Source organism: Pongo pygmaeus, chromosome 10, assembly GCF_028885625.2.
Source record: "Pongo pygmaeus isolate AG05252 chromosome 10, NHGRI_mPonPyg2-v2.0_pri, whole genome shotgun sequence".
NCBI classification, from domain to species: domain Eukaryota; kingdom Metazoa; phylum Chordata; class Mammalia; order Primates; family Hominidae; genus Pongo; species Pongo pygmaeus.
In genome coordinates, this window is record NC_072383.2 from 55495895 (window position 1) to 55776073 (window position 280179).

Sequence of the window (280179 nt, forward strand, 5' to 3'; positions counted from 1 at the left end):
TATTTTTACTTAAATTCCAGAAAACATTAATGTTGTTGTTTTATTACTTTCTTTTTTCTTTCTTTTTTTTTTTTAGTAGAGACAGGGTCTCCCTAGGTAGCCCAGGCTGGTCTCAAACTCCTGGCCTCAAGTGATCCTCTCCTCTTGGCCTTCCAATGTTCTGGGATTACAGGCATGAGCCACCACACCTGGCTATCCTCATTATTGAAATGTATTTACACTAGTCATAAAATTTCTAGTGGAAGTTGTTTTCTTTCTTCACATTAAAGATATCAACTATTGACTTCTGTCTTTCATTGTTGCCATAAGAAGTTAGTTTTCAGTCTAAACTGCTGCTCCTTTGAAGGGAAGCTGTTTCTCTAGCTGCTTTTAATTTAATTTTTTACTCTGGTAAAAGTTGCATGCAGTGAAATGCAGAGACCTTACCTGTATAAGGGCAGTGAATTTTGACAAATGCATACACCCATATATCCCACAATCTGGCTGCTTTTAAGATCTGCTGTTTTCCTTTAATGTTATTCGGTTTCACCATCCTATGTTTATGTGTGGACTTCTTTTTATCTATCCTGTCTGAAATTTGTTGGGCCTCTTGAATCTGTGTTGATTTGTATCTTTCATTAGTTCTGAAAAATGCCCAATCATTAGGTTTGCACCATGCTCTCTTCTCATTCCAGAACTCCAATTAGTTTTTTTTTTTTTTTTTTTTTTTAGACAGAGTTTCCCTCTCTTGCCAGGCTGGAGTACGGTGGTGCGATCTTGGCCCACTGCAACCTCCATCTCCCAGGTTCAAGTGATTCTCCTGCCTCAGCCTTTTGAGTAGCTGGGACTAGGCACGCACCACCACACCCAGCTAATTTTTGTATTTTTAGTAGAGACAGGATTTCACCATGTTGGCCAGGATGGTCTTGATTTCTTGACCTCGTGATCCACCTGCCTTGGTCTCCCAAAGTGCTGGGATTACAGGCATGAGCCACGGTGCTCAGCCTAGTTAGATTTTTACTCTGCTCTTCATATATCTTTCTCTTTCATACTCTCTTTTTTGTTGCTCTGCATTTTATTCTGGATAAGTTATTCTCATCTATCTTCCAGTTCATTAATCCTATCTTCAGCTAAATCTAAACTGGTCTTTGGGTTACTAAAAAGAAATTTTAAATGGAAAATTTCAAACACAATCAAAAGTATAATGAATCCCTCTGTACCTATCATCTTGCTGCAACAATTACAAAATATATTTAATTTTGTTTCATCTGTATCCCACCAATTTCCCCTGGACTCCCACAGGATTATTTTAATGCAAATCCCAGACATTATGCCATTCCATTAATAAATACATGAGTATGTATCACTAAGAGTTAAGGACCATTTTAAAAACCATACCAAAATACCATGATTACATCTAACAAAATTAACAAATTTTTTTTTTTTGAGGCAAAGTCTTATTCCATCCTACCCAGGGTGGAGTGCAGAGGCAAGATCTCAGCTCACTGCAAACTCCACCTCCCCAGCTCAAGAGATTCTCATGCCTCAGCCTCCCAAGTAGCTGGGATTACAGGTGCCCGCCACCACGCCTGCTAATTTTTTGGTATTTTTATTTTTACTTTATTTATTTTTTTTTGAGACAGAGTTTCACTCTTGTTGCCCAGGCTGGAGTGCAATGGCGTGATCTCAGCTCACTGCCACCTCTGCCTCCCAGGTTCAAGCAACTCTCCTGCCTCAGCTGGTCTCAAACTTCTGACCTCAAGTGATCCACCTGCCTTGGCCTCCCAAAGTGCTGGGATTACAGGCCTGAGCCACTGTGCTCAGCCAACAATATCTTAATATCACATAATATCCAGTGTCCATAATTGACTAATAAAAGTTTTTTTATAGATAGTTTGATTCAGGATCCAAATAAGATCTATGCATTACATTTGGTTGCTATGTCTCCTAGATCTCTTTTACTCTATAACAGTTCTCATTCCCCACCTTTTTCCTCTTGCAGTGTACTTTGTTGAAGAAACTGGAGCTTTGATTGTTTGCTCCTGATTACATTCCTGTGGTGTCATTTAACATATTCTCTGATTTCTCATATTTCCTGTAAACTGTTGGTTATATTTAGAATCTTCTTTGGGCTGGGCATGGTGGCTCATGCCTGTAATCCCAGCACTTTGGGAGGCCAAGGCAGGCAGACCACCTGAGGTCAGGAATTCAAGACAAGCCAGGCCAACATGGTGAAACCCCGTCTCTGCTAAAAATACAAAAATTAGCCAGGCATGGTGGCACGCGCCTGTAATCCCAGCTACTCGGGAGGCTGAGGCAGGAGAATCGCTTGAACCCAGGAGGCAGAGGTTGCAGTGAGCTGAGATCATGCCACGGTACTCCAGCCTGGGTGACAGAGCCACACTATGTCTTAAAAAAAAAAAAAAAAGTCTTCTTTGGAGAGCAAGAATCCTTCATAGATAATGCTCTGTGTTTCCTATTGTATCACATCAAGAAGCCCTGGTTGTTCCTCCTTTTGTGATGTTAGATTTTGTCAGTGTATTCACTTGGTGTCCGTTTGATTCACCCACGAGCCACGTAACTAATGTTTTGGAGGTCATTGGTGACTGTTGACTAGATTATTTATTTCATTGGGACTGTAAAAAGATGGCAGCATATCATTCTTTCTGCACTTATTAGCTGAAATTATTCTATAAAGAAGAATTCTTAAGTTATTTAATTATGTTATCCATTCATTTTAAAATTTATTTTTTATTTTTAAATTTATATTTATATTTTTAAAATTTATTTTTGAGATGGAGTCTCGCTCTTGTTGCTCAGGCTGGAGTGCAATGGCGTGATCTCGGCTAACTGCAACCTCCACTCCCCCGGTTCAAGCGATTCTCCTGCCTCAGCCTTCAGAGTAGCCGGGACTATAGGCACATGCCACCATGCCCAGCTAATTTTTGTATTTTTAGTAGAGAAGGGGTTTCACCATGTTGGCCAGGCTGGTCTCAAACTCCTGATCTCAAATTCCTGATCTCAAGTGATCCTCCTGCCTCAGCCTCCCAAAGTGCTGGGATTACAGGCGTGAGCCACCATGCCCGCCTATTTTTATTTTTTATTTCAATAGTTTTTGGAGTACAGGTGGTTTTGGGTTACATGGATAAGTTCTTTGGTGGTGATTTCAGAAATTTTGGTGCACCTGTCACCCAAGCAGTGTACACTGTACCCAACATGTAGTCTTTTATCACTCATCCCCCCTCCCATTCCACCTCCAAGTCCCCGAACTCCATTATGTCATCTTTATGTCTTTGTATCCTCACAGCTTAGCTCCCACTTATAAGTGAGAACATATGGTATTTGGTTTTCCATTCCTGAGTTACTTCACTTAGAATAATGGCCCCTAGCTCCATTCAAGTTGCTGTAGAAGACATTATTTTATTCTTTTTTATGGCTGAATAGTATTCCGTGTGTATATATACCCCATTTTCTTCAACCACTAATTGGTTGATGGGTACTTAGGTTGGTTTCATATTTTTGCAACTGCAAATTGTACTGCTATAAGCTTATAATGACTTCTTTTTCCTTTGGGTAGATACCCAGCAGTGGGATTGTTGGATTGAATGGTAGTTCTATTTTTAGTTTTTAAAGGATCTCCATACTGTTTTCCATAGTGGTTGTATTAGTTTACATTCCCACTAGCAGTGTAAAAGTGTTCCATTTTTACCACATCCACACCAACATCTATTATTTTTTGACTTTTTTATTATGGCCGTTCTTGCAGAAGTAAGGTGGTATATCATTGTGGTTGTAATTTGCATTTCCCTGATAATTAGTGATGTTGAGCATTTTTTCAAATGTTTGTTGGCTGTTTGTATATTCTTGTCCTTTGTCAACTTTTTGATGGGATTGTTTGCTTTTTGATGGGGTTGTTTTTTTGATGGGATTGTTTGTTTGTTTTCTTGCTGGTTTGTCTGAGTTCCTTTTAGATTCTGGATATTAGTCCCTTGGCAGATACATAGTTTGTGAATATTTTCTCCCACTCTGCGGATTGTCTGTTTACTCTGCTGATTATTTATATTGCTGTGCAGAAGCTTTTTAGTTTAATTAGGTCTCTTTGTTGTTGTTGTTGTTGTTGTTGTTGCATTTACTTTTGGGGTCTTAGTCATGAATTCTTTGCCTAAGCCAATGTCTAGAAGAGTTTTTCTGATGCTATCTTCTAGAATTTTTATAGTTTCAGGTCTTAGATTTAAGTCTTTGATCCATCTTGAGTTGATTTTTGTATAAGGTGAGATATGAGGATTCAGTTTCATTCTTCTACATGTGGCCTGCCAGTTTTCCCAGCACCATTTATTGTATAGGGTGTCCTTTCCCCGATTTATGTTTTTGCTTGCTTTGTCAAAGATCAGTTGGCTGCAAGTATTTGGCTTTGTTTCTGGATTCTCTATTTCTGTTCCATTGGTCTATGTGCCTATTTTTATAGCAGTACCACGCTGTTTTGGTAATTATAGCCTTGTAGTACGGTTTGAAGTCAGGTAATGTGATGCTTCTAGATTTGTTCTTTTTGCTTAGTCTTGCTTTGGCTGTGTGGGCTCTTCTGTGGTTCCACATGAATTTTAGGATTGTTTTTTCTAGTTCTGTGAAGAATGACGATGGTATTTTGATGGGAACTGCATTGAATCTGTACATTGCTTTGGACAGTGTAGTCATTTTCACAATTGAATTTACCTATCTGTAAGCATGGGATATAGTTCCATTTGTTTGTGTCATCTATGATTTTGATTTCTTTCAGCAGTATTTCGTAGTTTTCCTTGTAGAGATCTCTCACCTCCTTGGTTAAATATATTCCTAAGTATTTTATATTTTTGCAGCTGTTGTAAAGGGATTGAGTTCTTGATTTGATTCTCAGCTTGGTTGTTGGTGTGGTGTATGGATAGGATCACATACCTAGAAAACCCTAACGACTCATCCAGAAGACTCCTAGATCTGATAAATGAATTCAGTAAAGTCTCATTTTTTAATTTAGAACTTTATACCTTTTACTTCTGGAGCCTCTATTTTTAAATATACTACATTATTATTTATTTATTCCTTATTTCTTTCGTTTTCTGTTTTTCAATATATTCTTGTTTCTCTTTTATTTCTTTAAACAGAATAAGTATAATTATTTTAGAATCTGTATCATAATTACAATATCTAAAGTCTTTTGGGCTCAGTTTTTGCTGTTGTTATTTCTTCTGGTTCTTATTTATGAGGTCTCCGTGTGTGTGTGTGTGTGTGCGCGCGCTACTAATTTTCCTTGGAAAATGACTTGCAGGCATTCTTTGGTGCTAGGATGAAAAGACATTTTTCTAGTGTAGATTTGGATTTGTTTCTGCCACATGTTTGGGCACATTATACTCACCTCTTCAGGACTATATCAAACTAAATGTACAAATTAAGCAGATTTTTTTGTTTGTCTGTTTTTAAACTACCTGAATCTGAAATTACACTGAAAATTTCTGTAAGGGCCCACTTGTGGTCACAAATTCCTCTGCTCTGACACCAAGGCAGCTTTTGTTGCAGTTGCCTGAGAATGGGGAGGTAAGGGAAAGTTCAATACATTGGGGAATCTCCTCTCAGACTCTCCACCCTGGTGAGTCTTCCGTCCCTTCCTCTAGAAAACAAAGCTCAAGTCTGCATATGCGGTAGATGCCCTCCAAGCAAATGTGACTGCTCTTTTGAATACTTCTTTAGGTTTCTGACCCCCTTTATATTTTGGCCTGTTGATTCTTTACTGTCTTCTTGGCTCTACCATGCTTTTAAGAAGATATTTCCATTTTCCCCAGCATTTTTTAGTGGTTTTTTTTGGGTGTGGGGGAGTATCAATTGAATACCTAACCTACTATATTGAAGAAAACAGAAATCTGTTTAGCTTTTCTAGCACAACCTTTTATTTTTATAGAATTAATAATTGTCCTTTATCCTTCTTAGCTTTCTACCAACTTGCCCCTAATATATCTGCAAACTCTTCTCATGCAAATCTCTTCTCCCTAAGTTCAAATGCATCAGGTAGTCTATGTATTTCTTAAAGAAATCACTCTCAAACCCTTTTGAACTGCTCTAATTTTGATGAATTGATCTCTAGTCCTGCTATACAACTTGGCATCTCCCTTCACCATTGCCCTGGAGATTACTTTTGTCTCTTTTGTGCTGGATCCCATTTCTTGGACTTCAAGCATTTCTCTCTCTCTCTTTTTTTTTTCGACTGACTAATTTGTCTTGGCATAATAAATTCTCTATCTTTCTGAAAAGCAGTGCATGGAATAGCAATAATTTGAGAACTTGCATGTCTGAAACAGTTTTTATTCTGGATTCACAATTCAATTATAGTTTGATTCAACATAGTACTGGAAGTACTAGCCAGAGCAATCAGGCAAGAGAGAAAGAAATAAAAGGTATCCAGACTGGAAAAGAGGAAGTCAAGTTATCCCTGTTCACTGATGATATGATCTTTTTTTTTTTTTGAGACGGAGTTTCGCTCTTGTTGCCCATACTGGAGTGCAATGGCACCACCTTGGCTCACTGCAACCTCTGCCTCTCAGGTTCAAGCGATTCTCCTGCCTCAGCCTCCCAAGTAGCTGGGATTACAGGCATGCGCCACCATGCCCGGCTTGTTTTGTATTTTTAGTGGAGACGGGGTTTCTCCATGTTGGTCAGGCTGGTCTTGAACTCCCGACCTCAGGTGATCTGCCTGCCTTGGCCTCCCAAAGTGCTGGGATTACAGGTATTGAGTCACTGTGCCTGGCAATATGATCTTATATCTACAAAATCTTGAAGACTCCACCAAAAAAACTCTTAGATTTGATCAATTAATTCAGTAAAGTTTCAGGATACAAAATAAATGTACAAAAATCAAGAGTGTTTGTATTCACTAATAATGTTCTAGCTGCAAATGAAATCAAGAAGGCAATCTCATTTACAATAGCTACCAAAAAATAAAATATCTAGGAATATATTAACCAAGGAGGTGAAAGGATTCTATAAGAAAAACTACAAAACATTGATGAAAGAAATTGTAGGTGACACAAACATCCCATGCTCATTCATTGGAAGAGTTAATATTGTTAAAATGACCATACTATCTAAAGCAATCTACAGATTCAGTGCAATCCCTTCAAAATATCAAGGTTATTTTTCACAGAATTAGAAAAAAAATCCTAAAAAATTCATAGAGAAAGAAAAAAGAGCCCAAATAGCCAGAACATTCCTAAGCAAAATAAACAAAGCTAGAGGCATCACATTATCTGATTTAAAATTATACTACAAGGCTATAGTAAACAAAACAGCATGATATTCATTTAAAAATAGACACATAGATCAATGGAACAGACTACAGAACCCAGAAATAGATGCACATATTTAGAGTCAAAAAAAAATTTTTTTTTGAGTCAGGGTCTCACTCTGTTGCTCAGGCTGCAGTGCAGTGGTGTGATCATGACTCCTTGCAGCCTGGACCTCTTGGGCTGAAGCAATGCTCCTGCTTCACCTTTAGAGTAGCTCAGGACTATAGGCACACACCACCATACACAGCTAATTTTTTTAATTTTATTTTTTGTAGAGTCAGGGTGGGTCTCACTATGTTGCCCAGGCAGGTCTCAAACTCCTGGCCTCAAGTGATTCTTCTGCCTTAACCTCCCAAAGTGTTGGAATTATAGGGATGAGCCACCATGCCTGGCCTGATCTTTGACACAGTCGACAAGAACACACACTGGGCCAACCTGGCCAATATAGTGAGGCTCCATCTCTACAAAAAATTAATTTAAAAAATTATCCAGGAGTGGTGGCATGTGCCTGTAGTCCCAGCTACTCGGGAGACTGAGGTGGGGGAATAGCTTGAGCCCAGGAAGGCAAAGCCACAGTGAGCCATGATTGTGCCACTGCCCTCTAGCCTGGGCGACAATGCGAGACCCTGTCTCAAAAAATCAATAAATACACACAGGCACACACACACAGGAAGGAATATCCTTTTCAACAAATGGTATAAACAGTGCTGGGGAAATTGGATTGCCATGTGCAGAAGAATGAAACTGGACCCTTATCTTTTACTACATGCAAAAATCAACTCAAGGTGGACTAAAGACTTAAATGTAACATGTGAAACTATAAAAATACTAGCCAAAAACCTAGGGAAAACTCTTCTGGACATTGGCTTAGGAAAATAATTCATAACTAAGACCTCAAAAGCACAGGCAACAAAAAACAAAAATAGGCAAATGGGACTTAATTAAACTACAAAGCCTCTGCCTAGCAAAAGAAATAGTCAACAGAATGAACAGACAACGTGCAGAATGGGAGAAACTATTTGCAAAATACACATCCAACAAGGGTCTAATATCAGAATATAAAAGGAACTAAAATTCGACAAAAATCTCAGATAACCCCATTAAAAGTGAGCAAAGGATATGAATAGACATTTTTTCCAAAAATACATACAAATGGCCAAGAAACATATGAAAAAATGCTCAACATCACTAATCATCAGAGAAATGCAAATTAAAACCACAGTGAGATACCGTCTTACAACAGTCAGAATGGCTATTACTGAAAAGTCAAAAAATAACAGACGTTGGTGAGGATATGAAGAAAAGAGAACACTTAAACACTGTTGGTGGGAATGTAAATTAGTACAACTTCTGTGGAAAACAGTATGGAGATTTCTCAAAGAACTAAAAAATAAAACTACCACTTGATTCCGCAATCCCATTACTGGGTATCTACCCAAGGAAAAGAAATTACTATATCAAAAAGATACTGGCATTTGTATGTTTACTGCAATACTATTCACAATAGCAAAGATATGGAATCAACCTAAGTGTATATCAATGGACGACTGGTTAAAGAAAATGTGGTCTATATATACAATGAAATACTATTCAGCCATAAAAAAGAATGAAATCTGTCTTTTGCATAAACATGGATGGAATGGGAGACCATTGTCTTAAGTGAAACAAGTCAGAAACAGAAAGACAAATGTTGCATGTTCTCACTTATAAGTGGGAGCTAAACAATGTGTACACATGGACATACAGTATGGAATAATAGACAATGGAGACTCAGAAGGATGGTGGAGTTTGAGGGGGCTGGATGATGAGAAATTACTTAATGGGTACAATGCATATTATTTGGGTAATGGATACCCTAAAAGCCCTGACTTCACCACTACACAATCTATGCATCTAACAAAATTGCACTTGTATTTCACAAATTTATACAAAAATAATGTTGAATCAAAAAACATTATAGTTTGGTGGAGCATAGAATTATAGGTTGGAAATAATTTCCCTAAAAAATTTGAAGATATTTTATATTATTTTCTAGCTCCCAATGTATTTTTTCTTTTTTAAGAGACAGGGTCTCACTCTGTCACCCAGGCTGGTGTGCAGTGGCGTGATCATGGCTGACTGCAGCCTTGACCTCCTTGGCTCAAGCAATACTCCCACCTCAGCCTCCCAAGAAGCTGGGATCACAGGCACTCGCTACCATGCCCTGCTATTTTTTTTTTTTTGTAAAGATGCAGTCTCCCTATGTTGCCCTGGCTGGTCTCAAACTCTTGGGCTCAAGTGATCCTCCCATCTTGGCCTCCCAAAGTGCTGGGATTAGAGGAGTGAGCCACTACACCCAGCCCTCCCAATGTTGATGAGTTTGTAAGCCCAATGCTGTTCTGATAAGGAATCAATTAAATACAATTAAAAATTGTATTTTTGTGTGGGCACACAGTGGTGTATATATGTATATATTTATGGGGTACATGAGATACTTTGATACAGACATGCAATAAGTAATAATCACATCCTGAAAAATGGAGTATCCATCCCCTCAAGAATTTATCCTTTGTGTTACAAACAATCCGATTATACTCTTTTAGTTATTTTAAAATGTACAATTAAATTATTATTGACTATAGTCACCCTGTTATGCTATCACATACTAGGTCTTTTTCATTATTTCTATGTTTTGTACCCATTAGCCATCCCCACTTCTCCCCAACCCCACACTACTCTTCCCAGCCTTTGGTAACCATCCTTCTACTGTCTATCTCTGTGAGTTCAACTGCTTTGGTTTTTAGCTCTCACAAATAAGTGAGGACTTGCTAAGTTTGTCTTTCTGTGCCTGGCTTATTTCATTTGACATAATGACCTCCAGCTTCATCCATGTTGTTGCAAGTTACAGGATCTCATTCTTTTTCATGGCTGAATAGTAAGTACTCCTATGTGTATATGTACTACATTTTTTTTAAATCCATCTATTGATGGACACTTAGGTGGCTTCCAAATCTTAGCTATTGTGAATGGTGCTGCAACAAAAATGGGAGTACAGATATCATTTCGATATACTGATTTCCTTTCTTTTGGGTATATACCCATCAGTGGGATTGCTGGATTGTATGGTAGCTCTATTTTTAGTTTTTTGAAGAAACTCCAAACTGTTCTCCATAGTGATTGTACTAATTTACATTCACACCAACAGTGTACGAGGGTTCCATTTTCTCCACATCCTCTCCAACATTAGTTATTGCCTGTCTTTTGGATAAAAGCCATTTAAACTGGGGTGAGATGATATCTCATTGTAGTTTTGATTTGCATTTCTCTGATGATCAGTGATGTTGAGTACCTTTTCATACACTTGTTTGCCATTTGTATGTCTTCTTTTGAGAAATGTCTATTCTGATCTTTTGCCCATTTTTAAATCAGATTAGATTTTTTTTTCTTTTGTTTGTGCTCCCTATATATTCTGGTTATTACTCCCTTGTCAGACAAGTAGTTTGCAAGTATTTTCTCCCATTCTGTGTGTTGTCTCTTCACTTTATTGTTTTCTTTGCTGTGCAGAAGCTTTTTAACTTGATGTGATCCTGTTTGTCCATTTTTGCTTTGGTTACCTGTGCTTGTGGGGTATCTCAAGAAATTTTTGCCCAGGCCAATGTCCTGGAGAGGCTGCTCAATGTTTTCTTGTAGTAGTTTAATAGTTTCAGGTCATAGATTTAAGTCCTTTTTTTTTTTTTTTTTGAGACAGAGTCTCACTCTGTCGTCCAGGCTGGGGTGCAGTGGTGCGATCTCGGCTCACCGCAAGCTTGGCCTCCTGGGTTCATGCCATTCTCCTGCCTCAGCCTCCCGAGTAGCTGGGACTACAGGTGCCTGCCACCACGCCTACCTAATGTTTTGTATTTTTAGTAGAGACAGGGTTTCACCGTGTTAGCCAGGATGGTCTCGATCTTCTGACCTCGTGATCCACCCGCCTTGGCCTCCCAAAGTGCTGGGATTACAGGCATGAGCCATTGCGCCCAGCCAGATTTAAGTCTTTAAGCCATTTTGATTTGATTTTTATATATGGCAAGAGATAGGGGTCAAGTTTTATTCTTCTTCATAGGGATATCCAGTTTTCCCTGTATCATTTATTGAAGAAACTGTCTTTCCCCCAGTGTCTGTTCTTGGCACCTTTGTCAAAAATAAGTTCAATACAGATATACGGATTAGTTTCTTGATTCTGGATTCCGTTCCATTGGTCTGTGTCTGTTTTTATGCCAGTACCATGCTGTTTGGGTTATTATAGCTCTGCAGTATAATTTGAAGTCAGGAAATGTGATTCCTCCAGTTTTGTTCTTTTTGCTCAAGATAGCTTTGGCTATTCTAGGTCTTTTGTGGTTCCATTCTAGGTCTCTTAGGGTTGTTTTTTCTATTTCTGTTAAGAATGTCATTGGTATTTTGATAGGGATTGCATTGAATCTATAGATTGCTTTGGGTAGCAATGGTGTTCTGATTCTTAATCCTAATGTTGTTCTGATTTTTAAAAAATTTATTAACAAAGCAACAACATGAAGTCACATGTTCTGATTTTTTGTCTGTATATGCAACTTGTTCTTTCTCTCTGGAAGCTTTTAGAATTTTTTTCTCTGTGTCCAGTACTCTGAGATTCTATAATGATGTGTCTTGGTGTAGGTTTGATTTGTTGTTGTGGATACTTAGGGTGCCCGTTCAATTTGGAGACTGTTCTTCAGTTTGGGATAGTCCTTTTAAATAATTTTTTTGATGATCTCTTCTGATTCTCTGTTCTCTTTCTGGAACTCTAATTTAGAACTCTTATTTAGTCCAGACCTTCTGGACTGATCCTTTAATTTTTATGTTTTCTCCTAAAGTAGAACAAATTTGATCTTCTTTAACTTTATCCTCCAGTCTTTTTATAGAATTTTTATTTCTATAACATGGTTTTAGTTTCCAAGAGCTCTTTTTGCTTATCCGAATAGTAGTTACTCTCAAGTAGTTTCCTGTTGTTATTTTATGAATGCACTATAATATCTCTTTGAGAAGTCTGATGATGGATTATTTTTAAATGCTTTGTTGTTTTAGACGGAGTCTAGCTCTGTGGCCCAGGCTGGAATGCAGTGCCGCAACCTCAGCTCACTGCAACTTCCGCCTCCCAGGTTCAATCAATTCTTCTGCCTCAGCCTCCTGAGTAGCTGGAACTATAGGCGTGTGCCACCATGCCCAGCTAATTTTCGTATTTTTAGTAGATACGGGGTTTCACCACGTTAGCCAGGCTGGTCTTGAGCTCCCGACCTCAAGTGATCCGCCCACCAGGCCTCCCAAAGTTTTGGGATTACAGGCGTGAGCCACCGTGCCCGACCTATTTTTAAATGTTTTATTTTTAGTGTTTTTTTTTCCCTCCCTTGCAATTTATGTTTCCTCTCATTGGCTTTTTCCTTCTTGTTTGTTTTTGTTTCTTACTTGTATATTAAAGTCCTTCCTTAAATGTCTAATGATCTCTGGCTATTTATTTTGAAGAGTAAGAACACTAAAAAGCTGATTGGAAAGTGGAATGAGGGCTGGGGCACGTAGGCCAAAGTCTTACATGTGGAATTCATTCTAATTATCTATATCATTAAGAGAACTCTGATGAGGCTATCTTTGGGATTTTTCGTTGGGGCTGGTGAGATTCCCCAGAGAGGGTTTTCCAAAGGTATAATCAGCCTCTTGTTTACCTTTGTTTCGTAATAAATATTCTCAAGTTTGCTAAACAAGTTACCATTCTTCTGTTTGATTTCCAGCTTCCAAAATGTTGCTGTTGTCTCCTTTCCCTTTCATATGGCCTGTAGAGTAATACATAATTTCACCTTTAACTGGAAGCCCCTGTATGTATGTATATATGTATGTATGTACGTACTTATTTGAGACGGGGTTTCGCTGTGTTGCGCAGGCTGCACTTGAACTCCTGGGAGATCAAGTTGAACTTGAACTCAGGAGATTCTCCTGCCTCAGCCTCCGGAGTAGCTGATACCACAGGTGCGTGCCACCGCGTCTGGCTGCCCGTATTATTTCTCTAGGATTTTTACTGGAGGTCATTTTACTGGAGGTCAACTGCAGGATCGTATAGGAAGGTTTTGACAAAATTTTCTGATTGCCCCAAAGCAATATGTATATATGAAAAGAGGTAAGCGTCTGTATAATAATTGTTGGTTTTGCAACAATCATTTAATAACTTTCACGGGCACTGCGCACGCTACCTATCTGCCTCAATACTCCGCCCGGCGGTGGGCAGGATATAATGCAAGAGACGTCTGAAAAAGCAATGAGATGCGCATGACTGCTGGGCGAAGACAGAGGGCAAACTTAAAAGGACCAAGCGCATAGACCACGCCTCTGAAATTGGGGAAGGTGAGAGGGGTTTGATCTTGTCGATGATTGGCTGGTCTCTGACCAATCACGGACAGCGATTGATATTTCTAATCGTCGTGATCCACCTCCCCGGGGCCTTGGAACCACGTTTACAAATAGGAATAGGGTAGGTGGGAGGGATAGAAAGTACAGCCAATAAAATCATGTGGCGCCGATGGGCGTGTTGAGGCCGCTGCCTGGCTTAGGGCGGAAACAGAGTCTGGATAAGAAGGGGAACGAAAGATGGCGGCGGAAACGCTGCTGTCCAGTTTGTCAGGACTGCTGCTTCTGGGACTCCTGTTACCCGCAAGTCTGACCGGCGGTGTCGGGAGCCTGAACCTGGAGGAGCTGAGTGAGATGCGTTATGGGATCGAGATCCTGCCATTGCCTGTCATGGGAGGGCAGGTGAGAGGCGTATAAGGGGCGAGGGTCCGGGCAGAAGAGGAAGCGGGTAAGAGATAGAGGAAGAAGGGCAGCTCAGGAGTCTGGGGCTGGAGCCTACGGGGAATCGGGAAGAGTAGGTATTGCTTTTAACGGTGACCCCTGGGGGTCGCAGACTGAGACCCATTATCTGGGGGCCAGGAATTGGGAGAGGTGGGACTTCCCTCTGTCAACCTTCAGGTCTCAGTTTATGATCAAAACACCCGGACTCCGCCCCCGTGGAGAAATGGGAGCACCGTCTCCCCTCACCCACTAAATACAGCTGGAGGGCTTGTAGCTTATTCTGTCTTCGACTGAGCTCTTCCCTAGGGTTTGAAGAGGGATTTCGTTGTTCTCCCTGATCTCAGCCTTTCTTTGCTTCCTTGCCCCCCGACCCTCCCTTCTTTCCCAGAGCCAATCTTCGGACGTGGTGATTGTCTCCTCTAAGTACAAACAGCGCTATGAGTGTCGCCTGCCAGCTGGAGCTATTCACTTCCAGCGTGAAAGGGAGGAGGAGACACCTGCTTACCAAGGGCCTGGGATCCCTGAGTTGTTGAGCCCAATGAGAGATGCTCCCTGCTTGCTGAAGGTGAAAGGGACTGGGTTAGATAGAATGAGGGCTTGGAAACTAGCAGTTCATCCGAGAACTGGAATCCAGTGAATGAGGCAGGATCTAGGGGACCTGTAGTGGTTAAGAAGACCACTGGAGGAGTAGACAGATTACATGGACAGGAAAGAAGCAAAGAATCCTGCAACCACTGATGACACTTTGCTGAATGTAGGAGCAGGTTAGGATAGAAGATCTCAGAAAAGGGCTAAAGCAAGATTGAGGGTCTGTGTGGGGTAGGAGGAGTACTTCCTTAAGCCTACCTGCTAAAGTCACCCCCTGCCCTATCACTCTGCTCCAGTATCCTATTTTATTTTCATCGTAGCACTTTTCATGATCTGAAATCATATTTACTGAATCGGTTTATTTATTTTCGGTCTGATTCCCCGCATTAGAATGTAAACTCCATGAGGTCAAAGAATTAATCTTGTTCACAGTTGTATTCCCAGTGGCCAGAACAGTGCAAGCAATGTTCAAGAAGTTCAATTAATATTTAATTTTGGGTTCTTCTATGTTTCTCTAATATGATTGCTTCAGGGATACCATAATTTCTTATCTTTATGGAGGGCACATAAGGATTTAAAAAATCTTTTAAAAGGGAGGAATGGAAAGACCACAAGTGGAAAACAGACTTTAGAGATATCTCTCCAAGTCACAGAAGGAAAGCAGCCCTCCCTCCTTACTGAAAGTCTGGAGAATTGACAGTGGAAGTGAAGGGAAGAGAATTGAGTGTGTAAGTAGATGAGAGGTTATGTGTCTTGGAGCCAGGAGACTCTGGTTCCAAGAAAAGACATCTGCACTCCATCCCCCTGATTGTTTATTTTTTAATTGTCAGACAAAGGACTGGTGGACATATGAATTCTGTTATGGACGCCACATCCAGCAATACCACATGGAAGGTAACTCACTCCTATATTTTCCTTAAGCCCTTAGCGTCATATCATGGAAGGTAACCTGCCTCCCCAGTTCCCTCCTCCTCCTCTTAAGAGTAACAGTGCTTCCCTGTGGCTTCTCTTGCAGATTCAGAGATCAAAGGTGAAGTCCTCTATCTTGGCTACTACCAATCGGCCTTCGACTGGGATGATGAAACAGCCAAGGTGGCAAGAGTGTGGGATTCGGGGAGAAAGGGTTCTGGCCACCGGCTAGAGCCCTGACAAGAAGGGGAGGGTCAAAATTAGCTGATCTGTTTCTTGGGGCTTGGTGGCCATTAGGACAAAGTTTCCTGGAGCCTGGGGGCACAGGCCATTCTTTTGTCTCTTTGGGGACGCAGTGCCATCCTTCCTCTTTGCTATCTTTCTCATGTCCCCCATTCCTGCCTCATGTCTTCTCCAGGCCTCCAAGCAGCATCGTCTTAAACGCTACCACAGCCAGACCTACGGCAATGGGTCCAAGTGCGACCTCAATGGGAGGCCCCGGGAGGCCGAGGTTCGGGTGAGTCTTGAGAGAGGGAAGTTGACACTCCCACAGGGACAGTTCAGATTCTAAGGGAAGAGGGTTGCATCTTATAGTCAGGGGGGTCCCTCCCAGACCCTAAATCCAAAGTTTAAAACATATTTCCAGCCGGACGCAGTCGCTCACACCTGTAATCCCAGCACTTTGGGAGGCCGAGGCAGGCAGATCACCTGAGGTCAGGAGTTCGAGACCAGCCTGACCAATATGGTGAAACCCCGTCTCTACTAAAAATACAAAAATTAGCCGGGCGTGGTAGCGGGTGCCTGTAGTCCCAGCTACTCGGGAGGCTGAGACAGGAGAATTGCTTGAACCCAGGAGGCGGACGTTGCAGTTAGCCGAGGTCGTGCCACTGTGCTCCAACCTGGGTGACAGAGCGAGACTCTCTCAAAAAAGATTTCCAGGCCGGGCATGGTGGCTCATGCCTGTAATCCCAGCACTAGATATCTCTCAAAACTCTCCTATGCTTTCCTATGGTCGGTACCTTCACTCTCGCCTGCATCCCTGTGAACAGCTTCTTTACAAGTGCTTCTCATCTAGTGGTCCTCAGCTGAGTGGAGGCAGGCAAATATAGAATGCAAAAAGTTCCTTAGGTGATTCTCATGTATTCACAAATATACACACCTGTAAAGAATTACATGACACCTGCCAGAGTTATCTTTCCGTAATGCAGATTTGTATCTGCAGTTGTGTGCTGGTAAGTGTTAGACCCCCAGATCTCTATGGATGTGGGAGGGAAGCCCTGATTTGTAATGTTTGCCAATGTCTGTGGTATAAATACTCCCATGATGCGCAAGTCAAATGATGTCAACTGTCTTGCAACGTTCTCCAAAACTTACCAGTTGGCTCCAACACACCTGTAAGTCTGCATCACTTCTCTGTTCAGTCCTGAAAAACCTTCAATGTTTCTGCCTTGCACAAAGGCTAAGATCCAAATGTTTCAGCACAGACCAGGGTGGTGGCAGTGGAGGTGATGGGAAGTAGTTGGATTCTGGATATATTTTGAAGGTAGAGCCAATGAGATTTGTTGATGGTTTGGATGTGGGATAAAATCATGGATTACTTCAAGATTTTTGGCTTGAGCAACTGGAATGATGGAATTGTAATTTACTGAAGTGCGAAGGAACAGGTTTGGGGGAAGAAATTAGGTTGGTTTTGGATATTGAAGGTTGAGGTACCTTTAGACATCCTAATGGTGATGTCCAGTTGACAGTTGGCTCTGTGGTTCTGGAATTCAGGGACAAGGTCTGGGATAGAGATACAAGTACTCATTGTATTTCTGCCACACTGGCCTTTTTCTGTCCTTCGAACCAGCGGGTCTCATTGTTCCCTCTGCCTGGAGCAGTCTCCTGCAGATCTTTGAATGATTGGCCCCATCCCCTCATTCAGGTTATATTCAAGTGACAACTCCCAGGGAACCTAACATAAGCAAACAGACACACACACACACACACATGCATGCACGCACACACGCACCCTGTTGCTCCTGTCCTGGTAAGCATCCACAGTGTTTTGCATTCTTTAAAGCATGTGTCATTACTTGAAATTATTGTATTTGTTTAAGTTTAATTTCTGTCTTCCCTCACTAAGATAAGCTCTGGGAAGGTGGGGATGATGTCTGTCTTGTTTTCTGCTGTATCCACAGCTCCTGGAACAGTGCTTCGCTCAAATAGGTACCTAGAAATTATTCATTGAATGAATGAAATGACTGACAAGCCAGTTCTAATGTCACCTTTCTTGATTAACCCAGAAAATTAGTTAGTTGTGTTCCTTCAGCACTTAATAATACAAGCATCCACATTCCTATATACCCACAAGCATCCACACACATATATAATCCGTTATAGCACTTACTTCATTGTATTCGTTATTCCTTTGGGTGTTTGTATCTTCAGTAGGCCAAGAACTGAGGTCAAGACTGCATAGCTTCCTCATATCTGGTGAACATATGCCTTGTGCCAAGCACTAATAGAAACTAGGAACAAAAAGGTGGATGAGACCTAGTCCTGCTCTCAGGAGATACGTTAAATGAACAGCCCCAACAAGCAGGATAAATGCTATGAGCAGTGAAATGCAGCCCGCAGGGGAGCACACAGTCGGGACAGAGTCCAGGGTGAAAAGGAGGCCTCTTGGGAAAAGTGACCTTTGGACTGACATTGGAGGATGAGGAGTTAGGCTAGCAGATGGAGAGGATGGTGGGGGGAATGAGAGGGCATTCCAAATGGAAGGTGCGCTGAGTGCAAAAGGCCTGGAGACGAGGCAATGGCTTATCCCAGGAACTGACAGATACTCACAGGGACTGAGGGGATAATCATGGGAAGAGGAGTGTAGGAGATGAGTCTGGGTGGTTGGTAGGGGACAGGTCATGAAGGGCTCTGTAGCTATGATGAGGAGTTTAGACAATCCAAGAGACAGTGGTTGGGGGAGGCAATGAGGTATTTGAAGCAGAATGATGACATATTCAGGTTTGGAATTGAAGGCCCACTCTAGCTGCTGGAGTATAGCAAAGATTGAGAGCTCACTTAGGCAGCTGCGGTAATCCAGGTATGAAATAAAAGTGGCCTGGGGATGAAGAAATGTGAATATTTAGAGAGAGATTTAGGGGGCAAAATCAACAGAGTAAGAAGGAGTCAAGAATGATTTCCAGGCTTTTGGCTTGTGCAGTTAGATAGAGGGTGATTCGTGTTCCTGAGATAGGTATAATGGGAAGAGGAGTAGGTATGGTGAAGGAAAATGGTGAGTCTGGCTTTGAATATGATTTTAGTGGCTGCTAGGCATTCAAGTAGAGATTTCCAAGGGGGCTGTGGATCTCTGGGTCTGGAGTTCAGCAGAGAGATCTGAATTGAACCCAGAGGTGGGGAGTCGTCCTTGTATCAGCCATAACTGAAGCCAAGGTATGGATGAAATCCCCCAAAGAAAACAGTATCTAATGAGAAAAGTGGGACGGAACTTCAAGGAAGCCATCACTAAGAGCATGGGAAGAAGAGGGTTTTGCCAGAAGAAAGGGCCAGAGAGGAGGCTGTGGTGACATGGAAACGAGGAAGGACATATTTGAAGGAGAAATTGGTCCATGGTGTTGGCTGTGCCTGAACCTTCAAGGAAGAGGAGGATTAAAAACTGCTTATAGGCAATCATAGTCATTATTACTTTAATAAAAGCAAAACATGTACATGGAAATAAAAAATTCAGACAGTAGAGAAGAAGAGAGCCAGATGGAAAGTATAAATTCTCTACTTCCAGGCACCCCTGACCAGTCCTTTGGTTGGACTTAATGATAGAGGTCATTGGTGATCTTTGCTGGGGCAATTTGAGCAGAGTGGTGAAGATGAGGTGTTGAGAAAAGTGGTGAAAAAGTGGAACTCTGCTGGGTGCGGTGGCTCATGCCTGTAATCCCAGCACTTTGGGAGGCCAAGGCAGGCAAATCACTTGAGGTCAGGAGTTCAAGAACACCCTGGCCAATATGGTGAAACCCCATGTCTACTAAAAATACAAAATTAGCTGGGTGTGGTGGTGGGCGCCTGTAATCCCAGCTACTCGGGAGGCGGAGGCAGGAGAATTGCTTGAACCCGGGAGGCGGAGGTCGCAGTGAGCTAATATCGTGCCATTGCACTCCAGCCTGGGTGACAGAGTGAGACTGTCTCAAAAAAAAAAAAAAGAAAAAAAAAGAAAAGAAAAGAAAAAAAAAAGAAAGTGGAAATCTTTGAAGAAGTTTGGATATGAAGGGGAGATAAAAGGTAAGCATTAGTGAGAGGTGCTGGGGGGTTGAGAGAGGGGGCATTCTGTGGTTGGTGTGTGTTTTAAGATGGAACAGACTAGAACATGTTGAAGGCTGTTGGGTGAATGTTAGTGGAGAGGAGGAGAGGGAGGTCAAGGTATAGTAGAGAGAATGTGAAAAGAATGTGGACAGGGCTGGGATGCAGAACCCTGGGAGAGCAATTTGCCTCAAAAGGAAGGTCTAGGGTCGTAACTGGAATGGTGTATTTGCTAGTGAGTCTGGAGGTTTTGGTGGCAGAAAGTTGAGGCCATTCCTGTCTGGTTGCTTCTAGTTTTCAGTTCTTATGCCACTTGCCTAGGTGATCAGGTAAAGCCCCTACTCCAGGGCAGGCACTGTGATGTGTTGCTGGCCTGATGCCTCCTAAATAGGAACAGCGTGCATGTTGTTTGTTAAAAGTGCAGTCTCTGTGGGGCTAGGGAACAACTGGTTAGCTATATGGAATTAAATAAATTCCTATTTATTGGTGTGTGTTTTAAGATGGAACAGACTAGAACATGTTGAAGGCTGTTGGGTGGATGTTAGTGGAGAGGAGGAGAGGGAGGTCAAGGTACAGTAGAAAAAGTGAGAAAAAAATGCAGACAGGGCTGGGATGCAGAACCCTGGGAGAACAATTTGCCTCAAAAGGAAAGTCTAGGGTAGTAGACCAACTCAGTTCTTATAAAGTAAGATTCTAGAGATACCAAAGATTTTTTTAAGTTATAAAACATACAATTATACAAAAAAATATGTCATAGAGACCCATAAATTCACTGCCAAGTTAAACAGATATTAATGTTTTGCCTGATTTGCTTCAGATCTCTGGTTTAAAAAAAGGAATAAAATGCTTGTGCTAATAGCTAAAGCTCACCTTCATATTTAGTCACTCTCCCTCCTCGCCAGAAACAACCACAACCCTCACTATGCTTGTTTTGTATTTTTATTACTGATATATATATTACAGACAATAGATAGTGTTTTGTGTTTTAAAATTATACATCAGGAGTATCAACTTGTTTTTTTCACTGATCAGTGTGTTTGCCATTCAATGGCATGACATGGAGCTCTGGCTGAGTGATTTTTTTTTTTTTTTTTTTTTTGAGACAGAGTCTCGCTCTGTCACCCAGGCTGGAGTACAGTAGTGCAATCTAGGCTCACTGCAACTTCGGCCTCCTGGGTTCAAGCAATTCTGCTGCCTCAGCCTCCTGACTGAGGACTATAGGCGCCCACCACCATGCCCAGCTAATTTTTGTATTTTTAGTAGGGAGGGGTTTCACCATGTTGGCCAGGCTGGTCTTGAACTCCTGACCTCAAGTGATCCACCCAACTCGGCCTCCCAAAGTGCTGGGATTACAGGTGTGAGCCACCGTGCCTGGCCTGGTTGAGTGATTTTAATGTCTGTATTGTGTTTCATTGCTTACTTACCCATTCCTCTGTTGATAAACAGTTGGGTTTCAACTCTAATGCCCTTATACACAGCACTGCAATGTAGGTCTTATTGTGAGTGTACAAGAATTTCTCCAGGGAAATACCTAGAAAGTAGAATCACTGGGTTACAGGAGTGTATGTTATTGGTGAATTCAATTTTTTGTTTGTTTTGTTTTGTTTTTTGAGATAGAGTTTCACTCTTGTTGCCCAGGCTGGAGTGCAATGGCGTGATCTTGGCTCACTGCAACCTCCACCTCCCAGGATCAAGTGATTGTCCTGCCTCAGCCTCCCGAGTAGCTGGGACTACAGACGCCCACCGCCATGTCCAGCTAATTTTTGTATTTTTAGTGGAGACGGGGTTTCACCATGTTGGCCAGGCTGGTCTGAAACTCCTTACGTTGTGATCCGTCTGCCTCGGCCTCCCAAAGTGCTGGGATTACAGGTGTGAGCCACCACGCCTGGCCCTCAATTTTTTTAATGATTGAAAAAATATATGACCTAAAAGTTATCATTCTAACAGTCTTTAAGTGTACAATTCAGTGGAAACATTCACAATGTTCTATCACCATCACTACTATTTCCAAAACTTTTTTCATCATCCCAAACAAAAATAACTCCTATTTCTCCGTCTCCCAGACTCTGTTCTACTTTCTGTCTGTATGAGTTTCCTGTTCTAGGTACTTCATATGAGTGCAATCATACAAGATTTGTCCTTTTGTGTCTGGCTTATTTCACTTAGCATGGTGTTTTCAAGGTTCATCCATGTTGTAGCATATATCAGAATTTTATTTCTTTTTATGGCTTAATCATGTTCCATTGTCTGTATATACATTTTGTTTACCTATTTGTCGATGGATGGACACTTGGGTTGTTTTCATCTTTTGGTTATTGTGAATAATCCTGCGATGAACATTGGTGTACAAGTATCTGTTTGAGTCCTGTTTTCAATTATTTTGGGTCTGTACCTAGGAGTAGAATGTGCCTTATGGTAATTCTAGGTTTAGTTTTTTGAGGAACTGCCAAACTGTTTTCCATAGCAGCTGCATCATTTTACTCTCCTAGTAGCAGTGCACAGGGTTCCAGTTTCTCCACACTACCTCCACCACTTATTTTCCTTTCTTTTGTTTTCTTTTTCTTTTTTTTTTCAGTAATAGCCATCTTAATCGATGTGAAGTAGTATCTCCTAGTGGTTTTTGATTTGCATTTCCCTCGTGATTAATGATGTTGAACATCTTTTCGTGTGCTTGGTGACCATTTGTATATCTTTTTTGGAGAAATGTCTATTCAAATCCTCTGCCCATTTTTGAATTGAGTTGGTTTTTGTTGGTGAGTTGTGAGAGTTCTTTATGTAATAAATTCTGAATATTAATCCCTTATCGGATCTATGATTTGTAAGTATTTTCTCCCATCCTGTGGTTGCCTTTTTACTATCTTTTGTTTGCTTTGTTTTTTGGAGACAGAGTTTCACTCTTGTTGCCCAGGCTGGAGTGCAATGGCGCGATCTCAGGTCACTGCAACCTCCGCCTCCCAGGTTCAAGCGATTCTCCTGCCTCAGCAGTGTCCTTTGGTGCACAAAAGCTTTTAATTTTGATTTCCAAGAGTTTTATAGTTTTAGCTCCTAAATTTAGGTCTTTGATTCATTTGAGATTAATTTTTTTTTCTTAGAGATGGGGGTCTCGTTATGTTGCCCAGGCTAGCCTCAAACTCCTGGGCTCAGGTAAGCTTCCTACTTCAGCTTCTGAGTAGCTGGGATTATAGGGGTGTGCCATTGTGCCCAGCTGCTGATTTTGAGTTAATTTTTGTATATGGTGTAATTTTTGCATATGGTCCAACTTCATTGTTTTGAATATGGATATCCAGTTTCCCTGGCACCATTTGTTGAAAAGACTGTCCTTTCCCCATGGAATATTCTTGGTATCCTTACTAAAAATCAATTGACCATATATATGAGGGTTTATTTCTGGCCTCTCTATTCTATTCCATTGGTAAATATGTCTGTCTTTTTGCCAGTATCACACTGTTTTGATTATAGTAGCTTTGTACTAAGATTTAAGTCAGGAAATGTGAGTCCTCTAACTTTGTTCTTTTTTTAAGATTGTTATGGATACTTGGGATCCCTGGAGATTCCATGTGAATTTTAAGATTTTTTTTTCTATAAAAAACACCATTGGATGCCTTTCATTTCTTTTTCATTCCTAATCACTCTAAAACTTCCAGTACTATGTTGAATAGAAATGAAAAGAATGGCTATCCTTGTCTTGTTCCTAATCTTAAGGGGGAAGCTTTCAATGTTTCACCATTGAGTATGACGTTAGCTGTGGGTTTTTCTTATATGGACTTTATCAATAACTGAAGACATTCCCTCCTATTCCTAGTTGATTGTTGTTTTACATGAAAAGGTTATTGAATTTATCAAGTCCGTTTTCTGCATCAGTTGAGATGATCATATGGGTTTTTCCCCTTCATTCTATTAATGTAGTGTATGACATTGATTTACCTATGTTGAACCATCCTTGCATTCTTGGAGTGAATCCAACATAAATCATGATGTATAATGCTTTTAATATGCTGCTGAATTTGGTTTGCTACCATTTAGTTGAGGAATTTTGCATCTGTATGTATAAAAGATATTAGTCACCGGGAGTGGTGGCTCACACCTGAAATCCCAGCACTTTGGGAGGCCAAGGCAGGTGGATCATCTGAGGTCAGGAGTTCGAGACCAGCCTGGCCAACATGGTGAAGCCTCATCTCTACTGAAAATACAAAAATTAAAAAAAAAAAAAATAATATATATATATATATATATTAGTCTATTGTTTTCTTGTAGTATTTTGTAGTAGTATTGTCTAGCTTTGATATTATGGTAATGCCAGCCTCACAGAATAAGTTAGGAAGGCATTCTTTATAAATTTCAGATTTAATTATTTGTCACCTACATTCTATCTATACTTTGTCCTCTTGTTTTGTTTATAGTGTCTTAAATGAATTTTAATTTAAAAAATTTAAATTCCAATATAGTCAAACTTATCGGTCTTTTTCTTTATACTTTGTACATCTTATGTCTTTTATTTAATCCTTTCTTATTTGCTATTCATCTATTTTTTCAGGTTTCTAAAAAAGTAGAAAAGTGTGAATAGAGTTTCTATACTTTGGACTACAATTCAGTAAAAATTTATCTTAATGTATGTTATAAGGTTAGGACCTAGATACACCTATTTTCCACAGTTGCCCCAGCACTGTTTATTGAATAGTCCATACATTCCTCTCTGATTTGTAATGCCTCCTCAGTTATTTACCAAGTTCTCAAATAAATGTGCATTTTCTTCTTGGCTTCTCTTTTGTTCCAGTAGTCTATCTATTCCTATGTCATTACCACATTGTTTTAATTACTATAGCTTTTTCATAAATCTTGGTATCTGGTAGGATATACTCCCCTTTATTCTTCAAAACTGTTGGGGCTATCATTGGCCGAGTTCTATTAAAACTCCTTTTGGGGATTTTGGTTGGAATTTAATTTTAGACTGATTTGGAGATAATTGATACTTTATAATATGAAGTCTTCACACACTGTGAACATGTTTGTTTCCATTTACTTGTTGTCCTATATTTTAGTAAAGTTTTAATTTTCTCTAAAAATTCTTCTACATCTTAGGTGAAATTAGTCTTAGATACCTTATTGTTTTTATTTTTGTCTTGTTTGTGTATGCATATATTTCAAACATACAGGACCTTATAGTTTTAGATGCTATTTTAAGTGGCATCTTTTACAAATTTCATTTTCTTTATTATTATTATTTTTTGAGATGGGGTCTTGCTCTGTCATCAAGGCTGGGGTGCAATCTTGGCTCACTGCAGCCTCTGCCTCCCAGGTTCAAGTGATTCTCTGCCTCAACCTCCTGAGTAGCTGGGATTACAGGTGCGTACCACCACGCCCAGCTAATTATTGTAATTTTTGTAGAGAGGGGGTTTCATCATATTGGCCAGGCTAGTCTCAAACTCCTGGCCTCATGTGATCCACCGTCGGCCTACTAAAGTGCTGGGATTACAGGCATGAGCCACTGTGCCTGGCCAAAAATTCCGTTTTCTGATTGTTGCTGGTACATGGTCACATTATTGGTTTTACATATTGATCTTATACTCAGCAACTTTTTTTTGAACTCTTTCATTTTTAGTAGTTCACAAATTCTTGTGGATTTTCTGTATAGATAATTATGTCATCTGCAAGAGAAACAGTTTTGGTTTCTTCCTTTCTAAATCTTATACATTTCATTTTTCTTATACCTCGAGTGCAACAGAAGTGGCAATGATGGGCATCCTTGACTTGTTTCTGACTTTAAAGGGGATGCTCCTGAAGTTTCACTGTTAGCATGATGTTTTCCTGCAGGCTTTTTGCAGATACCTTTTATCAGGTATGTGAAGTTCCATTCTGTACCTAGACTGCTGGATAGTTTCACCATGTATAGGTGTGGAAGTTTAACATATGCTTATTCTGTGTCTATTGAGATAGTCATATGGTTTTTTTAATATTAAAAGTGTTAAATTAATTTATTTTCTAGGTTTTTTTATTTTCATTTCTGGGATAATCCATAGTCATGAAATTTTTTTTTTTTATACATTGCTATATTCAGTATCCTGATAGTATAATTAACTTTTATAACTATTTTCATAAGTGAATTGGTCTATAATTTTCTGTTCTTGTACTTACCTTGTTTTTGTATAAAGTTGCATTCACTTCACAAAATATCTTGAGGAGCTTCCCTCTTTTTCTGCTCTGTGGAGCAGTTTGCTAAGATAGAGATTATTCTTCAAAGGTTAGGTAGGGTCAGGTGTGGTGGCTCATGCCTGTAATCCCAACACTTTGGGAGGCCAAGGCAGGAAGATTGCTTGAGCCTAGGAGCCCAGCCTGAGCAACATAGTGGGACTCCTGCCTCTCAAAAAAAAACGTTTTAAATTAGCCTGATGTGGTGGTGTACACCTGTAGTCCCAGTTACTTGGGAGGCTAAAGCAGGAGGATTGCTTGAGTTGGAGAGGTTGAGGCTGTTAGGAGCTGTTATCACACCACTGGACTCCAGCCTGGGTGACAGAGCATGACTCTCTGAAAAAAAATAAAATAAAATAAGGTTAGATAAAATAAATCCTCCCCATCCCCACAATATGCTACAAAACCGGTATATTGTGGGGATGGTTGTTGCTACTGATTTAATTTATTTAAAGATTGTAAGGTTTTTTCGGTTTGCTGCATCATGAAGCTTTAATAAAGTATAATTTCATGGGCCATTATTCTTTTGTCTAAATTTTCAAATGTATTAGTATAAAATTACAGGGTTTTTTTGTTTTTTAATAACCTCTTTTTGTAAATATGTCCTCTTTTGCATTCCTAATATTGACTTTGCCTTTTCTCTTTTTTCTTGATCTATGTTGCCAGAGGCTTGTCTACTTTATTAGTCCAATAACCACCTTTTGGTTTTGTTTATCCTCTCTGTTGTCCATTTAGTATTTCACTAACATCGTATTAGTCCATTCTCACATTGTTATAAAGAAATACCTGTGACTGGGCAATTTATAAAGAAAAGAGGTTTAATTGTCTCACAGTTGTGCTGGCCATACAGGAAGCATAGCAGCCTCTACTGCTGGGGAGGATTTGGGAAGCTTCCAATCATGGTGAAAGGCAAGTGGGGAGCCAGAGTCTCACATGGCAGAAGCAGGAGCAAAAGAGAGAGGGGGGACATGCCAAAACCAGATCTCTTGAGAACTCACTCACTGTCACGAGAAAGCACCAAGGGGATGGTGCTTTATGTGCCACTATGCCTGGCTAATTTTTGTATTTTTAGTAGAGACGGGGTTTCTTCATGTTGGTCAGGCTGGTCTCGAACTCCTGACCTCAGGTGATCCGCCTGCCTCGGCTTCCCAAAGTGCTGGGATTACAGGCGTGAGCCACCGTGTCCTGCCACATGTTTGTTATTTTATCTTTGTTATTTCCTTCATTTTCCTTTCTTTGTGTTATTCTGATTCAACTTGAATTTTTTTTAACATTAAAAAATTCTGGCCAGGCATGGTAGCTCATGCCCTATAATCCTAGCATTTTGGGAGGCCAAGGTGGGAGGATCACTTGAGGCTAGGAGTTTGAGACCAGCCTAGGCAACACAGTGAGACCCTGTCTCTATGGGGAAAAAAAAAGAATTAGCCAGGTGTGGTGGCATGTGCCTGTGGTCCCAGCTACTTGGGAGGCTGAGTTGGGAGGATCTCTTCAACCCAGGAGGTCAAGGCTACAATGAGCTATGAACACACCACTGCACTCCAGCTTGGTGACAGAGCAAGACATCATCTCAAATTTTTTAAATAAAAAATTCTATATTAAATCTTCTGAATAGGCATCATCACATTCACATAACTCAACTATAGAAATGCTTAAAAGGTATAAGAAAAGTATTAACACATCTTGTCCCTCATTAGCCTCTTTCCATCCTTAAAGAAAGGTAACCATTGTTAATTTCTTTATATACTCTGAGATTTTTTTAAATGCACATATAAGCATATATCTTTGCACTCTTTCCAAATCAATATATATATAAAACCTTACTTGGGCCAGGTGTGGTGGCTCATGCCTGTAATCCTAGCACTTTGGGAAGTGGAGGCAGGAGGATTGCTTGAGGCCAGTAGTTTGAGACCAGCCTAGCCAACGTAGTGAGATCCCATCTCTACAAAAAAATATTTAGCCAGGTGTGGTAGTGTGTGCCTGTGGTCCCAGCTGCTCAGGAGGCTGATAAGGGAGGATCTTTTCAGCCCAGGAGGTCAAGGTTGCAGTGAGCTGTTGTCATACCATTGCACTCCAGCCTGAGCAACAGAGTGACACTGTCTCAAAAAAAAAAAAAAAAGTCATCCTTATTCCTGCATATAGTTTCTGTTATTCTGTTATATAGCTGTATCATTGTTTATCTAAATAGTTCCCTGTTGATAGACATTTAGCTTGCTTTAAATCTTTTATTAACACACAAGTGCTGCAGTGAATAATCTTGTACTTAGAGAGGATGTGTAAATTGAGTTCCTGGAAGTAAGTTTGTGTAGTTTTGCTATGTGCTGCAGTAAGTTTGTGTAATTTTGCTATGTGCTGCCAAATCACTCTGCTTAGGTAAATTACTTTCCCTCCAACAATGTATGGGAATGCTGATTTCCCTATAGCTATGCCAACCCGGTATATTTTTAAACTTTTGGATTTTGGCCAATCATCAGCTAGGCATCAGAGAAAGAATGATTTCTTAGTGTGGTTTTAATTTGCATTTCTCTTAAGAAAAAAAATGTCTAATTTTACTCATTTAAGGGTTGTCTCTACTCCCTTCTTTACTCTTTTCTTTCAGCTATCCAAATTCTTTGCTCATTTTCCTAATGGCTTGCTGGTCTTTTTCTTGTCAATTTATAAGAACTCTATATAGTAGAGATATGATCCTTTTGTCTGTGATGTGAGTTGCAAATATTTTCATAACTTCTTCAGCGAAATGCTTTTCAATCTGTCTTCTCTCTTAATTACACACTTAAAGCTCTACATTTCACTCTGAGTACTATTTTGGTTGCATCCCTCAAATTTTAATATGTGGTGTTTTCATTTTCATTATGGTTTCTACGTGCTTCTGAACTTATTTAGAATTATGCTTAATATATTTCTAAACAAATGTGTTTTGCTTTGTTGTTTTTATATGATTGCTATTGGTTTCTAATTTTATGCCATTGTGTCAGTGATTCTTTTGGTGATTGTTGAGACTTTCTTTTTGATGAATTTTTAAAAAATTGTATGTTTGTGCTTGAAAGCATGTCCTTTCTCCAATTAAGCAATTCAAGATGCTCACTGTGTTGTTCAGATTTTCTACAATTTTATGTTGAGTTGACTAGTGATCGTATAAAGAACTCTGTTAATATTCCCACTGTGATGGTGGATTTGGCAATTTTGTTAATTTTTTATTTATATGTTTTAAGGCTATGTTTAATTTTGAAATTAAATAATTTATAGGTTTTCTAATGTTGCACCAACTTTGCATTCCTGAAATGAACCGAATGTGGTCATATATATTATCCCTGACGATCCCTTTTTTTTTTATTATTGTTATTACTTTGTTTTTAAGACAGAGTCTCACTGTGTCACCCAGGCTGGAGTGCAGTGGCATGATCTCGGCTCACTGCAACCTCCGCCTCCCAGGTTCAAGAGATTCTCGTGCGTCAGCCTCCCAAGTAGCTGGAATTACAGGCGTGCGCCACCATGCCCAGCTAATTTTTGTATTTTTAGTAGAGATGGGGTTTCGCCATGTTGGCCAGGCTGGTCTCAAACTCCTGACCTCAAGTGATCCACTCGCCTTGGCCTTCTGAAGTGCTGGGATTACAGGCGTGAGCCACCCGCACCTGGCTGCGGGTAGATTTTTAACTACTGATTCATTTTCTGAAGTAGTTTTAGGAATATTCAAAGTTTTCTATTTCTACTTGGGACAGTTTAAGTAAGTTTTCTTTTCAGGAGTTCATTTCATCTGACTTTTAAGATTTATTGGCATAAAGTTCATTGTATTCTTCTATCTTTTTAATCTCTGTGGCATCTGTAATTAGGTTCCTCTTTTCATTCCTCATGGGTTATTTTTGCATCACTCATTCGTTACTGGTCAGTCACATCAAAGGTTAGTCAGTTTTACTAGTTTTTTCAAAGAAACAACTTTTGGCTCTGTTGAGCTTCTCTATTGTATTTGTTTTGTATTAATTTCTACTCTAATCTTTATTTTCCTTCCTTCTACTTTTCTGGGTTTATTTTGCTGTTTGTTCAACTTCTTGAAATGAATGCCTAGCTCATTCATTTTCAGCTTTTCCTCTTTTATATCTCATAAATTTGTCTCCAACTATCTATATATCTCTCACAAGTTTTTAATGGCTATTTTAAATTCCTTATCTAATTATTAAATAGATAATACTTTCCCATGATACAAAACCCAGAAAGTATTATTTAAAAGGTATGTAATGAAATATTTCCTGGCTGGGCATGGTGGCTCATGCCTGTAATCCCAGCACTTTGGGAGGCCGAGGCAGGCGGACCACCTGAGGTCAGGAGTTCAAGACCAGCTTGGCCAACATGGTGAAACCCTGTCTGTACTAAAAATACAAAAATTACGGGGTGTGGTAGGGCATGTCTGTAGTCCCAGCTACTCAGGAGGCTGAGGCAGGAGAATCGCTTGAATCCGGGAGGCAGAGGTTGCAGTGAGCCGAGATCACGCCACTATGCTCCAGTCTGGGCGACTGAGCAAGACTCTATCTCAAAAAAAAAAAAAAAAAGAGAGAAATATTTCCCTCCCATACTTGTTTCTCATCTGCTCATTTCCCATTCTCTCCCCGCCATCCCTCCTCCAGCCCCACAGGTTATCCCTGGTCTTAGTTTTGCATGTATCCTTCCAGCCTTTTTGTGTGATTACAAACAATTATTAATGGAGATTCTTATTTCCTTTCCCCTTTATTTATAAACAATATATAGTAAATTAAACACACTGTTCTATACCTTGCTTTTATTTCCCTTGACAATAAACCTTAGAGATCTTTCAATGGCAGTACATCTTTTTTTTTTTTTTTTTTTTTTTTTTGAGACGGAGTCTTGCTCTGTTACCCAGGCTGGAGTGCAGTGGCACGATCTCTGCTCACTGCAACCTCCACCTCCTGGGTTCAAGGGATTCACCTGCCTCAGCCTCCCAAGTAGCTGGGACTACAGGTATGCGCCACCACACCCAGCTAATTTTTGTATTGTTAGTAGAGACGGAGTTTCACCATGTTGACCAGGATGGCCTTGATCTCTTGACCTCGTGATCTACCCACCTTGGCCTCCCAAAGTGCTAGGATTACAGACATGAGCCACCATGCCTGGCCCTTTTTTGTTTTTATAGCTGCATAAAATTCCATTGTGTGTTCCATCGTTTTATCACCATTATTCTACTGGTTGAAATAGTTCCCCCCCCCAATTCTTTTGTTATCACAAATGATTATTACATTGTACATATATGCATGTGTAAATATATCTTACATATAATTGGGCTGGGCACAGTGGCTAATGCCAATATTCCCAACACTTTGGGAGGCTGAGGAGAGAGGATCACTTGAGCCCAGGAGTTTGAGACCAGCCTGGGCAACAGAGCAAGACCCTGCATCTATTAAAAAAGAAAAAAAAGAAAGTAAGCAAAAAAAGCATAATTGCCAGGTGCAAGTTATGGATATTTAAAGATTGTCTTTTTTGAAACTTTTTATTACAGAAACTTAAAAACATATATAAACTTCCTACAAAGGTGTATCTGTGGTTCCCTGTCTTTGGACACATAGGATGGTATTCCTGTTCTCTATTTCATTTATTTTTGTCCTAGTCTATATTCTTTCCCTCTGCTGGCTCTTGGTTTAGTGTGTTCTTCTTTTTCTAGTTTCTTAAGATAGAAGGGTAGATTATGGAGTCAAGATTTTGTTTTTAAAAAATTGATGTTTATAGCTATGAATTTCCCCCTAAGCACTACTTCAGCTGCATCCTATAAGTTTGGATATGTTATGTCTTCATTTTCATTCATTTTTGAGGTATTTTATAGTTTTCTTTTGTTTTTTTCCTTTAACTCATTGGTTACTTAATGAGTATCCTTGTTTAATTTCTACATATTTCTGAATTTCCAAATTTTTTTCCTTATTCATTTCTAATTTTATTCCATATGGTCAGAGAACACACTTTGTGTGACTTAAATTCTTAATTCTTTGAACATATTTATTAATATAACAGCTACTTTTAAGTCTTTGTGAGATCCAACATCTGGGACCTCTCACGGGTGGTTTCTGTTGCCTACATATTTTCCTATATATGTTTCATACTTTACTGTTTCTGCGTGTTTCATAATTGTTGTCGAAAACCAGACATTTTAGATAGTATGTTGTAGTAACTCCAGATAGAAATTCCTGCCCTCCACCCTATGGCTTTTGTTTGTTCATTTGTTCAGTGACTTGGCTGGACTACTTGCATTCAGTCTCTTTCCCTCACAACATGAAGCCTCTAGTGTCTCTTCTCAGAGTGCACGGTCTTGGCCCTGCACACAGCCACACTAGATGACAGTGGTTTCAGCAGGCTTTTTGACTGTTTCTTTCATAAATTTGTTAAGCCATCTGCCTCTGCTGGTATCACCCCCAGCTGTTAGGCTCCATTCATTGCCAACTAATTGCTTTATTGTTTTTGACATGTGGGGCATAAGTTGTTCCATAGTTTAGTCCAGTTAATTGTGGGCCCCTTTGTCGGGCTAGTTTTTGAGGGCAATATGTAGGTTTTTTCTGAGTCCAGGACGGCTCTCAGTTGCCCTTTCCCTGGTTCTCTCTGTTAAACTAGCTGTCCGAAGGTTTAGCCTGTTGCTATCATGGAGCGATCAGCCTTTTAATTGCCTCCTGCCAAAATCTCTACATTTTTGAAGTGCCTATAGGCTTGAATTTCCCCATACTCTGTTTCATATTAAGTCAGGTCCTTTGGAGAATGTTTTGGAGCTCTATATTCTTACAGACTGCCTCTCCCCCTGGGCAAAATCCCCGAGGCCCTGCTCTGGAGCTGGGGTCAGGAACAATGGCTTGCTTCACTTGGAAGGACATTCCTGCTTTATGAGCAGGGAGCTAGGCAGGGATGACGGCCTCTCCTCTCTCGGTTTGCATCTCCTTTTGTGAAACCTCCACTCTCTGAGCAAGCTTCAGTGAGGGCAATCAGGGCCCCGATACTTTTGTCCCACTGCACTTGAGGTAAAGCCTCTGCCCTGTGGGTGGGGCTGAGTGGAGGAAGGGAGCCCTTGATCTTTTTCAGGAATTTAGTTGCTGTATCTTGGAGCTGGTGGCCCTCCTGGTAAAATACCATATACCATATCTCATGACTGGATGTTGAGAGAATAGGAAGTCCCTCCCCCTCCACCGCCCCACCTCACTTGTTTTTTTTTTTTTTTAACTACGCTCACCTGCTGGAGTGGAGCTTTTGTCTAACTGAGCTGTGGGGTAGGGGTTTGGGGCATAGATTGAGGGAGCAGGTCATGGTTCAAGTGCTGCAAATTCTCACTATTCAAGATTTAGTAGCTGGGCATGGTGGCTCACACCTGTAATCCCAGCACTTTAGGTGGGCGGATTGCTTGAGCCCTGGAAAGCCTGGACAACATAGCAGGACCCTGTCTAAAAAATTTGTAAAAATTAGTTGGATATGGTGGCACACACCTGTAGTCCTACCTTGGGAGGTTGAAGTGGGAAGATTGCTTGAACCTAGGAGGTTGAGGCTTCAGTGAGCTGTGATCATGCCACTGCACTCCAGCCTGGGTGACACAGTGAGACCCTGTCTGAAAAAAAAAAGATTTAGTAGATTTTCTTGAGTAAACATTTCCTTATTTGTTATATGTCCTTAGGAAAATTTCCAAAGAGTTTAAATGCTTTGTGTATTTTTGTTTGTTTGTTTGTTTGTTTGTATTGAGACAGTTTTGCTCTTGTTGCCCAGGCTGGAGTGCAATGGCATGATCTCGGCTCACCGCAACCTCGGCCTCCCAGGTTCAAGCGATTCTGCCTCAGCCTCCCGAGTAGCTGGGATTACGGGCATGCGCCACAAGGCTGGCTAATTTTGTATTTTTAGTAGAGACGGGGTTTCTCCATGTTGGTCAGGCTGGTCTCGAATTCCTGACCTCAGGTGATCCACCTGCCTTGGCCACCCAAAGTGCTGGGATTACAGGTGTGAGCCACTGCGCCCAGCCATGCTTTGTGTTTTTAAATTTTCATCAGTAACGGAGTTTCCCTGTGGAGTGTGCGAAGTCCCTCATGCTGCCATTTCAGAAGTAGGACCTCTCCCACTTTTTGTTTGTTTTTGAGACAAGGTCTTGCTTTCCACACAGGTTGGAATACAGTGGCATGATCATAGCTCACTGTAACTTTGAACTCCTGGGCTTAAGGGATCTTCCTGCCTCAGTCTCCCAAGTCACTAAGACTACAGGTGCACACCACCACACCTGGCTAATTTTTAAAAATTTTTTGTGGAGATGAGTCTCACTATGTTGCCAAAGCTGGTCTTGAATTTTTGGCATCAAGCCATCCTCCTGCCTTGGCCTCCCAAAGTGTTGGGATTACAGGTGTGAACCACCAGCCTCTCTTACTTTTAATAGTTATTTTAGAAATTAGAATATTGCATGCTTAATTTATCAAAGGCCAGTCAATATCTTTACCCTCTTTCTGAATAATATAAGAATCTTAGAATTGTTTGAAGTTTTTTACCATATGCACATATATAAAAAATACATATTTATACACAAATATATATACACTTTTAAAAAAATACAGGCCAGGCCTCGTGGCTCATGCCTGTAACCCCAGCACTTTGGGAGGCCAAGGTGGGTGGATCACCTGAGGTCAGGAGTTCAAGACCAGCTGGGCTAACATGGTGAAACCCCATTTCTACAAAAATACAAAAATTAGCCAGGCATGATGGCAGGTGCCTGTAATCCCAGCTACTCGGGAGGCTGAGGCCGGAGAATCGCTTGAACCCAGGAGGCGGAGGTTGCAGTGAGCTGAGATCATGCCATTGCACTCCAGCCTGGATGAGACTCCATCTCAAAAAAAAAAAAAAATAATAATAATAATAATACATATATAAAGCAAATAAAAGTATATATATACACACACAATATTTATACAAAACAAGAATATGAAACACAAATTGGTTACCTACAGTTAAGCTGCCTGAATTCAGTTCCTGTTTTTACCACTTAAAAGCTGGTCAGCCTGAACAAGTGCCTTGACTGCATCACACCTGTTTCTTGAGGCACGAAGTTGAGATACCAATATTGCCTCACTGGGTCTTTGTGATAAGTGAGCCAATTCATGTAAAGTGCCATATGCACAGTGCATGCACAATGCTTGACAGATAATCAGTGCTTAGTAAAAGACACCTGCTCTAATAACTAAAGCAAATTATTGTTGGTGATTAAGTGTATTCACCCTTTCTGTCCTGGCAGTTCCTCTGTGACGAGGGTACAGGTATCTCTGGGGACTACATCGATCGTGTGGACGAGCCCTTGTCCTGTTCTTATGTGCTGACCATTCGCACTCCTCGGCTCTGCCCCCACCCTCTCCTCCGGCCCCCACCCAGTGCTGCACCCCAGGCCATCCTCTGTCACCCTTCCCTACAGCCTGAGGAGTACATGGCCTATGTTCAGAGGCAAGCCGGTGAGTAATTAGAGAAGGAGGAGAAGACGGGGAGATACGGGGGCAGGGGGTGGCAAAAGATCAAGTATTGAATAGTCAGAGGAATGTGTTCCTGGCCTGCTTGCATGCTGTTTCTCAGTAGACTCAAAGCAGTATGGAGATAAAATCATAGAGGAGCTGCAAGATCTAGGCCCCCAAGTGTGGAGTGAGACCAAGTCTGGGGTGGCACCCCAAAAGATGGCAGGTAGGACCTTGTTTCACCTGTTCCGTGAAACTCACTTCCATTTCTTCCCTTCCCCTGATGTTACTGTCCTGACTGGTGGGGTGGGGTGGGGTGGAAAAGTACCATGGGCCCTCCTCCCTTGGTGATAGAGGAGGGGAAGGGACCCCATCCTATTTGCTTCCTTCTGTCTCACCCCTCCTGTCAGATCAATCTCTCCCTGTTCTCTGTACCCTAGGTGCAAGCCTGACCAAGGATGACAGTAAGGACTCAGATTTCTGGAAGATGCTTAATGAGCCAGAGGACCAGGCCCCAGGAGGGGAGGAGGTGCAGGCTGAGGTGAGACCAGCTGCCTCAGAGGAGCAGGATGGGGATGGGGAGGGTCACTGCAGCTGGGGCCATTGTGAGGCGACCTACATCTACCTAGGGATGCAAGGATATCCCCAGAACCTTTGCCTTCATAGTATGGAGAGCATGAACAGGCTTTCATACTTGACTCTCACCTTTTCTCCTCGTCAGGAACAGGACCCAAGCCCTGAGGCAGCAGATTCAGCTTCAGGTGCTCCCAATGGTGAGTGAACCTTCCACGTCTCCTTTACTGAATATATTTTAGGATTGGCAGGGGTAGGGATGGAGGGGAGACCTAAGCACTGGGAGGGAGGTTGGGTAGCCAGGCCAGCAGCAAATTCATTTTTATAGGAGTTAATACTCTTTGTAGACAGCACTGCTATTTTAGCAAGGTGGCAGAACACAGTGGCTCCACCACTTGGTGACTTTGTAATTCACTTAACCTCAATTTTCTTACCCATAAAATGAGGGTAATAACCCCTACCTTAGAGAGTTGCACGGGATTAAATGAGAATGCATCCATAATTCATAGTAGAAGGCCTGGAACTGAATAAACTAAATGGTTAATATTTGTGGAAAGAGGAGAAGGGTTCCAGGGAAGACAAGCCTTTAGCCCCGGGATCTCCTCTGTAGTCCTAAAAGCTAGAGTGACTGCCAGAAGGGCCTCAGAAGTGCATGGAAGAGTGGGGACTTAGCAGCTTGTTAGCATCCATCTCTCCTACCAGAGAGTCCACCTTAGGACGGTGCTCTCTGCAGGCAAATGTTTGCCCTTGTCTCACTGTCAAGCAGGTAAATCCTAGAGGCAGGGACCATGTCCTTCCTTGGTCTCTCATTACCTGTCCTTAGGAATCCAGAGAGAATTTAGGAGTGCAGTAGCGCACACCTGTAATCCTAGTTACTTGGAAGGCTGATGCAGAAAGATTGCTTGAGCCCAGGAGTTCAAGATCATCTTGGGCAACAGTAACACACCATGTTGAAAAAGAGCTGGGCATGGTGGCTCATGCCTATAATACCAGCACTTTGGGAGGCTGAGGCAGGTGGATCACCTGAGGTCAAGAGTTCAAGACAAACCTGGCCAACATGGTGAAACCCCATCTCTACTAAAAATACAAAAATTAGCTGGGCATGGTGGCAGGTGCCTGTAATCCCAGCTACTTGGGAGGCTGAGGCAGGAGAATCTCTTGAACCCGGGAGGCAGAGGTTGCAGTGAGCAGAGATTGCACCACTGCGCTCCAGCTTGGGTGACAGTGCAAGACTCCATCTCAAAAAAAAAAAAAAAAAAAGAATTTAAACACAACAGAACAGGTTCATGATTATTATTCTTTCATCTCAGATTTTCAGAACAATGTGCAGGTCAAAGTCATTCGAAGCCCTGCGGATTTGATTCGATTCATAGAGGAGCTGAAAGGTGGAACAAAAAAGGTATAGGCCGTGCTTAGGGAATGGGTAGAACCCACCTCCCAACTGCTAGCATTTGAAAAACTACCCTGACCTGGGACTCAACTCCTGGGTCCCCCAGTACCACACACCTGCTACTGTTTGTCTGCCCCCGACCATGTGTCTCTGTTGAAACCCCAACTGTCTTTCTCCCCACCCCCTACCCACCCAGGGGAAGCCAAATATAGGCCAAGAGGAGCAGCCTGTGGATGATGCCGCAGAAGTCCCTCAGAGGGAACCAGAGGAGAAGGAAAGGGGTGATCCAGAACGGCAGAGAGAGATGGAAGAAGAGGAGGAGGAGGATGAGGATGAAGATGAAGATGAGGATGAACGGCAGTTACTGGGAGAATTTGAGAAGGAACTGGAAGGGATCCTGCTTCCGTCAGACCGAGACCGGCTCCGTTCGGAGGTGAAGGCTGGCATGGAGCGGGAACTGGAGAACATCATCCAGGAGGCAAGCCCAGCTCTTCCTCCTGTTGCTTCCACAGCCACCTGGTCCCGTGGAGCAGGACAGGCTGACGGGCTAAAAGAAACAGAGGGCACAGCACAGGGCAAGGACGGGGCACTTGGAAGTGGTAGCTGTTTCCCTAATTAATCGGGGCTGTTGGGGAAGGGGGACCAGAGAGAGGGGCAAGACTTAAATATCAGACTCTCTGGCCAGGCGCGGTGGCTCATGCCTGTAATCCCAGCACTCTTGGAGGCTGAGGCGAGTGGATCACCTGAGGTCAGTAGTTCAAGACTAGCCTGGCCAACATGGTGAAACCCTCTCTACTAAAAATGCAAAAAAATTGGCCAGGCGTGGCAGTGGGCACTTGTAATCCCAGCTCCTCGGAAGGCTGAGGCAAGAGAATCGCTTGAACCCGGGAGGCGGAGGTTGCAGTAAGCCGAGATGGCACCACTGTACTCCAGCCTGGGTGATAAGCAAAACTCCATTTCAAAATATCAGACTCTCCTACAGAGCCCAGCCCGCTGGCTGCCTCCACGCCCCAGACCCTTGACTCACTCTCTTCTCTTGGGTATTCCAGACAGAGAAAGAGCTGGACCCAGATGGGCTGAAGAAGGAGTCAGAGCGGGATCGGGCAATGCTGGCTCTGACATCCACTCTCAACAAACTCATCAAAAGACTGGAGGAAAAACAGAGTCCAGAGCTGGTGAAGAAGCACAAGAAAAAGACGGTTGTCCCCAAAAAACCTCCCCCATCACCCCAACCTACAGGTGAGAGCAGTCAGACAAGAAGAGTAGCCCAGTCCGTTGTTTTCATCCCTCAGCTGGTCCTGTTCCCAGAGGGGACCCTGTTCCTTCCCTTCTGAGGGTGCTCATTCTCTCCCCACTTTCTGGAACACTGTCCTCACTTGCGCCTGCTTCCCACCACCGTCATCCCTTTGTGTGCTTACCTCCTATTCATCCCTCTGGGAAGCAGCGTTTAGAGCATATCTGCTTGTTTTCTGGTTTGCTCCTGTACACCCAGTGCCTATCACTCTGCCTGGCACACAATGGATGATCAGTAGGTAGTAATTGAATGCTTGTGAGTCTATATGCTGAAAACCACTTTAGGACTTTGCACCGAGAGAGGCCCCAGCTGTCAGGGCATGAATAGGAGAGCCCAGCTGCACATGAGCCAATAGCCTGGATAGACTTTAAATTATTTCTTCTTCTTGCATCCCCTTGTGTCCATTTCATAGGGTCCTATGGGTGTGGACATCAGATATTCTAAACGGAATGTTCCAGTTTCAAACCTTCCATTCCCACTCTCTATAAACATTGAAATGTCTTTAAAGTCCCAACATACGGAGGAGGAGACCACACTTTTCCAACCTGCTTCTTCAAACAAAACTTTGTTGGTGCAGGTGGCCTGCTTTTGGCTTCAGAAAACATTTGTTTTCCTTTAGGTGATGGGCAGAATTATTGGGTAGGATGGGAAGATGGAAGGCTGCAATTGGTGGAGGGAGCTCTACAGGCTGAATTTGGTGGGGGCGGGGCACACATTTTTTTGAGCCCTGGCTCATATACATGTTGAGATGGAAGAGCTGCCAAAGCCAATTGATGTTTTAGGGGGAGATGACCCCCACACCCCTAACCCTGGAGTCACGCCTCTGCTTTGTGTTTCCCTGTGTGTCTCCCCCTCTAAGAGGAGGATCCTGAGCACAGAGTCCGGGTCCGGGTCACCAAGCTCCGTCTCGGAGGCCCTAATCAGGATCTGACTGTCCTCGAGATGAAACGGGAAAACCCACAGCTGAAACAAATCGAGGGGCTGGTGAAGGAGCTGCTGGAGAGGGAGGGACTCACAGCTGCAGGTGGGCCCTGGAGGGCGGCTGGACCCAGCGCTGTCGGAAGGGCAAGCTGCCGGAAGTGGAGGGGCTGGGACCAGTGGGGCAGGGGTCCTGCCCTGAGGCTCCCAGCCATCCTCTCCTCTCACTGCATACTGCTCCTTTCCAGGGAAAATTGAGATCAAAATTGTCCGCCCATGGGCTGAAGGGACTGAAGAGGGTGCACGTTGGCTAACTGATGAGGACACGAGAAACCTCAAGGAGATCTTCTTCAATATCTTGGTAAGAGGCTTCTACCCCCGAGTCCTGGCCCCCAGCCCTCCTGTCCCCAGCCCACCTGGAGTGGAGGTGCAGGCTTGCCCCAGCCACGCCATTGCTGAGCTTCCATTTCCTGATCTGTAAGACAAGGCTGGGGTTCCAGTGGCTCAGAGTGCTGCCATGCAGGAAGAGCCCCTCAGGACATGGGTGTCCTCATTCCCTGCCTTCCCCCAGCTGCCTGGCCCAGGACTTCCCTGGGCTCAACGGCCAGTAGCTCCAGCCCACCTCTACCCTCTCCTACCAGGTGCCGGGAGCCGAAGAGGCCCAGAAGGAACGCCAGCGGCAGAAAGAGCTGGAAAGCAATTACCGCCGGGTGTGGGGCTCTCCAGGTGGGGAGGGCACAGGGGACCTGGACGAATTTGACTTCTGAGACCAACACTGCACTTGATCCTTCACGGAATCCAGACTCTTCCTGGACTGGCCTGCCTCCTCCCCACCTCCCCACCCTGGAACCCCTGAGGGCCAAACAGCAGAGTGGAGCTGAGCTGTGGACCTCTCTCGGGCAACTCTGGGGGTGTGGGGGCCCTGGGTGAATGCTGCTGCCCCTGTTGGCAGCCACCTTGAGACCTCACCGGGCCTGTGATGTTTGCTCTCCTGAACTCTCACTCAATTCTCTTCCTCTCCTCTGGGGGCTTTTCCTGTTATTGTCCCCTAACGGTAGGATATTCCCTGCTGCCTACCTGGAGATTTGGTAGGATCTTTTGAGTGGAGGTGGGTAGAGAGAGAAAGGAGGGCAGGACACTTAGCAAGCAGGCCCCCACCTGCCCTTAGTGCTGTCTGGACTCGCTTTACCCTCTTCTATTGAATTGCCTTGGGATTTCCTTCTCCCTTTCCCTGCCCACCCTGTCCCCTACAATTTGTGCTTCTGGTTTGAGGAGGCTTCACCTCTGTTGCTGAGGAATTGATAGAATGCTGCCCATCACCTCCAGCACAATCCCAGTGAAAAAGGTCTGAAGCACCCACCATGTTCTTGAACAATCAGGTTTCTAAATAAAGAACTGGACCATCAATCCATCAACCTTTTTTGTGGGGTGGGGGTTCCAGCAGGGAGGAGGCTCAGTGTTCTTTTCAGATCATGCTCTGATCCTGTTCTTTGCTCCCCATTCCCCAGGTACTATAAATGGGGGCTGGGGTATGCAGGAAGAGACCAGGGTAGCTAAGCGAAGCCTGGCCTGGCAAGGATTGAAAGAAACACTTGCAATACTGTCATCTTCCTTTTCTCATCTGTCTGTTTCTGTTCCTTCCCTTCTTTTGCACCAAGTCTTTCCCTATTGTTTCCCCCTTTATACCCTGAAAGCCAAAATGCACACCATGGAGTTCCCACCAGCGGGGATCTTCCTTCTGCTACGGTCTCTCCCATAGCATGCTCCAGATTCCATTTGTCACCCACACTTCTACCCACCTGTCCTTTCAACATTTTCCAAAAAGACCTCCACCTTTGGGCATGCCCAGAGAGAGGGCTGCTGCCCACACATGCCAGTTTCTTAGTATGCCAAGGGTACGTGGGCCTGGTGTCTCCTTCTCTTCTTCACTATCACGTGCAGGCACGGGTCCCCCCACATGCCTCCTCCCAGTGCAGAGGACTCTGATTTTTTGTTTGTTTGTTTTGTTTTGTTTTGTTTCGAGGCAAGAGTCTCACTCTGTTGCCCAGGCTGGAGTGCAGTGGCCCGATCTCAGCTCACTGCAACCTGTGCGTCCCAGGTTCAAGCAATTCTGCCTCAGCCTCCCAGTGACTGGAATTACAGGCATGCACCACCATGCTCTGCTAATTTTGAGTGCAGAGGACTCTGAGGTAGAGTCCTGTAATCCCAGTACTTTGGGAGGCTGAGGCGGGCGGATCACTTGAGGCCAGGAGTTCGAGACCAGCCTGGCCAACATGGTGAAACCCCATCTCTACTAAAAATACAAAAAATTAGCTGAGTGTGGTGGTGGGCGCCCATAATCCCAGCTACATGGGAGGCTGAGGCAGGAGAATCGCTTGAACCCGGGAGGCAGAGGTTGCGGTGAGCTGAGATCACGCCACTGCACTCCAACCTGGGTGACAGAGTGAGACTGTCTCAAATAAAAAAAGGGATAGAGGGCCCAGAACTCCCACGTGTCTATAAATGGAGAGTGAAGGATTCAACTGTTGAAGGAAGCTCTTGCTGAATGTGGACTAGTGCTTACTGTGCATGCTATGCTTAACGTTTTGTTTTGAAGTGTAAATAGGTAGACTTAGAAAACCCTGCTTCCTCTGGTCCATCTGTGCCCCCTGAGGGAGGGATGCTCCAGCTGGACAAGAGCTTAGACACTGCCTTGAGGGCAGCAGTAGTCAGAATGCTGCTCCCAGACCGCACCCCTCATCTCCCACCAGCGTACCCTTGAACAAGTCACTTAACTTTCTAAATGCTGTTTCCTCATTGGTAAATTGTGGACAACAGTACTGGCTTTTTAAGATGGTTGTGAGGATTGAATGAGATAGAGATATAGTGTATGTCCTGCTTTTAGCACAGAACCTGGCCGGCCCCAAGTAAGTGCTCACTAGCTTTCTGAAAAGACTGGGTTACTTGGAGGCAAGAGTCTCAGAAGGAGTCCCCAAAGCTGATCAGAAGCTTAGAATGGGAAGGGGCTGGGGCAGGAGGGCTGTGCTTTGATTTGCTGGGGATGGAGTCTCAGCATCACCAGAAAGCAGAGTTCTGGAAATCTCACTGTTAATCATTTTGTACTTTCAATCAAAATTCCTTTCCTTTGGCTTTTGGCAGCACTCCCATGGTGAAGGTCGGTCTGCCCCAGCTGTGCTAAGACAAACAAAAGGAGAGGAGCAGGCTGTGGCAGATGGCAGCCAGCAGGGCTGCAGGGAGGGCTGGCGGATGGCAACAGGGCATCCTGCATGGCAGGGCATCCAAGCAAGGCAGCCCAGGGCGAGCGGCGAAGGGGGCATGGGCACAAAGGGGCAGCAGCTCTCCTTCACCCACCCAGGGAGTCCCCTTCTGGGCTCCTATTTTGTCATAACCTGGAGGGCTTGATATTTTGTCATTCCATCCACTACTGCCCTTTACATCTCCCCCACAAGACCAAAGATACTCCCCATTAAGACAAGAGGCAAGTGGATTACTTGGTGTTGGGATTTGTTGTGAGGTTTGCTGACACCTTGACCATTTTTCACTGGCTGGAAATGAAAGGAACTTCCCACTTGCTCTTTGCAGGCAATTTCATTCTCTCCAGGGTCCTTATTTCCTCACCATATTCTCTCACACTCCCAAACTTCTGAAGAAGGGAGCAAACTTTGGTCACGAGGAAGGAGTGGAGCTGAAATAAGAGAGTCCAGGGTCTTGGAGGTGAAGGGGGAATGGCCAGGTCCTCCAGTCCAATCTTCTTTGCTACCTCCCGCCTCTTCTTGCTTTGCCCAGACCACACACCTGCTTCTGTACTTGTCACTGCACCTGCACTGTTGAATCCACCTTTCCTGGGTCACGCCGCTGTGCTGGGTGGTCACAGCCTAGGACCCTGCAGAGCCGCAGCCTCCATGTGAACTGGATTCAGGTCTGGTGCTATGTCCTCAGTTCAGTGGCACACTTGCAGCTGAACATCTTGGGGCTGGTGGGCACCAAGGGTCAGAAGCAATTCTACCCAAAGATGCTACCAACTAACTCCTCAAGGTAGACAACAACACGTGGCTGTGCCCAACCTGCAATGGCTGCTGACCCAACCCTACCCTGTCCAGCCCCTCTACCTGAGTAAACACTTTCAGCTGCCCTCGAGAAATGGTAAGATTGGCTATGTGCTGAACCTAGCGGCACTGCAGCTCGTGGAGGCAGCACTGGCTTCAGGCCACTGTGGCCTTGGTGGTCCCTTTGATGGCACGGAGGTGGATAAATGCCTGCATCAGCTGACACTGAGTTTGTGGACACCAGGGACCTCTGCAGCTAGCTGGGAAATCTTTCCCAGGTCTCCCACCCCTTCCCTCTGGAACACCCCGACGGGGCGAGGGGAGGAACCCTTACTCTATGTTCTACTCTGGTACCTAGTGCTCATGGGGAGCAGGCTGGCCCGGGGCCGCCCTCCTCAGAGCTGGAGCGCCTTTCAGGTGCCCTCTGAACAGATACTGTTCAGAATACAGATAAACAGATGCCACCAAGGTCCCCTAGCTGTGCAGTGGAGGGGCAGGTTTCAAAATCAGATCTGTCTCCAAAGTTCCTGCTCTTAACCAAAGCTGTCCCATCTTCTCACCCCTCTCCATGGGCCTGTCCTCTCCTCTAAGTACCATATCCCAACTCTCCCAGGACTGGCATCATCTTAAGAGTCAGTGCCTTCTCTGCTCTCAGGGTCCCAACTGACTCCAACCTGCCCACGTCCTCCACTACATGAACCCAGAACTGTTGTACATGACGGAACCACCTCCATGCCCATGGGTACTGTCCTGCCACCAGCCCCAGTGGGAGGCACCTCTGCTTGTCCCTGTCCCACCCCAGTACCCCATCTTGACCAAGGCCATGCCCTGACCTGCCTCCAAGAACAGACCAGCAGCTCACCCCCTAGACAAAATCACTTCCTCTTTAATTGCTGTTGAAGAAGATTCACACCACTGCCTCCAAGGAGATGGGGGGGCATTTCCCCCTTGCCCCCACCTCTCTCCCCTCCCCAATTACCTGGTCCTTTGCAAACTATTTTAGCCAGAAAAAAAAAAAAAGACCGGAAACCACTGACACAGACAGCCCAAGGGCTGGGTTGGCTGAGGGAGGCAGGGCTGGGCCAGGTAAGCCCGCCCTATCACCCACTTTGTGGGGAAGGGGCAGGGGGCCTGGAAACCCTCCCAGCCACCTCGAATCCTCTCAGCCCTGACTGGGAGAGGTCACGGGGGTGAGGAATGGCTCTGGAGCTGCTCCAGTGGGAGGGAGGGGCTGGACAGAAAGAATAATGGGGGAGGGGTCCCACTGTAGGGGTGCCCCCTACCCCAGATCACCACGGGCGCTGCACAGTCACAGGTACGCAGTCACGGTCACAGACACTCACAACCCGAGAGCACCCCCGCCCCACCCCACCCCCTGCCCACCCTGGGCTTCCCCTACCCCAAAACGCCCTCCCCACGCCCCTGCCCGCCCCCACCCCCATGTTGGGGAACAAAGCAATAAATTACAAGGCCCCCGCAGCCCTCTTAGCCCGCTCCTGCTCCATCCCTTCTCCCTCCCAAGATAGTAGTAGGAGGGACCCAGGCTCTTGGTTCCCCCCCGGACTCTATCCACCCATGGGTAGGTGTAGGGGACGTCCTGGTTTCCACTACTCACGGTCCCTTTCACGGAAAGGGTTGGGAACCCCCCACCCCCATGAGCAGCAGGGGTCCTGCCCCTCGCTGCCCTTGCCCCCTTCACTGGGCAGTGAGATGAGCGTGGAAGGGGTAGGGTTTCCGTATTGGCCCCAAGTCCCGGGGCTAGCCCTCCCACGTACTAAACCCTCCCTCTGGCGTGGCGTCGCCCCAGGAGCCAGCCTGGGTATGGGCTCCCGCCCTGGGATTGTTGAGCTCGGGCAGGACCGGGTCTTCTTTCCGCCCCTAGGGGGCACAAGCGGGCATGTCCAAGCGCCTAGGAGCCCGTACCGCGGAGGGCGTCCCCTTCCGCGAACCCCGAGCGGGTAGACCCAGAGCAATCCAAGTGTGGAAACAGTGGAGAGGGGGGGTGTTGAGCTGGGGTCTCCATGCCTCGTTGGGGAGAGGGAGGTGAGTTTGTGTCTTCTGGAAGGCGTGGGGGCTGTGCCCTCGTAGGGGTAGGAAGTGCTCCCGTGGGGCGGGGTGCGGATCGGAGAGGTGAGTGGGTGCGTCTGTCCAGCGGTCCGCCCGGTGTGGTCGTGCCCGGCCCGCGTGGGGATGGGGGTGTCTCTCCAGCTGGGCAACTATACCAGCGCAACCGGGGCGTCGGCGCGGCCCACGCTAGCGGCGCTGCTCCGGCGGCGGGGGCTGGGCGTGGCGGTGATGCTGGGCGTGGTGGCCGCGCTGGGCGTGGTGGCCGCGCTGCCGCCCTCACCTGGGCAGCCGTGCTGGAGAAGGATGTCGGCGCACAGCTGGCTTCCAGCCTGGCGGGCGTAGAACAGCGCCGTGCGGCCCTGGGCGTCACGGGCCGCCACGTCCGCGCCGTACTAGAGGGCGGAAACGGCCGCGTGACCGCGCGTCCCCAGGGCGCCCACACCCAGCGCCGCCTCCCCCACATGGCCAAGCCTACTTCCGGGGTCCCTCTGGGAATTTCGGGCTTTCCCGCGCCAGGCGTTTTCCGAGATAAAGCCTCAAAGACCCCCTTTCCTCCCCCCCCAGCTCACGTACCCACAGCAGCAGTTGCGTGATGACGACGTGGGCGAGCTCGGCCGCCAGGTGGAGTGGGGAGCGCAGCTGTGGGTCCTCTACGCTGGTGTCGAGCGGCCCGTGTCGCGCATGGGCCAAAAGCAGAAGAACACTGGCCACGTCCTGGGCCTGCACGGCGGCCCACAGCTGGCGGCCCAGCGGCTCCTCCGTGGTGCTCAGCGGCGCCAGGAACAGCAGCTGCTCGTACTTGGAGCGAATCCACGACTCGCGCTCCTCCCTGCAAGACCAGGGATCAACGGAAAAGGCTCTAGGGACTCCCAGCCAGGACCTCTGCCCCTACCCACGGGACTGTCTCAGGTTCGCACACCCTCAGCAACCCTCCCCTCCCTCTGTTCCCTCACGCTTACCGCGAAGAGTCCCGCGTAGGCTTGGCACGGCCTCGCGTGTCGCTTTCCCACACGCGGTTGGCCGTGTCGTTGCCAATAGCTGTCAGCACCAGGGTCAGCTCCCGTGGCCAGTCGTCCAAGTCCAGCGAGCGGACGCGGGACAGGTGTGTGCCCAGGTTGCGGTGGATGCCAGAACACTCGATGCAGATGAGGGCGCCCAGGTTCAAGCTAGCCCACGTGGGGTCTGCGGACGGAGCGTAGAGGTCGGCTCCCAGCCGGGCAGCACAGGCACCCCGGCATTCACCACACTCCCTAGCCCCTTCGCTGCCTCCTGGCACTCACTGGGGGCCCCGCAGTCCACGCAGATTGAATTCCCCTTGGCGTTCCGGATCGCCTGGATGGCCACGGCCTCGCTTTGGCTGTCTGTGCGCAGCTGCAGAGAGGGTTTGGGTTGGCACTGACTCTGCCTCCAAGCCCCACCTCCTTCTCAGACACCTCTGCTCTCCTCTTACACGACTTCGGCGGGCCGTGTCGTTGCCAATGGCCGTCAGCACCAGGGTCAGTTCCTGCGGCCAGTCCTCCACCCCACCTCAGACTCTTACCTTGACCTTGCTGCTCTCACAGCATTGAAGACTGGCTAGGATCTGACTCTCGATGGCCTGGACCCAGGCATCCCGCTCCTCAAAACTGGCTGCCTCAAAGTGCCACGTCTGACCCGTGCTGGACACGATCAGGAACTCAAAGTTTTCCTCTGAGTGGGGGATGGGATGGGGTCATTAAGGGACAGAGTTCAAGCAGGGGCTGCCTTCCCCAAGTCCGTCCTCCCTGATGTCCATCCGGAGCCCCTGGGAGTGGGGCAGTGGGGGTAGGGGAAGCAGAGGGTGGGGGGCAGCAGGAAGCCCGAGCACATGCAGGGGAAGGTGGGGGCACCCCCACCCTTCTGCACCCCAGCTGAGCACCCCTCCCGGCTCCCCACTTGTTACCTGCTTTATAAATATTTCTTAAACTACCAAAGGATTTTAGTTTCCACATTTTGCGCTTGGCTGGTTTCCCGAAGCAAAGAAGATAGATAGAATGGAGAGCAGAACAGAGAAAGAGAGACCAAGAAAGAAGGAGAAAAAGACAGGTAGATGGAGAGATGGAGAGAGAGAGTGACAGAGTGCCAGAGACAAAGCAGGACAGACAGATGGGGAGAGAAAGCAGAACTAAAGTCAGTGGCCCCAGAGCAGAGTGGAGCAGAAGCCAAGAGCCATGAGAGTAGGCAGATCTGGAACCTGGGTCTGAGCACCCGGCAGAGAGCAGGGGCAGCAGGGATGGGTTATCAAGACCAGCCAGGAGCTGGGCCTCTGGGAGAAGAAGGGAGGGTCAGGATCTGAGTGAACACGGGGGAAGGGGACAGAAGCTGGGGCGCAGGGCTGAGATGAGAGGGCCCTGGGACTGGTGGCGGTGGGGGTGCGGGGAATCACTGAGGGACAAGAATGGGGATCACTAAGGTCAAGGGCTGTTGGGGAGCACTTGGCAATAGAAAGTTATCGGGAGAAGGCCGGGCATGGTGACTCACGCCTGTAATCCCCACCGCCTGTAATCCCAGCACTTTGGGAGGCCGAGGCGGGCAGATCACGAGGTCAGGAGATCAAGACCATCCTGGCTAACACGGTGAAACCCCGTCTCTACTAAAAAATACAAAAAATTAGCTGGGCATGGTGACGAGTGCCTGTAGTCCCAGCTACTTGGAAGGCTGAGGCAGGAGAATGGCGTGAACCCGGGAGGCAGAGCTTGCAGTGAGCCGAGATCGCACCACTGTACTCCAGCCTGGGTGACAGAGTGAGACTCCATCTCAAAAAAAAAAAAAAGAAAAAAAGAAAAAAAGAAAGAGAGAAAGTTATTGGGAGAACGGGCTGGGTGGTCACAGAATCCAGGATCTGGGGGATCAGTGGGAGATGCAGAGATAAGGGGCTGAGTCACTGGGGATCGGGGGGGCTGCCGGGTTTAGGGGCTGGGGTGGTAAGTGGAGTTGAGGGAAGGAAGAGGAACTAGAACGTCATTAGGAGAGGGAGCAGGAACTATAAACATGGACATCGTTGAGAACAGGGGCTGGGGAACGGAATTAGCTGGGGAACAAGGAAAGAAGGACAGGGGCTGGGGGATGTCCATCCACTCTTTCACTAAGTTGTATGCAGTGGTAATGGTAGTCAAGCACTCAGCTGAGGCACTTTTCCTCCTGCTGCAGGAGTTAGGCCGGGGAGCTGATGTTGGGGATGAGGGTTCTGGGTGGGAGTGGAAGTGCCTGCCAGAGCCTCACCTTCAGCCTGCCCAGCCGAGCCTTCAGTCTTGGATGGCGTTGTCAATTTTTTCCTCCTCTGCTTCTTCACCATGGGAGAAGGAGGGGGTTCCCGACTCAGGGGGCTCAGGTCTCCAGATGGGGTACAGTCTTAGGGAGGAAGACACAGCTGCCTCAGTAGCCCCCTCCACAATTTCCTGATTTCTTGATAGCCTGTCTCATTCCCTGAACTAGCTTTGGCATTTTAGGGCACCCCTCCCCAACTGTCCCTCTCCAGGAATTCCCCCTTGATCATTCCTGGGGATGCAGGGAGATGAGAGGTTTAGAGTCAGTCCTGCACTCAGATCCTGGTTCTGCCACTTACTGGCCTTAAGACCTTGAGCAAGGCACTTAATCGTCTGAGCCTCAGTTTCTTTATCTCTGAAATAGGGATAATAATCTTGACCTGACAAAACTGTTGTGAGGATCATTTGTTTACAATGTTATTTGCATACTATATATATATATTTTTTTTTTCAAACATGTCAAACATGGCTGACTATGTACTAGACAATATTCTCAGTTTGAACCTCAAAGCAACCCTCTGAGGTAGAAACTATTATCTCCAGGTTACAGATGAGGAAACTGAGGCATGGAGAGGTCAAGTAACTTGCCCATGTGGCAAGCCAGGATTCAAGCTCAGGCAGTAGACGTTAGAGTCCACTTGTCTTAACCATTATGATAGACATGGTATGATTGAACTTATTCATGTGTGGGGCTCCATGTGTTCACTCATGCATTTATTCCAGCCTCCAAGCCTTCACCCCATATTCATTTCCCACACCCATCCTATTTGGGTGTGGAAGACAGCAGATGGAAGGTCATCCCCACTGACCCGTGCTGAGGGCTCGGGCCAAATTCCGGTCTGGCTTCAGCAGGTGTTTGGATGTCTGATCTGGTGGTGGCTGCAGGGAACTGGGGCTGGGGCTAGGGCTTGGCATGGGAGTAGTGGCTTCTGTCGGAAGAAGATGAAACCTCAGTGAGCCTCTCTTTCTTCTGGCCCCATTCCTTATGTGGTCCCTCTTTATCACCCAGCTTCCTACTCGCCCAGTGCCAGCCCCCTCTTCCCTCTTACTCCTCCTTTTCCCCATACCTGGTCCCTCTCCTGCTCCTATGTCATAAACCTTACTCACCCAGGCCTTCACCCATCTGGACAGTGCTCATGTCCTTTACGAGCCCATTGATGCTGGCTGAGGGGCCAAAGGCAGAGATGGCCCTCGGGGGCCGCTTGCCCGGGACTTTGACTGTTGTTCGCAGCAAGTCCATCTCCTTGCCATGGGTACTGTGGATGTAATCCTGGAGGGGTACAGGGCGGAGAATGTAGGGAAGGTTGGGGTCCTTGGTATGCTGGGAAGCAGTCAATATGGTACAGAATAGAGAGGGACTGGGGAGGGGGTCTTGGGGGCCAAATGGGTTGTGATGAGCATCTAGGGGATGGGCCCATCAGACTTGGCCCAGCATTGTCTCCTCCAGAAAGCGTTCCCTTCCTGGGTGCTCTCCCACTAGACTGCAAGTTCCTGGGGCAATGTATTTACCTTTACATTCCTGGCATGGGCACATGGTGGGCTCTTAACACATGCCTGCTAAACTTAAGAGAACGGGACTAGCACTTCCTAGAAATGAGGTTAGTGCTTTGTCAGAGGCACAGACAGGTAGAGCTTGAGGGAAATCCAAAGCTGGCCAACGTGGCCCAGTCTCTGCCACTCACGTTAATACTGGGGTGGTAGAGTAGAAAGCCATTACTGGACAGGGTTACATATTTCTTCTTCCATTCTTTGTTCAAGGAATTGCCACTTCGTTTTAGTAGGAAGCTCTGGAGAAAGGGGAAAGACACATGTGGGCAAAAAGCCAACTAAGACCAGCTGCCCCCAGCCTGCCCCAGCCCCTGGATCACTCACCTGTTTGATGGGGATGGCTCGCCCACTCCCTGTTGTCTCTCCCCGACTATCCAAGCTCCGTTTCTCGGAGTCACTACCCCGACGATTCTGGAATGGTTATTGGAATCAGTTTGAGGATGGATAGAGGGATACACTGATGTGACGATAGGGAAGATAGATGAAGAAGGGCCCAACAGAGTCATCTAGGGACTAGGGAAGATGGGCAGGTCATGGGGGACAGGAGGATGGGGGTCAGCATGTCCATGTCCAATACCGCGAAAAGGCTGGTCCTGCGCTTGGCTGCCCGGTGCAGGGACCCTGGGGTGCTCAATCCAGCCACTGCAGCTGCCTCAGCTCGGAGCTCCCGGTGACCAACGTTCGGTGAGGACGGGAGGGAAGAAGAGTAGTCGCTAGTGTGGCCCCCGTTACTAGCCTGGGCGCATATGGAAGAGTCAGCAGAGCTGACATGCCCCCTACTCCACCAAGCTACACTCATATCTCGTTATGGGGAATTTGAGACATTCCTTGATCACCTCACCATTTATTTATGTTGTCATTAATAATTTTTAAGATCCTCACTAACATTGTGACAATGCTTTAAATGTTGTAAAGGTTGATTCACAAGTATTGTGTCATACAATCTTCCTGATAGCCTTGGGAGGTTAGGTGAGTTGCTTAAGGACACTGCAAATGATGTCTCAAATCTGGTTGATTTCCAGTCCAATGCACTTTCTGCCAATAGTTTCACTGCCATTTCCATCTGTTTCCCCACTCCCCGAACCTCCTTGGGTACTCTGTACCTGTCCTAGGATCCCCAGCCCCTCTGCATCTTACCGGCCCCTCTGCAGACTCTGAAACCCCAACTCACCTGGCCAGCTACCGGAGTGGATGCAGCTGAGTGGCTTGGGGAGCTGGGCAGGGACTTGCAGGCAGCCAGAAGCTGTTGCTGCTTGCGCAAGGTCACCACCTTCTGGGCCACTGAGGGGAGTTGAGGGAAGGAGGTGTGAGCAGGCCAGATACCCAAGACCATCCTTCCATGCCCAGCTTTGAGAAATTCCCAGTAGACAACACAGGACCCAACTTCCTTGTCACTGTGGCCTCCATGCCACCTGTGGCCTTGCCAGCTCCTCCAGCCCAGAAAGACCTTGCGACTATTAAGCAAACCTGCTCTGGCCTCCCTGATCTCTCCTCCCTCCCACAAAGGCTAATTTCCTGTCACTCACAGAGAGAGGCCTGGATGCCTGACCTCTGAGTACATCCCAGGCCCCTTGCTCTGGCTTCCCACATATGCTGGAGATCACTACACTCACCCTCCTGGAAGACCCGATCCACATTGAGCCCATAGGTTGCACAAGTCTCATAGTAGCTGCAGCGTTTCATGTCCGCACACAGAGCTCTGGCACGAGCATCTCCCACCACCCGAGGGGAGGAAGCACTGATCCTGTCTGAGGGGACAGGAAAGGGGCAGGATTGAACAAGGAGCCCCACCTTGTTCGATTTTTCACAATTCCCTTATCCTTGCGCTGGGCCCTCAGGCTGGGTCCACTGGGGATGGGGTGTGAGAGATCATCTTTTCTGTGACCAGGTGCAATGGGAGTACCTAAGCCCTTTCTGAGTACTGGGCCCAGTTCACACACCTAGCTGTGTATGAATAGGCTGGGTGAGGTGTGTGTGTGTGTGTGTGTGTGTGTGTGTGTGTGTGTGTGTGTGTGTGTGTGTGTGTGTGTGTGTGTGTGTGTGTGTGTGTGTGTGTGTGTGTGTGTGTGTGTGTGTGTGTGTGTGTGTGTGTGTGTGTGTGTGTGTGTGTGTGTGTGTGTGTGTGTGTGTGTGTGTGTGTGTGTGTGTGTGTGTGTGTGTGTGTGTGTGTGTGTGTGTGTGTGTCCTCAAAGAATACTCCAGAGCTGCTGAGTGGTGCTTCCTGACAAGGTCTACATAGCTGAGACCCAGGCGCGAGCGATAACCACCCTGCCCTGCAAATCCATCGAACCCTGAACTGGTGGGAGGACACTGGCTTGTGAACTAGGAAAAGGTTGGGTGCCCATGGGTCATGGCTGGACTGCCCACTCTGCAGCAAGAAACCAGGATGCAAGCAACAGGTGGAGATAGGCACCAGCAGAACAGGCATCCAGACCAAGTCCCACCAGCTCGACACAGGGGAGTGCAGAAAAGCATTTTCTGGCCCTGGCAGAGTCTAGGAGCCTCTGAGTCACTTCTTTGAGAACTAAAAGGTTTTCTGCTCTCTTCTTTTCATCATCATTTCCTTTGTGTTTTCACTTTGTTTTTGGATAAGTTCCTTTAAAAGGTGTCAGCCTGACCCAGCTGTCGCAAAAAGGAAGATGGAAAAGGTTTCCTATCCACACTAGGACTTGAGATTTTCTGTGTCCTATGATGGTGGCACTGGGAAATGGCAGTGTCAGAACACAAGGTAGGTGACATTTCAGGAGAGGCAAGGAGATGGCTACTATAGCTGTCCTTTCCTCCCTGGAGAGCCCCTGTTCTCTGCTCAGACCTTGGGAAGTTATTGTTTGGTTTCATGACTCCCTTATTTGGAGACCAGGCTCCCTCCAGAAGGGTACTGTAATCCAAGTGGCCACTTCCACACCTTACCAAGTTCTCACCCATGTTGGGCAATATCCCAGTAGCCTCCTCAGGGCCTCCCTTGAAAGCAGTGCTTTCCTAACCCCTCCTTACCTTGTGTCCCCACCAGTGCCAAGGCCAGGCCTCCTCGTCCCTCCCCCCGAAGGGAACTCAGCTGCCCATGGAGACGGCTCACAGCCTGGAAACTGTTCTCATCCTCCAGGCTGAAGACGAAGATCACAGCATCTGCCCAGCCTGAGAACTTGCGGGGAGTGAGGGAGCAAATGGAAAGTCAGACAGGTCTACTCCTCTGGACCCAATCCAGATGGAGACCTGGGAAACCAGAGCCCTCTCCTTTGGCCAGTGCTGACCCCAGCCGGCCTGTCCCCCACCACCTCCACCCTCACCTTGGCATCAGGTGCCCCAGCTTCCTCTCGGATTAGCACCAGATGTGTCTGCCCATCCACCAACATCTCTTTCTTGTACTGCTCACCTGTCCAGAAGAGTTGGAACGGGTAACAGGTCAGAGGTGACAGGTCACCAAACCTCCCCATGCTCCCAGTGCTTTTGCTATTATGGCCTCATCCTTCCCCGCTGGTCTCCATACCTGCCTCATCATTGATCTCACTCCTGGATCCCTGACCCCAATGGTTAGCTTACTATGGCTCTTGAGAACTCACTCTCTGTCTTCTCCAGCACCTGGTATGAGCCAGTCAGGAATCGGTGGATGAGCGATGACTTCCCACTCCTGGCGTCGCCCAGCACACCCTGAGGGCAAGGTTGTGGAGCAGAAATTGTGCGATATAAGAGAAGGCAGGATGCATGGGTCTGGACACTCCAGAAAACCCAGAGATAAGTCATCCAAGCAGGACCCTACAGGGCCTGGATGACAGTCATTCCAGAGAGAGCAGTTGGGAGGATCAGAGCAGCTGGAGGAATCGGAGCAGTTGGGAGGATCGGGGCATGAGTGTGGTAAGAAATGATCCCAAGCTCAAAGTGGAGCACGAGCTGAAGAATGTCAGCAATTCAGTACCAGCTTTTTTTTGTGTTGGGTTGTTTAGAAAACATACTAGATATGTTGTGTGTGTGTGTGTCTCTGTGTGTGTGTGTTTGTAGCATGTCACAGCTCTAGGCACTAGTTGGAAAACTTTACCCAATTCTAGGCAATACAACATGGAGGCCAAAGGGTAGATACCAGAAATGAGAAGCCTGGAGGAGGACCATGGACAAACAGGAAAAAGGGGATGGGTGCGTAAGGACTAGATAGGAAAAACTTGTGAGGAGGATGTAGAAAACCCCATGTTCGTGCTATGAAGGTAGGCTCTCACGAGAACTGGAAAACGATTCCCTATTCCCAAAGAGAGAGCGAGAGAGAGAAGGAGAGGTGAAGGGAGAGAGCTAAGAGTGCAGTGGGTGGGAGGTCAGCCTTCCCTATAGCAAGGGGACTGGGTTACCTACCAGGCGCAGTTCAGGAATGGAGCGGCTCAAAGTCCATTCCTGGCTATTGATCACAGCCTCTGTAACGGGAGAAGGGCAGTTAAGAGGGGAGGCTCTTGGCTCAGGAGGACCCCCAACACTGAGCCACCCCTCCTCCCTCTGCAGCTTTCCAAACCCCCCGAACCCTGCCTGCACTGGAGAGGTGTGTGGAACAGACAGGTTTGAGGGTGGTCCCCAGGCCTCCCATCCCAGCCGCTCTCCCCCAGCTGTTGCTGCCGCTCAGTGGTTGCTTAGCAACGGAGCTAGCAAGACAAAAATACTTCAGTTGGCATCTCCCTTAAAGCACATCCCCAAACGCGGGTCCCGGCCCCAGACAGGGAGACCACGGCTCTGACAGTGGCGGGTTCTTCCCTCTGGAAAAAGGATAGAAGAGGAGCTCCTCCCTAACCCACTGGTTCCCAGGGCAGACCCCGGGAGGAGGTGCTGAAACATAGAAGAGAGTGTGTCTTCCCCAACCTCCATTCCACAGGAGAGAAACTGAGGTGAGGGGTGTCCCTCCCCTTCTTCAAGGTCAACGGTACCGTGGCCCTGGACCCCTCCCCACAGCCCAAGGGAAAGAGCTAGGATTTTCCTATGCCTCCCTCTCCCACACTCTCCCGACAAACGCCCTCCAAAAGAACTGTGGGGAAGGGCTCCATCGCCTGGCCGAGAGAAGCCACAGGCCTGGGGGAAAGGATGCTCCTTCCGCCCGCCGGGTCCAGCCCCCGCGCCTGACACCGGCCGGACGTTCCCGGGGCGCCGCAGCTGCGGCGGGAACTCTGGGATCCGGAGCCATCTGCTCCCACCCGCTCCGGAGCCAAACCCCGGGGGCCGCCTCCGCTCCCGGACCCGCCTCCTCTCCCGGGAGTGTGAGCCGAACCAAGAGTCTCCTGCCTATCTCCTCCAGTAGGAAAATAGTAATAATAATAGACACCCTGCCCCCGTAAAAAACACTACCTTCCCCGTACCGCCTCCCAAATCTCCCGGGGTACGGATTGCCTTTACAGCAGTTCCGCCCCACCTGACTCACTCCAGGGTCAGCCCCGGGTGGGTTTCAATGCGGCTCTGGGGAGGGGGTGGGCAGTGGGGGAAGTGAGGCTTCCTATCCGCCCCCTCTCACTTCACATTTAAATATTCTGCACGTTCCGGCCCCCGCGCACTCGCGTACCGCCCAATCCGCCTTCACCGCACGAAAAACATCACTAGCCTGCTCTCAGCCCAGGGGACGAGTGGTCCCTGGCGAGAAGCTGCCTGCAAGGTCACAGTCATGCCACCTGTCCCAAGTGCTCAGGGGAAACTGAGGCTTCCTCATCCCCTTCACCTTCAACATCGCTCTAAACACGGCAAAGCCCCGTTTCCATGCTCCCAGAGTTCAGCTGAGGCTGGAAGTGGGGTCCTGGGCTTCTCTGGGAGCAATTTTCTAGTCACACTGATCAAGGACATTATTTTCCCAGAAAGCTCTGAGGCTCTCTGAGTCCCTCCGAAATCAAGTCATTTCTCCTGTCGCACAATGTAGCTACTCACCCCGCTTCAGGACTCCTATTCTTTGCCTCAATCCTTGGCAGAGGAGTGAGCTTGGTTCATCCGCCCACCCCAGAGAAAAGCTTCCCCAGTTTCCTGGACCTCGCTCCTCCACCCCAAGCTGAACATTGCAGGTACCCTTCCCTCCCTGTTCTCAAGCCCTGACTCAACTCACTAGGGGAAGCGCGGAGCTCGGCGCCCAGCAGCTCCCTGGACCCGCTGCCAGAAGACAGGCTGGGGGGTCCGGGAAGGGGCCCGGAGCCAGGAGGCCCTCCTGTGCTCTTGGTGAAGATGCCGCTGATAAACTTGAGCATCTTGCGGTCACGAGTGGATGCTCGGCCCCCCTCCCGGCCCCGTTTCAGCCCCGGAGCTGGAGGCTCCAGAGTGATTGGAGGTGCAGGCCCGGGGGGCTGCGCGGAAGCAGCGGTGACAGCAGCGGCTGGAGTCGGAGTTGGTGGGAGGGTTAGCGGAGGAGGAGAGCCGGCAGGCGGTCCCGGATGCAAGTCACTGTTGTCCAAGGTCTTACTCTTGCCTTTCCGAGGGGACAACTTTCCTCGGGCTCCAGCCCCAGCCCCGACCCCACCAGAGGTCGAAGCTGTAGCGCCCCCTCCCCCGGCGGCGGCGGCGGTGGCGGCGGCAGAGGCCGAAGCTCCAGTCCCGGCGCTGCTCTTTGACCCCTTGACCCTGGGCTTGCCCTCGCTTTCGGGCCATGACAGGCGGCTACCCGCGCCCTTGCCCCCGCCGGCTTTGGCTCCACTCGTGGTCACGGTCTTGCAAGGCTTGGGAGCCGGCGGAGGAGGCGCCACCTTGAGCCTCCGACTGCCGGTGCCAGGGTGCGGAGAGGATGAGCCAGGGATGCCGCCGCCCGCCCTGCCTTCGGGCTCCGGGCCGCCCCAGCTCGGGCTGCTGAGTAGGGGGCGCCGGGAGGAGGTGGGGGCGCCCCCAGGCTTGGGGTCGGGGCTCAGTCCCCCGGAGAGCGGGGGTCCCGGAGGGACGGCCCAGAGGGAGAGGCGGCGGCCGGGAGCGGGGGAGACTGGGCGGGCCGGACTGGCCGGAGCCGGGGACAGGGCTGGGGGCTCCGCGCCCCCGGTGCCCGCGCTGCTCGTGCTGATCCACAGCGCATCCTGCCGGTGGAAGAGACGTTCGTGCCGCTTCTTGCCCGGCTCCTCCGCGCCTCGGGGGCTGCCAGGATCCCCAGTCTCGGAGCCTCTGGAACCGGTGGCGCCGGCCGCGGCCGCAGACGGAGAAGGCGGCGGCGGAGGCACCGACTCGAGCTTAACCAGGGTCAGCGAGATGAGGTAGGTCGTTGTCCGGCGCTGAAGCGCGCCCGCGCCCCGGCTCATGGGGCCCGGAGACCCCCGAGCTGGGGAGGGGAGGGGACTCCCCCGGACTGCCTCAGGGGGGCCCGGCCATGGGGCCGCCCTGCTCGCTGCCCCCAGCCCCCGGACCCCGCTGAGCCCCCGGCCCGGCTCCGCTGTCGCCGCCGCCTCCGCCGCCTCCGCTTGCGCCCCCCTCCCATCACATGGGGCGCCCCCTCCCCATGCTCCCCGCCCTGCGCCCCCACCCTCTTGGAGCCCCGGGACCTTGGTGCTGCTCCAGGGAGGCGCGCCGGACCGTCCACCCCGGCCTGGGTGGGGGCGCTGAGATGGGTGGGGGAGGGCGGGGAGGACAGTAGTGGGGGCAAATGGGGGAGAGAGAGGAAAAGGGGGCAGCAAAGGGGACCGGAGGCTAGAGGAAACGAACCAGTGCGGGGGAGGCAGGGGCGGGGAATTGGGACTCAAGGGACAGAGGCCGCGGATGCGGTCGGAGAGAGGGTCTTGAGGAGGGTGGGAAGCTAGTGGGGCTGGCCGTGCGGGGGATTCGCAGGGGCGCGGGGAGGATGCTGGGGATGGAGATACAGGAGGCGGCGGGGGAGGAAAGAGGGAACGGGAGGTGGGTGGGAACCCACGGGTCTGGGGTCTGGGAGGGGAGGGGCGTGAGATCCGGGCGAAGAGTCTGGGGGCCTCGCCCGGGCTCGGCTTGGTCCGGATGCGCGCTGTGTCCGGGCGCTCCCCTCACATTGAGGAGGAGGCGGCCCCCAGGCCCCCCAACCCTATCTCCCCCCCACCTTTTCTCCACCAGCACCGATGTCTGCGAGGGCGGTGCAAAATCCAGGACTGGATTTCTCTCCCAAATCCTGGGCTGGATTTCCTGGGACTTGGACTCACCTCCTCCAACAACCTAGCCCCCTCCTCTCTCGCGCACCAAGGTTAGGAAGCGCGATTGTGAGGTATGGCATTTAGGGATAAGGGTGAAAATCGATCTATTGGGTGGACAGGCCGCGGTAAACAGAGCAAACCCAGGATCACTGCCGTTCTGTGGAAGATGAAGTGGGAAAGCGGGGACCCTGAAATCCCTTCCCCCAGGATCTCTTGTCTCCCCCAGGTACCTGGACGCATTCCCTTTCTCATGACCCAGCTCCCTTTCCCACTCACACCCCCACATTTAATACTTTGACGGGGCCAAGACTTGAGCTCGACTGTCCCAAAGTGAACTTGGAAAATGTTCCCCAGGGATGGGGACAAACATGGAACTTAGCAGGGTAGGAGAGAGGGGAGAGATGTGAGTGCTGGAGGAGCCCAGGCCACAGGGTAAGTCAAAGGCTCCAGCTCTAGGAGGAGGGAGAAGGATGTGTCTTAGACTGATACCCCCCCCCATGCCAAAATGCATCCAGTCTCCATAGCAACCGTAGCTCCAAGAGTGCCTCAGAAACAGCGGGCAGAAGCAGAGAGGAATCTGTGTGTATGGTAGGTGGGGGACCAACTGGGGGATGCTGAATTAGTGGAGGCACTGCCCTGACACCTGGTTACCCACAGGTGGAGGATTTCACTCCCCAAGTATAAGGACCCTTCAGTTGAGGCAGTGAGAGCTGGCCTCTTCAGGGTTCCCTTTCAGTCTCCTGAGGTTTGCTGAGTGGGATTCTTTCACAAGATTAAAGAGGAGGCAGGCAAAGTGAATGGAAACCGTCTGCTCCATGTCCCCCCACCCCTCTAGGGGTCTTGGAGTTCAAGGCTGTCTATCCTCCAGCCAGGTGAGAATCCTAAAGTGGTTAGGCCAAAGTGGAAAAGAGGTTGAGACCCCTTGGGGGTGGGGTAAGATGGGCGAAGGAAGGTCTCTATGCAGCCTTGGAGACCCCTTCCTGGGACTTGGGGAGTCACAGCGGTCCCCTGATTTGGCGTCCCACCCTCCTGACGCAGCTGAGACTATAATAAGTGCTGCCGTGGGCGGCTCTTGGAGGCAGGAGCCCGCAGCGTGCTTGGCCTGGTGGGGGGCTGAGGGTGGGGGGGCTGAGCCAGGATGCCAGGAGCCCTTTGTTCTCCCAGAGGCCTGTACCCAATCCCTCCAATGTTCTGTCCTGGGGCTCAGCAGCTTCTCCCTCCCTCCCTACAGAACCAGGATGACACCATCCCCAGGACAGGAGACCCTTCAGTAGTGTTTTTTGATGGAGACGGTGAAGGAGAATTGTTGGCTCTGGCTTAAACTTCCCTCCTTTGATGGCCTCAGTTTTCCTTTATGTTCAATGGGAACAGAATACTAATTCTTAGAGAAGGAGTAAAACAAATCACTTATGAGGAGTGAAGCTTTCTCAGGGATTTCCGCCTCCACCCCTCCTCACCCTCCTCTCTCTCCAGAGCTAAGCACAGCTTTTCTGCCTGGCCTAAACCACTCTTCTCCGTTATTATTATTATCATTATTATTTTTGAGAGGGGTGGGGCTTAGAGTTTCTCCCTAGGAGGCCCCATGGCCCACTCCCCCTTGGTCTGCCTTTCCAAACACTAAGGCTGTCAGGGGAGGCTTCAGGTGTAGTTCCTGGCAAAGGGTGTGGGACAGGAGGTGAGAGGGGCACTAGCCTCCGAAGAACAATGGGAAGGGGGTCATCAGCCCGTCCCACTAGGCATCCAAAGCAAGCTGTTCCTTCCCCAAGTTATACTCTGGTGTACCCGCAGAGAGGTCTGGCAGGAGGTGTCCTTGAGGGAAGGAATGATCTCTTGACCCCCACCCAGGTAGGTGGGTAACAATGGAGAGGACTGAAATGGCTGGAAGAGATCAGGATATGATGGAGGAAGTGCTTCCACCAGATACCTTTCACGAGCAAAGAAGGCTGCTTTTGTTAGCTCTTTGCCACATCAGAGGTGAATGAAATGACAGTGAGCTGGAAAAACCTCCAGTTCCACCAGTTCCTCAGTGGTAGGGCCTTGTGGATGGAGAGAAGCTGTTCCTGCCAGGGCTCCACCACAGGATTGAAGCCTGGGGTGGGCAGGAGGATGTGGCGGATGGTGTTGCCATGGCAGCACTTCCTCCCTGTGTTGTCATCACTTGCTCTAATGGCACTAAGGAGGTAGAGCGGAAGGTGTGTGGGGGGAAGACAGGAACAGGAGCAAGGGGAGGAGAAGGGACCAAGAAGAGTTCTGGGGACCTATCTGCACTTTGGCTCTGCAGAGCATGGTGTGTGAGAGTTAGTATGCGCTTTCGAGCCTGAGATTCTCTGCATGGTGTACTTCAATGTGCATGCGTGTGTGTGTGTACGTCTGTGCATGTGTTTCTCTCTACAGCTGGAGAACAAGAGGTCACTGATCCTTAGTGGGTCCTGGGAATGAACTCATTATCCAGTCCCAGAACCTGCTGCCCCAGACTGCTTCCTGCTCTGGACTCCCCAGGCAGGGACCAAGTCTACCACGAGTCTGTCACAGCCTATCTTCCCCATGCTCACACATTTCTTCATTGCCAAGAAGGTCAGCTCAACAGGGACCTGTATTTTGATCTCCTGGGAGAAGGATCAGAGCAGGGAAAGAGAAAGAATGATACCTCCCATGTCTTTTTCCATCCTCCCTAAATGTATTCTTCCCCAGAGTCCCATCTTGGGGACTAGGAAGTAGCTGACTGGGAAGTGATATATGATACAGCTAACCCTTCTGTGCACCTGCTAGTCCCCGATACACCCAAGTTGAGGGCTGACCTTTCTCTTACCTCGAATGCTGTCCAATGAGGCTTGGATGCTGTCCTGGAGTTCGGGGTCGTCCACCCTCTCTGCCAGCTTCCTGAGGCGGTTTAGAGCCTGCTTGGCCACCTCATGTCGTCTGACTTCTGCTCTCACTGCAGCTACAACAAACTGCCTCTGGGCATGCATGTTGCCCAGACCTGTCTTGCCAGGCTAACAACCACCTCTGGCCCTGAGGCCCATGGCCCTACAGCCCCTAAACCTCAGAAGGCCCCTTCTGCTGTGCCCAGAACTCCCCGCCCCTGCCCGCCCTTCCGTCTGTCGACCTCACTTCCTGACTGGTGAGTTTCAAACCCACAGCCTGGGACAGCACTACCTACTGCACCTCCCACCCCCTCTAGTGTTGGCCCATCAACCCTGCCAGCCAGTCCCTGCTATGATTTCCCAGCCAGGTGGATGGAGAGATCTTAACAGTGTCCCAGGGCCTCCTGTGGGAGGTGGCTAATTAAGATGGGTGTTGGTTCTGGGAGAATATGGCAAGCTAGGTCCCAGGTGCAATCCTAAACTCTTGATGACCTGCAGATTTCAAACTCTCACAGGAATTCATGCACACTTGGTCTGTTACCCTCACAGCCCTGCATTCTAGCATACACTTGTACCCATCGCCCTCTCTACACATCCCAATGAACCCTGTATCCTTATGTCTTACAATGTAACCCTTTTTCAGTCAGCTACCCACTGAGGCCACCTCCTGTTTAAAAGGGCCAAGTGAGGCCAGGCGTGGTGCCTCATGCCTGTAATCCCAGCACCTTGGGAGGCTGAGGCAGGAGAATCACTTGAACCCAGGAGGTGGAGGGTGCAGGGAGCCAAGATCACACCACTGCACTCCAGCCTGGGTGACTCAGCGAAACTCCATGTCAAAAATAAATAAATAAATAAATAGGCCAAGTGATTATGGGGAAAATGAGTTATGAAGGAGGAAAGTAACCTATAAAAAGGCAAAAACTACCCTGTTCCATGTTCAATCGTTTTCATAATAATTAACATGTCTAGAACACAATAGTTTACAACATACTTTCATATATGCTATCCTCATGACAGCCCTGAGGAGTAGGATTATTTATCCCTATTTGCATAAAAGGAAACTAAGGCTCAGAGAAGCCATTAAGAGGTGAAACAAAGACATGGATTTAGGTCTTCTGATTTTATTTTTACATTTTTATTTCTATTTTTTACCAAGCATATAAAGCCCAGATTGGTTATAATTTTGATACACCTTTCACTACACCACACAACCAAAATGCTTGTCAACCAGTTCCCCTTCTAATATCATTGTCTTGCCCTTGATTTAGGACCTGAAAGAAAAGAAGGTAGATGAGGAACCGAAGGAGACAATGAAGATGGGAGTTGGGGTAGGAAGGGGATGGAGGTGGGGAGTGAGGGGGTGGGAGGTGGGAGGTAGTGGGTAGTTTGACCTAATTACTTTGTTTCCACCGGACGCCTGTAATCATAGCACTTTGGGAGGCTGAGGTGGGCAGATCACCTAAGGTCAGGAGTTCGCCACCAGCCTGGCCAACATGGCAAAACCCCATCTCTACTAAAAATACAAAAAACTTAGCTGGGTGTGGTGGTGGGCACCTGTAATCCCAGCTACTCGGGAGGCTGAGCCAGGCAGGAGAATTGTTTGAACCTGGAAGGTGAAGGTTGCAGTGAAATGAGACCGCGCCACTGCACTCCAGCCTGGGCGACAGAGGGAGACTCTGTCTCAAAACAATAATAATGATAATAACTTAATTACCTTGTTTCAAGACCCAAACACCTCTCTGGCCCTGTCAAACATCTATTTTCCTGCATACCTTTTTGGTATTAATTTCTGAAAGAGTTTATATAAATACTGTGTAGTTAAAGATCAGGGAATTGAGGTTGGAATTGCCCACAGGAACCTGTAAAATGACCTGAGAAGTAATAACTAACATTGAGTGTTTACTGTGTGCCAGGTACTGTTCTAAGTATTCTACATATATTAACTCATTTAATTCTCACAACCCAAGAGGTAGGGTGTGTTGTTATTTATTCCCATTTTACAGATGAGGAAACACGCACAGACAGTTTCTAAGTGCCTGGCCAAAGGTTACACAGCTAGGAAGTGGCAATCTGTGGCAGTAAGACTATAGAATCTAAGTACACACAAACTTAAATCATTCTGTTGAGTTGATTGGAGGGTTTTCTTTTTTGTTCCTACTGTTTCTTTCTCCTGGGGAGAGAAGGATTATGCCTTTCCCCACCCCCGTGAAAAGGACGGTTTGTCAAAGCACTTACTAGATAATAAAGTTATTGATCAGCCTACCCCCAAGTGAAAAGGTGGAGGCTCCTTCTACTTATATTTATTTAAATCCGAGACTCTTCCTCTTGCCTGTCGTTTTTTGCAAGCCCTAGATCAGGCGTGTACTCTGAAAATGCTGAGCACACCCGTCTGTGCACTTGTGGCAATGCCACACACAGGAATGCGCTGGTCCGAGGCCGCTATTTCTACGCTGAATTTCTGGTATATTCACACCCTTTTAGGAGGAGACATGGAACAGGACATGGGTACTAGCGGACACACAAACGTGTGATGATTTGCTGGGTGTTGCTGTGTCCAACCCGCGGACTCTGTGGCCGGGCTAAATAAGCTCAATATGTGGCTCCTTTGGGTGTTCCCGAGCGTGACGCAATAACAAAACAACGACCTGGCGTCATCGTGAGGTCACTGCAGAACAGGGGGAAGGGGGCGGGAAAGGGCCCTCCTTCTACGGGCGGAGCCCTTTCTGCCCAGCTCTCAGAGCGGCCCCCTACCCGCCGCTCCCGCCGTCTCCCCTTCACCTAAGTTCCTCCAGAGCCGTCTCCCTCGAATTAGCCCTCTCCCAACTCCGACCACAGAAAGCTCAGCTTTCAACCCAAGCTTTTGGAGTTTAGGCTGTAGTCCCTAAGAGAATCTCTAGAAACCCTGCCCCTAGTTTTAAGTTTCGCCCAATGAAAAAACAAAAGGAGGGGGACAGAAGGCGGGTCGGTGACGTAATGCGGGCTGATTCGCATGCAGGCCTTGGACGTCCAGGATTAGCCACGCATTTCGCCAATCCAGAGGCAGGGGAGGGACGGTGCAGGCGCAGAGAATTGGGTTTGGCTGGCCTCGATTTAAAGAGACAGAAGCTGTCAGGGTCCTGGAAGACGGTCCCCAATACCCTCCCCCCAAGTCCTTGGGACCACTTGGGTCCCCAGAGCTGGGGAGATGGTTTGCGGCGGCTTTGCCTGCTCCAAGAATGCGCTTTGCGCTCTCAACGTGGTCTACATGGTGAGGTTTTGGAGGCGGGGGAAGCTTCAGGGCAGAAAGGCCCCGTAGGGAGAATCTCTAGGGTACTTCCGCTGGGGAGAGGGGTGTATGGGGGTTCCGGGAAGATTCCCAGGAACTTCCGGCTAAGAGGGAATTCCTGGGGACTTCCGTGGGAGAGGGGAGACTTCCGGTTAAGGGGGTTTGTCTGGGGGTGGGGGAATGAACTGAAGGCCGTGGGCATAAGTTCCATACCTCCCTCCTGTGAACCTCAGTTTCTCCCAAAGTGGAAGTGATAGGATGATCCTGAGGGTTCAGCTTTTGCATTCATACTACCATCCCTGCCACCCCCTCCCCCCCATCCCAGCCATCTAACCTTTGGGAGTACCTAGGGATGCTCCTGGTGCGGATAGCACCACCCCCAGCTCCCATTCACACACCATTCCATTATTCCTTTCCCCCGCCCCGCTCCCAAGTCCTCTTGTAATGGCCTTGGGCTGTGCTGCATGCTAGAATTCTTGAGATGTATCCTGCTCTTTCTTCGTAGCTGGTGAGCTTGTTGCTCATTGGAGTGGCTGCTTGGGGCAAGGGCCTGGGTCTGGTGTCCAGCATCCACATCATCGGCGGAGTCATTGCTGTGGGAGTCTTCCTTCTCCTTATTGCAGTGGCTGGACTGGTGGGTGCTGTCAACCACCACCAAGTCCTGCTGTTCTTTGTATCCTGACCTGAAGTGATGGGGGCAACCGGGCGCTTGGGAGGGCTGTCATCTAAGGAAGATGTTAGAAGGGTAGGGGACCTCAGAGATCTTGGACACATCTCCTTGCCCTGCCCTGTCCCATAATCTACGAAACAAGAGCTGATTTTATTGCTTTCAGTTTGACATGGTGGTGTAAGTTCTATGAACAGATGAGACCAGACAGTTATTATAGATGAAACATAAAGGAATCTAGGACCTTTTTCCATAACCTTTCCTCTCAGTACATGATCATCCTTGGTTTGGTCTTCATCTTCCAATTTGTAATCTCTTGCTCATGTCTGGCTATTAACCGAAGCAAACAGGTAAGACAGTACCCTTTCAAGTACTTACTTGCTTTTTAAAATTTTCCTCTTAACCTCGAACTCCTTCCTTAGTCTGGCCCCAACTACCCAAAGATCATCCTTAGGTGCACTGCCTCTGGCCTCCTGGGCTATTTGCGTCCTCTGGGATGTCTGGTTAATTTTCCATGAGGATGATCTAGAGAACCTGAAAAGGTAGATATTTATCGTGTTTATAATTGTTGCACACTGTTATGCTTCTGTTTGACTTCCTTTGCTGGACTAGGGAAATTGAGGCACTTGAACTGAAACCAGGATGTAGGGAGACTTAATTTCCCTCTACCCATATCTTCCAGGCAGATGTCATCAATGCTTCTTGGTGGGTCATGAGCAACAAGACTCGGGATGAACTGGAAAGAAGTTTTGATTGTTGTGGCTTATTCAACCTCACAACCCTGTATCAACAAGATTATGATTTCTGCACTGCAGTGAGTGTGTTGGGGGTGGTGCAGCAGCCAGGGGAGGTAGGAAACTGGGGAAGGACAATGCCCAAGTTGGCAAATTTAGTTTGAATGTCATTGTTTCTCTACAAGTCCTCTTGTATTGGGGATGTGTGTTGGTGTGAGGTGGGGGTGGATAGAGGCTGGGGAATTAGCCAAGTGGGATTTTAGTTTGTAGGACACTGGTCAGATAACAGTAAAGTTTCTAGGGACATTCGACAGAGGTATTGGTGACTAGCAACTTTACATTCACAACTTTGCATTCTTCACACACGTTTTATCCTCAGATCTGCAAGAGCCAGAGCCCCACATGCCAGATGTGTGGAGAAAAGTTTCTTAAGTATTCAGATGAAGCCCTGAAAATCCTAGGGGGTGTTGGACTCTTCTTTAGCTTTACAGAGGTAACATTCTCCAGTTCCCTCACGCACATCCTTTTTAACTTGAGACTGAGAATTGATTGATACTTATCTCTCTCCCTTTGTTCCTACAGATCCTTGGTGTTTGGCTAGCAATGAGATTTCGGAATCTGAAGGATCCTAGAGCCAACCCCAGTGCCTTTCTATGAGACTTTGGATCCTTCTGACTTCTCTTCTGCTCTCTCTAAGCTTTCTCTTCCTCCCGTAGGGAATGTCTAGGGTCTGTAACCGTTTTGGTTTGAGAAAAAGGAAAGGCCCCTTGTCACATCCTCTAAAATTGATGGAATAGCAAGATTTTATGCCTTGACATATTTTACTGGGAGCCAGACTATAAGGAATAAAAGGAAAAACTTTCTCCCTCTCTCTCCAAGAGGATATGGGAAGCTTCTAGGAGTGCATAGGATGGGGGCTGGAGTCATTCTTAGCTGTTTTCCCTCCTCCTCCGTCCATATGCTGGATCATCTCAACATACCCTGGTGTGGCACTAAGGGTAAATCAGGGATAGAGCCAAGGAGAAAACAACCAAGAACTCTTTCCTGTAATAAGCAGGACCCAGTTTGAGAAAGTTCAGCGAATATAAAAGTAAAAGCCATTTGAAAATCTGTATTCTTTTTTTTTTTTTTGACACACAGTCTTGCTTTGTCACCCAGGCTGGAGTGCAATGGCATGATTTCGGCTCACTGCAACCTCTGCCTCCCGGGTTCAAGCGATTCTCCTGCCTCAGTCTCCCAAGTAGCTGGGAGTAGCTTGGGTGGTGTGCACCACCACACCCGGCTAATTTTGTATTTTTAGTAGAGACAGGGTTTCCACCATGTTAGTCAGGCTGGTCTCGAACTCCTGACCTCAGGTGATCCACCCGTGTTGGCCTCCCAAAGTGCTGGGATTATAGGCGTGAGCCACCGCGCCCCGCCTAAAATCCATATTCAAAGAAGCAATTTCAGTTCCTTTCTAAGCTTTGTCAGTCAAGGGGCTCCACTGACTTCCTAGGCCCTGTAACTTAACCAGTCTTTAAGGTTTTGCAGGAAAGTCCCTCCTTCCAAGTGGTTTTTCCAAATCGCACAATGGCAAAGCCAAACAGAGGAAGAAACATTAAAAAAAAAAAAAGACCATTATTTCTTTGTTTTGTTTTTCCTGTATAAAAAAGGACCCCAAATATAAAGGTAGGGAAAGGGACAAGAGGGAACATACCCCTTAGTGTAGAGAAATAGGGGGGCAAGAGAAGGAGAAGCCTCAAAAGGAGAGGTAGGAGGGGAATGTCATTAAGGCAGCAAAGTAATCTCTGTAGAAAGATGGAGGAGGAGCCTCCATAGCCTCAGAGATAAAGGCAAAGATTGCCCTCTCAGTGTCCAGAAGGGAAATGGCAGCTTTTCTTCCTTCCATGGCAGCCACTCCATTGCTCACTCCGGATTACCTTCATCCTTATGTAGATAAGAGTGCTGCAGAGCTCGAAAGGCAGAGATTCGCTTGTGTGGGTTAAAAGTCAGCATTTCCTGAGGGGAGAGGCAAAGGTCAGAAAACCATGAAGAAAACAGAGAGACTTCTGCCCACCCACAACAATACCTGGGATGAGCTCTCTTCTTTTTTCTTCTTCTTTTTTTTTTTTTTTTTTTTTTTTTTTTGAGATGGAGTCTCGCTCTGTCACCCAGGCTGGAGTGCAATGGTATGATCTCAGCTCACTGCAACCTCCGCCTCCTGAGTTCAAGTGATTCTCCTACCTCAGCCTCCCAAGTAGCTGAGATTACAGGCGTGTGCCACCACACCCGGCTTATTTTTGTATTTTTAGTAGAGACGAAGTTTCACCATGTTGGCCAGGCTGGTCTCGAACTCCTGACCTCAGGTGATATGCCCACCTTGACCTCCCAAAGTGCTGGGATTACAGGCGTGAGCCACCGTGCCCGGCCAGGATGGGTTCTCTTCTACATCTTTCTCTGTGGGTGGCCATTTGCAGCTGTAATAAAAACTACAGCCCATCTACCAACCAAGTTTCATTAACCACAGTGGCCAGGGCCCTGCATACTGCTCTATTTTTTTCCCCAGTCTCTCCCTATGCCCACAGCCATCTCCAGTACCAGCAGCAGCTGCGCTCCCGACTCCTCCATCTCAGGTACCACCGACTGCACTGGGCGGGGCCCTCTGGGGGGAAAGGCTCCACGGGGCAGGGATACATCTCGAGGCCAGTCATCCTCTGGAGGCAGCCCAATCAGGCTGTGGGGAACAGGAGAACTCTGGTCAGGAGGGTCCTCCAGTTCCCATCCCCATGGGCAGAGCCAGTTGCCATCCTGGGCTCAGCAGAAAGAGGACTCGGAATAGAAAATCTTTTTCTCCCATATTGGTCACTTACTCAAAGATTTTGCCCAACTGGTCGGCTTCAGAGTTTCCACAGAAGAGAGGCCTAAGGTGAGAAGGGACATAAGGTAGCAGTCATTTTCAAAGATATCTTAGTTGAATGGTTACTGCTTAGTGGCTCAAAATAGAAAGTATAGGGAATAAAGGCCAATAATTCCAGCACTTTGGGATGCTGAGGTGAGAGGACTGCTTGAACCCAGCAGTTCTAGATCAGCCTGGGCAAGACCTTGTCTCTTAAAAAAAAAAAAAAGAAAAAAAAAAAGAAATGCCAGGCGCAGTGGCTCACGCCTGAATCCCAGCACTTTGGGAGTCTGAGGCGGGCGGATCATGAGGTCAAGAGATCAACACCATCCTGGCCAACACAGTGAAACCCCATCATTACTAAAAATACAAAAATTAGCTGAGCGTGGTGGCGCACACCTGTAGTCCCAGCTACTCGGGAGGCTGAGTCAGGAGAATTGCTTGAATCTGGGAGGTGGAGGTTGCAGTGAGCAGAGATCGCACCACTGCACTCCAGCCTGGCGACAGAGCAAGACTCTATCTAAAAAAAAAAAAAAAAAAAAAAGCCAGTCATGGTGGCGTGCACCTGTAGTCTCGGCTACTCAAGAGGCTGAGACGGGAGGATTGCTTTAGCCCAGGAGGTAGAGGCTACAGTGAGCTGTAATTGGGCCACTGCACTCCAGCCTGGGTGACAGAGTGAAACCTTATCTCAAAAAATAAATAAATAAATAAAAAATAAAGAGAATAAAGGGATATGAAGTTCCTAATTCCAGAACATTTCAGAGCTTTCTGCTACGGGCAAGGTAGCAGTACGCAAGTAAAAGAATGGGGCCAGATGCAGTAGCTTATGCTACTTTGGGAGGTAGGGGTGGGAGGATTGCTTGAGTGCAAGAGCTCAAGACCAGCCTGGGCAATATACTGAGACCCCATCTCTACAAAAATATTAACAAACTAGCCAAGCATGGAGGTGCGTGCCTGTAGTGTCAGCTACTTGGGAAGCTGAGATGGGAGAATCACTCGAGCCCAGGAGGTTGAAGCTGCAGTGAGCTGTGATCAAGCCATTGCAATCCAGCCTGGGCAACACAGCAAGCCCCGGTCTCAAAAAAAAAGGAATGGGCAGGGTATGGATGTGGTTTATGAACAAGCGATCTGGGGAATTCACGGTAGTCCAGGGTATGTGGGTCCCATACTTTCGACGAAACATCTCTGCAAAGATACAGCCAACACTCCACATGTCCACAGGTGTTGCATATGTGGACTGCAGAAGAACTTCGGGAGCTCGGTACCAGAGTGTAACAACCTAAAGGGAATAGGAAGAATGGATGGGGACCCCATGGGTTACCACGAAACACAACTTGCTTGACTGAACACTTGAAGCACATGACTTCTCAATTGCTACGGGCAATCACTCTCCTACTCCCAACCAGAACCCATTTTGGTACCATCTTTCTACTGACCACGGGTGTAAGTGCCATCTGGTAGCTGTAGATTCTGGCCAGGCCAAAGTCAGCCAGCTTGACTGTTCCACCACTTGTCACCAGAATGTTCTCTGGCTTCAGATCTCGGTGAACGATGCAATTGGCATGAAGGAAATCTAGGCCTCTTAGAAACTGGCGCATCAGATCCTAGTTTCAAAGGGGAGGTACAGATGCACTGGAAACTAGGCACCATACCTGAAATCCCAGAAGGTTCTACTACAAAGGTCCCAATCCACCTCTCAATGTCTACCAACCCCACTCACCTTGATGGTTTCGGCTGGCAAGCCTGGTGGGGGTGCCTTGTCCAGATACGTCCTTAGGTCCTGGTCTACATGCTCAAACACCAGGGTTACCTTGATCTCCCGGTCAGTTCGGGATGTGGCACAGACGTCCATCAGCCTGACCAGAGTAAATGCTCACTTTTCAATCCCCTTTAACCCAACATGGCCTCTCATTATTTCCTCAGGGTCCCCACTTCTTTACAGATCATCACACCCCACCTATAGGCTGTATTTTCCCTTTACTCCCCACGCCCAACCCTCCACCACCTTCTCACCGGACAACATTGGGATGCTCAAAAGCCTCCAGTCGCCTCAGTAAAGCCACCTCACGAACTGTGCTGATGGGAAGGCCTCCTCCAGCTCCTCCTCCATTGGGGACTCTCACACTCTTGAGGGCCACAAAGTGGCCACTGTGGGGATCACGGGCCTTGTACACTGTCCCATAGGCACCGACACCAATTTCAGCCACTGGCTCATATCGAGAGGTAGCCATTCTCAGATCAAGGGAGACCCTACAATCACAGACTCCTATCACCAAAAGTCCCTTACAGAGTTAGGATGGTATGAGCTTGCAGCAACAAAGGGACTCCCCAAAAAAATCACAAAGAACAACACCAGCATCCCATCCCCCGCTCCCAGTCTTCCTTGGGGCCGGCCCCAGAGGTAACACAATGACTCAATACCAACCCCTCCAGCCACGTGAGGCCCTGCAATAAAAAACGCTTTTTCCTTTGGGACAATCGCGCCCCGCACAAAGATCACACATGACACATGCCTTGCATCGAAGATCCTACACCTCAGTCCCTAAAATTATACCTTCCCATGACCACAAAGGCCCCACTTCCCGCCCTTGAGCGACCCTTCCATAACCAGCTCGCGAAACGAACGCATGGAAAGCTGTGAGGGGGGCGGGCACTGGTTCTCATTCCTGGGAAGGGACTGCACTTACCTCACGCCAGGCCGGGGTGCTGCGGGGGCGGCCCGTTATCGGGGCCCCGGAGCCGGTTCCTACGGCCCCATACACCTGAGCTCGGTCCGGAGCAGCTGGACGCAGAGGGCCCGACCATAGACACAGGCCGCAAGCTAGAGAGGCCCCCTCACCCCCACCCTCACCATGTGACCAGCTGCCAAAGAGGCGCGCGGAAACTGGGAGGGCGGGGCGAACGCCGGACGTTCTGGGCACGTGACCGCCACCCATGTGCTGAGGGGCGGCCAGGAGCCGCTTCGACTGGGAGGAGGGCGAAGAGTGTAAGGGGGCGGAGGGGCAATGGCAGCCACGTGATCTGTTGCTATCACACGTGACCGCTTGACATCGCTCTGAGGAGCAGAGGTGTGGTTACGCGGCGGGCACGTGACTGGCTGCCACAACCCCCGCTGCGGCGGGGGGAGTGGTGAGGGGGACAAGAGAGGGTGGAGCCCGAGGCGGTGCCATGGCAACCTAGGCCACCCAGAGCCCAACTCCGGGCTGAAGGATTGTCTCACTACCGGTCTGAAGGCTGAACTCGTCTCACTACCGGTCTTTCAGCCTGTCTACATTGGGGAGCGGATGGGAGTTGGGGTACCAGAGGTGATACTGTCACCTTTTCACTCCACCATGAGAAAACATACTCTCATTTGTGTCCTTGTTTCATTCATTAATTCTACAACATTTTACTAGTGCTTGCTTCCAGTGTGTATGTGGGTTTTTATTTTGTTTTTCGTGTCTGTCACTGGCCCTTTAAAGTAGTGGTACGACTATCTATAAAGATGTAGCCAACAATGGGGTCTTCTAAAATAGGGAGTAAACAATGCCCATTTGAAGGCAAAACTACGATTAAAGGATGACGGAAGGCAGATTAATACAGTAATCCAACAGGCTCAGTGACAAGGTAATCCTCTCACTTTTCCAACTTCCAAACCTCCCTGGGAGTGTTAATGCAAAGACCTGAGGCCATCTGGCAGAGAAGTTATTGATGAGCAGGAGACAGGAATACTTGACCTTTAAGTTTTTTTTTTTTTTTTTCCAGTAGGAAGGTTCTATGATTATGTGATATTTGTATGTGTGTATATATACTTCTATGTATATATGTATGTATATGATATTATTTATCACATGTCATATATAAGATGGATACAGGATTGCACATGTGCAAGAAAGTTACCACCACACCCCCTGCACCCTCCAGACCACCACAATGAATGACAATGACATGTCCCCTTCTGCAAACCTTGTGACTGCTCATTTGGAGTCATTGTGCTTCCCTCTTTTTCCCTAGTGCCGCTTTCTTGGCACTTAGCACTGTCCAGAACACACTTGTTCCCAAATGGCCTCTGCCCAGACACCTAGGTAGACACAAGTAGATTTCTCCTACTTTCTTTGTTTTATTGGCTCCAAGGTCTTTATCTCCCAGCCCTTTGTGGGTATGGGAGTAAAGGAGGAAAGCGGTTAGTGTCTCATTTGTGAGAATTTGTCTAAAATCTAAAGCCATTTTATTACCCTATTTGCCACTCCTTCCACTCTAACTTCTGTTTTCCTTAACCATCTGGCGAGAATATAAGAGTTCAAACTAGAAGATGAATATAAACCATGATTTAGAACAAAATGGAATACATATTAATACAGATGCCTCCTCTTTCCATCCTGATACTTGTAGCCTGGTCCCCTCCTGGCAAGGGCAGCTGGAACACTAGTAAGAAAAACCTCAAGGACTGAACTGACCAAAGGGCTCAAGAGGTGAATGTTTTATTGGCTACCTTGCTAGGGGTGGGTGCTTTGTAAGCCTTCTGGAAGGCTAAGATAAGTGTCTGTGAGTTTTTCAAACTCCCTTCCCACATCAGCATTCCCCACTTCAGCCTCACCTTCCACATAAGACCTTCACAGCTTACTGTCTTTGCAACAGAAGAAGTAGTCTCTGTCTGCTTGGGTCCCAGCCCCTTTTTCTGATTCATTCATTAGTCCATCCAAAACATTTGAATACTTCATGGGAACATTACTGTCTCTCCATCACTTTCTATTGAGGAATCTTAATTTGGCAGTCTGTCCCAGGCTCTGTCCCCTCCCTTCTTGTGTTAATTACTCTTTCACTAATTAAATTTTTTCCCAGTGTGTTTGACCCAATGAGCTCCCCTGGAATCCCTTTTCCCTCAGCTTTGCAAAGGGGAGGAGAGGGAGAATGTAAGTGTAAGGCAGAAAAAAATGTGATGGGGGTAGAACTTGTTCTCAGAGTGAAGGCGCCATAAAAGCAAAGGGGTAAGTGTGTGTATTGTTCACTTCAATGTAGTGGAGGTGAGGGCAGGAGAGTACCAGGAAAGACACTCCCATCCCTTTAGAACGCCTACCTCCCCTGCTCCCTCACCTCCCTCACACATTACAATCACAGGCTTCTGTTTCTCAGACAATCCGATTCCATTCCTTACACACCTCTCTTTCCCAGTCCCCATGGAGCACACTTTTCAGCCTTTTGGGTAAAGTGTATATTGCTTGAGTCCCACCCCTGCCCATGTACCTCCTTCACACCTCCGACCCTTGCACAGCTCTTTCTTTGCACATTCCCATTTTGCACAAGCCTCTCCCTCCCTGGTACACCTGCGTCATTTGACCACTCACCTTCCATGCTCACCCGCTCATCCCCCACTCCCAGACACACAGCTAGTCAACTCGTGTGCACACTCCCCTTCCTTGGCCACTCCCCTTCCTCCACCCTCCTCGGGCTCCCACACTTGCCCCCGCCCCTGGGGACACCTGCTCGTGCAGGGCAGGGCGGGGATGCGCAGCCGCGGCCCCTTCTCCTCTCCCCCTCCCCGCCCCACCCCTCCCTCCATCCTTCACCCGCTCCCCGGCGCCCGCCCCGCCCGCCCCGCCCGCCCGCCACTCCGGGGGGGTCTCCGCCGCCGCCGCCGCCGGAAGGAGCCGCCATTTGCCACTGCCGAGCGCTCGGGCCGAGCCAAGCCTGATCCCGGAGCCGGAGGGAGACTGGAACCGAGAGAACGGCGATGGGGGGCGGCCCCGCCGCAGGAGGACCCGGGCGCGTAACCCCGGGGGCCCGGCCCGCTCCGGACCCAGACCCGCGGGGTGCGGCACCCTGAGCCCCCCTCCCCGCCCCCTGCCCTGGCCATGGCCGCCCACCCCGCCGCCCCCGGGCCGCCAGCCCGCTCGGTCCCGCAAGCACCGGAGCCCCGGCGGTGGCAGCAGTGAACGGCTGTCGCAGGCCCCGAAGACCCCGGCCCGGCTCGGCTCTGTAGAGCGCGCCCCCTTCCTGGCCTTGTCCTCTCCCCTCCCCCCGCCGCTAGCGAGCCCCCCTTGCACGCCGCCCCCCGCCCCCGGTGTCCGGACGATGCTCAAGTCTCGGCTCCGCATGTTTCTGAACGAGCTGAAGCTGCTGGTGCTGACAGGCGGGGGGCGGCCCCGGGCCGAGCCGCAGCCCCGGGGGGGCGGGGGAGGCGGCTGCGGCTGGGCGCCCTTTGCTGGCTGCTCCACCCGGGACGGCGACGGCGACGAGGAGGAGTACTACGGGTCGGAGCCGCGGGCCCGGGGCCTGGCCGGCGACAAGGAGACGCGGGCCGGACCCCTGCCGCCGCCCGCGCCGCCGCTGCCGCCCCCGGGCGCGCTGGACGCCCTGTCGCTCAGCAGCAGCCTGGACAGCGGACTCCGAACCCCTCAGTGCCGGATCTGCTTCCAGGGCCCGGAGCAGGTCAGGCCTGGGCACCTGGCTGGGCGCGGAGGGTGGGGGCGCGCACCTCGGGTGTCAGCGGAGACCGCGAGCAGGGGCGGCGCCTAAGGAGGCTGGGCGGGCCCCAGGACCCAGAGTGGGAATGGAGTGAGGCCGAGGGGCTGGCAGGGGACTCCTGGAGCGCTTGTTTGTGTTGGAGGGTCAAGGGTCCTCAGGAAGGGGTGGGGCTTTCTCCCCGGAGAGCGCAAAATCCCTCTCACCCATTAACAGGGACTGCTGTTCTCTCCTATTTCCCTCGCCCCAGGGTCTCCGTAAGCTAAGGGGACCTGTTCTCTTGCAGGTGGGCAGAAAGGAGAGTGCTTCTGTGGCCCCCTTGAAGGGAGGGGCCCAGCCAGCGCCCTTGCGTAGCTCAGTATTTCTCCCCGTGGGGCACTTTTTTTCACTTCCCATTCTGCAACTTTCTATCTCATTCTAAAGAGTATTCTTTGTTAAAATTTTATGGGCAAAGTTGTCCCAGAATAGTGCCAGGGGGTGTCTCTGTGTAGTGAGAATTGATTCCTTGATTAAAGGGAAACACCCTTCACTCCCACCTCCGCGATTTCTCCCCTTTTTAATACGTGGAAACCGAGGACCATAACCCATCCCAGTTTGCACCAGATCTGTGAAGTAACTTTACAATGATGGGGTGGGGGAAGGAAAGCATGGCTCAGAAGCTCTAACACTCCCCTCCCTCCAGATCCTAAGAGGAAGCCTTTCTTTTGAGAAGTCTTAAAGACTACCCATCCCAAATTCTAGGAAAAGAAGACCCAGTCCTTCCCCCCTCTAATCCCCCCATCCCTTTCCATCCCTCATCTCTTTGGTATGGGAAGTTTCCCTTGATCTCCAAGGGAAACTTCTTTTCTGTTGCAGCCTTACTTAGCCTCTTGCCCTGTCTTGGGTGAAAGGCCTGAGTTATTTAAGGTGGGAAAGTGACCTGAAGAGGAGGTTTCCCTGTCGGGGAGCGCGGCTGAGTGGGGTCGGGGTGGTGATGGCTGACAGGGCCCCTCCTCACTCTTCCTCCAGGGGGAGCTCTTGAGCCCCTGCCGCTGCGACGGCTCAGTGCGCTGCACGCATCAGCCCTGCCTCATCCGCTGGATCAGCGAGAGGGGCTCCTGGAGCTGCGAGCTCTGCTACTTCAAGTACCAGGTCCTGGCGATTAGCACCAAGAACCCACTGCAGGTGAGGTGCAAGGAGAGGACTCGGAGATTGGGCGAGGACCTTTTAGCTATTGGAATCAGGGACCCTCCAGGAGGCCTATTTCATTTATTATTTTCCCAAAGCCACCCTTCCCCGCCAATTACCACAGTCTCCTGTGTGTCTGTATATCCTTCCTAAGCCCTTAATTTATTCACAGAGATATTTATTGGGTGCCACTTATATTCCAGGCACTCTTCTAGGCACTGGGACAATCACCACTCCTCACCCGCCACAAAAAAAAAAAAAAAAGAAAAGAAAAAAAAATGCTGGGCGCGGTGGCTCACGCCTGTAATCCCAGCACTTTGGGAGGCCGAGGCGGGCGGATCACAAGGTCAAGAGTTTGAGACCAGCCTGGCCAACATGGTGAAACCCCGTCTCTACTAAGAATACAAAAATTAGCCGGGCGTGATGGCACGTGCCTGTAAGCTACTCGCGAGGCTGAGGCAGGAGAATCCTTGAACCCGGGAGGCAGAGGTTGCAGTGAGCCGAGATCACAGCCACTGCACTCCAGCCTGGGCAACAGAGCAAGACTCCGTCTCGAAGGAAAAAAAAAAAAAAAGAAAAAATGATGTTGATGGTGATAGCAAATATGTAGTGTTTTCTGTGTCAAGTTTTGGTGTGTATTAACTCTTAATCTTCACAATAATCTTATTAGTTAGATACTATTATTATCCCCTTTTACAAGCGAGGACGCTGATGCACATGGATTTGAAAACTTACCCAAGGTTACTTAGCCAGTAAGTGATGGAGTCAAGATTTAGGATTCAAATCTAGATGTTTTGGTTTCAGAGCACTTGCCCAATCCTGCCTTTCTAAAATAAGACAGACAAATGGTGTCAGACAAGTGCCACATTCTAGATTTAATCAAGGCACAGGGAAGACAGATGTTGATCCTGCCTGAAGGTTTTAGGGAAGGTTCCTGGAGCACCCTGCTCTTCAGGGCCACCCATCACCTGGCCCTCCATCCCTTTCTGGGACTCTTTGGAGCCCTTTCTCCCACACAGTGGCAGGCCATCTCCCTGACCGTCATCGAGAAGGTTCAGATTGCTGCCATAGTCCTGGGCTCGCTTTTCCTGGTTGCCAGCATCTCCTGGCTCATCTGGTCCTCACTCAGCCCTTCAGCCAAGTGGCAACGACAGGATCTGCTCTTTCAGATCTGCTACGGCATGTATGGCTTCATGGATGTCGTCTGCATAGGTGAGGGCACCTCTCCTTTACCTGCTCTGTATCTTCCTCTTACACACCTAACTCCCCTGCCCATCCCCTCAGTTTCATGGCCTTATTTTCTGCCACTGGGGGCCTTTAGTGCTATCCTGGTGCCCCCTCAACCCACTTCCCTGCTTCTCCAGGGCCCTTTGCAACTGTATCTTCTCACTCTGAAGAAATGCTTGCTTAAGTACCTCTGGCCTAGAATTTAGGCCACAGTTAACCCTGGATTTCTTATCCCTATTGCTCAGGCCTCATCATCCATGAAGGCTCCTCTGTCTACCGCATCTTCAAGCGCTGGCAGGCAGTGAACCAGCAGTGGAAGGTCCTAAATTATGACAAGACCAAGGACATAGGAGGAGATGCAGGGGGAGGGACGGCAGGGAAGCCGGGCCCCAGGACCTCACGGACGGGCCCCACCTCTGGGGCCACCAGCCGCCCCCCAGCTGCCCAGCGCATACGGACGCTCTTGCCTCAGCGCTGCGGTTATACAATCTTGCACCTCCTTGGGCAGCTGCGGCCACCAGTTGCCCGTTCCAGCTCCCATTCTGGCCGAGAGGTTGTCATGAGGGTCACTACAGTCTGAACTGGACTCCAGGAGCAGGGATCTTGAGTCAATGCATCCGTCAGAGAAGAGCTTTCATGGCTTCTGGAGGTACCAGCTGGACAAGGTGTTTGGGGCATGCTGCCCCCGTCACCTGTGTGGGTGGCCTCAAGCTGGAGACATTGTCTGGCCTCACTGCCCACTGGGTAGAGACACCTGGATGACATTTCAGTACCCGCTGGCAGCTCCTCACACTCATCCAGAGACGGCCGGTGGGCAGGTGGGGAGAGCAGCTTTCCTTCCCTGGAGAGAACCGTCTTTACCTCAGCTCCTAGGGCCTCCAGCCCCCCAGCTCCACCATGGTGACTTGGTGAAGGGGGACCAATGCCAGAAGAAAGGGGCTGTAGACCCCTATTCCCCACCCCATGGCCACAGGGCATCTGGCAATAAGACTAGTATACATTGACCTCCCGTTCCCTGCATGAGGGCGGGGACTTCCCCCTGCTCCATCCCCCATTGCATGGGGGAAGGGCATAAAGAATCATTTATATGCACGTGGAGACTCCTTTCTCATCTGGGGCTTTTCTGGAGGGTTGGGAGGTGTGGGGAGGTTTCTCTGCACAGGTTGCAAATCCCAAATGCAGCAGTGGGTTCCGAGTTGTAGGTGTGACTCCCACTTGCTGGTGAATAATTCATGTTGGCTGCTAGGTGGCAGCACTCAGAGGTATCTAAAGGGTAGACCTGGACCTGCCACCTATGAGTTGTGTGATTTAGAAAAAAATCTCTTAGCTATGGTTTTCCTGTCTACCTCATAGGGTTGGAATAAGGATAAATGAGGGACAGGTTGGATGCCGTTGCAAAGAAAATCAGCAATGACATAAAGAGATTTCTAGAATAGTTGATGGTCCATTTATTTCAAATAGTAGCTGGTATAACAAATTCTAAAATGTGTTTTTCATCTGAAGTTGCACAGAATCGTGGAATTTTGTGTTGAGTGACATAATAGGTATGGAAATATGAGGGGAAATAGACATTGCAAATGTGAACCATGGTGGTTATTTGTAAGAATGAGAACTCCTCTGACTCTAAATATTTGGGCCTGTGGGCTGGGGAAGGCTGGAGCCATCCGCCTTGTTCTGGAGATCATTTGGGTTCTATTAGTCCTTCTCAAGTACTGTGCTCACCCAAAAAAGCACTGTGAAGTGAATTTGGACTCATTTGGAGTGAGATGGAGGGAATCCCCCCACTCAGTGTTATGAGTCTCCAACCCCAGTTTAAGCTATTTCTATGGCAGTTTAGGGTCACAGGTTTGATCCTGGTGTGCCCAGCTAGTGGTATTAATGGATGGCATTATGTTTGGGGGCAGCAGCATAGAGGACGGTTGTTTATAGAGAAAAGATTTGGGAAGGACTGGTTACAATGTGGGTCAGCCTGAAGCCTGGGCACTTTCTTCTGTGACCTTGGGGTTGTGTATTATATGAATGATGCTGTTTTTTAAGTAAACCATTCAACAGCAATTAAATAATTCCTTCATTCACGGCTAAAGTCAGATCTGGAGGCCTTTCTTATTATTGATCCTTCTGTCAGGGAAGGTTCTGCTTTGCCTCCTTCCTCCCTGGGGATGTTTTGGAGAAAATGCTTCTCTTGTAAAGGCCCACACATATCCTTGCCCAGGAAACCTTGATCCCCTCCCCGCTCCCAAAGGGGTCTTGGTTGCTGTCCATGGTGCTGGCATGCAGACCCGCCTCGGGATGTAGGAACAAAAGCTGGACTGGGGTTCAAGTAATTTCAAAGTGTGGAAGTATATAACTTCCAATTTCTGAGGGAGTCAAGTGGATAGGGAACTGAGACTGAACCCTCCATCTGCTCAGTAGGAAACTGTTTCCCCAGAGAGAGAACCCTCTCTATCCCCCATCTTGGGAGACAGAAAGGCCAGACTTTACTGATTTGCCATTCTCAGAAGAGCTGGTGGGGACCAAATGGGGGATTGCAAGTCAGAGTGACTACTAATATCTATACTGGCAGATACGGCTCAGGTAGATAGGACACATGTGGAGCTTCCTGCGCCATGCCTGAGCTGTCCTCTGTGATGGCTCTGCAGGGAAGGTTAGACATACCAAAGAAAACAGACATACTCACACACAAACACACTGTATCCATTTACACTCTGGGTCCTAAAATGAGGCCAAGGGGGACACTTTCTCCTCTCCTTCAGCACTAATGGAAGTCTTGGTATGGGGGTTGGGGCCAGCAATCAGTATGGCCTCCTCTTCTTCCTTTTTCCAACTTAAAAAGATCATTGTCCAGGAAAGGAGTCATGGGAACTGCTGCCCTCTTCAAGTGGGCATTCCTACTTGCCCAATGGAAAATAGGGAGTATGGATGGGCAGAATTCTTATCACTGATTCCAGGGGAAAGGGTCTGACAAGCTGGGCTTTATTCTCCCTCAAAGATCAAATCTGCTGAAAATTTGGTCATTTAGGTTCAAATTGAGTTCAGTGATAGAGGAATAGGGGTGGAGACTGAGTATACAGTAGGGAAAGAGTTGAGAAGGGCAGAAAATGCACAGAAACCTTGATCTTTGTACGAGGCTTTGGGTCTGCCCTGCCCCTCTGTAGATCTTGCATAATTAGATGCCCCTGCAGAAGGCCTGGTGGCTACTGGAGTTTCTGCAGTCAGGGAGCCATGTCTAGGCCAGGAGGCCAAGGTGTGGAGGAGGAAGAAGTGTGAAGTGAAATCTCCATCTACACCCAGCTAATTGGAATAGGGTGAGCGGTAGGGGAAGGGGGGGCAAGTCCTGACATGGGGAGGGTAATCTGGGATGCAGAAGGAACTGTGCAGTGTGCTGAGAGATTTATTTGGATGGAAGATGAGTTAATCTGTATGCATCACAAGAGGAGAGCTGTGCCCAGCCTCTGGGGGGCCAGAGAATGCTGACTTAGGGTAACAGGCTCCCTCTGCCCACCGCCCTTATCCTGCCTCAGTGCCCCAGGGCTTCTGGCCACCCCCATACTCAGCTTTCATTCTGTCTGTCTGATTCCACTTCTCTGCTTGTATCCCTTCCTCTGAAGGAAATTATCTTGGAACAACTTTTCCAGAGGGCAGAGTGACCAATATAGGACTTCCTTCAATCCTGGCAGTCCAAAAGCACTTTTCTTACCAGAGTCAGCAACCTCTGCCCATGTCTGCAAATCCCTAGCTCCGGGCCCATTTTACAGCTTAGCCCCTGCAGTTACTTTTCATCCCCCACCCCCTTAATCTCTTACAGGAAGCCAGACTAGACTTGGCTGTTCCCACTACAGACAGAAACATGTCTGGGTTTGTGTTACAAACTACTCTTCCAGGCGTCCAGACCTCCCATTGTTATGGGGGTCACCCCCAGGACCTGAGAAACCAAGGTGGGAGATGGGAGGGTTAGGGTCTTGCCTCCAGGTCTTGTAGGAAGTGGGAATATGAGAGAAATAAGTCAAAGTCAAGAATGGAATATTTGATTTTTTATTCTAAAATTTATGAATATTTAAAAATTTTCAATATAAAAAAGAAGCCAGAGGCCTGGGCAGGGACAGGCCCAAAGACATCTCTGCCTGAGAACTAAGTGATGGGGCAAACCCACTTAATAGTGGCCAGAGAGCAAAGGAGAGTTATAAGAAACCGTAAACCAGGCTAGGGCAGATTCACCTTCCTAGGAGCAAGACAAAGAAGGAAGGGGGTAGACAGAGCCTACTAAGCTGCTTATCCCTTCTGCCACATGGTTCAGATTCAATCTAAGAATGTGTATGGTGTCACCTAATCAGAGACAGGCCCTGGCAGGGGACATAAAAAACAAATAAGTCTTCACCCTTCCTCTCAAAGAGCTTACATGCAAAGAGGAAGGACCAACCAGGTACAGACCAGATGCACAGTTACTGAGCTTATGCTTTGATAAATGCGTAGCCAGCAGCATCAATGAACACTATGAAAGCCCAAAAAGAGAGGCAGATGAATCTTTCCTCAGGCCATCCAGCATTATTAGTTAAAATCTGATTTCATCCTTGGGGGATGCATACATGATCAGAAGGGCCAAGCAAGCAGAGAGACCATGGTTTTCTCACTTGGCTTCCTGAGTCAGGCCAAGTGCATACGTCACACATTGGTCAGGGCCGCCTCACACTTCACTATGGTGGTTCTATCCAGTTTGGTCAGATAGACAGGCATTAGGGGAAGATGTATACCTTGGTCTTGTGCCTACAAAAAATCTTATCCCTATGATGAATGAAAGGGTGATGATGACAGTCTCTTTCCATGGGACTATCTGTCCAAAAACTGTAGGTTGATGCTCCTCTCAGGTACCAGGACAGTCCGGGTCATGGGTCTAACTGGGGCCACACCTGGCTCAGGCTGCACCTCAAAATGTGTCAGGATCTGGAAAGGGAAGAAGGTGAGCATTACTATGAAAGATATCTATAATGGGGGAATTCATTGGTAATCCAATTGGTAAAGGGCATGCATTATTAGTGTTAGAATGGTCAATGATTGGGTGGCACCTGTGGCCAGTAGGGGACTTCTTGGTTAATAAAGGTGAGGGATTATGGTAGGGAAAAAATAGTTTGAATACCCTCACTTACACTCCAGGCCTATAATGGGCTTATCATATTTCAGAAGATTCATTCCACCAGGTCTTATATGATTTCCTATGCTTGTCAGGGGAAAGAGCTCACAACTTTAGAGGGTTAGGGTCTCTCTAGTCTGGGGAAGGTATAAAATCTAGAGCACTCACCTGGGCCAAAGCCATTTGCAATTCAAGCTCTGCCAGGCGTCTCCCCATACAGCTGCGCTTGCCAAAGCCAAAGGGAAGAGATGCAAATGGGTGGGGGGTGGGACCCTCCCCCAGCCAGCGAGCTGGACGAAAAGAATTCGGCTCTGGGAACTGGGCAGGGTCCCTTGAAGTGGCGTAGTGACACAGAGTGACCAGCGTCTGGTGCGAAGGAAAACAAACTTGTCAGTTTGGGCTCAGAATAGGGCAGGCATGAAGAAGAGGATATTCAGACAGGGACAAAGGCAGGTCCTGGTGGGTGATGGGGAAGTTTTCTGGGGCTACTTTTGGAAGATCTCCCCACTGTCCCATTACATCCTAGAAAGGCATATCCTAGAGAGGGGTAAAGGGGAGTGTTTGAAGGGCTTTTAGGAGAGCGTTTGAGAACAGAGCTGGGGCCCAAGATAGTGAGGAATGGCTCAGTAGAAAGGGTGCATAGGCTCTACTCACATTTTTGGGGATAATATAGTCACCCACATGAATGTCTTTGTCTGGGACACGAGAATTTCCAGGTACCACAGGGTACAGTCTAGGTTGCAAAGCACAAAATGGAGACAGCAAGATGAGGCTAGGGGCTGCAGCCCCCTTCTCATTGTTTCCAACTTCCAAACCCTTTTTGGTCAGGAGTAGAGGGCCATTTTTCTCTGCTCTCTCCCTGCTTCCATCCACTATTTGCTTCCCCAGCCCTTCCTTGGCATTTCCTCTTGTTCCTCCTCTCCTTCCCCCTCACCTTAGCACTTCCTTGACCACTGCCTTCAGCAGCGGCAGCTGGGACAGAACAGTGGCTGGGGGGTAGGCACTGGAGCCAGGGCTCAGGGCAGCTGTGATCTCGGAGTGGAGTGCTGTCTGGACTTCGGGGTGCCGGGAGAGCTCATACAGAGCCCAGGAGAGCGTGTTGGACACCTGAGAAACATGTGAAAGCAAGAGAGGTGTTGGGTGTGGGAACCCAGCAGAGGGTGCAGATTATGGAAGAGTCTGGGGCTACAGGATTATGGAAGAGTCTGGGGCTACAGGGTGCTTAAGCCAAGCTGGTCTACGTGGCCATAATGGATCCCCTGCAGCAGAAAAATGGCCCCGGAGTCTGGGGAGGCTAAGCCCTGGAACCAGCTCACAGCACGGAGGGAGAACCTCACCGTGTCCACTCCCGCCAGTAGCAACTCTGTCACATTTCCCAGGATGGACTGGGCAGGCAACTCTTCCCGGAACAGGAAGTGGGTCAGGTGCGCCCCAGATTCCAGGTCCTTCTCGGGCTGTCCTCGGTTCCTCATGGCTGCCTCTGCCTCTTGCCGCTCGACGTGCCTCTGAGCTGCGTGGGTAGAAGGCACGTGAATACCTCGCTACCCCTGGACAGCTTTACATTCCCCCCTTCCCACCTCGACCTGTGCCTTACCAAATGCAAACATCTGGTCCCAGTCTCGGCAGAGGCGGCCCCAGGGCCCAGGCACAAGGTGGCGCAGCCAGTGGGGCATCGCCATGGTCAACAGCGTGGACACAAACACCGAGCCCACAGCGCGGATGAAGGTCTCCGTATCAGGCGGCACTTGAGCCTCCAGGCAGCCCAAGCGCGAGCCGAGCAGAACCGCGGCGATGCCTTGTCGGGAGGGGGCGCCGTCAGGGCTCCGGGAGGCTCCCGTAGGGCGCCCCCGACGCCTGCCTAGCTCTGTCCTGGGACTCACCTTCCAGTCCGAACTTGTAAAATTCCCCCGCCACGTCCCGAACCAGGGCGGGCGGCCCCGTGCCACGTCCCCGCTGGCGCCTCAGACGCCGCACAAGGTCGCAGACTACGTTGTCCAGGGTTCCGGCGTAGCGGGCGGCCGCTTGAGGCCGGAGGAGGAGCGGGGCCAGGAGACTGCGGAGCCTTTGCCATTCTTCGCCTTCCCTGCAGGGTTGAGGAGAGAGTGCGCATCGGGAAGGTGGGGACGGCTCGACGGGACCGGCTGCAGTGAAGGAACGCGTTCGGCTGCGGTGGCCAGGAGAGGGATTGCGTCTGCCCCCTTGGGGTACAGAAACCTGCACCGGCCTGCGCCTGTCTTCCAGCCCCCTTCCTCTTTACTCATTTCCTGCCCGCAGGGGCCGGGGTTTCCGGGTAACTTGAGTCACAGAACCTTACATTCATTCCATCCAGATCCTTGTACCCTAGCCCAATTCCTCCGGTTCCCCCAGTTCCCAGGATTCTGGCCTCAAAGGATTAAGGAGGTAGGCGGGGAGTGAGGTTGGGGCTCAACCCGAGTGTGGGTGAAGCAGACTGGGATGGGAACCCCAAGATGACCAATGGTAGAGTGGGACAGCCGACCTCCCACCATGCCCCCAGATTGATAGTTTCGGGACCCGCAGCAGGAGAGGGCCGCTGCAGGGCGTCTGGGCTTCTGGGGGCAGAGAAGACTCACGCAGTGAGCAGTCCGCAAGCCCGCTGGCGGCAGCGGCGGTGCTCCGTCCAGGGCGAGAAGCTGCAGCGCTCGGGCCGGGGTCCCTCCTGTCGCAGCAGCTCCTCGAAGAGTGCAGGGGCAGCCACGTACACGGTGCGCACTGTCCCAAAGCTGGCTAGCCACACCGGCCCGAAGCGCGCGGTGCCCTGCACCTGGGGGAGCGGACGCAGCGGACACTTGGATACCTGGGCGGGGACTTTCAGCTTGACCTGTGCCCATGCCAAGGGCGTTGACTGGGCTTGGGAAGAGGGAGCTTCTGCTCCTTTTCGGGTGCCCAACTAGTGTATGCCTTTGATACTGCAAACTTCTCCTCTCTCATTTCCCATCCCTAGAAAGTTTGAGTGTGATGGGCAAAACAGGAACTTTGTGCAAGGCAGACATTCAGGACCTCTCTGATCATCTCGGTCGAGGAGAAATCTCTAAAAGTTCCATGTCTGGACTGTCCATCTCAGGACGAGTCCTCAGTGAATGAAAAGGAACCCGTATAGCTTTAAGCCGCACGCAGGCGGAGGGTACCGCGCACTCCGGCCTCCCGCGCACTTGTACTAATCTGCAGGATCTCCACACCTCAGGACAGCGAGAAGGTGCTTTCCCAGCGCCCTCTGCTATGAGTCGGGACGGACTCTGCCCGAGTCTAGCCACACCGCCCCCAGCCTCAACTCGCCTTTTCCTTAATTCATGGGCATCCGTTCTCTCTGGCTCTCCCACATTTGCTCTGCACTAGTCAGTCCTTTTTGACGCTGTCAAAACCAGTTTCCCCAGCACTCCGTCTCGGGAAAGGCGTCCCTTCCTACCTGCAGCTCGTGTAGCCTCGACAGCCCCCCCTTGCAGAAAAGTTCGGCCAGGAAGCTGGGCGTAGAGGGGCCTGGGATGTCTGCCAGGCTCCGGCGTGCTGAGTGGTACTCTCGGTAGCCTAGGGAGGCGCCCAACTCGGGCGCCCAGCGGACGCGATGGAACACTCTGGAGGCGTACTTGAGGGTCTGGGTCATGGTCTGGTTCAGGGTGCTCGCGAAAGAAAGCGCTTCTCCTGAGCATCTTGTCTCAACCCCTATTTAACCTTTGGGTGAGGTGATGACGCCCCCTCTCTAAGCTCCTCAGCCAATCCCTCCTCCTGAGTGGTCTGTGCTAGGCATTAGCACCCAGGAACAGTAGGCGGGGCTGGGGCTGACTTCATAACTCCCTTGGATCTCATGTTGCAATGACCCTCATGGGAGGGAGGGCCTAAGATTTTCCTCCTGGGAGAGTGCCCTAGTCTAGGAACCTCAAAGTCTCATCCTAGGAAAGGCTATAAGGCTTTTTAGTAGGGACTAGGTGACCAAGCTACACTAGTCAGTCTCTGATATTCCCACCACTTCTACCAGTGAGCCCAGCCCCTTTAGGCCCATCCTCAGGAATTCCCCATCTTTCAGCTCCTCCGGGAAGGGAAGCAGGGGAGGCACAGCTGTAACTGTCCCTACATTCTTGGCTTAGTGGGTTGTATCTTCTCTGCATTATTTTCCTGCACCAGCCACACCTCCTCCTCCTCCTGTACCTAACATATACTGGGCAGATGGCAGGTGGGTTAATGGGCTAAAATGGCTCCTAGAACCTCCATCTTTCTTTCTTGAGGATAAGGGGGTCTCTTGGGTGTACAAACCCCCTCTTTCCAGACATGGGAATTTGCGGCTTGAGAAGCAGAAATGAAGAAACTTTTTGTACATTAGTTAAGTTCAAAGATTGTCTGTGGGGTGTTAGAGAAGCTAAATGGATGTGGATGTTCTAATTCCCCAGCTGACTCGGTCTCCTCTGGGGGCTTTCTGGTTAGCAGCCCCTTTCTACTTTTAGCCTCAGAATCCTCCACAGGGCCAGGCGTGGTGGCTCATGCCTATAATCCCAGCATTTTGGGAGGCTGAGGCGGGAGGATGGCATGAGGCCAGGAGGTTGAGACAAGCTTGAGCAACATAGCAAGACTGTCTCTACAAAAGTTTAAAAATTAGGCTGGGCACGGCAGCTCATGACTGTAATCCCAACACTTTGGGAGGCTGAGGTGGGCAGACTGCTTGAGCTCAGGAGTCTGAGACCAGCCTGGGCAACATAGTGGAACTCTGTCTCTACAAAAAATACAAAAATTAGCCAGGCATGGTGGCATATGCCTGTAGTGCCAGCTACTTGAGAGGCTGGGGTGGATTACATGAGCCTGGGAGGTCAAGGCTGCAGTGAGTTATGACTGTGCCACTGCACTCCAGCCTAGGCAAGAGAGAGAGGGCCTGTCTCTTAAAAAAATTAAAATAAAAGAATCTCCTACAGTTTACCTCTCTGCTCCTTACTCCCTCATTCCCCACTCCAACTCTATCAGGCTCTGTGCCAGTAAGTCAGCTCTGAAGTTCTGGAATTGAAGGTCAATGTGAAAAAGGAGAGGGTCTCCACCCCCACACCTTCCCGAGGACTCTCCAGAGACAACATTTAGGGAACACAGATTCCCCAGGTCAAGTCTTATGCAGGGAGAGGACAGGAGGATGGCAGAAGGCATATGATACATACTCTACCCTTTCCTGAGAAATGGCAGAATAGGCATGTGTACACATATACATGTTATCGCAGGATCCACAAAGCAAACAGAAGTGGTAATTGAGCCTAGCAAGCAGTTTAGATGGACTACATTCCTCATTCCAGCTGAGGAGAGATCTCACAAGGAGAAGGGAGTGCTAAGGGAGAACAAGACCCCACAGCCTTCCAAAGATCCCCTATGGTCCAAAGTCCTTTGACCATCTCAGTCAGCTGCTTTGTTTTCTGTTGGCAGTGGAGGGACAAGGTGAGAGGAGCCAGGGGTAGTCATGAACACCAGTGGGTTCTGCCCTGGGCAGCTCCCCACCTTCTTTAAGAGAGTACTGTGTCTCAGCTCCAGCAGTCTCAACTGGGAAGGCCCAGGACTCCTGCTCTTTTCTCTAGTCCCTGGGAGACGAGGTCCAGCTAAGGTAGAGTAAGCAGTCAGTGACCAGGCAGGCTGGTTTGGGGGGTCACTGCCTGGAGGATGGGATCTTGTATTCTTCGGAAGATGGCTGGGAAATTCTTCCCTCCATTACGTAGAACTTTCTTCCCCTCCTCAGTTGAGGTGCCTAGATGTCCCACAATGGGGTCTTCACTCTGGGAGAAGGAAGGGTCCAATAAGTCCTTGCCCACTGTTCAGACTGCCCCTGGCCCTTAGACACCTATCTCATCCTCCTGGCACTGAGTTAAGTTCAAATACAGAACCACTCTGGAAAGGGCCTCCACCTCCTGTAGGTCCCCTACTCACCAGGTCCTCCAGAGGCACACGCTCAAACAGTGGGTGCTCTTCGAAATGAGTGCACATCCAGTCGTGTAGCTCCAGCACATCAGTTATGGTATACACCAGCCCCTGCATAGGCAAAATCACCCTAGACAGGAGACTGCATGCAACACCAGCAGCCAGATGATGGGAGTGGTGGTGTGAGCCCCTAAATGCACCCCCACTGAATTCTTAGTGAAGGGCCCCTGAGTAGGCCACTCACCCCATCATCCCTCCCATCCCAACTCACCCCAACTCTTAGCACGTAGGCATATTCTGCTAGCAGGGTGGGACTGATGATTCGCCACTTGTGCTTTGTCCGCTTGAAATGTGGGTCGGGGAAGAGGAAGAACATCTTTGTCAGCTGTGAGATAGACACGCACCAACAGGGTTGTGAGAGGCTGGCCTCCATGCCCCCACCTGCCTACCAGCCTAACCCACCAGGGCCCCTCCCCACCTGGCCCTTGTAGAAGAAGTTAGGAAGGTGCTTCATGGCATTGCTACGGAGACAGGCGATGTTCTGGAAGCCACCTGCAGGAGCTGCGCGTAGGGCCCGAATCCGGTCTTGTACATAGTCTGAGACCTTCACCCGGATTTCCAGGCCCAGAATAAGTGTGTCTGGGAACAGCGGTGACAGTTCCACTAGACACAGAAATAGCAATGGAATCATCAACCATATACTTGTAGGAAGTGCAAAGGGGTCAACACAGGAAAGGAAGCCTCAATCTGCAACTACCAAAGTCCAGAACGGCAAGAGAGGACAGAGATACATATATGGATAGTTTTATGCTCAAGAGGCTGGGGGAGAAATGAAAATTGTCACCAGGACCAGAATGGGAGGGCTGAGAATACATGTATATTTGTCATTGCTTTAGAGTTTTCCACAGTGTTTTCACACATTGTGTTATTTCATCCTTATAACACTCTGTGGTAAATTGTGAAGATGAGGAAACTGAGGGTCAGATATGCCGAAGATCATAGAGTTAAGAGGGGGCAGAACTGGAACTTATTTATTTATTTGAGATGGAGTCTTGCTCTGTCACCCAGGCTGGAGTGCAGTGGCACAATCTTGGCTCATTGCAATCTCTGCCTCCCAGGTTCAAGCAATTCTCCTGCCTCAGCCTCCTGAGTAGCTGGTCTTGAACTCCTGGCCTCAAGTGGTCCACCTGCCTCAGCCTCCCAAAGTGTTGTGATTACAGGCATGAGCCACTGTGCCCGAGCAGAACTGGACCTTAAACCAAGGTTTTCTGCCTCTATGTACCATGCTCTTCTTCTCTATCAGGCTATTATCTGTTTGGGAAGATCTAAAAATAGGGAGTGGCTTGGCATGCATGAGTGGGACAATACAGACAATACAAGAGGAACCCAAAAAACAGGAGAGTGGGGCAGAAGGAATGAGATCTGGCGAGGGAGGGGCAAAGGGGAGGGGAGATGGTAGAATCCCTGAGAAAGACAGTTCAGGATCACTGGCCACAATGGCTGATCTCTGACGCTTGTGCTGACCAGCTCACTGACCCGGAACCTGGCAGATGAAATGGCTCATGTAGGGATTGAAGCCAGAAAGGACAACCCAGGTTTTAAGAAGCATTTGAGGCAGCCCCCTCCACTCTCCAGGGCAAAGGTCACAGACCCAGAGTAGAGGGTAGGTGGAGACTCTCCATGCTGATGTCACCAGTGTCTGGACGAAAGGGGAAAGGCCAATTATGACCCCCCACAAAAGCTGCTGAGGCAGCAGAAGCTACTAGGCCTCTTCTCACCCTAGAGAGAGGGCCTGAGTGTTACCTAACAGGCCACCATAGCCACAGCCTATGTCTGCAAACTCCACTTGGGCCTGAGCTCTCTTTTCATTCTTATCCTTTGGGTCATCGTGGCTCTGATTTTGAGTGAGTGGAGCGAAGAACTCTGGGTATAGCTCAGACCAGTCCATCTCCTCTGGCTTCACAGGGCTATTGGAAAGAAGACATAAGAAGCATGAGAAGGTTGGTCACACTATTGCAGAAGTGGTACTGTGAGAGTGTGTGGGTGGGTGAGGGTGGGAGGTAAAAGGGAGGAGGGTTTCTCAAAAATTCTGTAACGCTGGGCCCTGTGGCCTCTAAGAGGGACAATGGAAACCACCCTTAACTCCCAGTGTGAATCATAGACCCATCATGAGGCCCATAAACGCTGACCTGCCCAACTCCACTTCTGGCGGTTGATGTGACCCTGGCCGGGTAGCTGCCCTTTCTGGGGCACAAGTTCCCCTTCTCCCGAGACTGGCTGCCTAATGCCCTGGGATCCTACTTTGTGTTTGTCCTCTGCGGGGAGGGAAGCTAAGGTAAGGCGCGGGCAGGATTGTGTATATGTTTGCCTTTTTATTAAATCCAACAAACAAAAGCAGAAGATGGAAACGACATTCTGCCTCTATCACTTCAGTCTCAGTAACAATTTATTTCTCTTCCCAAACTTAGCACGGCTACCCAGACTTAGGCCCGAACGCCACGCCCACTCTCAACCCGCCAACTCCTCTCTGGTCGAATCTCCCGGTCCCACCCCCAAAACTGACGTCACCCATCTGATCCTCCCGGGTCTATCCCAAATCCTCCCAGCAGTCGCAGCACAACTGCTCTCCCGGCTGCTTTGAGAATCCCGCCCTCCTCTTTCTTCCTCTGCCCACTCCTCACTAGCGCAGCGTGTGGTCCGCCATGGGGTTGGAGTGAGCACGTTGCCGGTAGTAGCGCTTCTGGGGCGGCGGGGCCTCTGCTCCGGCCACGTTCCAAGTCTCGGCTGCCATGATCCCAGTCCGGGGTTTCTCTACCAAATCCACGTGGAGGCGCAGGCCGGAGGCGCAAGTTAATGACGCAGCCTTGCGCGTTGGTGGCAGTTCCCGCCCCTTAAAGACCCAAGAGCAAATTCGGCTGGGCTGGGCTGGGCTGGGCTAGGCGGGGAGGGCTGTAAGGAGCGAGTGCTGGAGAGAACCTCCGCACCGTTAGCCTCCAACTGGGAGGGCGAGGCCAGGCCCAGGGACCCAAAGTTTTCTCTAAGCTTGCTTCTGCCTGGTCTGGGTTACCATCCTGGTTGCAGGCACCTGTGCACCCCACAGGTGAGAGGGGTCTAGAGACCTCGGCTTCCACAGTGGCATCAGTCCTCGCTCCTCTCCCTCCCCTTACTCCTGGTCTCGGACCAGTCCGCCCGGTCTGACTCTTGTGGTCCCGTGTGGATTTCGTTAAGTGTGCGCTCGGGGCCGGGGCGGGAGGGGCGGCTCCTCATTCCACCTCCAGGAAGTCGAACTGGAGGAAGGAGGGCAAACTCAGGGAGGCGGGGCTCGTGCCACAGGGACACCACGGCGGCTCGCGGCCCCCAGCCTCTACCCCGCTCCGGATCCGGGATCTGAGCGCCGGCCGCGGTGCCCGGGCACTCCCTTGGCGGGCCGGATGGCGGACCCCGGCCCAGATCCCGAATCTGAGTCGGAATCGGTGTTCCCGCGGGAGGTCGGGCTCTTTGCAGACTCTTACTCGGAGAAGAGCCAGTTCTGTTTCTGTGGGCATGTGCTGACCATCACGCAGAACTTTGGGTCCCGCCTCGGGGTGGCGGCGCGCGTGTGGGACGCGGTGAGGAATGGGCTGCGCCGGGTGAGGGTCCGTGGGAGGTCCAGATCCCGGACTCCGCCTCTCCCATATGGAGCCATCCTCACTACTGTCTTTTTCTCTGTCTTTTCTCCCGTAGGCCCTGAGCCTGTGCAATTATTTCGAGAGTCAAAATGTGGATTTCCGAGGCAAGAAGGTGATCGAACTGGGTGCGGGGACAGGCATCGTGGGGATCTTGGCAGCGCTGCAGGGTGCGTGAGCTGGCTTTTTGCGGGAGAGAGTGGGGACCCAGGGGCGCGGAGAAATGGTCACTTCGTGGATCTTTGGGGGACAGGGGAGAACTTGGGCCCAGTCCAACCCCTTCTTTTTAACAAACTTTTTTTTGTTTTTGTTTTTATTTTGGCGCCTACTTCTGCGTGCCAGACAGCGCGAATTGCCTGTCAAAGCACCTGGGGTGGGTGATTGGGGAGGGCAGGAAATAAAACTCAGGCAGGCCTATAAGAAGGAGTTGTTTCTATCGTGTTGCTCTTTTTTTTTTATTTTTATTTTTTTGAGACGGAGTCTCACTCTGTCGCCCAGGCTGGAGTGCAGTGGCCGCGATCCCCATTAACTGCAACCGCCGCCTCCCGGGTTCAAGCAATTCTTATGCCTCAGCCTCCGAAGTAGCTGGAATTACAGGCTTGCGCTACCATACCCGGCTACTTTTTGTATTTTTAGTAGAAGACGAGTTTCACTACGTTGGCCAGGCTGGTCTCGAACTCCTGACTTCAGGTGATCCAACTGCCTCGTGAGGCACCTGGGATTACAGGCGTGAGCCACAACACCCAGCCTTGTGTTACTGTTTGTGATTTTATGGAGAATGCTGTCACTTAAAAGCGCCTTGGCTTTGGACATGGTCTTCTGTCAAGATGCACATATGGGGGTACTCTGTAGGGAGACTTGCAGACATTGAACTTCGTGAGTGCTTTATAACTTTATTATGAATATGTTTCAGATTCCTTAGGTTTTTATTGCTAAGAGAAACAAGCTTATGAGTTTCCAAGGGTTAGGATATGTTTTGTAGGAAGCAGGGGTAGGAATTAGACACTGCAGACTTGGAAAAGGAAAAGGTAAGGAAAAATTTGCTTCTCTTTTGTCAAGAACCAAAAACTACAGAGGAAACAGTTTCACAAATTATAATCTAATGGGCAGACAAAATCTCAAACTGAAAGCACTCGTTTAAAAATTCTTACAATGTCATCTCCCTAGGAATGTAAATTAACATGTCTTTGTTCATAGGGACAGAACTAGGTCACATTAGGGGAAGCCTAGCCAGGCGCGGTGGCTCACGCCTGTAATCCCAGCCCTTTGGGAGGCCAAGGTGGGTGGATCACCTGAGGTCAGGAGTTTGAGACCAGCCTGACCAACATGGTGAAACCCTGTCTCTACTAAAAATACAAAATTAGCTGGGCATGATGGCTTATGCCTGTAATCCCAGCTACTTGGGAGGCTGAGGCAGGAGAATCGCTTGAACCCCAGAGGTGAAGGTTGCAGTGAGCTGAGATCACACCATTGCACTCCAGCCTGGGCAACAAGAGTGAAACTCTGTCTCAAAAATAAAAAAAGGGAAATCTTCCCAGAGGCAGGCATTCGTTCTTCTATTCATTCAACCAAAATGTATTTCAAGTCCCCTATGTACCAAGAATCATGCTAGGTATTGGGGATTCAACAATAAATAAGACAGATATTCTCTCCCCAAGGAGCTTATGGTCTAGTGAGAGAGACAGAGGACGATGTCGTAGAACAAGAACTCTGGCGAGGTATGTGTGGAGCCTGTGGACATGCTCTATCCATGTCTACCATGACTCCCTGCGAATCCATCAAGGGAAGCTCTGTCAGGTGAGGAGGAGGTGAACAGTGTGAACACAGCAGGCTCAGAAACAGTGGAGGGTGCCGGCCGAGCTCGGTGGCTCATGCCTATAATCCCAGCACTTTGGGAGGCTGAGGCAGGCGGATTACCTGAGGTCAGGATTTCGAGACCAGCCTGACTAACATGGAGAAACCCCATCTCTACTAAAAATACAACATTAGCCGGGTGTGGTAGTACATGCCTGTAATCCCAGCTGCTTGGGAGTCTGAGACAGGAGAATTGCTTGAACCCGGGAGGCAGAGGTTGCAGTGAGCCAAGATTGCGCTGTTGCATTCCAGCCTGGGTAACAAGAGTGAAACTCCATCTCAAAAAAAAAAAAAGAAAAGAAACAGTGGAAGGTGCCAACAGCGGTTTTTGCATGAAGCATGGGTGGATGCAGGCAGTTATGCTAAAAAGGGGAGAAAAGGCATGCGGTATGGATGGGAACACCTAGCTTCACTTGATCCCAGACTGGCTTCTCCTTCTTTGCCTCCTATTTAGCTGTCAAGTCAGAAAGCTGGATATCATCTTGTCCCTCACTTTCTCCCCTCACATTCCAGCAATCACCCAGTACTATGAGTTAAATATTCTTTTTTTTTTCCTTTTTGAGACAGAGTCTCACTTTGTCACCCAAGCTGCAATGCAGTGGCATGATCTCAGCTCACTGCAACATCCGCCTCCCGGGTTCAAGCGATTCTCCTGCCTCAGCCTCCCGAGTAGCTGGGATTACAGATGTGTGCCACCATGCCTCTCTAATTTTTGTATTTTTAGTAGAGACGGAGTTTCGCCATGTTGGCCAGGCTGGTCATGAACTTCTGGCCTCAAGTGATCCGGCCACAACTTCCAGTTGTCTGGGGAAGTATTATCTTTTCATCATCTCTAGTTCAGGCCAGTGGCATCTCTTGCCTGGATTTTCACAAGAGCCTTCAAGCTTCTTCTGGGGAAGTGTGACATATCTAACTAGATCTTGTGACCTTCCCCCACCAAACACATTTCTCCCTCAGACTTCCCTATCTCAGTGAATCAAATCACTGTGCACCCAGTGGGAAACCTAGACACCACCTTTGACACGACCCTCTTTCTCACCCACATGTCCATTATTCAGTTTATCTCCTAAAAATCTCTTAAATCTTCTCATGTTTTTCCATCTCCACTGACAGCTCCCCAGTCCAAACCACCACAATCACTTGCCTGGACTACTACAACAGCCACACTTGTCTTCCTGTTTTGACTCCTTGTCCTCACCTAGACCTCTGCCCTTCCACCCAGTGGTCAGAGTGATCTTTTCAAAATAAAACTGTAATCGTGTATTCCCGCCCCAAATCTTTCAGTGGCTTCTTGTTGCTTTCAGGGTAGAACCAACACCTATGGCATGGCCTCCAAGGTCCTGCCTCCCTCTTTCTGTGCCTCTTTCTCTCTTGTTTTTCTTGGGCTGCCTATTGCCTGTCCATCAGTTCCTCAAACCTACTCTGATGTTCCCTTCCTTGGGGACTTCATTCAGGCTTACTTTCTGTCTGAAACTTTTTACCATCTGCTTAATGGCATATGCATCCCTCCTTCCTCAGCTCAAACATCACTTCGAAGGGAAGGCCTCCTTGGCACTCCCACTCCTAGGCTAACTTAGACCCTCCCAGTACATACACAACTGTGCTAACTGGGCTAATTTTAACTTTGTTACCATTGGCCTTAGGTGGGTCCTAAGTGCTTCCCAGCTAGCCTGGTACATTCTCTTGTCCACTTTTTCTGCCACTCTCCTGAACAACTGTTTCTTACCTTCTTATTCCTCAAACCTCCAAATGCCTCCTCTGCCATCTTCACCCTCACCTGATGATTTTGTTTCCTATCTCTTTCCTTTCTTTTCTTTTCTTTTTTGAGATGGAATCTCACTCTGTTGCCCAGGCTGGACTGCAGTGGTGCGATCTTGGTTCACTGCAACCTCTGCCTCCCAGGTTCAAGTGATTCTCCTGTCTCAGCCTCCCAAGTAGCTGGGATTACAGGCATGCGCCACCATGCGTGGCTAATTTTTGTATTTTTAGTAGAGATGGGGTTTCACCATGTTGGCCAGGCTGGTCACGAACTCCTGACCTCAGGTGATCCACCTGCGTTGGCCTCCCAAGGTGCTGGGATTACAAATATGAGCCACCGTGCCTGGGCTGTTTCTTATCTCTAATGATTGCTTCTGTTTTCTCAGAAAATGTCCACATATTCCTATCACAACATCTACTTATGTAACTGCATCTGCATCTCTGTGCAGTGCCTTCTCTCCTGTTACCATGGATGAACACATTGTGCTAGCTAAGGTCAAGCCCCCCACTTGTCACAAGACCCCAAATCTTTCTGCCTACTCAAAGACATTATTCCAGCAACACCCACCCCCATCTCTCCTGCATTCTCAGTTTTTCCTTTTCTTTGGATCATTCCATATATAGTAATATATGGAATATAAAATGCATATAAATATGCTATGATTTCTTCTATTTCAGAAAAAAAATCTTGATCCTACATCTCCCTCCAGCTATCACTCCATTTCTATTCTCCACTTTAAAACAAAACTCCTCAAAAGAGTTAATATTCAGTGTCTAGTTCCTCTCCTCCTATTCTTTCCTTCAATCCAATTGTTCTAGTTAAGGTCGTGAGCTTCATTTCCAACTCCAGGTTGTTAAACACAGGAGTCAGTTATCAGCCTACCTTTGATGACTTTGCATTTGATGCCGACACTCCCTCCTCCTTGGAACAATTCCTTTGGTTTCCAGGGGACCACACTTCTGGTTTCTGCGTACCTGGCAGGCACTCCTTTTCCATGCTCTCTTGTTGGTTCTTTTTCATCTTCACAACTGAAAATGTGACTGCCCGAGGGCTCAGAGGCAGTCCTTTGATCCCCTCTTTTTCTTGTCTACCTCATTACTAAGCAGCCCATCACCTCGTGCCTTTAAATGCCCTGTTGAAGCTGGATGCGGTGGCTCACGCCTGTAATCCCAGCACTTCGGGAGGCTAAGGTGGGCGGATCACCTGAGGTCAGGAGTTCGAGACTAGTCTGACCAACATGGTGAAACCCCATCTCTACTAAAAATACAAAATTAGCCGGGTGTGGTGGCAGGCACCTGTAATCCCAGCTACTTGCGAGGCTGAGGCAGGAGAATCGCTTAAACCCGGGAGGCGGAGGTTGCAATGAGCCGAGATCGTGCCATTGCACTCCAGCCTGGGCAACAAGTGCGAGACTCCATCTCAAAAAAAAAAAAAAAAAATGCCCTGTTGGTGATCATGACTGTAAGACTATCCCATTTCTATCTCCAGACTTGCTTGCGTAACCTAGTGCTTACTCAGTATCTTCATGTGGTTGTCTGATGTGATATAGATGTCCATGTCAAACTTAACGTGCTCAGAAAAGGAACTCATGATCTTCCTGTCCAAATTGCGCCTCCTGCAACCTTTCTCATCTAAATGAGTGGCAATTTGGTCTTCTAGTTGGTCAGGCCAAACACCCAGAAACCATCCTGAGCTTTTTTTTTTTTTTCTCGAGACAGGTTCTCGCTCTGTTGCCCAGGCTGGAGTGAAAGTAGCACAATCATGGCTCACTAAAGCCTTGAACTTTCAACCTCCCGAGGCTCAAGCGATCCTCCGACCTCAGCCTCTGAAGTAGCTGGGACTACAGGATGTGCCACCACACCCAGCTAATTTTTGTATTTTTTATAGAGACAAGGTTTTGCTATGTTGCCCAGACTGGTCTCAAACTCCTGGACTCAAGCAGTCATCCCGCATTGGCCTCCCAAAGTGTAATCCAGAGGGATTATAGGCGTGAGCCACTATGCCTGGCCCATCCCAAGCTTTTTTCTCTCTCTCATATTTTATATCCAATCTATTGGCAAATCCTGTTGACTCTACCTTCAAAATATATTCAGGATCTGACCATTTCTTAGCCATTGCTACTGCCCTGGTTTAAATCATCATCATCTCTCACCTGAGTCATTGCCATCACCTCCTAACTGGTCTCCTAGCTTCTGACCTTGCCCTCCTGTGCTCTTCTCATCATAGCAGCCAGCATGCTCCTCCTAAGGCATGCCAGCATGTGCCATTCTTTTTTTTTTTTGAGACAGAGTCTCGTGCTTGTTGCCCAGGCCAGAGTGCACTGGCATGATCTCGGCTCATTGCAACCTCCGCCTCCCGGGTTCAAGTGATTCTCCTGCCCCAGCTTCCCAAGTAGCTGGGATTACAGGTGCCCGCCACCACACCCAGCTAATTTTTTGTATTTTTAGTAGAGACGGGGTTTCACCATTTTGGTCAGGCTGGTCTGACCACTCAATTTAAAATTTCATTCTCCAGCCACTCAATTTAAAATTACATTCAGGCTGCCAAGACTTTGTCCTCTATGCCCTGAGGTCTCTGGACCTTCCAGGTAGGAGCCGAGAACCCTTGGTTGGTCCCTCTAACTTGCATTTCTCCCCATCCCTCAAGCAATTCTTATCCCCCTTCCCTGCTTGGGGCTTCACCATGGCATATATTACCATCTGATGTACAGTGTATTTTATTTTATTTATTTTGTTTGTTGTTATCATCTGTTTCTTGCCACTGGACCATAAGCTCTGTGAAGGGGGATTCTTATCTTCTTAGTTCATCATTATGTTCTCAGCACTTGGCATATAGGCACATAATAAATATGAATGAATGAATGGATTCCTAGTACTTCTTGCTTCTCTTTCTATCATAGTCATCATGATTATGATGCAGTACCTAGTGTGTCTCTACCTCTAGAATGAAACAAAGAAAGCTGTGTTTTTGTCTTGCTCACCTTATATACCCAGCACTTAGAAGGTTCTCCAAATTATATGTACTGCATGAATGAAGGTTTCTGAGATGCTAATCTGACCATCTTCACCCCTGTTTCTTCCCTTAAAGCCTACTGCCCTCAGTATCAAACCTGAATCTCCTTAGCATGTCATAATCACTTTCCCTTTGTCTCATGTCTTGCCACTTTTCTCCCCCTTTCACATCCTCTAAGATCCAGCCTTTCTTGAATATGCCATGCTCTTTCACTCCCAGGCCTTTGTACTCACTGTTTTCTTCTTGGAAAGCTCCACCTGACTAACTCCTACTTGTCCTTTAGGGCTCAGCTGAGGTCACATTTTCTGGGAAGCTTTCCAGACCCTTAAGGCGAGCTTGTGTCAGTGGGGGTGGGTACAGAACCCATCTCCAGCTTAGTCCTGCCCAGGCTTCTGCTGACATCTGATTGTTGTGTGTTGGCCAGAGAGGTTGAAGATTAGCTCAGAGAGAATGTTGATGTTGTAGAATGTAGAGTAATGAGAATAGCAGTGGGTGAAATGGAGGTTGAGGCAACTAAAAGCCAGTGTGGGCTCCGGGCTGTCAAGGCATTGTCCTCTATGCTCTGAGGTCTCTGGACCTTCCAGGCAGGAGCCAAGAACACTTGGTTGGTCCCTCTGACTTGCATTTTTCCTCCTTCCTCTCTCTCAGGGGGGGATGTTACCATCACTGACCTGCCCCTGGCCCTAGAACAGATCCAGGGCAACGTCCAGGCCAATGTGCCAGCTGGAGGCCAGGCCCAGGTGCGTGCCTTGTCCTGGGGGATTGACCATCATGTCTTCCCTGGAAACTATGACCTGGTGCTGGGGGCTGATATCGTGTACCTGGAACCCACCTTCCCTCTGCTGCTGGGGACCCTCCAACACCTGTGCAGGCCCCATGGCACCATCTATCTGGCCTCCAAGATGAGAAAGGAGCACGGGACAGAGAGCTTCTTTCAGCACCTCCTGCCCCAGCATTTCCAACTGGAGCTGGCTCAGCGGGATGAGGATGAAAATGTCAACATCTATAGGGCCAGGCACAGGGAACCAAGACCTGCTTGACATCACCCTTGCTGTTCTTCTCAATCTCTTGCTCTAATGAAGGAACTGTGTATCTCAAAAACCATATTTCCAGAGCCACAAACACGAGGACCAAAAAGGATGGATTTCCCTGGCCTCTCTCACTTTTCTCCTTCCCTCTTTGTTACCCCAGATACTCTTGGGCAGGTGCAGTGAGGTGCCTGCTTACAAGGAATCCCAGAGCTCTGGCAGCACTAGTGTTAGAACACCAAGGAGGTTCCTGGCTTCTGTTCTCAGAGGAGGAGGATGGTAAGGTATCCAGGATTTGTAGGGGGTAAGGGAGATATATGGGATGTGAGAGCAGTGGTTGTAGAGAGACTGTCACTGATCACTTCCATTCCTGTTGCTGTTTACAAAGAATGGACTGAAAAAAAATTCTGTGGGATTTTTTTTCTTTTTCTTTTTTTTTGAGACAGGGTCTCACTGTGTCATCCAGGCTGGAGTGTAGTGGCGTGATCACAGCTCACTGCAGCCTCAACCTCCGAAGGCCCAGATGATCTTCCTGCCTCAGCTCCCCAAGTAGCTGGGACTAGAGGCATGCGCCACCACACCCGGCTAATTTTTGTATTTTCAGTAGAGACAGGGTTTCGCCATGTTGCCCAGGGTGGTCTCAAACTCCTGGGCTCAAGTGATCCACCCGCCTTGCCTCCCAAAGTGCTGGGATTACAGGCATGGCCCACTGTGCTAGCCTAGGATTTTTTTTTTTTTTAAGAAAGAATTAAGCCTTAAAAATCTATTGTGCAAGAACTCAACTTTTACTCAGGAGCTGAGAAGGAAGAAGCCTCAAACCACCCATTTCCTGCTTTTTAGAGATAGAGTCTAGTGGAACCATGGCTCTAACTAAGTCCTCCTAGCTCTGAAGCTAAGGCTGCAGAGCTGTCCTTTGGACTGTAGTTTCTTCATGCTTTCCAGAGTTAGAGCCTTGATCACAGAACATCATTCTGTGCAGAAGAATACTGTACTTAGTACTAAGTTCTTTTCATCTTTGATTTTTCTTTAGCTTCATCAGTCCTTCTTTCCTAATCTCTAGTCCCCTGAAGCCTAACACAGATCCTAATGTGTTTTGCCTTCACCTCTTTTCTCTTCCCACATTGGTACTTCTGGTTGGGTCTCTTTACTTACTGCTTAGTCACATAGTTACCTTCTCTGGACTCCCTGTTTCCATGCTTTCTCCTTCAGTCCATTCCGCAAACTCTTATATCTTCCAAAATTAGCTCTGATTAGCTTTCACTGCCTGTAGAAGCAAGAACAGGCTCCCCTGCTTGGTACTTGGTCTGTGTCCATGTGATCCCAAATTACCTTCCTATTGCATTTCCTACTCCTTTGCTACGTGTATTGGACCTCTGGCCAAATTATAAAAGATGCACTCTTTGTTCTCTAAAACCACACTAAAGTTTTCTGACTTCTTTCACACTCTTTATGATAATCCTCTGCCTGAAAGGCTATTGCCACCTGTCAAAATCTTCATTATTCTTTGCCTCTTTCCTGAGCCTCTTGCTTGAATGTGATTTCTTTCTCCCTGAGACCCTTTAACTATTTGTTCATCTTATGGGACCTTAATTTGTCTTGCATGGACATTTGTGATTCTCATTTTCTCACCATTAAATTACCTTGGAGGGTAGGGCTGTGGTTTACTCATGTCTAAACCCCTGAAGCCTAACACAGTTCCTGGCACACAACAGGTGTTCAACAGATATTGTGCTCATTCAATAAATATTTACTTGCTTTGTTAAATGGATTCCACCCTTGCCTTCCTAGGTGACCTTGGACAAATTCTTGAACCCATTCACCAACCACACAAGTTTGTTGTGAGTCATAAGTGGATAATGAATATAAATGCGCATTGAAAATAAACATAAAATGTTACCCACATTTCTTGTGTTGTTGTTTTGTGACAACTTTATTTCTTGGTTTCTGTTATTTTTATCTGGGGTGGGAGGTGGGGGGTAATTCCCGTATGAAATGTGTCGTCTCAAGAAATCAAGTAGAGGCGAGGACTGTGTTCCTCCGGCCAGCAGGTGGCACCATCCTCGTTTGGTGCGTTCCGCTGGAGAATTCTGGCCCTTCCGCCGCGTCGTAGGTTTGTTGCCTCACCAGTGCGCCCGCCGGAGGGAGTTTACTGCGGCCAGGGAGATGTCGCTGCTGCGGTCGCTGCGCGTGTTCCTGGTCGCGCGGACCGGGAGCCACCCGGTGAGAAGTCCTGGTCCTGGTACCGACCTGCTGTCCCTGCAGCTCTCCTGTGCGCCTGTACCTTTCCCTTCCTCCCAACCCCTTTTGACTCCATCTCGTCTTCCCCGACAGCATTGCCTCTGCCCAGTCCAGCCCCGGTGCACCCCCATTTGCACACCGTCCGCTCCCTAAGGTCGCTTCCCTGCCCGTGTACCCTCCACCCTCTGGAGTTTGCTGCTTCCTGCTCCTCATCCCTTTCTTATCCCATCTAGGCTGGGTCTCTTTTGCGTCAGTCGCCCCAGCCAAGGCACACATTTCATGCTGGGCCCCGTCTGTCTGCCTCGGCCTCCAGCAAGGAGCTCCTCATGAAGCTGCGGCGGAAAACAGGCTACTCTTTTGTAAATTGCAAGAAAGCTCTGGAGACTTGTGGCGGGGACCTCAAACAGGTGTGTGTGTGTGGAGGGGTGCAGGGCGGAGTACTAGAGCTCGACCTCAGACTCTTGGGGCGGTCACGCTGGGAAGCATAAAGTTAGACTGCTCTTCAGTGACCATAATGACACAGCCCTAAGTGGAAACCTGGCTTAAATGACAAATGACAACCTTGGTCTTGACTTTGTCTTATTTGGAAGCAATTGAGTATCCCAGGATTAACAAACCAGACTGTTACGGTATTTTTTGTTGCCTGGAGCTGAAAGGGTTTGTGTGAGCTTTGGAGTCAGATTGTTCAGGAGTCAAATTGTGGGGCCCACACACTGTCTGACTTTAGACTTTTTTTTTTTAGACGGAGTCTTGCTCTGTGGCCCAGGCCGGAGTGCAATGACACGATCTTGGCTCACTGCAACCTCCGCCTCCGGGGTTCAAGCGATTCTCCTGCTTCAGCCTCCCGAGTAGTTGGGATTACAGGCGTGCGCCACCACACCCGGCTATTTTATTTTTTATTTTTTATTTTTTTTGTATTTGTAGTAGAGATGGGGTTTCGCCGTGTTGGCCAGGCTGGTCTCGAACTCCTGGCCTCAGGTGATCCGCCCGCCTCGGCCTCCCAGAGTGATGGGATTACAGGAGTGAGCCACCGCACCCGGCTGACTTTAGACATCTTAATCTTTCAGAGTTGTGTAGTTTTTGTCTGTACGGTCATGCGTCTTTTAACTAGGAAGATACATTCTGAGAAATGGCATCGTTAGGAGATTTTGGCTTATGCACATCATAGAGTACCTACACAAACCTAGATGGCATATTGTACTACAACCTGGGCTATTTGGAATTGCCAGTTACTCCTAGGGTACAAACCGTTACAGAATGTTACTGGACTGAATACTGTCGGCAATTGTAACACAGTGGTAAGTATTGTGTATCTAAACATAGAAAAAGTACAGTAAATAGGCATAAAAGATAAAAAACGATACATCTCCATAGGGAACTTATGTATGGAGCTTGCAGGACTGGAAGTTGCTCTGGGTGAGTCAGTGAGTGGTGAGTGAATATGAAGGCCTGCCTTAGGACACTACGGTACACTACAGTAGACGTTAAAACACAGTACACATAGGCTTCATTACATTTATAAGAAATTTTTTTCTTTGATAATAAGTTAAACTTAGTTTAATGTAACATTTTTATTTTATAAACTTTTAACATGTTTTAAACTTTTGGACTGTTTTGTAATAACAGCATAAAACACATATTGTACAGCTATACCAAAATATTTTTCTTTATGCACTTTTTCTATGAGCTTTTTTCTGTTTTTAAAATTTTAAACTTTTTTTGGCTGGGCGCGGTGGCTCGTGCCTGTAATCTCAGCACTTTGGGAGGCCAAGGCAAGCGGATCACCTGAGGTTGCGAGTTCGAGACTAGCCTGAGCAACACGGAGAAACCTTGTCTCTACTAAAAAAAATAAAATAAAATTTAGCCAGGCGTGGTGGCAAGGGCCTGTAATCCCAGCTACTCGGGAAGCTGAGGCAGGATAATCGCTTGAACCTGGGAGGCGGAGGTTGTGGTGAGCTGAGATTGTGCCATTGCACTCCAGCCTGGGCAACAAGAGTGAAACTCCGTCTCAAAAAAAAAAAAAAAAAAGAAACTTTTTTTATTGAAATATCTTTTTTTTTTTTTTTTGTGACGGAGTCTTGCTCTGTCCCCCAGGCTGGACTGCAGTGGCGCTATCTTGGCTCGCTGCAAGCTCCGCCTCCCAGGTTCACGCCATTCTCCTGCCTCAGCCTCCTGAGTAGCTGGGACTACAGGTGCCTGCCACTACGCCCAGTTAATTTTTTGTATTTTTAGTAGAGACAGGGTTTCACCGTGTTAGCCAGGATGGTCTCGATCTCCTGATCTTGTGATCCGCCCACCTCAGCCTCCCAAAGTGCCGGGATTACAGGCGTGAGCCACCGCGCCTGGCCAAAACTTTTTTTTAACTTAAAAAATTGTTTTGTTAAAAACGGAGACACAAACACATACATTAGCCTAGGCCTACACAGGAGTGGGATCATCATTAACACTGTGTTCCACTTTCACATCTTGTCCTGCTGGAAGGTCTTCAGGGGCAGTAACGGGCATGGACCTGTCATCTCCTATGATAACAATGTTTTTTTCTGGAATACCTCTTGAAGGACCTGCCTGAAGCTGTTTTACTGTTAAATTTTTTTATTTTTTATTTTTTTGAGACGGAGTCTCACTTTGTCACCCAGGCTGGAGTGCAGTGGCACGATTGATCTTGGTTCACTGCAGCCTCCGCCTCCCAGGTTCAAGAGATTCAGCCACCCAAGTAGTTTATAAGTTGGAGTACACTCTAAAATAACAATAAGGTATATATATTATAGTAAATACATAAACCAGTAACATAGTTGTTCATTATTGTTTCAAGTATCATATACTATATGTAATTGTATGTGCTATACTTTAATAGGACTGGCAGCACAGAAGTTTTCTTTACACTAGCATTGCCACAAACATGTAGGTAATATGTTGCCCTACAATGTTAGGAGGACTACCTTGTCACTAGACAACAGGAATTTTTCAGCTCCATTATAATCTTAGGGACCATCATCATATATGCAGTCCGTCATTGTCTGAAATATCGTTATGTGGCACATAACTGTATAAGGAAAATACAACTGTGTGCCCCATAGGGTTGTTGTGAAGATTAGATTCATCCAAGGCACCAGTTATAATAATACCTGGTATTTGGCATTTAGTGGTAGACTGCCAGTAAATGATAGATTACTTTAGTTTCTGTTAGAGAATTTAGAGAATCAGGAAACCTGAGTATATCTTAGAACTACATTTAGTTCTAAATTCTGTGACTTTGTTGTCTGCTCTTTTTCCTCTCAATTTATAGGCAGAGATCTGGCTCCACAAGGAGGCCCAGAAGGAGGGCTGGAGCAAAGCTGCCAAGCTCCAAGGGAGGAAGACCAAAGAAGGCCTGATTGGGCTGTTGCAGGAAGGAAACACAACTGTATTAGTAGAGGTGAGTTGCTGGAAATTCCAGATACCAAGAACAGCTGTCCCTTGAGCGTAAAGCTTGTAGTAGGCCCTAAAGTGGCCTGTTCTTGAAGAAGAGATCTGTTTAAGAACCATAAAGCGTAGTTGAAGTTAAACTCATGAAACCTTGGGTATTAGTTACGAATTCGTTTAAGTATAGAAATGTACTGGTGTGTTGATGAGAAATGGCCTGGCAGTCTAGAATATTACTCCTGAATGTGAGTCTGGTGCAGCCTTACACCTTGTCACTGATTGTTTCCTGAAACAGTTAGATTACAAAGTTAATTATATTAATTGTTGCTGAATAGAGAGTAGGTATTTTAGAGGAGGTTTGGGGGCCATAATTGGTGAAGAGTCAGATGTGGATTAGTTTAGAGTGAGAGATGGGGATAAACAAGATAATAGCATAAGTGGTTTGGAGTTGGGATGGCTGGAGAATGAGGTGATGATGGTGTGCAGACATAGGTAAGTGGTGAACTTGTGGTGAGTCCTTCAGGACATTATTGAACCATCTTCTGAATATACAGGCTATTGCTAACTCACTGGCCCAACATGAATCACTTCATTCTGTTCCAGGCTAGGAGAGGAACTGTAGCTTTAAAATTTTGGAGTCATTTTTTTTCTGTTGAGTCTGTAGCTTGTTCTATCAGTATCTTGATTTACTCTCCAGCCTTAAGGCACTTTTGGAAATTATCATTAAACAGCTTATACAGCTATATCAATTTGTTCCCACAGGTAAACTGTGAGACAGATTTTGTTTCTAGAAATTTAAAATTTCAACAGTTGGTCCAGCAAGTAGCCCTTGGAACCATGATGCATTGTCAGACCCTAAAGGATCAACCCTCTACATACAGTAAAGTAAGTTTGGGGTTTGTCTCCAGTGTGCTGAATTTGCTCTCCTCATTGGGTCTTTGCTGTTCCTATTTTAGACATTCTCATGTCTCATTCCGTTAGTTCACATCTCTGCTTAAATGCTATCTCTTTGCATAGAATTACCCTTCCCCCGTTGCTATATCCCCGTGTCATGCTGCATTTAAAATTTTTTATTATGGTGCTTATATATTACATTTTAATTTATCTGTATGTTGTCTGTCTTCCCCAGTAGAATGTAAGCTTTATGAGGCAGGGAATTTGTCTTTTCACTGTTGTATCTCTGGTGAAAGAGAATTGGGCCCACTACTTAGTTGGAGCTCAATAAATCTTTGTCAGATGAATGAATGAATGAATGATTGAATGCATGCATGCCAGTGAAATGGAGTTAGCCAGATCAAGTGAAGCCATTTGAGGCTTTGTGTTCAGAAATTTGGAATGGTCTTAGGAAAAAATTTCTAAATAAAGAGATTGGAGCCGGGTGTGTTGGCTCACCCCTGTAATCCCATCACTTTGGGAGGCTGAGGCAGGCGGATCACCTGAAGTCGAGAGTTCAAGACCAGCCTGACCAACATGGAGAAACCCGTCTCTACTAAAAATACAAAATTAGCTGGGCGTGGTGGTGCATGCCTGTAATCCCAGCTACTCGGGAAGTTGAAGCAGGAGAATCGCTTGAACCCAGGAGGTGGAGGTTGCAGTGAGCCGTTGTACTCCCCACTGGGCAACAAGAGCAAAACTCCGTCTCAGAAAAAAAAAAGAGAGAGAGAGATTGGAAAAGACATGGTTTAGGAAAATAAGCATATTCTTATCCATAGAGGGATCAAGGAAAGGAATTATGTCATTCTGCCTTTGACTCAGCCTTATTGCCAAGGCAAAAATGAACCAACCACTCAAAGTAATTTTTTTGAGTTTATTACCAACTTTTTTTATCTTCTTTATCCTTCTCTTGAGATGTCTTGGTAAATGTTAATTATTATTGGCATTACATAGTCATATGGAACACAATGTTGAGATTATTTTTTTAAATTGTATTGAGTAGGTAAGTCACTTGAACTAGAAATTTTAGCTTTGATTTTGCCAGTAAACACCAGTGTACCCTTTTTTTAGTTTTTGTTTTTGTTTTTTGAGACGAAGTCTTGCTCTGTCACTCAGGCTGGAGTGCAGTGGTGCAATCTTGGCTCACTGCAACCTCCACCTCCCGGGTTCAAGCAATTCTGCATCAGACTCCCGAGTAGCTGGGACTACAGGCGTCCGCCACCACACACGCTTACTATTTGTATTTTTTGTAGAGACAGAGTTTCACCATGTTGGCCAGGCTGGTCTTGAACTCCTGACCTCAAGTGATTTGCCCGCCTCCGCCTCCCAAAGTGCTGGGATTACAGGCATGAGCCACCATGCCTGGCCCCGGTGTACTCTTTTTCCAGATTTGCCATTTATTAACATTTTGCTGTATTTGCTTTATCACTACTTTTTTTATTTTAGAGACAGATCTGGCTTTCTTGCCCAGCCTGGATTGCAGTGGCACAATCATTGTTCACTGCTGCCTCAAATTCCTGGGCTCAAGTGATCTTCCCACCTCAGACTCCTGAGTAGCTGGGACTACGTGTGCACGCCACTATGCTAGGCTCATTTTTAAGTTTTTTGTAGAGACAGTCTTGCCATCTTGCCTAGGCTGGTCTCAAACCTCTGGGCTCAAGAAATCCACCTGCTTTGGCCTCCCAAAGTGTTGGGATTATAGGCTTGAGTCACTACAGCTGGCCCTATCACTTTTTATATACATGTTATCATCGCTTTTTTTTTTTTTTTTTTTTTTTGAGATGGAGTCTCTCTGTCACCCAGGCTGGAGTGCAGTGGTGCCATGTTGCTCACTGCAACCTCTCCCTCCCGGTTCAAGCGATTCTTCCACCTCAGCCTCCCAAGTAGCTGGGATTACAGGCACCTGCCATCATGCCCCGCTAATTTTTTTTGTATTTTTGTAGAGACGGGAGTTTCACCATGTTGGCCAGGTTGGTCTTGAACTCCTGACCTCAGGTGATGTGCCCACCTGGGCCTCCCAAAGTGCTGGGATTACAGATGTGAGCCACCGCACCCGGCCATCATCACTGTTTAAAAAAATATTTTTGTAAGTATGTTGCAGACATCAGGATCCTTTATTCCTTCGGCATGTATCTTGTAAAAACAAGGACATTCTTATATAACCACAGGACAGTGATCACATTTAGGATTTTTTTTTTCTTTGAGACGGAGTGCAGTGGTGTGATCTCAGCTCACTGCAACCTCCACCTCACGGGTTCGAGCGATTCTCATGCTTCAGCCTCCTGAGTAGCTAGGATTACCGGCATGCATTACTACTTCCAGCTAATTTTTTTGTGTTTTTAGTAGAAATGGGGTTTTGCCATGTTGATCAGGCTGGTCTCGAACTCCTGACCTCAGGTGATCTGCCTGCCTCGGCCTCCCAGAGTGCTAGGATTACAGGTGTGAGCCACCGCACCTGGCCAAAATGTGTTACTTTTAATAGTTGTCATTCTACTGTTAGAAATAAATTTCCCTTCTTTTTATTTAGTGATTTATTCAGCACTAACATTGACCCATGGGTTCTTATTTTACACAATAAGTTATAACTCATTATTCGTTTTGATGCTCAAATTATCTGCGGATTTGACCAATGCAAGCTGACTGTAATGTCCTTTGATATGTCCTTATTATTTTCTGAGTATTTTCTTACTTTTTGGCTTTTTTGTTTATTCTTATCTTTTGGGTTTATGTCATACTTTCCTTTCCCCAACTGTGGAATGGGCCACTTCTTCAAGGAGTCCTGGTCGTTTTTAGTTGGGGAATGGTTTTTATAAACTAAGATTTGAATGTTAGGTGTGCTGATTTCTTTTTTTTTTTTTGAGACAGAGTGTTGCTCTGTAGCCCAGGCTGGAGTGCAGTGGCGCGATCTTGGCTCGCTGCTACCTCTGCCTCCCGGCTCCCGGTTCAAGCAATTCTCCTGCCTCAGCCTCCTGAGTAGCTGGGATTACAGGCACGTGCCACCATACCCAGCTAATTTTTGTATTTTCAGTAGAGACAGGGTTTCACCATCTTGGGCAGGCTGGTCTTGAACTCCTGACCTCGTGATCCACCCATCTTGGCCTCCCAAAGTGCTGGGATTACAGGTGTGAGCCACTGCGCCTGGCCAGGTGTGCTGATTTCTGCTGAGGTGTCATTTGTTCTTTCAGCAGACGGTGCAGGTTTATGTGCTGTGTGCGTGTGGTTCAATCCTTCCTTTTTCATAGCAACTTCAATATGTTTATTGTTTTTACTTATGTACTCATATGTACTAAGTGTTACAATATATATGCAAAATTGTTTCAGAATTGCTACCCCTGACCACTGCAAATAACAAAACTGCTAAGGAGTTCAAGATTTATTTGTAGTTCTTTTTGTCTTTACATTGAAGTTAGGTGGTCAAATGACTCTGTTTAGTTACTTGGATTTTTTTTTCCTTCTGTGAGGTTATGTTACTCATTTGAAATATAGTTTTATATTTCTTTGTAGTCAGTATTTATTTTCACCCCAAATATGTGTTGATTTAATTTTATTTTAATTTTATTTAAAAAATTTTTTTTTTTTTGGCTGGGCACAGTGGCTCATGCCTGTAATCCCAGCACTTTGGGGTTTTTTGTTTGTTTGTTTTTTAAATCTTTTTTATATTAATAGAGATGAGGTTTCACCATATTGGTCAGGCTGGTCTCAAACTCCTGGCTTCAAGTGATCTGCCTGTCTTGGCCTTCCCAAAGTGCTGGGATTATGGGCATGAGCCATGGCACTGGGCCAGATTTTTTTTTTTTTTTTTAAGATGGAGTTTCATTCTCATTACCCAGGCTGGAGTGCAATAGCGTGATCTCAGCTCACTGCAGCCACCGCCTCCTGGGTTCAAGTGATTTTCCTGCCTCAGCCTCCTGAGTAGCTGAGATTATAGGTGCCCGTCACCACACCTGGCTAATTTTTGTATTTTTAGTAGAGATGGGGTTTCACCATGTTGGCCAGGCTGGTCTCGAACTCCTGAGCTTAGGTGATCCACCCGACTCAGCCTCCCAAAGTGCTGAGATTACAGGCGTGGGCCACTGTGCCTGGCCGGCCAGGTTTAATTTTATTTTTGAATACATAAGATAAATTAAGAAAGTCCTCAAAGTTAAAACTGTCAAAAAAAAATATATACTCAGAGGAGTCTTACTGCTTCTCTCCCTTCTACCCCATTCCCATCCATCCCTTTATTTAGATAACCAGTGTCATTGGATTGTGGTTATCCTTCCAGTATTTCTTTTTGCAAAAATAAGCATATTTATACAAATAGTTCTTTGTTGCACAGATAGTAGTAGTAATATGCATATACACTTATAATTTGCTTTTTTCACTTAATAATATATCCTGGAAATACTCCATAGCAATTCATGAAGGTCATCCTTTTTATTTTTTCCAACTATATAGTATTCTGTTGTGTGGATGTGCTATAGTTTAATCTCCTGCTATGTTTGGGCATTTAGGCTGTTTTAAAAATTTTATGATTAAAAATAATTGTTCAATGAATAATCTTGTGCAGTATTATTGGAAGTATATCATCAAGGTGAATTCCTAGAAATAGGATTTCAGGGTCAAAGGATAAATGCATATGTAGTTTTATTAGATACTACAATTTCACACCATTGGATTTGTACCATTTTGCATTCCCATCAAAAATGTGCAAATCTAGCTCTAACATTTTATGATTTTATGAAAATATTGTTCTTGGCCAGGCGCAGTGGCTCACGGCCTGTAATCCTAGCACTTTGGGAGGCTGAAGCGGGTGGATCACTTGAGGTCAGGAGTTTCAAGACCAGCCTGGCTAACATGGTGAAACCCTGTCTCCACTAAAAAAGATATAAAAATTTGCCAGGCATGGTGGCGCATGCCTGTAGTCCTATCTACTCGGGAGGCTGAGGCAGGAGGATCGCTTGAACCCGGGAGGCGGAGGTTGCAGTAAGCTGAAATCATGCCACTGCACTCCAGCCTGGGCGGCAGAGAGAGACTCCATCTCAAAAAAAAAAAGAAAATACTGTTCTTGGCCAGGTGCAGTGGCTTACGCCTGTAATCCCGACACTTTGGGAGACTGAAGCAGGAGGATCTCTTAAGCTAAGAGTTCAAGACCAGCCTGAGCAACATAGGGAAACCCCATCTCTATATTTAAAAGAAAAAGAAAATGATTGTTCTTGATTTCTAGGAAATTACATTCTAGGAAGTTAGGCTGGAGGATGAGAGTGGAATGTAATTGGGGGTGGTGCAGTGATAGAATAAAATGTTTATAAAGATGGAACTGTTACCAATTTTTAACATTCTTGACTTAATGAAAATGTTGTCTACACTTAGTTGTCTTAAATAATGTTTTCTTTCTTTCTTTTTTTTTTTTTGAGATGGAGTCTCAACTCTGTTTCCCAGGCTGGAGTGCATTGGCATAATCTCAGCTCAGTGCAACCTCCGCCTCCCAGCTTCAAGCGATTCTCATGTCTCAGGCTCCCCAGTAGCTGGGATTACAGGCATGTGCCACCATGCCCAGCTAATTTTTGTATTTTATTAGAGACGGGGTTTCACCATGTTTGCCAGGCTGGTCTCGAACTCCTGACCTCAGGTGATCCACCGCCTCGGCCTCCCAAAGTGTTGGGATTACAGGCGTGAGCCACCACGCTTGGCCAATAATTTTCTTAGAGATAGACTATTTTTGCCTATTCTTTTGATAATTTGAATATTACAGAATCAGTTCATGTTTGCTTTCTTTGTGCACTTAGGGTTTCTTGAATTCCTCTGAGCTTTCTGGACTTCCAGCTGGGCCTGACAGAGAAGGCTCACTCAAGGATCAGTTGGCTTTAGCAATTGGTGAGTATTTGTAAAGGTTCTGGAAACTGGAAATTAGGGACTGGATCTCTTGTTATCTTGTTCCTCCAAATCTAGATCAAGAATCATGTGCCTACAAGGGTCAGATGATACGAATGTGAGAAGTGGTTTGTGTGTTAGATGTTAGGGAACATTAGGCATCTTTTTTTTTTTTTTTTTTTTTTTTTTGAGACGGAGTCTTGCTCTGTCGCCCAGGCTGGAGTGCAGTGGCACAATCTTGGCTCACTGCGAGCTCCGCCTCCCAGGTTCACGCCATTCTCCTGCCTCAGCCTCCCGAGTAGCTGGGACTACAGGCGCCTGCCACCACGCCTGGCTAATTTTTTGTATTTTTAGTAGAGACAGGGTTTCATGGTGTTAGCCAGGATGGTCTTGATCTCCTGACCTCGTGATCCGCCCGCCTCAGCCTCCCAAAGTGCTGGGATTACAGGCATGAGCCACCGCACCCGGCCACATTAGGCATCTTAAAGAGCTCATACGCTGCTGGAGGAAGTCCCATTGCCAAGCTCTAACCAATTGTTATATCTAGGGAAACGGAGTCCCGGGGTCATCAGAACTTCTAAATTCCTTAAAAGAATTTAGATTTGTATCCAAAATCTCACGGGTTTTGGCTGTTTGCAACTAATTAAAATTATTTTTATCACTGTGCCAACAAAACAAAGCATGTCTTTAGGCAGAGATGGCCTTTTGACTTCCAGCTGAGTACTTTAGTATATGCCGTAGGGAAAATAGTACATTAAAGATTATTTCGTCTTCTTTATAAAAGGTGGTAGGACAATTGAGGAGCATTGTTTTTAGGAATTTGATCTTTCTTTTCAAAAAATCTGGTTGTGAATTTGTAAAGATATATTCTTTTAGAGCCTGTTGGCTATAGGAACCACATCTGGATCATTGTGGTGGGACTAGCGGGGATCTTGCTTTCTTCCTAAGTATCCTTGATGGAGGGAGGGTGGTAGGGAAGGGTTGGAGCTTGCTGGGAATTTACTACTCATCTGAAGTTTCCAGTCAAGGCATCAATTCCGTTTTTATCAGGTCATCTTGTATTATCTATGATGTTTCAATGAGTCATGGGTGAGAAACCAGGCAGACAGCTATGTATGAGGCTTATTAAGAAATTCTGGAAGAGCTGGGTGTTTCAGCCTTGTCAGTTTCTGGGAATTAACTATTGGGTATATGCTTTGAGCTATTTTAAAATTTGTTTTGGTTTCTGGATTCTCCTTTTTCATGACTTTTAGATATGACTATGGCTAATCCAGGTATACTTATACAGACCCTTTTGTTTATTCTCCTACCCCTTTCTACCTTTTGGCTTATTTGGACTTCTGTTAGAAGAGAATAACATTCTGAGAGAAAGGGGAAAAACTAGTTACAGTCTGTTTATGGTTCTCATAAATAACTCTTGACAATGTTATGTTTTCTGATTTTGATGACATAGAGCTTTGAGCTGTGGACTTTTTCCGGATAGAAGGGATGATCAGGAGTTGTCTGTGTCAGTTATAGAGTATTCAGGATGGTGGGAAAAAGCACTTAATTGCTTTGGAGTCAGATCTGAGTTCTAATTCTAACTCTGCCTTGTGTTACTAGGTGGGTTACCTGAGTTCTCTAAGCCTAAGCTTATTGTAATAGTAGCTAGCATTTGAGTGCTATGTGCCAGATACTATAGTTAATGCTTTATTTATTTATTTAATTTATTTATTTATTTTTGAGACGGAGTCTTGCTCTGTCGCCCAGGCTGGAGTGCAGTGGCACAATCTCGGCTCACTGCAAGCTCCGCCTCCCGGGCTCACGCCATTCTCCTGCCTCAGCCTCCCGAGTAGCTGGGACTGCAGGCACCTGCCACCACACCCAGCTAATTTTTTGTATTTTTAGTAGAGACGGGGTTTCACTGTGTTAGCCAGGATGGTCTTGATCTCCTGACCTTGTGATCCGCCCACCTCGGCCTCCCAAAGTGCTGGGATTACAGGCGTGAGCCACCGTGCTGGGCCCTAGTTAATGCTTTATATATATACACACGTGTATATATATATATACACGTGTATATATATACATACATGTATATATACACACACACATATGTGTATATATACACGTGTGTGTGTGTGTGTGTGTATATTTATATATATATATAAATTTTTTTTTTTTTTCGAGATGGAGTTTCGCTCTTGTTGCCCAGGCTGGAGTGCAATGGCATGATCTCGCTCGCTGCAACCTCTGCTGCCCAGGTTCAAGTGATTCCCCTGCCTCAGCCTCCCGAGTAGCTGGGATTACAGGCATGTTCCACCATGCCTGGCTAATTTTAGTATTTTTAGTAGAGACGGGGTTTCTCCATGTTGGTCAGGCTGGTCTCGAACTCGCGACCTCAGGTGATCTGCCTGCCTCGGCCTCCCAAAGTGCTGGGATTACAGGTGTGAGCCACCGCGCCTGGCTGCTTTTACATATATTATTTATTTCTCCCCAAAACCCTGAAAGGTAGGTGTTCTCATCTCTATTTTAAAGGTGAGGAAACAAAGGCTTGATAAATTTAGTAAATGAGATTATGTCATTGAGTCACTTGCCCGAGGTCATATAGTCAGTAAAGAGGCAGAACTGAGACCTGAGTCACACATACTTGTGTCACCACAACCTATACAACCTATGTTTGTTGTTGTTTTTTTTTTTTTTTTTTGGAGAGAGAGTCTTGTTCCCAGGATGGAGTGCAATGGTACGATCTCGGCTCACTGCAACCTCTGCTTCCTGGGTTCAAGTGATTCTCCTGCCTCAGCCTCCCGATTAGTTGGGATTACAGGTGCACACCACCACGCCCAGCTGATTTTTGTATTTTTAGTAGAAACAGTGTTTCATCCATGTTGGCCAGGCTGGTCTTGAACTCTTGACCTCAGGTGATCCACCCGCTTCAGCCTCCCAAAGTGCTGGGATTACAGACGTGAGCCACCACACCCGGTCTGTTTTTAAGTACCAGAGTGCCTGGCACATAGTTGGTGCTTCATAAAGGTATTCTTCACTTCCCCCACTCCCGTTCCATACCCCTTTTCCTCTTTATACAAAAACTGAAAATGGTATCTCTTCATCTTACTGCATATCCTGTGTAAATGCAAAGGGACTGTCTTCCAAACTGGGCCTCTTCTGTGCATATTTTGGTACCATCACAGACATCACAGTTTGTTAGTGTGTTGGTTTTTTGTTTTTGCTTTTTTTAATAGGAAAACTGGGAGAAAACATGATTCTTAAACGAGCTGCATGGGTGAAGGTGCCATCTGGGTTCTACGTTGGCTCTTATGTCCACGGAGCAATGCAGAGTCCCTCACTTCACAACCTGGCGCTGGGGAAGTATGGGGCCCTGGTCATCTGTGAGACGTCTGAACAGAAAACAAACCTTGAAGACGTTGGCCGCCGCCTTGGGCAGCATGTGGTGGGCATGGCCCCCCTCTCTGTTGGCTCCCTGGATGATGAGCCTGGGGGAGAGGCAGAGACTAAGATGCTGTCCCAGCCGTATTTGCTGGATCCCTCCATTACCTTGGGGCAGTATGTGCAGCCTCAGGGGGTGTCGGTAGTAGACTTTGTGCGGTTTGAATGTGGAGAAGGTGAAGAGGCAGCAGAAACTGAATAGGTTCCAGAGACTTTTGGCCCAGGAGGAATATTTACTTTTAGCTCTGGACATCATTACAAAAAGGAATATTTCCCAAGCCTCTTCAGACCGAGAATGCATGGGTAAAATTATTAAATAGTTATATAATAAAAATAATTTTTTCCTTGTTTGTGTAATACTGGATTTAGCTTTTCTGTGCCTTCAAAAACAACAGATGGGCCTTATTGACGTGATAGTGTCTTGGAGAACAGGCATCAACAATACTGCTGCTCCCTTCAACATAGATTTATTATGGTATTTCTGAAATTTCTAACTTACATGTTCTGTCTTACACCTTTTATGACATAGAATTCTTTTGTTCTGTTTTTGCTTTGCGACACCGTGAACCGTGCTTCTGCCTCAGAACCTCTCTAGTTATATTACTTCTGCCACATGGATTTCTTTGGGATTATTGATTCAAATCTAGAGTTGTCTGGAAAATGTGGGTTCTCTTCTTTGTGATTGTCTGTAGTATGCTTTGAAGGCACTCTGCAGTGGTAGACACACTGGTTCTGGCCTCATTTAATGAAATTAATAACACATGCCCCTATTTCTCTTTTGGATAATGTGTGGGTGGGTGGGTACTGAGGTTTCCTGGCCAGCTGTAAGGCAGATTTTGATGTTCTTGTGCCAGAAACAGAAATTAGAGTAGTCCAGTTATCCAGAGAGCTCACTTAACATTGCCTCTTTACTTCCCCAGTACTGAAACATTTCTTCCAGTATAACATAAAATTACCATAACAAGCAGACCCAGAATACTGAAAATAACTCCATTTGTTCATTATAGGTATCTTTATTTGAAAAGTTAAAAATGCTTTGACACATTACAGATCTGGGCATTTGGATTTTGCCTATGGAGTATATATATGATTCCAATGATTTACAGGTTAAATAGATTTTAGAAATAATGATCTTAAAATTGAAAACAAAGGTAGGTCCTGGTATATTAAACATAAAGTTATTAAACATTTTAAGCATTGTTTTTTGGTTCTCTTTCTTTTGATTTCTCCAGATTTATGCAGTTTTAGTGCTTTCTGCTGAGGCTTTAGCTAGAGGGCCACAAAACCCAAAAACTATATGGTTAACATTTTAGGTATATAACAAGCAAGGAATGCAAGGATGAGAAAAAATGGAGAACATGCTGTGATTTGCAGACTCTATTATATCTAAAGTAGCTGAATGTGAGGCAGAAATTGGTGGATAAATTATTTCCTGATATTGGCACTATCTGCTCTTTTCTGTGGCCTTGCAATAGGTATAGGCCTTCTTGCTTTAGAAAAGCCCCTTTTCTTTCTTCATTTGGAGCTGTTTCCAGCCAGGCAGAGCTGCAAATTGCCCTCTTGTGATGCCAAACACAGACACAAAGTCCTGTTCAGAGAGGTAATTCTAAGAGAGAAAACAAAGTTTCTAGTTAGAAGGAAGACATGACATCATTGCCAACAGAAGTTGAGAAAGTCGGAGCAAGAGGGAGTTCTAGGTGGATCCTTGAAGAGGGAAGTAGAATGAATTTCTCAGAAAGGCTGTTAAAGATTTAAATTATTCATTGGAGAGGTGTTCTTCAGGTCAGGGAGTCCCATTTTGGCCTGTGGCAGAAGCTTACTGGATTCACTGCTCTCACAGTGCCAGCAAGCACCAGTTTCTTGCCAGAAGGCAATAAATGGGTTATGTATTAAGGATGAATTACATCAAATTTTGGCAGAATGAAGAATTAAATTGAGCCATGGTTTTCCAGTACAGGCATGTTCTGCCTGTAACTACCATTTTTACCCAGCAATTTTCAAATGCATGATTGGGTGGATCTTATTGAGCATAAAATTCTTCTAAACATTTACTTGATGATTTATTGAATATTTATATACAAGTAAAGATTATTAATATATGGGCTGTGCTTTCAAGAAAATTGTAGTCCAGATACTTGAGTTGGCTAGATAAGACATTATGGAAAATCCAGAGTCCAGAGTCCGTTCCCAAATCAACTTCTTCAAGGGGAGAAGAAATTTATTCTTTTTTTTTTTTTTTTTGAGACAGAGTCTTGCTTTGTGGCCCAGGCTGGAGTACAGTGGCACAATCTCGGCTCACTGCAACCTCTGCCTCCCGGGTTCAAGCAGTTCTCCTCCCTCAGCCTCCCAAGTAGCTGGGACTATAGGCACCCACCACCACGCCCGGCTAATTTTTGTATTTTTAGTAGAGACGGGGTTTCACCATATTGGCCAGGCCGGTCTCGAACTCCTGACCTTGTGATCCACCCGTCTCAGCCTCCCAAAGTGCTGGGATTACAGGCGTGAGCCACTGTGCCCGGCCAAGAAATTTATTCTTTTAACTCAAATATGTTAATTCATTCAAGAAAAACTTAAGAATACTTGCTATCTGCTAGGCACTGTTGTAGGTGCAGAGAAGCTGAGAATATGATGGTGAGCAAGACAAACAAAGGTCCTTCCTTTTAAGGATATTACTAGAGGGGGAAATAGGCAATGAACAAGTATAAAGGGACTGGAGCAGGTATGGGAAGCAGTATTAGGGTCGTCAGGAAATGCCTCCCTGGGGAGGTGACATTAGAGCTGAGACCTACATGATGAGAAGGTGCTGGCGCTGTGATGATTTGGGAGAAGGATGTTTTTTCAGGCACGAGCACTAGCCAGTGTAAAGGCTCAAAGGCTGGAATAAGCATGTTTAAGGAACAGCAAAGCAGCCGCTGTACTGGCTGAAGGGTGGTGAGTGATGAGGGTATTGGTACATGAAATGAAATCAGAGAGCTAGGCAGGGGCCAGATTGTATAGGCCTTCACATTCTTTTTTTAAATGTAGTGGGAAGCTATTTGAGGTGTTTTAAACAGGGCTGTGCCATATATTTTAAAGATCTCTTTGGCTGTTGTGTGGGGAACGGATTGTAGGAACAGGTGGAAACCAGTTGGATTGTAGTAAGTAGTCCATGATAGCTGGACCAGACTAGTAGCAGAGAGATGGAGAGGAGTGAACAGAAGCTAGCTGGTAGACTGATGTAGGTGGAGAAAAAAGAATCAAGAAAGAACCCTGTTTTTTTTTTTGGTTTGAGCTCCTGGGTAGCTCAGATGTCCATTGAGCGGCTACAACGTGCCGGAACTGTCCTAGGCCATTTGCTGAGCTGAGTTTTTTTACTCACGGAGAGCTCCACTTCCAACAGACACAGTTCCTTCAGCCACTCACCTCCTTTTTGGCAGGGTTTACATCCTCAGGTAGCTCCTGATTCTGGTTTTTCAACAGAACTGCTATAGGGTAATATTTTGGCTCACTGTCATTAGAATTCAGGGAGAGGGTTGCATTCTTCATGTCCTAGGTAAGATAAGAATATAGGCACAGGGAAAAGACTCCTCAGTGTCTTGTGTGGTTACAGTTCTGAATGTGTATAATATTTAACATTTTGACTTATGCCACTTCACCCTCTGTAATCATCTTTGATAACAATGCTCCCCAAACCTGGCTGCATGTCAGAATCATCTGGGAATAGAAAATATTCAGATTTTGGGGTTGTTCTTGGGAAAGCTGATTCAGTAAGTCCAAGGCAAGTCCTGTATAGCTAGTTTGGCATACATATTGTGCCTGAATCTCATTTGAATATTGGGATCACATACCTTCTCTTGGTACTTTTATTTAGCCCTGCATTTCCAGCCTTTAAATGACTTTAGGTTGTAGTCCTACTTCAATACAATTTAAAGATACTACATCAACATTAGCTTTGGAATCTGAGTTTGTAGAGCACAAAGGACAGAAATGCCAGATGGTTTGAACACCTGGTGCCATGCACTCCTCCTGAGGTTAAAGAACTGCTGGATTCCTGGCCAGAGGCTCCACTTCTTTTAACCATTAAAATAGGTGTAAATGGTGTAAGTTTCTGTGGACTTCACTGTCAGAAATGAATAAAAATGTCATTTGGGTTAGAAGCTTATTTCTGAAAAATACTGCCAATGACTTTAATCTCTCCTAAATGGCAGAGTTGAATAATAAAACAAATTTTCATTTTTTTTTGTTGTTTTTTTGAGACGGACTCTCGCTCTGTTGCCCAGGCTGGAGTGCAGTGGCGCCATCTCAGCTCACAGCAACTTCTGCCTCCGGTTCAAGCAATTCTCCTGTCTCAGCCTCCCGAGTAGCTGGGACTACAGGTGCATGCCACCACACCCAGCTAATTTTCATATTTTTAGTAGAGATGGGGTTTCACCATATTAGTCAGGCTGGTCTCAAACTCCTGACCTTAGGTGATCCACCGGCCTTGGCCTCCCAAAGTGCTGGGATTACAGGCATGAGCCACTGCGCCCGGCCCCATTTTTGTTGTTTTTAAACAGCAAGTCTGTTTGAAAATCTGGAAGTCAGGAAAATAAGGAACTTGGCTTTGAGACCTGCTTTTCTATTGATGACAAAAAATCTTTGCATCAAAAGAGACAGCTATGGTAATACTAAGGACATGAGTTTTGCTCATGAGCATCTGTAGCATTTGTGGGTTCTCTGGCTCTGGTTGCCCGTGTGGCTGGCTTCTCCCAGGAGCGAACCCGACTCACAGCAGTGATTCGCATGATAGCAGCAGCATCTCCCAGCTCTTCTTTTAATTGTTCGTATGTTTTTCCTGCCTGAGAAGGAGAGAAAACACAGGATGAGTTCTTTCTTATAGGGGAGGGACATCTTAGGTCTGGTCTTTGTCTTCAGGAAAAGCAAAAGAGCCAGGGAGTCAGAAGACATTTCAAGGATAAGTAAAAATGAAAATCCCCCCTTTTGGGTCCATGCAGGCTTGAAAGGTGCTTAAACATAATGCACATTCTTTGATGGTAACCCCTCAGTCCTCCCTATAAGATTTAAGAAAGAGCAGTTGAAGGCCAGGCACGGTGGCTCATGCCTGTAATCCCAGCACTTTGGGAGACTGAGGTGGGTGGATCACCTGAGGTCAGGGGTTCAAGACTAGCCTGACTAACATGGTGAAACCCCATCTCTACTAAAAATACAAAAATTAGCTGGGCGTGGTGGTGCATGCCTATAATCCCAGCTACTTGGGAGGCTGAGGCAGGAGAATTGCTTGAACCCAGGAGGTAGAGGTTGCAGTGAGCCGAGATTGTGCCATTACACTCCAGCCTGGGCAACAAGAGCGAAATTCTGTCTCAAAAAAAGAAAAAAAAAAGTTGATTAGGAGTCAGGAAACCTGGCTTTCTGTTGATTAACTGTGACTTTAGACAACTTATCCTCTTAGCTTTCCTATCAATAAAATAAGGAGCAATACTTCTACTGGCTATCAGGATCATTGTAAAGATCAAAAAGATGTTGTGTATGGATACACTTTATGAAACTTTATACTTCACAGTGCTTATTGCTGAGACCTGCTGTAAATTGTCTACCTGGACTTACTGCTGTGGCAGGTGAAAAAGAGGAGAAAAGCAAAAGGCAGGGAGCGGAATGGGAGTAGGGAAATGAGGTCCTGGTTTCACTGAGCCGTAAATCAGTACCCCACCTTCCTGCCCTGTGAGCTGTTCTGAGCTACCTGGCAGGAAGTTAGAGCTTCCCTACTCTCTTTTCTTACACTCCAAATGTTAGGGTCCCAGGCTAGGAACCAGCCTGTGAAGATGGGAGGCTCAAACCCCTGCTTAATGATCAGGATTGGTGTGTCGAGATCTCGGCCGCTGGGGTGAGTGTGCAGGTACTGCTGCGCTGTGGCAAGGGCACTCTCCTTCTCTGTGGCATTGGCCTCAGCCCCAATCCACAAGAACACCTGTTATGGTGGAGATTTAATATATGTTACTGTGTTCATACCAAGGACTAAGTACTAGATCATACACATTACCCTATCTTTCCCCTTTCTTTCGTGAGCAATTCACAGCCTCAGAAAACTTTCTCAGCCTAATTTGTTCACTAGAGAAAGGTTTTCCCAGAATCAGCTTGATGTTTATCATTTTAATTGCTATGTGTATCTTCCAGGTCTGCCTTTCCAAATTGGAGCTATCTCTGAACTTCAGCTTCCGGAATCCAACTTCTTGCAGAACACCTCCTCTTGACTGCTCTAAGCACCTTAAAAATGACACCCTCAAGATGTAGCTCTTCTTTACTAAACTTGTATCTGAGTCTCCACTTTTGATAGGTGGTATCCATCTAGTCACCTAAGGCAGAAACCTGGGAGTTTCCCAGAAGCCCCCCATATCCAATGAGTCACCAGGGCTGACCAATTTTACCTCCTAAGCATTTGTCAAATCTGTCACCATCCCTCCATCCCTACTCCACTGCCCTTATGTGGGCCCACAGTAGCTCTTGACCATGACAATAGTCTACTGACTGCCTTTGTTCCCCCAAAGGCCCATATCCTCTGCATGTGGAGTCCGTTGCTATTGATCCTAAGATTAAAATGATGATAGGATGATGATAGGATGGCTGGATTTTTCCAAAGCAAGGTGGGAAAATGCCCAGGATGGTGAGTTTCAAACATCATTCTCAAACATCACCCCTGGAAAAAAACCCAGGCTTTCTTTTGGTCACTGCTGACAAAGGTTTGATTGAGCTGGGGATGGTCCAGGGCTACCCTGGGTTTATCCTAGGGTGGGAATACTACACAAAAACAACCCTTACTGTGGGAGTCTTTGTCATGTTCTGACTTGTGCAGCTGTGTCTTACCTGGTCCCAGGTATCTAGGAGCATCACGTCACCGGGGTTAAGGTCATCCTGGGTGAAGTCTGTGATCTCAGTGACAATGAATTGGCCGGTCTTATTGGAACATTCAAAGAGACGGGACTGGACGTCTAGGATTTCCTGCTGAAGTCTGCAATATAGTCCATTTAAGGGCACCGAGCTGCTTAGAAATGTTTTTAAAACTGAGAGTTTAGCCTTTGTGCAATTCACAAGCCTGGCAGGCAGGGGGAGCCCAGAAGAGGGGGAGGCTGTGTTCCCATACCTTTTGTCACTGGCATAGGGAGTTTTCCCTCCCAGTAGGTCCCAGAACTCGGCCGGCTCCTGGCCCTCGGCCACAGTGTTCTCGCTGCCATCACAGAGAAGGCTGGCCAGCTCCTTAGCCATTGCCCGCTCATCCCCACTAGACCCCTGAGAGTGGGGCGAGGAGAGCACAGGTGTTAGTTGCACAGGGGCACTTTGATGTGGAAAGAAAAGCATCTGAGACTAATAACTCCGTGTGCCAGGATCAGCTACCAAGCCACAGTCCCTCAGCCTGGGAAGACAGACAAGTTTGTTCTAGTGCTGGGGAGTGGAGAGGAAAACAGTGTGGGGCAAAGAACAGGACTAGGCTTTGAAACCCACAGTGGGTGTTGGCAAAAGTCACCTTTGTTTCAGCTTCAGTTGGAATTTAAGCACCTACTTTTGATTTTTATTTTAGAGAAAAAATTTAAATTTATTCTTAAAAGTAAAATATACTCTTTTGACATACAATTCTAAGAATTTTCACAAGCCAGAATCATGTTATTACCACCACAATAAAGGCACAGAACAGTTTCTTCCTCAGTCCGTCCCAAAATTATCTGGGGCTGCGACCCCTTTGGAATCAAAGCCTCCCTGAGTCCTTAACCTCTGGTAACCATGAATCTATTCTCCATCACTATAATTTTACCTTTTCCAGAATGCTATAAGTGGAGTCATACAATATTTAGCCTTTGAGTCTGGCTTCTTTCTCTTAGCAGAAAGCATATGAGATCTCTGTTGTGTTTACCAGAGGCTCATCCCTTTTTATTGCTGAGTAGTATTCCATCATGTGGATGTACTACTGTTTGTTTATCCATTTTTCAGTTGGGTTGTTTCTGATTATGAATAAAGGTGCTATAAACATTTGTGCACAGGTTTTTGTGTGAAGATAGTTTTTTGTTTTACTTGAGTAAATACCCAGGATTAGGATTGCTGGATCATACGGTAAGTGTATGTTTAACTTTGTAAGAAACTGTCAGCTGGGCGTGGTGGCTCCCCACTGTAATCCCAGCACTTTGGGAGGCTGAGGCAGGTGGATCACCTGAGGTCAGGAGTTCGAGACCAGCCTGGGCAACATGGCAAAACCTCGTCTCTACTGAAAATACAATTAGCTGGGTGTGGCGGCACATGCCTGTAATGCCAGCTACAGCTACTTGGGAGGCTGAGGCAGGAGAATCACTTGAACCCAGGAGGCAGAGGTTGCAGTGAGCCAAGATCGCGCCACTGCACTCCAGCCTGGGCGACAGAATGAGACTCTGTCTCACAAAAAAAAAAAAAAAAAAAAAAAAAGTTGAAACTGTCGAAATGTTTTCCAGAAGCTGTACCATTTTGCAGTCCTGCCAGCAATGCATGAAAATTCCTGTTGCTCTGCATCCTTGCTCATATTTTATGTTGTCAATTTTTTTTAACCATTCTAATAGATGTGTAGTGGTTATCTCATTGTGATTTTGATTTGTATCTCTCTAGTGACTAATGATGTTAAGCATCTTTTCCTATTCAATTCTTTTTTGTAAAACAATTTTAGTGCATTTCACTTTATCTTGAGAGGGAGTCTCGCTCTGTTGGCCAGGCTGGAGTACAGTCGCACAATCTTGGCTTACTGCAACCTCCACCTGCCGGGTTCAAGCAATTCTCCTGCCTCAGCCTCCGGAGTAGCTGGGACTACAGGCGCACACCACCATGCCCAGCTAAGTTTTTGTATTTTTAGTAGAGGCAGGGTTTCACCATGCTGGCCGGGCTGGTCTCAAACTCCTGACCTCAGGTGATCTGCCTGCCTCAGCCTCCCAAAGTGCTGGGATTACAGGCGTGAGCCACCGCGCCCGGCCTTAGTGCATTTTAATCCACTATTGCAATATGAATTGACATATTTTGTGTTTTTGTTCTGTATTAGTGCCTGTCCGTTAGAGTCCACCAAACTCACATGGGAAGATTGACTTATCCAGCCTCCATCTGCATAGAAGTTTATGAGATTTCTGCTAGGTATAAGCAGGGCTTTCAGTGAGCTTTTTTTTTTGAGATGGAGTTTCACTCTTGTTGCCCAGGCTGGAGTGCCATGGCGCGATTTCGGCTCACCGCAACCTCCGCCTACTGGGTTCAAGCGATTCTCCTGCCTCAGCCTCCCAAGTAGCTGGGACTACGGGCGCATGCTGCCACACCCGGCTAATTTTTTTTGTATTTTTAGTAGAGACGAGGTTTCACTGTGTTAGCCAGGATGGTCTCGATCTCCTGACCTTGTGATCCTCCTGCCTTGGCCTCCCAAAGTGCTGGGATTACAAGCGTGAGCCACTGCGCCTGGCTTTTTTTTTTTTTTTTTTTTTTGAGACGGAGTCTCACTCTGTCGCCCAGGCTGGAGTACAGTGGTACAATCTCGGCTCACTGCAACCTCTGCCCCCTGGTTCAAGAGATTCTTCTGCCTCAGCCTCCTGAGTAGCTGGGACTATGGGCGGGTGCCACCATGCCCAGCTGATTTTTGTATTTTTAGTAGAGATGGAGTTTCACCATGTTGGGCAGGCTGGTCTCGAACTCCTGACCTCGTGATCCGCCTGCCTCAGCCTCCCAAAGTGCTAGGATTACAGGCATGAGCCACCTTGCCCAGCTTTTTTTTTTTTTTTTTTTTTAAATATGGAATGCTTCATGAATTTGCATGCCATCCTTGCACAGGGACCATGCTAATCTTCTCTGTATCGTTCCAATTTTAGTATATGTGCTGCTGAAGCAAGCACTCCAGCCTACTCTAGGTCCTTTGACCTTGCTGACAGGAGGAGGGGAGTGCAGTTCTGGGCTCCGAGGGGCTGGTCTGACCCGGGGCCCAGCCATCCTACCTTGCCATACCACAGGTAGTGCTCTGCCTGAGTTCGCAGCAGAAAGACATCATTGGAGTTTAGGGAGGAGGCAAAGGCTGGAACCTCCACTGCTTTGGTGTTAGATTTGTCATTTCCATGAATTTGGAAGAGTCTTACTGGAGGGTCAGGCTCGACATTTCCCTTCCTGGAAGTCCCACCCTAGAGAGAAGAAAAGCAGAGTCTAGATCTAAGGAGCACCATGTGAGCAGAGCGCTAGAGGAGCTGTTGTGGGAAATGTGAATGTTGTAGTGTTATGTTTGCCCTTGAGGAGCTTCTAGACTCACTGGAAAGGGTCAGGGTGAGCTGGAGTTATGGTACCAATAACAACAAGCGTTCATGCTGAGAACTTTATCATATGCCAGGCTCTGTGACTGGTGCCTTACCTACATAATTTCATTGATCCTTATGATAACTCTTATGAAGTAGATGTCATTATTCCGCAGTACAGATGAGGAAACTGAGACTTGGAGACTTGACTAGTAAATGACAAGGCTAGGACTTGACCCCAAACTTGTGTGATATCAAGCATGTGACATTACGCATTGCTTGGTAGTGCTTCAGCCAGGGCTTCATGGAAGAAGTGGGACTTGAATTTGAAAGGGCACATCTGCAGCGGGAGGGGTATGGTATGGTACACGTGAGGTCTAATGAAGAGACCCACCTGACTGGAGTGGAGGGTGCAGGTTAGGGAGCTGAGGGTGGTGCACCTGCATAGGTAATATGGGTCAGGTTATGAAAGACCTTGAACATAATTTAGATAGTGGTTCAGACTTGAAGCCCTAGGCAGTTGGGATTCACTTGACTGTCTTAGAGGGATTAACCCCCTTCTTCCTCTGTCTAATCCAAGCCTGACTCCCTACCCCACCCCTCCTCTGCTCTCCAGTAGTCCTGTGCTGGTTTGTTAGTTTGGAACATTCCAGCTCATGGTGTAATTTTATCAGAGCATCCTCACCTCAAAGATAACTAGCTTCCCTTTGAAGATGGCCATGAAGTGGCGTGGCTCCGTCCCCATCCTGACTCGAACCTGCACAGCGGCCCCATCAAACTGCCGATCCACCTCCACTGCCTGGTATGCTGAGGCTGCCAGCTCATCCTGTGAGGCGTGGCGGCCCTGCAATGGTGAGAGGCTATGAAGGACCCATGTTCCTCGCCCCAGCCCAGTGGCCAGACGACGCATCAGGATCCAAAGCTGAAGCCTGTGCCAGGCCTACCTGCCAGATGTACAAGATGTGATGTGGCTTCCCGTTCACCTCGTATGTGTAGAGGACCAGATAACAGTCTCCCCCATAAAAGAAGCCATACCATTGATACTCCACAGGGACCAGCTCCAGGTTCTCAATTCTCCAGACCTGGGCATAGAAGGAGACACCATTTTCCAGAGATGGGGGTGCTGGGAGGGGCTAGGCCACGCTAAAGAGAGAATCCAGGTGGGGAAGGTGCTGACATTTACTCCATGTTCTCTTTCTCCTTCTGGTTCTCTCCCAGTGCTGAGGACTCATCACATTTGCATGATTTGAATCCTGAGATGAACTGGGCCATCCTGTTCAGGAGCATCCCATCATGGCTCAGTCTTTGCAAGGCTGAGCAATGATTTGAATATATCTTCCAGGTGAGATATTGATAGCACATTTGAGGGTGTGCCTTTCACTCCCCTGAAAACTCTACAGACTCACAAGACTCTTAAAGAAGACTCCTGAGGTGCCGGAGGGGAAAGGGAAAACAAAGCAGACACAGAATCACCTGCACCCCTGCCCCCAGCAGGACAGCCATGAAGGCCAGTGCTGCCTGCCCTGACATTTGAATCATTGGGCTTACCTCAACTTTTCCATTGCCATCATCGACCATTCTTTCCTGGGCAGCTACCTCTGGCTTGGTGTGTAGCAGAGTCACATCAAATTTATCCTGGAAAACTTTAGCTGTGGAGAAAGGGTTGGGAAAAGCCGAGTGAGTAAGAAGCATCTGTGCCTGCTTTTCTAGAGTCTTAGCAGTGAGAGGATGATCTGGGGGCAGTCTCACCAATTTTACCAATGCTGAATGTTTTCCCCAGGCCCATGGTCTGGTCCTTTACTGACCACTTCTGGAACAGCTGCTTGAACATGGCTGACTCAGCACCATCGTTGACGGTCTCCACATTGGTGCTGCTGGGGTAGCTCTTCATCTTGATGAAGCCCTGCAGAGCCACCCATTCCCAAAGGCAGGTCAGTGGTGGAATACGCTGAGTTCTTTGCTTGTCTGGTAATTCACCTCTATGAAGCCACATGATAAGAGTCTCTCCTTATCAGAAGAGACATGTGACTCCTCTGGGAGTCAGAGTCAAATTCTAACTCACTTTTGTCTACGGACCAAGGTAACTGCCTAAAAAAAAATGACTGAGTGGAACATTTTTGAATCTCTTTATTGGCTTGTGGTGATGATGATTGTTAATTTTTAGGAAGATTATGCTGTGTTCTTTCAGTACTTTTGTACTTACTGACTTTGCATCACATTTGTTTGCTCATTTATTGCTTCTGGCTTGGTTCATCTGCATGGATCTGCACAAATATAAGCTCCTTGAGGACAGGGCCATTAACCTTGATATGTGATATCCCCTTCAATAATAACAGCCACCTTTTTATTCAGCAGGAACTGTGTGCCAAGAACTGTTCTGAGTGCTTTTTTTTTTTTTTTTTTTTTTTTGGAGACAGTCTCACTCTCACCTAGGCTGGAGTGCAGTGGCGCGATCTCAGCTCACTGCAGCCTCCCAGGTTCAAGTGATTTTCCTATCTCAGCGCCCCGCCAGGTAGCCTGGACTACCGGCATGCGCCACCATGCCTGGATAATTTTTTTTTGTATCTTTATAGAGACGGGGTTTCACCATGTTGGCCAGGCTGGTCTTGAACTCCTTACCTCAGGTGATCCGCCTGCCTCGGCCTGCCAAAGTGCTGGGATTACAGGCGTGAGCCACTGCGCCTGGCCCTGAGTGCTTTACAAATGATATTTAATCCTCACAATAACCCTAGGAGATGGGTATGACCCCCATGTTAGATATGGGGAAACTGAGGCCCACAGGTGTTAAGTATGTCTTCCCCAGAGCACACAGCTAGAAAAGACAAAACCTGGATTTGAATCCCAGTTTGTCTGCCTGACTTTGCAGTCCATGTGTGTAAGCACAATGTTATATGCTCAAATACCTAGCATGGCTTTGTGAAGTGACACACCTGAAGTGCTCTTAGCAGAATTATTTGAACATTATTGCACATCTGTAGCTCCTACCAGCGCTTTAGACATGGCTGCCTGTTTTTCAGCCTTTGTGGCTCCTTTTCCTTTCCACACGTAGATTTTGGTTCCACTTTGGTCCAGGATGTAGCAGTCCTAAAGCAGCCAGAGATAGGTATGGTTGCTCAAGACCAGAAGGAAGATTTTGCACAGGGTCTGCTTCTGAAGCATGTCTGGCTACCCCAAGCTAAGTCCACCCAAACTCTACTTACATCATGGTTCAGTAAGTCCTGGACCAGAGGCCTCGTTGCTACCTCTGTGACTGCCAGCTGCCCAGCTGAATCTGAGATACTGGAGAAGGGGAGAGGTTAGCCTGTGCCTTTTCCTCTATAAAGCATCTTGTAGTCAACTGGATGTTGTTCTGGTTTGGTTTTAGTTTGGAGTTTCTGGGTAGAGTGTGACTGCCTAAGACAGCCATGGCTTGAGTGAGGACAGGAATGTGCAGACTCTTTTCTTTGGTGGAGACTTTTGTTCATCTCTCTCCCAGACATTATCCCTTCCACATCCCTGGGCATGTGTAGGCCAGAGTAAAGGAAAGGTCTCCTCAAGAGATCAGGAGAGTTGCTAACAAGAACAACTGCCTCCTTGAGTGGGGGATCTCCAAGCTTTCTAGGAGCTGCATTTGAAAAGGACTAAGAAGAAAACTAGACGGCTACACCCAAAACAAGGAGCCAAGCAGAGGTGGCTGGTGTTTTAGGGGACACCTTCCCCCCAACCCCAGCTTCCAGCTAAAGCCAGGTTTAGCTACTCACTGATACAACATGATATTTGATTTCTGCTGCTGATCTATGATCTCATCAGGGACTGCAGGCTTGATAATGGAGCATCGACCAAGGGTGTCTTGAAGGACCTTCATCAGCTCTGGGCTGGCTGCCTCCTTGTCTCCCTCGATCACTCCTATTTCAGCACGGCCCCCTCGCTCCCTGTCTCGAATATCCTTTGCCAGAAGCATAGCCTGTCAAAGAAGCCCAAGGAAGCCCTCAGCTCCTCTGGGACCCCTTTCTGCCTGATGTCTTTGGGAAGAGCAGCCTAGATCCCAGACACAGGAGTTACTCGGATGCTGAGGAGTCCAGGGTGAGTCACAAACTCACACACTTGGCCTGTCTCCAAGACAGATTCTACTCAAAGGCAGGGCTCCACCTTGATTCTTGGGGAAGAGCCAGCATGGAGGGAAGAAGAAAGAGGAACTTGAGAGAGTGCTAAGGCTAGGAAGCCATACCTTCAGGCGCTCCCCACTGTTGCTCTCTGGGCCATTCCATTGGATGATGACTTTCCCAAGGTCCAGCAAGAAGACATCACCTCGGTTGAAACTGTCCCAGCTCATTTCCACCTGTCGATGAGAGGTAAACATTGTTCAGGAGGAATTCTTAGGTGCCAGGTGGAGAAGCCCAGGGCCTGGGGCAGACAGCGTGCAGGACTAACCTCGGTAGCCCTGATGTTTCTTTTCCCTTTCACATGTAGCAGCCGCTTCACGTCGTAGGTGTTGGTCTCCACGTGCTTCATCCCAGAGGCGACACCCCCCTGCTTGTAGCTAAGGGAACATCCATTCAGTTATTTGAGTGCCTGCTATGTGCTAGGTTCTGGGGAGACAGTGGTGAATTACACAGATGCAGCCTCACTCATGTGATGATGACAGTACATCAGCAAGGTAAATACAGATGGTGGCAGCTGCTGCCCCACAAGTAGACTGGGTGAGTGACTTTCTGGTAGCGAGTCGGGGCAGTCTTCTCTGAAGAAATGACATTTGAGCTGAGATACTACAAGGAAAAATGAACCAATACCCAGAGGAATAGTGCTCCGGGCAGAGGAGACATCAGCTACGAAGACCCCTGCAGCACAGAGGGCTTGTTTTGTTCCAGGAACTGTCTGAATGCCAGTGTGTTACTGGGAGAGGGATACAAGTTGGGCCACAGCAGAAGCATTAATGACTCCACAGCCTTAAGACCACCTGCTGTAGGAATCAGCTCGCCCGCCGTGCACTCAGCCCAGCCCAGCCTTGCCTCCGAGCCAGGGGTCCTGCACTTTAAGGGAATGCGGAAGGTAGCCCCGGAGCAGAGGGGCTCTGTCCTTGGGTTCCCCAGTGGCTCAGTGTGCTCCTCTGTGCCCAGAAGGGCCTCAGTCAGTGGAGACTGCTGACCTGCAAGAAGCTGATCTTGGCCCAGCCTCACAATTCTCAAGCTCATTGGAATTCCTCTTTTTGTTTTAATATCAGGGGCAAAGTTTTGAGTTAAACTTCTCAGTTGATGGAACATTATCATTGGCCTTTGCTCCCTCTCTAGTGTTACGTGTCTGTGCATTCCCTTTATCTGCCTGCCCTACTCCCATTCCTCTCCCCCATACGCTTCCATTCTAACTGTTGACCTTTTTATTTTCATTCTAGTAAACTGTGCCCCCCACCTTTTTTTTTTTAAAGACAGGGTCTCACTCTGTCACCCAGGCCAGAGTTCAATAGTGCAATCATGGCTCATTGCAGCCTTGACCTCCTGGGCTCAGGTGATCCTCATCAGGGACTGCAGGCTTGATAATTGAGGGCTCAATACCCTCAGCCCATGGAGTGGCTAGGACTATAGGAGTGCACCGCCATGCCTGGCTAGCTTTTTTACAAAATGTTTTTTTGTAGAGATGAGGGTCTTACTGTGTTGCCTAGGCTGATCTTGAACTCTTGGGCTCAAGCTATCCTCCTGCCTCAGCCTCCCAAAGTGCTGGGATTACAGGTGTGAGCCACCACGCCCAACCCATCCTGTTGTTTTGTGTGCATGTTTTTGTTTTGTTTTGTTTTGTTTGAGATGGTGTCTTGCTCTGTTGTGGGGCTGGAGGGCAGTGGCACGATCTCAACTCACTGCAACCTTCGCCTCCTGGGTTCAAATGATTCTCCTGCCTCAGCCTCTTGAGTAGCTGGGATTACAGGTGTGCACCAGCACGCCCGGCTAATTTTTGTATTTTTAGTAGAGACGGGGTTTCACCATGTTGATGAGGCCGGTCTTGAACTCCTGACCTCGTGATCCGCCTGCCTTGGCCTCCCAAAGTGCTGGGATTACAGGCATGAGCCACCACACCCGGCCATGTGTGTGCTTTTTAAAACAGAAATTGGTATTCTGTTATATGTCTTAGTCTGTTTCTTACTTTGTGTGCTAAGCACCATGTTTGTGAGCTCTGTCCTTGTGTTTGGTGTGTATCTAATCTGTTGCTTCTGGCTACTGCATAATACTCCATGGTGTGCATGTCCAGTCTCCAAGTGATGGACACCTACGTTGCCTGCAGCTTCCTAACATAATTAATGAGGCTGCTATGAACAGTCTGGTCCATGTGCCCTTATGGACCTGGATGCGTGAGGATTTCTGTGAGTTACACACGCAGAAGTGGGATTTGCAAGTGGCACTGACTACTCTCCAGGATGCTGTGCTAGTCCACACTTCCATCGGCAGGGCACAAGGGCTCCTATTTCCCCATAGCCTTGCCAACACTTGGCACCTCCCAGCTGTTTAATTTGCTGCTCTAGTGGGTGGAAGTGACAGCTTTGTTTTGATTTGCATTTCTCTGATTACTTTCTTGCTATGCATGTTGGCCTTTTGGGTTTCCTTCTCTGTAAACTGCTGTTTCTGTCCTTGCTCTGTGCACCCCTACTCACATGATGCCTTGCTTGAAGTAGCCACGGAAAGTGTCTGACTCGTGGTACTGGACCTCTCGGTGCTGCACAGGGCTGCCTCCCAGGTAGTCGTCCAGCTGTGTGGTATAGATGGCTGCGCAGCTTTGCTCATCCTGGGAGGAGTCCTTCCCGATCCAGACGTGAATGTCCTGGGATAGGAGACTGGCCACTCTCCGAGTCTGGGAGGTAGTTGGAGAGATCCGGTCAGGGGCCAGCTCACCTCCCCTTTGCTGCTGGCCCCTCTGTTATGGGGAGAATGCAGCACATGTGCCTGCCCTCGGCAGACCGAGGGCCCTCTCTCCTGCAGTGGATGCGGCAGCTGCCCTGGCCCCTGAGCAGACCTGCGATCATGGCATAGGCTTTGGCAGCCCAAATTCCTCCCCACATTTGGGGAAAGTTGACATCTTGTTGTTCCCCAAATAAACAGAGACCAACGGGGATCTTTTCCCAGCGGGGTTGCAGGCTTACCTCACAGGTCCCCTTGGTCCCTTGCACTCACACAGCTGGCACAGTGCTCATCTGTACACCTGCATGACCCTGTCAGCACCGTTCATGTGAGTCTCCTCCATGAGAATAGCACTTTGAGGCTGCAGACAGGCCTTGCATTTATCAGGCCTTCTTCCACACCACTTTAATGTGGGGCCTAGGCCCGGGAGAAGTGCTGCTTGTGGGTGGCTCACTGAGGTTCAGACTGAGGGTCCTACCCCCATCCTCTGATGCAGAATTAAAAACCCAGGCTTAATGATGGCCTTTGATAGTCAGACTGGAGGTCTGCTCTGCATAGCACTGAGGAACCATTGAGACCGATACCAGGGACTGACTACCTTCCCTCACCAGCACATCTCCCAGTAGAGCCCAAGAACTGGCCCCAGGGGAGAGGCTCACAGGAGTGGGGAGGAGGGTGCTCACCGAGAGGATGACGTAGCAGTCCCCCTCATAGAAGTTGCCATGGGCGCTCACAGGTACCAGCGCCAGCTCCATTTTCTGGAAGGACAAGGGGTGGGTATAGGCTACATCCCCTCCCGCCTCCCTTCCCCACAAGCCTCCCTCTCCTCTCTGTCATTCGTTGCAGGTGGTGGGGAGAAGGAAGGGAGATGTTCTCAATGACCTTATAGGATGTGAGGCAGCCAGCCACAGGGTTAATGTGGTCACCTCTCTGGCTTCTGTGAGCTCTGCTTGCATCACCCCGGATCTGAACCTTGGTCCCTATCCTGCTTTCCCTCACCCTGTTCTCCACTCCACTTCCCACCCGATCTCATCTCGCACTATTGTGGGAAGCCTGTGAACCACCTCCAGCCCTTTGCTGGATATAAACGACCAAGTACAAACCCTTCTCTGAGCCACTGTGCCAGCACCTCCAACGCTCTTCCCAACGCCGACCACTGGGTGCTGGCCCAGGCCCATGTAGGAAAGAACACTTGGATTCTGCGGGGCCGTGGGAGGTGGAGGATAACATTTGGAGAGTGCCAGTGGTCAGCAGGGCTCTGTGCCAAGTGTCTTATATTTGGAGTCTGGGTCAGGGCCCTGATTTATCACTGCATGTATGGCTTGGCCCTGGAGGACTGTTCACACAGCCTTGATGTAGATTTTAATCACACTCTCCAAGTGAGGGAAACTTGCGGCCATACTTGTGTGCGTTCTATGTAAAATGTGATAAATGTTAAATATATTGCAAATCTGGTAACCGTGTTTTAGTACTTGTTTTTTTTTTTTTTTTGGTTTGTTTTTGTTTTTTTGAGAGGGAGTCTCACTGCGTCTCCCAGGCTGGAGTGCAGTGGCGCGATCTCGGCTCACTGCAAGCTCTGCCTCCCGGGTTCACACCATTCTCCTGCCTCAGCCTCCCAAGTAGCTGGGACTATAGGCGTCCACCACCACGCCCAGCTAATTTTTTGTATTTTTAGTAGAGGTGGGGTTTCACTGTGTTAGCCAGGATGGTCTCGATTTCCTGACCTCGTGATCCACCCACCTCAGCCTCCCAGAGTGCTGGGATTACAGGCGTGAGCCACCGCACCCCGCCAGTACCTGTTAGTTTTTAAGGAAACTGGAAGCCTTCAAACAATGGAAGTGACCTGGGACTCACAATCTCTGCGAGGCTTGCTGGAGAGCTGACTCCCCCTCCTGGTTGAGGATAGTGAAGTGAGGCATCACCACTGGGTTTTAGGCAGCAGCAACTGACTGGGCTCAGGGCAGGGGTTGGGGGGAATCCTCGTATCTGGCAGGTGGAGCTACCCAGGCCAGGGTGGTTCCCAGCTATGGATTGCTGGAGCTCACAGCCACACAGAGGGGCCCAAGCCCAAGAGGAGATGGGCTGAACAGCTCCTCATCTCTGCAGTGCCCCCTCACCTCTCCCCATATTTTGTAGGAGCCAGGGTGCCCTGTGGAAGACATGTTCCATTTCTCTGATGGAAGCTGCCAGGAGTCTGCTGAGTAGGTCCCACCTGTCTTTCCAGGGTGTTTCCTGCAAGTGCAGACTCACTGAGCAGGTGGCTGGCTAAAGGACAAGCTTGTTTTTGCCTGGAGCCCTGTTCTTCAGGGCTGAACATTTCCTCCACCTGCCAACCACCTGCTTTGAGCACCCAGGAGAGGTGAAGGATGGGAAATAGGTACTTGGATGCTGCCTCTCATTCTCCTCAAACCATAGGCTAAGGGGTGCTGGCGGGCTGTTGCCTAGCAGACCCAGGCAGCCAGACTCTGCTTCCAGATGCCAGTGGTCACGAGTAAGGTGCCTCCAGCCCAGCTCACCTCTATTCTCCAGACAATGATCCCAGGGTCGTTGTCCACAGCCCTGAAGGCACTGGTCAGAGGCATGATGCTTGCCTTTCCAGGACTGAAACATCACAGAACAAGAGGGGAGATGATACCTCTTGCCATAGTGGGCATCAATCCAGTTTTTCTGCTGGGCTGCTTCCCAGTCTGTTGTCAGCCATCCTGCCACACCCTCGTGGTGCATCCCTGCACCATTACACAATGATGGGGTCAAGGACTTGCCCAAATGCACATGGTGAGCCTGGCTGGCCTGGGGATTACCACCCATGAGTTCTGCTTCCCACCTGCCATTGCCCTTGAGAGCTCTGGTAATCGTCATGGTTATTTACCAAAGGGGTGATAAATATGTTAAGCCCTGTATTGATTCACTTTGCATATGTTACCTCTAATTTTCAGAAGGTGATTTTCGTCATCTTACATTGTGTGAATTTGAGGTTTAGAAAGGCTGAATAACTTGCACAAGATCACACTCTAGAATGAAATCCTTATCTGATCCCCAAACCTGTGCTTCTAGCCACTTTGATGTACTACAACCCTTCCTAAACCAATCTAAGTTCAGTGGCATTTGGAAAGAGAAGCTAGTCAGAAAAAATATTTCCAAACTCAGTTGTCTTCTCTCACTCTCATTCCAATTCTTCCCAAGTTCCCTGCTTACAAGGCCTTCTCCACAGTCAACTTTGACCTTCTCTTTGGCTTTTATCCCTTTTTTTTTTTTTTTTTTTTTTTTTTAGAGTAAACTATTCTTAAACTCAAACAACCCTTCCTTCTTTTATCACTACCATATTCCCTGTGCTTTCCAGATGCAAAGGAAAGTAAAACGGCAGGGCTGGGCCTGGGACAAAGGGTTCTGGGTGCCAGCAGGGTGTGGCCTGGTCTGGCCTGCGGACAGATGGCTTCCTTTCTCCCTCCCACACAGACCCAAGCTTCTCTGTGGAAGTGTGAACCTCAGACACTTAGACGTCTCCAGTTTCTTCAGGATTGAGCAAGTCAGGGTGGGGAGAGGGGGTAAGTGGTAAAGATCTAAGTCTGTGTAGGTCATGTACCATCTGTATTCAAGGAGCATCCTGGGTAATTAAGCACCTACCCATATCCAAGGCCACGTAGAGGCTTTATAGAATTAAAATACCTGCTCTCAAGGAGCTTGAAATCTGATAACATGCATAATTAATGTAAAGCTAGATTAATTTCTCCCGAGAGGCAAAGGAAAAAGGATGGGGTTGATGGATTTACGTAAGATTTAAAAATTCACCCAGAAAGGACTGTATGGATTTTTGCTATTTGGGGACATACTGTGCTTGTTAAGAGGAACATGTCTGACCATTGTTTTCTTGAACTTTGATGGACAAAGCCAAGTTTGGAGAGCATGCGCCATCTAGTATGGACTTTGGCAAAAAACCATAAAGCACAAAGCAAACTCGCTTTGTCTACTGCTGTAGCAGGACTAAAGCAAGGCAATGGTGCGGAGCAGCCAGTGTTTGAGAATTTAATTTGATAACTTGTGCTGCCCCACCCTGTGCTGCTCAGAATTGCCAGGAAATATGGTGTTTGGGTTTTCTTCAGACCCTACGTAGCAGTCATTAAAGGCAAAAGCCATGAGCCAACTAGGGGAAGGGGACAAGGGCCAGTGAATTCATTCCTTGGAGACAGAGAACTGTCACCCTGGTAAAAGCCAAACCAGCCGGCAGCAATTAGGACTGTGAGCCTCAGAGGCTGAAACCTGTCCCGTTTCCCAGCAGGAATTTAGGAATCAAGGAGCTCACTGGGCCAGGCACCCCGAATGCGAGAGGATAAGCTCCAGGAAGGGACTTCCTGTCACACTGGAACACACAGAAAACAGTTCTGACATCTAATCTCCCAAAGCTGGGTCTCTCCTTCTCTCCTCCCTAAATCCTAATTCAGCATCCTTTGAGAGGACTGCAGAAACCCCTTGGGTGTGGGGCACAGTTTTGAAATGTCAGGTTAAAAGCCAGTGGCCTGTAACTCTCAGAGATGCCCTTTTGGACGGACCCTGAGCAGAGGAAGCTGTTTTTTGTTGTTGTTTTTGAGACAGGATCTTGCTCTGTCACCCAGGCTGGAGTACGGTGGTGTGATCTTGGCTCACTGCAACCTCCACCTCCTGGGCTCAAGTGAGCCTTCTGCCTCAGCCTCCTGAGAAGCTGAGACCACAGTTGTGCACCACCATGCATGCTTGGCTTTTTTTTTTTTTTTTTTTTTTTTGTAGAGACAGGGTCTCACTATGTTGCCCAGGATGGTCACAAGTTACAAACTCTTGGGTTCAAACAATCCTCATGCCCTGCCTTCCCAAAGTGTTGGGATTACAGGTGTAAGCCACCTCTCTGGGCCAGGAAGCTGGTTTTAACTCCTCCTGCCTTGCTCCATACCATTTTTCTCTAAGGATTGGTGAAAGGGGTCTGTCTTTCCCAGCTTTTGAAAATGTGCCCTATATGTTCAGCTGCTAGTCTAAGGGGTGCTTCTCAACAAGAAGTTTGCAAAACTGGCCAGCCAGACTCCTGGTTCATTTTAAAAGCCTCATCTCAGAAGACAAAGCCAAGGGACTCTCAAGCTCCTCTTCCTTTCATTTCTTCCTTATTCAGGAGTATTAACTGGCATGCCCCCGTAAATCAGAGACCTTACCTTGCCTTCTCGCTCACCAGCCTTCCCAGTTTCCCGGCGTGTAAGCAGCAGCAGTATTGAAGAACCACTCCAAAGCAGGAGGCTCCAGGTCTGCTGCCTTAGCTTAGTAATGGCCGCAGAGACACTGGGTTATATTTGCTTGTGTTTGCATCTTAACCGCATTTTCCTAGTCCTGGCCAATCAGAGCCAACCTAGCACTGAGCTTGACTTATTCAAACCAGAGGGAAAGCTTTATCTGTGCCTATTCAAAACAGCAAAACAAGAAGAGCAGACTTTTAAAGGCTTCTTTGAACTCCAGCTCCACGCCCTGATCTAATTGATTTTTTAAAAAGTGCACACAGCCCATCAATAATGCAGGAGAGAGGGTGGAAGGATATGAAATTTGCCATATTGTAGATATGCATGCATTATGGTGATGACAGGAGGCAGAGGCTGGAGCTGCCCCATGAGTGCCTGTGATGTCTAGGTTGGCAAGAGCCTCCCTAAGAAGCTTCTGGCATTTCTCAAAGGGAGGGGAAGTCTGGGAGAGGAGCCAGAATTTTATTAGGCCACAGTTTTGCTCGTTGGGGTCTCTACTAGTCATACAGTAAACCAATCAATATTTGAGTGCCTACTGTTTGCCAGGAACCATGCTGGGCTCTCAGCTTCAGGGTTCCCAGTTTGGAAGAATCAGTGAGGGGCAGAGAAGAATCAAGACTCCATTCCCAGGGCTGGGTGCGGTGGTGGCTCACGCCTGTAATCCCAGCACTTTGGGAGGCTGAGGTGGGTGGATCACAAGGTCAGGAGTTCGAAAACAGCCTGGCCAAGATGGTGAAACCCCATCTCTACTAAAAATACAAAAATTAGCCGGGCGTGCTGGCAGGCCCTGTAATCCCAGCTACTCAGGAGGCTGAGGCAGGAGAATCGCTTGAACCTGGGAGATGGCGGTTGCAGTGAGCTGAGATCGTGCCATTGCCTCTAGCCTGGGCAACAGAGCAAGACTCCATTTCAAAAAAAAAAAAAAAAAAAAAAAGACTCCATTCTCTTAGGGCTTCTGGTTCATGATGCCCAGAAGTCAATAGGACATCAAGCATATACGCATGCTAAGCACCTGACTGCAATGGGGTTGATCACAGCAGAACTTGTGTAACCTTGAGCGGAAGCCCTGTGTGGCATCTGCATCTGGCCTCCCGGTGGGTGCAACATCCCACTCAGCCCGGGGGTGCAGCTGCTTCATGATGGAAGGGGTTGCAAGAAGAAAGGCGGTGCTTGCTATGGGCCCAATGAACACTTAAGGGCCAGTGAAGGTCAGTGGCAGCTCACATTCCTGGATAGGTTTTTTAAACCCACTTTTATTAATTAATTGTAAGTAATACAAATATTCCAAAAATATAAACAGACACTTAATGGCGTCCTGCATTTCAAGTTTTTGAATACAACAAATTTATCAAACCATGAATCTGTAAGCAAGGTAGTCAGAATCCCATAGCCCAGTCACAGTGGGAAGCAGATCCCCTACCCTCCAAATGGCATCTTGAAGGGGTAAAGCGGCACAAAATGGAACATGATAAGCAAAAAAGCTCATGAGGCCCAAAGAGGAGGGTCCGCTCCAGGGGCAGGCCCTACAACGTTAAAAGAATGGGGCAGCCGGCCCGACCTCTGTCCTCCTCTTCCCTGGCTGAATGTAGATATTTACCAGCATTTAGAAAAAAGGATAAAAAGACAGAACTAAACCCCTGTTTAGGAAAAAGGGACCGAGGGACAGCAGTGGTTAAGTAATCCACTGAGGACCTCGAGGGGAAAATGGACTTACCTTTCTCATATACTTGGCCTGGCTAGGACACTGGGTGCCAGACAGCCTTCTGAGGGGATTTTCTTTCTAAATGAGGCCTCAGGAACAGGCAGGGGCAGCAGAATACAATAGCATCCATTTCCCAGGGAAAGACTGCCTTTACATTTCCCATGCTTTTAGCACAAAGCAGCATCTGGGCCACTGTTACCAGAGGTGAATTTATACATTTACAAAATGCTTAAAATCTTTGGGAAGCAGGAGGAAGCTAAACAGAAGGTCCCATGTTAACTGAAGGCAAATTCACTCAACCTCTCTAGTAAGGGACCCATGGGCCTACAGAGTGTCCCCTCTACAATGTGCAGAGTGGAAACCCTTACCTGACCCTTTTCCAAACTGGTCCTGTGTCCAAAGCTCCCCCTATGAGAGGGACACGAACATCAGGCTTTTGATTTAGAAGCCCAATCAGAGAGACACAGTGTGTCCCTGAAGAGGCACCTTAAAAGAACTGAACCTGGCAGGTAGGCAGATTCCTGGCATGGCTTGAATTGGTGCTGACCAGGCATGGTGGCCTATTGCCTCCCAAAGACAAGTCTCAAGTGGGAGGGGCTGATGGTGGGAAGCCCTAGAAGAGTCTGGGATGAAGCGGCCTCCTCCCTGTCTTGCCCTCCAAAATTGAATCTGGCCTGATTCCTCTGAGGAGCAAATTTTACAATCATCCCTCACCCTAACACACGGTGAAACTGGAAACCTGACAGCAAATAATGACTAGGCTGGCTCTGGTCCACATGAACAGACACTGGCTAGGTTTGGCTGAGTAGCTTCTCTGGGGCAAGTGGGAATGGCATTGCTGTGGGGGAGTTGCAGGTGGACAGGCAGGGTTCTGATGGGAGTGAGGCCTAAAAAGCAGGGGCTTCATGCAGATGCAGCAGGGACACTCCCACCAAGCCATCCTGGGCTTTGGTCATGGGTCCCACGCCAAGCACTTGGACAAGCCTGTTAGGAAAGGGGGTGGCACATGCTCTTCCGCCATCTGGAAAAACATGGAGATCCAAGGGAGGGCGGAAAGGGTCCTTGCAACTCAGTCAGCTTAGAGCCTCTTATTGCTTATTTAGTCAGAAAAGCCTGGCTGGGCCCAGACGGCAAAACATTTGGCCAAGGGCTAACCCTTAGGGTGGGGCTTGGAAGAGAGGCCCCTCCTGCAATATTAGGATAGCAGCCTAGGTCAGGCCTTGGGTCCGAAGCCACAGCTGGCTCTAAGAGTCTGAGCTCCTGCTTTCCTTCAAGAGACAGTACATTTCTGGCTATCACATGGGGATCCTTCTCCCTTTAGGTATACCGGGACCCCACAGGCACCGGGGAGTGATGCTGGCAGAAATGGCCACACGAGTTCTGGGGACTCTGTTCCACTTTATGATTCCAAAGAGAAAGACAAGGCCTTATAACCTTGGGACAAGGAGGGAAGGCGGCACCACAACTCTAGAGAAGAATGCCAGCCAGCCACCGCTGAGAGCACCAAGCTGCTGCTCTACCGCCTGCTTTTCTCAAAACTTGTTAGCTCCTGAGGCTGGATCTAGGGTGTGGCAATGGCAGGGACGATGGGGAAGAGTCCTGAGTGGGTGGTGTCCCTGCACCTAAAGCAATTCACAAATGCTTTGTGATACCTGCCTCCAGGGAACACAGAGATGGGAATAGGAGCGCCCTCCCACCCCAGGAGGAGGGAGGGAGGGAGGAGAGAACCCCACCCACCCCAGGGAGGCCACGATTAAGGCAGTGATGCTGAGGTGGGGCTCCTTTTTGGGAGGCCCCTTGTGCTCCCAATCACAGCAGCACTTCCTCTTGCTTTCCACCCCGGGAAAACTTCCATTTCGTGATGACTTTAATTTTAAAGCATTCACTATTGAGAACCTTTGAAAGCAGGAGACACCCAGAGTGCAGGTCTGAGGGGCTCACTCACTCCGGTTACCAGAGGCAGAAAGCATGCGCATTAGGCTGGCAAATGGCAAGAACACTCATTCCCCCTCAGCCCAGGAAGAGCAAGAGTTCTGAGGCCCTTGAGAGGAAAAGCAACAGCCAGGAAGGATGAAGGCTGGAACAGACAGAGCTCGGTACAGGACAGGCCCTGGGGGAAGACACAACAGGAAAGAGCCCTGCCCAAGAAATGGGAGGGGCTGGGGCAGCTTAGTTCTTCCCAGCCTTTGGAACAGAAGTCCTTGCACCAGCACCAGCAGAGAATCCCTGAAGAGCAGACTTATGGAAATGATCCCGAGCTCAGCTGATCCACAAGCCACGGGGACACACGTCCACGCTTTGAGGATTTGTCTTTTCCCTGTAACCCCAGCACCGCCGACATTCATCACAGGCCCAGGACTGTAACTTTGTCAGAAACAAACCAGGCCCAACACTCTGTGTTTAGAAAGAGAATTTTAAAACACAGTCAAAAGAACGGAAATCAGTTATCTGTCCTCTTCCCGGGCAGGGAGAAAACCTCCTTCCCCACAGGTTCGAGACTATGGCTAGGTGGTGAGGAAGGCAGGCTCAGCACCCCAGCCTTGGGGAGACATAGAAAGGGCCCATCCCAGGCACTCAGCGGGAGGCAAGCATAGCCTTTGGGCCACAAGACCTGATGGCCACTGGGTGCTGGTCTGGAAACAAGTCCTCATCTTCCCAGAAATGTGACCTTTTGTCTGCAGCAGCTGGCTGGAAAAGGATTTCAGAAAGGTGTGTGCCTGGAGTACCCAAAGGCATACCCTTCCTTTATCCTTGGCATAGGCCTTACAACACTGAGGAAAGGCCATGGTTTGGCAATGGAGTCTTCAATAGTCTTCATCCCTATACAACTCAGTGGCTCTTAGGGTGACAGGAGAGGAGACAAGACAAGCTAACTTGGGAAGAGTCTTGGTCTTTCAGCTTCTCCTCCACTGAAACACTATACGCTGGGGCCACAGTTCATGGCCACACACACACACAAACACACACTCTCTCACAGTCAAACACACATCTCAACAAGTTGGCGGCAGGTAGCTCTGGGTATCGTTGGTCTGGCATTCGCCCACTCGGCATCTAAGCTGTCCTAAAGCTCTTTCCAAGTACTTCTCACTGTTTCCGGGCCGTGTGGTGAGGCACTCCAGCTTCTACTCTGTCACGCTGATCATAAAGGCACAGTGTGGGAAAGTCCCCTACTGGGATGGCCATCGCTTGGAAGCAGGGCAGGCTAAGGGGCCCGCAGCTGCCCAAGGCTGGTGTAGACGTCCTCTGCTCCGCTCAGCTCCTCAAAGATTGGGATCAGGTTCAGCAACTCAGTGTCTGCCATGTCATCAAACCAGGACTGCACAGGCACCTGGTGGGGGGAAGATGTGGTGTCAGTCTCCCGACTGCCGCTTCCCCCTCCCTTGCCCCAGAGCCCTAGAGGGTGGCTGGGTCTTCCTGGAGGGGTGTACTTCTCTGGTGGAGCCCACAGTTCCAGTCTGCTTCCTCTCCCAATCCCTACCGTGGAGATGCATCAGGAGCACTCACTGCATTCTCGGGGTGGAATATGTAAGAAGCAGGCGAGTTGTCCAGGATGAGGGTCTTCCTCAGGTCCCTCCCCAGGCGGCTGAGGTCCTTGACGTAGCAGCCCTGGTGGAACACGCAAGACTCACGGAATAGGCGGGCCCGGAACACCCCACACCGGTCCAGCAGGTCTGTCACAGGGTCGGCATACTAGGAGGAGAGAAGATGCCTTAGTTTGGATACAGTCCTGGTCCTCCTGTGTAACCCTAGGGACCAAAAGGAAGCTGCTGGACCACCCCTGTGGCCACCACACCCACTCCCGGTTCTTCCCTCTCACCCCTAGGTACCTTGGCCAGGCTGGCAGTGAAGAGAACACATTCAAAGAGTTCCCCCATGCGTCTCAGGAACTCATCCACATAAGGCCTCTTGAGCACATACACCTGAGGAAGAGCAGAGCAGCCTGTTGGAGGCGTCCCTGTGATGAAGGTTTGCAGTACTGGGTACCTTCACCAGTTACACAGAGAGCAGCAAGGAGCTCTCAACTCCTGCAGCCCAGCCTCCTGGGCTACCTGGCTGGAAGCCTGCGGCCCCCTGAGACCCCAGAGACCCGGAGAACTGGCTGCACCCCCTCACTGGGTTTCCAATGGATCAGTGGTCCCAACCTCAACCTGGCTCAGGAAGAAGCGCATACACCATGTCCCAGGAGCCATCTCTGTTTCCGGCGGTGGACCATCAGCTGCCTCCAGAAACAAGTAATCAAGAATAGGCCTCACAGATGGAAACAGCCTATCCTGGATTACTTGAATCCAGCCACAGCCTCTATGGGAGCTTTCTGTGCTTGGCTCCAACAGGACAGTCTGTCCAGGTCACGATTAGGTAATGAATTGCACCAGGGAGAAGTGACTTTTTCCCCTCAATGACCACAGACTAGACAGACACCCTGCCGAGTCTTGCTCTGCACCCGATCTTGTGCTTGCTTCTGCCAGCCACCCCTAACACCTTTGTCCACCTTTACGATCTTACACATTTTGGCAAGTCCTTTGGCTACCTGACCCCCCATCGGTCTGCATTCTATTGCTTCCATGACTCTAGCCTACACAGCTGCTACTAGAACCATTTCCAAAAAGATCCTTTTTCTTTTCTTTATTTACTTATTTTTTTTAGAGATGGGGTCTTGCTATGTGAGGCCAGGCTGGTTGTGAACTTGTGGGCTCAAGCATTCCTCCTGCCTTGGCCTGCCAGAGTGCTGGGATGACAGGTGTAAGCCACGGCACCTGACTCCCAAAGCTCCTTTACCCGCATTACTCCCGAGCTCAAAGAGAGTCGGCCTGCTGTGACTCTCCCTCCTAGAGTAGGCCTGAACTGGCCACCAACTCACCAGACCCCTCGGAGCTCTGCAGGAACCCTCTGTTCTAGGCAGCCACAACTTAGCTTCTGTTAGCCTGCCATTCCTTCGACCTCCAACAAGCCTCTTCTTCATCCCAGCTTTCATCAAGTCTGGCATCCTTTCACCCACCTTGGGCAGGTAGTGCTCCCTCATTTAAATCTCATCCTTTTAAAAATTATTCATACCCTTCCTTGTTAGCCAGGAGTTGACAGTGTGTATCTGTTTGAAAATATGCCTTCATCTTTTCTACAAGGGTTTAGCACATCCCTATACCCTCAGCTAGACCGTCAAAGGGCTGCTGGACCAAGCCTAGTCCTGACCGGGGCCTGGCGCTGGGCATGGCAGGCCTTCTGGGCAAGCAAGCTGAGTAAATGGTCTTTCACTAGCAGTGTCACATGATCCTTAACCTGGGACTGCCTGGGCTGCAGGCTGGAGCCTGGTCCGTTTAGATTTGAGTGCTCTTTACATTGACAGACACACACTGAGCACTTCCTCAGGCAGAATCCAATGGAGGGCCCCAGGGAAGGCAGTCAGAGAAGGCTTCATAGAGGAGGAGATGTCTGGGCTGGGAAGGAAGAAAGTCACTAGCTATTCACAGTGGGGGCGGCGGGGGGAGCATGGGCAAGAGGGCATTCCAGGCAGAGAAAATGGTTACTACTGATTTCCCTGCCTGTTACAGGCAAAGAGATACCTGGTTAAGGTATCTTAACAGGTATAGATACCTTTCTTAAGGAACAGAGAAATGTAATAAATCATGTAACAGTGCTGGCCACGTGAGGGGATGGTGGTTAACAAACGATAGCTATTATTATTATTAAATAAAATGTAAACTATTCTTTTAAACAGCTTGGTTGCAAAGAGAAAAGAAGGGAGACAGCTGGGTGGGATATGGGGCTGAAACTCTTTTTTTAAGATGACGAAGCCTTGAGTGTGAAAGATACCAATAAAAAGGGGAGGTTGGAGTTATAGAAAAGGGATCAACTGACAGAACCCAAGCCCTGAGACGGGTGGAGGACCCCAGTACAGGTGAGGCAGAAGGCAGACCCCCCACCCTCTGGGCTGGGTGTGGTCTGGCTGGCAGCTTACCTGGTGAGTGGTCCCCTCAATCTCTATAGGCACTATGAAGTCAGCATTGTTGATTGGCTGGAAGGCAGAAAAGTTAATGCTGTCAGCATGGTGGCAAAGAAACATGAGGCCCCCACCATACCCCTAGGTGGGTGGGGAGAAACAGGTCTTAGAGACTCTTGGAAGTGCCTCTGGCCACCTCATTAAGGGGTTCTCACTTTAGTTCAAGATGTGATATCCCATTCTGGTTTTCCCTACTCCTTAGCACCCCCACTCTGACAAATTCTACCTGGGCTGAGAGTTTTGGGGCCTGAGTTTCCTGAGGAGACAATTTAGGCCTGCCCTGTACAGAGTCCTCGTGGCTGGCTTTCTGTGCTATGTGGCTTGGGGGCAGATGCAGCCTGTTGGGAGTGACTGGAGATAGCAGCCCTGGTGGAACACACAGGGTTCCTACTCAACATTCTTCAGTGGGGCCTCTAGATACCCGTGACACCAGGGTGGCCAAAATGCCAGAGGCCTGGCCTTTTCCCTTGTAATCACTCTTCTTTCCTCACCTTTAGGCTGCCTTACACATCTGTTGTCAGATTCACAAGAAGGCCCAAGATAAAGGTAGGAAGGGTTCCAGACGTTGAGTTACCTTAAAGGAGCTATGCACAAGGGTTTCATCGAGGTCAATGACCACACAGATCCTTCCTTGATCTTCCTCTGTCACCTCTGGGAGCAGGCAGGTCCCTGGGATCTAAAACCAAGCCAGGTTGCTGAGATCTGCCTACCAAGAAAGCCCAATTGTACCCCTTGGCATAACTATGGGAAGAGCTGGGCTGTTTGTGGAGACACAATCACCAACCCAGGATAGGCACCACTTAAAGGCCAGGAAGAAAGGAGGTGGAGTTGTTTCCTTGGTTTCAGCCTCCCAATGGGACTATTAAGTGATCTGGACATTGGAGGTGGTGGCCAGGGCAGGTGTGGGATGGACAGCAGCTGTGGGAAGAGGGCATGGAGCACCAGCTGTCCCCTAAAATCTAACGCCTTGCACATAGCAGGCCCTCAACAAGTATGGGGAACAAACGGCTTCCCAGGTCAGGGAGGTGGCTGGCCAGGCACCAAGGACTATGCACATCACCCTGCCCGTGGAGCTGGCAGGGATCACAGGGTCCTGACTTCTGAGTACTTACCAGGCCACAGTCACGTACCTGGTAGAACTGGTATTGGAGACACTGGAGCAGATCCGACTGAGGAAGAGAAGGAGGTGCTCAGTGCCATCTCACCGCCTTTCCCACCCCATCCAAACCCACTGCTTCTGTCTTAAGCCTGGAGGGCAACTTTCTCCCCCAGACCCAGCCACCTGGAAGCTTCCCATGTCAAAAGTGACTTTTCCTAGGAGTGGGGCAGGAAAAGGGAAAGGCTAGAGCTTCCTTTCCACATTAGGCCTGATGAAGGATGGAGAAGACAAGTGTCCCTGTTCTCGGTTGCCACTGCCTCTCAATTGGACAAAGTGAGGAATAGGGAACTCAAGTAACTGATTCAGGGACACAGAGTCAGAGGCAGAACCAAAGTCTGAATTCCTCACAGTGGCAAACTCTCGCTAAGTCCTTAAACTCAGGCTTCTCCTTGAGAACATGTTGTTTTCCATGCCCTCCTTAGGAGTTACGTGGGGGAACAAGCCCTATAAAACATCAAGTAAGCCACACTGTGGGTACCCAAAATGTGAGGGGAGGGAGTGCAGAGAGATCAGCAAGCCCCCCACCCCAATTTTTGCTAATACAAATGTTATGACCGCTGGGTGCAGTGGCTCACACCTGTAATCCCAGCACTTTGGGAGGCCGAGGCGGGCGGATCACCTGAGGTCAGGAGTTCGAGACCAGCCTGATCAACATGGAGAAACTCCGTCTCTACTAAAAATACAAAATTAGCCGGGCATGGTGGCATATGCCTGTAATCCCAGCTACTTGGGAGACTGAGGCAGGAGAATCGCTTGAACCCGGGAGGCGGAGGTTGCGGTGAGCCGAGATCGCACCATTGCACTCTAGCCTGAGCAACAAGAGCGAAACTCCATCTCAAAAAAAAAAAAAAAAAAGTTATGGTTTTAAGAGTTCTTAATGAAAACTTTGAAGAAAAATTAAAATCCTAGCACTTAGATAAACAATGTGGCATTCAGTGTACTGCCTTCAAATCTGTGTCAGCAGACTTTTTCCAGAATGCTATATAATTACACACTCTGCCTTTTTACTTAATGTTGCAACTCAATACTTCTCCATGTTATTGAGAACTCTGTAAAAGCTAATCACTCAGTAATACTGTCATGTTGTATTTTATTTAACCATTTCCCCTACTGCAAAATGCAGTGATTTTTCACTGATGTATGTCTTCAGCCTGGTCTTGAGAAAAAGGAAGGACAACCAGACCTCAGTGTTTCAGAGAAGTACCACTGGCTTTTGGGGCAGAATAATTTTTGTTGGTTGGGGCTGGCCCCATCTGTGAAATACTAGACATATAAAAAATACCCACAAAATCCCAAATGCCTTGCATGAGTACAGGAGAGAATTGCTGACAGGAGTTATTAACAGCATGGTAGAGTTTCAATTCCTTAGCTCCCTGTAAGTCAGGTAACTTGGAAGTTAGCTTTGCATAGTTGAGAACAACAACACAGGCTTTAGAGCCAGAGAAATCTAAGTTCAAATCCTGACACTACTATTTATTAACCATGAACTCTTCAGGTGCTACATAAACCCTCTACATAAATCCATATCTGCAAAGTGTGAATCCTGTGATCTCCTTACAGGGCTGCTGGCTGGATCACATGAGACAATATATGCAAAGCACCTTGCCTAGTTCCTGGAACCTGGAAGGATCAGGATCACAGGGGCCCTCAGAAACCACAGTGGCATTTGAATGGCCCACACTGCAAAGGGGAAGGAACAGAAAGGAAATGAACTACTTATAGAAGGATAGAGGAAGGGCCCCCTCTCAGCCAGAAATCTTTGCAACCTCAGGCAAAGCTTCCTTGTCCGGTTGCCATCGTCTGCAGGGATCTCCCACTAACAGTCCCTTCATTGCTGGCATCTTACCACCCCAACCCACCTACCTTAGCAATGGTGTTTGCTTCCTCCTTATACGCGGCGAGCTCAGTGGAGGAACTTGACTGGCCAACATGCTGGGCGCGAAAACAGCAGAAAAGGGCCTTGAAGATGTTACGTCCACGAGGCTTCTTAGGAGAGGACTTGGAGACCAGACCTAGGGTGGAGAGAATGACAGAGGCTTTAGCTCTAGGGACATCAGTTTCTGTCCACAGATACTACTGTGCCCATAGCTCTTCTAGTTTGTAAGCTCTACTAGGGCACACAGTATACGGCTGGTGAACAACCACATACAGTTAATAGTCAAACATACATGTTTATTCCAGCCTTTTCTCTTTAAAGCAGGAATGTCAGGAATCCCCATTCTCTGGCTTGGGAGACCTGAGCTACAGAGCATTTGTTTTTCATTCCATGGGGGAAGATGGGGCCAGGCATAGAATCAAGGTGTTCTGCTGCTCCAGCTGCAGCACACTCAAAATTAATTCACGAAGCCAAAAATCCTCCCTAACATCAATTCCCAGGAAGACCATCGGTTCCAGACAACGGAGAAACCTGGTCCCCTTTGAGTTAGTGGAGCTGTAGTTCTGTTCAGCATCAGCTTCCCTAGATACTGGGTTAGTGGAGGCAGAACTGAGCCCAATTTGCCTAAAAACTTCAGGCTAGAGGCCGGGCGTGGTGGCTCACGCCTGTAATTCCAGCACTTTGGGAGGCCGAGGCGGGTGGATCACGAGGTCAGGAGATTGAGACCATCCTGGCTAACACGGTGAAACCCCGTCTCTACTAAAAATACAAAAAATTAGCTAGCTGAGGTGGCGGGCACCTGTAGTCCCAGCTACTTGGGAGGCTGAGGCAGGAGAATGGCGTGAACCCAGGAGGCGGAGCTTGCAGTGAGCCAAGATTGCTCCACTGCACTCTGGCCTGGACAACAGAGTGAGACTCCGTCTCAAAAAACAAACAAACAAACAACAACAACAAAAAAAACCACTTCAGGCTAGAAACAAGAGACTAGGAACTCCAGAGCAGCCCCAGCCCCAAAGAAGAAACTACACTTTTTGTTCACAGCTTTGTCTCCCTCCTCCACTCCAGCAGCTCTCTTTAAGGCCCCCTCCCCTCAAGGATGGGGAGCCTAATTGGTAAAACACAGATACCACGGATTAGCCCCTTAGAACACACATTCGCAGCCTTAGGTTCCAGGCTGATAGCCTTGCTTCTGGACTGCAGCTGCTCAGTCCTACCTTGATAATTTGGGTGGTGGAAACAAAGTCATTTTATTTTTATTGATTTTATTTATTTATTTTTTTGAGATGGAGTTTTGCTCTTGTTGCCCAGGCTGGAGTGCAATGGTGCGATCTCGGCTCACCACAACCTCCACCTCCTGGGTTCAAGTGATTCTCCTGCCTCAGCCTCCTGAGTAGCTGGGGTTACAGCCATGCGCCACCACGCCCGGCTAATTTTGTACTTTCAGTAGAGATGGGGTTTCTCCACGTTGGTCAGGATGGTCTTGAACTCCTGACCTCAGGTGATCCGCCCGCCTCGGCCTCCCAAAGTGCTGGGATTACAGGCATGAGCCACCGCACCTGGCCACAAAATCATTTTAATAGGAGACTTGGCAAGACATCCCCAGAAAGGCCAAGCAGATCCAAAAAATAAAAAATAAAAAAATTATGAGCATTACAGGATCAACTAGAAATGGACTTAAGAATATCTTTTGTGCCAGGAGTGGTGGCTCACGCCTGTAATCCCAGCACTTTGGGAGGCCGAGGCAGGTGGATCACTTGAGGTCAGGAGTTTGAAACCAGCCTGGCCCACATGGTGAAACTCTGTCTCTACTAAAAATACAAAACAGCCGTGCATGTGGCACGCGCTTGTAATCCCAGCTACTCGGGAGGCTGAGGCAGGAGAACTGCTTGAACCCGGGAGGTGGAGGTCGCAGTGAGCCGAGATCATGCCACTGCACTCCAGCCTGGCCGACACAGCAAGACTCGTCTCAAAAAAAAAAAAGATTATTTTTTGCAAGTTCCTTTTGCTATAGATGAACTTTTCTGATGACTGTTGAGCAAGAGTGGAAAGATACAATTGGCACTGTGGCCAGGAGGTGGCGCTGCACAATCACTCACAGAATGGTCCTTGGTCCCAGGTCTCTTCTCCAGAGGGTCTTGAGTTTCCCAGAGCCTGAGCAGGACATGGGCCTAATGATTAAACCCAAGCCATTCCAGTTTAAAGCACAAGGCAAACTACTGTTCAGGAAAATGGATGCCAGAAATGCCTCTATCTTTGTGGGGAAAAGAAACGAAAGCAGAATGTACCACGAAGGACAAACTGCCCTGTGTTGTTCCTTGGGACAGAGATGAAGGGAAGAGGAAGACAATGTGGTAGGGGCTACCCAGGAGCAACACACCCAGAAAATGTACCAAAGTGGACCTTGCAGAAGTGGGTAATGGGAGAGCCATTTAACATCCAGTTACTGGGCTGCCAGTACCCCCTGGAGAGGAGCAGGGAAAGATCAAACTATTCCCCAGGACCAAGGGTGAGAAAATGGCCTTTACACAGCAGTTGGACAAGTACAGTCAGCATCACTTCTAGGATAAGGGACTCAGCTGTGCCTCAACAGAAAGGCAGAGGACTTCCTGCAGGTGCAGGCTCAGCCTCCCCAGTTGGCCGGTCCAGAGCTTCCGCGCGCGCGCTCTCTCTCTCCTCCCTGGGTTAGGCCAGATTCCTTAACATTGGTATGGCCATTGGAAACCTTTTAGAAAATGACTGGGCCTTTCCAGCAATTAGCCTGAAAGCCTGGACATCACTTTCAAGCTCCTGGCTCTGGAAGAGGAACCAAAATTTCCAGGGACAGGGATTTTGTCATGAAGTTGTGTGGGGGACATCCCCCAGAGCCCTTTTATCAAGGAGAAAAAATTCAGTAGAGCCCAGCACTCAAACAGACCAGGATAAGCTGAGCACGGTGGCTCATATAGGAGGACTGCTCAAGCTCAGAAGTTCACGACCAGCCTGGGCAACATAGCAAGACCTCATCTCAAATTTAAAAAGAAAAGACAGGGCGGTCGTGGTGGCTCACACCTGTAATCCCAGCACCTTGGAAGGCCGAGGTGGGCGGATCGCCTGAGGTCAGGAGTTCGAGACCAGCATGGCCAACATGGTGAAACACCGTCTCTACTAAAAATATAAAAAGTAGCCGGGCGTAGTGGCACACACCTGTAGTCCCAGCTACTTGGGATGCTGAGGCAGAAGAATCACTTGAATCCGGGAGTCAGAGGTTGCAGTGAGCTGAGATCGGGCCACTGCACTCTAGCCTGGGCAACAGAGCGAGACTCCGGCTCAAAAAAAAAAAAAAAAAAAAAAAAGAAAAAGAAAAAAAGAAAAGAAAAGACAGCAAGACAGAGGTTCCTTGGACTTTCCCTATTTCTGTGCTGAAATTGGAGGGAAAGGACAGCTTCCCCACCTGCCTGTATGGCTCACATTAAATTCTAAGCTCAGGGACTCAGGGCAGACACAAAGCTCCAAGACCAAAGCTGAACCATCGCTTTCCCTTTGGTTTATGGTTTCTTCATGTAGAACCACAATCAGAGGCTTAACCCGGGCACAGAGCCTTTTTTAAAAGGCCACACAGCCTGGGCTTTTCCTGAAGAGAGGCCGTCAGGAATGCACTCAGCATCTTAGTGACAGACGCTGTGAAGGCTGAGTAATCCTGAGAGGTTGGGGGGGTGAAAGGGGCAGCTGGCTGGGGGCATGGAAAGGCCTGGCTTGCGCCTGCTGCAGGGAGCCCAACAGGCAGAAGTGCCTCAGTCCTAGACGGGGAGGGAGCTTGGACTCTGCAGGGGATGAGGGTCTTCTCAAAAACACAATGTGACCGGCAGCCCCTGGGCCTCTGAGACCACAAATGCCTTGACCTTGGGGGCAGGAGCTTGAAGCAGAGTACCTCAGACCCACAACAGCAAGGTCAATACCTCAGGCATCCCTCATTCCCCACTCCCTTGATGGGGCCCTGCTTCCCTCCATCCTTTTCAAACAGGCTGGCTGTCCTCCTTTCCTTTCCAAATACTACTCCAGAGAATTCATCAGAATGCATCAGCCTCTCCCAGCATGGCTGCCTCCCTGCAAGGCCTACAATGGCCCCAACCCAGTGCATTCACCAGCCTCCGTGACCCTCTGCGTACCAGGTGCCCAGTAACTTTGCCTGGCTGAGTGAATGGTTCCAGGGGCCTCCAGGGCCTGTCACATCTACAGAGCTAGGACCTGGGGAAGCTTCCACTAGTTTGCAACAGCCCAGAAGAGTTAGATAGAGAAGCCTCCTTTATGTGAGGAGAGGAAGGTGAGCACTGAGGGAGCTGGGCCCCTGAGGCAAGCCAGTGAGTCTTTCTAGGCCACCGCCATGTTTACTGAGCATCAAGGATGTGCCAGGTCTGCGTTAGACACTTGACATCATTACCTCATTTAATCCTTACTATTAACACTTTGTTAGGCACTAGTTCCCCACTTTGCAGAAGGGAAACTAAAGCACAGAGAGGTTAAGTAACCTGGCTTACGGTCATGCAGGTAGTATGACAGCAGAGCCAGCATTCGAACTCAGATATGCCTGAACCCAGAGCCTGGGCTCTTAACTATTACCCCGTATAGGGTCTCATACACATTTACTCATGCAACAAATGGGAGGTATAGGGGCACTCTCAAGGTCTCTTCTGGAAAACTTTTTTTTTCCCTCTAAGACAAGAGTCTCATTCTGTTGCCCAAGCTGAAGTGCAGTGGTACAATCATGGGTCACTGCAGCCTTGATGTCCCAGGCTCAAGCAATCCTCCTACCTCAGCCTCCCAAGTAACTAGGACTACAGTCTTCTTGGGAACTTTTGCTCTCTGCCTCTCTAGGATGAGCTGGTAAAGGACCACTCTGGGGTCTAGCCCCTACCCCTTGCCCCAGGTTTTCTTGGGCAGGATGTCAAAGTTGGAAGGGGTAAAACAGCACAAGGCTCTGGGATTGCACTCCAGGGAATCCACCCCCACCCCTGCCTGCACCTGCTCTGACAAGTAGATACCTCTAGGGGATCAAGATGACAATGGGGCAGAGGAGGAAGGAGGGGTTGGAGCCAAGAGCTTTGGTCCAAGACCTGCATTGTTCCTTGGGTTTAAGGGTGAGGGAACCACAGAGTTCAGAGAGGGATCTGAAACTTGTGTCAAACAGCCTTTCACATGGCTCCTTTCAGCCAGCACTCAGCATTGTCCTTGACAGCCAGATGCAGGCCATCCCCTATCCATCTGTGTGTGATGGGGAGGGGCACAGCCTGCCTTTCCAGGAGAGGAACACTGGGCACAAGAGGATATACAGGCCCACAGGGATTTCCTTCTTTAAAGACAAAACAAAACAAAAAAAAAAAAAACAGAGGCCGGGCATGGTGGCTCATGCCTGTAATCCCAGCACTTTGGGAGGCCGAGGCGGGCAGATCACCTGAGGTTGGGAGTTTGAAACCAGCCTGACCAACATGGAGGAAACCCTGTCTCAGCCAGAAGTGGTGGCTCACGCCTGTAATTCCAGCACTTTGGGAGGCCGAGGCGGGCGGATCACCTGAGATTGGGAGTTCGAGACCACCCTGACCAACATGGAGAAACCCCGTCTCTACTAAAAATACAAAATTAGCCAGGTATGGTGGCACATGCCTATAATCCCAGCTACTCAGGAGGCTGAGGCAGGAGAATCGCTTGAACCCGGGAGGCAGAGGTTACGGTGAGCTAGAGATCATGCCATTGCACTCCAGCCTGGGCAACAAAAGCAAAACTCCGTCTCAAAAAAAAAGAAAGAAAAAGAAAGAAACCCTGTCTCTACTAAAAATACAAATACAAAATTAGCCAGGCATGGTGGCGTATGCCTGTAATCCCTGCTACTTGGGAGGCTGAGGCAGGAGAATTGCTTGAACCCAGAAGGCAGAGGCTGCGGTAAGCCAAGATCATGCCATTGCACTCCAGCCTGGGCAACAAGAGCGAAAATCCGTCTCAAAAAAAAAAAAAAAAAAAAAGGGACGGGGTCTCACTATGTTGCCCAGGCTTGCCTTGAACTCCTGGGCTCAAGCAATCCTCCTGCCTCATCCTCCCAAAGTGCTAGGATTACAGGCGTGAGCCACCATGCCTGGCCCCCATAGAAAATTCATTGCACATGGTTTCCCCAACCAGGGAGGGCAAGACTCCAGCGGATGCCATGTAGCCCCACTATGAGCTGCTCTCCCTCCTTCATTCCCTGCTGCCCTCTGTGGACACCCAACCCTCCTCTCCTGCCCAGATGCAGATGTGCTTCTGCTTTCCCTGCCCCAAACATTTGGTTTGGGGCTAGATGTCTGAGAGGACTAGCACAGACCCAATGAGGGAAGCAGCTTAAGAAGAAAGTGAGCTGGTGGCTGAAGACAGGCAAGCCAGGCCAGCCATCCAGCTCACTGCTGCGAGGCTTCCTACTGAGGTGGGGTGTGAGGAGAAGAGGGGATGTGTGGAGTATGCCCCCACTGAGGATCATCAGGGCTGGGGTCCAGGCTCTGCCAGTTACTGACTCAGCCACACAGCCTTTTGGAGCCTTAGTTTCCTCATCCATAAATTGGGATAACAGCAAGCTCTCACTCAGGACTGAAAGGATAAACGAAGTTAGAGAGTAAGGCACTGTGCTAACTCTAAAGCTAAATGCTGTGCTTGTTTTAATTAATTATCCAAGGGGAGATGACCACTAAATGGCAACATCATGGGCCTCATTCCAGGAGGCCAGCAACAGACCAGGAGCCCTCCCACCATCATCACGTGGATGAAGCCCAAGAAGATGAGGGGAAGGTGCCTGAGAACTCTGATCATGAGCAGGTTTCAGAAAGTCAAAACAGCCCCTATACCTTCTCCCCAGTCCACAACAAAATTTGTTTTCCAGCTCACAAACTCCCTGACTGGGTATTCTGTGAAAAACAAAAGCAAGTAAGACTGTTTCACTTGAGACAAAAATCGCCGTCTCCCCTGGTATTCATCCCCACTACTCTCAAGAAGTACGAGGTGAGGACACTATTTGCCCCTATGCATGGGCTGGGGTAGGTGGCTCAAGCCTGTAATTCCAGCACTTTGGGAAGCTGGGCCGGTTGAATCACTGCAGCCCAGGAGTTCAAGACCAGCCTGAGCAACATGGCAAAATCCTGTTCTACCAAAAAAATTAGCCAGGTGCACCTGTAGTCCCAGCTTGGCAGGCTGAAGTGGGAGAATCACCGGAGCCCAGGAGTTCGAGGCTGTGGTGAGCTGTGATTGCACCACTGCACTTCAGCCTGGGTGACAGAGTGAGATTTTGTCTAAAAAAAAAAAAAAAAAAAAAAGTGTGCATGTACAAACACGTGAACATGTGCACACATACACACAAATGAAGACCAGAGTGACCAGGGCAACACTGTTTTTAATCTTCTCCTGAAGGTCAGGTCCAGATACCACTTTTGTCAACAACACAGCTTTGTGTCCCAGCAAAGGAACTCCTCACACATCTGCCTGGGATTCGGCAGAAGGTAACCTCTGAGGCAATCAGATTTTAACAAGCCCATTCATGTAGAAAGTTGCTTTCTTTTTTGGTTCATCCCCAGAAGTACTTCCTTCCCCACCACCTCCCATCCCCCACAGCAAAGGACTTAGCCTTAGCCTGGCTATCACTATAAAATGGCCCCTCTGAGGGGCCTCCTTCCTCCCAGCTATTGGAGGAAGGAGAGTATTTGGAGCATTTCCGGCCTTTCTTGGACGGCTGCCTGAACCCTGCAGCCAAGACACATTTGACTGGGACTCCCCCATGGAGAGAAGTCCTCCCAGGTCCTCCGCAAGGGGCATCTGTTCCTTGGCTATGGACATGCCCTAAAGTGCCAGGTGAACGGAAGAGCTCCTGGGACCAGCAGGTGAGTCGGCAGGGAACAAAAGAGGGTGAGATGCCTAGACAGCCCCCACACACAAAAGACTGCAAACAATGGGGAGGGTGTACTGCTTTCATGCCCGGCCACTGACACTGTTCTCTACAGCTAACAAGCAAGGCAGGGCTGGACCCAGCTTAGCACCGGCTCCTGAAGTTCCAAAAAGTAGCTGTGAATCTAACTGCATGGGCATTTTTTGAAAAAAGCAGTTTTACACTTTGGGGGGGCAAAGGCAGTGGGGATCACTTAAGGTTAGAAGTTCGAGACCAGCATGACCAATATGGTGAAACCCCATCTTTACTAAAAATGCAAAAATTAGCAGGGTGTGGTAGTAAGCTCCTGTAATCCCAGCTACTGCGGAGGTTGAGGCACGAGAATCACTTGAACCCAAGAGGCGGAGGTTGCAGTGAGCCGAGATCACACCATTGCACTCCAGCCTGGGGGACAGAGTGAAACTCTGTCTCAAAAAAAAATAATAATAATAAATAAATAAATAAAATTAAAAAAATTAAAAAGCAGTTTTAGCCATGCTGTTGGCCCATACCAGCATGTTGTCTGCTGGTGCCCTCTCTGCACCAGCAACTGGGGCAGCTCTACCTAAGCCAGTGTCTCCATTAGTTCCCTTTCCCTGGGCAGGAGAGCTCCCTACATGGCTGTCTCTTCTTTCAGACCTGAGTCCTTAATGCCACCTGTGGGGCGAGGGTCACAAGTCACACACTTTCTTGTCTCTGCCCCTTCAGCAATCTGTTCTCTGACCTCAGCTAGAGAGGTAAGAGGACTCAGTTTTGGGAGCAGGGGATTTCTGGCAAGTTCTAAAGCATGCTGATTTCAGAATCAGCCTCTAAAGGAGGTATTGCCAAAACACCCTCCTGGGCAGCTCCAATGTACTTTAAAAACGTGCTGGGTTGGGGTGGGCCTCCAGAAGTAGTAGATCCTGGACCAGAGACAGAGGAGGCATTTCCTCATAGACAAGTCAGCTGCAGGCTCAGCCCTGCAAGCCCCACTCCAGAGGGCTCTTGGGGGATGTCAGGAAGTGATCTAATAGCCCACAGGGCAGCAGGGACAAGCCTGAGATACCATCCAAGAAAACTCAAAGGACTGGATCCTGCCCCTGCCTCAGCAGGAGACCCTGCCCTATGTAGCACCAGCCAGAGCAAAGTTATCATTGTGAGGTACTGGAAACCACACTTGCCCACCTGGAGTTACCCCTCCTTCCCCCTAAGGAGGTGTAGAACAAGCCCCTGCGGGAGGGGCTACACACAGACATCCTCTCAGTGAGTGTTTCAAGTTCCTGCCTTGGTGCTGTGCCCTTGACTCCTGGAATGCTTAGATATAGTTGAAGCCTAGGAAGAATCCACTGCTTCTTTCCCTTCCAGGTATGTAGGCCTGCTTTAGGTTGATACAAACATGAGCTGGAGAAAGCAGTGAGGACACAGGACAAAGCAAGGGTATCTGTTCTGACCAGGGAAAAATACAGTGGTGACACAAGGCACCCAGACTTGAGTTCGAATCTAGGCTCTGCCATGTGGAAGGTATGCAGCCATGGGCCTCAGTTTCTTCATCTGCAAAATGGGAAGACTACCTATTTCTCAGTGTCAGAATTGCAGGGAGCTCAGGGAGTGTCCTGGTCCTAACAAAAGCTTTGTAAGTGTCAACTGCTACTCAGTAAGTGCAAAGTACTTTCATACTCTTACCTCAGTCTCCATCTCAAAATGTTCACATTAAAGGGACCATAAAGATTTCTTCTAACTCATTTCAGAGGTAGTAACAGGGCCAAACTGGAAATGATGTTTTCTGGGACTCCACAAAAAAGCACTCCACAAAAACCAATCAGTCGCACACACACATACACACTCATTGAGGCTGGCCAACCAGTTCCTCCTTCATGTGGCTGGCCTCTGCAGAAGGAATGGAAGGAGTCTGCCAGGGAGGCACCCATCTCCAGGGACATTCTCCTGCTCCCCCCAAACCCCTCAGCTTCACCTAGGACCAGCCAAGCCATATAGGTGAGTCCACTTGAGAAAGCACTGATCTAGAAGTCAGGAAACCCAGCTCTTGCTCCAGTTCAACTTTTCAACAGTTCCGTGGCCTTGCTAGGGCAAAATTCTCTGGGGTTCAGTTTCCTCGTAAGCCAATCTGGAAAGGTTTCCCCTGCATGGTCCCTTAAAAGGTGGCTTCACCTGAAGCATGCACCTGAAGCATGAACTCAAAGGCACTCTAAAAAGTGAAATGTTAGGCCAGGCGCGGTGGCTCAAGCCTGTAATCCCAGCACTTTGGGAGGCCGAGGCGGGCGGATCACGAGGTCAGGAGATGGAGACCATCCTGGCTAACACAGTGAAACCGCGTCTCTACTAAAAATACCAAAAATTAGCCGGGCGTGGTGGCGGGCGCCTGTAGTCCCAGCTACTCAGGAGGCTGAGGCAGGAGAATGGCATGGACCCAGGAAGCGGAGCTTGCAGTGAGCTGAGATCGAGATCGCACCACTGCACTCCAGCCTGGGCGACACAGCGAGACTCCCTCTCCAAAAAAAAAAAAAAAAAAAAGTGAAATGCCAGACAATGCAAATGTCTGGCTGACACTAGCCATGTACCCTGGGGCAAAGTCCTTCCCTCTCCCTGTGAAAGTTTTCCTTATCTGTAAAGTGAGGTTAATTCCTCTTATTGGAAAGTTAAAGTTGTCAGGAGAACTAAGTGAGATACGAGATATAAAATGCTAGGAATAGTACCTTGCCTATGGCAAGTACTCTATAAATATTGGCTGTAACCATTACTGGGTAAACAAGATGGATCATTACTCTGTCCATTTACTCTGAAAACTTTAGGACTCCCCTTGAAGAGCCACAGATCTTTAACATACAGTAAAACTGGACCACAAAGAGGAATTTGCCTGCTCGGGGCAAAACAGGCAGTTGGGGCCACTGCTGTGCCTACCTGGCTCTTCTCCAGGGGCACCTGTCAGAGCCACAAGGAGCATTTGGAACACATGCATGCCTGACCCACCTGCCCATGCGCTGATTCAGTAGATCCCAGGTTGGGGGTCTGTATTTTTAGCAAGTATCACAGGAGACTCTTATGTGTGTCCCTGGCTGAGTGCCAATATCTAAAGGTTGCCAGGGTCTCTGACTAACCCAGGGCTAGAAAGCAATTCAGCCAAAGTCCCCTTGGCCCCTCTCCCCACCATACCTGACTGGCTCAGTGTTTCTGCAAGCCTTGGAGGACTCATGCCTAGGATCCGGTTTTCTTCTCTAGGGACGTGAGTTCTATGTGACGTGAGTCAGAAAACCTGGGTCTGCTGTCTCTACCTGCAGGCCCCTGTTCCTGTGAAAGAGGGGTCCTAGCTCTATTCTGCTGCGGGAACAGAAAAGCTGGGATCTATTATCCAGGAAGCCTTCCGCAGGCAATTTGAGCCTTCCCATGAATCTGCTTGGCTCTCACTGGGATTGGGGCCATATTTGTTCCCTGGGAACAGTGCAGGTGGGAAAGTGCAAATTCAAGAGGATGGAAAAAGCTGTGGCAAGAAATAAAAGAAGGTATAGAATAAAAAGAGAGTAAGAGCAAAGTCTGATTTGGGGGGATGGGGTGGGGGAAGGACTAGAGCACCTAGGAGGGAAATGGAAATGTCAGATCCACTCAGAGATCAGGTTCAAGGCTAACTCCTAGAATAGCTAACATAAAACAGGACATACACACTTTTGCCTAGAGGGAGGCTGTGGCGCTCACTGGAGTACCCTGTGATAACAGATCCTGGTGCAGGCATACTCAGGCCTGAAGGGCTGGGCATTTTGCCAGACAAAGAAACTCCATTCTATTTGGTCTCTGGTCCAGAGATGCTTCCAGTTTTAAGAAGTCAACTTATCCACTTTAATTTCTAGTAGTTTCTTTGTAAGATTTGCATGTTAATGTGCTCATCTGCATCCCAGTTCAGAACTACTCCTCCATTTCAGAAGAGTGAGGGAAATATGTCAGGGCCACACCCAATCCCACGTCCCCAAGACAAGTGAGTTAATTCCATGCTTCCCAGAGCTGGCCAGACTAAGACAAGATGAAAAGCAGATCAGTGCTGCTTTTGTACTTTCTTAATGTTGTACCCCAAAACCACAGCAGCAAACAAATAGCTTAAGAACATCTATTTCTCTTCAAACCCCATTTTCTTTTCCCCCCGCTTATTAAAATTACCTAAAAGAAACCTCAATCTCTCTGAATTCATTAACTCTCAAAGCAAACAGTGAGAGAATGTAGCATACAATTGTCTTGAATATTCGTTATATCCATATTTAAGAACCTCTAAGGAAGTTCAGACTTTAGAGACTCACAGGGGGCACATGCCTGGCCTTCTCCTACCCCCAGATGCCCAGGCACCAGACAGAATGGCCAAAGTCCCAAAGCCCAGGCAGATAACAAATCACATCCCAAGTCACATGACACAAAGAAGCGGTCTGTGCAGCAAGGCTGTTTGTAAGCCTCAGAGGTTGGTCCTTCCAGAAGGCCCAAGCCCCCACAGTCAGTGTCCCCTCTGACCCCCGGCCACCTGTCTTGAAAAATAAAACCCACAAGACTACGTGCTGTTTACACTGTGTCCTTGGGGGAATGGAGGAGGGCGAACAGAGTAGTCTCACTATGTAAAAAAGGAGGACATTAATATTTATCAAGCACCTACTAAGTACCAGGTATAACAGAAGGGTAGATATCATTATTACTATTTTATAGATAAGTTACTCAGAATACTAAAGTGATTTATCAAGTCTCATTGCAAATAGGAAAAGAAGGTATTTGAACCCAGGCCTGAAGCAATTTTGCTCCAGAAACAATGCTTTGAAGTAACAATGAAAACTTTAACCACCATCCACGACCCTGGTCCCCACTTTATCCAATCTAAGAACCAAACTTACCAAGATGGGAATAAAAGACAATACCCCAAATTACCCGAAAGCTAGCAGAAAAAAAAAAAAAAATTGGAGGAGGAATTGGAAGGGAAGCTATGTATTGATATGTACACACATACACACAATCCCATATATATTTACATATTGTCTTTCTTTCCCATGCTTATTTACAAACACTTTAATTCTCCACAGTTAGGTTGGGAGCATCAATTCACGTTGGCTAGAAATGTGACTTCTTTAGTATTTACCATTTTAACAAAATCCATGATAAGGGATTTGGAAGGTCCCATGGAGAGGATGAAATGACACCTCTCTGCTACCCAGTTTCTTTAAGACCTCTATGATTGAGGAGAGAGGACAAAGGAACACCCCCACCTCTGCCATCCTCCGAGGGATTTTTCACAGCAATTCCAGTGCTGCTCAGTGGAAAGCTCTGCAAGTCAACTGCAAACCCCCAGCCCCAGATGTTAGGCACTTACAAACTTTGTTGCTGATTTATCAGCACTCCTCTGCGATTTTGGGAGCAGGAGCAAACACAAGCTTAAGTCACCAGGCAGGCTCCAACCCTTACCCGAAGATGGGGGAAAAACTCCAAAGGAGATGCAGGAGGGAGCCTCAGCAGTCACTGTGAGAGCACAAAGAGGCCAAGACCCAGGGTAGGCAAAGGAAGGTGAGAGGCACCAGCAGGGCAAGAGGAGGAGCCAGCTATAAACATGCAGGCTTCCCGCCCCACGCATAGCAAGCTATGGTAGGAAGCTCCAGCAAGATTCATGTCTAAGCTTTTCAAGTTAAAGTCTTGACTACACCTACAGTGAAGGGTGTCTGAACAACTTCTCGAGAGAATAAGGCAGAATTTCTCCCTTATGCGGATAACAAAAGAGCTAGCCATCCTGAAAACTTGCCACATCGTAATTTTCAAGGATGGTCAGTCTCTCAGAAGAATCCTTGCAGTTAGCTATCAGAACCTGTCTAGTTCAGCATGTGAGAAGGTAATCCAAGGCATCATCGAGAGGAAGGGGCATCAGGATTCATGGACAACAAAAAAATCTCTGATTCCTCCAAAAGGCGTGTGGGTCACTGAGAGCTCCGGAAGAGGCTGCCTCCACCAGGTCTCATTTCACGTTGGGAGGTTACAGCGTGGGTCTTGTTTCCTTGGCTTTTCCCCATCTAATCCCAAAGCCAAGGTCACAACCTCTTAGCAATGGGGTGACAATCTCATACAGAGCTGCAATAAACAGCCATTCTTGCCAAGCTGATATTAACATTTCTTTTTTCTTTTTGATGTTACACACAATCCTGTCCTTGCTGTACCAGAAAGCCATTTCACCCATCTGTCTGGGAAGATGATCCAATTTTGGTGCTTTTATCATCAATGCTTTCAGCAACTTTGTTCTACTTCCCCTACTGTAATTACTTTTGAATCATCAACACACCCAGACAGCCTTAAACCGCAGAGAACAGAATACTAAAAAAGAAAAAAAAAAAACCCTGCAATGGCAACTAACTTCACTAAATAGCCACCCAAGCTAGGAGCAATTTGTTTCTTTCCAGAAATTTACTTATTAATAATAAGTACCTCACACTCCTTCTTCCCCTTTTTCCAAAGGCAGGCAAGGCATGGAGATGGGATATTGTGGAGAGGAGGGAGTGGGGAGAAGGAGGAACTCCAAAAGGAGCTAATTAAAACATCTGCTTCCTCAGTCCCCCAGCTTTTGTTTTTTGTTTTGTTTTGAAGACGTAGGTTTTGTTTGTAAATGATGTGGGACTCAGAAAGTTGGTTTAGTGGTTGCTGGGTGCCTAAGCAGCCCAGGAAGAAAGTATGTCTTCTCTGGAATGCAATCAAATTACATGGGGAGGGGCCGCGCGCGGTGGCTCACGCCTGTAATCCCAGCACTTTGGGAGGCCGAAGCGGGCTAATCACTTCAGGAGTCGAAATCAGCCTGGGCAACTGGCGAAACCCCTGTCTCTACTGAAAATACAAAAAAATTAGCCCCGCGTGATGGTGGGCGCCTGTAATCCCAGCTACTTGGGAGGCTGAGACAGAAGAATTGCTTGAATTTGGGAGGCGGAGGTTGCAGTGAGCCGAGATTGCGCCACTGCACTCTAGCCTGGGCAACAGAGTAAGACTCCAGCTCAATTAAAATAAAAAATTACATGGGGAGGGAGAGACCCAGTGGCTGCTGGCTTAAACCACACACACAAAAAAGGAGAAACATTAACTCCAAGAAAATCGAACACCAGCAACTTAACACTGTCAAGCCAGTTGCTTTGCTTTCTGCTGTTATCTATTCTGTAGCCTGCCATTCACCCTGGTGGATGAAACTTCCAGCTCTGATTTCTAAGACGCCCCGGCGCAGTCCAGCTTTCCCTTACTCCTCGCGTGGCCCCACGATGCCCAAGGCACACTGCCGAGTCCCTGCAAGAGAGGAAGACCTAGTCGGGAAGCACAGGGCTCCTCCCCCTACTCATCACCACTGCCCCCTCTTGAATCCCCCCACATCTAGGTTTCTTCCCCTCTGGCTAGCTCTTAGGGTCTTTTCCTGGGATAAGAAGGGAGTGGGAAGAGTCAGGAGTGAGCTATAAACACACGCAGGCTCCCTTCCTTTTTCAGCCGTCAGCACAGTTGAGCAGCCAGCAGAGGCGGTGAAGTTGCTGCCTGGGTCACAGCCTGGTTAGTGATGCAGCCAGGAGAGCAGAAATCATGGCAACACCGAGGTCAGGGAGGCCGGAGCCTTCTCGGGGGTTGGGATCTGGGTAGGCAAGGCTCATCCCTTCTCAGGGCAGGCTTATTTAAAGTCCGGCCAGTGATGCAAGAGGAACACACTGCCCCCCTCCCCCCACGCTTCCCCCCTCCCAGCTCCTCTCGTTCCACTGAGGGAATTTGGGAGAGGCTGACACCACCAACTCAGCGGCTTTGCCCCTAGGGAAGTTGTGGGAGCTCCTTGGAACGTGAACCCCAGGAATTAGTGACCTGCTGACTAATGTTGCCAAATAGGGAGACGTGGGGCGCACGAGGCCCCGAAGCTGGCTGCCCACCAGGCTCTAGGCCTCAGTGTGTTCAACTGCAGCACCGGCCCCTCGCGCTCTGTGGAGGAGGGGACGGAGCGCTCCGGATTCGGCCCCAGGAGCCAGCTCCCGCCCCAGCCGCTGGGGCCAGGTGGCCCCCGGTCCGGGGGCTCTCCAGAGAAACGCCACACTCGTCCTTACACCCCGCGGAAATTCTGCCGCTATTTTGGACACATTCCTCAAGGCCAGAAGAAGAACGTGGCGGAGGGAGAAAGAGTTTCGAGTCCCCCACTGTGACCAAACTAAGAGGTTCCACCCTCGGGCTCCAGCTTTCTCCCGCCCCGGGAGAGGCCTCGGCCTCCGCCTCACCCCCGCGAGGGCCTGCGGGCCCCCTCGCGCCTCCACCTGACACTCTGGAAGGCGGGGGCCGCCAGCCGCTGCCCACAGAGAACTCGCACTTTTTCGCTGCGCGATTCAGAACCACGCCGGGTCTGATGCCATCCGGCGAATTATGTAACCAGGGACACCGCTCCCGGGCTAAACAAACGCGGCTCTGTGTGTGTAGCGGCGGCCCCGGGGGAGCGCACCGGGCAGGGAGGGGCTCTGGCCGGGCCTCCGGGTCGGGCTTGTTTGCTCAGCGAAACTGGCCAGAGGCAGCCGGGCGGGAGCCCGGCGCCGCCAAGGTCCCGGGGCCCGCGCTGGGCCGGGAACCCGCCACGTCTGGTGTGCCAGGGCCCGGGCCCCTCCCCCACCGCGACCGCCCCCGCCTCCAAGAGGTGAACTTGGTCCCAAGTCCCGCCGGACGCCGTCACCGCCAGCTAGCTGCCGGAACGACCTCGGGCTTGGGGGGGGGCCTGCAAGTGCTGGACTCTAGTCCTGGCTCCGTTCCACCTGGGGGTCCCTCCGTCACCTTCCTAACCCCTCCCCGCGATCCCGGGGCAGCCGCGCGCGGCGGTGAAGGAAAGTGACGACCCCACCCCCAACTCCGGAGGGGGTGGATGCGGAGTGGCCCAGTGCTTCGAGAGCGATCCCTCCGTCTCTCAGCCCCGGGGGGAGGGGTTGCGGGACAGGGTGACAGCTGCGCCGAAGACGCCCTTTCCCCTCGGGCGCCGGGATCCCGGGCCCCGTGCAGCCCCCACGGAGGTCTGAGTGCCAGCCAGGATGCGGGGGCGGATGGACCGGAGGGGTCCGGTCGGGATAGCTGGCTCTAAGCCCAGGAGGTCAAGGGCCGAGACCTGGGTTCGGGGCTGTGCTAGCCCCCTCCGCGCCCGGGGGCGACGCAAAGTTTTGGGAAGTTGCTGCCCCTACCTTGCTTGGTGAGCACCAGGGCGTCTTCCCTCCGCGCCTGGGTGATGATGGAGCCGTGTTCCATCTAACAATCCCGCGGGCCCGGGCTGGCTGGGCGGGAGGACGGGCGGGCGCGCGGGCTGGGCTGGGCTGGGCTGGGGGGCCTGGGCGGGGGCCCGCTCCGGCTCCCGAGACTCCGACTTCCACAGCTGTTCACATCCCCCCTCTCGTTTCCTCCCCGGACCGGGAAGGGAGGCGGCCTGTACAAAGGGCGGGCGGCCCGGGCAGCGGCTCCCCCGGGTGCCCCCGGCCCCGATCCCCCAGCGGCAGCTCCGGGCTCCTCAGTTTGGGTCCAACATGGAGAATCCGGAGCGAAAACAAGAGGAGGAAATGGGACACGGGGCGGTTTCCAGGCTCCCCCCTCCCCTCCGTACTCCAGATAAACAACCCGCGGCTGCAGCGCCCACCCCCGCGCGCCTCCGGGCTCTCGAGTCGGCCTCTTCACGGCCCCCTGGAGCTTCCCGCTCGGGGCTGCGTCCTAGGCCCCGGGACCCTCCATCTGTGCGCGGCCGGGTCTTGCGGACAGTCCGGAGCTTTGCTATTTTGTTACGAAAAAAGCGAATCCTCAAGGGGGGTGGGGTGGCGGGCGGGCAGGCTGGCGGGGGAGACTTGAAACCGTTCCGGTACTCCGATTGGCTCTCTTGGAGAAAAGGGGCGTGGCCCCTCCTTACTATGCGGTGAGAGGACCTAACAACATTCCAGGCGCTGCGGCCACGCCCCCGGGCCACTCCCCCCGCGCCAGACTGTGGCCTCCCAGTCTCCTCGGCCACACCCCCTTCCCAACTATTTAAAAGGCCACTCCGAAGCTCAGGTTCCCGTGCTCTGTGCTGGGGTGTTCTTGTCTCGGTGGGTGCATTCGGGGAAGGTGGAATGGTTCTGCCCTTCAAGGGTGACCAGGACAAGCCGCTAAGCCTAACCTGACTCCAGCAGGGGACGGGGCGGATCGGAAGTTACCTTACCCCCTGCTTAGCCCTCGAATCAAGGACGTACCAAGTCACATAAAAGTACAACCGTCGAGGCCGGGCGCGGTGGCTCACGCCTGTAATCCCAGCACTTTGGAAGGCCGAGGTGGGTGGATCACGAGGTCAGGAGTTCCAGACCAGCCTGGCCAAGATGGTGAAACCCTGTCTCTACTAAAATTACAAAAAAATTAGCCGGGCGTGGTGGTGGGCGCCTGTAATCCCAGCTACTCGGGAGGCTGAGGCAGAGACTTGCTTGAACCCGGGAGGCGGAGATTGCAGGTAGCCGAGATCGCGCCACTGCACTCCAGCCTGGGTGACAGAGCGAGACTCTTGTCTCAAAAAAAAAAAAAAAAAAAAGTACAACCTTCGAATCCCGAAAGGGGTGTGTGCGTGTGGGTGGACCTAGGACTCCACAGTATAAGAGCTGGAACTGACCTCGGGACTGTGTCCCCTGCAACACTGAAAATGAGACCTGAGGTGCTGGGCTTTCCTCACAGCCACCGACTTACTCCCATTTAGGCGGCACCGACTTCGCCCCTCCTCCCTACCTTCCTCGTCCTACCCCTCTCTCTTTGCCCCCACAGTCCCAGCTTCCTTTAGATGGATGGAGGTCTCTCAGGGAGGAGCTTCAGCTTTGTGGACTCAGGCTGCCCTCCCCACTTGCTCTTTAGGCCTCCGGGCACGCTCCGCTGGCTACGGCTCCTGGAGTCTCTGCTCAAGGTTGTAGGTGCTTTTGTTCCCCAGAGGTAGTAGCTCCAGAAAGGCTGGTTTCAGCTCAATATCAGGCCTTTTCCAGTGATCTACATCTGTCCACAGGTGACATGGGCTGCCTTGGGACAATGGTAGCTGTTTAAGTCAAGGCTGGCAAGAGTGGTGTAAAGTGAGATTGCACTGGGTGACTTCTGAGCTAAATCCAACCCTAATATTCTGTGATTCAGTGGCACTCACCCTGCCAAGGAAGGGGCTTCTTTCCTGCTGCAGTTCCCATTGCCCAACATGCATCAGGTCTTACTGATGATTAGAGGACAACTAGGTCACAGCTAAACTTGCCAGGTACTATCAGACACCTGCTTCCTATGGTCCCTTCCTCATGAGGACAGGTGAGGTCATGATCTGCATATGCCTGTGTGCCATACAGTGATCATGTGTGCCTGTTTCTGCTGTTCCTACGCACGTATACAAAACCTTTTTATATAACACCGTTTTAATGGAAATGCTGTTTTTCCAAAATGAAAGTGGCTGTTACAGATCTGAATGATGCTTATGTAACTTTAAACACTGAATTTGGGTAGATCTTAATTCATTAACAGAAAGGGAAACGGAGGAGTTCTGACATACCCACCTCCCATCATTAAAACAATAAGATCTTTAAGGTAAATCTTCAATAGTCAGGTTGCTAGAGGGGCCTTTTTAGACCCTTCCCCTGCCCTCTTCTAAGGTAGATTAGTTGCAGTGGGAGGAATGCAGGCAGGAGCTGAGGACTGAGGATTTAGGGGGGCCTGCTACCCATAGCACTGTAGGTCAGGACACTTCACTTCGTTATGCTTCCATTTCCTCATCCATAGAGACAATACCTCCCCTTTTGTAATTTACAAAGTACTTTCACATATATTATCTATTTCATTTGATCTCTCACTTCTTTGAGGTTGATAGAGCAGATATTATGCCCATTCTTATAGATGCCTGTTTTGTAAATGAGGAATCAGGGTCTGGGAAGGTTAATTGACTCACCTGAGACCTCACAGCTTGTTAAGAAGAGGAAACAGGATGTCTTTGGACTTTAAGACTGGAACCCTTGACACTTTAACATAGTTCCCTTCTTATCTATAGGATGGAGGAGACCCTAGAACCTATCGCTCTCTTTTCCTGCTGTGAACTCCAATTGCATCACCTCTCCTGGAAGCCCTCCCAGATGCCCGCCCTCATGTCAGGGTTTTATAGCCTCGTACATACTCTCTCAGACCACTTGGCACCCTATCTTGCAACTGTGTGCTTATTGGCTTCCCAACCAGAAGGTGGATTGAGACTAGGGGATGTCTTATTCTTTACTGGATTTCTTGTGCCTAGCAGAGTGCCTAACACAGAACAGGTGACTTGTACATATTGCGATGAAGTCTCATCTGTTGCCCCAACTGGAGTGAAGTGGCGTGATCTTGGCTCACTGCAACCTTCGCTCCCCGGGTTCAAGCAATTCTCCTGCCTCAGCCTCTTGAGTAGCTGGGATTACAGGCATCTGCCACCACGCCCAGCTAACTTTTGTATTTTTAGTAGAGATGGGGTTTCACCATGTTGGCCAGGCTGGTCTCAAACTCCTGACCTCAGGTGATCCACCTACCTTGGCCTCCCAAAGTGCTAGGATTACCAGTGTGAGCCACCATGCCTGGCCTTGACTTTATGTCTGAACCAGTGTTCTTTTGTCCAGGGATTCGTTCAGTGACCTACAGCAAGAAACACATTTTATGTTGTGAGATAAATGATACAAAAGTTTCATGGACAATACTTACCCTGGCTATGTGTGCACACTCATATTTTCTATTGCATGTATTGTGTTCTATTTGATGGTTTTAAGGTGCCAGCCATGACCTTCTAAATTGAATTCATAAACCACCACCGGATTGTGACCCAGTGTTAAAACAATGCTACTTTCACTCCTGGATGCAGTAGATGCCTTCATGTGTGTGTCAGGGCTCTGGCTGTCCCTGAAAGATGCAGAGGAGATGGTCCTCAAGCATTTCTTGCTCTGAGGTCAAAGAAAAGTTTGTGTATAACAGATAGAACCCCTTCCAAGGCCAGAGGCACAGGGGTGCAAATAGAACCCAGCAAGGAGGGGTAAATGAGGGAGGAGGGGCAGTTCCCAAGAGGCCTGGTGAGGACCCCTGTGCTTCCAGAGACTACAAAAGCAGTGGAGGTGCTACTGGAGCCTGGAACCCCAAACATAGGTGGGGCTTGCTCTCTTGATGCCACAGGCTTCTCACTGCTTTGTCCACAGATGACTAGGAAAAGGTCTGCACTCTGGAAAGCTCTCTAGGGTCATGGTGGGCCTCTTTCCTGTAGTTGAAGTGGTGAGGGTGGTGGGAGGCAAGTGGACCTTCTAACTTCCGCCTAAACAGCCTCAAAAATAACATCCTGCCTACAGGGCCTGGGCCAGTTGCTGGTTGTGTAACGTTAGGTGGTTCATTTTAGGTGGTTCAAGGGAGATAGCTGAAGGCAGGTCTAACAACTCTCCCAGGAGAAAGCCCACTGACTCTCACTTGGTTCCCTACCTGCTGTATCCCCTTTCCTCTGGCCTCTCTGCATGGTTGGTAAGAGGCAATTTGGAAACAACAGCAGTGTCCCCATTACCCCCAAATGCTAGAACGGGGGGCTAGGTGGGGCAAACATGGAGTGGCTGTCCCTGTCTGTCTCCTGCTGTGGCTACTGAAGTCGGACTGGGTGTCCCGAACCAAGGCTGGCGAAAGGGAAACAGCTGGAGGAGCTTCCTCCATGGGAGATGCCTAATTGCCCTTTTCCCCACAGAAAATAAGTACAAGGTTGGGCTACTGACCTTTCATGATTATCTCTGATGTCACTGAAATGTTACTTTTTTTCTTAAAACCTTTAAAAAAAAAAAAAAAAAGGAACATTGATTTTCTTGGTTTTTCTGATTGTCCCTGCAGTCTCAGTTCTGCTTTGTATTGTTCATGAGTAGGTGGATGTCAATGCCAAGATTCCAGAGCTTGGTGCCCTCCTGTCACAAGGCTTGTATGGTATGGTCCTGTCCTGGCTTCCCAGGGCAGAGTATCGGGGCTGAGATGGGGTGGGGTGAGGGAGAGAGACCCAGTGGCTAATGACTGAACTGCTGTGGGGGTGCCAGATGCTGAGGGCTGGAGAGGGAGGGAGGAGCTAGTGGTAGCGGGGATAGCTCCTCTGTGCAACAGCGTGGGAAACCTCACTGCATGCAAGGTGCAGGCATGCTCATCACTCCAACACCACCGCTTAATTAACCTCTAGACTCAGTTTCCCCTTAAGATGGAGACAGTAGTACCTACTTTGTAAGTTATTGTGAGGATTAAATGAGATGATATATGAAGTGTTTATGCCTGAAACACTGAGTGCTTAATTGATACTATGCTCATCATCATCATTCTCCTTTCCTCCAAAGCTGTTCCTTCTGCATCCATCATCTGCCCAGTTCCCCAAGCCAGAAACCTGAGGTCACCCAATTCTCTCCCACCTAACTCATGCCTACCCCCTATCAGTCCTGAAAACCAATGGCTCCTCCACTCCCAAAGATTTGTCAGGCCTTTTCCTTCTTTCCATTCGCATGCATGGCTGGCTGCTGTCTCAGGGGAGGTTGGCAACAGGCTTCTCATCAACCTTTTTCATTCTCTACATCCCAAATTCAAATCCATTCCCAGCTCTCCTAGAAAATGCAAATCTGACTCTGTCTTGTCCTGATCCTGTCTGTATGGAATGATTCAGCAGTTCCTTGAGACTTCCAGAAGGAAGCTCAGATGCCTAGCTGGGCACCCATGGTCCCCAAGATCTAGCTCCTGTCAGCCTGCCCACCCCATCTCCAGCACTTTCCTCCACAGCCCCCTGTGCTCCTGTCAGGAGGAACTAAATGCTTGGGATCCTGTTACTGACCTCCTATGCCTCCCTACCTTTGCACAGGCAGTTCTCTCTGCCTGGATGCCCTTTCCCCCTCCTCTGTGAGCTAACTCCTTATCCTTGAAGATACAATTCAAGTGCCACCTCTTCCTCAAATCCTCCCAGGTCCCAGTCTGACTTAGAAGCTTCTCGGAGCTCCTGTATTTTCGTTCTGGTTTACTTGTCTGTTCCCCCACTGCAGTGTAAGCTCCTTCAGGGCAGGCGCTGTCTGTTTTTTGCACACCCCTAATGCCTCTCACAGAGCCTGGCACACAGTGCTCTGTTGGAAACCAGTCCCAGCGGGCACCTTCCTTTCTGGGCACTGCTGATCTCCCTGGGGCACTGAGCCTGGGAGGCGGGATGCCAGCCTCCTAGGCACTTTCTTCACAAGCCAGTCAGTGATGGAGTTTCAATTCAGGGCACAGCCTGCCAGCACCCTGCCCATCACCCCAGGCAGCAGCAAGCCGCCCAGGAGTCAGATGAAACAAGACCGAGGCCAACTGAGGGTTGGAGAAACCCACAGACACACCTTGCCTTAGCATTCAGAAAGCGCCTGGGGCGGATGAATCCGGAGCAGCGCAGCCCCCCGACCTTCCCACCCCCACAGTCAGTGTTGGGGAAGGGTGCCATAAGGACAAAAATAACTACTGGGGGCCAGAGTCGGCGAGGTTGGCCAGGATTCCTGCCTCCCCTCTACCCACATCGGGAGCAGCCCCCTAGCCTCCCCCCACTCTCCGGTCCTGGGCGGCCACGTGACCTGCGCCCCAAGCAGCCACTGAAAGCCTGGCTCCAGCCCTTCCTAAATTGGGAAGCGACGAGACTCGATCGAGTTTCCCGGCCGGTATTTACATGTTCCCTGTTTACAGACCAAACCTCCCTCTTCCCACGCTCCTCCCTGCTCCGGCAGTGGGCAAAGGAAAGAAGGGGCCTCTCCTGTGCCCCATCCCCACCTCTCCAATCCTCTAGCCCGGGTGCTCTCCGCCCTTCCCTCCCTCCCTCCCTCCCTTCCCCGCCGCCTGCTGGCCCCTCTGGGGGCACAGCTTAGGTCGCTGTATTCCAAAGCCCGGGTGGCTCTTTGAGGTCAAGTGGCGTGGTGGGGGTGGGGAGGGGACCGCTCTGACCTGGGCGGGCGGCCTTGAGGCCTTTCAGTGATCAACAGATTGGGGGCCCTTCTCCCGAGACCTCCCAGGGGCCAGCTTCGTTCTGGCCTCAAGAACTCAGTGGGGAGGCAAGGCAGGTTTTCACCCTCCAGCGCCTGCGGTGCTAAGCGGTCCTCCAGTCCTCCCTGTACCCCCAGCCCTCCTTGTACCCCCAGCCCAGACTGCATACCCATCCTACTCGAAGACACTGGCTGGGAGTCACCGGGGCACGTGAACTTGAAGGACTAGAATCTCAACTCTTGGCCTGCAAAATGGATGGGAAAGTGAGAAGACTGGGAAGGGCCAGCCACTTAGTTTAGGCCAAGATCCATCCTTGTCAAGCAGGCCTAAGTCCAGAGCTAACTGGGTACCCTCTGTTGAGCCTGGGTCCTAGACCTCTGAGAGCTGTACTTTGGGCCTAGGGAAAGGGAAACTGAGAGAGGACTGATTTCCTTCAGAAATGGGTAGACAGATATTCCCTAAGCAGCTCGTTCCAGTATAGTACAAACTCAGATAGCTAGCAAAGCCCTGGAAAAAGCCAGCCCCCGTAGCTGAGGCAGGAGGATTGCTGGAGCCCAGGAATTTGAGGCTGCAGTGTGCCATGATGGGGCAACTGCACTCCAGCCCATGGGACAGAGCAAGACCCATCTCTAAAAAAAAATTAAGCCCTGTACTGGAGCTGACCCTGGTCACATGAAGGGGCCCTGGCTTCTTTATGGGGTTGAGGCAGGAGTAAATGAATTGGAAGTGGAGCACTGTCCACAGCCAACTTATCTGAGAGGGTGTGACCTTGTAGGAAAGAGGGAGAGTAGATGGTACAATCGAGATGGCAGAGAGAGGCAGACTTTAAATATTAAGGGGGAGCCTGCATTTTTTGTGACTAATTAATTCACTCAAATCCTTTTTGAGCCCTTACTAAAAGTGAGTCATACATTCATCTATTTGCATAATTACTGACTCCTTAACCGTGCACCAGGCCCTGTCCTGAGCCTACAGTGAATAAGACAGAGTTTCTGGCCTCATGGAGCTTACAGTCTAACAGTGAGGGGCAGTTATGGTACAAAGTGCTAAAGGCTCCAGCAGGGAAAACAGAGGAGGAGGGGGCGGGGAGGAGCAGAGGGAAGGGGAAGAAGGGGAGGAAGGAGGAAGAAGGGGAGGAGTGCGAGGAGGGAGAGGGGGAGGGCAAAGTGGGGATAGCTCAGATGAGTGGGGAGAGCAACAGCTATGGAGGAAATGTTATCTGAAGTATAAACTAGAGTTCAGCATTTGGAAGGGAGAAGAGGAGGGAAAACTAGCTTTCCAGGTAAGGGGCACAGTGAGTACCTGTAAAGCCTTAAAGGCATGATGTAGACACTCACTTTTAATTAATTAATTAATTAATTAATTTTTGAGATAGGCTATCCCTCCATTGCTCAGGCTGGAGTACAGTGGTGTGATCACAGCTCATTGCTGCCTCAACCTCCTGGGCTCAATCAATTCTTCCTACTTCACTCTCATAAGTAGCTGGGACCACAGGTGAGCACCAACACACCTGGCTAATTTTTAAATTTTTTTGTAGAGACAGGGTCTCTCTGTGTTGCCCAGGCTGGTCTCGAACTCCTGAGCTCAAGCAATCCTCCCACTTTGGCCTCCCAAAGTGCTGGGATTACAGGTGTGAGCCACTGTGCCTGACCTCTAGAAACTTATAGTTCAGTACAGTCACCCAGTTGATGGCTGCTACAGGAACAGGAGGAGATGGAGAAATTGCGTTTGTGAGTGGAAGAGGGTTAAGCTGATGATGAATAATACCTGTCCAGACAGGGTGAGGGTGGAGGAATCCCTGCTCCTTTGGGTCCACACAGTGCTGCAGGTGTGCTGTAGTGGAGATTGTGGCACCAGAGTTATAGTTGCTTTAGAAAATCAGTATTTATTTTATCAAGATAATACATACACATAGCTGAAAAATCAAATAGTGCTAAAAGACTTGTAATGCAAACAGAAGTCCCCCCGGCTTTTCTCCCAGCCCTTATCTTAGTCCCTAGGGTCAACCGCTTTCAATTCTCAGCTGTTTTTTTTCTGGTATTTCCTTCCTTGTTTCTACTTTTTTTTTTTTTTTTTTTTTTTTGAGACGGAGCCTTGCTGTGTCACCCAGGCTGGAGTGCAGTGGTGCTATCTCGGCTCACTGCAACCTCCGCCTCCCAGGTTCAAGTAATTCCCCCTGCCTCAGCCTCCCAAGTAGCTGGGATTATAGGCGCACACCACCATACCTGGCTAATTTTTGTAATTTTAGTAGAAACAGGTTTTTGCCATGTTGGCCAGGCTGGTCTCGAACCCAAGACCTCTGGAGATCCACCCGCCTCAGCCTCCTAACGTGCTGAGATTACAGGCATAAGCCACCATTCTTGGCCCCTTATTTCTAAATAGTATATGTACTGCCATTCTGGATTCATCTAATTTGTTGACTTCTTGTCTTGGTAGTGGAGGATTTTGATTCTCTACTTGCTTCTTCCCCTCCCCCACTTGTCAGGCCTCTGAGCCCAAGCTAAGCCATCATATCCCCTGTGACCTGCACGTATACATCCAGATGGCCTGAAGCAACTGAAGATCCACAAAAGAAGTGAAAATAGCCTTAACTGATGACATTCCACCACTGTGATTGATTTCTGCCCCAACCTAACTGATCAATGTACTTTGTAATCTCCCCTACCCTTAAGAAGGTTCTTTGTAATCTCCCCCACCCTTAAGATGGTTCTTTGTAATTCTCCCCACCCTTGAGAATGTACTTTGAGAGATCCAACCCCTGCCCGCAAAACAGTGCTCCTAACTCCACTGCCTATCCCAGAACCTATAAGAACTAATGATAATCCACCACCCTTTGCTGACTCTCTTTTTGGACTCAGCCCGCCTGCACCCAGGTGAAATAAACAGCCTTGTTGCTCACACAAAGCCTGTTTGGTGGTCTCTTCACACGGGCACGTGAGACACCACTCACATTATGTTAATATCATAATCTATAGTTAAATCCATATTCAGTGATTTCATTATTGAATTTGTAAATATTGTTTATTCTCAAGGCAAGTATTCTGGTTATATTTCCTTTTCTAAATAACTTTGTCATATACTCTGTTTATATTTCCTTTCTTGTACAACCTTTTTGTTTTTTCTGGAGCTAATTGCCTCATTTTTAATTTGCTTGGTTTTTTCTTTGAATCTCTGGCTCTGTCTTCCCACACCCTTCAACAGTTCTGTAAAACGCCCTCTCAGTACAATTTTGCATATGGCCAAACCTGTCATATAATCTTACTGGTTCTCTTTTTCCCTTGGAGACTTTTGTCCTGGGGTGCCCCATCCTTGCATTTTCCTCTGGACGTGTTGCCCTCTGGGCTGTGGTACACATGTCATCCTGGGTTTCTCATCACCTTTGCCCTTTTCCTCTTTCCTGGACTCAGTGTTTTCTTCTTTCTTGGTTTACTCCCTTGTTTTGATGAAGCACATCCTCCAGTAGCTTCCTGAGAAAGAGTGCCTGGGAGGTAACATTTTAGACTTTCATGTTACTTAAAATGGGTTTATTCCATCCTCACACTTGATTGATAGTTTTGGCTGGGTATGGAATTTTAAGTTGAAAATCATTTTCCTTCAGAATTTTGAAGACATTGTTCCTTTATTTTTCAACTTCTAATTTTGCAGTTCAGAAGTTCTTGCCATTTTGATTTCTGAGACTTTGAATTCACCTCCGCCCTTCCCCGAACCCCCACTTTTAGGATTGTTTTCTTTTATCTTGGCTATCTTGAAATCTCACAGTATATTGCTGTGGATTGCTTTTCATTCATTTTTCTGGGTACTTGTCAGGTTCTTTAAATCTAATACAGTGGTTCTTAAAGTGTAGTCCCAAGTCCAGCAGCATCAGTATCACCTGTGGGAACATGTCAGCAATGCAAACTTGGGGCCTCACCTCACACCTACTGAATCAGAAACTCCGGTGATAGGGCCCAGCCATCTGTGCTTTAACAAGCCTACCAGGTATTCTGATGCATGCTAAAGCTTAAGAACCTCTGTCCCAAAACAATTTATGTACTTTAGTTCTGGGAATTGCTTTATAATTTCTTTGACATTTCTTCCTCCATTTTCCCTGTTCATTCCTTCTGCATCTCTGATTACTTGGATGCTAGGCTCCTTGGATTGATCCTCTAATTTTCGTATTATTTCTCTCTTATTAACCATCCCTTTGTTCTGTTTTCTGGTAGATATCCTCTATGTTATATCCTAATGTATTTGCTAAGTATATTGTTATTACTCTTTTTATTTTTTCTTTATATAATTTTCAAGAGTGCTTTCATGTTCTCTACTTTTTCTTTCTTTTAAGATTTTTTTTTTTTTTTAAGAGAAAGGGTCTCACTACATTGCCCAAGCTAGAGTGCAGTGGCTATTCACAGGTATGATCACACTATTGGTCAGCATGGGAGTTTTTTTTTTTCCCGAGATAGTCTTGCTCTGTCGCCCAGGCTGGAGTGCAGTGGCTCGATCTCGGCTCACTGCAATCCTGTTCAAGCAATTCTCCTGCCTCAGCCTCCCAAGTAGCTGGGACTACAGGTGTGCGCACCACGGCTGGCTAATTTTTTTATTTTTAGTAGAGATGAGGTTTCATTCTGTTGCCCAGGCTGGTCTTGAACTCCCGATCTCAAGTGATTTGCCTGCCTTGGCCTCCCAAACTGCTGGGATTATAGGCATGAGCCACCGAACCCAGCCAGCATGGGAGTTTTGACCTGCTCTGTTTTCGACTTGAACTGGTTTCTTCTACCCTCTTAGGCAAGCTGGTGATTCCCTGATCCTAGCATAGCACACTACAGCCCAGAGCTGGGCACAAGTGATGTTTTCACATCAGCCTCTGAAGTCGCTGGGACTACAGGCATGTACCACCATGCCCAGCATTTCTTTTTCTTTCCTTTTCTTTCTTTTTTTTTTTTTTTTGAGATGCAGTCTCACTCTGTTGTCCAGGCTGTAGTGCAATGGCGCGATCTCAGCTCATGGCAATCTTTGCTTCCCAGGTTCAAGCGATTCTCCTGCTTTAGCCTCCTGAGTAGCTGGGATTACAAGGGCCCGCCACCACACCCGGCTAATTTTTGTATTTTTAGTAGAGACAGAGTTTCACCATGTTGGCCAGGCTGGTTTTGAGCTCCTGACTTCAGGTCATCTGCCTGCCTCGGCCTCCCAAATTGCTGGAATTACAGGTGTGAGTCATGGCACCTGCCCTCTTTTCTTTTCTTTTCTTTTTTTTTTTTTTTTTTGAGACTGAGTCTTGCTGTGTCACCCAGGCTGGAGTGCAGTGGTGTGATTTGGCTCACTGCAACCTCCACCTCCCGGGTTCAAGCGATTCTCCTGCTTCAGCCACCCGAGTAGCTGGGGTTACAGGTGCCCACCACCACGCCCGGCTAATTTTTGTGTGTGTGTTTTTAGTAGAGACAGGGTTTCACCATGATGGCAAGGCAGGTCTCGAACTCCTGACCTCAAGTGATCTGCCAGCCTTGGCCTCCCAAAGTGCTGGGATTACAGGTGTGAGCCACCACGCCTGGCCTCTTACTTTTTTTTTTTTAAGAAATAGTTTCACGTCCTTTGGACACATGAATTATCTCTCTGAGGATATTAACTTGAATTTTTCTTCCCCCTGTGTTTTGATTTGCATCATGCTGGAGGCTTTCCTCAGAGGTCTGGTGTTCCTTGGCTGTCCACTCCTGTTGAGAGGGAGGCTCTAGATATCCAGTTGGAAGCTCTCCCTGTGGGCTCACAGTAGGGCAATCAAGTGGCTGGCTGGACTCCTTCATTGGAGGGTATCAATTGTCAGTGTTAATAGGCTTTTTCTCTGGCACATTTTGTTTTTTTCCAGAAAAGAATGATCTAGTTTCGTCTCCTGCTTGAAGGTTACAAGCCCCTCACCCAGAGTTCTAGAGCCAGCTATAGTGTGGGAGTTGGGGAGAGGTGTGTGGCAGGGAGACCGGGTGTTATTGTTCAGATGCCGACTGTATTAGTCTGTTCTCACACTGCTAATAAAGACATACCCAAGACTGGGTAATTTATAAAGGAAAGAGGTTTAATGGACTCACAGTTCCACATGGCTGGGGAGGCCTCACCATCATGGCAGAAGATGAAGGAATAGCAAAGGGACTTCTTACATGGCGGCCGGCAAGAGAGAGGAGAATCAAGCGAAAGCGGAAACCCCTTATCAAACCATCCCATCTCATGAGACTTATTCACTACCATGAGAACAGTATGGGGGAAGCTGCACCCATGATTCATTTATCTCCCACTGGGTCCTTCCCACAACACATGGGAATTGTGGGAACTACAATTGAAGATGAGATTTGGGTGGGGATACAGCCAAACCATGTCACTGACTTTCCCTCAGTCTTTGATCCCACTCCTTTTCCTGCACCTCCCCAACCCCTAAGTCCAGAATCTTTCTGTTTCAATATCTCCAGAATCCATCTTCCTGTCTCCTGCAGGAATCGGGAGGGGACACATTAAGTTACCTGATTGTGCTGGGGATGGCTGGGGTTCCTGACAGTCTAATTGCTCTTTAAACAGATCTTCAAGCAATCCCTGGAGTTTTAGACCTTGCCTCAGTTTTAGACCTCTGCCCATCCTTCCATCTTACTTGCTACTTCCAATTCCCGAGCTTTCCTGGGTTTCCGGGGGAAGAATCAGCTTGCTTCTCGTGGGTCTGTGCCTCCAAATGTTTTTGGTCTGCCCTTCTTGGACTCTGTGGGGTCGTTTGCCATTCTTCTATCCATTTTCTGTTTTCATATGATGGGGGCCAGGATTCTAAATCCTTGTTTCATTGAAGATGAACTTTGGGTTCCTGTTTCTTATTTTCCTTATCATCTTGGGGGTGATTTTTGAGAGGAGAAGGGGGGCTTTACTCCACTATCTTGTGACCTGAAGGCAGAGATGTCTTCTTGAGGTGGAAGTGGTGGTGCTTGTGCCAGACACTCTTGCTGACAAAGTGGCTGAAAGTGGGCCATATGTTAGGAGGAAGGTGAGGAGGGGAGGAGAGAAGCTTCCAGAACTTAGAAAAGTTGCTGTGGGAACTTGATTTGGAACCCCTGGCCCCCGTCCTCCCAAGAGGGCCCAAGAGGAAAAGGAATACTGGGCCCCAGTGAGGCCTGGTTGAGGTGAGACCGTGAGAATCAGTGGTAGGTTCAGCAGGGAACAGGGATGGAGAGAGTGAGCAGTGGGCAGCAGCTTCTAGCTCAGAGGAGGGCGTGAGGGGATGGGGGCATTCAAGAGCCAGAAGGAGGGCAGTGAAGTGACTTTGAGGCAGGCCATTGGCCAGGGAGCAGAAGAGGACAAGACAGTATTGACAGCCACTGATTAGATGTTGGTGATGTGCCAGGGACTGGGCCAGGTTCTTGAAAGCAGGCTTAGTGGGAGTGGGCAGCCAGGAGGAGAAAGGAAAGGTGGTCTAGTCAGCGAAGGAAGGGCTGAGTCTCAGAGGTGGGAGTGTGGCAGGTCTGAGTGATGATGGAGTCTCCTGCTCCAGAGGTGAGAGACTGCTCACGTGCAGACCCATGAAGCATTGTGTCCCTGAGGAGGGCAAGAGGTGAGGTGGGAAGAAGCAGTGGTATAATGGTTCAAGTCTTCAGAAAGAATGGCAGCAGGTGGGAGAGGCCAGTTGTTTAGATGGGTGGCCTCTTGGGAACCAAGGAAAGATACTATTTTATTTTATTTATTTTTTAGAGATGAGGTCTCACTATGTTGGCTAGGCTGGAGTGCAGTGGCTATTCATGGGCACGATCATAGAACACTGCAGCCTTGAACTCCAGGGCTCAAGTGATCCTTCTTTTTTTTTTTTTTTTTGAGACAGGGTCTGGCTCTATTGCCCAGGCTGGAGTGCAGTGGTACAATCTCACTGTAGCCTCTGCCTCCTGGATTCAAGCCGTTCTCCCACCTCAGCCTCCTGAATAGCTGGGACTACAGGCACATGCCACCATACCCAGCTAATTTTTTTGTATTTTTAGTACAGATGGGGTCTTTCTATGTTGCCCAGACTGGTCTCAAACTCCTGGGCTCAAACAATTCACCCACCATGGCCTTCCAAAGTGTTCAGATTACAGGTGTGAGCCACTGCACTCGGCCTTCAAATGATCCTTCTGCCTCAGCCTCCCAAGTAGCGGGAACAAGAGGTTCTGACTACCACGCTTGGCTTAAAATTTTAAACAGGAAGGGTGATCACTTCAGTTCACTTTATTTTATTTATTTATATTATGAGACTGGGTCTCGCTCTGTCACCCAGGCTGGAGTGCAGTGGCACGATCACGGCTCACTGCAGCCTTGACTTCCTGGGCTCCAGGGATCCTCCCACCTCAGCCTCCTGAGTAGCTGGGACCACAGGTGCACACCACCAAGCCCGGCTAATTTTTGTATTTTTGGTAGAGACAGTGTTTTTCCCCTTGCTGCTCAGGCTGGTCTCAAACTCCTGAGCTCAAGCGATCTGCCCACCTCGGCCTCCCAAAGTGCTAGGATTACAGGCGTGAGCCACCAAAAGGGGCCTTCAGTTCACTTTAATACTTACTGAACATTTATGTAATGCACCTACCCCAGGTTACATAGCCTGGGGGTATAGTCACAATGAGTCACCTAAAATACATAGCCTCTGACTCTAAGCTGTAATAACTCAGCTCTCATGCATGACTCCACAGTCTTTTCCTGACGTCCTGGGACTATTTTCCATGTGCTTCTATATGGTCATTCTATGCCGCCTCACAGATGTGTGCTGATAGCACTCCTCCTGGCCGAGAAGGCTGCTCCTGTCATCTCATCAGGCAGCCCCTGAGTATAGTTTGGCCAGGCTTCTGTGATTACAGGCCACAGAAACCAACTCTGGCTAACTTAAGCAGAAAAACAATTTACTGGAAGGTTATTGGGCAGCTCATAGATTCAACAGCTACACTCTACCCTTTTTCTGTGCTGGTAAAGGCTTGATTTTGTCCTGAAATTTATGTGCCCTGTACCCAAGGAAGGAGACCCCCTCCTCAGCCACAGGGGATAATGTTGATGAGTCTCAGCCAACCAGGGCACTTCCTGCCTCTGTGCCAGTGATTGGTTTAGGTTTAGGCATGTGAGGCAGCGCTGGCCAAGGACACACAAGGGGAAGCCCGCTAGGCCAGGGCTTTCGGAAAGAATCACAGAGAAGCTGACTTTATTAAAGGTGGAATTAATGCTCTCTGCCTCTAAAAAATAATATACTTGCCCATTGTGTAAGGTGCTTTTAGTTGGTCTTCTGTGCTTTCAGTTGAAAGGTTCTGACACATGAAGGCTAGCTATTTTTCCTGGGTAGCAGGTAGGGCAAAAGATGGGAAAATAAGCTGATGGCTAAAGGGTGAAATGAAAAGAGTTTGCAAAATAAAGGAGCTGATGCATTTTTTGAAGGCAGAAGAATTACCTAATAGAAAAGAACTGATTGAAAATGCTAGAGAGAAGGGGACTAACTCAGGGAGAAGGAGGCCACCACTCATCAAGCAGACACTTGCCATATGCCAGGCACTGTGAAAGGGGGTGGGATACAGTGATGGACAGAAATACGAGGTCCCTGCTCTTAGGGAAACTTTCAGTCTGGGTGGGGTAGAGAGACAATGAATATGTAAGTAACAAAATAAACAGGATAAGATAATGGGAAGTAATTAATGGCAGTTAATTTTGATAGAAGATGGTCAAGAAAGTCTCCTCTGAAGAAGAGGAGATCCGCCCACCTTGGCCTCCCAAAATGCTAGGATTACAGGCGTGAGCCACCGAGGGGGGCCTTCAGTTCGCTTCAGTATTTACTGAACATTCATGTAATGCACCTGCCCCAGGTTACATAGCCTGGGGATACAGGGATGGGCCAGCCACATGAAGAAACTTAGGAGGACTCCAGAAGACATGTCAGGGCAACAGTGGGCTCTGTCCTGACTATAGCAATGGAAGTCCAATGTCCATTCAGCAAAGGGAAAGAAATGGCAGCAAAGTTTGCCTTGGAGGCTCCTGCAGGCCACGAATGACAGAGCAGCTGGAGAGATATATTTTCCCAGGGCTGGCATGGATATCACCTCCCCTGTGGCAGGACAGGCTGGGAACCCTGGTGTCGCTGACTTTCTGGAAGCTGGAGAGGTTTGAGTGGAATATTTGGAGTGCATTATATACCATAGGTGGCTTGTGCTGGCCACCTATGATCTATAACTCTGTTGGATATCCTTGATTTTCTACTGATAAATAGATTTGCTACTTGATTTTCTACTGTGGGTTTGAGGGAAGATACTTGGGGCCAGCAGATGAGTCACACCTCTGATCGTTACATGCCCAGCTGCCTCTGTCTCCCCTTGCCCATGCAGTCTGGAATTCCAATCTGCTCCCCTGTTTAACATCTCATCCAATCAATAAGTGCCTCTGAAGTCTTTACTTTGTGAGTAGCGTCTTTGACATGTTTGTGTCGGGTGGATACCATGACAGAAAGACAAGACTTGGCCTCAAGGAGTTTGCTGGTCAAATTCGAGAACACTGCATCTGAAACAATTTATCAGTAGAAAATCAAGGACATTCAACAGAGGTATAGACCATGGGTGGCCATCACAAGCCACCTATGGTATACAGTGCACTGGTTTATATACCATCTACTGCATTAGTCCCAGCCTCCCAAACTGGCACCAACAGTCCTCTTCTCCTTGCCTACTACTCCCTTCTTCCCTCCAAGATCCCTTTGGAGGTGATCCATCAAGTTGGAGCCTGACACATAATTTCTGCTCATCGTGTGTGGCCTTCCTTCAGTTTCCTGGGGATGTGAAGGAGGAGGGAGGGACCAGTCAGCTGGATGGAGACTTCTTTGCCCAAAGGTGATAGTACCACAGTGGGGCTCTTCACAGGCAGCCATTTTGAGACCTGTCCAGCACAAGGTTCTAGTTTTGGGGGTCCTGTCACTTAAATAAGAAACTATTGAGTGCTTGCCTTGTGCCAGTGTCAGTTTGAAAAGGCAGACCACTGGCACTTTTCTTGTATTATCTAATTTAGTCCACACAACAATTGCCTTTGGTGGGAATTTTAATTATTCCATTTTACAGTTGGGGAAACTAAGGTACAGAAAGATAAAGTCACTTAGCCTTATCAAACAACTAGTAAGTAGTGGAGCCACGATTTGAACCCAAGCAGACTGCCTGCAGCATCCCTGGTCGGCACCCCTGTGCACACTGCCAAATTGTCTTATTCTAGGAATTTCCCTTCCCTGTGCCATGACATATTAAAAACTCAGCTAGAGGTCATTTTGAGCAAGGAACCCTTCTCCACTCTGCCTTTCCATGAGAGGGAGTTGGGATCCCAGAGAAGAGGAATTCCAGAAGAGGCACTGCCACTTTGGCTATTTTTCCTGAATGTTCCCCAGGCAGGGAGCGCCAGCTTTTGATTCGCCAGGTGTCTCTCTGTTCTTCTAATTAATACCAGACCCAGCCTTTAGCCAGAGCCCTGCCTATAGCTGGAATCCACCACAATGCGGCTCAGGGGCCAGTTCGCTGTGACTGCCACAGAGGACAAAGCAAGTGCTAACTCCGGGTGGAGTCTCCTGTAATGATGCTCCCTTTGCCTCATCCATAAAAAGCTCCACTCAGATCTACCTTGTTTATGGTGGAGGCCAGGGTGGCAGAGTGTGCAGGAGGAGGCAGAATCAGGCTGAAACAGCTCCTCTTTGCCTCCCTGGATTCTTTTCCAAAATGCTGTCAGCACTGCCAGTTGGAAAATATTTTTCTCCCTCCCTTTGTCTTCTTTCTTATTAAGAAAAAAAAAAAAAAAAGCCATCTGGTGTCAAATTCACTCCTGGCACATCATAAAGGGTAGCACTAAAAATGTCCCCGAAAAACTAAAAGCAAAACCACAGCAGTACAAATGGGATTTAATCTCAGCATCCTAGAATTTCAGAGTTGATAGGGCCCTCCGAGATCAAACCCTTCCTGTACACGACAGGAAACTGAGGCCCGGAGGGATTATGTTATTCTTTCAAAAATGTTTACTGAGCGCCTACTATGTTCAAGACACTCTTCAGGCGCCGCAGATGAATCACGAACACAACAGTGAGGCAGAAATCCCCGCCTCCTTGGAGCTTTCCGTGGGAGGTTCTTGCCTCGGCCCTCGGGCCTGCATCTGCCGCCGTTTTTAAACGGCCCCGAAGTTGGGAGCTCTGGCTGGGCCATCTCCGGGCTGGGGCCCCGGCCTGGGGCCGCCCCTCTTTTCCCGCCCGGAGCCGCAGTGTCCAGAGGGCGAAGTTTGCGGCTGCCGCCGGCCGTGCCGTCTCCCGCGCTTCCCCCGCCGGAGCGCCGGCCCCGCATTCCTCCGGGTTGAGCAACAGCTTTTCCTCCGAGGGCGGCTGGCCGGGCAAGGCGGGGCCGCTAGCGCTGGGGCCCTCGCGGGGCGCGGCCCGAGTGTCCGGGGCCTCTGGCAGCGCCCCGGGTTTTAGTGGAGCGCGGCCGCCAGGCCCTCCCCGGGGAGCCGAGCTCGGAGAGGGGGGCCGCAGAGCCCAGGCCCCAGCCTGCCCTTCCTGCAGCGCCGGCGGGATTGCCCAAAGACCAAGCGGGTGCCAGGCCTCACCCGACCTTGATGTTGGCGTTGGTCCGGGTTGACCGCCCACTCTGACGCTCTACACAGAGAGCGCCTTTGCTTCCGTTTTTCCTCCAATCCTGGAAATTCTTTGTCGATGAAAAGAGGACAGTTTATAGTGAACTCCAGAAGAGGGGTCCTAACCTAACCCAGCTCTTTGAATTTAAATACTTACAATAATCATATGTGTGTGTGTGTGTGTGTGTGTGTGTGTGTGTGTGTGTATACACACACACACATATATACATACATATTTGAGACAGAGTCTTGCTCTGTCCCCCAGCCTGGAGTGCAGTGGCAAGATCTCGGCTCACTGCAACCTCCGACTCCCGGGTTCAAGCGATTCTCCCACCTTAGTCTTTGAGTAGATGGGACTACAGGTGTGTGCCATGCCAGGCTAATTTTTTTATTTTTAGTAGAAACAGGGTTTCACCATGCTGGCCAGGCTGGTATTGAACTCCTGGACTCAAGTGATCTGCCTGCCTTGGCCTCCCAAAGTGCTGGGATTACAGGCATGCACCACCATGCCCCACCCTTCATATTTTTCTTTTCCTGCCTCTTAAATCTTGAGCTTAGGTCTTGAATTTTTTTTAGCTTTATTTTATTTTAGTATACTTTTTATTTTGGAAAATTGTTAGATGTACATAAAAGTTGCAACAATAGTGTAGAGAATTCCCATGTACTCTTCACCCCGCTTCCCCCAAAATTAGTATCTTACCTAACCATGGTATGTTTGTCAAAATGAAGAATTAACATTGGAACAATGCTATTAACCAAACTACAGACTTTATTTGGATTTCACATGTTTCCACTCCTGTCCTTTTTCTGTTTCAGGATTCAGTCTGGGCCATCACCTTGCATTTAGGGGTTTGAAGCCTTTTAGTATGTAATCCAGATTTCATTGTGTAGAGTCTCTCGCCTTAGCAATGAGGCAGGAGGCAGAGTCCCTGGCACTGGATTGACCTCCCTGTCCTTGTCCTGATGGCCCAGGAAACACCTCGAGCCCTGGATATCCTGAGAATGCTATTAAGGGTTTCCTGCTGGGTCTGCCTGCTGGCCCTGGTAGCACCCGGTATAAATCCGGATCCCAAGGCCTGCACCTGGTCCTACTGGATGGAGACAAGGAAGTCCATGGGGTTCTTTAGAGAACACTCAGAGCTAAGGAGGTAAGCAGGTGCATGAGCTCCCTGTCTTTTTTTTTTTTCACTTTTTATTTTTAAATTGAGATAGGGTCTCACCCTGTCACCCAGGCTGGAGTGCAGTGGTGTAATCACGGCTGACTGCGGCCTCAACCTCCTGAGCTCAAGTGATCCTCCCACCTCAGCTTCCTGAGAAGCTAGGACTACAGGCATGTGCCACCATGCCTAGCTAATTTTCTTTCTTTTTTTTTTTTTTTTTTGTTTGGTAGAGACAGGGTCTCCCTATTTTGCCCAGGCTAGTCTTGAACTCCTGGGCTCAAGTGGTCCTCCTATCTTGGCCTCCCAAAGTGCTGGGATTATAGGTGTGAGCCACTGTGCCTGGCTGACTCCTACTGTCTGTAGGCATTTTGAGACCTGCTATAATTTTGGAAGTGACTGGAGTTTTACCTGAAGGCACTCCCTTCTGTTTGGTTATGGGAGGGGTCCAGATACCTGGAAACACCTGTATGGCCAACTCAAGTAGCTGGGAAGAAGCCTATGGTAGATTTCTAGTAACTACCCCTGCAGAAACCCCGATTCTTAGCTGAACACTGTCAGGAACTCTAAAGGGTCTGAGATTTTATCCTACTTACAAGCTAACAGATTAGCCCACCAGTGTCATAGCTTGTGATAGAAGCCCAGACTCAAGGTCAGAGATGAAGGACAGTTTATTATTCACAGCAATAGCAGTAGCAAGAGTATCAGCCCTAATTCCCACAGGATTTTGCAGAAAGGGCCTGGTGATGCCTGCACACACAGTAGATTGCATTTCAAGACAGGAACCCTGAACTTAGGGAACCCAGATCTTTTAAAATGGTCTACGTATATATATATATATATATATATATGTATATATATATATATATTTTTTTTTGAAACAAAGTCTCGCTCTGTTGCCCATGCTGGAGTACAGTGGCGCGATCTCGGCTCACTGCAAACTCCGCCTCCTGGGTTCTTGCCATTCTCCTGCGTTCTTGCCATTCTCCTGCCTCAGCCTCCCGAGTAGCTGGGACTACAGGCGCCTGCGACCACGCCCGGCTATTTTTTTGTCTTTTTAGTAGAGACGGGGTTTCACCGTGTTATCCAGGATGGTCTCGATCTCCTGACCTCGTGATCTGCCCGCCTCGGCCTTCCAAAGTGCTGGGATTACAGGCGTGAGCCTCCGCGCCCGGCTGGTCCATGTATATTTTATAAGGGGCAGCATGCCTGCCCTTTTGGGAGGGAGACATTGTAGATCTTCCAAGGCTGTCCACTATATCTTGAAAATGATAATCTGGAACAAAGGACAGTCAATGCCTCACTTGCAAGATGTGTAGAAATGGAATAGAACCATGGAGCATTGTCTCCCAACAAACAAACGGCCATGTAAGACAAGCATACATTTCCCAACCTCTCCTGCAGCTAAGTGTAGCCGTGTAACTAAATTGTTATCTATTGCGTGTGTGGCAGCTTCTGGGAAATTTCAATGACTAGCATGCACCCTGGGCGGCTTCTTCCCTTCTTCTTTTCCTGATGGCTGGAATGTGGACATGATGTTGGAGCTTGAGCAGTCACGTGGGACCAGGACTAGCATGCTGAGGACTGAGGATGGCAGGGCAGTGAGGGGAAAGGGGCCTAGGTCTCTGATGGTGGTGGAGCTCACAAACTAGGTCTGTACTAGTTATCTTTGGATTTGTTTACATGAGAGAAAAAGACACTCTCACCTAGTTTTAACTTTTTGTTTTTGTTTTTTGATATATGCGCCTGAACGTAATTCTCACTGATGCAGGGTTAGAGCAGAGAAGGACCAATGGAGGGTTAAGCCCGTCAGCAGAGAGAAGGGTCAGGGGCCCTGCTCCCCTTCCCTCCATCTCAGCTTCAGCAATGACAGGCGAGGGGAGCAGGGAGTCATCTCTGGCTTGTTCACCACCCACTGACGATGCCCCATTCACAAGGGGGCCTGGCTGGCCACGCGACCCAGCAGCATCCATTTGAAGGCAGCAAGCAACAAGCTGGCTCCATTCACAAACCCTGTCCTCCTTTGAAAACCAATCACCGTGCGAAGCGTGACTGGGTGGTGGCTGGTGTCGGCCCATCTGTCACGCCCTTTCAGGGAGCCTGGTGGCGGCAGCCAGCCTGGGCCGAGCCAGCCCCTCTTCCTTTGTACCCCAGGGACACGCACTGTAAGGAGATCACAGTGCCTACTGAATTATTCAGAGCTGCCCTGAGTGTCAGTTTTATTATAAACATGCAGATTGCTCCAGGCTCCAAACTTCCAAACCTCCAGCAGCCGTCTCCCTCCAGGATTTTGCAGTGGCTGCTTTGTGCCTGTGATTTCCCCAGGCCTTGATGGCCTAATTTCCCTTTGACCAGTTCCTACCTGCTGCTGGGCTTGAAAGCCCCGGCCCTTTACCCATTGCTTCCACAAGCCCTATTCCGTGCTTAAAAACTGTCCTCTCCACCGCCCCAGCAGTCCTGCCGCTGCCTCTCCCATCTCCTACTGGCTTCGCCGCCCAAGTGGGTGACATCAGACTTGGAGAGTGCAGCTCGCCTTCCTCTGCTGGGAACATGGATCCTCCACTCCTGTGGGCTTTGGTGTGATCTTTAGGCCCACTAGGTCTTCCTGCCCATCCGGGTGTTCTAGACCCAACTCTGTCCTCTGCCCTTCCCCATATGTCCCAGATCCCCGGTGCTCTCCGAAGTTGATCCGGAGAATACCCCCCAGCTGGTAATGAAGCAGAGATGGTAATGCACATTTAAGAGTAATGAAATGCAGTGATATTTCAGGCCTGACAGACCTATTTCTGGCAGCCTTAGAATTAAAGTGTGAGGCTTTGTACTGCAGCTGCTACTAGGAGCCTTCAGAGTTTTTCTAAAGATGTGAATAAAGCTTCCAGGGTTTCAGCTCAGATCACTGTGGCTATTTATCCTGCTGCTGCTTTCATTGTACCTTTTTATTTGAAATTTTAGAGCTTTTAGATGAAGGGAACACAGCAGTAAGTGCAAAGCATACAAAATATCCTGGTGGGGGAGAATGTCCCGGTTTTTCTCTCCAATTGTCCATGACAGCTCTGGGGAGGAAGAGCTGCTCACAGGGAGCACTGCCTCTGTCTCCCCTTTGAGTGGGCTCCTCCTGAATTCTTGCCCCGCTGCAGTAGGAAATGGGGCCTCCTGAGAAAGCTTTAGGAGGGAGTCCATGCCACCAAGATTGACGGGGCTAGGTGTGGGCTGGCCCTCCCCCAGCGCCTCAGTGCTGTGAGCTTGGTGTAGACTGTCCTTGGTTGGGGAATGTGGTGGACAGGAGTCGATCCACACTAGGCCAACAGTGAGAGCTCTCGCTTCAGTCCTCCAGTTAGGAAAGCTGGGCTGCTCTTTCCATCTCTGCACCCAGCTTCATCCATCGTATCCAGGAGGTTGGAGCCATTCGTGAGGAGAGGCCATGTAGGACAGTGGTGGAAACATGGGCGCCACTGGCAGATAAACCTGGGAGCAAAACTTGGTGAGACCGCCTGCACTGCCCAGGGCAAGCTACTTGCCCTTTCTGGACCTCACTGTCTCAGTTTCCCCACCAGTAAAATGGGGATAATAAAGCATCCATTGTCCAGATCCTCGTGATGCATGTAAGGTACTTGGCACATATGAAGTCACAATGTGTATTATTAACACTGAACAGTATGAATAATAGTCCCAAGATTCAGGCTAGCTAGACCTCCTTCCTGCGCCATCACTAATGTGCCAAGCCCCTTTTCACTCTGGGGCTGCGTAGTGCAATGAGAAGGGGCTCTGGAGTCAAACACAGCCAGGTTCCAACCCTGGTTCTGTCATTTTCCAGTTTTGTCAGATCAATTTGTGAGACTCAGATTTTCTGAGTCCCAGTTTCCTCATCTGTAAGAATAGTGATAATAAATATTCACCTCAAAGGGTATCAGTGAGGATTAAATGAGATCATGTTTATACAAGAACCCACACAGTGCCTGGCACACAGTAGGTGTTGATAAATAATTCCCTTCCCCCTTTCCTTCTCCCTCTGCTTCTGTTAAAAAGGAGAAGAGTTTTATAATCAGCCACCAGTTTACAGGAAATGCAGGAGGAAGATAGGGATGGTAAGTGGTGGTGGTGTTGGGGGGATTTCATCAGCAAAATCCAGAATTTGGGAAATTCTATAGGGCAAATGACGCAGAATCCTCAATGAACAAATGACAAGAGAGAAAAAGCGGGAGGGCCAAGTGAAATGTGAAGGCCAGTCAGGCACGGAGGCTAACACCTGTAATCCCAGCATTTTGGGAGGCCGAGGTGGGAGGATTGCTTGAGACCAGGAGTTCAGGACCAGCCTGGGCAACATGGCGAGACTCCAGTCTCTACAAAAAAGTTAAAAATTAGCTGAGTGTGATGGCTTGCACCTGTAGTCCCAGGTTGTTGAGAGGCTGAGGCAGCAGGATTGCTTGTGCCCAGGAGGTTCAGACTGCAGTGAGCCAAGATCGCACTATTGCACTCTGGCCTGGGTGACCGAGTGAGACTCTGTCTCTAAAAAAAAAAAAAAAAGAAAGAAAGAAAGAAAAGAAAAAAGAAATATGAGGACCTTATTCAGATCCCAATCCAAACAAACCAACTGGGAAAAAATAAAAGGGGCCATCAGGGACATTTTGATATTGACTAGATATTTGATAACATTAAGTAATCATTGTTAATTTTTAGCGTGATAATGGTATGGTAGTCATGTTCCAGAGAAGTTTTTATCTTTTGGAACAAATAATGAAGAAATTAAAGATTAAATGATATGATATGGGGATTTGCTTGAAAATAATTTAGTGGGGTGAAGTGAGGAGTGGAAGTGAAGCAAAATCGGCCATGTATGGATAACCAAGCTGGGTGATGGTATGTGGGGGTTCATTAAACTATTCTCTCTACTCTTGTACATGTTTGAATGTTTCCATAAAAGTAAAAAAAAAAAAAAAAAAGCAGTGGTCCTTTTAGATTAGAATTGTCTCTCCCATCTACCTCCTCCTTCATATTCTCCCAGCCCCTTCCTCACTTCAGTTTCTTCTTACCGCCTACCTGGACTATACTGCAACAGCCTCTTAGAGTCTCCCAGCCTTTGATCTCTCTCCCATCCAATCTTCTTCCCATTCTGCTGCCAAAGTTATCTTCCTAAAACACAAATCAGATCATGGTGCTTTCCTGCTTGAAAACTCTTTGGTAGTTCTCTATTGCCAATAATCTAGTAGGGTACAAAATTCTTATTATGTGATTCAAAGCCCTTCACAGTTAGGCTCAGCCTTCCTGCCTCCTTCCTTTCCTATCCCCTGGGATGGGGATCCCAGGCCAATCCCTATCCCCTCATTCAGCCTGGCTTTTGGTCATACCAGCCAGGCCATTTCATGCCTCTGTGACTTCTCTTATATAATTACCTGGCAGATTCTCCTCCCTGGCCCTTAACTTCATCTATTGAAGACTAAAATATTTTTCAAATCTCGGTTCAAATGTCATTCTTCCTTGGTGGTTTCTGGATGTCTTTCCAATGCTCACTAAATATCTGTGCCTCTCTGCCTTCTGGCATATGGTAGGATCTCTCTTCCTGGCTCTCTGTAGTTCGATGGGGCCATGTGACCAGCTTTAGCCAATGAGTTGTGAGTGGAGGTCATACATTTCACTTCTGGGCCAAGAATTCCAGAATTCAATTGCTAATTCAAAACCCTCTGAGCTGTCTTTCCCTCTGGCTCAGCGATGGGTGACATCCAGATTAAAGCTGTTCTCAGACCTGGCATGGTGGCTCACACTTGTAATCCTAGCACTTTGGGAGGATTTGGCAGGTGGATCACCTGAGGTCAGGAGTTCGAGACCAGCCTGGGCAACATGGCGAAACCCCATCTCTACTAAAAATACCAAAATTAGCCAGGTGTGGTGGTGCATGCCTGTAATCCCAGCTACTCGGGAGGCTGAAGCAGGAGAATTGCTTGAACTCCAGTGGGGTGGAGGTTGCAGTAAGCCAAGATCATGCCACTTCATTCCAGCCTGGGTGTAAGAGCAAAACTCCGTCTAAAAAAAAAAAAAAAGCTGTTCTCTCAGGCTGGAGGTTCTGGAGTGCGCGTGGTGCCATGGAGTAGAATCTCCTGTCCACCTGTGGGTGCTATGTAGTGTGAGACACATAAATCTGAGGGGCCTTTTGTTTCTTCAGCACACCCGAGTCTACCCTAAGTCTTCCCTCTCTGAGTTGCAATCCACTGTGCTGTCCTCTGTGTTTTCACATTATATAGTGTATGTAATGTGTCCAGATGACACCCCCGTCAGGTTAGAAATCCTATGTTACGATCTTAGCATTCTGGCCTGCAGCACTCAGCATAGTGCTCTGCAGAGGGGAGGGGTGAATGTACAGCAGTCCTTGGCTGTGGTGGATGCAGCTGGGCGTACGTGTAGAGGTTGAGAGGTGTCATCCTTGCCAGGGGCCCCCGTACTCATTAGTCTTGGGGATCTTTTTTTTTTTTTTTTTTTTTTAGACGGAGTCTTGCTCTGTCGCCCAGGCTGGAGTGCAGTGGCGCCATCTGAGCTCAGTGCAAGCTCAGCATCCCGGGTTCACGCCATTCTCCTGCCTCAGCCTCCCAAGTAGCTGGAACTACAGGCGCCCACCACCACACCCGGCTAATTTTTTGTATTTTTAGTAGAGACGGGGTTTCACTGTAGCCAGGATGGTCTCCATCTCCTGATCTCATGATCCGCCCGCCTCAGCCTCCCAAAGTGCTGGGATTACAGACATGAGCCACCCCGCCCGGCCAGTCTTGAGAATCTTGATGGTTTGGAGATGGAACCAGGACCTGGCTTGATATGAATGCCCAGCATGCCCAGCTTCAGGGAATGAAGCATGGTTGGTCTAGGCGAATCCTAATAATCCCTTTCCCTGGTGGCTATAATTAGTTTAGACATGGGAACACAAACCAGTTTTGGACGATGAAATGTAAAGGGAAAGTCTCATTTCCTCCTAGGAAAACAGAAACAGGTGAGAAATGCAGCTAGTCTATTCTAGTTTGGATTTCCTGGATTGCAAAGCCTGAGACAGATTAAAATGCTAGTTGTTTATGTGGTAAGGGATTCTAGGGAGCAGGGTAAAGGGAGGAGGGAGAAGGAAGTGGGGAGAATGAAACAGGAAAGGAAGACAAGCCAACAAAGGGCGTACTTTTGAGCTTACTATTATAATTGTCCCTCCAAATGGCAGGAGGCTGGGGCATTTGTCCAGAGACTTTCATTGGTTGCCAGTTGCCCCTCATTTTACTAAAACTGAATGTTTCCTGTGACTTCCTAGTGACAAGAATCCACTGGGTACATTTCATCTTGGCCTGCTCTGTCCACCACTTCCTCTTTTTGAACTCTCTCTATCCTGGTTTCTATGGCAGTTCTCCCTCCAGTGCTTGTCCAGCCTCTCTGGCTGCTTCTTGGTTTCCTTCCCAGGCTCCTTTTCCTTTTTCCGCTCTGTGGCTGATCTCCTGGATTCTATTCTGGTCTTCCTCACTTCTACCCACTCTTACTGGGCAAACCGTTTTGCGAAATGGTTTCCACTGTTACTGTTGTGATGATGCCAGCTCCTATGTCTATGCCCCCAGCTCTCCCTCCCAAGTCCTGTAGGCATATAGCTCTTCATCCACACAACACATATTCATTAAGCTGTTTGAATATGCCCAGAGTTGTGATAGGACAGTAAATAGGAACTCACCTTCTAGGAGTGCTAGCCAATATGGAGCTAGTGGCCAAAATCCAAGTAAACAAGTAAGTAAGCCAGATATTTTTAGATAGTGACAGGTTTTATGCAGACAATAAAACAGGTCAGTGTGATAGAGGGTGTATGCGTGTGTGTGCATGCACACTATTTTAGAATGACTGCTTTGAGGAGGTAACATTTGAGCCGAGATCATGTAGTGGTATCTGTCATTTGCGGTTATGCAAGTGCAAAGGTCATAGAGGCATGGAGGGCTTATCAGTGTGTTTGGGGAAGAGGAGGAAGACCAGTGTGGCTGGAGCAATGTAGGCACAAGGGAGTGACGGGAGATAAAGTCAGAAAAATAGCAGGGGCTCATTCAAGTAGGGCAAGGTGAGCATGCATTGAACAAGATCCCCAGGTGACACTTATATAAGCTTCTGCACACATTTGAAAACCATTAGGTAGATGAAGAAAAAATGAGAAGAGAAACCCCATTTAAAAGTTCTTCTTTTTTTTTTTGGAGACAGAGTCTCACTCTGTTGCCCAGGCTGGAGTGCAGTGGCACAATCTTGGCTCACTGCAACCTCCACCTCCTGAGTTCAAGCGATTCTCCTGCCTCAGCCTCCCAAGTAGCTGGGATTACAGACATGTGCCACCACACCTGGGTAATTTTTGTATTTTTAGTAGAGACAGGGTTTCACCATGTTGGCCAGGCTGGTCTCGAACTCCTGACCTCAGGTGATCGAACTCCTGCCTCGGCTTCCCAAAGTGCTGGGATTACAGTCGTGAGCCACCACGCCTGGCCTAAAAGTTATTCTTTAAAAGCATTTTGGAGGCCTGGTGTGGTGGCTCATGCCTGTAATCCTAGCACTTTGGGAAGCCGAGGCGGGTGGATCACCTGAGGTCAGGAGTTTGAGACCAGCCTGGCCAACGTGTTGAAACCCTGTCTCTACTAAAAATACAAAAAAATTAGCCAGGCGTGGTGGTGAGTGCCTGTAATCCCAGCTACTCGGGAGGCTGAGGCAGGAGAATCGCTTGAACCCAGAAGGCAGAGGTTGCAGTGAGGGAGATTGCACCACTGCACTCCAGCCTGGGCAACAAGAGCGAGACTCTGTCTCAAAAAAAAAAAAAAAAAAAAAAAAACAGAAAACAAAAAACAGAAAACAACAACAACAAAAAAACCAAAAAGTATTTTGGAAAGAGTAAGACACACGAAAGTATAACATTCTGTCACAGCCTCCTATGTACCCATCACCCAGCCTCAACACTAGCAACTTTATTTTACAAAGGAGACTGAAAGTAGTGGCCAGGAACGTAGGAGGAACACCAGGGAATGATTGTGTCGGTGAAGCATGTCAAAGAGAGAGATCAACAGTGACAAATAAAGGGAAAATGTTCTGTAGGTTGAGCAGAGGTCAAAACCCTGCCAACATCATGGCCCTGTGTTGTCCCATGGGCTTCTCACAGTACAGGTGGCTGTTAAGGTGCCAGCTGCCTCTCAACCTGCTTCTCCTCTTATTTTCTCTGTCAAAGAGTCTTCAATGGTTTCTGTTTGGGATGAAAGCAGGGACTGAGACTTGGACTTGAGCTCAGGGAGTTTATTTGGGAGATGATCCTGGAAGCAGGGTGCGAGAGCAAAACGAGTGAGGCAGGGAAGAAGGAAAAGCCACAGAGTATGTTACTGAGCTGGTTACCACGGTGAGCAAATGAAGCTCGATCTGGCTGGGCCCGTAAGGAACTGAGTAGAGTGCATCTCAGATTGGCCTTCAGCAGCATAGGTGGCCAGGGCACTTATTCAGTGGTCTCTCACGCCCTGTTTCTTGAGTGCTGTGCTGGGGATATTAACCTCCCTGCATTTTTCTGGGCTGCCCAAGGCAGAAAGCCAGCCATGTGGTGGCCATTAAGGAGGGAAGCTGTGAGTGCCTGGGGGGACTGTCTGCCACAGCTGCACCCGAATCTGAGCAGGGAGAGAGGGTATAGAGTACAGGACACCTAAAGTTGTCTGCTGCAGCTCCATCATGGCTTGATAGGATCTAACCTCCTTCTCATGACACCAGTGTTCTATTAACCAGGCCAGAAACATGGGAGTTATTCTAAATGTTTCCCTCATCACCCTCTCTCCCTCGTTTGTCTCTGCAGCCACACTTTTAGTTGAGGTGGTCATTTCTTGAGGACCATGGTAATGATCTCCTTATCTTTTATTAAATGCTAATGACACTAAAAAATGATATATATAAGAAATTGGAGGCTGGTTGCAGTAGCTCACACCTGTAATCCCAACACTTTGGGAGGCCGAGGCAGGTGGATCACCTGAGGTCAGGAGTTCAAGACCAGGCTGGCCAACATGGCAAACCCTGTCTGTACTAAAAATACAACAACAAAAAAAAATTATCTGGGCATGGTGGCGCGTGACTGTAGTCCCAGCTACTTGGGAGGCTGAGGCAGGAGAATTGCTTGAACCTGGGAGGCAGAGGTTGCAGTGAGCTGAGATCATGTCATTGCCCTCCAGCCTGGGCGACAGAGTGAAACTCTGTCAAAAAAAAAAAAAAAAATTAGAGGTGATGTGGAGTCTGTGGAGGGGTACATGACTCACTACTAGGGACTCAGAGAAAGCTTCCAGGAAGGAGTGACTTTTAAACTGAAATCTGAGGACCGAGTAGGAATTAGCCAAAGAAGTATGACGAAAGTTCAGTTATAGGGAAGACCATGCGTGAAAGCTCAAAAAGGGCATGGCAAATTTAAGACACTAAAAAGGGTCAGTTTATCTGAAGTGTGATGGAGGAAGAGAAGAGAGATTGGCCAGATCATACAGGACCCTGCCAACCTTATGAATAAATATTGACTTTATTCAAAAGGCAATGGGGAGCCTGAAGATTTAAGACAGGAGGGTGATGGGATTGAATCTGAGTTTTAGTAAGATCACTTTGACTAAAGTATGGGAAAAAATTAGTAGATCACACTCATTTTTGGCTATTTGGCTACAAACCCCTTGTTGGGTGCCTGGCCAGTGTCTGTTCCCTGCCTGCTGCCATACTCATGGTTTTCCTTTAGAGGATTTCACATCTTCAACCATGTGATTTGGGTGTGATGAGCTCTTCTTCCCAACCATTGCTAAGTTAATTAGTGCACGGACCACAGTGGCTGGTTCAGGGATGGGCACTTGATCCATTTTAAGTGAGTGAGAGAATGTGAATCTCAGGACTTTTATAGCAGCTACTAGTAAGAAGATGTAAGGTGTGAATTGCTATAGCCATACCATGACTATTATGGGAAAATCTGGAGCTGTTGGAAGACCACTATATGAAATATGATGATGCCATGAAAGGCAGAGAGAGAAGCGGGGGAACTGACTTCATGATAACATTGTATGAACTTTTGGATCAAGCCTTACTTCCTTTTTACTTTTTTTTTTTGAGATAGGGTCTTACTCTGTTGCCCAGTCTGGACTGCAGTGGTGTGATTACAGTCACTGCAGCCTTGACCTCATAGGCTCAAGTGATCCTCCCTCCTCAGCCTCCTGAGTAGCTGGGGCCACAGATGCATGTCACTGTGCCCAGCTAATTAAAAATTTTTTTTGTAGAGACGGGGTCTCGCTATGTTGCTCAGGCTGGTCTCAAACTCCTGGGCTCAAGCAATCCACCTACCTTGGCCTCCCAAATTGCTGGGATTATTGGCATGACCACCACGCCTGGCCTCAAGCCTTATTTAAAGCCACCTCTTCCTCTGGACTTCACAGTAAAGTGAGCCAATAAATTCTCTGTATTGTTTAAACCAGTTGAATTGGAGATTGGTTTACTGCAACCTAAAGATTCCTAACTGATACAGAAATGAGTTCCATAAGGTGTTTCAAGAGACAGGCCCTAAAAATGGGATTGTCCAACCAAAGAGGTAAGACGAAGGATAAAGAGCCCCTACATTTTCGGCTGAGAAATCGGCCATCTAATTAGCTATACAGTTTCCTGTTGTGACTTGGGGTGCAGATTGTGTGCCTACTGCGGCTGTAGCGGTACGCTACTTAGTAGAAAAATGTAGAGTGTTGGATTGGGTTGACTCCTTCTTGTTACTATTAGTAAAGTACTATAAAAAGGTAAGTTGCTGGCTGGGTGCAGTGGCTCACGCCTGTAATCCCAGCACTTTGGGAGGCCAAGGTGGGCGGATCATGAGGTCAGGAGTTCGAGGCCAGCCTGATCAGTATGGTGAAACCCCGTCTCTACTAAAAATACAAAAATTAGCCCAGCGTGGTGGTGCACACCTGTAATCCCAGCTACTTGACAGGCTGAGGCAGGAGAATCTCTTGAACCCAGGAGGTGGAGGTTGCAGTGAGCTGAGATCATGCCAGTGCCCTCCAGCCTGGGTGACAGAGTGAGACTCCATCTCAAAAAAAAAAAAAAAAAGGGTAAGCTTATGTTCAAACTAGCTTACCCCAAAACAGAGAAGGAAGAAAATACAGCTTTGATAAGAGAAGCCCTTTCTGCCTACGGTAAAAAAAAAAAAAAAAAAAAAAAGGCTGAGAGGACTAGAAAACCCCAAAAACTTTGTCCCAAGGTATGTTAGTATTAGGTTAGTGCAAAAGTAATTGCGTTTTTTGCCATTGAAAAGAATTGCAAAACTGCAATTACTTTTGCACTAACCTAATATGAACAGAAGCAGGGATGGGGGACTGCATTGTGTGGGATATGGGATATGAGATATGGGATATGGGATACGAGATATGGGATATGGGACATGGGACATGGGATATGGATATGGTCTATGGGATATGGATATGGGCTATGGGCTATGGGCTATGGGACATGGATATGGGATATGGGATATGGATATGGGCTATGGGATATGGATGTGGGATATGGATGTGGGATATGGGATGTGGATGTGGGATATGGGATATGGGATATGGATGTGGGATATGGATATGGGATATGGATATGGGATATGGGCTATGCCATATGGGATATGGGATATGGATGTGGAATATGGATATGGGCTATGGGCTATGGATGTGGGATATAGGATATGGCATATGGATGTGGGATATGGGATATGGGATATGGATGTGGGATATGGATATGGGCTATGGGCTATGGATGTGGGATATGGATATGGGATATGGATATGGGCTATGGGCTATGGATGTGGGATACGGGATATGGAATATGGGACATGGGATATGGGCTGTGGGATATGAGATATGGGGTATGGATGTGGGATATGGGATACGGGATATGGGCCATGGATGTGGGATATGGGCTATGGACTATGGGATATAGATGTGGGCTATAGGATATGGAATATGGGATATAGGATATGGGATATGGTTGATGGCTTATCCCTAGCCCTTTCCCAAGCACTTCCTGGTTTTTACTCCTCCTAAAACAAAGGTGACCATAACTTCCATGACAGATGTAAGTGGGACACAGCCTATAGGCAATGACCAGATTTAGAGTGCCTCCCAGGCAGTTTCTTCAAGTTGTTCAAAGGTACAGTTCGAGACTAAATGTAAGGCTGGGTATTTGGGAAGAGAACTAAGACCTATTTGCTTAGAGAAAGAAATACCCAGGCCAGACTCCAGACTCAAAGACTGGTCTCACAGAGAGCTCTGGTTTCGGCCGGGCGCGGTGGCTCACGCCTGTAATCTCAGCACTTTAGGAGGCGGAGGCGGGCAGATTGCCTGAGGTTGGGAGTTCTAGACCAGACTGACCAACATGGAGAAACCCCATCTCTACGAAAAATACAAAAATTAGCTGGGCTTGGTGGTGCCTACCTGTAATCCCAGATACTTGAGAGGCTGAGGCAGGAAAACTGCTTGAACCTGGGAGGTGGAGGTTGCAGGGAGCCGAGATTGCGCCATTGCACTCCAGCCTGGGCAACAAGAATGAAACTCTGTCTCAAGGGGGAAAAAAAAAGAGCTCTGGTTTAATATACTAGCTCATATAATCAACCAGAAGCAAATAAACTTGAAGCCCACAAAGAAACTTCAAGCCCAGATGACAATGGCTGGAGACTTTTCAACTCCTAACATAATTCTCAGGTCCCAAAGCACAACGAATTTGTCTTCACAGAACCACTGCTTTAATGTCTTCTGTGAACATTAAAACTCACACTTTTGTGTACATAAGACGTTTATTAAAAATACAGATTATTGGGCTTCATCCCCAAAGAATCTGATTCCTTCCATCTGGGATTGGGCTTGGGGATCTACATTATTAACAAATATCCTTGATGATTCACATGTGGGTGGCTAGGGAGCCCCGCTTTGGGAAACATTGCATTTAAGGAAATTATTACTTTTTTTTTTTTGAGACGGAATCTCGCTCTGTTGCCCAGGCTAGAGTGCAGTGGTATGATCTCGGCTCACTGCAACCTCTGCCTCCTGGGTTCAAGCGATTCTCCTGCCTCAGCCTCCCCAGTAGCTGGGATTACAAGCCCATGCCACCACACCTGGCTAATATAAATATATGTTTTTAGTTTTTGTATTTTTAGTAGAGACGGGGTTTCATCACGTTGGTCAGGCTGGTCTCGAACTCCTGACCTCGTGATCTGCTGGCCTCGGCCTCCCAAAGTGCTGGGATTACAGGTGAGAGTCACAGTGCCTGGCCTAGTATTAAATTCTTTAGGGATGATCAGCAGGACTCATTTTGTCCTGATAGTATCTGTGCACTGTGTAGGTTCCAGAGTGAGAGCTCAGCACAGCCTTGTCTATTAGACCTGAAAAGCATGGGTTTCTGGAACCAAGGTGGTTTTGGGAAGTATGCAGACTATGATTCCAGGAACTGATTTGCCCTGAGTCCCTGCTCCCTTACTCCTTGATCATGTTTGATTCTGCCTTGGCTCTATTAGGATTGCTTTGTCCAGACACTGACCTGGCAGTGAGTGTGCCTGGGATCCTCTGTCAGTGTCCCTTGTATAGTCAGAGAGTTCTGGACACATCTGTGGGAGGTAGAGAATGTGACCAACCCTGGGGAGAGTGTTTACTAGGCTTTTCCATGTTTATTTTCTTTCCTCCATCTCACCTTAGGACAAGGAGTATTCTGAAAGCCTTAGTGAAGCAGTTACACTTTTCTGGCACCTTGAATGACTCATATGTCTCAGTGCCACACACCCTCCATTGAAGGCCTTGGGATTGTCAAGGTCAGGATATTTAAAGTCACATTCTTGGGAGTGCTCTGGACATTGCCAGGTGAGCTCAGGATGAGGGAGGTGCCCAGAGACAGCTGTCAGTGTCAGTGCCCATAGTTTATGGTGAGTCTAATAGTAAATGCCAGTTACAGGTATGGTCTTATCATTGTTTAGTTATAGCTGGTGATGGCCAAGTGACTATGGGTTTCTTTCCATTCATTCTCCTAAACTTTTTTTGTTTTTTTAAAGTAAGTGTCTTGCTCCGTTGCCGAGGATGGAGTACACTGGCATGGTGACAGCTCACTGCAGCCTTGAACTCCTGGCTCAAGTGATCCTCCTGCTTCAGCCTCCTGAGTAGCTGGGACTGCTGGCATATGCTACCATGCTCAGTTAATGTTTTCACTTTTTTTTTGTAGAGACAAGGTCTTTCTCTGTTTCCCAGGCTGACCTCAAACTCCTGGTCTCAAGTGATCCTCCTGCCTTGGTCTTCCAAAGTGTTGGGATCACAGGCATGAGCCACTGCACCTGGTGTCATTCTCCTAAACATTTATTTTTTTTCTATTTTTCTTTCCTGTTTGCTTTTTCTTTTCTTTTATTTCTTTTTTTAAACTGAATCTTGTGTTTACTGAGATCTCCTAAACATTTAATTCAGCACCTACTATATGCAAGATGCCAGGGAGAATACAAAGATGTGTAGACATAACTGTACCCCAGATGAACTCACAGACTAGAAAGCAACTTGGTGGCCCTGCAGAGAGACTCATAAGCGATAATCATACTCACAGGTAGGGTATTATAAGCTCACTAAAGAAGAGCTTCCAACCTGCACTGGTAGAGATAACGGTGGGGCATAGGGAAATCTTCTGAAAGCAAGGTCCTGAGCTGAATATACAAATTTAAGCAGAAGTTATCCACAACAACTGCTGTTTCTGGTCAAGATGCAATAACAGGGATGGACTTTACCCTCCTTCCTGGAGCAATTAAAATGTTGTATAAAATATATGAAGCAATGGTTTTAGATATCAGACAGCACAGGACAGTGATCCCTGAGAGAGGGAAAACAAGTGAGCTGAGCTGTACATTTGCTCCATCCTACTGCCTTGAGAGAGTTTCCAGGCTGCTGTGCAAAGAGGAGCAACCCAGGTAGAGTCCAGTAGTCTCTCTGAGCTGAGGAGATGCAACAGGGAATTCAGGGAGGCCAAGGCAGCTACAGTTTTACATAGTGTTAAGGGCAGTGTACCAGACAGGAGAGAGCTACAGAGAGATGAAGGAGGAGAATAAGGGTGGGGGGCAGGAGGTGGGAGGAGAGAGAGAGCGAGAGAGCGAGGCAGAAATCTGCAGAGGGTCCCATTGAGTCTTCAGTTGAGTACTGATCAGAGCATATATGTGAGGAAAGTATCTGAGTCTAGGGAAACAACCACACAGAAGGAGGAGAGGAAGTAATCCCTGGAGTGTATGTTCTCACCAGCCCGTTGAAAAACCCCATAAATCACAAGACATCAGACAGAGTACTCAGAAGGGTATTATCTCAGTAGTGGGGCAAAGTTAGCACTAAACTAGTGGATATTACGGTCCTAACTAACAAAGTTTAAACACAATCAAACTTGAAAAGATCTGTTTCCAAATAACTGTGTCTCAGAACAAAGTTCAAGAGTATTTACAGAAATATAAAAATATGCAACACCCAACAAGGTAAAATTCACAATGTATACTATCCAGTCAAAAATTATTGGATAAAGGCATACAAATAATGAGGAAAATATGACCAATAACAAGGAAAATAAACCAATCAATAGAAGCAGACCCAGAAATGACACAGATGTTAGAAAAAGAACATTAGTAGACAAGGACATTAAAACAGTTATTACATGTTTAAGAAAATAAAAGAAAGATTAAGTATGTTAAATAAAGGCATGGAAGATATTAAAAAGATCCAAATTAAACTTCTAGCAATGAAAAATATAATGTGAAATAAAAAATATACTGGATGAAATCGATAGCGGAGTAAACACTGCAGAAGCAAAAACAAATGAACCTGAAGCTATAGTCATAGAGACTATTCAAAAGGAAACACAGAGAAGAAATATTGAGGAAAACAAAAAAGAGCAGAGCACTTGAAGTGGCCTAATCTTTGTGTAATTGGAGTCCCAGGAAAAAGAGGAGAGTAGAAAAATATTTGAAGACATAATGGCCAAATATATTCAAAATTTGATGAAAACTGTAAGTCCACAAATCCAAGAAGCTCAATGAACCCCTAGCACAAAAAACTGGAGAACTACACAAAGACACAGCATAACCAAACTGTTTAAAACCAGTGTGAAACAGAATTTCTTACAAGCAACTAGAGGAAAACAGGATACACTATGTACAAGGGTAGAACATTAAAAATGACAGCAGGCTGGGTGCAGTGGCTCAAACCTGTAATCCCAGCACTTTGGGAGGCAGAGGCGGGGGATCACGAGGTCAGGAGTTTGAGACCAGCCTGGCCAATATGGTGAAACACTGTTTCCACTAAAGATACCAAAAAAAAAAAAAAAAAAAAATTAGCCAGGTGCGGTGGCTCACGCCTGTAATCCCAGCACTTTGGGAGGCCAAGGTGGGTGGATCATGAGGTTAGGAGTTCAGGACCGGCCTGGCCAAGATGGTGAAACCCTGTCTCTACTAAAAATAAAAAAAATTAGCCAGGTGTGGTGGCAGGTGCCTGTAATCCCAGCTATTTGGGAGGCTGAGGAAGAGAATTGCTTGAACCTGAGAGGTGGAGGTTGCAGAGCCGAGATCGCGCCACTGCACTCCAGCCTGGGTGACGGAGTGAGACTCCATCTCAAAAAAAAAAAAAAAAAAAAAAAATTAGCCGGCCTTGGCGGCACGTGCCTGTAATCCCAACTACTCGGGAGGCTGAGGCAGGAGAATCACCTGAACCCAGGTGGCAGAGGGTGCAGTGAGCCAAGATTGTGCCACTGCACTCCAGCCTGGGCCACAGAGTGAGACTCTATCTCAAAAAAAGGCTGGGCGTGGTGGCTCATGCCTGTAATCCCATCACTGGGAGGCCAAGGCAGGCAGATCACGAGGTCAGGAGATTGAGACCATCCTGGCTAACACGGTGAAACCCTGTCTCTACTAAAAATACAAGAAGTTAGCCAGGCGTGGTGGCGGGCGCCTGTAGTCCCAGATACTTGGGAGGCTGAAGCAGGAGAATGGCTTCAGTGAGCCAAAATCATGCCACTGCAGTGGCGGAGCTTGCAGTGAGCCAAAATCATGCCACTGCACTCCAGCCTGGGTGACAGAGCAAGACTGTCTCAAAAAAAAAAAAAAAAAAAAAAAAGAAATAGAAGAAAAAGAAAAACAAAAAGAAGTCTGCTGTCATTCTGTGGCCTAGGCTGGAGTGCAGTGGCACGATCTTGGTTCACTGCATCCTCTGCCTCCTGGGTCCAGGTGATTCTCCTGCCTCAGCCTCCTGAGTAGCTGGGATTACAGGCGTGGGCCACCACGCCCAGCTAATTTTTGTATTTGTAGTAGAGACAGGGTTTCAGCATGTTGGCCAGGCTGGTTTTGAACTCCTGACCTCAGCTTATCTGCCCTTCTTGGCCTTCTAAAGTGCTGGGATTACAGACATGAGCCACTGCACCTTGCCACAGACTTCTTTTTGAAAGCAATGAAAGCCAGAAGGCAATGGAGTAACATCTTTTGAATACTGAAGGAAAAAACTGTCATTCTAGAATTCTATACCCAACAAGAGTAGCTTTCAAAAATGAAGGGGAAATAAAAACTTTTTCAGATATTTAAAATATCAAGGATCACCAGAAGACTTGTATTATAAAAAACAATGACATGGCTGGGTGCAGTGGCTCACGCCTGTAATCCCAGCACTTTGGGAGGCCAAGGCGGGTGGATCATGAGGTCAGGAGATCGAGACCATCCTGGCTAACATGGTGAAACCCCGTCTCTACTAAAAATACAAAAAATTAGCCGGGTGTGGTGGTGGGTGCCTGTAGCCCCAGCTTCTCAGGAGGCTGAGGCAGGAGAATCGCTTGAACCGGGGAGTCAGAGGTTGCAGTGAGCCAAGATCACGCCACTGCACTCCAGTCTGGGTGACAGAGTGAGACTCCATCTCAAAAAAAAAAAAAACAAAAAAAAAAACAGTGACAGAAGTCCTTCAAACAGAAGGAAAATTATACTAGATAGAAATCTGAATCTATACAAAGCAATTTAAGAGCACTGGAAATGGGGAATTCTTTCTAATAAATGAATAAGTAATGACAGAACAGAGTAACAAAATTTTGTATGCTCTTACGAATTAATGAATGTAGGCAATGATCAACAATGACTGACAATGTGACAAAAAGAGAGGCAACCAGGTGTTATATAACACCCATGTGAAGTAATATTGTCAAAAAATAAGAACAAAAAGAGATAATAATAACCAAACCTGACCCTGGCCACTAGATCTAACTATCAATTTACTGGCTTTACAAGAGACAGAGAAACATGTTAAATGATATCACTGTGTTTTAATTTTTTTAAAAAAATCCAGATATGGGAAATTCTGTAAGATAAACAATCAGATTTTTTTTCATTAAAAAAAGTGCAAGGGGAGAGAGAGAGATTTACAAAGAGAGAGAACTATAAACAAGAGACTTCAGAGACATATCAATTAATCACAATATATAGATCTTGTTTAGATTCCTACTTCAAACAAACATACTAAAAAAGGAAAAAGAATTAAAAATCATTCAGGGAAATGTGAACACTGGCAGGTATTTTATAACATTAAAGAATTATTGAAGAAAAAAAAGTTACCTATCCCAATAGAGGAGGAAGCTCGCTTCAAGGGGTGGGGACAGCGTAGGCAAAGGCATCCTCTTTAGTGAGGGGCGACAGTTTAGTAGTTACAGGAGAAAGGACACCTGCTGCAAAAACATCCTCTTACTTTCCCTCCGGGCTAGAGCTGGCTGTGGTGCTCTGGTTTCTGAGAAATGAAAATGCAGCATATTGACATGGAGACTATTTCTGTCCACCTCTTCTGGCCTCCCTGGGTGTAGCAGGCACCTAAGGGCAGGGGAGAAGTGTTACTGAGGGTTTTCAAGGCCACTCTCAGCAACAAGGGAAAAGGACCTGGTGGTTTGGGTGGAACAGAGGCTTTGAGTACACTGATCTCATCCCACTCTCCCAGCTCGGCCCTGGGATTAGAAGACAAGGAAGGAGGAGAGGTATAGCACAAAGAACAGGGAAGTATGGAGGGAAGTGAAGAGAAGAAGGGAGGAGGAGAAGAGGGAAGAGAAGGAGGGGCTGAAGTTAGAGCTCAGGATGAGCTGTTTTAAAGTAGCAACTGACTTAGGGCCCCTAAACAGTAGGTAGAAGACGGGCATAGTGGCTTGTTGCACTTGTAATCCCCATGACTCAGGAGGCCGAGGCAGGAGGATTGCTTGAGGCCAAGAGTTTGAGACCAGCCTAGGCAACATAGTAGACCCTATCTCTAAAAAAAGTTTAAAAATTAGCTGGGTGTGGTGGTGCGGCCTGTAGTCTCAGCTACTTGGGAGGCTGAAATGGGAGGATCGCTTGAGCCCAAGAGTTAGAGGCTGCAGTGAGCTATGATCACAACACTGCACTCCAGCCTGGATGACAGAGTGAGACCCGTCTCTAAAAGACAAAACCAAAACCAAACTCCAGTAGGTAGAATGCTATCCTGTCTCCTCTCCCTACTTGCAGTTCAGGTCAGAGGCAAAGTAGGGGTGTAAGGAGGGATAAGGGGGATCCTCTGGCTGCAGAGATTGAAGAGTTTGCTCAGGGTCGACAGGACAAGCCAGGGGACCTGACCCCGTGTGTCCACGGCCACCCGTGGTGAACGATGTATGCCGTGGTACCTTTGTTCTGTGGTTTCGTGTTGTACCAAGATGCCCAGTGAGAAATAATAATAATCTTATTAGTTAACATTATTGAGTACTTACTATGCCAAGCCCTATTCCAAATGTTTCCATATTAACTCTTTCATCTTGTCAGGAACTCTTTGAGGAAGGTACAATTATTATTAAACCCATCTAATAAATGAGGTAACTGAGCCCAGAGAGGTTAAGTAACTTTCTTAAGCTCACACAGATATTAAGTGGCCCAAATGTAACTGAACCTAAGAAAAGTCTAGTTCCAGAGCACATGCTCTTCACAACTACCCAGAATGGTAGTGGTGACCTGGGCCAAGCCTAGTGTGACCTCAGCGCCCTCCCCCAGACAGAGCTTTAGAAAGGCTCCACCTTCTTCCTCCAGAGCAGTTGGGGCCCAGGGCTAGAATTAAGTCTTCCCAGTGTTCTAGAAGAGACCTTGGAACAGCACTAGAAAAGCCACCCTGAGCATGAAAGGCTGGTAGGGCCTCAAGCCTGGGGGAGAGTTTGCCAAAAACAACAGCGTGCCTGCCCTAAACTGTTCTGAGGTTGCACAGCCTGGACGTCAGGCTAGCTGGTTCATGATTCTTATCAGCTCTCCACAGAGCAAGCGCTAGAGTCTGCAGCATTCCCATCTCGGCATATTCCATACTCCCAGGGCCTGGGGAAAGCACTGTCCCAGGCAGCACTCTTGGGAGGCGGGGAGCTCGGGAAGGTCTGTATGTGAATCCCAGCCTGGCTCTTGGTGGGCAGCTGGGTCCCCTCCCCAGGTTCTGGCAGAACACCCTTGAACAATTTAGCCTGAAATAGCATAAGAACTTCTTTCCTATTTTTTTCCAGGCTTTTGGATGAAATTATATTTTACAAATGACTCATTATTATATTTATAGCTTCTCTCCAAATGATTCAAATTGTGGTTTGTCGCCTCCCTGTCTCTCAGCTCCCCCCAGCTCGACAGGAAAAAGTGCTGTTTACTGTATGGCCAGGTGTGGCTGCAAGAGCGGCTTTGCCTCTCCCTGTAATTACGTTTGCCTAAGCCCTGACAAGCACCCCGGCACATTAAGTCATGAGCAGCCTTTGTTCCAGCATGTTGTTGAGAGGCAGCATCCGACATTAACTGGGCTTGGAATCTGCTCCTGTAGGAAGTGCATGTGTGTGGTGTGGGGTGTGGGGAGTAGGGATCGTGGGGGAGGCTGTGACAGAGGGTGCCTTTGTGAGGGCAGAGGCTGGAGAGGCTGGGCTGCAGCTTCTCCCTCAAAGCACCCTGTGAGAAGGCTGGGATGGGCTACGCCCCGGAGGGCCTCAGAAGAAACATTATTCCTTTCCACCCCCAGCCTCCGTGGCGGAGCTGAGAGGGCCACTGGTGGAGAAGCTGGTGGCTCATACATTCCAGGCTGTGCTAGTGGTCCAGCCAGTGACACTCCATGGTTTCTTGTGAGGAACCACTCTGGCTCTTTCAAGAATGGGGAGTTCTTGAATTCTCTCACCCTTTCCAGGGAGCTCTCAGCCACAGTGATTGCTCAGCTCCCCTACCCCTCCCCTCCACCCAGCTCCCAGGAAGGTGTGGTAAGGTTACCACAGCTTGCTTTTAAACAGGCCACCTTTGAAAGAAGGGGTGGAGAGGAGGTTGGGATAAGGCCCCATTTGTAGAAACAGTTTATTCCATTGGTCGTCCCTGGGATCAAGGTCCTCTGGGTCTGCCCTGGCTGGGTAAAGTTAAAATCCCATAAATTTTGCTACGCATGGTGACATTCTCAGAGCCCGCAACAACCCTCTGCCCCTCTGGGTCCTTGGACCTGGGGTGTGGTGATACGCAGACACCCCTGGCTGGCTTGGATTGAAGGCTGTGGGGCCGCAGCAAGGACAGGCCACCCTGAGTGTCCCGAGGCCCAGAGGCAAGCAGGGAAACAGGCTACCCTATGAGAGAACAGCTTTGCGGGAAATCTCTCCGTTCCCCTCCCTTGGCTTTAAGTGAAAAGTGAGCTCCTGTAGGTTGCAGATTCTGCAGCTGTGGTGCGGCAGTGGCTTGGGAGGCTGGGCTGGATAAGGTCGGAGCCTGAAGTTGTCCGTGGTCCAAGCCCTGGGCCCTGGTCGTGTCCCCAGACACAACCCCAGCCTGGGTTCCTTTGAGTCTGCTTCCATTTTCACTTCTTGGCACTGCCTGTGTGAGTGGGAAGAGGACTCGGAAGGAGGTGATGTGGGAATGGGTGTGGACAAGCATAACGTCATTGTTGGTGAAATCAGTCTGAAGCCCTAACCAGATGACTTCCATCTGGGCTGAGCTGGGTTACTGTGAGGTGTGTGAGACGGGCCTGAGTGTGGCTGGCTGGGGCCAGAGACGTGGAGAACAGGGACCTCTGCGTCTGGGCGTTCCCTGGAGGTGGGAAGGGATAGCTGAGAGAAGGACAGGAAAGGGTCCTGGTGAGGCAGGGGAGGCCAGAGGGAGGAAGAGTGTGGACTCACTTGGGCTGTGGGGACCTGAACTTCTTCCTAAGGCCTGAGGGAAAGAGAGACTTCCTGACAAGAAGTGCTGCCTCTTACATCCCAAGGGACCAGAGCCAGGGCAGCGGGACCAGCTGGCAGCCAGACTGAGGGGCAGCCAGTGCCACCATCTGAAGCCACTATCAGGCCACTGTCTTTTATGGGACTGTAGTCTTGTATCCACCCTACTCATGCTGTCACCTTTTCGTTTGTCTTTTGACAGTCAACATGCCCGAGTGCTGTGAACGTTATGAGAGGGCCCTGCTGGGAACACGTGCTCCTGGGAATCAGCCCTTCCCTCTGTCCTGTTCCCACTCCTCCCCGACAATGCTCCTGCTCGGAACTCACTCCTCACCTCAGTGAAGCAACGCAGCGGGCACCCTGTGGACAAAGCTGGATATTGGCTCTGAATAAAAGCGAATCATGGGGAAAATCAGTGTCTCAGTAAAATGGGGTTTTCTTAGTAGAGACCAGAAGGACCTTGCTTCATTCCATCTTTGAGGAGGATGATGATTTAGGGACATTGGCCCAAGATCAAAGTGGTATTTTTAGGTTGTATTTACTGAGCTATTTGCCGTCTACCTCATTTCCAGGTAGCAACTTCCTTCTTATATCTGAGATGTTTAAGAGATGATGAAACCAGCTTGCACACACTTCTCAAAGTGTGTTCACATCCATTATTTCACTGGGGACCGGCTATTATCGTCTCCATTTTCTTTATAAGGATATTGAAAGAGAGATTAAATAACTTGCCCAAGGCTGCATAGCTAGTTAACAATTGAACTAGGCTTAAAACCAACGTCTGAAGGCTCCTATTCCAGTGGCAGCTGCTGTGTGCTTCCTCTGTTTTCCATCAGTTTGGAAGGGAGCATAAAGTCTACAGCCACATGGGTGGGGTCAGCAGAAAGATGATTGACCACCAAACCTGAGGCAGGTGAGGCTGATCTCCTGAGCACAGCCTCTCTGCACAGGAGTTCACAGAAGTGATATGATCCAAAGTTGCTGAGGGAAAAGCCCTTATTTGTGGAATTAACTGCAGGTCTCTCTTGAGGTCAGAATGAATGTTATTGACGTTATTGTTTGTATTGTGGTAAGGTATACATAATGGAAAATGTACCATTTTGGCTGGACACGGTGGCTCACGCCTGTAATCCCAGCACTTTGGGAGGCCAAGGTGGGCGCATCACCTGAGGTCAGGAGTTCGAGACCAGCCTGCCAACATGGCGAAACCTCATCTCTACTAAAAATACAAAAATTAGCCGGGCGTGGTGGTGGGTGCCTGTAGTCCCAGCTACTCGGGAGACTGAGGCAGGAGAATCACCTGAACCCAGGAAGCAGAAGTTGCAGTGAGCCGAGATGGCCCCACTGCACCCCAGCCTGGGTGACAGAGCGAGACTCCGTCTCAATAAATAAATAAATAAAAATAATAAAATAAAATGTACCATTTTAACCATTTTTAAGTGTACGGTTTAGTGACATGAAGTACATTCACACTATTGTGCAACCATTATCATTTTCCATCTTTTTTATCTTCCCAAACTGAAACTCCCCACCCACTAAACAGTAACTCCCCCTTCTCCCCTCTCCCCAGCTCCTGGTAACCACTATTCTACTTTCTGTCTCTGGGAATTTGGCTACTCTAGGTACCTTATGTAAGGGGAATCATACAATATTTTGTGCTTTTGTATCTGATTCATGCTGACTTATTTTTAATTAGATCACCATTTCAACTGCAGCAGGAATGCTGATCAGTGATGTGCCATGCCTATAGAGGAGTAAAGAAAAGAAAAAGGAAAGAAAGAGCAAAAAGGAAAAAGAAAACAGGAACATTTTGGGGTGGATTTCTTGACTGTCAGGGGTACCAGATGTAAGGGGGCGGTGGTGGCGGGTGGATAGGAAGAAAGTGTTACATAGAAAACAAAATGCTGTGCTTTATCATTCCAGGGGCGGGCTGGCATCTATCCTGGAGGTAGATGCCTCTGTTTTGAGGATTATGCTATGATGAACCCTGATAGGGAAGTGCTCTGGTGAGAACAATGAGACTTTCTGGGCATGCGGAAGGCAAGACAAATTGTTTTGCAAGATGAATCCCCAGGAACTTGGAGTTTGGGTAGAAGGGTCTAGAAGAGAAGAGGAAGGCTGGAGAGAAGATGGTTTAAGTTGGGACTTAGGGGACAGTGAGAAGTTTTCTGAGGTGGGAGACGGTTGGTGAACTTTCAGGGTAATGTCTATTCGTAGATTCTCATTTGCTTACTGTCATTTCCTCTCTATGACCCCTAACCTTGAGTAAAAGTCTGCTGCCGTGTGAGTTGGGGGTGGCTGGGGCAATGCAGGGATGGGGCTAAGCAAAGGGTAATAAAGGGGGTGGGAGAGGAGAGCAGCTGCGGGAGGAGAGGTGCAGATAGAGGGTGAGAGGTGGGAAGCAAGGAATCCCAGGCAGAGGTCACCAGAGGAAGCACAAACCGTCTGAGAATCTTGGCACCCAGAAGGTGGGGGATTGTGGCAAGATTTGAGAGAACTGCAAGCTTGGGGGTACACAATGATGGAGTCCCTACCCTTAGGGGAATGGGGCTGGGGTCACTGCTTGGATATTACAGGGCAGGCACGCCAGTTAGACAGCCTGAAGGAAGGAGTGGATGGATTTCTCTTCTTGGAGACCTTTGGCAACATTTGGACAAAGCACAGCCTGGGTAATGAGGAAGTCCCTGCAACAGAGCTCACTGCCTCCAAGATTTCCAGATACACAGAGAAGAGGACTGTGTTTCTCAAAACAGAGATAGACGCAGAGCCAAAGCCAAGCCCAGAACATGTCTCGAGCTTTCAAAATACCTTCTCTTTAAAATCATCTGAAAGCAGAGATATATGGCAGTTGACTATCTCTGATGGAGACATATACCTTTATTTATTTATTTATTTATTTTTAAGACAGAGTCTCGCTCTGCTGCCCAGGCTGGAGTGCAGGGGCACAATCTCGGCTCACTGCAACCTCCGCCTCCCAGGTTCAAGTGATTCTCCTGCTTCAGCCTCCTAAGTAGCTGGGACTATAGGATGTGCCACCACGCCTGGCTGATTTTTGTATTTTTAGTAGAGACAGGGTTTCACCATGTTGGCCAGGCTGGTCTTGAACTCCTGTCCTCAATTGATCTGCCTGCCTCGGCTTCCCAAAGTGCTGGCATTACAGGCATGAGCCACTGCACCTGGCCAACATAAGCTTTCTGTACCCCCCAGACATAGCAGGAACCCAGTGAGAAGGCCGGGCTGCTCCCACCCAGAGACCCTGGAAGAGCCTGGCATGGAAAATGGGCCGTGCATCGTGTTGCCGGGAATGCTTGGTGATTCTCTGGCCAGGTCCTGGGCTGAGTGTGGGCCGGGGATGGAGCCCTGCCTGGAATCAGTGATGCATCCTGAAATCTCTGGACCAGCCTGCATGGTGACGGAGACCACGGTGAGGCTGGCCGAGGACATTTCCCTCTGGTCCTCTCCAGCCTTGGCCCCGAGAACCAAGGCTCTAGGCTCATCTGGCTAGATAGATCCTGTTTTTGGCCCAGCCCAGCATCCCTTTGTTACTTGGGACTTGGGGAAAAAGGCCTGGCTTGGCTCACACTTGAGGAGGTTTGCCAAATGTGTTACTTACCACTAAAAAAGCTTGTGAACCTGGGGTGCAGGATGCCGTGGGGGCCTGGGCTGGCTCGAGGATGTGCTGTTTAGAAGTTCCAGAAGTTCCCTGCTGGCTGGGAGGAAAGAATGTCCCTGCAGAGTCAGAGGCGAGCCTGCCCTGGGCCTGGGCCAGCTTTCCCTCTCGCGGGCCCCTCTGCTCTGGGGGAGCTGTGTGTTTCCTTCTACTCAGGCAGCTTGGGAAAAACCAGAGGCCCTTTCAGGGAAGGGAGAAAAAGGGAAACAGGCCTGAAATGACTGTCGTGAAAGCCCACTTCTGAGCTTCAGCCCAGAGCACAAATGCATTTTCTTCTCAGTTATGAGAATGTGGAGAGTTCCAAGAGGTTGTTCAGGGGAAATACAGAGCCTCAGAGCTCTGGTACTAGGAGGACCTTAAAGACCAGTTAGGACAGCCCCCTCATTTTACTGGAAGGCTAATTTGAAACAGAATGGAATTTGGCAGGGGCTGGGATGCCTTTTTTCTTCGGAGGCTTCATTTCCTGAAAGAGACAGTGTCCGTGATGAGCTGATTTCACTAATTCACTCATTGCATTTTTTAAAAACCTCAGCGGTCCAGATCTGGCTTCTTTTGAAGGTAACAGAGTTTGTGGCTTCCAGGGTGTTTTCAATTTGGGGCCGTAATTTCTGTTTGTTCATTAAAAATATTTGTTCACCACAGGCTTACTGCCAGGTCTTCCTATGCACAGCATCAGGCTGTGCTTGTGAATGGCTGAGGGAAGCTGGAAATAGGCGAAATCAGGAAAATACTAGAATAAGGCAGGGGCTGGTGTGTTCTAGGAGGGTTAGAAGGCAGAGGCTGGCAAACTTGTGATTAAGGGTGGTGTTTGGGCACCCTGAATGAGGAGGCCTCATAGCTACGGAAGAGACCAAGAGACCCTGGGTAGACATCTGTGCAGGGCCTAGGGACTCAGGACCCCCTGTGGATGCAGCTGAGCTGTACCTGGGAGGTCTCTGAGGTGGACAGGCCCCTGGTGGCACAGGAAGCTTCAGAAAGAGGAGACTTGCATTGGGGCAGCCAGGCATATCAGAAAAAGATCTAAAAAAAAAAAAAAAAAAAAAGAGAGAGAGAGAGAGAGACAGAAAGCAGGTGGGACAGAGTGAAGTGGGGCCTGAATTAATGATAAATGGTGGTGGCTATATCCTTTTTTGGGAGGGGCCCAGGAGGCTGCCAACTTTGATCTCATTTTCTGGACAGGCCTTTAGGTTACCTCTTCTATCCACCACCCAGTCACCAGAGAGTTAGTGCCTTCTGACAGAAGCAGCTCTTGGCAGAACACACAAGACATAAGCAGCTGGGGCTGGGGGCAGCACCTGCTAGGGGTGGGCTGGGAAGGAGACAGACATATGCTGGTGCAGGAGAGGAAAGTCTATCATAGCCTTCTGTCCTGGGAGGCAGAGTGGAAGGGCACGTGGCAGGGTTCAGGGAGGGGCCATCTCTGTCTTATTCATGTGGTAGCCCCAGCGCCTAGCTCAGTGCCAGGCACACCCTAAATAACAAAATCACTAAATAACGGAATGAGTGAAGTTAGCATATGCCTGAACACACAGAGTGCCATCCTCTTGAATCCTTATGTTAACCTATATTTTTATTCTCCAGGATTTATGGAATAATCAGGAATCTGCCTACCGTGAGCTTTCCCCTTTAGAAAGGTTTTCTCATTGTTGGTGTGACAGAGTGCACTGAAGCTCTGTTCCTCCAGTGATCTCAGCATAAAGACCCTCCATCCGACAGGGAAAGGACGGGTGGGAGGAGGGCCAGGAGGACCTCCCAGGGCCCAGCTGGCTGTGCAGGATGCAGAGGGTGGGCTGGTACAGAGGCTGAGGGCAGAGGTCAGGGTGAGAGAAGGCATTAGCAGCTTTGTTAATTGCATCATGTCTTTCCTCCAGGTGACAACACTAGGCCTATGCCTCATCCCCAGCAGGTGACCAATGGAGGAAAATAAAACAGAACTTCAACATGCTCTCTGACGAACTTGAACCCCTGGTACTGGTTGCTCTGAGAAGCCACGGGTTTCCTTCCTTGGACAATTTCAGAGCCCGTCATTATGGTTTATGGAAAGGAAGTGGCACTGAGAGAGACCCTTGCTTCTCCTGGCAGCTCTTCTCCCTTGAGAAAGCTCCTCAGCTTCTCCTGAGCTTGGTTTCAGAAGTGATGGTTCATCCTCTCCCATTGGGAGTCCTTCTGGGATGGGCTCCATATATTCCTCCAGCCGCAGGGGGATGGGCGAGATGACCTTTTCAGGTCACTCAGGAGATCCTCCAGTTTCTCAGGATGATCTAAGCATCTCCCTTTCCTTTAGAAGCTGTCAGAGCTAACTCAGCGTGGGTGTGGGCTCTTCGCAGCTACACCACCTCCCCTCCAATATTTAAAAGCTCTTTGCTGGTTCTTAGGGTCTCCTAATCACAGGTCTTTTTTTCTGGGCTCTGCCTGAAAGGCCACATCTGTTTTCTCCCTGAAAGCTAGCTAGGTCCTCTGGGCTAAACACCACCGCCCCTCAGCTCTAAAAATGGCTGATTTTCATTACGCCCTTTGCCAACCAGATTATTTCTTAAATTGCTCTCCCCCCTGCTGGGTGTTCTGGGACACAGACGCCAGTGTGTGGGGTCCCCGGCTTTCCTTTCTCCCTGAGCAGCTGGAGGAGAGCCTCAGTTTCTCCACCGCACACCCTGGCCTGAGGGCAGCAGCCGACCCAGCCGGGGGAGTGGGCCTCGTGCGCCCTCGGAGGCCCAGGACCGCGGGGCCCCACCGAGGACCCCCTGAACCGCAGCCCGCCGCGAGGCAGGGGACCAAACTGCCGCGCCCCAGAGCCCGCCGCCGCCTGTCCCCGCGTCTGAGGTCCACAAGGAAGAGCTGCGGGAATGCACGCCCGGGGAAGAGGCTTTGAGAACCGAGGCTCGGCGCGCCCCCCGCCCGCGCCCCTCATGGGCAGCCGGGCCCAACCCGCCGCCCGGGCCCCTCTGGGAAGGGCTTGGAGGCGACGCGGGGAGGGGGTCGGGGGAGGAGGGAGCGTTCCTGCAAATCACATGATTTTCCCGCTTATATAAATCACAGCTTGTTTTTCTCAACCGGCTGCAGACTTAAAGGTGCAGCGTCTTCTTTCTCTCCCAAGGGCAGAGGTTCCCCAGGGTGCTTTTGACGTCCCCTGAGCTGGGCTAGAGTGGTTTCACCAAGGAGGGGTCAGGGTTCAGGGTTCAGGAACCCCCACCCCATCCCCCATCCCCGGGATGTTTCCTTTTAGCTCGGGACCAGGGAGGGGCATGGAAATCCGGTCGCCAAATCAGCAGGCAGAGCCGAGCTGGGGCGGCCTCCAGCGCCTCGCCTAGGTCAGCGATCACTTTGGAGACCAGCGATCGCTGTGGGGGACCCTGAGCTGAGGGGTTGCAATGAAATTGGCCTGTGGCAGATTTGCGGTGGCCAAGAGCAGACTTCTAAGGGTGATGCTTACTGTTCTGACAAGCCCTGGCTATTTGTTTGAGGCTAAGTTATGTGGGAAGAAAAACGAGCTCAACACATATATCCAGCACCTATCATCTACCTATTAGGCACTGTAGGGAGAAACCAAGACCTTTTAGACAGTCGTCACCTTCAAGTGGTTTATAGGATTTAGGTGATGAGATATGTAGATATAGACATAGAGGCAGACATGAGATATAGAGATTAAATAGCACTAGTCAGTTTCACTGCCTGTTCCAGGCTAAACAGAAGAGCGTTACAAGGCTGTGCATAATTACTTGATGATCAACAGCACAGATAATGGGTCCTTCAGGCCTTGGGAGGAGGGCTCTGGAGGCCCTGACTGAGAGGTGGGCCAGAGGCAAGGCAGGAGAGGGACAGGCAGCTGGGGAGGAGGGACGGCATGTGTCAGGAGGGGAGAAAGGAGCATGATGTTGGAGTAATCCCTTTGCTAAACTGAGGAACTGGAGAGAGGAGGAGTGGGGGATGAGGGTGGGAAACTGTGGGGGGGCCAGGTGCAGGTGGCCTTGAGTGCAGGGCTGAGTGTGGACTTGATCTGGTGAAGGCAGTGGGCGAGCCTGCAGAGGTGGGAGGGCGGGTGAATGGTATGATGAAGGGGGTGTTTTTAAGGACCACGAGTCTGGCAGCAGTGCGCAGGATAAACTCGAAGCATTGATGGAGACCCGTTGGAGGCTTCTGCAAGGAACCAGGCTGACATAAGGTCACAGTGCTGGGGTGTGAAGAGAAAAGGTGAAAATGAACAGCGAGAAATAAGATATTTTGAAGAAAGAATGGAGATAATTGATTGTGTATACAGCAAAGGGGAGAAATCACCAGAGATGATGTTGATTTTGAGCACGGATGGCAGGGAGAAGATGGCAGCCCTGCAGCCCTTTGGTGAAGGGGGGGTGTGTGAGTGGCCCAGGGGAGGAGCTCCTTTTGGAGATGGCGTTTATGAAGACAATGGGCTCTTAGCTGGGAAATGTCCAGTGGGCTGGAAGTCAGAGGAAATAACTCAAGGGATGAAACAGATCTTGCAGATCTTACAGGGAGATCACAGAAAGGGAGAAAGAGAAGTAGGGCCAGGGGACACCCACGTTTAGGAGTAGGAGCCGCTGGCAAGGCTGTGGAAGGAATATTCACACCCCAAGGACAGACCAACCTGGGCGCGAAGTGTCTCTGCCTGACCTTGGCCAAGTTGTTTATTCTGTCTGCACCTCAGTTTTCTCATCTATAAAATGGCACTAACAGCACTTGCATTACTTTCTGTGAGGACGATGTGAAATGTCTGAAGCATCTCACACACTGCACAGTGTCTGGTGCAGGGCAAGCACCAGCTGTTCTTCCTTTCCACACTTCCCTTCCTGCCACACCCTCTATGTCCTTTCATGGCAGGCACCTGAACACAGTTTCTCTCCTTTTAAACTGTTGTTGTTTTTCTTCTTACCCCTCCTCCTCTTCATCTCCTTCTTCTTTTTCTAGAAGAAACACACGGTCTTGTTTGCATGACTAATTATTTGAACTGGAAATACCCTCCATTATGAAGGAAGGAAATAATAAATTTTTTTCCTAAGGGCCTCTTAGCTGAAGCTGGCTATTACCTCACTGGATCCTTCCAGCTGCCCTGCAGGGTTTGGGAAGGCAGGTATTATCAGGCCTTTTCCCCCGCTACAGCTGAAGAAATGGAAGAATGGTTGTAAAAAGTTTTATTATTCTGTTGAGAACCACATGTCTAATCAGTACTCTCTAGCTCAGAGCTTTCTAAACTTCTATTTGTAGCCCTTTATTTTTGGAAATAATTTTACTCAGTAGTCAAATAAAATAGATATAGGCAACCCAGTTCTGGTTTCAGTGCAGTGGGGAGGTTCTGAGTCACGACTGCTTGGCTGTGCTCCCACTCCCAGCCCCAGGCCAGGCTGAGAAGTGGGGCTTTCCTTGTGGGGTAACCCAGCACCCAGAGCCTCTCCCTCTACACTAAGCTTCATCCTTTTCCTTTTCAGCCACAAACTTCCTGAGCGTGAAAGCCAGGCCCTAGCCCAAGAAGGCTTCACAGACCCCTAGGTGTGCCCTCTGTGTGAGCCAAGTGTTGACTCTGGTGATGATGCCAACAGCCCGGCTCTGCCCAGCTTTCAGCCGCACGAGCGTGAACCAGCTGAGTGGCACCAGCTCGGGGCAAGGCAGAAGGCCAGGTGCACTGTCTCTAGTCAGGCAGGATGAACAGCAGCACCTGATGTCACAGCGGCCGGGGAACCACCCTGGCTGGGGCATGCTAACCCACCCTGCTAATATGCTTTGGGTCCTAATTTCCTTTTTGAATGAGTTTCTTAAAAAAAACAACTTGTTAGGTGAAAAGACAGTTTGTGGTTTTTAGAACGATGATTTGAGTAAGGCAAGTATTGGTAAAATGCTCTGCAGATAGTTACCGCATACGCTAATGCTTACGTAAGATAAACTCCTGGCAATGGAATTAGATGAAAGTATATATACATTAAGTTTTAAAATATACACTATTTAAGGCATATGAATAGACATAAAAAATAAAAGCAACTTAAAAAAATGACACTGTCAACACAAGCAGAATGCTGCTTTATACAACCTTGATCTTGCCATCCCTTCCCTTCTACCTAGAGGACACCAGGATCCAGAATTTGGTGTTTATCATTCCTATGCAATGCTTTGAATGTTTTTACATTTTACGTAAATTATATTTTACTGTATGTATTCTTCTGAAACTTGCATCTTTTATTATTGTGATTCAGGGTGTTGTTCTGTTGCCCATGCTGGGTAGTGGTGTGATCATGGCTCACCATAACCTCTAACTCCTGGGCTCGAACTGCTATCTCAGCCTCCCAAGTAGGTAGGACTACAGGCTTGCGCCACCATGCCTGGCTAATGAAAACAATTTTTTTTTTTTTTGGATACAGAGTCTCACTCTGTTGCCCAGGCTGGAGTGTAGTGGCATGATCTCGGCTCACTACAACCTTTGCTGCCCAGGTTCAAGTGATTCTCCTGCCTCAGCCTCCTGAGTAGCTGGGATTACAGGTGCCTGCCACCGTGCCTGGCTAATTTTTTGGTAGTTTTTAGTAGAGACGGAGTTTCATCATCTTGGCCAAGCTGGTCTTGAACTCCTGACCCCGTGATCCACCCGCCTTGGCCCCCCAAAGTGCTGGGATTACAGGCATGAGCCACTGTGCCCAGCGAAAACACATTTTTTGTGGCAACTGAGTCTCATTATGTTGTGCAGGCTGGTCTTGAACTTTGGGTCTCAAGCAATCCTCCTGCCTCAGCCTTCCGGGTAGCTGGGATTACAGGCATGTGCCACTGTGCCTGACTGAAACTTGCATTGTCTTTTCCTCAGTATTATATTTCTGAGATTCTTCCATGTTGATACCTTTTTAAAGGAAATTTATTTTCACTGTATAACTTCAAATTGTATGAATATACTATAATTATGTATCCATTTTCTGGTTAATGGACATTAAAGTTGTACAGTTTTTTTTTTTCTGTTACAAACAGTGCTTCTATGAACATTCTTGTACACATCATCTCTTGATTGTATATGTGTGGGGGTTTCTCTAGGATATTTGCTTAGGAGTGGCATTACTGACTGGTTCATAGATTATGAGAATCTTCAATGATATTGGAAGTATTCTCCAGGCCGGGCGCAGTGGCTCACACCTGTAATCCCAGCACTTTGGGAGGCTGAGGTGGGCAGATCACATGAGGATCAGGAGTTCGAGACAAGCCTGCCCAACATGGTGAAGCGCTGTCTCTACTAAAAAAATACAAAAATTGGCTGGGCGCAGTGGTTCATGCCTGTAATCCCAGCACTTTGGGAGGCCGAGGCGGGCAGATCATGAGGTCAGGAGATCGACACCATCCTGGCTAACACGGTGAAACCCCTTCCCTACTAAAAATACAAAAAAATTAGCCAGGCGTGGTGGTGGGCGCCTGTAGTCCCCAGCTACTCGGGAGGCTGAGGCAGGAGAATGGCAAGAACCCGGGAGGCGGAGCTTGCAGTGAGCCGAGATCATGCCACTGCACTCTGGCCTGGGCAACAGAGCAAGACTCCATCTCAAAAAAAAAAAAAATTAGGTGGATGTGGTGGTGCGAGCCTGTAATCTACTCGGGAGGCTGAAGCAGGAGAATTGCTTGAACCCAGGAGACGAAGGTGCAGTGAGCCGAGACTGCACCACTGCCCTCCAGCCTGGGTGACAGAGTGAGACTCTGTCTCAAAAAAAAAAAAAAAAAAAAAGAAGTCTTTTCCAAAGTGGTTATTGTAATTTACACTCTTATCCACAGTCAGCTACTCCACCTCCTTACCATCACTTGCTGTTGTCAAACTTTTAATTTTTGTGAATTTGATTGGTGTGAAATGCTTTCTTGTGGTTTACATTTCTCTGATTACTAATGAGGTTAGGCATCTTTTCACATATTTTTTTTTGCTATACATATCTCCTCTTATGATAATTACCTTTGCCCATTTTCTTCTTTTGGAGTGCTTGTCCTTTTCATATTGATTATAGAATTCCATTAAATATTATGCTTACTAGCCTGTTATCAGTTAAATGTTTTGCAAATATCTTTCCCATCTGTTGATTATCTTTTCACTTTTTTTTTTCTTGAGACAGGGTCTCAGTCTGCTGCCCAGGCTGTAGCACAATGGTGCCATCACAGCTCAGTGCAGCCTCGAACTCTTGGGCTCAGGTGATCCTCCTGCCTTGAGCTGGGAATACAGGCATACACCACCATGCTTTGCTATCTTTTCACTTTTAAAACGAGTGGACTTTTGATAAACAGAAGTTGATGTAATATAGTTGAGTTTTGTATTTAAATTTTTTATATTGTTAATTGCTCAGCTTGTACTTCTGTCAATAGTGTATAAGAGCACCTGGTTTTCCACACTCCTGCCAACACTGGGCCTGAATGATTTTAATTTTTGTTAATCTGATAGGTGAAAATGGTGTCTCACTGTTTTGAGCTGTCTGAATTATGGGTAAGCTTGAGCATATTTTCACAGGCTACTGGCCTTTTACATTTCTTTTTCTGTTTTCTTCATTTTTCTATTGAGTAGTTTGCTTTTTCCTAATTGATTTGTGAAGGCTTTCTGAATAGTAAAGAAATATACCCCATTTCTGCCGTGTGTGTGGCTACATGCTGCATGTGTACCTCCTGACTGCAAGCCATTGATGATGGAACTAGAAAAACCTGAGCCTCTGTATCACATTTGCCCTCTTTGGCCCTTGAACACTAGCTGTGTTGCACAAGAATGTAAAAAGCTGCAATTGGAGGCTTTGTGGAGGTGGCAGGAGGAGCAATATAGTTCTGTGTAAGTAGGAGCAACTAGGATAGGGAGTGTGTATGCTGTGGACGCCTATCTTCTATTAAAGGGTAAAACAAACAGAGACGGGAGAGAAAGTTTGAGTTGGAGCAATAGGAATGTGGCCTGCATTCTCATTTCTTAAGTGAAACGTTACTAATGCCCTGGTGAGGAATTCTGAAGTGCCTTGTGTAGCTTGGCTGCTCTTGGCTGGTGGTGAGAGTGGTGGAATGGAACAGTTCTGAGGGTCTGGCCTGTACCAGGCATGCAGCCCTGATGGAGGCTCAAGAAAGCTGACTTGCTCCAGGTCACAGGGCTGTCAGTGGCCAAGCTTGGATTCAACTCTGGGACTAGCTCGCTCTTCAGCCCTGTTCTTTGCAGCATACTAATGGTTCTACCATGATTAGTCTCAATTAGGGGAAGACTTGGCTTTTATAAGGAGATTTGTCAGGAGAGCCTCATAACAAAAGAGTCAAATTAGAACATATTTTAAATAGATTGCCATCTCAACAGTGAAATTTCATATTTCTATGTTTTAATGTCAATAATTGGCTTAAATAGTCCCTCTTGGAGAACACAGGTAAATTAACAGTAATTATAATTGGGCTCTATTGAAAAAGAGCAATAGACTTAATAGTCCTGTTCATGCCTGAAAGAATGTTCAATGGAGAAACCAGCCAAGATTCCATTTTTCCCTGTCTTGCATTCAGTACAATTTGGATGACATTAAGCTTTCTCTTCACTCATTTACTCATCCAACAACTGCTTACCACATTCACATTCTGTGCCATTTTGTTAAGAGCTGAAAGAGTGGTGAACAGACCTAGGGCCTGCCCTCACGGAGCCTACAGTCTAGAGAGAGGGATAATCAATAAACAAGTAAACAAACAAAAAACATCTGTTGTAAGTGCTGTGAGGGATATACACACGTGCTGTGACAGAGAATAATATGGGATTGACTTTAGTGGGCAGGTCAGGGAAGGTCACACACATTCTGTGGGTGATTGGGTACTAACATTTATTTTGGAGTTAAAAATGCCTCCTACAGGTCTTTTGCTGCAGTGATGCCAGCGGGAGCATCAGGAGCTTGGGCTCAGAGCAGGACACCTCGGATTGTTTTAAGAAAATGGCAGATGAACTGGGCATGGAGGAAATCGCTAGCTTTCATAAGGCCAAGCTAAGGAAAATGGGGATGCAGAACACCCTGCCAACCAACCCAAGAGACTGCTGAGCAGGAGAAGCGGTGTGAGACTTCCTAAGAGCCTGGAGGATTCCCTACCCCATCATCTTCCAGACTCCAGCTGCCATGCGGAAGAAGCTGATTATAGCAGGGTTTTTTCTTTTTTTTTTTTTTTTTTTTGCCATGCCATGAGGTGTGTTTTATTTTCGATAATCATACAATAATTTTCTATAATGAAAAATCATACAAATAATTTTCTATAATGAAAATCATACAAATAATTTTCTGTAATGAAAATTAATACAAATAATTTTCATTAAAGAACATTATTTGTACAATTACTGAAAATAAAAAACACCTCATGACATGGCAAAAAAACCCCCAAAAATCTTCCTATAATCAGCTTTGATATAAACAGTTTTCTTTTAACTGAGGATAAACAGCACCAGTATACAAAGAAGAAAAGCAGGGTATGCACTTTTTTCTTCTGGGGTCTACAAAATAAAATTAGCCATGAGTCTCCCTGGATAGTTTTTCTTGCTGATTGCAAACACCAGATACCCCGAGTGCAGTCTTTTTATGCAATCTGGATGTGCATCCTGGTTTTTCATGGAAATTTCTTCCTTGGGGTAAAAGATGACCACCCATATTTAATGGGAGGGCCCAAAAGCATTTAAGGAGAATATAAATTCCAGAGGTCTATCCAGAACTAACATGAAAAGCTCCTCTCTTGAATTCGCTGCCCATCAAGGCAAAGCATCTCCCTTGAAGCAGGTTTGAAGGATTTGCTTCCTCATCTCGCCTCCTCTCTTCGCACCTGCCAGTCCACAAGGGCTTGGGTGACAGCACCTGGCCTACACACTTTTCCAGGCACAGCAAAACTGTCCCCTACATGGATTTTCTTTAGTTCACAAACACATCTCCTCTCATTTTGGTTGTTGGAGCCACGGTGAGAATGCTGGGCTTTCAGGAATATAATTTGATGATGAAGGGATTCACCCTCTCTGCCCAGGACTTTTTTTTTTTTTTTTTTTTTTTAAGATGAAGTCTTGCTTTGTCGCCCAGGCTGGAGTGCAGTGGCACCATCTTGGCTCACTGCAAACTCCGCCTCCCCGGTTCAAGCAATTCTCCTGCCTCAGCCTCCTGAGTAGCTGGATTACAGGCGCCCACCACCACGCCCAGCTAATTTGTTTTGTATTTTTAAGTAGAGATGGGGGTTTCACTATGTTGACCAGGCTGGTTTCGAACTCCTGACCTCAAGTGATCCACCCGCCTTGGCCTTCCAAAGTGTTGGGATTACAGGCGTGAGCCACCACACCCGGCCTGTCCAGGACTTTTTGAAGCGGTTTTGTTTGTTTTGCTTTTAGGTATGTCTATTTGTTATTTTCTTAATAAAAACACCACTAGCGGCCAGGTGCGGTGGCTAACGCCTGCATTCCAGCCTGGGTGACAGAGACCCTGTCACGAAAAAAAAAAAAAAAATCTAAAGAGAGCCTCTCTTTCTAGCCAATGTTTAAAAAGCTCTCAGTGTTGCTCCTCTCTCTTCCTACATTTCCTCTTCCTAAGCAAAGTAACATAAAAACTCTAGACAATTGGCAGGTATTTGTGTGTTCACCTTTGGGAGAGATTTTACTTTTCAGGGAGCGGGAATAAAGGAAAACGATTGTCGAGTGCACGTGATTTAAATTAAGTCGTGGCCTCCATTAAAGTGGTGTTGGGAACCATCTGGTGGCCAGAAAGGTTTTAACACCGGCCAGGGCTCCCTGCTGTCCTCTCGTGGCAAGAGGTGGTATGACGCCCTAGGTAGGAATCCTTTGCCCTGCGTTGTTCAGGATTACAGAAAAGATACAAATCAGGAAGGAAGGCAGTTAAAGTTAACGTTTACTTAATGCCCTAATGCAGATGGGGCTCCGGGAGGAGCCAGGACAGCACCGACGCTGGTGTGGTATCTGCAGTTACTGCCTGCTGCCCACAGGAGATTGACAAAAACCCCAAATATGACAATTCCAATTCATAATTTTGGGTGGAGAGGGGTGGAGTTTTATGACATATTCTCAGTTAAAAAAAATCTTTATCCTGTTTTTGAATCATAGAATTTTAGAGCTGGAAAGGATCTTAGAAATGAGTCAGTAAAATTTTATTGAGTTTTTACTATGTGCCTCTGTACTACGTGCTGTTAGGGACTTAAGGATGAATTAGATATGAATAAGCCCTGTCCTCAAAGAGTTAAAGGTGTAGCAGAAAAGTCATACAATAAAGCAAGTAAATGCCATGTAATGTGGTAGGTGCAATAACATTGGAAGAGCATGCGATACTGTGAGGACAGATGTCAGAATGGCCCCTTCTACCTGAGGTGAGTGAAGGCTTAAAAGAGAGGAGCTAGCACCTGACTTGTGTCTCAGAGAATGAGGAGTTTTCCAGGTAGGTGGGTGAGGGTGGGGATTGGAGAGGGAGGCCCAGGCAGTTGAGAAGCACATGCAGGCAGGTGGGACACTGCATTGGGCTGTAGCATATGGTGTGAAGTAGGTAGCAGATGCTGCATAAATCCTTGCCGAATGAATGCATCTATGAATGATGATGGTGGGAATGGTGAGAGAGGAGGATGAAGAGGTTATGGGGGGTGGGGTGCAGGTCATAACACTAAAGAATTTGAACGTCATGCTAGAAGAGGTGAGGGAGGGTGTGGGTGGAAGGTCTTTGAAGGGTTTAAGCAGAGGAGTGACATGATCGTATTTATATTTTAAAAACAATTTTGGCAGCAGTGAGAAGGAGGCAGATAACTAATTAGTAGGCTACTGAAATAACCCAGTGAGTGATGATGAAGTCCTAAGGCGGGGAAATGGGAACATTGAGGAAAGCATGGATTTGAGTACTGTTGGGAATACAGAATCGGTAGAGGCAATGAAAGAGAGAGAAGGGTCTAGGATGGCTGCCACCCAGAGTTTTGGCATGGGGTCTGCATGGAGCAGATTTTGACAGGAAGGTAAAGAACATAGTGATGGTGTTTGTGGCACCTCCAGGTCGATGTCAAGAGGGTATCTGAATACATGGGTCTGGGTTTAGGATCACAAAACTGAATGAAGGAAACCTGGAGAGTGTGTGTGGAGTGTGTGACCAGTGGGGAAAGCGGAGGATGAACTCTGGTGACCAAAGGATGGGTGGGGAGGGGTAGAAGAGGAGCTAGGAGAGGAGGAGAACCGAAGGGGAAACTGGCCTGGGGAGGTGTCCTTAAAGGGTCAGCCAACACTGGGCGAGAGTCCACCTAACAGGATCAGAAGCCTTGGCCAGATGGAATTGCTCTTGTGTTTTCTGCACCATGTGTTTGCTTATTTATTTGTTCAATGCTTGTCTTCACATTTAGTAAAAGGTTTTTCTTGTAAGAGCATCCCTCTCTGCCCCAAGTTTCTGCTCCATAGATGGAGGCTGGTCACAGTTAGAGTTGGAGTGGGCTCCCTGCCCCCGGGGCTCTCCCTTGCAACCCCTCTCCCACTATGATCTCACTGGCTTGGCTCACGTGTAGTTCTGATCACTTTTCCCTGTCACAATCGTTCATTCTCACTTTCTTAGTCTCCTTCTCTCAGGGCTCCCCACTGCCTGCAGAGTAGCTCTCAAGCCTTGCATTCAGAGCCCCTAAAATCTGATCCCAACTTTTCCTTCCTGCTTTAGCTCAGAATTCCTCCACTCATTTCCACCCAGCCAGAGCCTCAGGCACACTGGAGGTCACTTCCCCTACCTGTGTGTCATCACCCAAATTCCTTCCATCCTTTAAGGTCAAGATCAAATAGTCCTTCTTTCAACCTTCCCTGATTCTTTTAGCCCAAACCATTTTAAAAAATCACTTTTCTGAACTTCTACAGCACTTCACATATTCTCTATACTTTTGTAGTAATTTAGAATCCATTTTATTTCCTCTAACCCTGTTCAGGTAAAAGGGTCTTGTATTACATTCCTTGTTTTCTCTCAAGAGCCTAACAAAATGTCCAGCACGTATACAGGTACGCAATGAATATTAAAAAACAATTGAGTCAGGTGCAGTGGCTCATGTCTGTAATCTCAGCAGTTTGGGAGGCCAAGCTGGGAGGATCCTTGAGGCCAGGAGTTTGAGAGCAGCCTGGACAATATAGGGAGACCTGGTCTCCACAAAAAATTTAAAAAATTAGCCAGGTATGGTGGCATGTGCCTGTAGTCCCAGCTACTCTGGAGGCTGAGGTGGGAGGATTGCTTGAGCCCAGGAGGTTGACATTGTTGTGAACTATAATTGCTCCACTGGACTCCAGCCTGGGTAACAGAGCAAGACCCCGTCTCAAAAGGTAAAAAAATCGATTACCGAGAAATCCTTAGGAAATAATTTAAATGGGAGAAGCAGCAATTAATATGTTTTTCTAAACTAGAAATAAAGGGTTGAAGCAGAAACATAATATGAAGAGGCACTGGGAGGAATCGGGAGGTAGGAGGCAGAGTCTGAGGCAGAGCTTGGGTACCTGCAGAACTGCAGAAAAGGACTAAAAGGTAGATTCTGGGGCTACCAAAGGGCGAGACACCCAGGATAGGGTCTGAAGATGGTTAATATGTGGGTCAAACCTAAAGCAACCCTCTATTAAGACATGATGATATATAAGTCATGGCAAGCAAATGTTGAGTGCTTAACTATTTATGGAATTTACCTGGTTTGAGTGTAGTCTGTGTTCCCCATCTGCATCCACCATAGTAATTGAAAGCCTTAGGTTATATAAATTTAGCACCTACATGTCCAGCGCGATGATGGGTACTTCTCATCCATTCTTTCTGAACGTTAATCTTTCAGGGTGGTTACTGTTATTATCCAGTTTCTATAGGTGGGAATATGAAGTTCAGTGAGCTTCGATATCTCACCCAGGGCCACAGAGCTAATAAGTGATATAGTATTTCAACGGACTTCTCACCCTTGTGGCTCCCGTGGCTGAGGCAGGCTGGACGGGGATGGGGCTAGGAATGAAGTATGAGTGGGTTGAGGCCTGCGGATGCTGTGGGGAACTGTGATGAGGTGAGGCACGGGCTGATCCAGGCTTCGTGGGGCTGAAGCTTTTACAATTTGGTGGGAGGGTGCTTTAATAAAAAACATGCTAAATTAGGTACCAAAGTACCTATTTAGGTACTTATTTAGGGTGAGACAATAAATCACAAAAAAATTATTGATGCTTTGGGGAACCAGAATCCTTTTTCCTAATACCCTTTTAGGCAATTTACCAAAATTGCTCATGCAGAAATGCTTTGTGATTGCAGCCTGGCTTCCCCTCTCCACCTAGACCGCTTCACAACTCCCAGCAACTTTCAACACTCCTAGGGGCCTTGAAAGTGAGGGGCCCTGAAGCTGAAGTTTCATTAGCTTCACTGTGAGTCCACCCTTGGAGGTGACTGAGGAATGGGGCAGAGATCAGAGATGGGAGAGAAGGGTTGAGAGGAGGATGTGCATTGCACACACCACCTGATGATGAACAATGAAAGGGCTGGGGAGAGCGGGAGAAAAGAACTGATGTCGGTTTTCAGACCTTATTAAAAAATGGCCCCACATCAAAACAGCCACATGACAATGTGATGTCCCCCTTTCGACTGTGGCAAGTGCCAGTAGGTGAGCAAATACTGTGCTGAGGAGGCCTGCCTTCCTTGTCTGTGGTGCCAAGGAGGTGTTGGCTTAATGATGAGCACAGCTGAAACTTTGAGTTTTAAAAATGAAACAGTCTATCAGCAACAATGTTTTTCTTTTTATTGCGACTACACATAGGAGAAATAGTTGCATGTGTGTGCATGTGTGTGTGTGTGTGTGTGTGAGAGAGAGAGGGAGAGAGAGAGAGAGATCGTCTATAGTGGTGAATATAAGTATTCTCAATATCTTTTTACATTTGACTATTTCTCTAAAAAATTAGGACACTTTGAGGAATTAGCTAGGAAGTCTATAACAATTTCCTTTATAAAGAAGACAGTTAAAGAATGTCTAGGCCAAGAAGCCTGGGCCGTCTCCCTGTAATGCAACCTCCTTCCTTGTTTGTCTGTGAGCTTCATCACAGGCAGCTCCGCAGTGTTCTCCTGGAGACCCGTGTGTGGAGCCAGGGGCTGTGGGTCTGGCACAGAAGGTGAGTATCCTAGGAGGGAAAGGAATGAACGATAGTCCCCAAAATAAAATGAAGTAAGTGGGGTCAATTGCTGCTGCTAAGAAGAAAAAAAGAGGAGGATGGAGGTTAAGTAGAAGTATTTAATTAGCATTAGACACACTTTAATTGCAATTCACAGAAATTTAGTAACAAATTTCTTTTGCAGTTTATACATTTTGCAAATTTTTTCTTTTTGCACTAAGATTATTATGGAAGGATTACTACTGAACAGTCACTAGCAATTTAGTGTAAATTGTTCTTTGGATCCCTCCCAGGCAGTCACTGAGGAACTTTATTTTTAACTAGGAGGAAAGGTGGAGAGATGGTGGTCACAGCCTGGCCTGACGGGCAGGAGGAGTGGGTGCGACTGGGGCCCAAGTGCATTGAATCTTTAGGTGAGGGGCTTGGGTGATAGTTCAATAATTAGTAATTAAAAGAAGACTTAGGAAGCTTTTGAGGACAAACATTGCCTCACGACGTTTGCTGAGGGATTCCCATCATGGGGGCTAGTGATCGGCCTCACCCACTCTGTGCTTGGAACACAGCAAATGGCACAAACATGGGTAGAAAGGTGTGATAGGCAGAATAGTGGCCCCCCAAAGATGTCCAAGCCCTAATCCCTGGAATCTGTGAATATGTTAAATCACATGGTAAAAGAAACTTTGTGGGCTAGGCATAGTGGCTCACGCATGTAATCCCGGCACTTTGGGAGGCTGAGGCAGGTGGATCACTTGAGGCCAAGAGTTTGAGATAAGCCTGGCCAACATGGTGAAACCCCATCTCTACAAAAAATACAAAAATTAGCCCAGCGTGATGGTGCACATCTCTAATCTCAGCTACTCAGGAAGTTGAAGCAGGAGAATCGCTTGAACCCGGGAGGCAGAGCTTGCAGTGAACTGAGATCATGCCGCTGCACACCAGCCTGGGTGACAGAGGGAGACTCTGTCACAAAAAAAAAAAAAAAAAAAAATGAGACTTTGCAGAGGGAATTAAGATCATGAACTGAAAATAGGAAGATTATCCTAGATTATCCAGATGGGCGTAATGTGAATGATAAGAGCCTTTAAAAGTGGAGAGAAAGGCAGAAGAATGAGTTAGCGAGGTGAGACAGAAGAAGAGGCAGGAGAGAGTTGAAGTGTGGGAAGTACTTAAAGTCTGGCTTTGAAGATGGAGGAAGGGGCCAGGGGCCACGAACGTGGCAGCCTCGAGAAGCTAGGGGCAGCCAACGACAGTGAACAAGCACATGGGACCTCAGTCTTACAACTACGAAGAGGTGAATTCTGCCCGAAACCCGAAGGAGCAGGGAAATGGATTCTCCCTTAGAACCTCAGGAAGGAAAAGCCACCCTGCTGATACCCTAAATTTAGCCTGATGAGTCCATGAGACCACATCAGACTTCTGACCTATAGAACTGTAAGATAATACACTTGTTTCAAGTTGCCAAATTTGTGGTACTTTGTGCAGCAATAGAAAACTAATATAAAAGGTAGAGCACTACTTAATTCCTTGTATCCATGGTCCTTCACTTTTTGAGGGTCATAGGCCCCTTTGAGAACCTGGTGAAAGCCAGGGATCTTCTACCTAGAAAAATTCACATGCACACAAAACTTTGAATACAGCTTTGAGAGATTCATGAATTCACCAGAGCACACCTCATGGACCCAGGGTGAAAACATTTGCAGATGATAAAAAGGCAAAAGGTATGTTCAGAAGAGACAAGCGGGTAAAATGAGGCTTCCTAGGGATAGCATTGTTATCTCCCACCAAAGACTCTCATAGTACTCAGGAGAACACTTAGCTGGGTTGCACTGAACAGATTCAATTTTAATAAAATGAATTTCTAGACACTGAAGCTGAAAGGCAACCATCTCAGCCTGATCTTTTCCTGATGGACTCCTTGGAATGAGGCCACATTGTTGAGTAGAACAGTCTTTATGAGATAGCTACTGATATCTACTGATTTGAGAATCACTCTGAAAAATTAAAATGTAAAAATTACTAAGAAGGGGTATTGATTTTATTCCCCTGAAGAGTATGCAGAGAAAAAGAAATCATAGATAGTATTTTTTAGTAAATTAAACTTACTATAAGTTTGTGACAAGAACTGTTTTGGGGATTATTGATGTTATATAGATTTCCTATTTGTTTAGAGCAGTGCTGTCCAATAGAAATATAATGTGAACCCCTTAGGTAATTCTAGTAGCCACGTTAAGAAAAGCGAAAATAAGCAAGAGAAATTAATTTTTTTTTTTGAGACGGAGTCTTACTCTTGTCGCCCAGGCTGGAGTGCAGTGGCGAGATCTTGGCTCACTGCGACCTCCGCCTCCTGGGTTCAAGCGATTCTCGTGCCTCAGGCTCCCCAGTACCTGGGATTACAGGCATGTGCCACCATGCACAGCTAATTTTTGTATTTTAGTAGAGACGGGGTTTCACCATGTTGGCCAGGCTGGTCTGGAACTCCTGACCTCATGTGATTCACCCGCCTTGGCCTCCCAAAGTGTTGGGATTACAGGAGTGAGCCACCACACCTGGCCAAAATTAATTTTAATAGTGTATTTTATTTAATCTATCTAAAATAGTGTCATTTAAAACATGTAATCAACATGTCAGTGAAGTAGATTCCATTTTTTCAAAGTAAATATTTGGTATCTAGTGTGTAGTTTGCTCTTACAGCACATCTCAGTTATGATTATCCATATTTTATGAGCTTAGTAGTCACATGTGGCTAACGGTGACCATGTTAGTTCAGGTTTAGAGAGCAATGAAGAATTGAAATGAAAATCTTGAGGCTTAAACCTTATTTAATAACAACTTACAGAGTATGTGTATTATATATGTGTGTATTATGTAAAATCTCACTAAAATCTCAGAAATCATCACTAAGTTACCACTCTGAAGCTATTTTCATATATATGTATAGATTATATACATATACATATATGTATATAATACACACTCACATATATACATATATATATGAAAATAGCCTCAGGGGCCAAAGTACTTATGTAGAAGAATGCTTGTCATTTGCTACTCCCTTTGATCATATACACAGTGACACTAGTGGTAATAGCGTGTGAAGAAAGAAAAAAACAAAAATCTAAAGATTATTTTTTAGCAGATTTTAACTTAAGCAGGTTGACCTAAAGCAATTTATTTGAACTTCTCTGTACATAATAGGCCTTTAATATGGATGTTTATTTTTTGACATTAAAAACATAATTCTCGTATTGGGAAAGGCCTACAAATCATTTATTTTTTTAAGTGAGGAAGTACAGATTAGAAGATGGAAAGAAAAGAAAGTATAAAGTTACCTTTTCAGCCTTCCTTATGTGGTGTTTTTTTACATAGGAACCTGAAGTTCCTTCTCTCCTTCATCACCACTACTACTACCAGTTACTGCTTACTGAGCTAATGCTATGGACAGGAGACAGGGAAATACAGAGTAGAAGAGGGCAGTTCCCTGGCAAAGGCCCCACTCTCAAGCCCAGATACCCATCGCCCTAAATGAGAACAGGCATTCCTGTTTTTACACCCAAAACATTGCCTTTTGGCCTGCCATGCCTCCTATCCTGTACTCATATAAACCCCAAACGCCAGGCTCCAGAAGCAGACAAGGAGATGAGCAGATGAATGACAGAGAAGGAGAGAAGAGAAGGAGCATTCGAACGCCGAGAGGAGTTTGGCTGGGGATGAATGGAGAGCAGATTGGCTGCTGGATGGCTGAACTCCAGGGGAAGATCATCTTCCCACCCCAGCCCCCTTTCAGTTCCCCATCCATGCCTCTGAGCACCATCTCCACCATTCAATAAAACCCCTGCATTCATCCTTCAAGTCCATGTGTGACCTGATTCTTCTGGGACACTGGACAAGAGCTCAGGATACAGAAGGCTGCCACACTGGCCCTCTGCCTTTGCAAAAAGGCAGAGGGTCCACTGAGCTGGTTAACACTAGCAAGGCTAAAAGGGCACACTGTAACACATGCCTGTTGGGTTCCAAGAGTCACAGGCTCCCAACCCTGGATGCTGCCATGGGGCCAGAGCCCAGCACCCTGGCTCCTTCACATGTCCATCTGTGTGCTCCCCATCCTGTAAGGGGTTTGATCAGTGGCAGTGACCTAACAGATGAGCCACACCCCTGTCACATGTCCTGCAAGGGGGGTCAGGGAACTCTCCTATTTCACTACTAATATGTCAGACACTAAAACCATCTTTATTAATCCTGCAAAACTCTGCAAGGTAGATCTTTTAAAAAATTTTTATTTTCATTTCAATTGTTTTTGGGGTACAGATGGTTTTTGGTTATATGGGTAAGTTCTTTAGCGGTGATATCTGAGATTTTAGTACACTTGAGCAGTGTACACCATACCCAATGTATAGTCTTTTATCTCTCTCCCCTCCCAACCTTCTCCCCACAAGTCCCCAAAGTCTTCCCACGAATTTTCTTACGCCTTTGTGTCCTCACAGCCTCGCTCCCACTTATGAGAACCTATGATATTTGGTTTTCCATTCCTGAGTTACTTCACTTAGAATAATGACCTCTAGCTCCATCCAAGTTGCTGCAAAATATATTATTTCATTCCTGCAAGGTAAATCTTATTATCTCTATTTAACAGATGAAGATACAGACTTAGCGGGGCTATATAACATGCCCAAGCTCATAAAGCTCGTCAAAGCAGAGTCAAAAGTCAAACTTATCGTTTTTATCCAAAGCCTGTGCTGTTTCCAGTGTACTATGCAGCCTCCATCAGGCTGGGGAAGGAGAGGACCCAGATGGGCTTGTTGAAGTACCAGCGGGTAATTGGTGAAGTGGCCAAGGGTAGGAGGAGTGCAGGGTAAGAAAGAAAGAGCAAGGGAAGGAAGTTGAGGTGCGGCATAAGCAGGGAAATCTGTTGGATGCAGGGTTGGAGTTAGTGGGGGTAGTTTCCTCCACCCTCCACAGGTCGATGGCTTGAAGGCCAGCCAGGCAGGTGGACTTTGAGGAAGAAGACATGAGTGAGGTGCTTGACTCCCTTAAAGAGGAGTTGTGGCTCCTGGCTGGTTCTACAATATTGCTCATTGACAGATGGGCCTTTTCCTGTGTGGGATTCTGAAGATGGTAAGAACAAAGTGAGGGTTAAAGGCGTGTGCCCACTCTAGTCACTCAACAGCTTTGAGCTTCTTGAGATTTGCAATGTGCATTCGGTCAGTTCCAAGCAACCTTTGATGTTAGCTGTCTTCTCCTGGCATATAGTTCTTGATAATGTGTAGTTTCACATCCATAGGTTTAGCTTTTTCCCTGTTCCTTGGTGTCAGAGTTTCAAAACAGTGAAAATTTTTTCTTACATGATGAAAATATGTGAATAAAACAGACACATTTTGCAAGAAAGACAAATACAACACAATACCAGTCTCAAGACACTGACAAGCATAAGGGGTATGTGGGTATCTATTTGAGTGGTTATCCCCAGGGCATAATATTTTCACTATATCCTGCTGCTGGGGTGGCAGCCAGACTGACTACATGATAGGGGCTGGGTGCTTGCCTTCTTCTAGGTCCCATACGGTTTCAAAGTATAGCTGAAAAAAAAAAAAGAGAAGGAAAAATTCCAAATAGAGAATCGACATGGTTCTAAATCCACATAATATAAACTCATGGATGCAAGCTGCTCATGATTCCACAGACCTTTACCTAAAATTCTTTTGGAAAGTGCATCAATTTTAGGATATATAGATAGACATGATGATTACAGTTGTTTTTTTTTAAAGTGAGTATTACCAGTTGTGGGGAAAAGCACGAGAGATCAGATTGTTAATATGTCTGTGTAGAAAGAAGTAGACATAAGAGACTCCATTTTGTTCTGTATTAAGAAAAATTCTTCTGCCTTGAGATGCTGTTAATCTGTGACCTTACCCCCAACCCCGTGCTCTCTGAAACATGTGCTGTGTCAAACTCAGGGTTAAATGGATTAAGGGTTGTGCAAGATGTGCTTTGTTAAACAAATGCTTGAAGGCAGCATGCTCCTTAAGAGTCATCACCACTCCCTAATCTCAAGTACCCAGGGACACAAAAACTGCGGAAGGCCGCAGGGACCTCTGCCTAGGAAAGCCAGGTATTGTCCAAGGTTTCTCTCCATGTGATAGTCTGAAATATGGCCTCGTGGGAAGGGAAAGACCTGACCGTCCCCCAGCCCGACACCCGTAAAAGGTCTGTGCTGAGGAGGATTAGTATAAGAGGAAGGCATGCCTCTTGCAGTTGAGACAAGAGGAAGGCATCTGTCTCCTGCCCATCCCTGGGCGATGGAATGTCTCGGTATAAAACCCTATCTCAGTAGATGGTACGTAGATGGTACGTTCCATCTACTGAGATAGGGAAAAACCACCTTAGGGCTGGAGGTGAGACATGCGGGCAGCAATACTGCTTAGCAAAGCATTGAGATGTTTATGTGTATGCATATCTAAAGCACAGCACTTGATTCTTTACCTTGTCTATAATGCAAAGACCTTTGTTCACGTGTTTGTCTGCTGACCCTCTCCCCACTATTGTCTTGTGACCATGACACATCCCCCTCTCTGAGAAACACCGACAAATAATCAATAAATACTAAGGGAACTCAGAAGCCAGAGGGATCCTCCATATGCTGAACGCTGGTCCCCTGGGTCCCCTTATTTCTTTCTCTATACTTTGTCTCTGTGTCTTTTTCTTTTCCAAGTCTCTTGTTCCACCCAACGAGAAACACCCACAGGTGTGGAGGGGCGACCCACTCCTTCAACCAGTAGTTTAAAAAACACTGTGGCTGGGCACAGTGGCTTACACCTGTAATCCCAGCAATTTAGGAGGCCGAGGTGGGCCGATCACAAGAGGTTGGGAGTTCGAGACCAGCCTGGCTAACATGGTGAAACCCTGTCTCTACTAAAAATACAAAAATTAGCTGGGTGTGGTGGTGGTGCCTGTAACCCCAGCTCCTCAGGAGGCTGAAGCAGTAGAATGGCTTGAACCCGGGAGGCGGATGTTGCAGTGAGCCGAGATTGTGCCAATGCCCTCCAGCCTGGGCAACAGAGCGAGACTCTGTCTCAAGAAAGAAAGAAACAAGCAAACAAAAAAACCCACTGTGGGCCGGGTGCAGTGTCTCACGCCTATAAACCAGTATTTTGGGAGGCTGAGGCACACGGATTGCTTGAGCCCAGCAGTTTGAGACCAGCCAGGGCAACATAGTAAGACACTGTCTCTACAATTTTTATTTTTTTTATATCATTCAGGTGTGTGGTAGCTTATACCTGTAGTCCCACCTACTTGGGGGGCTGAGATGGGAGGATTGCTTGAGACATGGAGGTTGACGTTGCAGCGAGCTATAATTGAACCACTGCACTCCAACCTGGGCAACAGAGCAGGAACCTGTCTCAAAAGAAAAAGAACCACTCCCCCCCAAAAAAACCAAACCAAAAACACAACACAGTGACCTTTGTCAGGTAGGCTATGGAAAAACAGACATTCTCATAGATTGCTGGTACTAAATACAAAATGACATAATCCCCAGAGTTTGGCAACATCTATGAAAACTACATATAAGTTTACCCTTTGACCCAGTGATCTTACTTCTTTCTGTTGTTGTTGCTTTTTGAGGTGGAGTCTTACTCTGTTGCCCAGGCTGGAGTGCAGTGGTGCCATCTCAGCTCACTGCAACCTCCACCTCCCGGGTTCAAGCCATTCTCCTACCTCAGCCTCCTGAGTAGCTGGGATTACAGTTGTGCGTCACCATGCCTGGTGAATTTTTGTATTTTTAGTAGGACCGAGTTTCATCATGTTGGCCAGGCTGGTCTCAAACTCCTTACCTCAAGTGATCTGCTTGCCTCAGCCTCCCAAAGTGCTGGGAATTCAGGCATGAACCACTGTGCTCAGCCTCAATGATCTCACGTCTAAGAATTTAACCTGAAGAAACATCTTCAACAATATAAAATGACACGTGTAAGATTTTATATGCAGTATTATTTGTAATTGCAAAATGGAAATAACCTAAATGTGTATACACAAGAATACAGAGTGAATAAATTATATTACATTACATACACATAATAGCATATTAGGCAGCTTTTAAGGAGTGATTTTCAGGCTTTGCTGCTAAGTGAAAAAAGCAAAGAGCAAAAGAGAATAATAGGATGCCACTACCATAGATAGGAAATAAGGAGACACAATACACATGTATCTACTTCCTTTTAAGAAAAAGACATATTAGAAGGACAACACAGAAAGGACTGAAATTTGTTACTTGCAGGGGAAGAGTGGGAACAGAATGGAAGGAATACGGAGAGAGAATGACACATTTCCAATCCACTTGTGTATTATTTTGACTTTTGGAATCATGTTAATGCTTTACATGTTTATAAAATAATCAACAATTTTGGGGAAGAAGTCCTAAAATTGGATACAAATAGAAACAAAGAAACTGAACTGTACATAAAATGGAGAATCACACAGAAGGAAAAAGAAACCCAACTTATTCAAGTAACATTTGGACAAAGTATCTTGACTATATATCCTGAGTTTAAAAACAAAAGAGCTGTGAGAAATTTTGAGCTCTACTTGACAGCTTTATTGTTATTGGTGGCACAGGTGTAGCAATTCTGAAATTATTTTTTGTATATTATAGTACTGAGAAAATAATTACATTAATAATTGTTGGGAGCCAGAGTCCTTGCTTAGAGGAGGGAGATTCCAATATGGAATGGGGAAAGGTAAGGAAGAACCTTGTGGTGGTGCTGGATTGGCATAGACTCATGCTTTTTTTTTCTCTCTCTTTTTAAAACAAACAAAACGAAACAACATCCTAGCTATGTTTGCTGAAAGAGCAAGTTTCAATGAAGAGATTTGGTTTCCAAATCTTGTTTTCAAAAAATAATTCTCTGCTATAAGGAACCAGGGCTTCTTGAAGATGGGACTGTTTTCATGGCTAGAGGAGGGAAAATGCAACATGGGCCTGAAAAACTTGCTAGGCCAGAAAGTAAAGAAGTGCTAAAAAAGCATGAAATTATGTCAAAATGACACAGAAGCCAGTTGATGGGCTTTCCCTGGCTAGACCTGGGATAATTTGAGCATCAAAATAAGTGGTGACATTAATGGATTACATCCCACTGAATAAAATAGAATCCATGAATTCATACTGACACTAAAAAACAAGCAAGCAAGCAAATGCAGATAGGGAAGGGAGAAGGAGGGCTTTTTACAGTAGGGTGTCAACTAATGTAGAAGTAATGATGAGTTAGAAAGTCACCATTTATGCAATTACTGTGGAGTACTGTTAAGTATGCAACAGCAAGGAAAGGGGCCCCAGGTGGGGAAGAACAGTGAAAAATTGTTCTGAGAGATGGCTAATCAAACAACCCAAGGGCACAACGACCTTGTGGCACAACGACCTGTTCCGCAAGTAGCCTCCTCCAGCATGGCCCTATAAAACTTCCTTCCAGCCCTTGCCTCTTTGCAGGAGCTTTGCACACAGAACTCCTTCTCTGCTGTGCTGCCTGTTGCCTCCTTGCAACGCAATTGCCATGTCTTAATCTGCCTTCTTTACCTACAGCTGTCTTGGTAAATTCCTTTACAGCCTGCGCCACTAGCCCTAGATAGTCACACCTGCAACAATGACCATAGTAGTAATTTATTCAGGCAAGAATTGTCAGTGGATGTGGAAGTTGGTAGAAAATTTATTGGAGAAGCGGATATTTACACAGTCCCAAAGTATATTCCTACAGATTATTTATTAAATACAAGGAGAAAAAAGGAGGACAAATCTACTGGAAACCACTTTAATCAAGTGATCAAGGTCAACAACATCCTCCCAAATAATACAAACTGACTGTAGGTGTGTCCTGATGTGATGAACATAAATTGCTTATGTAGTGTCTCTGCCAAAAATGTATAACTTTAATTGAATCACAGGGAAACAATGGGGACAAAACAATTGGCCTATATTCTTCAAAAATGTCACTGTCATGAAAGACAAAGCAAGGCCAAGAATTGTTCCAGATTAAAAGAGACTGAAGAGACATGACAACTACATGAAATATGTGATTTTAGATTGTAAAAAAAGATTTGTATAAAGGATAATATTGGGAAAACTAGTGAAATTTGAAGATAGGATGTATATTAAACAACTTCCAAAGTTGTTTAAGCATTTATTATCATATATAACAATAATCTAGAGATAAAGCATGTCCTCAGTGACCTCATTACCTGGGGGCCCAGGTGTCTCCCATCTTTCCGCTCTGCCATCCTCAGCAGGTTGGCTTTTCCACTGAGGCTGGTTTCTCATATTCTCCTAAGTACATACATGCTGATGTACTTAGGAGAGAAGGGTCATAATCTCTGCAATAAGCCTCAAAAGGTTCAGCAAAAACAAAATAAATACCTATAATTCACGTATGTACTAAAATATCTTCCTGAAAAGTATATAAAACATAGTATATAAAATATACTATAACATTTTCTGTGAAGTTTTTAGGCCAGATTCCATATTTGCCCATCAAATGGACTGTCCATATTTGCCCATCAAAAAGACAGTCTGTTATAGGGGTAGCTAAAAAAGTAAAATGCAGCGTAGTGCATCTATTATGACTTTCAGGCTAAAGGTGACAAGCGTCATCTCTTTTTTAAAGAAAGTAGGATATTTCCCAAGGTACTAACTTTTCCAGATTGCTCTAATCAAACTCATTTGGTTATAAGCCACTCAAGCTAGTTCAAACAAAAGGTGATAATTGTACTAAGGGGGACCAATTTTCCTGGCATTTGACAAATAGGAGACATACTGGGATTAGGCATCAGACAGACTAGAGCTGAAGAGTGGCTCTGGATTTAAGCAGAAATGTGTGGGCCTCAGCTCCCTGCTTTGGCATTAGTGTGAATAATGACACCTTGCATATTTCTGTGTCCAATGGCAGGCCTAGGGATTGGTTACCCTTGAGCTAGGTATCTGATTTGATCAGTTGTGATGCTCTTGGCTAAAAGTAATAAAAAGCCCAATCCAAAGTTGTTTAAGCATTTATTATCACATATAACAACAATCTAGAGATAGGGCATGTCTTCAGTGACCTCATTACCTGGGGGCCCCGGTGTCTCCCATCTTTCTGCTCTGCCATCCTCAGCAGGTTGGCCTTTCCACTGAGGCTGGTTTCTTTCATGATTCCAAGTTGGCTGTTATAGCTTCAGGTATTACAGGGGTTGACAACACTGGGAGACAGAAAATGAACTGTCCTTGTCATGTGTCCCACTTAAAAAAAAATTTCTCAAAAAAAACCAAAAACAAACAAAAACGGGATACATGTGCAGAACGTGCAAGTTTGTTACATAGGTATACATACATGTGCCACGGTGGTTTGCTGCACGTACTGACCCGTTTTCTAAGTTCCCTCCCCTCACCCTTCACCCCTCACCCCATAACAGGTCCTGGTGTGTGTTGTTTCCCTCTCTGTGTCCATGTGTTCTCAATGTTCAACTTCCACTTATGAGTGAGAACATACGGTGTTTGGTTTTCTGTTCTTATGTGTTCCATTTTTAGGGCAGGGAAAAATGTCCCCAGAAGGCCTCCAGCAAACTTCCCCTTACATCTCATTGGCAGATTAAGCAAGGCAAATGACAATTATCATGGTTGACTTAGACTAATCAAGGTTCATCCTCTTAGGCTGAAAAGGTGCTCAGCCTGTCATAATATATTTGGCTAAGATAACAAAGGAATTTTTCTATTAGGATGGAAAAGGAAAATGGGAGAATGGTATTGAATGCAGTGTTGCACTCCCTGGCCTGATCAGTCATGGTGATGATAAGTGGTTATTTGGTCTAGTAAATTATCTTTTTTTTTTTTTTGAAACAGGGTCTGCTCTGTTGCCCAGGCTGGGGTGCAGTGGCGTGATCTCAGCTCACTGTAACCTCTGCTTCCTGGGCTCAAGCGATTCTTCAGCCTCAGCCTCCTGAGTATTTGAGACTACAGGCATGAACCACCATGCCCGGCTGTTTTTACAGTATTTGTAGAGATGGGGTTTCGCCATGTTGCCCAGGCTAGTCTCGAACTCCTGAGCAGCTCAAAGCGATTCGTCCATCAAAGTGCTGGGATTACAGGTCTGAGCCACTACATCCGGCTAAATTATCCTTTAGGGAAAGAAAATCTGTGTACAAAACAAATTCTCTTAGAAGATGTGGGTAGGCAGGCAATTATTGGCATCTCAAATATACCAATATTTGCCACATCATAAAACATAATGAAGGTAATTATCTGATGGGCATATTATTTTATCTATTTCAAAATACATAATAGCTTCTTGTTAAATTATACAAATATACAATCCTTTTGAAAAACTTAAGCTATAAACAAAGAAAATAATTGCAGTTGTAAAGAGAAGTGAGACGTACATTTACTACTATGGTATGATGTTTCGGTCTAGATTTAAGTTAAAAAAACCCAAGAAAGTCAAGATAATGAGAAGACAAGCCACATACTAGAAGAAATATTTGCAAAAGACATACCTGAAAATGGACTGTTATCCAAAGTAAACAAAGAACTCTTAAAATTCAATAATAAACCAATTTGATTTAAAATTTTTTTTGAACAGACACTTGAACCTGAACAGACATCTCACCAAAGAAGATATACAGATGACAAATAAGCAGGTATAAAGATGGTCAACATCATATGTCATCAGGGAATTGCTAATTAAAACAATGAGATATCACTACACACTACACCAGCAGGATAGAGACAGCAAGGAAGTGCCACACTTATTAGAATGGCCAAAATCTAAAACATTGAAAATACCAAATATGGGTGAGGATGTGGAGCAAGAAAAACTCTCATTTATTGTTGGTGGGAATGCAAAATGGTGTAGCCACTTTGGAAGACAGTTGGGCAGTTTCTTACAAAACTAAACATATTCTTACTAACAATCCAGCGATCATGCTCCTTGGTATTTACCCAAATGAGCTGAAAACTTTCATCCACACACAGATCTGCACATGGATATTTATAGCAGCATTATTTATAATTGCCAAAACTTGGAAGCAACCAAGATGCCCTTCAGTAGGTGAATGAATAATTAAACTGTGGTAGATCCAGACAGTGGAATGTATTCAGTGCTAAAAAGAAATGAGCTATCAAGACGTGAAAAGACACAGAGTAGGCTGGGTTCAGTGGCTCATGCCTATAATCCCAGGACTTTGGGAGGCTGAGGTGGTAGAATTGCTTGAGCCTAGGAGTTTGAGACCAGCCTGGGCAACATAGTGAGACCCATGTCCGCAAAAAAGAAAAAAAAAAGAAAAGACATGGAGTAAACTTAAATGTGGCTAAGCATGGTGGCTCATGCCAGTAATCCCAGCACTTCGGGAGGCCAAGGTGAAAGGATGGCTTCAGTCCAGGACGTTGAGACCAGCTTGGCAACATAATGAGACCTTGTCTCTACAAAAAAATGAAAAGTTAGCCATGGTGGTGGGTGCCTGTGGTCCCAGCTTCTCAGGAGGCCAAGGGGGGAGGATCCCTTGAGCCTAGCAGTTTGAGGCAGCAGTGAGCTACGATAGCACTACTGCACTCCGGCCTGGGTGACAGAGTGAGGCCCTGTCCCAAACAAAAAAACAAATCAACCAACTAACAACAACAACAGAAACTTAAATGCACATTACTAAGTAGAGGAAGTTAGCTGAAAAGGGTATATGCTGTGTAATTCCAACTATATGACATTCTGGTAAAGGAAAAACCATGAAGACAGTGAAATGAGCAGTGTTTGCCAGTAGTTATTGGGGAGGGAGGGATGAATAGGCAGCACAGAGGATTTTTAGGACAGTGAAACTATACTTTGTTTTTTTTTTTTTGAGACACAGTCTCGCTCTATAGTCCAGGCTGAAGTGCAGTGGTGTGATATCAGCTCACTGCAACTTCCACCTCCCGGGTTTAAGTGATTCTCATGCCTCTGCCTCCCTAGTAGCTGGGACTACAGGTGCGTGCCACCATGCCTGGCTAATTTTTTTGTATTTTTAGTAGAGACTGGGTTTTTCCATGTTGGCCAGGCTGGTCTTGGACTCTTGGCCTCAAGTGATCCATCTACCTTGGCCTCCCAAAGTGCTAGGATTACAGGTATGAGCCACCAAGCCTGGCCTAGGACAGTGAAACTATTCTGTAATGGTGGACATGTTATTATACATTTGTCAAAACTCAAAGGATGTGCAACCCCAAGAGTGAACCCTAATGCAAATGATGGATAATGATACATAGGCTCATCAGTTGTAAAAAAATGTACCTACCACTCTGGTGTGGGATGTTGATAGTGGAGGAGGCTATGCATGTGTGGGGACAGGAGGCAGATGGGAATTCTCTTTACTTTTCTGCTCAGTTTTGCTGTGAACCTAAAACTGCTCTAAAAAATAAAACCTATTAAAGAACAAAACAAAAACAAAACAAGACAAAAAATGAAGGAGAAATCTGAAAATGACATGAAGAAAACAATTTCATTTACATTAGCAGCAAAAAAAGAAATACTTAGGAATAAATTTAGCAAAAAGTAGTACAAAACTTGTACTCTGAAAACTAAAAAAGGAATTAAAAGATTATGGTTAAAATAAATTAACGAAGACATAAATAAATGGAAAGACATCTAATGGTCATGGATTGGAATATTTAATGTTGCAAACATGACAATACTCCCCAAATTGACTTACAGATTAAACACAATCTCTATAAAAACTATTATATTTGTTTTTATATTATATTAAACTATTATATTTGTGGCTGTTTTTTTAAATAATGGTGCCAACACAATTACATCAGAGAAAAAAGGGAATAGTCTTTTCAACAAATGGTGCTAGGACAACTAAATATCACATACAAAAGAATAAAGTTAGATCCCTACCTCATGCCATAGACAAAAATTAACTCATAATGATGGATCATAGACTTAAATGTAGAAATAGTACTATGAAAATCTTGAATAAAATGTGGGAGTAAATCTTTGTGATGTTGGGTTAGGCAAAGCCTTCTTAGACGTGATGCCAGCACCAGAAGTGACAAATGAACAAGCAGATAAATTGGACTTGATCAAAATTAAAATAAACTACCTTAAAACCCCAATCTTTTGTGCTCCAAAGGACACCATCAAGAAAAGACAATAGGGGCGGGGCTCAGTGGCTCACGCCTGTAATCCTAGCACTTTGGGAGGCCGAGGCGGGTGGATCACAAGGAGGAGATCGAGACCATCCTGGCTAACACGGTGAAACCCTGTCTCTACTAAAAATATAAAAAAAAAATTAGCCAGGAGTGGTGGCGGGCGCCTGTAGTCCCAGCTACTCAGGAGGCTGAGGCAGGCGAATGGTGTGAACCTGGGAGGCAGAGCTTGCAGTGAGCTGACATCATGCCACTGCACTCCAGCCTGGGCGACACAGCGAGACTCCGTCTCAAAAAAAAAAAAAAAAGAAAAGAAGAAAAGACAATAGAATGTGAGAAAATATTTGCAAATTAAATATTGATGAGACATATCCAAAAAATATAAATAACTCTTAAAACAACAATAAAAAGACAAATAACTCAATTGATAAATGGGTGAAGGATCTGAACAGACATTTCTTCAAAGAGAAGATATACAAATGGCCAAAACGCACATGAAAGATGCTCCATATTTGTATTAGTCCGTTTTCACAGTGCTATAAGGAAACTGCCTGAGACTGGGTAGTTTATAAAGAAAAAGGTTTAATTGACTCACAGTTTTGCACGGCTGGGGAGGCCTCAGGAAACTTACAATCATGGTAGAAGGTGAATGGAGAAGCAAGTACCTTCTTCACATGGCAGCAGGAGAGAGAGAGCGACGAAGTGCCACACTTTAAAACCATCAGCTCTTGTGAGAACTCACTCACTATCAAGAGAACAGCATTGGGGAAACCACCCCCATGATCCAAACACCTCCCACCAAGTCCCTCACTTGACATGTGGGGATTACAATTTGAGATGAGATTTGGGTGGGGACACAGAGCCAAACCATATCAATATTATAGACCATTAGGGAAATGCTAACCAAACCACAATGAGATCCCACTTCATTTCCACTAAGATGGCTATAATAAAGAAAATGGACAGTAATAAATGGGGTCAAGGATTCAGATAAATTGGAAACCACACTGCTGGTGGGAATATCTTTTTGGGTAATGAAAATGTTTGAAAATTGATTGTTGCAATGGTTGCATAGCTTTGTGAATATACTAAAAACCATTGAATTGTGTAATTTAAATGAGTGAATTGAGTGCATAGTCTGCTGCCATTTTTAAAATTAATTAATTAATTAATTTATTTATTTTTGAGACAGAGTCTAGCACTGTCACCCAGGCTGGAGTGCAATGGCATGATCTTGGCTCACCGCAACCTCCGCCTCCCAGGTTCAAGTGATTCTCCTGCCTCAGCCTCCTGAGTAACTGGAATTACAGGCGCCCACTACCACGCCCGGCTAATTTTTTGTATTTTTAGTAGAGACAGGGTTTCAGTATTTTGGCCAGGCTAGTCTTGAACTCATGACCTCGTGATCGGCCTGCGTTGGCCTCCCAAAGTGTTGAGATTACAGGCGTGAGCCACCGCACCCGGTGCCATTTATATTTAAAGAGAGGATGGACATATATACATATATCTGAAATATTGCTTATACTTTAAAAAATGGAATGACTAGCCATAAAAGTAAATGGCCATTTATATAATAAGAAATGGGGACACATTTATGGAATGAAGTAGAAGCTAGATTTTTCTCAAATAGACCTTGTTTTATAGACTTTAGAACCACACAAATAATTTATATAATTATAAAACAATTAAAACTAAAAATGCAACCCCTAAAAATTGAAATCAAAATCAAGCACATCAGCCTGTGTACTGAGCTAGTGGCATAATCACACATGATAAACTTTTCCAAGTAACATTATTATTATTATTTTAATTATTATTATTTTTTTTGAGATGGAGTCTTGCTCTGTCACACAGGCTGGAGTGCAGTGGCGCAATCTTGGCTCACTGAAACCTCCGCCTCCTGGATTCAAGCAATTCTCTTGCTTCAGCCTCCCAAGTAGCTGGGATTATAGGCATGTGCCACTCTGCCCGGCTAAGTTTTGTATTTTTTGCAGAGATGGGGTTTCAGCATGTTGAACAGGCTGGTCTTGAACTCCTGACGCCAAGTGATCTGCCCAGCTTGGCCTCCCAAAGTGCTGAGATTATAGGTGTGAGCCACTGCACCTGGCCTCCAAATGACTTTAAAACATAGTAATTGACTATACATCCCTACTGGAATATACCCTAATCAGAAAAATAATTGCAAAAAAGTCCCCCCAAAACAACAACAAAAAACCCAAACTATGTTCAGTGATCATATTGTGGCGGTGCTGTGAAGACTGTTATTCTGAGACTATTCATGATGGGAAAAATAAATAGGCACAGGGGAAAAGGAGATACAGATGTGAGGCTGATGAAGCTAGCCCTGGTCTTGAATTGGATACAGCAATAAAACTCATGTTGTTTTATATCTTTAAAACAACAACATTTCCTAGCTCCACCCACTGCAAAGGTCTAGAAACAATGAACTGGTCATGAATGACCCAGTAGGAATAAGCATCCATTCTAGATTGTGGCCTCTAAAATACCATTTCCCACTGAGAAGAATTAGGGTTCCTTGGAGACATGCTGATTCCACATCTGAGGCAGGAAATGTTGAAGATGAGTCTGGAACATCTCTTGCTATTTAGAAGGCAAGGAAGCCATCAAAAGCTTTTATAGTCATGTCAAAGAACTCAGAGGTTACTTTGAGAAGATTCCCATTGGCTAAAGATGGGACAATTTCAACATCAATGAGAATGATAATTGAAATGGATTAAACACATCAAATATACAGCCTCAGTATGCCTTATCCAGAATGCTTGGGACTAGAAGTGTTTTGGATTTTGGATTTTTTTTGGATTTTGGAATATTTGCATATACATAATGAGATATCTTAGGGATCGGACCCAAATCTAAACACAAAATTCATTTGTGTTTCATATACAGCTATATACACAGCCTGAAGGTTAATTTTACACAATATTTTAAGTAATTTTGTGCATGAAACAAAGTTTGTGTAGACTGAACTATCAGAAAGCAAAAGTGTCACTATCTCAGTCACCGATGTGGACAATCTGTGGTTGTTTGACATCACCATTATTCCTGACTCTGAATTTATATGCTACTGATAAGCAAACATTTTCTTACACTTGTTCACACATAAGTGCCTAACAGTAAAAAGTATGACCCACCATTATTAATCCAGTGAAAAACTACTGTGTTCAGGGTAACTAAACAGCATGGTAGCATCACCAGAACAACTGTGTCAGCTGGAAAACAACAGTGACAGCCAACATGGCTGCTTTCAGTCTCCACTGTGTCCTGTCACGTGTGGTCAGGTGTTGAGTTTTCCACTTGTGGAATCATGTTGGTGCTAAAAACGTTTCAGATTTTGGAATCTAGATGTTTGGATTAGGAATGCTCAACCTCTATTTCAAATTTTTTTTTTCGAGACAGGGTTTTGCTCCACTGAGTGCAGTGGTGCAGCCTTGACCTCCTGGGCTCAAACAGTCCCCCCATCTCAGACTCCAGAGTATCTGGGACTACAGGCGTGAATCACCATACCTGGCTAATTTTTGTATTTTTTGTGGAAATGGGTTTTCGCTATGTTGTTCAGGCTGGCCTTGAACTCCGGAGCTCAAGCAATCCGCCCGCCTTGGTTTCTCAAAGTGCTGGGACTATAGGCGTGAGCCACCATGCCTGGCCTATATTTAAAGTCTTAAATTCTTTAAAACTGACACAACTCTCACTAGTAATCTTTGATGGATATGAGGAAACCAACTCATTATTTTGATAATTGTTAAATAAAGGGAAAGAATTAAGCATGAATCTTGCCTTTCCCATATAAACTGTATTTTAAGGAAACCAAATATATGTTGGAGGGAAGCTTCTTTTTATAAAAGCATTTCAGCAACTATATGGATGATAGAATTAGAATATCACCATTTTTAAAACCATGATTCATATATGTAAGTAATGATAATAACTGCTAACAGCACATACACCACACACACACACACACACACACACACACACCAACCCCAAATATAAAAGACCACCAACACTAAATTTCGCCGGAATGTGGAGCACCTAGGACTTTCATACATTGCTGTTGGAAATTAAAAATGATACAACCACTTTGAACTGTTTGACAGTGTCTTTTAAAGTTAAATAATCATTTTTACTTCCAAGTACTTACTGAGAAGAAATTAAAATGCCCACAAAAAGATGTGCATAAGAATGTTCAGGGCTGGGCATAGTGGCTCACACCTATAATACCAGTGCTTTGGGAGGGCAAGGTGGGAGGATCACTTGAAGCTAGAAGTTTGAGACCAGCTTGGACAATATAGAGAGACCCCTTCTCTACAAAAATACTAAAAAATTCCAGCCTGGGCAACATAGTGAGACCCTGTCTGTATAAAAAAATTAAAAAATTTAGCCAGGTGGGGTGTTTTGCACCTGTAGTCCCAGTTACTCTGGAGGCTGAAGTGGGAGAATCACTTGAGCCCAGGACATCGAGGCTCAGTGAGCCAGGATGGCGCCACTGCACTCTAGTCTGGGTGACAGAGCGAGACCCTGTCTCTGAAAAAGAAAAACAAAAAGTTCATAGCAGCTTTATTCCCAAACTATTATTCCCAAACAGTTCAAACTGGAAACACCCCAAATGTCTATGAAAAGGAGAATGGATAAACAAATTATGGTATATTCACATAATGGAATATAACTCAGCAATAAAAAGGATGAACTAGTGCATTCATATATGCAACAACATGGATACATTTAAAAAACATTTTGTTGAGTTAAAGAAACTAGACATAAAGGACTACATACTGTATTATTTCATTCATAGGAAGTCTAAGAATAGGCAAAACTATCTTCTATGGTTTTTTTTTTTTTTTTTGAGTCAGAGTCTCACTCTGTCACCCAGGCTGGAGTGCAGGGGTGCAATCTTGGCTCACTGCAACCTCTGCCTCCTGGGTTCAAGCGATACTTGTGCCTCAGCCTCTTGAGTAGCTGGGACTACAGGGGTGTGCCACCACGCCTGGCTAATTTTTGTATTTTTATAGAGGCGGGGATTCCTCGTGCTGGCCAGGCTGGTCTCGAACTCCTGACCTCAAGTGATCCACTCTCTTTGGCCTCCCAGAGTGTTGGAATTACAGGCATGAGCCACCGTGTCTGGCCTGCTATGGTTTAAATGCCTATGTCTCTCTAAAATTCATGTTGAAATTTAATCTCCATTGTGTTGTTATTAAGAGGTGGGGCCATTTGTTAAGTGGGTAAGTCATGAGTGCTCTGCCCTTGTGAATGGGATTGGTGCCCTAATAAAAGAGGCTTCAGCGAGCTGCCTGGTCCTTCCGTCTCTTCTGCCGTGTGGGAACACGGTGCCTCTTTCACCAGGTGAGGATGCAGCAACAAAGAACTACTCTTGGAAGCAGAGACAAGCCCTTACCAGACACTGAACCTGCTGGTGCTTTGATCTTGGACTTCCCAGCCTCTGGAACTGTGATAAATAAATTTCTATTATTTATAAATTACCCAGTCTAGGGTATTTTGTGATAGTGGCATAAATGAACTAAAACACTATCTATGGTGATGGAAATGAGAAAATAGTTGGCTCTGGGCCTGGACAGGAACTGACTATAAAGACCCATGAGAGAACTTTCTGGAGTGAAGGAAATATTCTGTATCTTGTTTTTGGAGGAAGCTACATGGCTGCATGCAATTGTGAAAACTCATTGAGCAGTTACGATCTGGGTATTTTAATTATAACTCAATTAAAAAGTGATAGATTTTATGTGCCTCCTGATGGGCGCACACAAAGTCACTTATGAAATACTACCAACATTTTTGAACCTGAATCTGATCAGGCTCCTAGATCTAAACATCAATTTACAGGAAATAGAGGGAATAAAAAACCCTTATTTAATGACACCTTGGGGATGTGATCTGCAAAACTCAGACTGTGGGAATTATATTGTAGTACTTACATCAAGTTAGGGGTCCCTGGTCCAACCCTCCTCTGGCTGGACCCCTCTACTTAATATAGAATTAAACATTAATTTTAACCCCAGAGAAAAACACCATCAATACTTTTTTGTTTGTATCAACATATATTAATTATTAAAAAAGGAACCATATTATACATATTATTTTACAACTTGTTTTTTAAAAGCAATGCATCTTGGGACATCCTCTTTTGTCAACATACAAATCTAACTCATTCTTTTTAACATGGTATTGAATTGCATACCACAGTTTTTCTCAGCCTTTTAGACTTTTTTTCTTTTTTCTTTTTTGAGATGGAGTCTCACTTTGTCACCCAGGCTGGAGTGCAGTGGCGTGATCTTGGATCACTGCAACCTCTACCTCCCAGGTTCAAGCGATTCTCCTGCCTCAGCCTCCTGAGTAGCTGGGATTACAGGCGCCTGCCATCATGCTCGGCTAATTTTTGTATTTTTAGTACAGTTGTGGGTTCACCATCTTGGACAGGCTAGTCTTGAACTCCTGACCTCATGATCCACCCACCTCGGCCTTTCGAAGTGTTGAGATAACAGGCGTGAGCCACTGCACCCAGCATAGACATTTTTTTCTTAATTATTACTCACCCATGAAGTTTCAATACCACATATATACTGTATATTTGTTTATATGCTTTACACATATCTATGCTTTAGAAAAAAAAATTTCCTTCAAGAATCAATTTTCTCCTCCTTGTTGCAATGTTGCCACCTTGTGAATCCATGATATAGGTATTCCACATCCTATTTCATATGTGTCCTACTTTTGATATGCCAATACTGCATTACCTATATTTATACATACATTTTGTTTCTGTAGGATATATTTCTAGAATTGAAAGGCTGTGTTCAAAGTTATTATATTTAACATTTAATTGATATTGCTAAAGACTGTGCCAATTATATGCCAATCAATGTATATTGAGAATCTGGCTTCAATTTTTACACTTAAGTCACAAATCCATTTGAAATTTATTCTGGGAATAAGGTAAGGATCTAATTATCTTTCTCCTCTAAATCTAGCTCAATGTACTTATATACTTTACTGGATTCATCTTTTCTTGATGTACTACATATTAAATTTGGTAAGTGCTCTTAGATATATTCAGGCTTTGAATTCTGTTCCATGACTGTTTATTTATTCCATTACCACTCTATGTTTATTATTCTTGTTTTATGCTTTATTATGTAATACAATTTCCCTTTATGAATTCTATTTTCTTGTTTTCTTTTTCATGTTTTTTTTTTCCTCTCAATGAATTTTGGAGTAATTCTGTTTAGTCCCAAACAAGAAAACAACAAAAACAAGCTCTTAAAATACTTTTGGGATTAATATTGGAATTTTACCAAATTTGCAGATTAACTTAGTGAGACTGTAGAATACTTTTAGAGTACCTTATAGAGTTACATTTAAAATAAGACAGAGAAAAAAAGAAATAATGTTGATTTAATGATGTATACTTCTATATTAGAATATTTTGAGCTGTAAATGACAAAAATCCAGGTAAAACCCAAGGTTAAGTATAAAAGACAGTTTATTGGCTCATTCAACGGATAAGTCCAGTGGTAAAACTAGTTTTCAGGCATGTATGGATCTCTGGGTTCAAACAATGTCATCAGGACTTGGTCTCTCTGTCTTCCAGCTTAGCTTCTTTAGCTTCAATATCAGACAAACCTCCATGTGGTTGCAAAGGTGGCCTGTCTGCTCTTGTCTGTATGGTCTTTAGCACCTGCAATGTAACATCAGAGGGAGAGAGGTTTTTTTTTTTTTTTTTTTTTTAATAGTGCCAGCAGGCCAGGTGCGGTGGCTCATGCCTGTAATCCCAGCACTTTGGGAGGCTGAGGTGGGTGGATCACCTGATGTTGGGAGTTCGAGACCAGCCTGACCAACATGAATTAACCCTGTCTTTACTAAAAATAAAAAATTAGCTGGGTGTGGTGGTGCATGCCTATAATCTTAGCTACTTGGGAGGCTGAGGCAGGAGAATCATTTGAACCTGGGAGGCGGAGGTTGCGGTGAGCCGAGATTGTGGTGAGCCAAGATTGTGCCATTGCACTCCAGCCTGGGCAACAAGAGTGAAACTCCGTCTCAAAAATATATATATATAAATAAATAGTGCCAGCAAAAGTACCAATGATGGTTGTCACTGGTCAGGTTTGAATCAAGTGTAGGAATGGGGGCAGTGTGGGCAGTTGGGAATCAGCTTCACTTGAACCAGCTAAGGCTGGTGAGTGGTGGTTTCCTGAAAGGGACATGGAGCAACCGAAAAATCAGGAATTATACACCATAATACCTATTCTGCCTGCCTTGGCCTACCAAAGTGCTGGGATTACAGGTGTGAGCCACAACGCCCTGCTGATAATACCTGTTTATAAAAAGAGGATTTAAAAGCAACATTAGGAAACATTACTAAGTTGAAGTTCTAATACTATTTTTTAGATTATGAAGTTATTTTAGGGCTAAAGGTGAAAAGAAACCAGGCCATTGGGCAGGAAAACATGATGATAGATATTAAAAAGTTACTTGTAATTGAACACTATTTGTCAGAATTATAATGCTTATTCTTGATGTTACTCTTCCTTCATTTCTTGATCTCATCACTGCTTAGATTCTCCAAAATCTTGCTTCATAAATTTGTCCTGTTTTGCAGCTTAATTTTGTCTTCTATTTTTTTCCCCTGCTCCTAAGGAACCCCATTCCCCACCTCCCTAAACAAATCAACAAGCCTCTCAATTCTACTGCTTTTTACAGCTCCTCTTCTTATATTCATTGGCCAATTGTTTAAAGTCATCAGTGATTTCCTTAATCATCAAATCCAATGAACCTGGACCCTCCTTGATGGCTTGCTGTCTCTGTAGTATTTGACAATATTGACTGAACTTTCCTTCTTGAAACCTGGAATCTTAGTTCCTATGAAACCCACTCTCCTGATGTTTCTCTTAGCTTTCTGATGACTTTTTCTCTGTTTACTTTGTTGGTTTTTCTTCTTCACCTTCTTTATATGTGGGTGATTCTCAAGGTTGTGGCTTCAAACTGTTTCACTATTCACTCTTTTTTTTTTTTTTTTTTTTTTGGCAGTTTCAAATACTTTCAAAAGAAGGGTATACACTTTTTTTTTTTTTTTTTTTTTTTTTTTGAGACAAGAGTCTCACTCTGCTGCCTGGGCTGGAGGGCAGTGGCTGCCTCCCCTGCTCAAGTGATTCTCTTGCCTCAGCCTCCCATGTAGCTTGGATTACAGGTGTGCGCCACCACACCCGGCTAATTTTTGTATTTTTGGTAGAGACGGGGTTTTGTCATGTTGGCCAGGCTGGTCTCAAACTCCTGATCTCAAGTGATCCATGTACCTCAGCCTCCCAAAGTGCTGGGATTACAGGCGTGAGCCACCGCACCCAGCCTACATCTTCTATTTAACTGCTTCTGATCAGTTCCTCTCCCAACACCTGTGTGATCTAATCCTAACTATCCACTATCTAGAAAGACAGAGCTTAACTTCTTATAAAAAGATCTTTCCCTTCTGAATCCCATGGTACTTTTTTTTTTTTTAAATGGCACTACTTTAAAACTTGCATTAGCTCCTTATGTGTAAGAGCTTACTTTCTGGCCTATAAAGTCGCTTTTCCTTTTTCTTTTTTTTTTTTTTTTTAAGGAGATGGGGCCCCTGCTCTATAACTTCTTTAAGAAGATTTTCTTCTTTTTAAACTTTTATTTTAGGTTTGGGGGTACACATGAAGGTTTGTTGCAAAGATTATTTCATCACCCATGTATTAAGCCTAGTACTCAATAGTTATTTTTTCTGCTCCTCTCCATGCTCCCATCCTCCACCCTCAAGTAGACCCCAGTGTTTCTTGTTCCCTTAAGATTTTCTAATTCAACTGTGCATCTCCTATACTGTAAAGCACAGCATTTTGTATTTTTTCATTTGTTTATTCAACATACATAAGTACTGACTATGTATTGTGCTAGGAGCTGGGTAAGTGGTTAAAAAAAAACCGTGCTTTCTGCCCTCAGACAGTTGAGAGTCTCGTGAAAATACATATTGTGATATATAATCAATAAAACTTTATTGAAAGAATGAATCTTACATCTTAAACTCCTTTTTCATCTTCTTTCCCCAAACTCCTGACCTACATTCCTGCACCCTTTCCCCTGATAAATCCCACAGATTTCTCAAATCCAGCAGCTGAATTGGATTCATGTGCTATGGATACACATAAATAAGTTTGCCCCATGTTCAAGAAACTCACAATAAAGCACCTTCTCTCCCCAAACCTTCTGCTGATTTTAGTATCAATGTTACTAACTCCTTCTTATTACCAAGGGGAAATCTTGGTATTCTGACTTCTTCCTCTTTCTTCATATTTAATTCTTTAATTCAAGCAATTATCCCTTTTGTTGAGGTCCTTTCACCTACAGCAGAGGTTGAAAATTAGTGACCCATGAATTGTATCTAGCTAGTAGAGGTGTTTTGTTTGTTTTGTGTAATATTATCAAAAATATGATTTTCCTGTTTCTCCTGAAAAATCAGAACATCTGGCAACACTGAGTCCTTATTTTTGCAAGAATTGGCTGGAGTTTTAGATGGGACAGCTCAATCAACTCTAACGTTCTAATCTCTATCACTCCTTGCTTTTGTCACATTCAGTCCATTTCCTCACTTATGAAACTTTCTTAGACCCTAATTTAGGCATCTTGAGTTTGCCATCTCTGGCCTATATGACCATAGGCTGTCAGTAGTGGAAGAGATATTAAAAGATCAACTCGTCTAACAGTCTCCTTCTTCTTCTCCCCACTCTTCAAGAGACGGAGAAATTAGGTCTAAAGAGCTTACATTACCCAATCAATTTCATACAGCTAATGTGTAAGAGGATTCTATAATATGCCATTAGGCCCCCTCCCTCATATGGATTATGTTAAACTTATATTTTCCCTTTGGTTTAGTTGCTAGGAACCTCAGAGCCCAATTTGTGGCACCTCTCTAGTAATTACACGGACCTTTTGGTATGAAGTTTTGGGGTATTAATATACCCCTGGCTTTATTTTGTTTTCCAATTACCTTTGCCTCGGTTTCTCTTCATCATTTTCTCCTATTATAGTGTGTATTTTTTTTTTCCCCAAGCATACTCAATCTTTTATGAAAGAGGTGGGACATCAATACAGGCGTAAACTGTCGGGCTGTATTGTCTGGCTCCCAATTTCTTTCTTTCACCTGTCATTCTGCTTTGGCTACTCACATTCTCTATTTTCCTTGACAGCCAAACTTCTTGAAAGAATTGTCTTCACCTGCTGTGTCCACTTCATCCTGTCTTTTCAATTCACTGTAAACAGATTTAAAGTCTTCAATGCCTTCTTTGTTGCTATGATATTAATACCAAAATTATATTGTATTCATCCATATATGCAGGACACAAAATGGTTTTCCCTAAATTATCTCAACCATGAAAAAATATGCAGAGAAAAAAATTAATAGGTAATGCATGAAAATGTTGTTACTTCTGGGTAGCTGGATGACTGGTGAGATTTTTAAAATTTTAAAAATTTTCCACAATTTTAAAAACAAGCGCATTAGAACACATCCCGATGTAAATTAGAAATTCTCAACTTACATTTTCTAAAACGAGGCAGAAAACTAGAGAAGCGACAGTGAGGAGCCACTGGGCCACACTTCATTTCACCTTAAGACTGACTCAGAGAAAAACAAGAGGGTACGACTCAGATCCCCGGGGCCAGCGGCTGGGCCGCGGGGCACGACTGGATAACCTCTTGTGAAGAAAATCTTAAGAGAGCCCTCACGACCCTTTAGCGCATCCTAAAAGACCTCTGAACGTCTCTGCCTCTCCCGCTAACGGCTCCAAATCGCAGATAACGGTCAATCGCCTCCGGTTGTCCTGGTAACAGCCAACAACCACAATCCCGCCTCCGTAACTCCTCCCGGAACACTGTGCGTCTTAACGCTTCACTTCCGGGTTCCGAGGGCTGACTTCTTGCGGAAGTATCTGCCTGCCCGTCACCTGGCGTTTTCTGGCTGTGTGGCTTTGCCAGACAGAGTGTGGCGTATTCTTGGGCAGAGTCCTGAGGACCCTTTTGTTGTTTCCCCCCGTTTAACAGGACTGGAAAGCTAAGCAAAGGCTTTACTCTCACGGAATTGGATGAATTGGACGTTAGTTTTTAAAAAGCCGAAGGGTACATATGTTAGCTTTATTTAACCATTCCACAATGTATATATATTTCAAAACATGTTGTATACTATAAATATAATTTTTATTTGTCAACTAAAAAACGGCATTAAGTGTTAAAAGCTGTGAAGTCAGAATATAGAGATGAATCTTTGAAATTAGAATGCTTTATTTGGGAAGAAAATAGTAATTTGGGGCATATATGTAGACTGGGGTGGTCTTCGGGATGTCTGAAGAGTGAAGAGGTTAGAGATTTTATAAGAAGGAGAAATGTTACGTATTGGTCTCCAAGAGAGTTTACTGGCACTATTAATGTTTTGGTGGGGTTGGCAAACTGATTACTGAGTGACAGTGGTGGGTAAAATTAGTCTTAGAATTGTAGCAGGCTGTCTTAGTAGCCTTTAGATTAAATTGGTTTTAAGTGTTAGCAGGCAGTTTCAGCAGCCAGGCCTGTAGAGAATTATATTTTTCAAGTGATATTTGTGACCTGAATGTTTTTTCTCTCTGGCCTCTTCACTCTTTAACTGGTATGACAACAGTGACTCGATTTATATGATCAACTTTCACAGCTGAAAGGTGGTAAACTCTTTACAATTATATGTAATTTATTTGTTACTGTGATAGATTTATGCAATTTTAAATAATTTAGTTCCCATTAAAAAAGCAATTATTTTTGCTTTAGAAAATGAAGGCCAAAAAAACCCCCAAAACACAAAACCTCCAAATCCTACCCATTTAAGGACAACCAATGTGAATACTTTGTAGGAGTCTTCCAGACCCTGTCTATGAATTATAGTAAGTACAAATTCAAAATGGAATCATACTGTATATGCTAGTTTGGAACTTAAAAAACTTTTTTTTTTGAGACAAAGTTTTACTGTGTTGCCCAGGCTGGAGTGTAGTGGCCCAGTATCGGCTTACTGCAACCTCTCTGCCACCTGGGCTCAAGCAATTCTCCTGCCTCAGTCTCCTGAGTAGCTTGGGATTATAGGTGGCGCCACCACAGCCAGCTAATTTTTGCATTTTTAGTAGAGATGAGGTTTCACCATGTTGGTCAGGCTGGTCTCGAACTCCTGATCCCAAGTGATCTGCCTTCCTCGGTCTCCCAAAGTGCTGGGATTACAGGCTTGAGCCACCCGCACCCAGCCTGAAATTTTTTTTTTTTTGAGCTGTTGTCTTGCTCTGTCGCCCAGGCTGGAGTGCAATGGCACAATCCCGACTCACTGAGGCAGGATAATCGCTTGAACCCAGGAGGCAGAGGTTGCAGTCAGTCGGGATGGTGCCACTGCACTCTAGCCTGGGTGACAGAGCAAGACTCTGGCTCAAAAAAAAAAAAAAAAAAACAAAACTCCCAAAAAATTTTAATGAACATATTTTGTTTAAAAAAGACACTTAACATGGTTGTATATATTCCATTATACCTCTTGTTGGATATTTAAACAATTGATGTCTTCCCCCGCTGCCCCTTTTTTTTGAGGAGGAGGTGTCTTGCTGTATCACACAGGCTGGTCTTGAACTTCTGGGCTCAGGCAGTCCTCCTACCTCAGCCTCCCAAATAGCTATGATTACCTGTCACTGGCCTGGCCGTTTTTGCTCTCAATTAGTGCTGCAGTGGGGAAATGAAAATCCTTATAGCTAAATCTTTGCCCTTGCTCTAATTTCTTTGTGGTAATTCTTTTTCTTTTTAAAACTCACTTGTATTTGCACTTCATTATCTCTTCCTTAATGTGTTTTTATTCCATACCTATGTCTTTATACTGTATACAGATGAAGTTACACATGGCATCCAAAGCCCACTTGATTTTTTAAAGTTTATTTTTCTGATTATAAAGGTAATACATGCTTATCGAGGAACATTAGAAAATTTCAGGAGAATGTAACAAAAAAATTCCAATACCTAGACAACCATTGATACTGTGGTATGAATTTTTTTCTGTCTGTTTCTTCAACAATGAGTATTGAAAGAGTTTTAGCTAATTTAGTAAGGAAATGTTGCGGCTTTTGGTTTGTACTTTTTTACTTATTCCTGTAGCTGAAGGGTATTGCAAATAGTATCCAGAAATAAAGCCACATACCTACAACCAACTGATCTTAGACAATGACAACAAAAATATATAATGGGAAAAGACACTCTATTTAATGAATGGTGCTGGACAAAGTGGATAGACATGCAGAGGAATGAAACTGGACCCCTTTCTTTCACCATATACCAAAATTAACTCAAGATGGATTAGAGTTAAATTTAAGACCTGAAACAGTAAAAACCCTAGAAGAAAACCTAGGAAAAACTCTTGTGGACATTGACCTAGGCAAATAATTTATGAGCAAGTCCTCAAAAGCAAATGCAACAAAAACAAAAACAGACAAATGAGTTTCATTAAGCTAAAAAGCTTCTGCATAGTAAGATAAAGAATCAAATAACCTACAGAATGGAAGAACATATTTACAAACTGTGCATCCAACAAAGGACTAATATCCAGAATCTACAAGGAACTCAACCAGAAAAAACTAAATAACCCTATTCAAAAGTGGGCAAAAGACAGGAATAGACATTTCTCAAAAGAAGACATACAAGTGGCTAATAAACATGATAAAATTCTCAACATCACTAATCATCAGAGAAATGCAGATTAAAACCACGGTGAGATACCATCTTGCACCAGTCAGAATGACTATTATTAAAAAGTCAAAAAACAACCCGATATTGATGAGAATTCAGAAAAAAGAGATTGCCTATACACTGTTGGTGGGAATGTAAATTAGTATAACCTCTGTGGAAACTAGTATGGCGATTTCTCAAAGAACTAAAAATAGAACTACCATTTGACCCAGCAATCTCACTACTGGCTACCCAAAGGAAAACAAATTATGACTGGGTGTGGTGGCTCATGCTTGTAATCCTAGAGCTTTGGGAGGCTGAGGCAGGAGGATCACTTGATGCCAGGAGTTTGAGACCAGCCTGAGCAATATAGCAAAAAACCTCCATCTCTACAAAAAATTAAAAAGTTAACCAGACAAGATGGTGCATGCCAGTAGTTCTAGCTACTTGAGAGACTGAGGTGGTAGGATTGCTTAAGCCCAAGAGTTCAAGGCTGTGGTGAGCTATGATTACACCACTGCACTCCAGCCTGGGTGACAGGGCAAGAACCTGTCTCTGAAAAAGAAAAAAAAAAAAATTGTTATGACAAAAAGACAAATACATAGAATCAACCATCAACCTAAGTGTTCACCAATAGATGGTTAAAGAAAATGTGGTATGTGTACACCATGGAATACTATGCAGCTATAAAAATAATGAAATCATGTCTTTTGCAGCAACATGGATGGAGCTGGGGGCCATTATCCTAAGTGAAATAACTCAGAAGCGGAAAATCAAACACCCCATGTTCTCACTTATAAGTGGAAGCTAAAGATTGGGTGCACGTGGACATACAGAGGGCAATAATAGACACTGGGGACTCCAAAAGTGGGGAGAGTGGGAGTGGAAGGGTGAGGGTTGAAAAATTAACTATTGGGTACAATGTTCACTGTTTGGGTGATGGGTACACTAGAAGCCCAGACCTCACCACTACACAATATATCTGTATAATAAACCTACACATAAACCACCTGAATCTATGTATTAAAAAAGAAAGCATGAAAAAAAAATCCAAATAGTATTTCAAATGTGTATAGGCTATGGTCCATTTCTAGGCATATCTAGCCTGCCTTCAGTATTCCAAACTAATCACACTGAACTGTAATGGCTTAGTTTTCCATATGTGTGTTTTAGTTCTATAACTGGATTGAAAGCTAGTTGTGTGGTCCTAGATAAATTATTGAATTTTGCTGAGCCCACTTTATCTGCAAATTAGAGATAATACTTTGCAGGGTTGTAGTGAGGATTAGAAATAATGTATCCAAGGTGAGTTTAATTAAAAAGTAGTTACTTTTTTTTTTTACTTCTGGCTTTAGTAGTCTATGTACATAGGAGTTGTTTGTATTTGTATAATATTCCAAATGAATGACTATCCTAGCATCCCACTTAATTTAGATATTGAGCATCTATGACACATAAAGCACTGTTCATAACCCTAAAGGCCTGGTGAGCCTATATTATTCAGATATGTTTCTTACATAAACCACATGCTGCTCTTCATCTTTAGCAATTTTCTTAGTCATGTGTTTCCTCAGTCTCTTAACACCTTGCCTGGCCCATCATAGTAGGTGCTGAATAAATGTGTGAACTGAGTGGAATAATTTAGTAGGAAAAGAGAAACACACAAATTGGATAAAACCTGGCAGGCTACGATGAAAATGATTAACAGGTACAAAGTACTTTGTACATTGGGAGATCAGGAGACATTAATTTTGATTAAGGTATCTGGGAATGCCCTGTGGAGTAGGCAGATTTGACTTGGGCCCCAATCATAGCGGCTGAGGCAAGGAGCTTAAAGATGGAAATGACAGTATGAGTTAAGGCTGAGAGGTAGAAGTAAACAGGGTGCGCTTTGTTATCGGGGAGTTACTGGTGGGGGGTGGGGCAGAAGAGTAGGGTAAGCGAATGGGTACCGATGAGAAGAAAAAATGTAGTTGGTTCCTACATTTTGAGGATTTTGATGTGACTGGTCATTCTTTATAGTTTTAAAACGTTTCTGAAAAACACTGCTTTCAATATGGCCAGAGGCATCTTTGGGCAGAGTGGATCTGAGGGATGGCAGGGGTCGGGAAAGTGGCGGGCCAGAGATGACAACTGGCTTGCCCCGGAAGAAGGCAGGGAGTGGGAGGATGGCCGAGACCTTCGGCGGCACAAGAGCAGTTAGTGGCCAATATTCGCCCTGAGGTGAGGAAGGAGTGTCTGCGAGGAGGCGGGACACCCTTAGCAGCTCAGCAGGCAGCAAGAAGCTACAGAACAACGCTTATAAAGACATGTCACCCACACTGGGAGGGCAGCAGCGAAGTCCGCGGCCGCCGGGGTGTTGCCTTTGAGGGAAGTCGCAAGACCCAGCTCCGCCCAACAGCCTCGGGCCCCCTCGCCCCGCCCCTCCCCTCCCCGCCCCTCCCCTCCCCGCCCCTCCCCGCCCCGCCCCTCCCCCGCCCCGCCCCTCCCCGCCCCTCCCCTCCCCGCCCCCTCCCCTCCCCGCCCCCGCCCCGCCCCCGCCCCCGCCCCCGCCCCGCCCCATGCCCTTGCCCCGCCCCGCCCCATGCCCTTGCCCCCGCCCCGCCCCATGTCCTTGCCCCCGCCCCTCGCCCACTCGCACCCTCGCCCAGCCTCATGCCCTCGCCCCGCCCCTCGCCTCTCGCCCCGCCTCCCGCGCTCCCAGTCAGGTTCAAAGCCTCCTCCCGCCTAAGGTCTTCAGCCCAGCCGGGCTGCCCTTCTTCCCTGCGGAGGGAGGGCCTGGGCGGTCGGGTTGGCGGGAGGGAGGTTACCTTTCCCGGTCTCGCTCCGGCCGCCCGAGCCGGGAGGAAGCAGCGGCGAGGTCTGCGGGCGGCATGGCGGGAGCTCAGGACGAGCGCGGGCGGGGCCCCGCGGCAGGGGAGCAGCTGCAGCAGCAACACCTCTCTTGCCAGGTCTTCCCCGAGCGTCTGGCCCAGGGGAATCCCCAGCAAGGGTTCTTCTCCAGCTTCTTCACCAGCAACCAGAAGTGCCAGCTTAGGCTCCTGAAGACGCTGGAGACAAGTAGGAGCCATGACCTGGAGGCTGGGGTTCGGCAGAATGGGTCTGAGACCGGGTGGGCGAGGAAGGGCCTGGGCAACACCTGGCTGGGGGCTGCAGGTTCAGCCTCAGGGCTGAATGAACCAGGTTCAGCACAGAGTCTAGGCAGACTGGGCATCATGGAGGCTGGGTTGGGAGCTTGGGGCTCAGTTTCTCCACTAGAGGTGGCGCTGAGACCCTTTTCGTCGCTGTTTTTGGCTTGTGGAATGAATTTGTCTGCCCTTTTTTGTCACTCACTGTTGTGACAGATCCTCCGATTTCTTACATAAGTTATGCAGCCACACTGTGACTTCAGGGTAAGGGTGAGGCCGAGTTTTAAAGTGCCAGCTAGGTTAATTAAGGCACACAAAGGCTGTAAAAATGTAAAAATGTAATTAAGGCATACAAAGGCTGTAAAAATGTAAAAACAGTTTTGCAAACCTACCCTTCCTTGGAAGCGGTTCTTAGCCTTCGTGCATGAATGGGCTTCAGATCGTAGAAATCCCTGAAATGGTCTGTGAAATCGTGTGTGTGTGTGTGTGCCCCTAAATGCATTTTTTTTTTTTTCCTGACGGAGTCTCGCTCTGTCGCCCAGGCTGGGGTGCAGTGGCGCGATCTCGGCTCACTGCAAGCTCCGCCTACTGGGTTCACGCCGTTCTCCTGCCTCAGCCTCCCGAGGCGCTCGCCACCACGCCCTGCTAATTTTTTGTATTTTTAGTAGAGACGGGTTTTCACCGTGTTAGCCAGGATGGTCTTGATCTCCTGACCTTGTGATCCGCCCGCCTCGGCCTCCCAAAGTGCTGGGATTACAGGCGTGAGTCACCGCGCCCGGCCCTAAGAGTATTTTTTTTTGGTCGGGGGAGAGAGTTAATAGCTTCATCATATTCTCAAAGAGGCCAACGACCCCACAAAGGTTAAGAACTGCTGTGGGTTAAACAGGGACACAACTGCCCATTGACAAATTTCTCTCCCGTCCCAGAGACATTGCACTAGAGAAGATTTCTTAATTCCTTTACATTGACATAGACTTCTTAAGTTTACTTTCAGATACATTTAGAAAATTAGTCTTAAACGTACTTGTCCCAAAGCAAGGTTACTATTTCATAGCTGGTCAGTCACAGTTCAAAAGTCAACCACCGAAAGATTTTCCAACCTTCTTGGGATTACCTGCTTGTAGAGACTCAGGGAGGTAGGAGGAGGAAGGGGAGTCGAGGGTATAAGGGGAGAGAATGATGATATTGTACTTACTGTACAAATATGTATTGAGTGCCTCCCAGGTTCTGGTGGGGGAAATAGAAAGATGAGTTAGCACCCTGCCTTGAAGGTGCTTCAAAGTGGAATAGAGTGGAAAGAGTATGGGTTGCAGTTAGATGTGGGTTCAAATGCGGATCCCTTTCCTCAGTTGTGGAAGAGTGACTTAACTTCTCTGATCCTCACTATCCTTATTATAGAAAAAGAGAAGGGGAAAAATGCCTCTTTTAGGATTGTTGTGAAGAATAGATTTTATGGGGCTGGGTACGGTGGCTCATGCCTGCAATCTCAGCACTTTGGGGAGCCAAGGCAGGGGGATTGCTTGAGCTCAGATGTTTAAGACCAGCCTGGGTAATATAGGGAGACCCTGTCTCTATAAAAAATAAAAAAACTAGCTGGATGTGGTGGCTCATGCCTGCAGTCCCAGCTATTTAGGAGGCTGAGGCAGGAGATTTGCTTGAACCCAGGAGGCTGAGGCTGCAGTGAGCTATGATTGCATCACTGCACTCCAGCCTGGGCAACAGAGCGAGACCCTGTCTAAAAAAAAAAAAAGTATTGATTTTATGAATGTAAAGTACTAGCATATCAGGAGCTGAGCTGAATAAATGGTAGCTGTTTTTACAGTGGAAGGGCCACACAGTGGAGGAAGAGTGGAAATAGATAGGATGTGAGGAAGGTGGGGTGCTGAACATGAGCCCCAGTAGGAATCAATGGACCTTGATCTTCCAAAGGCAGGGTGGCTGGGAGGGCCTGTTGGTGGTATTAAAGTGTCAACCTGCAGCTTTAAAATCCTATCCCTGGGTGGGGCGTGGTGGTGGAAACCAGGCCTCATGGGAGACTCTTTTTTTTTTTTTTTTTTTTCCACCAAAGCAATTTTATTCTCAATATTGCTGCAGGTCCTTTTTGAAGTACTAAACCATGGTGCTGCCTGCATTTTTTTTTTTTTAAGTACAAGGACTACAGACTTTTGAAACTGTTTTAATTTTGTAAAATTCTCCTAGTTGCATGAATAATAATGTCCTTAATATGGTGCTTGCTCCCTGGTATTCACTCAATTAATAATACTTATTGTTAACAATAATTATTCCACTGTGAACACTCTTGCAAGGGGCAGGTTGGTAAAGCAGTAACCTATACCTGACTTTCTCAACTCACATTTCTTTTTCTCACCTATTTTTGCCTTCAACATTTTTTTTAAACCTTAGTCTCTTTTTCACTTTTTTTGGGTTATATAATTGGCTGTGCATTTATATTCTCAGAGAAGACGCCTATGTGAAGAGTTAATATCAGAGGCATTTGGGTTCCTTGTACTTTCCTGTAGTAGTCATGGGCCCATAGAGTCTTAGATGTGGAAGGGCCCTCAGGAATCGTCTAGACCTCCCTGTCCCCTTACAGGGAAACCTCTGTGCTGTTGCTGGCCAGATACTCTACAGACCTCTCCTGGAATACAGTTACCTGTTCCTTGAGGCTCTTTCAATCTACTGTCTATTGTTTCACCAGCTTTAATTGTTGGAGAAAAATCCTTTCGCATACTGAGCTGAAATCTGCCACATGTAACTTCCATACTTTGGTCCTTGTTCTGCCCTTTGAGGAAATATTAACTGATTCTAGTCCCACATGGCACCCCTTCAATACTTGAAAGTACTGTCGTCCTAGTTAAGTCTTCTGTCTCCTTTCCAACCCCCCAAATCCTTTCTTGCTTCTTACTGGAAATAGTCCTGTAGTACCCTAGTCACCATCCTGTGTGGAAGAGCTTCAGTGGCAGGTCCCATTTAGAAGGTGGTAGTACTCAGCATGGGACATGGTGTTGCCAGTATGATCTGATCAGGACAGAACAGTGTGGCTACTGGCTTCCTCAAATCTAGGTACTGTGCTGTTGTTCACTTCTAAGAATGTGGCCCTAGATTCCCTGAGTCTTTTGGTATATACCGTAATACAACTTGTTTGATCATTTAACTAAAAATGAACTTTAAAAGCATAGTTGATATTGTCTAAGATGCTTAGTAGTACCATCTTGGTATTTGTATTAGTGTTTTATTTCAGTACAAACTTGCTTTGATGTTGATTTAAGCTTGGCCTCTCATGTCAATTTTTACCAATTTTAAGATAACATTACTTTTTTTTTAAACAGAGTCACTCTATCGTCCAGGCTGGAGTGCAGTGGTGTGATCTCAGCTCACTGTAACATCTGTCTTCTGGGTTCAAGTGATTCTCATGCCTCAGCTTCCCAAGTAGCTGGGACTACAGGCATGTGCCACCATGCCCAGCTAATTTTTGTATTTTTAGTAGAGACGGGGTTTGCCACGTTGGTCAGGCTGGGCTTGAACTCCTGGCCTCAAATGATCCACCCGCCTCAACCTCCTAAAGTGCTGGGATTACAGGCATGAGCCACTGCATCTGGCCTGTGAGTTACTTTTTGATAATATCTTACACTGCTATTTGGGTAGTTTAATTGGTGCTACTTTTCCAATTAACTTACTTAATTAAATCAATATCTTTTCTAGATCCATATGTCAAACTTCTGCTTGATGCTATGAAACACTCAGGTTGGTAAGTAACTCTTTTTGAAGTGCTGCTCTGAGGTCTGGCTGTTGAAAACAAAAACCAAGTTCTCTTCTTAAGAGAACTGCTTAGGATTTCTCTGAGGTCACGAAGTCTTTTCCATAGGGTAAATAGAGGTAATTGGCTGCATTGTCTCCAGACAGGCCTTGTTCTCTTTGGACATCTTCTGCCCTAACTCATGTTTTTTTTTTTTTTGAGATAGAGTCTCGCTTTTGTTGTCCAGGCGGGAGTGCATTGGCGCTGTCTCGGCTCACTGCAACCTCCGTCTCCCAGGTTCAAGCAATTCTTCTCCCTCAGTCTCCCAAGTAGCTGGGTTTACAGGCGCACGCCACCATGCCCGGCTAATTTTTGTATTTTTAGTAGAAATAGGGGTCTCACCATTTTGACCAGACTGGTCTTGAACTCCTGTTCTCAAGTGATCCACCCACCTCGGCCTCCCAAAGTGCTGGGATTATAGGTGTGAGCCACTGTGCCAGCCCAGCTCATTTTCTAGCTCTTACCATTCACCTTGGGTGATTAATAAAGACAGTACTCAAAATTTTCTTGTAAGTAATTACCAAGCCTGGCCTTTCTGTGACACCAGCCTGAGCACTGTTTTTAATGGAAAAGAAATCTCAGCTTGTTATGTAGGAACCTTGCAGATGTTGTATAACTTTGAGGGGTTTAAAGGAAGTGACTTCTGGCATCCAGTTCTTAACATTCTGGCCCAAGGGCAGGAACTCCAGCATACTTGCAATATGGCCATAATCAGTTGAACAAATTTTTTTTTTTTTTGAGACGGAGTTTTGCTCTTTTTTTTGCCCAGGCTGGAATGCAGTGGCGCGATCTCGGCTTACTCAACCTCCGCCTCCCGGGTTCAAGCGATTCTCCTGCCTCAGCCTCCTGAGTAGCTGGGATTATAGGCGTCCACCACCACCCCGGCTAATTTTGTATTTTTAGTAGAGATGGGTGTTCTCCATGTTGGTCAGGCTGGTCTTGAACTCCCGACCTCAGGTGATCCACCTGCCTCGGCCTCCCAAAGTGTTGGGATTAGAGGCGTGAGCCACCGCGCCTGGCGGACAAATGTTTTATGGAATCATATCTGTAGAATTTGAACTAGAATGGATTTTGTGTACAACCTCCTTATTTTACAGGTGAGATAACAGTCCTGAAGATGTTGTTTCTTTCCCAAGGTTTCCTATGTGTTAGTAGTAGAGGGGATTTACTATATGGTGGAGGGTCTCCTGAGTCCTGGCCCAGGGCTGTTTGCCACATACACACTGTTTCTGGACATTGTCTCTTTTTCTTGCCTTTTAGTGCTGTTAACAAAGATAGACACTTTTCTTGCGAAGACTGTAATGGAAATGTCAGTGGAGGTTTTGATGCTTCAACATCTCAGGTAGGCATTATTGCCAAATTGTTTCCTTCCCTTTAATCCTTTCTCTTTATTTTTTTTGAGCATCTTCCACATGCTCGGCATTCTGTTTGGTAGACTTTATGTAGGACTAAAAAAGTGAATTAGTTATCCTTACTCTAAGGAGTTTACTCTTAAAATCTCTTAAGGAGTTTACAACCTTACAGGAAAGATAAGACATGAACACAGATAATTACAAAATGAGGAAAGCTAAACCATTTTAGGTGGGCTGGGTTACCACAATGGAACAGTGATGTGATTGATTGAAAGATGCCAACAGATTCAACTAGAGGATATAAAGCCTCCTTAGGGGCAGAGCAGGGGCAGAGCTGGGGCAGCATGAGCAAAAGTGCATGCTAGGAAACTGCATGGCACGTGTAGGGAATGGCATATTGTGTAGTTTATCTGGAGAGCAGGAACATGTGGGGAATGAGGGAAAATAGGATTGGAAAGAAATGTAAGCCCTGTGGTGGGAGGCTTTGAATGCTAAATTAAAGGGTTTTTACCTTTACGTGGTGAGAAGTGATACTGCCTGTGAAAATTTTTTATTAGGGGAGTTTTCTAATCTGCACAATATGGGCAACAATTCTATCTATTTTATGGAATGATTATGAGAATTTAATGAGATATCTCTTATAGAGTTTCTTATCTTAGTGCCTGGCCCATAATAAGCATTCAATAAATTTTATTATTAGTTTTAAGTCATCAGAGGGTTTCGACAGAGTCTTGGAGGTGGTAGATAATGTCATGTGATGATGGTAAATGATGGTGTTATAAGTAACTGTTTCCCACTTGAATGTATAATTCATACTTAACTACACTTAACTGTTTCCTGCTGGAGAATTTTATATGTATTTAGGTTATTTATAGCATTTTTACAGTAATCATGTGAAGTGGCAATATAGAACAAGGATGAGAAGTCTAGATTTTGGAGTCAGACTTGAGTTCAAATCCTAGTTTCCCTGCTTATTATCTGTGGGGCTTGGGCAAGTTATTTTTCTTCTTCTCAGTTTCCTCATTTGTAAACTGGTAATAACAATACCTATAGCTCTCAAAATGGCTCTGGATAAGTTCACCCCCTTCTCGGTCCCCCCAGGGTTAAATAGAGTGCACATCTTGAACTTTCATCCTAATTCTCAGCAGTGTTGAACACAGTTGGGCACCCTCTCCTTTTATTTTATTATTATTTTTTAAATTATTATTATTTTTGAGACAGAGTCTTACTCTGTCACCCAGGCTGGAATGCAGTGGTGCAATATGGGCTCACTGCAACCTCTGCCTCCTGAGTTCAAGTGATTCTCCTGCCTCAGCCTCCTGAGTAGCTCGGATTGCAGGCATGTGCCACGATGCCCAGCTAATTTTTGTATTTTTAGGAGAGACAGGTTTCGCCATATTGGCCAGGCTGGTCTCGAACCCCTGACCTCAGGTGATCCACCCATCTTGGCCTCCCAAACTGCTAGGATTACAGGCATGAGCCATCGTGCCTGGCCTATTTTTTTAAATGAAAATTTTTATTATGAAGTATCTCATTCATACAGAAGAGTAAAACATCTATATGTACACTTTCAGTAATAATAAAGTGCACACCTACATAACCACCACCCAGACTAGAGAAAAAGAACATTACTAGGACTTCAGAAGCCTTTGTGGTCCTCTTGAATCAGGTCTTTTTCTCTTCCTTATCCTGACTTTTGTGGTAAACATTCCCTGCTTTTCTGAATGGCTTTACCATCTACATATACAATCCAACAGTATGTTATTTAGTTGCCTGCTTTTGAGCTTTATACATGTTATACTTTGAGTTTTATGTAGCATTTTGTAGTATTATGAAATTGTACAATATATAGTCTCCAATTACTTTCCACCTTCAGCATTGTGAGATTCTTTCTTCTTCTTGTGTGTACCTCCCTGGTTTATTTAGTTTCCCTGTTATATAGTATTTATTCCATTGTGTGTTTATACTACAGTTTACTCTAATATTGATTGTTTCCAACTTTGTTATTATGAACAATGCTGTTATGAATATTCTTGACCTTCGCTACTGGTGCACATGTGCAAGAGTTTCTCTAAGATATATGCTCAAGAGCAGAATTACTGGGTCATATAGTTTGTATACACTTGACTTCAGCTATTAATGCCAAACATTTTCTTTGGTTTCTAGTATACAGCACTCTTCTGGTTGCTCCTTTGCTAGCTTACCTTCCTCTACTAGCATTTAAATGTCGAAGTCCCTCAATCCTTGGTCATAGAGCCCCTTCTTTTCTTACTCTGTACTCTGCCAAGGAGGTCTCATCAATTTTCTGGGGTCAAAGCTCACTTTTAAGAACTCCACATTCTATATATCCAAGTGCCCATTTAACACCTCTACTTGAGCATCTTTTTATTTATTAATTTTTATTTTTAATGAAAAAAATTTTTTTGGGACAGGGTCTTGCTCTGTCACCTAGGCTGGAGTGCAGTGGCGCAATCTTGGCTCACTACAGCCTTGAATTCCTAGGCTCAAGCGATCCTCCCATCTCAGCCTCCTGAGTAGTTGGGACTACAGGAGTGCATCACTGGACCCGGCTAACTTTTAAAATTTTTTGTAGAGATGAGGTCTCACTATGTTGCCCAGGCTGGTCTTAAACTCCTGGCCTCAAATGATCCTTCCACCTCAGCCTCCCAAAGTGCTGGGATTACAAGTGAGAGCCACTGCTCCCCGCCTACTTAAGTGTCTTAAAGACACTTCAGACTTGAAATGTGGAAGTCCAAATTCGTGATTGTTACCATCCCCCATCCCCACCCAACCCAGTCTTTTAGTTTTGCATATCTCAGTGGATGGTGCTACCATTGATCCTATTAGCCAAGCCAGAAATTTATGGATCATCTTTGATACCCCTGATTCCTTCCCCATATTCTATCAACATATTTTGTCTAATTTACCTCCTAAATAACTCTTTCGGCTTCCACCATTCTAGCTGAAGTGCTGTTCTCTCTTGCCTAGGATATTAGCCTTCAGCTAATTTCTCTGCATCCAGTTTTGGCCATCTCCTGTCTATTCTTCCAACTATAGTTAAAAGGATAAAAGCAAAATAAAACCAAAGCAGTCTTCTGTTTCAACATTCTCTTTATCCTGAGAGCTTCCCATTGCTCTTAGGGTAAAGACACAGTCTTCAGGGATTTGGCCCCCCGACCTCACCAGCCGTATCTGTTGCCTACCACCCCCACCGCTGTGCTTCAACTCTAGAGCTCTCCTTTTAGCTTCTCAAGCATTTTCTTCCGTCAACCCTTCCTCTACGCTTTGCATAGGTTTTTCTCTCTGCCTAGAATACTCCCTTCCCCTCCGCACCTCAAATTTCACTTCCATTCATCCATTAGATACCAGTTTAACTATTCCTTCCACAGAGAAACCTTTCCCCACCTCCAGAGTAGGTCAGGCATTCTTTCTTTTTCTTTTTCTTTTTCTTTTTTTTTTTTTTTGACACAAGGTCTCCCTTTCTTGCCCAGGCTGGAGTTCAGTGGCATGTTCCTGGCTCACTGCAGCACCAACCTCCTGGGCTCAAGTGATCCTCCTACCTCAGCCTCCCAAGTAGCTGGGACTATAGGCATGTGCCACCATGCCTGGCTAATTTTTATTTTTATTTTTTTATAGAGGTGGGGTTTTGCTCTGTTGCCCAGGCTGATCCCGAACTCCTGGGCTCAAGCAATCTGCCTGCCTCAGCCTCTCAAAGTACTGGGATTACAGGCATGAGCCACTGCACCCAACCTCATTGTATATGCTCATGATAATCTGGATTTTTTTCATGACGACTGTCATTGCATGTATGTAAACATTTTGGTAAATATTTGGTTAATTTCTGTCTCCATCAGTAGATTATAATCTATTATTAGGTCTCAATAAGTATTAGTTGAATCAATGGATGTTGAATGAATGTATATAAATAGCTGGCACATATCCCAGTGTCTGGCAGTAGTACACAATCAATGGCAGCTATTACTATTAGGATCCCTCGTGTCTTTCTTATTCTTATAGGGTCCTGCTCAGTGTGCTGTTGCGTTTTGCACTTCTTTCTGAAGGTCTTTCTGAGGAGTTTTCCCTGGCATTTTCCCTCATTCTAGTAAAATGAGGACAGTGGTGGTCATTCCTTGTTCATTCAATGCTCATTCAGAAACTTGATACAAAGTATTTTACATATATTCTCATTTAATTCTCACAGTTCTATGAGGTAGGTACCCTAATTATCTCCTTTTTATAGTTGAGGAAACTGAGGTACAGAGAGATTAAAAAACTTGCCCAAGGTCACTGAGTTAGTAAGGGGTGGAGCTGGAATTTGAATCTGTGTGCTTCATTCCAAAGCCCACTCTCTTAGCCATAATGCTGTGGAGTCCGAGACAGACTAGTATGATCAACCCAGTGAGGATGGTGTGTGAATACGTGTCCTTAATCTAAGAACTGCTGTAGTCCAGAGAGAGGAGAAGGGAGAAGTTAGTCACTGGGCGAGGCAATTGGAGCATGGACACTTAGGACTGGGACTTGTCCCATGGGTAGATGTGCGGCCAGTGGAGAAGAGTGGGTAGAGATATTCCAGGCAGGTGAGCTTGTGGGGGATAGGTGAGGTCATGTGGGAGAGAAGACTGAGTATATGAAAGGAGATTTTAGAAATCACTGAACTTCTTTTATTTTGGTGTCTCCTAGATAGTTTTGTGCCAGAATAATATCCATAATCAGGCCCATATGAACAGAGTGGTCACACACGAGCTCATTCATGCATTTGATCATTGTCGTGCCCATGTCGACTGGTTCACCAACATCAGACATTTGGCATGCTCAGAGGTGAGTTTTATTGTATTTTTCTCCAGAACACTCTATGCTTGAATATTTTATTCAAGTGTAATTTATTTAAATGTATTCCTTTTCCTACTGTCATAGTTCTACCTTAGTCTTGAATTTCTGTTTTTAACTAACATTGAATACCATTTTTGATATACAGCTAGATAAATTTAAAGTGTATTTTTAGAATTCTCTTAACTATATCCTGTAAGTCCTAGTAATAGTGATGACTGACTTTAATAAGCTATTAATTTTTTCCTATGGAATACATTTTATAATGTGAAAAAATAATAATTAAAATTTACTGAGGGCTGTGTTCCAAACACTGTTCTGTTTGCACAGATTCTTATTTAATCTTCACAATAACCTACTGAGATAGATATTATACTATTATTGTCCCTGTTTTACGTATGTGGAAAGTGAGACAGTTGTTTAGATTCCAAGTTAGTAAGTGGCAGAGGCAGGATTACAACCAGTGTTTTTAACTAGCTTGCCTGGCTGCCTTCCATAGAGCTCCTTGCTTGCTCTAGAGTAAAACATGCTCTTTTCAAAAATACAACATAAAAACATATTTATTACTAAGCATGTTGGATTGCTCTTGGAATATGCTCCTAGAGAGAGCATATTCTGCATATGCATATACTTGGATGTCATTAATTGAAGAGTTAATTAAAATAATCTAAATCTCAAGCCTATACTTTATAACTTAGATTATTTTCCCTTTCTCTTGAAATTAATATGTAGCCCCCTGCATCTAATTATAATTCCAATTATTTGGAGAATAGACTGAAACCTGAGTTTTTAAATAGGTCTCTCTGTTGGGTACTGTGAGAATTAATGCCTTTTAGCTAGTTAAAGTGTGTTAAGTACTTTGAGCTCCTCAGAGGAATGAGGCCGTAATATTGAAGAAGGAACAAGAAGTGGGCCATTCTGTTAGCAATGAATTAGCAAAAATGTGGTCAGGCTGCCTGTAGAATCTATGTGGGTAGTTCTAAGACTTTTTCATTCATTAAAGTATAGTAAATCTGAAAATATGTCCTAATTTCAGGCTGTCATGCTCATAGCGTGACCAGTTTGGAATGTTCTTGATTCTTTGTGTTTTGTATTGCTTCATTTTTCACAGGACAATCAAGTCCCTAGAGGAAGGTCATGAACTTATACAGGTTTGAGGGAAGCTCCAAGAGAGATTCAGGCTAGGGTTGGGAGGGGCATATTCTCAAAGTGTCTCAGATATTAATGCATTCAATTTTAAGCTCACATTGAAACTCAGTTTATTTCAAGAATGCTTTCTTGAAGTACTTTTGGCAATTTCTACAAGTATTTGTGTTTTGTAGAGTGTGTAGTTTAACTCTGAGGTCTAGCTCGCTTACTTTTGGTTCCAAAAGAAATTAGTTCTGTCAGTAAAGCTACAGCATAAAGTTTAGAAAATTTCCTTTGGTAGGCAATTGAACTTTTCCCCATCTCTCCAGTGTATTTGGCATTGTCTAGCATAGCTCATAGATATTTGTTCTTGTTGTCAATAGAATTTAAAAAGTCCTTTAAGAAGAAGTCTTACAAATACTCTTTTCTCAGACAAAGATGCTAATTTTATATTCTTTTCTAATTTTTAAAAATTGGTTGATATCATAAAGATATATAGAGCATGAGCATTTATTTCTTTTTATTTGTCTTCTGTGTGATAGGTTCGAGCTGCTAACCTTAGTGGAGACTGCTCACTTGTCAATGAAATATTCAGGTTACATTTTGGATTAAAACAACACCATCAGGTAAAAACTAACTTGAAATCACCTCCCCTCCAGAGTGTTACGAATGAAAATAATGAATAAAGAAATGAAAAGTACATTCAGTATTTGAAATTTGAAAGAACTTCCCATGTGAAAAGAATACAAAGTATGTACCATTTAAACAAAGTAGATGGAATTTAGTTCTACTTTATAATTATGGGCAAGCTATGTGACTCAATGACTGTGTGAGATAGTTTAATAACGAAAAAAGGCCTGGCGCGGTGGCTCATGCCTCCCAGCAGTTTGGGAGGCCGAGGTGGACGGATCACGAGGTCAGGAGATCGAGACCAGCGTGGCCAACATGGTGAAACCCCGTGTCTACTAAAAATACAAAAAAATTAGCTGGGCGTGGTGGTGCACACCTGTAGTCCCAACTACTCTGGAGGCTGAGGCAGGAGAATCGCTTGAATCTGGGAGATGGAGGTTGCAGTGAGCTGAGATCATGCCACTGCACTCCAGCCTGGGCCACAGAGTGAGACTCCATCTCAAAAAAAAAAAAAAAAAAGTAGCTAAGATCTTGCATCTGGGATACTTTTCGATGGGGGTGGATAAGGAATGGAAATGAAATCACAGCATGTCTTACTGTTATTCTAACAATTCTTGACTTCTATTTTGAATCTACCATAGCATTCTGGAGACAAAAGATGTAATCCCTTCCAGAACAGAGAGTGTGTTGCTGCACAAGTTATGGCTATGTGTTGGTGTATCTGTAAAGGCTATATAATGTGATAAAAAACCTTTGGCTTAGCACAGACTTGAGTATGATGAGCTTAGCTGAGAGGGATTTGTGTAAACAAAACAAAAACAAAAAACAAAAGAGAGCTATAAGGCAAGATTATCTTGCTAGAAAGGCTTTGAGATCTGTATTAGGTGGACGTGGGGAGAGGAAGTATAGGACTCATGGATTGATAATGAATGTGAGCAGTTCTGCCTGGGCCTGTGTCCACATTTAGGAGAAAGGCTGGTCAGTCATTTTCTACAGTAAGAGCCTGCTGAGTCAGTTTGTGAAGTATGTGAGCATCACAATATCAGTTCCAACTAGATGAAAAAAGATAGGCTTAGGACAACAGGAAGGCCCTTGGTTTTCTGGAGAAGACAGTAACTCAACTCTGGAGTAGGGGGTGGAAAGTCACAGTGAGCTACTCAGAAATTGTGAACTTAGTGAATGGGAGGGAGAAGAAAAGCCTCCTGCCTGGAAAGGGTGATTACTCTGGACAGTGAGGTGTTCAGCCTCTGCCAGGTCAGCTTAGTGATAGCCAGTGACTTGTCTTGTGCTGCATGTTTTCTGTGCCCTTGAGTCCCTGCTTCTCTGGTGAATTCTGTGTGTTCTGGCTGTCAGTGGAGAGGGTGGAAGCAGGGTACACATCAGCACGCCCCTAGAGAAGAGGATAATGTGGTTAAAGCATGTGCTGGCATAGCTCATGGATATCTGCTCTTGACAATAGAGTTTGAAAAATTCCTTAAAAAAAAAAAACTGTTACATATACTCTGTTTTTAGAAAAATATGCTAATTTTGTATTCTTTTCCAATTAAAAAAAATCAGTTGATATACTAAAGAAATAGAGCATGATTTTTTTTTTTTTAATTCACCTTCTATCTTTGTGATAGGTTTGTGATGCACACAATCTTTGAAAGAGGAAGTTTTCCTCTTTTTACCATTGGGTAGCAGCAGCAGAAAACAAATAGAAATAGCAATAGGACAGAAAATATGTGGAGGTAGTAGGAATCTGGCTGAGGGAGAAGAGTCTTAGAGAATGGAGTCCCTGCTTTTGTATAGCATGTACCCAGGAAATAGAAATAGCAAGTACAGTTACTGATTGTAAAATTGCATAGTCATATCTTGATTTTAACAGAAATTTATTATGTCTGAAAAGAAGTAAATCTGTGGTCTACACTTGTGTCTTCCAACCCTGTGGCTTCAGGAGACAAATTTTTGTACCTTTTTTCCCTGGAGGGGAGAAATTTCCTCTCTTTTTAGCAACTGTTGTTTTGGCTTCACATGGTTCTTCCTTTTCTTGTTCCTTTATGCCTGGGGTTTATTTTTTAAAATCAGCGTTTAGTAAAATTCAGGTTGGGAAACACTATATTCCAATGTTAGTGAGTATCTCCAGCTTGAGCACACTGACCAGGCCAATGAAAAACTGGGAACATGCAGAGAAAACGGATGGTTGTCAGGATGCACAGCCATCCAAACCAGTGTTTGATTATTTTTAGGAAAAGGTCAAATGCCATTCTTTTGAGTTTTAGATTGGGCCTCGGGAGAAATAAATGGATTAAAAGCTCTCCAAGAATTGGAATGTCAGGGCCTTATATGTCTTAAATATTTAAATTAGAGTATTGAGAAATTCTAGCCTATTACTATGAAACATTAGGTAAATTATTATCTTAGAACTTTAATATCTGTATAAAGAACAATCAGGAAAAAAAAGTTGTTTAATTTCCACCCCCCCTAAAAAATTAAGGTACTTTCCAAGTTTGGGTGGATATGTGTATGGTTTCCTGTTGCCTCCAGAGAGGACTTACCCTTCTCAAAGGAAAAGTTATCTAGCATTGGTCAACTGAAAAGAAAGAGAGGTACAGAAGTGAAGTATATTTTAAATTTAATTAAATTTTATCAAAAAGTCAATCAGGACCTTATAGACTTTTTTTTTTTTTGGCAATTTTGCAAATTGGGAGATATTGTTTGGCAGACACTGCCAAGAATTTCTGAGAATGACATCTGCTTATATCAGTGGGAAAGATGAGAAAATAGAGAAGGTCTTACTTATGCCTAAATAATTTTAGGTTGAGCTAAAAATACTCCTTAAGTGTTATGGATCTTTGTTCATTTTGTTTTCTTCTTTGGAATGACAGAAATTAGTAAAATAATATGAGGAAATTAATTTTAATTAATTCAGACATTAGATAAATTGTATTATTTCATGATTAAATGTTTATATAAAATTAGAGCCTCATACTCTTCCTTCTTTTTAGACTTGTGTGCGAGACAGAGCCACTCTTTCTATCCTGGCTGTTAGGAATATCAGCAAAGAAGTAGCTAAAAAGGCTGTTGATGAAGTTTTTGAATCTTGTTTCAATGACCATGAACCTTTTGGAAGGATCCCACATAACAAGACTTATGCAAGATATGCTCATAGAGACTTTGAAAACCGTGATCGGTATTATTCAAATATATGAGCACAATGACATTTTTATATTACAGAGCTTCCATCATCATGAAGAAAAAAAAATTTGGTTCTCAAGTGAACAAACATATAAAATGTAAACAATCCCTTCAATCCATATAAAACAGAGAAGACTGTGATTCTAGCATATTATCAGAAAAAGTAACTATGGCAAAAAATGAAACTGCTTTAAACTCCAAGGCAAAAATTGTATCTTTATGGCTAACCATTTAGTAAATAAATACATTACATTTTTGTATTTTAGTGATTGGTTTTTATTACATGTGATTATTTTAAAATTTGATTATGAAACCTGTGAAGTGTGCTCTTCCATGATGTTGATAGGTGACCACTGTTGGTATTTACATTAAATGTAAAGAAATGTGTACTGATCTCATTGTAGGACACTTATTGAGCTGTTGTTATGATGAAAATTGGAAATAATTCATTCAGTGGTCAATGCTATCCTCTCCCTATTCTTCTTTTGTCATATATGTGGGACCCATATGGCCTAATTTTCTGGGGACAGTCCTGGTTAGATCTTTTTCTTTTAAATAAACGCAGTGCTCGAATTTTAGCTCCAGATCGACTGTAAGAACAAACCAGCAATACCGAGAGGACCCACAGACCCTCTGAAGGAAGCGACTGCTCCTACAGTACCCAGGAGACACCCCAAATACTGTGAGTGCCCAACTGCAGAAGTGGGAAAGGGAGACCCTCCTCTCCCACACACACACCCCCACTGGAGAAACTGAAGGTCTGTTTGTGGGAGAAGTTTCCGACCTTACCTAGAGCTGAGTTAATTTAGAGAGCCGAGTGAAATACAAGGGTAGAGCAAGCAGCAGGAAGGCCCAGGGAGCTCGCTGGGTCCCCAAGCAGCCCATTCCTGCCTGTCACCACAGGGATCCATTGCAAGGGCAGTCAGAGGAGCAGCGGGTAAAACTCCACAGGGAGAAGGACATCTGTAGCTGAACTTTGTAACTATTTCAATGGGGCAGGAAGCCTCCCGGCCAGAACTTGGGAGAGGGCGCAAATCCCATGTGCAGAATCCACAGAGGGGAAGAACCAAGCTCTTTTCTTTCACAGCTGGGAGGTGGGTAGCCTGGGGCAAGTTTTCAAGCCTGTCTCACCCACCACCTGGAAACAGACTTGGGGCTGTGGTGGGGGGCATGGTGGGAGTGAGACTGGCCCTTCGGTTTGTGTGGGAGCTGGGTGAGGCCTGTGACTGCCGGCTTTCCCCCACTTCCCTGACAACCTGCATGACTCGTCAGAGGCAGCCATAATCCTCCTAGGGACACAACTGCAGTGACCTGGAAATCTCACCCTCATCTCCCACAACAGTCATAGCAAGACCTGCCCAAGGAAAGTCTGAGCTCAGACATGCCTATCCCTGCCCCGACCTGATGTTCCTTTCATACCCACCCTAGTATCTGAACAGAAAGGGCATACAATCTTGGGAGTTCTAGGGCCCCGTTCACCACAAGTTCTTCTCCATACTACCACAACTGATGCTCTCTGGAAAGCGCCACCTCCTGGCAGGAGGCCAGCCAGCACAAAAATAGAGCCTTAAACCACCAAAGCTAAGAACGCTCATGGAGTCCATTGCACCCCCCTGCCACCTCCACTGGAACAGGCGCTGGTATCCACAGCCGAGAAACCCACAGACAGTTCACATCGCAGGATTCTGTGCAGGCAACCCCCAGTACCAGCACGGAGCTGGGTAGACTCACTGGGTGGTTAGACCCAGAAGAGAGACAACAATCACAGCAGTTTGGCTTACAGGAAGCCACATCCATAGGAAAAGGGGGAGGGTACTACATCAAGGGAACACCCTGTGGGACAAAGGAACCTGAACAATGGCCTTCAGCCCTAGACCTTCCCTTTGACAGAGGCTACCCAAATGAGAAGGAATCAGAAAAGTAACCCTGGTAATATGACAAAACAAAAGCTCTTTAACACCCACAAAAAAATCACACTAGTTCACCAGCAATGGATTCAAACCAAGAAGAAATCCCTGATTTACCTGAAAAAGAATTCAGGAGGTTAGTTATTAAGCTAATCCGGCAGGCACCAGAGAAAGGCAAAGCCCAGTGCAAGGAAATCCAAAAAATGATACAAGAAGTGAAGGGAGAAATATTCAAGGAAATGGAGAGCTTAAAGAAAAAAGAATAAAAAATTCAGGAAACTTTGGACACACTTTTAGAAAGGCAAAATGCTCTGGAAAATCTCAGCAATAGAATTGAACAAGTAGAAGAAAGAAATTCAGAGCTTGAAGACAAGGTCTTCAAATTAACCCAATCCAACAGAGACAAAGAAAAAAGAATAAGAAAATATGAACGAAGCTTCCAAGAAGTCTAGGATTATGTTAAGTGACCAAAACTAAGAATAATCAGTGTTCCTGAGGAAGAAGAGAATTCTAAAAGCTTGGAAGACATATTTGGGGGAAATAATTGAGGAAAACTTCTCTGGCCTTGTGAGAGACCTAGACATTCAAATATGAGAAGCACAAAGAACACCTGGGAAATTCATCACAAAAAGATCATTGTTTAGGTACATTGTCATTAGG

At 46.9% G+C, this 280179-nt stretch overlaps 12 protein-coding genes, 2 long non-coding RNA genes and 1 other non-coding gene across 35 annotated transcripts; 6 read left to right on the forward strand and 9 right to left on the reverse strand.

Moving 5' to 3' along the window:
• Positions 1–13643: 13643 nt before the first annotated feature.
• OS9 (OS9 endoplasmic reticulum lectin) lies at positions 13644–41091 on the forward strand. 8 transcript variants are annotated; one of them, XM_054442331.2, is made up of 15 exons: positions 13644–14054; positions 14482–14658; positions 15512–15575; positions 15697–15773; positions 16009–16107; positions 35302–35512; positions 35634–35735; positions 35950–36050; positions 36231–36282; positions 37393–37481; positions 37669–37950; positions 38522–38711; positions 39626–39790; positions 39933–40045; positions 40326–41091. In XM_054442331.2, exons 1-15 carry the CDS (start codon positions 13893–13895, stop codon positions 40449–40451), a joined length of 2010 nt encoding a protein of 669 aa, XP_054298306.1. In that variant the 5' UTR covers positions 13644–13892; the 3' UTR covers positions 40452–41091. The 8 variants fall into 8 exon arrangements, with proteins under 8 accessions (XP_054298306.1, XP_054298305.1, XP_054298308.1 ...); XM_054442330.2 differs by having other exon boundaries at positions 13715–14054; positions 35631–35735; XM_063647055.1 differs by having other exon boundaries at positions 13749–14054; positions 37669–37905.
• Positions 41092–43171: 2080 nt separating this feature from the next.
• Positions 43172–61764, reverse strand: AGAP2 (ArfGAP with GTPase domain, ankyrin repeat and PH domain 2). Of its 4 annotated transcripts, XR_008492769.2 has the most exons (20): positions 56682–58628; positions 54968–55026; positions 54190–54277; positions 53917–54002; positions 53624–53771; positions 52243–52377; positions 51801–51910; positions 51207–51365; positions 50954–51040; positions 50764–50868; positions 50189–50351; positions 49891–50010; positions 49038–49166; positions 47719–47778; positions 47338–47486; positions 47078–47168; positions 46757–46979; positions 46371–46626; positions 43480–46189; positions 43172–43369 (listed from the first exon to the last, which is right to left on the reverse strand). XR_008492769.2 is itself a non-coding variant. In XM_054442334.2 (19 exons), the coding sequence occupies exons 1-19, from the start codon at positions 57847–57849 to the stop codon at positions 45947–45949; spliced, it is 3579 nt and encodes a 1192-aa protein (XP_054298309.1). In that variant the 5' UTR covers positions 57850–58559; the 3' UTR covers positions 43172–45946. The 4 variants fall into 4 exon arrangements, 2 of the variants coding, with proteins under 2 accessions (XP_054298309.1, XP_054298311.1); XR_008492770.2 differs by lacking the exon at positions 47719–47778 and having other exon boundaries at positions 56682–58559; XM_054442334.2 differs by having other exon boundaries at positions 43172–46189; positions 56682–58559.
• Positions 61765–64240: 2476 nt separating this feature from the next.
• TSPAN31 (tetraspanin 31) lies at positions 64241–67854 on the forward strand. 2 transcript variants are annotated; one of them, XM_054442338.2, is made up of 6 exons: positions 64241–64815; positions 65339–65506; positions 65770–65850; positions 66183–66314; positions 66614–66727; positions 66817–67854. In XM_054442338.2, exons 1-6 carry the CDS (start codon positions 64753–64755, stop codon positions 66889–66891), a joined length of 633 nt encoding a protein of 210 aa, XP_054298313.1. In that variant the 5' UTR covers positions 64241–64752; the 3' UTR covers positions 66892–67854. The 2 variants fall into 2 exon arrangements, with proteins under 2 accessions (XP_054298313.1, XP_054298314.1); XM_054442339.2 differs by lacking the exons at positions 65339–65506; positions 65770–65850 and having other exon boundaries at positions 64290–64815.
• On the reverse strand, positions 67320–72223 carry CDK4 (cyclin dependent kinase 4). The gene is made up of 8 exons (XM_054442337.2): positions 71797–72223; positions 71123–71359; positions 70830–70965; positions 70546–70713; positions 70279–70388; positions 69084–69134; positions 68812–68947; positions 67320–68232 (listed from the first exon to the last, which is right to left on the reverse strand). Exons 2-8 carry the CDS (start codon positions 71338–71340, stop codon positions 68140–68142), a joined length of 912 nt encoding a protein of 303 aa, XP_054298312.1. The 5' UTR covers positions 71341–71359; positions 71797–72223; the 3' UTR covers positions 67320–68139.
• On the forward strand, positions 71737–79036 carry MARCHF9 (membrane associated ring-CH-type finger 9). The gene is made up of 5 exons (XM_054445225.2): positions 71737–71880; positions 74480–75517; positions 76559–76714; positions 77737–77929; positions 78190–79036. The coding sequence occupies exons 1-5, from the start codon at positions 71737–71739 to the stop codon at positions 78522–78524; spliced, it is 1866 nt and encodes a 621-aa protein (XP_054301200.2). The 3' UTR covers positions 78525–79036.
• Positions 79037–81960: 2924 nt separating this feature from the next.
• On the reverse strand, positions 81961–88122 carry LOC129009550 (25-hydroxyvitamin D-1 alpha hydroxylase, mitochondrial). Its single transcript, XM_054442695.2, has 9 exons — positions 86494–88122; positions 85661–85851; positions 84950–85152; positions 84664–84864; positions 84407–84579; positions 84004–84176; positions 83724–83802; positions 83238–83435; positions 81961–82882 (listed from the first exon to the last, which is right to left on the reverse strand). Exons 1-9 carry the CDS (start codon positions 86686–86688, stop codon positions 82769–82771), a joined length of 1527 nt encoding a protein of 508 aa, XP_054298670.1. The 5' UTR covers positions 86689–88122; the 3' UTR covers positions 81961–82768.
• Positions 88123–88254: 132 nt separating this feature from the next.
• Positions 88255–92146, reverse strand: METTL1 (methyltransferase 1, tRNA methylguanosine). Its single transcript, XM_054442700.2, has 6 exons — positions 91646–92146; positions 90768–90931; positions 89443–89627; positions 89236–89349; positions 88974–89075; positions 88255–88822 (listed from the first exon to the last, which is right to left on the reverse strand). Exons 1-6 carry the CDS (start codon positions 91753–91755, stop codon positions 88667–88669), a joined length of 831 nt encoding a protein of 276 aa, XP_054298675.1. The 5' UTR covers positions 91756–92146; the 3' UTR covers positions 88255–88666.
• Positions 92147–92246: 100 nt separating this feature from the next.
• Positions 92247–102184, forward strand: EEF1AKMT3 (EEF1A lysine methyltransferase 3). 2 transcript variants are annotated; one of them, XR_008492800.2, is made up of 4 exons: positions 92396–92572; positions 92688–92799; positions 99903–100561; positions 102071–102184. XR_008492800.2 is itself a non-coding variant. In XM_054442701.2 (3 exons), the coding sequence occupies exons 1-3, from the start codon at positions 92396–92398 to the stop codon at positions 100292–100294; spliced, it is 681 nt and encodes a 226-aa protein (XP_054298676.1). In that variant the 5' UTR covers positions 92247–92395; the 3' UTR covers positions 100295–102184. The 2 variants fall into 2 exon arrangements, 1 of the variants encoding a protein (XP_054298676.1); XM_054442701.2 differs by having other exon boundaries at positions 92247–92572; positions 99903–102184.
• A 165-nt stretch (positions 102185–102349) lies between these two features.
• Positions 102350–124138, forward strand: TSFM (Ts translation elongation factor, mitochondrial). Of its 5 annotated transcripts, XM_054442698.2 has the most exons (7): positions 102350–102502; positions 102754–102927; positions 105807–105935; positions 106685–106807; positions 112624–112711; positions 114875–114948; positions 115927–116488. In XM_054442698.2, the coding sequence occupies exons 1-7, from the start codon at positions 102446–102448 to the stop codon at positions 115945–115947; spliced, it is 666 nt and encodes a 221-aa protein (XP_054298673.1). In that variant the 5' UTR covers positions 102350–102445; the 3' UTR covers positions 115948–116488. The 5 variants fall into 5 exon arrangements, with proteins under 5 accessions (XP_054298673.1, XP_054298674.1, XP_063503129.1 ...); XM_054442699.2 differs by lacking the exons at positions 114875–114948; positions 115927–116488 and adding an exon at positions 122282–124138; XM_063647059.1 differs by having other exon boundaries at positions 114875–116488.
• AVIL (advillin) lies at positions 117125–138975 on the reverse strand. Its single transcript, XM_054442693.2, has 20 exons — positions 138407–138975; positions 135749–135833; positions 133916–133990; positions 132989–133185; positions 130783–130891; positions 130580–130690; positions 130113–130315; positions 129573–129651; positions 129358–129456; positions 128122–128275; positions 127921–128021; positions 127317–127454; positions 127058–127216; positions 126085–126264; positions 123246–123391; positions 122969–123113; positions 121887–122075; positions 120880–120948; positions 119534–119659; positions 117125–117737 (listed from the first exon to the last, which is right to left on the reverse strand). The coding sequence occupies exons 2-20, from the start codon at positions 135812–135814 to the stop codon at positions 117624–117626; spliced, it is 2460 nt and encodes an 819-aa protein (XP_054298668.1). The 5' UTR covers positions 135815–135833; positions 138407–138975; the 3' UTR covers positions 117125–117623.
• LOC129011140 (U6 spliceosomal RNA) lies at positions 125879–125985 on the reverse strand. Its single transcript, XR_008493252.1, has one exon. It is a non-coding gene; the product is annotated as a U6 spliceosomal RNA (small nuclear RNA).
• A 742-nt stretch (positions 138976–139717) lies between the features above and the next one.
• CTDSP2 (CTD small phosphatase 2) lies at positions 139718–167468 on the reverse strand. Of its 2 annotated transcripts, none has more exons than XM_054442703.2 (8): positions 166293–167468; positions 149204–149352; positions 147312–147350; positions 146756–146857; positions 146140–146196; positions 144014–144106; positions 143691–143876; positions 139718–143514 (listed from the first exon to the last, which is right to left on the reverse strand). In XM_054442703.2, the coding sequence occupies exons 1-8, from the start codon at positions 166354–166356 to the stop codon at positions 143389–143391; spliced, it is 816 nt and encodes a 271-aa protein (XP_054298678.1). In that variant the 5' UTR covers positions 166357–167468; the 3' UTR covers positions 139718–143388. The 2 variants fall into 2 exon arrangements, with proteins under 2 accessions (XP_054298678.1, XP_054298677.1); XM_054442702.2 differs by having other exon boundaries at positions 147294–147350.
• A 22271-nt stretch (positions 167469–189739) lies between these two features.
• Positions 189740–213976, reverse strand: LOC129010836 (uncharacterized). Of its 2 annotated transcripts, XR_008493065.2 has the most exons (4): positions 213595–213976; positions 206404–206572; positions 191859–191951; positions 189740–190286 (listed from the first exon to the last, which is right to left on the reverse strand). It is a non-coding gene; the product is annotated as an uncharacterized LOC129010836 (long non-coding RNA). The 2 variants fall into 2 exon arrangements; XR_010127817.1 differs by lacking the exon at positions 191859–191951 and having other exon boundaries at positions 189740–191327; positions 213595–213786.
• Positions 213977–252318: 38342 nt separating this feature from the next.
• LOC129010386 (uncharacterized) lies at positions 252319–256764 on the reverse strand. Its single transcript, XR_008492988.2, has 3 exons — positions 256406–256764; positions 256034–256117; positions 252319–252531 (listed from the first exon to the last, which is right to left on the reverse strand). It is a non-coding gene; the product is annotated as an uncharacterized LOC129010386 (long non-coding RNA).
• A 5454-nt stretch (positions 256765–262218) lies between these two features.
• ATP23 (ATP23 metallopeptidase and ATP synthase assembly factor homolog) lies at positions 262219–278078 on the forward strand. 3 transcript variants are annotated; one of them, XM_054444556.2, is made up of 7 exons: positions 262219–262306; positions 262526–262634; positions 266405–266450; positions 267759–267840; positions 272531–272668; positions 274348–274431; positions 277423–278078. In XM_054444556.2, exons 3-7 carry the CDS (start codon positions 266434–266436, stop codon positions 277624–277626), a joined length of 525 nt encoding a protein of 174 aa, XP_054300531.1. In that variant the 5' UTR covers positions 262219–262306; positions 262526–262634; positions 266405–266433; the 3' UTR covers positions 277627–278078. The 3 variants fall into 3 exon arrangements, with proteins under 3 accessions (XP_054300531.1, XP_054300530.1, XP_054300532.1); XM_054444555.2 differs by having other exon boundaries at positions 262238–262634; XM_054444557.2 differs by lacking the exons at positions 262219–262306; positions 262526–262634 and adding an exon at positions 266083–266304.
• The last annotated feature ends 2101 nt before the right edge of the window (positions 278079–280179 follow it).

Bases quoted from the DNA above. Each gene is read 5' to 3' on its own strand.
- OS9 (XM_054442330.2), top strand. From the start codon at position 13,893: ATGGCGGCGGAAACGCTGCTGTCCAGTTTGTCAGGACTGCTGCTTCTG. The intron at 14,055-14,481 runs GTGAGAGGCGTA...CTTCTTTCCCAG, and splicing joins TGCCTGTCATGGGAGGGCAG to AGCCAATCTTCGGACGTGGT. The intron at 14,659-15,511 runs GTGAAAGGGACT...TTTAATTGTCAG, and splicing joins ATGCTCCCTGCTTGCTGAAG to ACAAAGGACTGGTGGACATA.
- AGAP2 (XM_054442334.2), bottom strand. From the start codon at position 57,849: ATGAGCCGGGGCGCGGGCGCGCTTCAGCGCCGGACAACGACCTACCTC. The intron at 55,027-56,681 runs GTGAGTTGAGTC...CTCCCGTTACAG, and splicing joins CGAGCTCCGCGCTTCCCCTA to AGGCTGTGATCAATAGCCAG. The intron at 47,169-47,337 runs GTAAGAGTCTGA...CCCTCTCTGCAG, and splicing joins GTGAGAGCAGCAAGGTCAAG to CTGCGCACAGACAGCCAAAG.
- TSPAN31 (XM_054442338.2), top strand. From the start codon at position 64,753: ATGGTTTGCGGCGGCTTTGCCTGCTCCAAGAATGCGCTTTGCGCTCTC. The intron at 65,851-66,182 runs GTAAGACAGTAC...CATATCTTCCAG, and splicing joins CTATTAACCGAAGCAAACAG to GCAGATGTCATCAATGCTTC. The intron at 66,728-66,816 runs GTAACATTCTCC...TTGTTCCTACAG, and splicing joins TCTTCTTTAGCTTTACAGAG to ATCCTTGGTGTTTGGCTAGC.
- CDK4 (XM_054442337.2), bottom strand. From the start codon at position 71,340: ATGGCTACCTCTCGATATGAGCCAGTGGCTGAAATTGGTGTCGGTGCC. The intron at 70,966-71,122 runs GTGAGAAGGTGG...TACTCTGGTCAG, and splicing joins GAGCATCCCAATGTTGTCCG to GCTGATGGACGTCTGTGCCA. The intron at 70,714-70,829 runs GTGAGTGGGGTT...CTTTGAAACTAG, and splicing joins TGCCAGCCGAAACCATCAAG to GATCTGATGCGCCAGTTTCT.
- MARCHF9 (XM_054445225.2), top strand. From the start codon at position 71,737: ATGGAAAGCTGTGAGGGGGGCGGGCACTGGTTCTCATTCCTGGGAAGG. The intron at 71,881-74,479 runs GTCCGGAGCAGC...ACACACAGCTAG, and splicing joins GCCCCATACACCTGAGCTCG to TCAACTCGTGTGCACACTCC. The intron at 76,715-77,736 runs GTGAGGTGCAAG...TCTCCCACACAG, and splicing joins GCACCAAGAACCCACTGCAG to TGGCAGGCCATCTCCCTGAC.
- LOC129009550 (XM_054442695.2), bottom strand. From the start codon at position 86,688: ATGACCCAGACCCTCAAGTACGCCTCCAGAGTGTTCCATCGCGTCCGC. The intron at 85,852-86,493 runs GTAGGAAGGGAC...CCGCTCCCCCAG, and splicing joins CGAGGCTACACGAGCTGCAG to GTGCAGGGCACCGCGCGCTT. The intron at 85,153-85,660 runs GTGAGTCTTCTC...TCAACCCTGCAG, and splicing joins GCTTGCGGACTGCTCACTGC to GGAAGGCGAAGAATGGCAAA.
- METTL1 (XM_054442700.2), bottom strand. From the start codon at position 91,755: ATGGCAGCCGAGACTTGGAACGTGGCCGGAGCAGAGGCCCCGCCGCCC. The intron at 89,628-90,767 runs GTAACACTCAGG...TTCTGTGTCTAG, and splicing joins TGGCTATGGTGGCCTGTTAG to TGGAACTGTCACCGCTGTTC. The intron at 88,823-88,973 runs GTGAGTAGGGGA...TCCTTCTCCCAG, and splicing joins GTGTGCCTCTGGAGGACCTG to AGTGAAGACCCCATTGTGGG.
- EEF1AKMT3 (XM_054442701.2), top strand. From the start codon at position 92,396: ATGGCGGACCCCGGCCCAGATCCCGAATCTGAGTCGGAATCGGTGTTC. The intron at 92,573-92,687 runs GTGAGGAATGGG...TTTCTCCCGTAG, and splicing joins CGGCGCGCGTGTGGGACGCG to GCCCTGAGCCTGTGCAATTA. The intron at 92,800-99,902 runs GTGCGTGAGCTG...CCTCTCTCTCAG, and splicing joins GATCTTGGCAGCGCTGCAGG to GGGGGGATGTTACCATCACT.
- TSFM (XM_063647058.1), top strand. From the start codon at position 102,446: ATGTCGCTGCTGCGGTCGCTGCGCGTGTTCCTGGTCGCGCGGACCGGG. The intron at 106,808-112,623 runs GTAAGTTTGGGG...TTGTGCACTTAG, and splicing joins AACCCTCTACATACAGTAAA to GGTTTCTTGAATTCCTCTGA. The intron at 112,712-115,926 runs GTGAGTATTTGT...TTTTTTTAATAG, and splicing joins TCAGTTGGCTTTAGCAATTG to GAAAACTGGGAGAAAACATG.
- AVIL (XM_054442693.2), bottom strand. From the start codon at position 135,814: ATGCCTCTGACCAGTGCCTTCAGGGCTGTGGACAACGACCCTGGGATC. The intron at 130,316-130,579 runs GTATGGCTTCCT...CTTCTTTGACAG, and splicing joins ACAGTGGGGAGCGCCTGAAG to GCTATGCTTCTGGCAAAGGA. The intron at 122,076-122,968 runs GTAAGACACAGC...CCACCATAACAG, and splicing joins TCCTAGATACCTGGGACCAG to GTGTTCTTGTGGATTGGGGC.
- CTDSP2 (XM_054442702.2), bottom strand. From the start codon at position 166,356: ATGGAACACGGCTCCATCATCACCCAGGCGCGGAGGGAAGACGCCCTG. The intron at 147,351-149,203 runs GTAGGTGGGTTG...TCTCTTCCTCAG, and splicing joins AAGCAAACACCATTGCTAAG to TCGGATCTGCTCCAGTGTCT. The intron at 146,197-146,755 runs GTAACTCAACGT...TCTGCCTTCCAG, and splicing joins TTGTGCATAGCTCCTTTAAG to CCAATCAACAATGCTGACTT.
- ATP23 (XM_054444555.2), top strand. From the start codon at position 262,448: ATGGCGGGAGCTCAGGACGAGCGCGGGCGGGGCCCCGCGGCAGGGGAG. The intron at 262,635-266,404 runs GTAGGAGCCATG...TATCTTTTCTAG, and splicing joins CCTGAAGACGCTGGAGACAA to ATCCATATGTCAAACTTCTG. The intron at 274,432-277,422 runs GTAAAAACTAAC...CCTTCTTTTTAG, and splicing joins GATTAAAACAACACCATCAG to ACTTGTGTGCGAGACAGAGC.